This window comes from Blennius ocellaris, assembly GCF_963422515.1.
Source record: "Blennius ocellaris genome assembly, chromosome: 18".
NCBI classification, from domain to species: Eukaryota; Metazoa; Chordata; class Actinopteri; order Blenniiformes; family Blenniidae; genus Blennius; species Blennius ocellaris.
In genome coordinates this window covers 7179449-7439011 of record NC_137667.1, presented here as the reverse complement: position 1 = coordinate 7439011, position 259563 = coordinate 7179449, and the positions used below count along the sequence as shown (strand labels likewise).

Genomic DNA, 259563 nt, shown 5'->3' with positions numbered 1-259563 from the left:
ATAAGAAATACATTACAATCACAAAAATATTCCTATTTGTAAACTCTTAAAAGCTGTACATAAGAAGTGCCGAGTCCCTTATCATAAAGGCGAATGACAGCCAGTACAGACAGTGATGTTGAATATAAAAATGCCATTAAATATTAGAAATTATAGAAATCCACCGCATTTGCACGTCAAAGTTAAGAAAAATGTTTAATTCAATTTGTATTCATACAAATTCTCAATCAGATACCCACAACCATGACATCACTCAGATTTCTAGCAATCACACATAAAAACAGCATATCATTACTGTAACTTCAGGGCGCATCCTCATCACATCTTCTTGTGTGTTGAACTGAAGAACACAAAAAGTTGACAGGTCGCCTCATCAAGGTGTACTTTGCTTGAGGGATGATGGTCGTGACACTTATGTTACAATACTTTGTCACTGGAGACCCCACATTGCAATTAGACTTTTACTTGAAGATATATTTAGCATTTTTTTTAGTTTTTTTAAAATGTATTAGTCCTACTGTGACCAAATATTTGGTGAGGCAATAGTACAGACCACTCTTAGGCTCTTGCCTTACACATTTTACATCACAGCTCTGATGTTTGAGTCTTTTCAAAAGTAAAAAAAAAAAAGAAAAAAAAAAGAGTTCAGATCTCTTTGCAGAGACTTGGATCTCCTCGGATCCAATAGCAGATCTGGGCATATTTGGGAGGTGTGATCCTCACCGCGACATTAAAGTCCCTCTGCTCGCCTCCTTCTTCCTCCACCCACCGATGACCTGAAAACACACCTATCACCCTCCTCTGCCACTTTCCTTTTCTGCCCGCTTCCTGTCTGAGGCGGACATAGACGCCGGCACCTCTCGCGCCGTCCTGCGCGTCACAATGCTGATACATCAGGTCGTCGGACTGCTTTGCCACGGAGCAGAAACGATAGACCACCTTCTCGTCCCCGCCTCTGTTCAGCAGGCCTTGGTCAGCATCGTAGCCTGAGAAGTGGATCCGTGCCAGGTCAGTGGCAGGGGGAGCCACGCCGAGCTCCATGTACTTCTGCTTGACGGGTCGCTTCAGCTCCAGAACAGCATAATCGTAGTCGGGCGACAGGGAGTTTGTGGAGCTCTTGGTGTGGATCCAACCTTGAGGGATTTGAGTTTGTTTCACCCGGGCCCAGCGGAAGGCAGGCTCCTTTCTGGGTCCGGCACTGCGCCGCTCACGACTGACGCTCTTTTCTTGCCCTCTGCCTTTTCTCTTAAACTCACTGTCACGACCCCGTCTTCCCCTGCGCTTTCTGCCTTCACCTCCGTTTCTCCCTCTCGCCAGATCTCCGTCGATACTGTTCTTCTCTTCCTCTTCCTCCATCACCCGATCTCCTCCCTTCCCCACATCTGCCTCACCTTCTTCTTTCCCTCCACCTCTGTGTTGCTCTCCTCTCCTCCGGCCCCCTCTTTTTCGTTTCGTCTTGAGCTGCAACACCCCTACTTTCAGCTTTTTGGCACTCTCCAGGTAGTCCTCGCCATCGTGGATGCAGCGTGCTGCCGTTAACACGTGCTTTGGCGATATCAGGACACCAGAGCAGCCAGTGGAGAGGCGGACTGCAGTGGAAAATGGGTAATTGGTGGTGAAGTGAGAGCCTGAAATCACAAAGCGGCCGTCTGCCCCGTAAACCTGCCGCTTCCTTCTGGTGCGTTCTGACGAGAGGCCGGACAGTTTTGCAGTCGTCCCGTTGAACGCTTGCAAAGTCACGTCTGTGCGTGTGCAAGTGCCATTTTCATACATCGTCTCATATCCCAGAATCCTCTCTTGTTCGCCCTGATCAATCAGGGGGCGCTTGCGCTGACACTCTATTCCACACAACACCTCTCTCTGGCCCCGGTCTTCCTTGTCCACCTGTCCTTTGAACAGAGGTGCGTCTAAAACGGCTTTGTGTGTGACCTGCAGCCCCGGGAGTCTCTGCTTGGTCCACCTGTAAGCATCACTGCTCTCATTCTCACCACAAACACCGGAAAGTGCTGCGGAGGCTGCACAGAGCAGCACATGTAAAAAGACTTTCAGGTCCATTCCACTGAAAGAAGAAAATCAAAGAGACATAAGTTATTATTATCATCAAAGTGTTGGAGAGAAACTGTCTTTCAGACCAGAATATAAATGGCCAGCAGGTGGCGCCATACCCCCAACCTAGTGGTAAATAAATCAGCAGAAAAGTCTAATCTTTGTTTGAAATATTGTACAAAACTAAAGTAATCAACCAGTATGCTCTGTTTCAAAATATACGCCATCTTTGCATTAGTCCATGTGACATCTTAATTTAACTGTCAGCTACAAATACTTGACCCAGGTGGCTTTGGAAGTCTACAATTTAATTCAGTCATTCATTTTAAACGTAGCGAATATAATAACTTGTTTTGAACAAGTACCGTAGAATTATAATCAATAAACATCAAGTGTAAGTAACAATTAAAAAAGATAACAGATGAATCAGTGTTGATAAACATATTTCGTTAGTAAGTGTATAAACAACATTTTAAAATAGTCATTTAATATTCAGGTAATATAAGACAGAAAACGCTCCTACCTGCAAACATTCAACAGACGCATCAAACTCTTGCAGTATTGAATTTTTTTTTCTTCTCATAAGAAAAAAAAAAATAAGCCGTCTATCCAAACGATGTCCAGCAGACTCGTCCCATCATTTTCTATGCTCCAGGGAAAACAACAAAACAAAAACGCACTGAAGGAGAGGCTGCGCGCAATGTCTCACTGAGTTCCACATCCCACACTGATGTAGAAAAAAAAAAAAAAGTCAGACAGGCAGGCTGAAGGGTGAGACAGCTCATGAGTGTAAATAAGGTGTTTCTTTCCTGATGGGCGAGACGATCATTGGAGGTCAAAAACGGGGCCAGATGTAGACATATCGGGATATTTTCCCTCAGATTCCTCAAATGTTTACTTTTTACGCACAGAACCGCGACGCTTTGAAGTAAAAAAAAAAAAGAAAAGAAAAGAAAAGAAAAACAGATTAATTTAGATGTATAGATGTTTGCTGAGGGATCTGCGCTGAGACCTTGCCTTTCAGAGCAATGTTTATCCGGTGCCTTGCGGTTGAAAAATGTAGGTGTGCATTTATTTTATTGGGGGTCTGAAGTGCGCAGAGATCACAGAACCTGTATTTTAACCTCCATGTGTGTTGTTGTTGTTTTTTTTTTTTTTACATTTCCCACTGCCTCAGTGCAACAAGAGTTCATTCAGTGGAGGGACTGCTTGATTAAGCGATTAGACACACGTGGCTGTTTTACTGGGGAGGACGGGAAGATGTTGGGAAGATTTAGGAAGCTGATGCTCCAACTTCCCTGAATCAAACCTCGCCTGTTGACTTGACGTATTGACAATATTTAAGTTCAAATAAAAAGGTGTGAATGGAGATTTTGGTAAAATTACAAATTATGTACTTCTAAACATAACTTTAGCTTCTGTAAAGTCAAAACTTAAAGTTCTTACTTTATCCATTCTCCTTTTAATGCTTTTCTTAATCATCTTGTTTGAACGTATTTCACTTATTTCCTTGTAAAGCACCGGGAACTGCCTTGTGCCTGAATGATGCTGAGAAATATTCCTTTCCTTGTCATCACAGCCACACATGGAGGAAGAGGTGTTTACGCACGCCAGCAGTGAAGTGGTTTCTCGAGAAAGACTAACTACAATGTAATTATAGGCATTTTAACTTGAAAACAAATCCAAAAATAGAGTTACGTTGTATCAGAAGTATCAATATTTTGATAAGGATCCGCACAGCATTACTATCAGCTGCTTTTATCCTCTTTGGGACAATAAATCATTGTGATATATATATATATTAAAACAAGTGGTAAAAAAAAATCCAGATATTCATGCTTAAGTCACAAAAGTAAAACGTCACCATGTTTCAGGCAACTGAAACGATCCCAGGAGACATTTATTCGGTTGTGTTGTGGTATTTGCTTACATGTGGCTCTTCACAAATGTGAAGCAGCCACAGTCAGCGGTGGCGTTGCTCACCAGTATCATGATGACGCCTTCACTTTCAACATGCTGTCACAAAGCAACGGGAGTGGCAGCGACTTCTTTGAAGAATGGAGAGTGAAAGCCGTTGCGTATGGACACCTGGAGCTTTGCCGCAGTAGTAACATTTGCTTGAATCCATTCGTGTATGCACTTCCGTTTCAAAACATGTGCGCCATCTGCCAAAACCTGAACAGTTGATACAGAAGCTTCGTATGAAGTAGAGATATTTTCAGTCATAACATCTACGCTGCCGATACGCACCACATGTCACAAGAACCTACAGATGGTTTGTGCTTCACTGATGTCTCTCAAATCAGCTTTGTGCCGACTGTAAATGAGCCTCAGCCAAAGCTGTAGAAATAGACGTCTCCAATCCAAATATCCAAACTCCCCATTTAAATTACAAATGATGAACTTACGTTTCTTTTTAAAATGAACTTAGAGTGTGGTATGTGTATTAGTGTTGATTTAGTTCTATGTGTGTGGACTGCAAAATAATCCACATATTTCCTTAATAACAGTATATAATTGGTTAGTATCTTAGTTCAGTCGGAGAGATGAGGCGAGCGGAAATAACAATTAATCAAAAGATCAAATCAATGTTTGCACTGGCTTTCATCTAACGATAACAACGGCCATCTGTCTTCATAATTCAACAGCTGACAAATGGCAAGAAAGCTGCAGGGAGAAAAACAACAGGATGTGATCCGACATCCATTTGTCTGTGCTGCTCTATCTTTCCTGTTTAATTTAGTTAAAACCTGAAACCCACTCAATGTGATTTTCTTCCATGAACTACTTATGCAGCACAAACAGTGTTTTATAAATTTTTCAGCCAAATTACACTGAAACACTTTTTTTTTTTTTAAACTTTAATGGCCGATGACAATACAACTGCTCAGAAACCAAGTCTATAAAATGCTTATGACAACTAACACTTCTGCAACACAGAAGCAAGTCCAACACGTGAAGGTAAGTTCATGGGAAAAGCCTGTGGCTGCACTTAATTCACCGCAAAAACCATTCCCAAGAAAACCTTGTGTTGTTCTTACACTTATGTCTCTCATGATATTTGGTTCCTTCATTCCATTATCCCCCCCCCACCTTTCCTCAACTCTCTAACCAGCTTTCACCTTCTGTCCCTCACTTTTATTAGCTTTCAGAGGAACTGGAACCGACACCGGCTCTGATATGTTCGGTGAACCAGCGGATCCAGGGGTAGGGTCGGGGTCTTCCTCCACGTGTGGGGGCTTTTTCACAGAGGATATGCATTGGTTTATATTCTCTCCTCGGGCTTTGTGGCCAGCAGTCTGGGTCAACTCATCACTTTTAGTTCTGTGCTGAACTCCGTCTAGACGCCACTGGTTCTGGAATCAATCTACCCAAAGGGTCAGCATTACTGCGGGAGAGTGTACTTTCTTGTGTTGGTGACTCAGTATTTCCTCCAGCTGTTCCTTTGGGCCCTGACAGGAGTTTTTATTTTTTTTAATTTTTGGCCTGTTCACAAAAATAAAAGCAAAGAATCATTTTCCCATACAAAGATCTATTCTTCTCTACTTTTTATGTATGCACAGCTGCCAAGATGCTCCCTTACAATTTTCATGATCCATAACACGCTTTTGGTCACCAGGGAGGAGGAGGAGGAGGATGAAGATTGTGACTCCTTGGCAGACAAAAAGAAGAAAATACTTGAATCTGACTCACTTGTCCATGTCTCTGCATGTTTCCATTTTGGTGTTTTGTGTGTGAGAACATGATAAAAAAGATCAATGCCCTCTACGGGGAAATTATTTTTGCTGAGTGAGGCAGGAGGAGTCGAGTTGTGCAAATCAGACATGATGGTGTAATTAGGGTTATATTGCCTAATAATGACACTCTGCATTGTGTGCAAGTCAAGGAAATCAAAAGAGAAGTTCAAGAGAGTTTCCATATCAGATAAATCATCTAATCAAGAAGTATTTACAATACCATTGTAAATATTCCTGTTTGCTGAGTAGGCTGATAATAGATCAAAAGTATGGCATTTTAAGAAATATGCTTATTTGCTTTCTTGTAAGGAGTTGCCAGAAAGAGCAGGCTGATATCGCTCTCATGTCTGTAAGATAAACATTCAAGTTGTTGCAGGAAATTAGCCAGACAGTGAGTAGGGGAACAGCTGTTCCGTCTGAATGCTGGAAAACCCTCATCTGAGCACCTTTAATTTCACCGCCAGAAGAAATCAACTAATTACCACTGAATGTTTACATCTTCACACAGTCTTACTGTGGTTCCATTTTGTTTCCTGTTGCGGTACAATTTTATAGAAACTTGCTCGGGTTGTCCTCGTTTAAACTTTACGGGTTATTTTGTTTTATTTTATGTCTATAAAATTGTCAAAAATGTGTAATGAGAAAGCGCTTCTGCCCCTTTTTCCAAGATAACTTAAGCTATCAAGATCTGGACATTCTTCAACATTAAAAGATAAGCCTGTTGTGATGTTTTGATGTTGTGATCAAATGTTATGATGATGTTGTATTTTCTTAATTGTATAGCATGTGTTTGCATATGTATTTTACTGTTTACCTATTTTATATTGTAGATGTATTTTATTACCTTTTACATCATGGCCAGGGACTATAGATGAAAACTGACCTTCTGGCTAATTCTGGATTTTTTAACCATGTGTAACCATGTGTTTTATGAAATTGCACTTTATTTGTATTTATTTTTGAGAAAGGCATGCCAGTTAGATGATTTAGGAACAAATGTGGACAGCAGTGGTATGTTAAGAAGTGTTATGTCTGCATTCGTCATTATGGCATTATACGAAAAAATATGAACTTCTATAGAAATTACCTGAATATTATTACTTAAATAACTGACCACCGGTACTGTCTTTTTATGACTACAGTATAGGATACCATGAGGAAAATGTGATTAACACAAAAAAATGAGTCACTTTTTATTCATACAGCTTGAAAATGACTAAATGAATCATTTATCTCATATTATAAAATATGCATCAATCTAATATATAACATTGATGTTATGTGAAACCATATTTGTTAAATGTATGATAATTAATTTCGACAGGTTTGGCATCATAGTGATAAACTGCCCTCAATTTCAAATTAAAACCACATTTTCCTATTGTAATTAAATTACTGGAGATGTGGGAATCATGCAGAAAAAATAAGGTCCAAGTGAGACATATGAGACTTTTGATCCAGGTCAAGTCTTTGGAGAGCTGGAGATAACAGCAACACTACTGTCCTGGGATGGTACATGACTCACTGCTGCCTGCCCACTCTTCTCTTCTCACGCAGCGAGGATTTGCTGTTCTTTCTCATTTTCCTCACCCCCCCCCCCCCCCAGTTAGTAATCTGCCCCTGGCTGCCCCGCCCTTGCTTTAACTCTTTTTTTTTTTCATGATCCTTGGAATACCCACAACACAAACACATTGCAACTCCCTCTCCCAGCAACAAGCTGGCGACAGCTGGAGGGATTCACAGAGAAGGCCAGGTGCAGAGAAGAAGTCAGGGAGGAGAACTGGAGGTGGTTTACCTTGGCTCCCTTCGTCTCTCCAGAGTTCCTTCTGATTCCCACTCATCATTTTGCAGTTAAAGGGAATTTCCCTGAATGCTGAAATGTGGATGCGGCTTGAACAACCAAAGTTACAAAAACACACTGACAGTAGATCCGTGTTTCAACTGTGAATTTGTTAATTTCCTCCAAAGCTTTGTCAGAGGACATATGTTACTAAATTAGGCTGTGTGAGGTGTGTGTGTGTGTGTGTGTTTGGTTAATTCTTCATGTTCATACACGTCAATGAGGTGAGTTTAAAGACAGAACTCACCAATTGACTTTATTTGGAGCTTTTGAAGTAAATACAACCAAAGTCATAATCGTGTCAGAACATGTCAGCCAAAATAAATATGGCGTATGTGCAGCTTTTCTTTGATTTCAGGGGAGTGTAGGGTGCAAAAACAATCAAGGATATAACACTGACATGTTAAAAACAGTCTAACTTTCTGAATATAGCAAAACCAAAGATAGAGCTTGTGTGTGTGTTGCAGCTCTCGGCAGTGACGCATGGTGGTGGCCTGAAGAAAGGCACTGGAGTTATTGTAATGTTATTGTGACATTCAAAACTTAGATTTCCATGCATATCACTTCAATTGTCATAACATCACCTTGGTGTAGTTGTTCATGTTGACTTGATTTCAATAGTCAACCATGCAGTTCTGTTTTTAACAACTGTTGCTTTTTACAAGAGATCAAATCTTTTTTTTTCTTCCTCAGTTTCACTTATTTGGAAAAGGTCATTCATGATTTCAAATATTTCATATTAGATTATCCTTTTCTGGTTTCTGTAAAAAATTACATGCAAAACCCACAGTTGATCCAAAAAGCTGTCCGCAGGCTCTCAACACACACGGGACGGAATGACCCCATCGCACATTGCTTTTCATGGATTTCAGATGATTTTCCTTCCATTTCAACCTTTTGAATGATTTTTATGTTCATGTTTCTATTGTTTTCAAATGCTTCCTTTCCTCAGTGTTGTTTTTATATTTAATGTAAATGACACTGTATCCCATGGTTGTGAAATTGCTGTTTGACTAAAATTGCTCTGATCAGGTCCACGGATGAACCCTCCAGGGATGTAAAGTCCAAATTTTAAAACATTAATTTGTAAAACGATCAATAACTGAATGTTCCCAGTGAATCGACTGAGTGCCTTGCATGGCAGCCTCCTCCATTAATGTGTGAAAGTACGCATAAATGGGTGAATGTGACGAATTAGGGATGTTAAATTCCTGGAAAAGCGCTACATAAAGGAACTCCATTTCCCAATACAGAATAAACCGAGGGTCTTTACCCCTAAAATGTTTAGTTTATTTGACTCAAATGAATTGTATTTTATTGAAACAATGCCTGGCCTTTTTTCAAATGTCACTTCACAAATCTTCAATAATCTGTAACAGAGAGTTTCCCCCAGTCGCCTACAGATGCTTTCGTGGACATGATCTCAGGGAGAGAGAGGTAAACAAATCACCCACACCAAGTAAATGAATGAGGCGGACTGGTGCAGTGGACAGTTTGAGATCAGTGGGACTTTCTGCAGTCTGCAGTCTCAGTGGAGACTTCCAGGTTAAAACAAGGACTCTTGTGTCGAAATGGAGCATTTCTTTATATTTGGCTCAGCTTGAACTGCACATGATTGCAACACTAAATAAATCAGAAACAGCCTGTCAAAGGAAACACCCAAGATTGGTTTCCCAGCTCTATTCAGCATCGACCAATAGATTCAAAAAGGTGGTTATTGCAAATCAACTTAGCTCCATGAGATATGATCGATCCATCTTCTTAACTACTAAGGTTTCGAGGGGGATGAAGCCGATATCGACCAATTTGTGTGTTTTCACACTCTGAGTGAAAACACACGAAATCACACACATTTACACTTAATGCTTATTAACGTAACCTCACGTATGCACGACAAATATGCAAAATCGATATAGTTTTGAACCAGTAGCCCTCCTGTGGTAGGGCAACACATAGGTGCCAAACATTGGCAGCTGTATGTGTATGTCGCTGGAATTTAAAGAAACTTGATTTGCTATTTAGATTTAATGACTAATAAATCATTCATTTCAAATACATTTATTTTCTATCAATCCTGTGTCTTACACTTAAAGAAACAAATGATTAAATTGATTATTAAACTTCAACATTTTGAACAACACTTAAGCAACAGCACTTAAAACCTTCATTGACTGGACGGTTAGATCGGCGCCCTCCTTCAACGGCGCTTCAAAGATTGGCCAATAACACCCCGACAGGGCTGATTGGCAGTATTTCATAAGTTTATACACACAATGAAGATTCACACTCGCTGCAGCTCCCCTGAAACTTTCTTCTTCTGTATCATCATACACAAGTGAGTCAGAGCGCCAACTTTTAAGCAGCCTACAGTCCAAACACTTGTGGCAAGACGTGATGAGATTTAGCACAGAAAACATCTGTGGTAAAGGTGTTCTGTATCTTTCTGCTTATAAACAGGCTGACGTGTGCGGTGACAGTCACGTTATCACTCCAACGGCAGCTGGAGGAGGAATTTGTTGTGCTGTTATTTCACATCAAAACAGACGTTTGTGTCTGTGGAGGCGTGTGCATGTAGGACACCCATGTTGGTTGTAGGGTGAGTCGTTAGGGCAATGGTGTGAGAGTGTGTGTGTGTATGCGTGTGTGTGTGTGTGTGTGGTCCTTAGTGTTTACGGACTCCCTGCCGTTGTATGGATCACTTGTATGTGTTGTTGTTTACTCTCTGCACTCGCTCAGTGCTGCATATCAGACCATGTGTTTACAATCTGGACGGATGGGAAGGTATTTAAACCTGGACAGTGATGCAGTTGAAGACCGTTTGATATTCTTCTACATGGAGAAGCTGTTTAGCAGAACAAAGCTGTCTGGCTCACAGAAATGTTTAGATATACACATTTTTTCATTGCATTTTGACTTTTAAAGGGGATCAAAGTGAGAAACCTACTATTGCTGGTGATATAAAGACATAAAGCATCTTTCCATTACTTCACTCACACAGTCTCACAAACATATACAAGCAATGTAGAGTTACTAATGAACATGAGAAGTATGTCTTTGAATTGTAGGAGGAAGCTGGAGTATCAAGATTTAATCCATGGAGGCACAGGGAAAACATGCAGACTTGCTAAGCCTGTCACTGAATTGGGGTATAAACCACTGCATCGCTGTCCTGTCATTGTTCTTCCTTTTTTTCGGTCACTGTTCTAGACTTCAACATTCATTATCAGGAGTCCCGTAAAGCTGAGCCAAACCTTGAATTGTCAGAAGAGTAAGAAAAGTCTAATAAATCATTGTACAAATCACTGACCAAGAAATACAAAGGCGTCCATTGTCTGTTTAAAATATCCACCGCTGACATAATAAACAAATCAAAAACTCCACATTATGGCCAAATGAAAACACCTCTCTACACAGTTAGTCTGAGGGCAGTAATTTAGATTTTGCAACATTTGAGTCTAAATATGGAAAGCGTGATGGAGCATTTGTCAAACACCCCACAAATTACACCCCTTCAAACCTAATCACCACCTCTGGGACAAATTCAAGGCCAGACTCTTCGCAAAAATCACGATCAACTTGAATTATCCTCTCGTGTCTCACTTGTTCATTTTGGATTGCAAACGTCACATATGGGTGTAATATCCTTGGTTCTGAATGCTTGTAGCCAAACGCTCTGTTTCTTTCTCGCGTTGTAAGTCTTTGCTAAAAACTGAAATGAGTTTATTAAGCCCTCATCACTTCGTTACAAATGACGGCTTGAAGTAAAACACAATTTACTAGCAGCTGCCCTGGAAAGTAGGCAAAGTTATCAGCCTGTGGCTGCAGTTTATCAGCTGAGAGGTTGAAGACGAGGAGCAATTAAAAGCCCTGGAATCTGGGAAAATAGAGTCTGCACATCAGATTGATACCAGATGCAGTAGTTTTTTTCTCTCCATAAAGGTATTTAACTCCTCTGAACAACCAGATAACACTTGTTTCAGTATTTAATTCATTCCTCCGCCTGGTAGAAATCTTGAAGTCAGTCTTTTGCCGAAGTGCACTTTGTCTGGAGGGTGTGGCGTTAAATAACAGGTGCAAGCGTGAAAAGTGATGCTGCTTCACATCATGAATTATGTTAGTGTAAAGTGAGGACAATTATGCTGCACTGTAATCTCACTCTGGAAGCGACGCCCTCTGACAGGTGGAGCCGTCACACGAGGAAGCCATTCAGCAGAACACGTCACATTTCAAGGTCACACTGAACTTCAGACGACATGCTTTAAACAATCAAACCTCTGCGATAATTTGATTTCAAAGTTCAAAGCTGAGCGGCTTGCGCACTAAAAGAGTTACAGAGAATTTTGTGCAAATGTTCAAGTGCAGTTTCGGCAGAAGGAAATAAAACCACCGGCATGCATGCTGTAAATGTCGGTCAATGTAGTTCCTTTTAATGACCACATCTTTTGGTCGTTGGCTCGTACACAGTCACATATCACTTAACATGCATTTGTCTTTTTTTTCTCTCCTCATATGATCTCTCGATGTCCTCACTTTGTTCTGAGTTGTTATAGTTGATCATTCTCACGTTACATTCCAAATCTGCAGGCTGTCGACTCAAACTACAAGTTACAATGAAAGGAACTTAAGCTTTAACCGCTGAAACTGGGGTGCGAGGTGCGAAAAGTTGATTCATGTAAACGTACAAGCGAAAGAAGATAGGTGTGTAAATATCATGCAGTTTTGGGGTTTCCCAGAGTTGATTTTTACACACACAAAAAAAAGCAAGTGCAGCCAGCTGGCAGGACACTATGAGAAGTAGAATTGTGAAATCTTGCATTGCTTCAAGACTTGACCCGTAAACCCAGAAGTGAAAGTAATAGACTACGCTTCACAGTGCTTGGATTATTTCAAGTGGGGTTTTTTTTGTGTGTGTGTGTAGTAATACTTGCATCAAATGCAGGAAACGGATCTGGACAAACAAAAATACGATCTGCAGTGAATGAGGTCTCATTCTAGTTTCAAAGAAGAACACCACCCTGAAAAAATAAATATCACTTCAGGTTTCCAATATGTTTGCTCTGGGGCTTTTGTTTTTTTCCATATTGGAACACATTCAGTGGTTTCCATCAAAGCCACCAGACTCACTTGAGAAAAGCAGCAGTTTAACCTTGCAGAACATGAGAGTTGTTGGCTTGCGGCTGCCGCAATTCGTCAGCTCGTTCTATGTTTCACCAACATTTTGCTGACAAGACACCGCAAACGTTTAGGTCATATGACAACCATAGTAACACAAGGATACAAACAAACAAAAACCAGCATTCTGCAGTTTGTCGTGGTGAGAGATTAGTTATTTTACGACTTCAGTTCATTTCCTGACAGGGTTGATCGATAATTGTCATTTATGTTCTTTTTATTTCATACTCATCACATCTGTGCACACAGAAACAGAGAAACACTTCACTCTGATCCCGCTGACCTTTGAAGTGTCGCTTCTCTGGGCTCCAAACAGGAAAAGCTCTGATTATAAACACACAGCCATTATTTATGAGGCACCAGCAAAATCTCCAGTCTAAGAAATGCTTTTACTTCTCTTTTCTTTTCTTTTCTTTTCTTTTAAAGAATTGAAACGCTGTCCAGGAGTAACTGAGTTTAACAGGGAAGACAATATCATTTGAAATATTTAATTATTTCCCACACACACACACACACACACACACACACACACACACACACACACACACACACACACACACACACACACACACACACACACACACACACACACACACACACACACACACACACACACACACACACGGTATCTATTATATTTTGAAAATCTAGTTTTCATGGTTTACACACCTTTGCAATCTGTTTCCACTTACATTCGACATAAAGTTCTAATGTTTATGGAGACAGAGCTGTGTTATCAGTAACAATGGTTGTTTTCTGATGTTTGATGTGTGTTAAAAAACTGTTTTATTTGTTCCAGCTGTGCACATGCTTGATGTAATGAAATAAACATTTTTATTTTATTTTTTCCTCAAGTTTGTTGGGGCCCCTCCAGGAGTTAAGGTATCTTGGTGTTTAGTTCAGAAATGATGGTTTAGTTCGGAATAACATGAGCTGCAGGTTGTGTCAAGCCATGGCAGTAATGAAATAATGAGATGATCTAGATCCCTCTTCTCCCATAAACTGTGCATAATGACCCATAACAATATGACCCCGGATATAAGCAGCTGAAAGAGAATAACTGTCCTTGGCAGAGAAGGAAGGTAGATCAGGAAAATGTTAGGACTTTAGTTTTACTTGGTAAAATGTCTTGAGAAATGTATATCATGTTTTTACTTTCTTATAATATTCCAATGTATCGTTCCACAACACATCGTGATGAGAAACACAGTTATCTGGTTTTGTGAGGCGACTTAAATCCCCAATTGGCACTACAGTATTTAAGATATCCCAACAGGATGACTCCCAACTGAGGCATGAGCTTGAGGGCTGGTGGACGATTCAGAAAACAAAAGACGTTTGAGATTTTGTGTTCTCCGCTGAGACCATTGACACTGTGACCCTGTTTGGACAAAGACTTGAGAAGATGAAAAGATGAAGGATCCGCATTCACTTTCATAATCAGATGTTATATGTAGTAGCTGGACATGAGTCTTTAGGGATTCTGAGAACATATTTATATATATATATTTTTTAAAACGATAAAAAAAAAAATAGGAGGTATGTCAAGAGCCAAAGATCACCAAGGGGGAAAAACTAAGAAAAAGCCTGTGAGGATGAGGGATATTCCCATTTCTCATAGGATGAAGATGAGCTCAGATGTGGTGTGTGACATCAGGGTTGGATGGGATGAGCTGGCTGGGAGACTGAAACGTGGTCCACTGGGATCTGAGTTAGCAATTTTATTTTAGGCTCTTCATCATTCATCTTTGTCTTATGATGTTTCGTTTATTTTTCCCAGCCTCTCTCCCCCCCACCTTCCTCTGATGTCCAACTCATCATCACTCCCTGCAGCCTACGTTTTACCCTCCTCTTTATTCACTGTTCTCTCTACTCATCCAAGACCTCAATTACACACCGAGGAGCATTTTTCCTCTTTTCATCTGACACACACTGCCCCATTTTCTGGACCTCCGCTGGTCTGCGTGGTGGGAGTGACTCAAGTACAGCTCACCCTAAATCACTGTTCGCCAAGGTTGCTCTCTGCAGGCAGAGGAGACAGAGGAGTGGAACCCCACCCTAAACCTTTCATGATAGAGCCAAGTGCCAAATGACCAACCACAGCACAAAATGACTGCCACATCACCTGCAGCCCCTGGCTCAACAAAGACCAGGGTGCATATCAAGATATCTACACTCTTTGTTCATCTGGAGCCTTAAAGACCCAGCAATAACCTGATGTGGGCTGAAATCTGTTTGTACTCGCAGTGAAACAAACCGATTTCCAATACCAGGGTGTGGCTGCACATGTGCATTTCTTGTGCTACTTTCTATGCATTCCATATGCTGCTTTCCCTCATCATGGGAGATAACATGTTACAGCTGCTCTATATGAGACGCTGTCGAAAAACGTCACAAATGAAGAGTGATCTGAGAAATGCACATTCCTGCCCAGACAACCAGGCACAGTCAACAGTGGGATCTTCTCAAAAGGCATTTGACTCAACATTGTTAAATACTGGGTTACTTTCCACTTCTGACATGTGAAAATGCTGACACAGGTGTTAAAAGGAAAGAAAAATGCAGAAAATAATAAAGATTTTTATTGCCGACACTCTGGAGTCACTTCAGTCATGCAACTCAGAATTCAGATACTGGCCCAAAGTCACTCCTCACACACGCATATAACTGCTACACAGACAGAGAGAGCGAGAGAAGAAACAGCCATTGTCCAGATGATTGATAACTCGTCTGTTTGAGTGTCTGTATGCATTTAATTAGTGCAGTTTACCCATTCAAGCTTTCAAAACGGGATCACCATGCACCGCAATAAAGTTTAAATTGACCTCAACTTGGCTCAGCATCGACTCTGTTTACTCAACACAGCTGCACAAATACACGCGGCAACGTTTCTGTGTGTGAAGCTGAGGGTCAAAGAGAAAAATGACTGAGAAAAGCGCCCACTCAGATTCAACCGGTGCGAAAAGAGCGCCACCAAGCGGGGTGGACACAATGAGACGACGGCGACGACACCAGCAGATGGTGCTCTCGTGCCTTAATGTTGAAAACGTGACCTTTGCTGGTACTGTGCAGGGGTTTTCCAATTCCCCTTTTTAAACTGGAAGAACAATATCTCAAAGTTGTGGTAGTATATTGAACAAAATTAACTCATGTCCATTCCTGTCTACTATTACCTGCCGCTTCATATCTGATCTATATCTAAACCTAAAATGTATTATGATTATTTCTGTGGTTTCGTGCAGTTATTTATAACATCTTTGACTAAAGCACTGTACACATGTGACTTCCTATGTAATGAAGGCCCACCAAACCACCTACATTTTGATAAAAGTATAAAGTACTGCATGCTTATTTCCAATTTTTTTCCACTTTATTGTGAATATATTTCAGCTGTAACATGAGCTTTGTCTCTGATATGCCACGAGATTAATTCATTAGACTTGTTTTTCTTGTTTGTTTTTTTCCCAATAGAGAACATATACATGGAACTGAAACAAAACTATGTTTGTGTCCTAAAACCATCTGGAAACCACCTACTCAAAACATTTTCTGACAAACGTCAAAAACAAGATTACTGAATAGACTTCACAAACTGGGTTGTCATTTCCAGAGCAACTAATTTATTTATTTAAGAAATGTTAAGTCGTCTGCTTTGCTGTGCATGAGGTGCACACTCATTGCACACTTCACCCAAATCTCAATGTTTTAGCATCAGTGTCTGCTGCATGCACAGTGTCCGTTTCCATATGAGAAAGAGACCATCAGTGTCTCTGTGGTATTAAAGTGTCCAACCACTTTATCTTACAGGAAGCTGAGTCACACACTCAGCAACTCACTTCCTATTTGCCTTGTTACAGCAGCTCACTGCCATCAGTCATGACAGCTCAAAAAAAAAGCAGAACAAATTGTTTGAAGACTGAAGAATAACATGGCCTTGGAAGACTGTATGAATCTCAAGGGTTGCATAAAAAAAAAAACTTAAGTCCAGTTCACAGACAATATTCTATTCATTTTTCCAGATTTGTCTGTACAAACAATGTCTGCTGCATGTCCATTTAATGATAGGTGAAATGTAAACAGGTTCATTTTTTTTTTTTTGCCCTTTGATATGTAGGACTATAAAACCACTCACAAATCTGTTTTACATCAGCTATATTTGAGTCTGTCTCATGGACAAGTCCGTGCATGGTCAAGTGCAGTCATATGAAAATCTGACAGTTGCACAAGTACGATTCAAGAGGAAGAAAAAAAATATCAAAAACCTGCCTGGGCTAAAACTCTTGATGTGATATGAAAAGTGACTGGTAATATTGACTTCAGGAATCACCTTGCAGTTTGTTTCTATTTTACAGCAGCCACTGCGGTCTAACCGGGGAGCCTTTTGGCCTGGCTTGCAGCACACAGCATATCAGTGAATCTCATTAGTGGCTGGGGAACAGTTCACAGGTGGAGTAGACTTACACCACTGAGTGGACTCTAATATTGGAACATCCAGTTCAGGGGGGATACCCGACAGTCTGGCCAGGGAACAAGGAGGATAATAGTAATGGAAAATACTCACCTGCTCACTTGAGGCCTTACTCCAGCCTTTATTCAATCAGCAGTAGGTTAATCCCTCCTGCCACATGCTACTATAATTTACAAGTTCAGAACCAACCGCATCCACAGCACAAACGGTGACAGCTGTTTGTTGCTAGTTTGTAAATTGTGTCACTGACAAACGCTGTGTAAATGAATTCTTGTCCCACTGAACCATGTTGGCCATGAATGTAATTTGTCAAAGCAAATATTAATTTTTCAGTTGATTTAAAGCATAGATTTCCCTACCACTAATTTACACTGCTTTTTATGAGAATACACCTTATGTGTAAAGAATGTATTGCTCCAAGCATTGCTTTACACCTCAGATGGTCGTTCATCCTGGTTGACGCCTCAAATTTAAAGATGAGTGCATGAATACGCTCAGCAGAGATGTGTCCAATTATCTACAACAGGTTTTTCATCCTGAAAGACTTACATACTTCAGTTCCTCTTCTAAAAATAAAGCTAATTGGGTGTAACCTTGGCTTTTGTTAGTATAGATGAGCTATAATTGACTTGGTGATAGCTTCAAATTTGTGCTCATTATAAATATTCAAAAGAACCCATCATTAAACTAATTATTTTGAAAAAATAATTCTGATTAGTTTGTTGGTTGTTTTATTTTCTACTGTTGCTTTTGCAAGTTTGATACATTTGACTTGAACTGTGCCACCAGAAAGCATCCATTCTCTACATGTAGTAGTCCAACATAACCAAGGCTTTTACATTCCCAGCATGTATGAACAACTAAAATGTTCTTTGGAGTGAGACATTTAACCTGAAAGCTATAGTTTGGGACTTTTGCCTATACGTGAATGATTGCAGCAAATACTCTCCAAATACTGCTGTGCCAAATGAATCAAGTTCTTATCAGCTTTAAGGCTGCAGTCTTTAACAATCAAGAAAGCTACTTGGACCAAAGAGAGTACATGATGCCACGTTGACTCAACATCCTAATTCTTCCCTTCTAATGAAAATCCAGAAGGAAAATAAAAATAGTAAAAGTCGTTAAGAGAGGAGAGGCGAGAAAGGGAAGGAGGAAGGACTGGATGCACGTTTACTTTGCGGGTTCACTGTAATCCCTTAACGAACTTCCACGTGTAGTAATGGTGAAAACAAAGGTCGGAAGAAGGATGATGAAAGTCAAAGAGCAGGTATAAAGTTCAACCGTTGAAATACGAAGACAGATATTTTAAATCTAACTACTTGCTGCAGAAACATTGAAGCTTTCAAAGAAGCTGTTGGTTCCATCAAAACTGACCCTGAACAGAGAGAGAACTGTTTGTTCAGTTACTCACACATAATGAGACATGCATACTTAACTGATCAAAACCACGGAAATGTCAGCTGAACATCGACCACATTCCATACACACATGCAACATGCCGTACGCTTATGAACTCAAATTAGACTCTTTATGTAGCAATTGGTTTGGAAAGCTGCCACGGGGTCTATCTGAAATCCCCCACCAATCCTCGGATGTCGTCAGACATCGGAAACCAAGCCAATATCATCCACTTGACAAGTCAGAGGTCAGGTAAGTACTGGAGCTACTTCGAGGTAAGTATCCCGAGCAGTAAGCCTGAGCCACTTGGTGAATGGGGAAGCGAGACTAGTGTCACTGACCTGCTCTCTATTAACAGCCTGCAAAAGACACAGACGACAGCCTTGGAAAAAAATTTTGTAAATCAACAAAACTGCATTGAGACAACCATGAAACACATGCCTATCTTTAAATGGGTCTGTTGCTTAATTGACATGGGAAAATGAACAATACTAGCAAGCGAAAACCACTGCAAAAACACTTCATAGGCATATAATGATATAATTTGTTACTTTGTCTTCGTGTGTCCTGCTGCAATTATGAAATGATAGAATTTGCATTTCTGTTGTAGTGCCGCTTGCTCAATTTGCATAATTTGAAACAATAGTTTTATTCTCCTCTACACATTACAATCATACTTTTCAGCTTCTCTCAGAGCATCAAAGACGCCGCATTTCTACTGAAGGGTGTGTGTGTGTGCGCACACACACTCCACAGTGCATGCCTGTGTGCATCTCTGTGAACGTGTGTGTCATTGCAACAAAGGGTAATCTGGTAAGCTGGTTTATGGGCTCGTCTGCAGTGACGCAGATATATGCGCCAAGCTCTGCACTGATAGATTCTCCATGACAACTAACCTGAGACTGGCCTACATCCTGATGGACAGGGTACATTTGATATGAAGGCCTCATTGCCAACAGAGAGACTTTAAAAGTGTTAGTTACTTAATATACATTACATTATCTACTTATTTGGATTGTGCATTTATTTGATGTTTTGATGCAACTCTGAAATAAAAAAATCTTATGCATCAAACTGAAAAAAACTTGAAGATGACTGCAAAGGATGATGAGTAAACAACCCGAGAGGGCGTGCACGTGCAGCTTCAATTTCAATTTCAAATAAGAATTACCAGGCCTATCTGTACAGATATATCACAAGTTCTTCGAGATTCACAACGAACTGAAGACTAGATTACTCTATATTACAGCAAAATTATATCTCCAGTTGACCAAGTCTGTGGAAGTGACAATTGTGAATGAGTGGTTGGCGGCTGCATCTCTGTAGTGATGCGAGTGTGTGTTTTGCGGGATCAGGACGAAGTGATGGACAAATGATAAAAGTTTGCTTCATATTCTGACACCTTCCCTCTTTCAGCGCTTTATTATGCAGACACGCCTCAGTCTTCAAAGTCCCATCCAGTCAAAGACTGAATGAGAAGCGGGGGCAGCTATTAGTAGGTGTGTGCTGTCAATCAACCCGACCCGCCCCAAGTCCTCTCAGACGGGAAGCGCACTGTTCACAACCTCTCCAGCAGCTGTGGAGCAGCAACCCTGTGGCGGCATCACGCGGTATCACCAGCGACCACTGGCCAAAATGTAAAGGACAAGCAGCCATACACCGCCTCCAGAAAGAAGGTGTGCGTTGGAAAAGTGGATTAAATCGGGAACAAAAACAAACAAACAGAAGAAGAAGGGGGGGGGGGGAAAACGATGCAGAAAGTTGCTGCGCAACGCGGACGCGTAATGACCCGTGCGTAAAAGTGCTCCAGACGAGGAGGACAGAAGTTAAAGACGGGCGGATGGAATGGACGCGTCGGTGAGCCTTTGGGACGCGGAGAGAAGGTGACACCGATTCATAAACTGAATTTGTCTGCAGTTGAGACTTTATGTAAGAAGTAGGACAACGCCGCCCAGCTCGAACTTTCCGTCATGCGTAGAGACGTTTGGCCGTCCGGCACCTTGTTATGATCGAGTTCAGCTCCAAAGGGTCAATTCCACGATACTTTGCACCCGGCTGATGCTCCAGCCGGAGTTGGGGGAAAGATCAGTCGTCAACGTCCAGCAGTCTACCTCCCGATTAAACATGAACGAGGGCGTCGGGTGCGCGTCCGACGGGGAGAGCATCAACCTCAGCGTGCTCAACTGGCAGCAAGTGCAGCGGCTGGACGCAATCCTCACCGGCTCCATCCCCATCCACGGCCGCTGGAGCTTCCCCACGCTGGAGGTGAAGCCGCGGGACATCGTCAAGGTGGTCCGGAGTCGCATGGAGGAGAAGCGGATACACGTCCGGGAGGTGAGGCTGAATGGATCCGCGGCCAGCTACGTCCTGCACGAGGACAGCGGTCTGGGATGGAAAGATCTGGACCTAATATTCTGCGCAGATCTCAAAGGGGAGATGGAGTTCCAGATAGTGAAAGACATAGTATTGGACTCTCTCCTGGACTTCTTGCCTGATGGAGTGAACAAGGAAAAAATCACACCGGTGACCTTAAAGGTAGGCTGGATAATTTTAATTTTCCCGTGATTGCTCATATTTTTAATTCAACTCTTAATCTAATTTTACAAACTGAATTCGTACCTGGTTATGTTCAAACAACTAAAAACATGAATGTACAATAGTGAAAAGGTTGCCAATTTAAAGAGGATTCAGTCTAATCCAATTGGAGTCGGATCCACATTAATCAGTCTTCCCTCAGTTACCTGGATACCAAGGACTACCCAAGCTACTAATGGTCCACCAACAGATGTGATCAGCAAAACATCATGACTAACATGCTGAGTACAGATTTTTATCTGGTGGAAATAACAGTAATGGGGAGCTATTGAGGCCTGCACAAACTAAAGCAGTCTTCAAAGTGTTTTAATCCAAATCATATCATCCCATGGCCCACGGAACAATCCCTCTTAAACCTAGTCATGGAAACATTGATAAGATGAACTGCTTGTGCACCATATGATGAGAACCTACAATTACTGGTATCGTAATACTGTTGTAAAAAGAGCAGAGGAGGAGTTTATTCACAGCTAAACGTGATGAATGTATAGGCAACTGGATTTCTGTGTGGTTTTAACGATATTCCCCTTATGTCCAAAAGACTAAATAAATCATAGGTGAAAGCACTTTAAAAACTTTGAGCAAATCCAGTTATTGTGATGACAAAATTGATACACAATGACCTAGATCTTAAATATTAATTGCCTCTTGAGATTTCATATGATCCAGTACAGGAAACTATTTGGTTTTATGAGATTATAGGGACTTTCATATTAGCTACACAAAATTAAATAAGTAAAATTACTCAGTGCAAGTTCAGCAAATACCCTGTTTTTATCAGCTATTAAAAGACACTATCTGTTATCCAAAGTTCTTTAGGTACTCATGTAACTTCCTGGCTGTCTGACTTAAGTTTGTATAAATAGACTCAGTGACCTGATAAACACATGAAGAAATGTGAGGTGTTGTCAGTGAGGATCCATATTCCCAGTCTGTGACAACACCTAATCTTTACTATGCGTTTGTTTCCAGGAGGCCTATGTGCAGAAGATGGTGAAGGTCTGCAATGACTCAGATCGCTGGAGTCTCATTTCACTCTCCAACAACCATGGCAAGAATGTGGAGCTCAAGTTTGTGGACTCTCTCCGACGGCAGTTCGAGTTCAGCGTGGACTCTTTCCAGATCCGGCTGGACTCACTTCTCCTCTTCTATGAGTGCTCCGAGCACCCAATGGCTGCCACTTTCCATCCCACGATCCTCGGGGAGAGCGTCTACGGCGACTTCCCCACCGCTCTCGACCACCTCCGCAAGCGCCTCATCTGCACAAGGAGTCCCGAAGAGATCCGAGGTGGGGGACTGCTCAAGTACTGCCACCTGTTGGTTCGGGGTTTCCGTGCGGCCTCCGACACCGAGATGAAGCTGCTGCAGCGCTACATGTGTTCGCGTTTCTTCATAGACTTTCCAGACGTGAGTGAGCAGAGGAGGAAGCTGGAGTCATATCTGCAGAACCACTTTGTGGACCTGGAGGACAGAAAGTACGACTACCTGGCCACACTGCACAACGTGGTGCAGGAGAGCACCGTGTGCCTGATGGGCCATGAGAGGCGTCAGACGCTCAGCCTCATCTCCTCGCTGGCCCTTCGGGTCCTTGCCGAGCAGAACGCGATCCCCATTGCTGCCAACGTCACCTGCTTCTACCAGCCAGCTCCTTATGTCTCAGACGGCAACTTCAGCAACTATTACGTAGCGCAGGTCCAGCCTGTTTACCCCTGTCATCCCTCACGTCCTCAACAGTACCTTGCTGCTACGCCACATCCCATGTATGCCACCTGGTTGCCCTGTAACTAAAACCCGCGTAAATCCATGTCATCCATGCACTTGTGTGTAACTGGAAGAACTCACTGCCCCTTTAAAGGGACGAGCACTGATCTCCGCATCTCATTGTTGAGATGGGATAAAGAAGGGAAATGAGAAAAGGAAAAGCAGGAGATAAAATTAGACAGATAAAAGAAGAGAATTAAAAAAAAAAAAAAAAAAGTAAGGCTCCTCCCAGGGTTAAGGTGCCTCAGCTGGAGGGTTTTTGGCACAAATGAGGAAGGTGCCACTGAGAAAGAGAGAGAGGCTGGCCCATCCTGTCAAGAGTTTTGCGGAACAGCTGCAAACCACAGCTGAGCATCGGAGTCATCAATGGCTAGGGTGATATATTTCAATCACGTGCTGCGAGGTGCAGTTCACAGGAAGATACATTTTTAAATGATGAGCATGTGGATGAGCCACATTGTCACATTACCAGGCGAAACAGTTTCGCAGAGACACAAACAGTTGCAGAAGACACAAAATGTGCTGAAGATATTTCCCATGTGCACTGAGTGTATTGAACTGGAGGACAGAAAGTACCTACTTTACAGACAATGCAAAAAAAAAGTGGAAGTGGACACTGTTTACTAACCCACTTTTCTCAACTCTAACCCAAAAAAAAACAACGAAACAATGCATGCTTTATTTCTTTACAGGAATCATTTTTAAGTGCCTAGATAAAGCCTAAAGGGAAGAGATATTTTTGTGATTCTTTATCATAGCAGACTATTGAACGGTCTCATTGACATTTACAAGGTGATTATGAATGTACTGAGAGGTCAAACATTTTACAGAGTAAGGCCTCTTACACTGAGGGAGGTTTTGGACCATATGATCCTTGACAACTGTGTTTTGGCTTGAAGACTGTTCTTATCAGCAGTCCTGCTTTACAAGTACACATCCTGATTACCAAAGAGGAAGTAACCACATAATCTCACCATCTTGTGGGAGGGTTAAGAGGGTGAACCAAAAAAAGAGAGGGGAGCTTGTTGGGGGTCAAATCTTGGTATTTTGTTTATAATGTGCATAAAAAAAAAATTACATTGAATCCAAGCATACAGCCTATTATTGAATAAAGTTAGCTATCTCAACGGGATGATAATCTGCAAAAAGAAATGCACTCCTTGCAGTGTTTTTGTGCACTTTGGCATTGATGACATACAGAACTGAAGTTTACTTTGAAATGCCCCATGGAGTTTTCTTGTCAGCAAATCGTGTTTACATTTGGTGCTACTCACTGAAATACACCCAAAATGTTCCTTTAATGTCTGACGAGAGTGTTAGAGCTAATGCAAATAAAGCTGTCAATGAGTAAATAGAATGAAAGCGGCGGCATCATGTCAGCCAAGTCTGCCTTTAATCCACTGCGGCATGCGTCCAATCCATCCTTATGCAACTAATAGACACAGGGACATGGCTCTACAGTGCTACTGGCTCACAGAAATACTATAGGGTACCTTCTGGTTACCACAGTGATTTTAACAGCAGACTCTCATGGAGATTGAATTATGAAACAGAAGGCGACCACTTTTCAAAATGGACACTGGAAAATTGTGATACATTCAAATGTGTAAAAATATTTTGATAAATACAAATGAGAATGATTATTTTTTTTCTAAACTGTATGCAGTTTGAATGCATCTTTTCTTAATGTGTGCACTGTAAAGGAAAACTTTCTCCATGTGTGAAATAAAACGCAAGCAGGTTGTTTGTCAGAAGGGTGGAGAATGGATTGTGTGTACAGGAATGTTACAGCAGACGACAGTCGGACCGCAGGGAGAGTCGGTGACCCGGCAGAGTCATCCTCTCTGAATGAAAAGCAAAAAATTTCAAATATGACGTAAACTCTCCCTGTCTTTCAGCGCAAACTCCATCTCAGCGAGGAAATCACATGAGAACCAAGAACGCAGGCAAACATAATTCCCAAAGATATCTTTTAAGAAGCAATAAAACAGATTGGGGACGATTTTGGGGTATGGCGTTTATTGTGATGATTGTGAAAATGAGTGGTGTACATTTTGTTTTATTATTTTTTAGCTTTACATGTTCAAGAAACTATATTCTCTCAAACATGTCAGATCTCCTATTTTTCTATCAAGCTCTATTTTTGTACAGTTTGGCTGATGTAGCAAGGCAGACCTGAAGCTGTGTCATCAGATCGAAGAGTAATCTTTTTGGGTGGTGTACGCAAACAAGTCTATTATTTTGGCAGATGAAGAGCAGTGCAGGAGGACACATTAGCTACAGCATGGGACACTTGTGTTTATTGTATGTGTGCTCTGAGGTGTTTCATATGGATTTCTGTTGCTCTAAAGAGATTGTTTCATTGTTCCTCTGTGTTTTTAATTCCCGTCTTGTCCGGGCATGAATATGATGATCTGATAATTGTGCTCAAGTTGACTCACTTGATGATTAAAACCAAAACAAATGACCCTCAGAACAGAGTTCTTGTCAGTGTTCTTCCTCTTGTAGGCTCTTTCACTCTCACTTACAGCTTCAATGGCAGTCAGCCTGACATTTCCCCTCATTACACCCGAGTTTATCCAGCTCTGGCATTGAGATGCGATGTTCAGGGTTTGACAGACAAAGTACAAGTCTTCATTAGGTCAATGCACTTAGGTGGCTGCACGAGCCCAGCAGGCACAACTTTTCCTGCCAGCGACCGACAGCTGAACGTGAAGGATTTCCCCGTCATGGGACATCACAGGTTGACGTCAATGGTGGCAAGCGTTGCCAACCTCGTTTGTTCCGAGTGAAACAGCACGCACATGTCTGTCAGGGCTGCACGATATTTGGTAAACATCAGATAATGCTGCTCAAGTACTGAGATAACAATATGAATTGCGATGAATGCAAAGACTTATACGATGGTAAAGTCTTTGTGCTTTGAGATTTGTTCCTGAAGATAGCAGTGCTCTTCCCCTTGTCTCTAATTTACACCACCTGTAAGTGGGCAGTTTTTTTTTTGTTGGTTTTTTTTCTGAGTTTCAGAAGCAAAGCGGCTTGTTGATTTTGCATGGAAACACAATTTCTTCAGACTTCAGTCAGATTTTTTGGGATACATATATTGCGCTGGTCAATGAATGTGTTACAATGTGGAGCGATTATGTCTCGGTATGTATGATGCAGAGACCTTACCACCAGCAGAGCCCTGGTCTCCGGAGACACATGGCAACTTGCCAAGTAGATTGGCTGCAGGTCTGTATCCCTCTAATGACTTGAAGCCTCCAGATGTCACTTTCCCTGCTGGCATTGAGAAATAATACTATCAAAGTCTTTTTGCTGTCTCTTTGTCTGCCACCTTGCTTGTTTTCTAGTCACTCAAATTCTGCCTTCCACCTAAGTTCTGGCATTTTGATGCTCCTCTGGTGTGTGTAGAGGTAGTCATTCGTCAGTGAAGTGACTCACACGGAAACACAACCTTTTTTTTTCAGGTCTATGTGTATATTCTGTTCGTTTTGCTCTCTTGTTCTTGTAAATTTAAGCAGAGAGCAATGGAGAGCAGAACAGGTCCAGTGTTATCCCCAGTTAAGAGGGAGAGAGTATATGCTAAATATAGGCCCCCCTCTCAGCCACTGTAAGGACATTAGCCCATCCGCTGAAAGCTGATTAGCCTTCCTCTGTAAGCATGTACTCAAGGTTCTGGTGTTGCCTCTGTGAAGAGATTTGCTGGCCATTGTACTGTAACATATACCTGCCTCATCTCCTGCAGTCTTGTAGGTCAGTCTCAATGGAAAGGGCACAAAAGAAAAAGAAAATGAGTCCACTTCCTTATCAAGGGCTTAAAGGGAACTGAGAACAAGGGATTGAGGCATTTAGTGTGTTGCCCAATGAGGAAAAGGGCTAACCCCAATAACTCGGTCAGCTCAGGAAGTTTGCGCTTTAATGGAGTGTCTCAACAAGTTGGCTGAGGTGAGACAGTGTGTCATCCAATTATTTAGAAAAGAGAAGAAACGAACATGTCATAAAGACATGTGACAATAATTTCACATTCTTCACCCCAGTAGAAGTTTTTGGAAAAAAAAACAAAAAAGAGGGACAATAGATAGACTCATTGAACTTCCTAAAAAAATACAGTTCCTGAAGTGTATCCAGTGTATGAAAAAACTAATGAACAAAAACTCTTTGTAGACACTTTTTTGTATTATACTTAAAAGCAACAACTTTTGCTACAGTTAGGTCTCCCTCTCTGGTTTGACTGCAGCTGATATGCAATGTTTGTCTCCACTGTGCTTTGAAAGGACACAGGCAAGGCAGTCACTAAAGACACTTGAACTAAAAGTTTTGCTGAAAAATAAATGATAGATTAAAAAAGTGTTATAGTGCTTTATTCAGAAAAAAAGATCATGCATATAAAAGAATATGCACAGTTTAAATTTATATACTGTACATGTCCACCCATATACATGTTATACTTTTACACACATTTTGAAGTACACGTGTCTGGAAATGAGACACTTGTGTTAAAATGTAGGGGGTGAAAGTAAAATCATGTCAATAAAAACAAACAAAAAAGCACAATTTAAAACTCACTATAAGACCAGAAACAAGAATTTCTCTTTTTAACTTTACATCACTAAAGCCTGGACTTTCAAACTGATGCTCTCATGTATTTACATTGAGTGGACTGAAAGTAACTCAGATTAATGTAAAGCAAGGAAATGAGGGAAACAGATGGCCTTCCTCTTTCATAAATGCAACCATTTGCACCGAATGGCACCTCTTAATCCCAGAAATAATATAGTACCAAAAATAAAAAAAGATACAACTTGCTTAAGAGGTGTTGGTGGTGGATGGATTTTATTGCCTTTTAGCAAAGCCAGGCTGGTGACTCGTCCCTGTTTCTTGTCCTATTGCCAAGTTAAACTACTTTCCTGCTGGTTTCAGTTGTATAGTGACTCTACAGACCTGAGAACACTGCCGACTTTATTTCCAAATATCCAGCAAGAGAATGCTTTGATGATGATGATCCTAGTTTACTCAGATGTGAAAGAAAATGCACTGGAAATGTCACATGTGTTCAAAAAGCCATGGACAGCCTTGAAGGATGCTCAGAAAAAAGTACCACAGCTCAAAGAAATGCAAGTTAAAAGAATCTAGTTAGATTTACATGTTTATGCATGTGATGACAGATTTATTCAACACAGATTTAGCTATTTCTCATTGTCCAAGAGGCTAATATCTTTACTACCACTCTGTTTTACTTTAGCTCTCTAGGCACATGTTGAGATTAGAGGGACAGATAAATCAATAGACATTTCATTACAATGCATGCCACATTTTAGAGAGGGAACATTAAGGCAACTAAATGAAAACCAGCAAAGTCCAATGAGAGTTTTCTTTTCTAATATCCTTGAATAATAACCATATTTCTGAGGGGTTCAATTTAGAAGATTGTTGGTGATTTAATGTGCCACAGATGAAATCTGACTATTTTGAAAGGTTATCTATAGTTGAATTATTTTAGACGATACTCTTCTGTGGATGTATTTCCACAGGCAAAGCTCAGCTGCAGTCACATTGCTGTTGGCATCTTTATTGATTTTAGACTTCACAAAAACAAGAACTGAATAGCACCACTTAGGAGCAACATGAATTATGGTCATAGCGCTGACGAGATGTTTTTATTATGTGTGGATAGTAGCACAGGCGCAAATGATAGATAGAAACAAGCGACAACATCACGTGTTCTGAGTGCACGGTGTCGTATTTTTCCTTTCTATTTTGCGTTTACACAATAAAGAGCGATTGTACACACTACAAGTTGTCTATACATTGAAACATATGTACGTGCTCATGTCCAGCAGTGGTGTGTTGGAGATGAACCAGTTGGAGGGAAAGTGCGGCCAAGAGTCCATCCAGCTCAGCCCGGCCAGAGTCAGAGGTCACCGAGTAAATCAAACAACAGCCAGACGAGACTGTGAGAAACAACGATCTGTGTGTGTGCGCGCACGGTGTGAAAGAGAAAAAGGGAGATAGACGAAGAAGAAGAGAACGAGTGTGTATGTGCGCGCACGCCTGTAATCATGTGTTTGTGTTAGCGGAAAACTTGACTTAGCGTCTAGTATTCTGTGTCAGACATTTCATGGCGATGTTGCTTTTAGAGATTAAAAATAGCCACTATAAGCAAAACCCGATCTTCTTGATTATTAGACAACACAATCACAATAATTCATACTTGCGGAACAAACCAACCACAGAGACTTTCCGTGATATCAGATGCCAAACAACTGGCAGGCTGCAGCAATAAATCAGATTCATCCCTAAACTTAAGTGTTTATGCCGAGTTATGTAAATAGTTCTCCAGCTGGAGCAGGGAAAGCACTGGAATACAGATTAGCTTGTTGCAGAGCAGAGATCACCATTAATAGAGAGGGAGAGGCAGACAGACATTTGACAGCAGTCAAAATATGTTGTCGTTTCAGTAAGAAACAATTGCTTTGTCATAGATCTATAAATAGAACATTGACGCTTTTCACATCAGTGCACAGTAAGGAGATTTGCGTCAAATTTAATTAAATACGACTACATTTGAGTGATTGACTTTTGAGTGAGCATTCATTTATACAGTATTCCACAAGCTACCTGGTAACGGCACAAAGGCCCCATTTAGACATTTTCAAATGAGAATTCAAAACGTTCTATTGTATTTAGGGTGCCTGTTCACATGACAACTCAGAACTTTTTGAAAATGGCTCCAAAGGTGGAACTTTTTGACCGGGCACCGACTCCATTGTCGTGTAAACAAGGGAAAACACATCTTTCTGAAAACGCTCAGGCACCGTCTCTCTGTCGACAGTGGAAATGCTGCTGACAGCCTCGTAAATACAGTAGTTCTTTAGTTTTATAGTTGACAGTCACCTGTCAAAAACAAATGACAGCACGTGCTAGTGGCCCATGAGGAAAACGACATTGTTTTTATAATTTCTTCCAATTCAGTGCATGTCACGCATGAAGATGCTCCCCCTCCCCCCCTGAAAAAAATGTTTAAGTTCTTTAAGAGACAAAGGTGTTGCATCTCTCTCACACTCACCATGCAGTAATATCAATTTCACTGCTCACCTGTAACAGGAATCACCACAGGAAGTCCCTGCAACTTGCAGTGTAGACTTTGTGCAACAGACTTGTAGTCAAGACATAATCTGATGCAATCAACTCAGCTCAAACCCTTTATTCTGTTCTTTTTTGTTGTATTTTTTCACACCAAAAAAACCAACAACAACCTATATGTACAGGTTTTCTCCTATCCCCGAATGATGGCCTCATCATCCAGTAACAACACACAACCATATAATATCAATAGAGTTAAACAATTATGATGAAGATTTCACAGGGCCAATAGGTGCAATGGAGCAAATCACTTTGTTAACAACAGTACTAACAAGCAACTTATGCACAATTCATTAAGGTAATTTTGTACGTCAAGAAGCGTGACCCTTTTTCTTATTCTTTTACGGGCTGAGTTTCGTGTATGGAGTTGATAGTTGTTTCATGTTTAGACTCCAAGGAAGGGTTTCACATATGAATGTTGCTCCAAAGAAGCTGGAAGCTTACAAAATGTGAACGTACCACACGCATTTATTTCAGAATCCTCACAATTATCTGATTAGTACTGAAGGCAAGTCACCAGTTCAGGATTTAAACACCTGCTTCTTCTTCTCTTATGATACTGCATAAAGGGGGGGGGGGGGGGGACATTATGATGTCACAGTGAAGTTGAGGTTTGGTATTTTGGATATGAAATAGCATATTTTAAAACTCAGCTATTTTTCTTTTTTTTTTTAATTCGAGTTGATTTTTCATTGTTAGTGCACTCTTGAGTAAATAGTGTCTTTTTAAGCTTAAAGTGAAAAGAAGCTTTGTGAGTTTAGTAATCTCGACTTGAGAGCAACAAATTATGAAAATGTTCTATAGAGTTAAAGCAAATATTTATGGTGACAAAATTCCCACAGGGCTGGTTTGAGATATTGCGTTACTGGGAATAGGACCACAGCATGAAAATATCATTTGTCGAGGCGTGTTTCTGGCCCTGATACATCAGTAAAAGCATCACTATAGCCACCAGTCAAACCTTAAAAACTCAGAATAAGGGGTACCTCTTGGGGGAAATGGCTTTTAAATCAAACCGTCTTTGCCTGGCGTGAACGAAGATGCAGTCATTTTGTTGGAAGTGGTTACTATGAGTTCCATCTCCCTTCCAGACGCACACACGCAGCATTGTATTGCACTCTTTTCTTGCAGAATTACTTTAAACTCAGTCGTAACTACTAACCATAGTCTCATTTTAAAAGACAAGGCCCACCTAATGGACCGAATTCACAGTTTTACACACATAAACAAATGAAATCAGAAAATTATGAATAGTTATTTGGCATCCACCTGACTTACACATACTATCTGATATCTGATACAGTTCTACCACTGAAGCTCTCTGGTGCCTCCCGGGCACACTTTTGGAACCAGTCATTTCTGTTTTATGTTCCAATAGTGATATGAGTTAATGTGCAGTCATGTTCCGGTCCCCACCAGTACAGAACAACAAGTCCACACACACACACACACACACACACACACACACACACACACACACACACACACACACACACACACACACACACACACACACACACACACACACACACACACACACACACACACACACACACACACACACACACACACACACACACACACACACACACACGGTTCTGCATTTTATGAGGACATTGCTATTGCATTGTCACCCCCCCACACACACACACACACACACACACTAACCGTGCCAGGAGTTAACGAGATTGAACTCAATCTGGATTAAAATGGTTTTAATTGTCATTATCATGACTACATACTGTAAGTGATTAGGAAATCACTTTTGCTCTCATCACTGGTGCAGCTGGTGCTTATCATGCCGTTTCGTTTGTCTTGGCTCCTAGAGGTTTGGTTCCTAAAACTTCACTTTGGAGAATAATGCTTTCTTTGGAGCTTTCCCCAGACTGTCTACAGAACAACCATGCTTAAAAAACCATTCTAAATTCTGGAGAAGACATGTTTCAATGTCCGGGAAGCCTGCAGGAAATGAATGCAAGTAAATGCAATGTTACCGGAAGGTAATTCATACAAAACATGTGCGTGTGTTTCTAAGGTTGTGAAAGGGCTGAGGCACCACAGAAAACCAAGAGGAGGTTGGAACTTTCAGTTTTACTTGCATTTGAGTTGTGATGAAGGTTAATGTTTGAAGTCATAACTGGGTCAAAGTTGTCATATAACAAGACATTGGCTTGCACTTTTACAGTCGGCACTGTCAGTCGCATGTGTTTTTTTTCTTCACCTGCCGGTTTCTGTTTACAACACCCAGGGAGGTACTGAAAAGTGATGCATTTAGCCCAGTCGGTGAAGGAGCATGAAAAAATACCTGTTTGTTTTTTAACTACTCGTTTCATTGTTTGCTTGTATGCTGGGTGGAGATTTGTTTGTCACTTAGTTTGAGTCATGATGACATGTTAAGCTTTGTCAAATACATAAAAGAAGACAAAGTGTGAGAACTCTTCCTTGTGATTATTTATGATTATGCATAAAAAATTCAATAAAATAGTTTTATAAAGTGCTACTATCCTCATGTTATCATCCTTTTGCAAACTTTTCCCTCACTCCTTCCTCCTGTGGGATAATGGTTATTTGTAATGAGTATTCAGTCCCAGAGCTGATATCATCTTAAGGGTTCATTTGGAGCCAAATTTAAATCAGCAAGGTGCCAGTTTGTGTTAGTTTGTTTGTCACAGGCTGTCATTCTGTGTGTGTGTCTGTACCTCTCATGTGTGTATTGCATGTGTAAGGGAGTAGAAATGCCACTTGTGTAATCACATCCTGGTAAAAGCAATATTGCTTTGCTCTCGTCTCCGCCCCGGCCTCCTGCGAACAAGTCTATTCTTACCTGGGTTATAATAATAGTGATTATCACATTGTAGCAGCAAACACACCTGCCAGCTCTTTGCTCGTGCCAAACACACACCTGTATGTGGTTAAGTATAGCTTTGTTGCAATGCAGGGAAACAGAAAGTTAAAGTGGCCTCAAGAAATGACCATGTGCATGTGGGCATGTTTACAATTCAGCTTTACAGCATCATATATCATTTCATTGTATATGCTGCATGACGCTCATAATTTGTGTGTTACCACTTCCTGGAGGCTCAATAAAAGTGTTCATGTTGCCCCTGGATTGTCAGTGAGAAAGCTGTTACAGGGAGGAAATGGTTTAGTGACTGTGCGAAGAAGAACTCTCCGTCTCTTAAATCCATTCCAGACGCCGTCTTCGTCACAACAGCTCGTCTGCAGATACCCACCAGGGCAAATGTTTTGGCGAGTTATGCGTGATTAGTGCTGCTGGTTGGAAAATCAGGAGCAGATTGTGCTTAGTCTGCACACTCACTTTTTGTTGGATTCATTTACACAGCATTGTTCCCAACCGGAGAAAAAACCCCAAAACAAACTTATCTTAAACTTGACAGAGAGACACAGCTGCTCTTCCCTCATTGAATTCAGCTGCTGCAGCACTATAACCTTAACAAATAATATATATATATATATTGTTTTTAATATTGAAGCTCAATGTCATTTACCAACAACATATTGCAATTACATGTGCTTTTATATTCCTGGAAACACTTAGCATTTGACCTCTGATAAACATATATATATATATACATATCCTTATGTGGTTTTGCACTATAAAACGTTATTTTGTGGGTTTAGTTTGTTTGAAAACTCACCAGTTATGACTTGCTCATGCAAGTCACTCAATGCAGTTTTTAACTGTCGCAACTTGGGTCTCGTTCTCTAAAGTACATATTTTTTTTGTAACTTTTCTCAGAGGTTATTGTGAGCAATATGTGAATCGCTCCTTTATAAAGAACATTTTGTACCTCTGTAAATGTCATTGTGTGAAAAAAAAGCATCAGTGAATCATATTGAGGAACCTCGAAACAACCACAATTCACAATAACACATTGTAATCTTTTGCCTTGGTGGTTAGAGTTTGGGTTTGGCAATGAAAACCACTTGGTAAAAGTTTCATAAAGATCGTTTGTCAAAAGAAACAAATGTTGCCTTTTGGAGAGAAAAAAAAAGCAGCATTCAATCTGAGGTCCCTGGCATCTCAACTAACCACTTTGTGAATTCAGCCATCTCTCCAAACCTAGGATGTTTTCAAACTGAATTGAAATTTATCAGAAACTGTTTACCAAGTTGTCCATAGATGTTTCCACAGGATAGTAACTTACCAACTGCAGCTTTTCTTCGGGTGAACCCATAAGATTTGGTTCTGCAGAACCTGAAATAAATGTCCTGAGAACTACTGGCGAGGCCACTCGCAAAATCCACAAATTTCACACTGATAGTTGCCATTCTGCTAGGACTACTGGACTACTTCATCTAAAATGTGTTTTTAATTCTGACCAATGTTTTCGCTGTGGTGCTTCGGAAAATGAAAACGAAATGTGTAAGTTTTGGTGATAGATTTTGCAGGATTGATTGTGCAGGAAATACCTTAAAGAGACTTAGTTCCAAAAAGCGAACAGAAATAGACAATATACATCTGTACAAGTTACAATCAAATGTTATGGCACATCATGTGCAATAACAAGTGTCAAAAACTACTTTTAATTATGAACTTTGAGCAGAGAAGAGAAGAGAAGAGAAGAGGAGTTTCTACACCAACCAGAGGTGACTGCCCCTCCCATTTCCTGGTATTTGGTAAGAACGAGCATACATGGGAAACATGCAACATGCATCTCTGTGTCTGTACTTGTGAGGTGTGTGTATGTGCACGTGTTGTCGCTGGATGTGCACGTAGCCTGTTTGCACTGCAAACAGTGCGACTCTCTCGTTGGTTGTGATGCCCCAGCCCACACACTGAAAATGCAAGTTGGTGTTTGAGAAGGGGTTGACGTGCCTTAAGTGTAAATATAGACTAGCCCTTAGCATCGTGGAAGAAAAGTCCTCAGCTTATACTGCTATAATGTCTGCGGTACGGTCTAAATGCTGCAATTTAGAGTTGGATTTTGGGATATCTTTACATGATAAGGGATTATAGATGATATCTTTTGGGATCCATAGGCATAACTGGTCAGTTCTTTTTAATAGATGATGTGCTACTGCCAAAAAATCTTGTTTCATAACTTCAACTTTTCAAAGTCAAGTCCAGGTAAACTTCATTATACCCCCAGGGCAATTTCCATACAGCCAGCAGTAAAACATACATAAAAAGAAAACCCATTTCCTAAGTACACACACTGACTCATCGAGTTTTTGAGCATAACAACAACATCTAGAACAAGAGTTGTTCCGTCTGCTGGATCTGCACGTGAACCCTCGACCTGACGTTAGCAAGTGAAACACTGCGGCCTGGAATTTTCTCAAGGTTCGTGTTTTGCAGCAGCCTTTTGTTGTTTTAAATCAAAAGAAAATGTTCTTTTTGTATCCGTGTCACTTTTTTTTTCAAATTCAATGTGTTGCAACAAGATCAATTTTCATTATATCTTCTATTTATATCTTTTATCATATTTTCTAGTTGTAAATTACAAGTTTTTTTTTTTTTTTTTTAATATGCTGGGAAAAGGCATACACGACAAAATTTTTCTCCCCAGAAGTTCTCCCCTCTGCAAAGGCCGCTCCTCACTTTAAGAACTACTGGTTTATACTGATAAATAGGCTGAGATTTAGGATTCCTCAAACACAAGGACTTTTGCATGTTCTGTGTCTTCTTTTCTGTTTTTGGTGTATTACTGAGGCATTCACTGCGCCAGCGATTGGCCTGGCAGATGTACTACATTGTTTTGTGTTGTTTTGATGGCGATGTGTGGACGCAGATATTTCCTGCACCGATGCCGACCGAACAGAAATGTTTTTTAACAATTGCACAGAGACAAAATATTGTTTTGGTTCATGTTGACAGGGCCAACGTCACGGTGTCAACATTAACATTTCCAGTCAAACCTGTCAGACCAACCAGCAATTCCAATCTATTGATCTACACAAAAGACTTCCTTTCGTGATTGCCAGTTCAGATGTTGATTCGCATGCAAAGCAACCAATAACTCAAATGTAAAAATAGATTTAACTGGTTGTTAGCAGAGTGCTGACAAAGGCAAAGTATTTTTAAACAGAACACGTAATTGTGTAGTGTGTTACATTTTAATTGCAGTCAAGCAAACCAAAGCAATATTGGAACCTAAGTGGTCAAATAACATGCATTTAATCATAGTCTTCAGACCCAGCGTCCCAATATGTTTGTAGTTTGCTTTTTCTGCCTAAAATGGAAGTTACCCTGATTTTAAAATCTCAACCTCACATGTTTTTCTGACATTGGAACATTTTCCTTTTTCCTGGTTCGTCTGTTCAGCTCACTCAATTTGTTGAATCTATTTGGTGTTGCAGGTCTTTCTTTCCGGCATTCCTTCATCCTCTGATGTGCAGTCATCGCTAATTAAAGGTGGTTTGACAATATAGAGAAATATTTATTTTCTTTGTTTTAGTGAGTTTTTTTTGTTTCACACACATGGCATGAATGATCTCAGAAACACAGAACTGTGTGTCTGGTCAAGCTTTTCCTTCATCGGATCGATGGAAAAAAGATTATTTGTGGTTCATTCTCCTTATTGAGTAAAATGTTGGTTACGAGCCTGAATATAGAGGACATAAAAGACAGATTCAGAATACAGGATTGTTTTTACCTCCATGTTTTCATGGTCTTTTAGACTTCCCTGCCGTCTAAAGGTCTGATTAGAAGCCTTCAGGAAAGAATACTAGCTGTCTTGTTTGTTTAAAATACACCTCCATCTGTTCTCTAAGAAGCTGGTTCTCTTTCACATCTCAAACTATTCTATTTTGACTTTAATTCTAGAAGTTCCTTGCATTGTCAGTTTGTTCTGAACAATCTTTGTTCCAGACATACACATCAGTCTACAATACCTGAAACACCTATTGTGAATTACTTCTTGACTTACAGGAATCTATCTCAGTAGACACTCACTTGTTGCCTGTTATTCATCTTTCATATTTCAACAGTAGTAAAGAGACTGGAATGAAATTGATCCAAGTACAATGCAGTTACAGGATAGAAAAACATCCTGAAAGTTCTCGTTTGGGCTTAAGTCACGAGTACACCAGGAGTTGAATCATACATTTGTTTGTTTCACTAAACTGTATTAAAAAAAAAAAAATCCCTTTGACTTGAAGACTCAGAAAGTAAACTTTGACTTTGAGTCTTCAAGTTACTTCAAGTCAAAGAATAATGCATCTTTATATCTGGACCATATTTTGTTTTTATCTTTCTTTCTGAATGACACGCTTCCCGCTGGTTCCCACCAGCTGATGGATGTGACCATTCGAAATGTAAGAAGTCCTATGTCAGTAGAGGTGAAGTGCAGCATTTATACTGACTGAGCGACTTGTCTTCCTCACAGCAGATTTATGACCTTCCACTGTGGGCTCTCAAATGACCCTGCGAAGTCTCTGAGGGCCGAGGTTAGGGGTGATGCCTGAACAAAGGGAGGCAGACTGCTGAGAGCGGCGGTGTGAAGGAGAGAGCAAAATGTCAGCAGAAACCTGCAGATCTGACTGAAAACTTCAGTCTTTCACATCCTTCATGGCCTTGACTAATGACTATAGGTGGCTATTTATCATCTTAGAGTAATGAAATTGAAGGTGATCCTAAAGAGGCGCTCTGCTGGATAACTATGTGAAAATAATCGCATACACACACCGAGACCCACACACACACACACACACTTTGGAAAGTCTCTCATGTCACTCTCAGGCTATGTTTACACATGAGGCCCACCATCCTTCACCTCCTCTGAAACCTGTTCGGTCCATCCGCCCCATGACCCCACTTTTACCTTCCTCTCCTCCCTTTCAACCCTCCTCTTTACCCATCTGCCCAACATTCACACGCAGACTCACACACACCAGCCTTTCTTGTTCAGGGGTCAACAAAACGACCCCAGTTGTTATGTCACCATCAAAAGTTAGTCAGAGGGAAGCCGGTGGAAGGGGTTGCTCATGGTTTATCCAAGGGTCACGCACTGGCCTGCCTGCTACCATGGCAACAACACAGTCTGAGCACACAGATCAAAGTTTTAGTGTTTGAATGTGAGAAGCCAAGCCGGCTGATATTTCTCGGTTTCCCCTTCCCCGAGTAGTGGCTCTTTAACCACAGTTTCGTAACCTTATCAGGTGCTTCACATGTATGTGGTTGCTTATAAAGAGATTTGAGTCTGATGGCTGTCATTCCGGGCTTCCTGACACAAGAAACACGAGCAAAAATGCCTGACTAGTTAACAAGAATAATGTGCTTCCAAGAAAAAGATGTTGGATATTCTATGTGAAAGAGGTGGTTGTCGATGTTAATATATCAAATTGTAGACAGAAAGATATACCGTCCCCCCCCCCCCCCCCCCCCCCCCCCAATGATTAGGCTATGATCCAACATGCAGCCAAAAACATCCCAGCAGAGGGTCCAATCCAGTTTTTGGGATTACATCGCAACCTGAAGAACTCCTATTTTTTCATATTAAAGTTACTGCAAATTCTAATTAGTCCACTAGGGGACACAAGACATAAGACTGAGGCATCAAACAAAACAGCCAGTAAAGGCAGGAAGATGCAGTGAAAGTTATTCATACTGTGAGGGTGGGTTGGCAAAAACATGAAGGCTGAAGCACAAAGCTGAACATTATTCTGACGAGATCCACCAGAGAAAAAAAGGAGTTCACATTGCCCTCTTTTCACAATTACAAGTTGTTCATACTAGTTATTGTAAAAAGTGCAGTCCATAGTTACACGATCAGGAAGTGCTCATACTTCAGTGTCCTAAAAGTACCCAAAAATCTGGAGTTGTTGCATTTTAATAGACAAACATCCAATGATTTGCCTGTTCCTGTCCAACAGACATCAAACTAAGCTATATGTGGCTCCACTGAACTAAAACGTGTTTGACCTGAAGAGCATATATGAACTCAAACATGAAGCCTCCCTCCCTAAAAAAGTGCACAATGTGACTTGTTTAAATACAAAAAACATACTTTTGGAAGCTTGAACACCACATGTTTATTTGTGGCTCTGACATCATGTTGCTGCACTGAACACAGACTCCCTCAAATTTATAACATGGTCTTGTTTATTCTTGCAGATTTTCACTTAAATTTTAGGCATATCAGTTTACAGGGTTTTTCAAAGTGGCGCTAGGAGGAAAGCCTTTTAAAGAAGCAAGTTTCCATATCATTTTACATGCTGGCAGAATAACAGTGGTGACGTTGAACTCGAACAGATGTGGAGAAGCTTGTTTTTATTCTGCAGCATTTCAAGAGCAATTCAAGAGAAGAAGAAGAAAAAAAAAATCACACTTCTTGTTGAGGGAGCAATGCAAGAGCAAAAATCTTAAAAGTGGTATTAATGGGACCCCAGAGAGAGGAAAGGCTAGAAAGCTGACCATCGATGTGTTATCGAGGAAGAAAGAGGTGGCTGTAAAAGCCTTCGACCAAGTCATCAAAACAACAGCTGAACCACAGACTCTATTAAAAGGACATAATTGGCAGTGACTTTTATATGCTTTGAGAAATATCATCTCTAATGCTTCACACAAAGAGAATTGCAGATCAAACGTTAAGAAAGGTTATTTAAACAACTCAGGATTTTTTTCTTTCTTTCTTTTTTTTTTTTTTTTTTTTTTTTTTTTTAATCGAAAACTTTCCTCGTTCCCCAGGCCAAAAGCTGCAGTTTAATCACTTTAATATTAGAAACACTAATCCGATTAGAGCAAGAGAAACAGCCAAATTCCTGACCCATTCTGACCATAACCCGTGTTTGTCTGCAGTCACTGGTGAGTGAGGGGCATCTGTTTCTTATTGATGTGGTCACAGACAGTGGAAAGATGTGGAAAAATGAGAACAGAGATCTTAAGACTCGGGGACAAAAGTCCTGCTTCCCTGCTGGAGCGGGTCACTCAGCGAGAGTCTGCGAACGCATGGTTGCAAGCCTGTTCGTGTGGGTGTTTGTGTGGATGCACACTCTATAAAAACCCAGCCCGTCTGCTGCGCTCGGCCATCTGAACGCAGCTGGCGAGCAGATATCAAGGGGGGGAGGGAGAGAGAAAGAGAGAGAGAGAGGGAGAGGGACAAAGAAAGCCAGGGAGAGAAACAGACAGAAAAAGGTTGATGGCAGGGACAAATGTAATTTGGGGTGAGACGGACTAAACTTATATGACGAACTAAACAAGGGGCATATAATTCTGAGTTGAAGTGCAGCCATGAGCTGCGCTTGAGTGCACCGCTTCCTATCTAGAGTTTATAAAGTTTTATTGGCGACATGCTTCTTGTCTTGAGTTGGAGCATTTACACTAACGTATCCCCCTCCATCCCACTCCGCCCAATAGGGGTAATATACTGAGGTCTGGATGGGAAACGTCTGCATTCATCCCTGCCTCGTGAACACAGGATTGACTTCAAGAGACATGAAAAAGTCTGTGCTGTTTGTCAGTGCTGTTTTTTCCTGTTGTTGTTTCCTCGTACATTTCTGCTCCCTCGGCTGTTTTGTTTATGCACATGGTATTTTAATCGGAGGATGAATTGCGCTGCAGTGGCCTAATTCCACAACGATAATACTTTGGGCTGGGAGAGCATTTCCTTTGAGGTCCACACAGAAACCATTACACCACTGTCCAAGGACTTTCTTAATGATGTCACAAAACCACAGACATACACATACAAACACACCTCGGCCAGTAAGAATCTGCAAGCTATGCTCAAGTTGATGGGGATTTAATGTGTGCACTGTGTGGTATTGGAATGGAAAAGTTGGAAAGATGGAAAGAAAAGGAAATGAGCTGCTGTCTCTTGACGTAACTGATGATTGTCTTACAGCAGGAGCAGAGCGACAAGAGCGTTGGAAGAGTCTATATTTTACTTCCCTGAAATGACAATAGAGCTTCAGGAAGAAAGCTGAAGCAATAAAAGCAAACCAAAATAATTTTTATAAATCGATCACTGATTGAAAAATTTATTTTTGAGTCACTTTCCTGCTGCGCCTTGATTTCCAGGACACACCGAACACATGTTGGTTTGTTGCTGCACTGTTTGTAAAGGATTTCAACGTTTTAGGGATCCAAACATAAAGGTTTGGCAAAACCAACATTAATGGACATTAAAATACAAGTCTGGGTTTAAAAAACCATTCTTCTGGCAATTTTACTATGACATCTAAATCAAAAGTCAAAAAGAGTCCTCATGCTCTTTAATGTCTTGTTATCGTCCAACCCAAAATTAAATAAACTTTCCTTGTTATTAATATAGTATCTGTGGCAGATTTTATTGTCGAAGGCAAAGAGGGATCCATGCAATATAAAAGCAAGATAATATATTACATATTGTCATGAAAAAAAGATTCTGTCAGACTTTTTAGTTCCGCCTTTTTGTTTCATGATTTATATGTGAAATAGTAATATTGGACTTGATATTTTGGAACAGTTTCACAGTGTAGTGGTTAGCACTGTCGATTCATAGAAAAAAATACCACGGCTCCAAGCAAAACTTGTACACATCAAATGACTCCATGGCAACGTCACGTCAGCAATCGATTTCCTGTTTATAACCCTTTGAATGTCCCAAAGTTATTAGAACTGTTGCACCACAACACAAAGCATTATTGCCCTTAAAATAAATCAGTAATTAAACTAGTAACATTCACTTTTTGTCCATATTCTTTGACATTATGGCTCTTCAGTGTTGTTCTTTCATTACTGACACGCCCTTCTATCCGTTTAAAAGCTTTTGCTTCATAAAAACCTCTCGACATCCGTCTTCCTCCAGTGGATAATCCCACTCCTACTTCCTCGGTTCACTTTACATCCCTGATAAAATGCCTCATCCCTGTGATGTTGCCTTCACTGACAGAATGATTAATTACACTGTAATAGCTGATCTGAAGCCACATAAAACTAGAGAAGTGATTCCTCTCCCTCTGTTTAAATTACAACCTTTACCTTCGTTCAGCACATGCTCACAATTTGTGCTGTCATCTGTCAGTATTACAGACATCATTTATTGCCTCTGAGATGTTTTTTTCTTTTTTCTTTATTCTTCACTTTGATGGGTGAGCTGGCAAACAAGACATAGGTGTCCATGAGTAAATTAACCTGCGGGTGAAAGGGGGGGTGTCATGTCAACCCCTTGTTTTATGGTTTTGCCGCTGCTTTTCCTCTCCTGGACTCAGTTATTTGTGTGAGCACATCTGACATATCCGAGTCCAAGTGGTTGCCTTGTGCAGACCAAACACCAAAAACAAACTAAAACCTGTTATTGTTCTTTGTTTCAGCTGTGTGTGATACACACATATATATATTTGTTACCACACAAAAGATAGAGATGTAACAACAGTACGGATGTTCCACATTGTTTTATTTGTTTAGTGCCTCATCTGGTTTTCATTAACAGACCATGTGGCTCAGCAGGAGTGCTGTTTTTTCTGCCTCTGAGGGATTCATTTTCATGCCGTGAGCTTACATTTGGCAAAATGGACAAAGATAGAAAAAATATTGTGTTAATCGAAGTTTCTGGTGAAATGTTAAAAATAATATAATTAAATCCTGGCCACATTCTTTATTGCCTGGTTCAAGAATACAATTAACCTCACAACTCAAACACTTTTTTTTCAAGTTTGACAGGCTTGTCACTGGTTTGTTAATTGAAAAGGCACAGTCTGGATGACGATCTGAACGTATCACCACTTGTGTAGATAATCATCAGAAAATATCAAATTATTTCAGTTATGGCAGACATCTGCAACATTTACATTTTGATGTCAGACCAATTTTCTTCCAAGCATGTTCTACATGTGTGTGGGCATCAGTGCTCGTGCTCGCATGAGAAGGAGAGTGACGCATATTATAAACCAACGCAAATGTAAAATACAGTAAGACAGGAAGAGCCGAGAATGGGCGGGTGAGAGAGGAATTTACTTCTCCCTCTGGTCTGTCAATTCCTCCTATTGCTGAATGGGAGGAATGTTAAAAGTAAGAAGCAGGACTACCAATTTAGTTATTTTAACTAATGTATGTATTAAAGCAAGATTTACTTTCCCCACTCTTGTATCCGCTGGTTAATTTCAGTCAAAGTGTTTTATCGAGTGTGGGAGCTCAAAGAGGACATGAAGGCATCTTGTTTGCGTTTGCCGTGGACATATTTTTATGCATGAATAAGATAAACATGAAGCTTCAGGGGAGAAGTCAGCTTGTGCACAACATGTACCCAAATATGAAGGCCATCAAATCCAGGCCGACTTTATTCACAGGCCAATTTCAAACATTAAATTTCAAAGCTATATCAATATTTGTTGATATATCTTTGTTGCTGATAATGCTTTCAAATGTAGAAAGTGTAAAATTGGTCTTCTGCTGCACTGGACAACAATACAGGGGGTCAAGCGAGAATTTATGGTGTGAATTGATGGATAGCGAAAGGTTAATAAGAGTTCATGGTGAGGTGGTTAAATGACAATGAAGGAGAACAACATGATCACATTATTGGCTTTCTTAAATAGAACATGTATATAGGTGCATATAATACTTGACAGTCTGAGCTTACGACATTGTCTCTAAACCTTCTTTAGCTGATACTTTATGGTGATTTTGGTTGGTTATTGTTAGGAAATAATGAACTTGATCAAATCAACACACAGAAGACCTGAAGAAATCCATAGGAAGCGGGAGTTAGGAGACCCAGCTGCTTATTTAGGCCGAGGGGGCCCCAGGCAGGTAATCCATCCATGATCCTGACTGAATGGTGCGCATAGCCCCTTTAATTAAAACATGTCTGCAAAGGCACACATTGACATCTTAACAAAAAAACATTTGTTCACTGTAAAGGCAAAATAATCAAGAACTCTTTTTTCTTTTTGTATTTGTAACCAACTCATCGATGGAAAATAGATGAACAAGTTCATAACAGCTTTTTGAGAATACTATATATTATGGAGCAAAAAAATGAATAGGAAAATTTTGATGGCTCCAGGACAGCTGTGAGAAATCTGATATACTCAAGTAAGGTCACTTGACTCTGACTTCTTTGAGGCTGAAGACAAAAAAAAATTAAAAATCAACTAGGAAAAAATTGGGTCCTTTTTTTAAACATTAACCCATTCAGACCTAAAAGAAATCCTTTTATATTGTACAATAAAATCTATGTTGAAATCAAACTCTGTACATTTTAAAAGAACACACTAATGTTGTCATTGCAACTCATGCTGCACAACTAAATATTCAACCAAACTCCGGGCAGGTGAGTTACCCTGCAGGGCAGCATACTTGGTTTTGAAGAGTGTGATTAAAAACCAGAGAAGTGCTCTTTAAAAGGTCCTACAATAAGCACTTTCAGCTGATTATGCAGGAGAGGCTGTCAAACTGTTAAATCACTGGATATAGCTTCTCATCTCGGAGGTGTGGTGGTTAACACTCTCCATTTGCAGTGAAAATGTTTCTGTGGGCATTTCTGTGTAGAGATCATGTTTCCCCGATGCATGTATGGAAGGTGACTGTAAAGAGGGTTGACTATAGGTGTGTGGAGTTGTCTGGCTCTCTGTTTGCCATGGAAAGAACTGGCGAGTGGAGGGTATAGACGACGGATGGATATCTCCTAATGAAACGCACATACAAATGATAAAGTCTGACTTCATTGTTTCAGCAATTAAAGATTATTTCACTGAAACAGCAACCACAAGAAATGATCGTGGGAATGAAGGAAACTTTGTCATGACTCAGCAAAACACAGCGTCTCAGCCTATCGAGTCCCATGGGCCCATGGGGGCGGATATTCAGCAAACAAGGAAACATTGGTTGTTGTTAGCCACATCAGACCCGGGATGAATCATCTGTGAAGAGGCTCAAAGGGGTGTCTGAATGGTGTGCATATGTTTCTATGTGTGTGGGGATGTGGGGATGTGGTTTTCATGTTCTCCTTTGTGAGAGAAATCTCAGAGTCCCAGACATTCTGAGAGAAGACGTCAACGGCTTTTGGTGCCTTTGGCAAAAGAAGTCTGAAAGGGAGGAAATGTTCAGCAGGATTGCCAGCAATCTCCCTTCAGTCACTTTAATCTTTGGTATCTGAATAATACATTCTGACATGTCACAGAATCACTACTCAGAAAACAATACAAATCAACATTTCTGCTTCTCAAACCTGGCGAGCAAACAGGACTTTGGGATTAAAAATGTAGAAATAAACTGATATTATGGCCAAGTTTTTAATCTATGAGCCTGTCTGTGTGCATACTTCATGTTTTCTCCTTCCCAGAATGTTTGTTACACAGCAACACACGTTACTCATACAACTCATCTTGACAGTGATGTCTTGCACCTAATCAAGGATCCATGAGAAATGATATTGCCTCATGTCTTGACAGCCTGATTCAGTGTTTGTGACAAAGCACATACATACATGCACATACTTGCAAACCGATTTATTTGTATGTTTATGATGCTGAGAAGACAGAAGCAGACTATAAGGAAGGATGGATGGATGTGACTTAGTTAGTGTCTTTTAAGTAAACGAAACACATTTCAACTCGACTACATTGTCATGATCCAATTATGAGACTCTTCCATGTTAAGCCATTTAGAGAGAAAATTGCTCAGCTGGAAAATTGAACTTCTGGAAAAGTTCACATTAAAGTTCACATTAAACTTTTAGTAATTACTAACTCCAGCATGCACCAAACGTGTACAGGTTTTTAAAGAAAATTAAAATGTCTCCAAATATTGCCTGAAAAGCATTGATAACCAGCAAAACCTTCCCAAGTTGACTTTGATGTTGAAAAGGTTTGCAACGCTGCAACTACATGAATATCTTGGCGATATTCTCACAAGAGTAAGGTGGAAATGAAGCAGCCCATAATGGCAAAAACATCAAGAAGCAGCTAACATAACTTTTATAACGATATTAGATGTTTTCAAATGAGTTTCATTTCATGAGAAATACTTTGTTAATCCCTGGGGAAGGTTATTGATGCAAACCAAAGCCACGTTGGCAGACTGATGAAGAAAAATAAAGCTTTACAAGACCTGGAAACGACTGTTAATTACACTTGATTCAAAGGTAAGGTGTTAAGTGAAGTTTGAAGAGACATTCAAGTACCTGTATTGCATTTCAAGTTGCCATTACCAGAGAATATTCAAGAAGTTGGAATGTGAGCAGCAGTTTATCATGAACATAGTGTTTTTCCATCGAGAGATGTACGACTTTTGCACATGATTGAGTTCAGTCGGTGTCTCAGCCGTCCACAGAAGGTCTAGTTTTTCATGTGGGCCCTTGGTAAGATCATTACCCGCCCCTAATCCAGATCCCAATGTTTGTGGCTCAATGATGGGAAGACACAATTCTTCATTAAGCAGAGTTTCCAGGAAGAGCCCCAGCCTACATCACTGGAGCTTGTTGGCACTTCTGTTTTGTGTGGACCAAACAACTGAGATACAACACAAAGCTCGAGACGAGCCAATGGGTACATTTCAAGACCTTTGGAAAAAGCCAGGCCAGCTGGTTCCCCCCTGTTTTCAGTCTGCGTGCTAGACGATCGGCATGAGAGCAGATTCAGACTCATCAGCTCAAAACAACAAAGCCAGCTAGTTTGCCTTGCAAAATGTGACTAATCTTGTGAAGTTTCTTTGTAGGCCTGACTCTCACATGCCAATGTAGCTAAATACAGCCCAATGTCTTGAAAAGAACGCTCCTCGCACCCCCCCTCCACCCGGCCACAATCACAACGTTTTGGTTAAATGGTCAGGAAAGGATTAATTAACAGACATCTCTGGTGGAACTGAAACAAGCAATTAGTGGTATTTAGTCTCTAATTAAATATTACGAGACAGATTTACTGTGCATAGGTAAGAGTTACGATGGCGCGGGGATTGGTCAACCAGCTGGTGACAGCGTTGAAACTATGACACGGCATAACACAGAAGCCTCTAATATGGATACACTTTCCATATGACTGTCTCACTCTGCTCTTTATTCCTGTTCATTAGCATGAGTTTGGTTTTTTGTGCAGCATAAAATTCCTCACGTGCAGAATATTGTGTTTGAGAAGCATCCAGTTGTCCAAAAAGAGAGTTTAGAAATAACAAACAAAAACCACAAAGCCTGTTCAGGGGATCAAACAACTGAAGTCAAAACTCTAATGATGTCTGCTTGAATGCAAGGCATTTAAATGAGATCACAGACCACAGACAAGAAAGACTTTAGCCAGTTTGGGTTGATCTATGTAAAGTGACACGTTGCTTTCAGCTATAACAAACAGATTTCAGTGAGACATCCTGTTCAAATTGAAGATTAATCTCTTCACAAAGGGCTAAAATGCCAAATATTGATCACCACAATGTGGATCAAATAAAACATTGCAGTGTAGATTAATTATGACACATTGAAACAGTTATAGTGGATAAAAGAAATTGCCAGGTGAGAGATTATATAAATCATGTCATTACAGGTTGTTGATGGTGAGGTATGTAGCCTCAGGTTGGTTAAATAGGTCCAAAAGTATCTAAGGTCACGTTCCATGGAAAATTAGGGGATTTTTTGTTGTTGTTCTTTTCTTCGTTTCCAAAGCAAATCTCTTTCTTTGTGGAAAGGTACCGGGGCTTCAAGACGATTGTCTTATAAAGGCTTTTAAAACTTGGATATCAACATGAGTTTGTGTTTGTGTTTTCAAGCCAAAGCAGTAAATATGCAAAGGTCTCGCTCAGCATTTCAGTGCAGATAAATTCTATGACTCGCCCATTATTGTAATACAATAATAGACATGTACAAAAAAAAATCCAACCAATCATTTATGGTTCATTCTCGTGTACATCATGGGGGCTCAAGCTGTGGTAATAGGTCTCAGTGAGGTCAACAAGTGTTACCAATGTTCTCCTTGCAAATGTCGAGTAACGCTTATCGAAAAACTACAGGCCACTGAAGTTGCATGTCACGTCCTCGTCATCGTAGCCCTTTGGAATGCCTCGGCAGCCAAGTGGCAGCGGCTGAAGGTAAGTATCTGGTGCCTCTAAATAACCGGAATGGAACATCTGGCTAAGGGAAATAAATCTCATACAGAAAAACCCTGGACCTCCAAGTTGGAGATTGGACGTGGGGCGAACCACCCTACTTTGTAAAACGTTTCGTGATTACGGAAAATGTATCAATATTAACTACAATGGGAGTCATGGATGGCTGTGGGGTCTGTGAAATTCCCAATGAGATGGGATGCAACGGGATGACATTCAGGATTTCGACAGTATGACGCAAAATGGTGAAATCCAACAGGAAGCTATTATCCAGAGAAGAGCTCTCGTTCATCCAAAGAATACAAAAAAGATAGGATGCTGGAATGTAAGAACAGAGTATACACAAGGAAAGACTGTTGTAGTTACATGACAAATTAGAAAGCATAATCTTGAAATACTTGGAATTAGTGAGGCAAGATTGGACCAGGTTTAGAAGATTGAAGATGAGGACCGGCGAAACCATTCTATATTCTGGAGCAGAAAATTACTATCAAAGAGGTGTTGCAATGAAACTTGGCTTGGAGCCGCAAAAATGTCTTCTGGAATGGAAACCAATAAGTGTCCGTATGATAAGAGCAAGGTTCAATTCAAAATTCATCAAACTGTCATACAGATATACACACTGGCCAACGGGTCAGATGATAAGGTTAACAAAGATTGTTTTATCAACGGCTTCAGAAGAGAATAAAGCAAGACTCTGAGATATGATATGCTGATAGTGATGGAACAGTTGAATGCCAAGGTCGGGTCACGTGACGAATACTGAAAAGGGAGCTCGTCCACAGAACTGAGTTAATGGAGAAGCCGTCAAAGGACTGCAACCTTGGCTGCGGAGGTTAGCGCATATAGAAACAGCAGCCCAGGCATACATTTTTACTTTTTTTTCCCACACCTTCATAAAAAATTGTATGCATGGTGCGTACAGGTTTCCGGCTGGCGGAGCCACTGGGAGGAATGATGTTTAATCATAAAGCGATACAGCAATATCAGTCCTACTTTATAATTCCGAAACTTGAGGACGACCGAGGCAGATGAGAATAAGATCAACAGATTTCAGGGAAAGCGTGTGTGAATAATTCTTTGAATCTTCTGGCCCGTGAAATAAGAGGAGATAAACAGAGGAAAACGACACCAGTGAGGGAACAAGCCTGGAAGAGGCGACGGAGGCTGATTGGCCACGTTTTACGAAGGGATGAATTTGACAACAGCAAAATTGCTTTAACCTGGAAACCGGAGGGCAGACGGAAGCGAGGCCGAACTCGAACCACATGGAGAAGAACGGCAGAAATGGAAAGAAACAAACTTAGGATGGAACTCTTGGAGATTGGCAGAGCTCGCAGCCAGAGGCCGCTGAAGTGGGAAGGAGATGATTGATACGGCCTCATGTGCCACCTCAGCACGAAGACAAATTGATTTATCATGTACATCAGCACAGAGACTAACACAGCACTTGGCTGACAAGCTACACTGAGAAAAATGATTCATGGGGTTAGTTTGTAAAGCTTGAAATCAAGAGCCTTTTTTACAGAAAAAATTTAAGTTTGTTACATACACATGTTTTAATCAGTTAATAACTTCCTGTTATAAGTTTGTCAAACTGAGAATATAGAAATCTGTCTTGACTCCATAATTTAATGATTTTGAATGGACATTTCTGCTTCCACTCAGCAAGAGACAATATTTAGTTGGTGCAACTTGAATTTCTGTTAAGCATCCTTCAAAAGCTGAGTAAGACTGGACTTGCCCGCACATGTTTTAACCAAAGGCCACGCCTGCAAGAAAGTGGAGGGAAAGGAACGGACATTGCATATTTTCAATCCAATTGAATGTTACTGGGTGAGTAGTACTTTTTGCTTTCTTTAATTTGCAACACTCAATGAGTGTTTTAACATAGTGCAAGGAATAGTTTTTTTTTTACACAATCCTAAAAGCAGGTTTTCAGTTAACTGTTCATTAAGCTATTGTATGTAATGTGATACACTTTAGCTGAGTCTTTCTGTCGCTGCTGCTTAAATTAGGTCTTACATTACATTTCCCTGCACAGCTAAGAGATTATATGTGTCATTTTCTCCCAATTTAAACACAAGGATGATGTGGGTTAATGTTTAAGCTTTGTACATAGGTTAATTTTATTTTGTTCAGTGTTTTTAACCCCAGTTTATTGATCGTTTTTTGTCCAAGACCAACTTAAAAACGTGGGCTGGAGAGCTGATACGACAACGTTGCTGAGAGGAAGAGGCCTAAAAAAGTAAGTCTATTATCACTTTACTTAACATTAAACATATGAAAATATTGGCCTGCTAATATTGCCATTGAGTGTGCACTATTTTTATTTCCTTTGGTATGTTACAACATTAATGAGAAGGCTTTTTGGGTTGTTTTTTTTAGGCCCCGTTGTATAAAGTTTGAGAGGTTGGCTGCTAGTTGTTGTTAATGACTTCAAAGTCCGATGGCCTGCTCTTTTTGACGCAGCTCAGGTAAATATTTGATCATTAAATGGTTTGCAGTATGTACTATGTTGATGGAAATTTCCTGCATTTTAAAAAATTGTCCCTGTTGTTTGTCTTTACACTCACAGATAAACCAAGAGTTCAGAAGAATCACAACTCTCAATCTGGAGACAACATTCATGGCAAAACTGGACCAGTACATCCCAAAGATAATGTCCTTGCTGTCAGCAAGAGGAGGAGCTGCAAAGATGAGTATTCAGTGCATAAAGAACCTGCTGCTTGAGGTATGAATAAACCTTGTCTTACAGTATACGTGGTTCCAGTATCACCGCAAAGGTGGTCAGAAATAGAATTTCAAATAACTGCTTACATTGCTGATTGTCTCCTTTATGCGTTAAAGTCAACTGTTCTGAGTCCAAATACTTACAAGGACAAATATCAGATCAGGTGTTTTTTATGGCTTAGTTATTTGCTCCCAATTGGACAGGGAAAAAATCTTCAGTTAGTACATAACTATAAATGCTTAAGCAGAGCACAACTTAATTGTAAAATGATTTTTCTGTTGTTTCATTATTGCAATCTTTAAAATGATAAATTTAACATACACAATTGAGATCGGTAATTGGTATAGGCCAGGCATTGGAAACATCATCCTTCACTCTCTTTCCTAGTGATGTTATTACAAAAAGCTCATCTTCATTGAGGTTAAATTAAAAAACATTATAAAACACTTTTTTATTTTTCTTATTCACAGGATGATTCTGAGGAAAGAAGGAGAGAGATGGCTATCCGTGGCTTAGTGGTGTATCTCAGAGAAAAGGAGGAAGATCTCTTTAAAGATCAGTTGGTAGGTAAATGGAAAACTTAATTTCATTGTATATTCTTTGTTTTACTGCTATTTTTAAATTGTATTGCGTATAAATACTAACTTTTTTTTCTTAACTACTTACGCCAGGATGGTGGAGGAGATGAAACGGATAAAGTGATGAAGATTGTCGTTACCAGAGGTGCCACAACATCTGATCCAGCCAATGCAAAGATTGTGCTTGAGGGAACAACAGTCCTTGAAGACCTGGACTACCCAGAGCATGTGCCATGCTAATGGGGCTAATCTACGCTCTCAACCTCAGCTACCCAAAAGAACTGAAAAACACTTTGGAAGTATTTCAAAAGATACTCCTTGAGCTGGATAGTCTGAAAGCCAGTCCGAAAGTACTGTCTCTCAAAAATAGACTGCTTTTTGTGATGTTCTACTGTTTTAACCTATTGAGATGTCGTCAATCGCTGCCCTTACCTTAATAACAGGGGTAGGCTAACCAGAAGCAGATCAGAAAATGTGATGCAGTTTGAGTGTTTTATAGTTGTGTTTATTACAGTATTACATTTCAATTTTTTTGGTTTTGATATGAATCAGATATGTAGCAAGTTACTTGGAAGAAAAGCTTTGACATTCAAGAATAGATGAAGAAATTTGATGTGCCTTACCGATACTGACAACAAAAAAATATATACATTTTATTTTCTACTCTGTTGTTGTGGAATGGAGTACTGCATTCAGTTCAGGGGATGAGTAATCCAAAATCCACAGTAATAATTACAACATGTTAATCTTGTTTTACATTGTTCAAGGGCAATAACCTGGTAAAAGCCTTCAGATGTGAAGCTTCACACTCATTTGGGTGTGGTTATTTTTTGATTTTTGTTTAATTATTGCTAGAAGTGGGCATGTTTTTTTGTTCAAAATGAGGAAAATCATTCATTGTTTCAAAACATTTGTTAATACTAGTTTTCTAATAAACATTTTGCTCAATGAAGAGGACTTTCAACGTGTAATTTATTTTAACTTATGTACATTAGGTTACTAGAACTAAAAAAAAGGGATAACATACAGACTTTTATAAGCTGAATCAAGGCAAAATAAATGAGTTGGATGAACCTAAATAGACTTAATTGACGACTTAAAAACGCCAAAATGTTTTAATCAGAATTCAGTTGGTTTAACTTATTTAACCTTGTTGAGGACAAGAAATGTCATGTTGGTTGTACTAGACTACCTCTTGTGGGATTAACTCAATAATGAGTTGAGTTGAGAGTACTTAAAAAAATCTATGCAAATTGTTACCTTAATTTTATTAAGTTTAGCCAATGTATTATTTTTTAGAGTGTACTTTCACACTGCATGTCTTAACCATAGTTTTTTTCTTCCTCCAACCTGGCAACGGTAGTTCTTCTTTTGTCAGGAAAAAGTTTCGGTAAACAACTTGATCTGATTAGCTGAGTTGAACAGAGCAGCTTTGTTAGTTTATGATGTGGATTAGTTGTATTATCTTTTATTTGCGCTTTCCTTGTTGTCCTGAGGCCTGACGAAACAAAATAAAACATGGAATCTTTTTGCAACCAATTGTTTTGCCTCGTTTGACTATGGTTTTTAGGGTTTCCGTTCTGTCGTCTGTGCCTCTTACTCTCTGCACCTTCCTCCAGGTATTTCTTGGATGAAGATCAGCAAGTTCCAGATCTGTGATTACTGCATTCATCAGTTTGCAACTTTATTTTCCCATCTGTTATACAACCCCAACTGGCCCAGGCAGACGGTCCAACACTCTGAATGGGCTTCTTCTAAAAATCTTCTTCTCAGTAAAAGTTTTTCCTCTCCACTGTTGCCTACGCTTACTCATGTGAGATTGTTGGATTTTTTTTTTTTTTTATTTGAATGTGTTATAATTGGCACAATATGAATAAATCTGTGATCAATTAAAATTTATTGAAATGACACCCATAAAGTTTCACTATCTACACTGAACGAACATGCAGCTACTTAACTGCATGCACCCGAGTATATGCAAAACAAAAATTAAAAACAACCCATGTGTCTGGTTTTTCTCTACTGTTCACACATAGACCCAAAAGGAATCCCAAAAAAATGTATTTTAATTAAAAAAAAATTTGTAGTAGTAATAGTAGTAGTATAATACATTTATAAAATATTGAAATCAAGAATAAAAGCATAAAATAGTATTAAAACCAGCATACTCATAAATATCTCAATATGGAATACATGGAACAAACATGCAAACTTACACAGAAAGGCCCAAAAGTAAATAAATTCTAAAAGCTGCAGCCAGTGAAGAGATGCTGAAATCATTATGTGGACCTCAGATGCAACATTTAGGTAAGTCGTATATGTTTCCATTAGAAATACCACTTGAGTTCTCTTTTCTGTAAACCTTAACAGATCTGTGTTAATTATGTCTGTAAACAGCACAACGGAAAAATACTTTACATGTTGACCTAACTCAAATTGACTTGTCGAACTGAGCAACTGAAATACTTCCAGTAAACAAACAACTGTTTCACATTTACTATTTTAGTAAGCAGCTGGCCCAGTTAACACAAAGTGGTAACGGGTGGATATGTGCTTTAACTTAAATTGCTTTTCTCGGTGTGTGTCCTTTAATTCATCACTAACATTTAGATCAAACACTCCATGCAGCTGCAACACAGTTCACCTCGGCCAGGCCATTAAAATCAGTTTGCATGTAGTTTTGTTTCACATTTTTTGTCACTCTCAGCGTTTGCCCAGTAAGCCAAATTAGGGACATTATAACACCTATTAAATAATGACAATATTGTGCTTATGTTTGGGAAAATGTGCAAACAGTTAACATGTTACCACCTTGAAACTTTCCATTTAATCAAAGGTCACGGGCATTTTAAAGCCAGGCTATTGGTGTTAATTATCACAGAGCGGCACACCGGGAAAGGTCAGTCCTGCATCTCTGCGTGACGTCAGGCACTGACCTCAGCAGGGCTGCAGGCAGTGGGTCAGCCTCTTGGCCGTGGATCCACTTCAGATTAACATTAACAGAACGTGACAGTACTGAGAGACTTTGAGCTCATTGCGGCTGAGGATTAACCGCCGACTGCCATACCTGCAGTGCCTACCTCCAGCCGATGCCGTCTTCCATGCACACATTATGCTCATATAAGAATGTAATGCAGCCAGGCTTGAACCCGAACTACAAAGATGTGCAAATATTAGCTGCACTGGGAGTGGTATTGGCCTTTCATGGATAAAATTGTCCCAATAGGTTGCCTCATTGCTGTAAAAACCAGATGGCTGCCGACAGCGGTAATTTATCTGCTGAAACATTTCCAGAAATATGAAATACTGAGAATAAGAAAAAAAACTGTTGGGTTTTTTTTTTGGGGGGGGGGGGGGGGGGGGGGTTAAAATTATGAAACTGGTTCACTTGAGTCAGTTTACTTGTCCTGGAGTCCTAATCAGCCTGTGAAATCACTTGTTTAAAGTTTTAAGGAAATGTTATCTTTACAGACAGTATGACTCTGATAACGTGTGCAGAAAATTTGGATGACAGAGGATTTTGAATTCTGACTGACCTCTAATGCTTTTAATATGGCACAATAATACTTTGAAAGTCATATACAGACTTTAGTGCTATTAACTTTTCTTTTTATAAAAAAAAAAAAAAAAAATCTCTCTAAAGATAGAAGCAGGCCTCCAATCCATATTTCAACATCTGTTGATTCTATATTTAAAAAAAAAAGTTATATAAAAAAAGCTTGATCACTTGTGCAAGGCCTTTGATGCACTTTGGAGTATAAAAGCTTGAGCTACTGTATCCTAAAAAAAAAAAAGAAGAGCAAACAACATGCAGTCCAGAATACTTTTTGACATTCATTCAGTCTGACTGCACCTATTCGTGAGCAGGGCACATACTGTTCTCTCCTTGGATGTCTTGCCATTTGCTCATGCAGGTATTTGTTGGGTTGGGTTGATTAGCACTCCCCGGAGCACCCAGCCATCGTCACAGGTGCTAGAATGTATTTATTCCGAGGTATCTGTGGGTGTTTATTGTGGTTGTGGGCACATTCTGTTAATCAGGTTTTGATGTGGTTGTTACTTTTCCCGGCCTGTCTGCCATGGATGTTTTATTAGGTTTCCGCTTCACATTATACACTCACTCAAGAGGTGACATTATCACCTGGCAATTAACACAACCTACAGTTTGTATACTTGTAATGTGCCATGTTTAAACGTGTTTAATATGTCACTATTTTAATACAGTGTACGTAAACACTCAACTTCTTAAATGGTTCTTTGGCCTACGAGTCTGATCATGATGTCATCCATCTTATACATTACAGAACATTTTGAAAGATTTACATTCAAAATGAAGACATTAACTCAGTGCTTCTCCTTTTCCTTTTTCCGTACCAGAGAGGTTAGTTGGAACAAAAACGTGAGAAATGGCTAAAGCAAGAGTATCCTGTCTCGCCATTAGCTGCGCCTCCATTATGGGCTTATTGGCAGAGCTGGTCATGAACCAGCTGTAAATATAATTAGTGACCACATTGTGCTGGAAGTGCCTTGTGTTGACTGCTGCTTTCCAGGCCACAGCCGTAGACCCTCTCCGCCGGCTTTCGCATCGTGCCGCTCTCGCCAATCACAAACCAAGTCTTGTGTGGCACTGCTGCTTTTTATGGATTTACATCACCGGGCACTATTACACATTTTGCCGTCAAAATATGGCTCCGCACGGTGCCAGCGGGAGAAAAATCCTGGGAGTCAGATTTCCTGTCGCAACGCCAGACCAGTGAGCAAAGTGCAAGTGCTTCCAGCAAGCTATAGTCGGGGGAGACAAATATTTTCCCTCCAAATATTATCACGCTCTCAGAGACGTAGACAACAACACTGTTCACATCATGAAGTGGGACTTTTTCAGCACACATAAAGTGGAGCTTGTAACTTTGTGGGTCTTGGTCACAGATATTAATTGAGATCCTTCACTAGCGTGGTTAAATATATTGCAAATGCTTGTGACATCACCACTTGGTTTTTGGGAAAATATTAGGCATTGGTAATAATATACACCAACACAGAGGCTAAACCAATCATTAACTTTAGCTTCAAATTCTCATAATGTTACCTGGGCTTTTGAGAGCTTCTTTTAGCAAATATTTTACAGGCTCACTTTTCATTAAGTGCATGAAGCAACAGTTTTTTAGGATCACTGCATGGGTTAGGGTAGGTATGTAAGTCATTTCTTATTAGCAGAGGCTGCAGCTTAGAGGTGAGAGTCAGATTTCAGGGGAGAAGCACAGTGTAAGCCAAGCAGCCCGCCAGAGTACGGCTCCCCCATACCGAGACCTGCCTCTATATTTTGTCTGTGGTTTATCACTCAGGAGTGACTGACAGGCTCTAATACAGGTCATGAAAATATTAAACCACACCATGTGGTTTGTTTACATTGTGGTATCAAAAGTAATGATCTTACAACATGTTTGAATTTACTTTGCTTACACGGTGCCTGTTGAATTCATAAAACTGACTGACACTGCTATCTCACAGATATAAGAAGCGACGGCAGATAATCACCATCACAAAAGTTACGGAAAATCAGTCAATTGCATTTTATCCTTACTAGTTTTTGATAATAAAAGCAGCTGGTTAAGTTGTAAAAAGTCTGTTGTGCATTATTATGAACTGTACCTCTCAATTACAAGAGAGCAGGGAAGCTGCTGTATATTATTGCTGCCAATACACCATGAGTACCATGGAGAAAAAAGCTTTGTCTGAGGCCGACAGTAAAAGGGTCACAGGGAGTAAGACATATGTAGACATAAGACATAAGACTCCATTGCTGTTTTCATGGAGGTAACGTCCTCATGTCCACAAATAATTCCAGCATGTATATACTTGTATATTAACTGGCACTTTGAACAAAATACTACGGTACTTTTGTTGTGTGTGATGTAGTCCCTGAGAGGCAGTGTTATTGACAGCTCTACTACCCTGTCAACATTGCTTCATGTGTCAGTGAAATGTCAACGCTCAAGTGTTGCTTTTCAGAGGAACTGAAGACTAAATTCCACATTTGCGCTCTCAGTCCAGTCAAAGTCGAGACAGAATGCACCATGTACAAATAGTCCACCTTATCTTAAAGCCATCAAACACCAATTAAATTAAAACCAACAATTACATATCATTTTGGCACATTAATGCATATTGACTAACGTGAATCTCAAACTTAAAAACAATGTGTAGTTTCAAATTTGAACTTCATATCAGAGGAGGTAAACTTCAGGACCTATTTGCACAAAATATTCAACTAGAATTTAAAAAAACTCATCTTTTAATTTCAACTCTCCGAACATCAAAAGAAAATGCAAAGATAGGCAATTTAAAACTGCTGGAAGAGTCACTTCTACCTCCACACTTTGAATAATTGGTTTGCTCCGAAATTCAGTATTTGAAGTAATTACAACAATCGCCGTTTACAGTTGACCGACCTTCCCTGAAAGAATAACTAGTATTTTTCCTTAACAATCTCTTATCGAACAATTGTTGCACCATATTTTCTTTGTTTCTCGAGTAAAGTGGACCACATTTATATTCATACTGATGATTTGGAATGGATTATTGTTATTTTGAGCTGCTTTGATGCCAATCACACAGATTCAAAGGATATGCAATAATTATGATAATGTAGCATTCTCTGGTGCAAATGTTGAAAGTTCAAAAGAACAATTGCTGCAATTTTGGAGAGAAATGTCACATTTTCCGGTGGCATTTCATTCTAGATCCTCAATTGTCTGGGGTCATGTTTTGAATGTTGGACAAAGCTGGCTATTTAATATAAAATCTCGAGGAGATAAAGGCGAGTGAATGTATCCTTGCCGAAAGCTGGGGAGACATTACCGCACTATGTACCAAGTCCCTGAGTGCTCAAAACACTACAGACTGGATTAACATGCAATGTCCTCGTTAATTGGAACAAAGACGAATGGAAGAATCATTTTAGAAGGATGAATAATGAAAATGGTTCAGATACTGAAAAGCAAGAAAGAAAAAAGAAAAAGAAATAATATGAGGAAAAGTGGTGCACCACCATCATTCCTGTGTTGTACTTTCTGTATGTGGGCCTTGGGCTCACACTGTTCTATGGGGGAAGGTTCCTTCCACAGAAAGGTCTCATAAGGATAAAACGGTGTGTGTGTGTGTGTGTGTGTGTGTGTGTGTGTGTGTGTGTGTGTGTGTGTGTGTGTGTGTGTGTGTGTGTGTGTGTGTGTGTGTGTGTGTGTGTGTGTGTGTGTGTGTGTGTGTGTGTGTGTGTGTGTGTGTGTGTGTGTGTCCTCAATTCCTCATTTTTTAGGAACCAGAAAAAGAAAAAAAAAACAGTTATCCTCAAAATGTTACAAGCTGTGACCTAATGCCACATGTAGGGAGCCACCATCGACAGAAAGACATCGGCTACTGAGTGAAGCCGGTTAACCCTAAGTTAACTCTCAGCCTAATGCCTTTTAAATTAAAACCATATGAAAAGCGTCTAATAGGACAGACTTGATCCAGATTACACAGAAACACTGAAAGAAAGTGAATGAGGGCAATTTGATGCAATTGTAGAAACTGCAGGGTTTGGGTAGGAGACCTAATTAAAGGAGCGTGACTTGAATGGTTTATGGTCAATCTTTGCACTTTGGTGCATGTGACAATGACATCTGCTTTAACTCGCCCAAAACAATATGTTGACCTTTGAAACGTGTAACAATTCACAAAGCATGCAACGACAGAGACTGTCAATCATCACACACCTACCGAGAGAATAAATACACCGACAATCCGCTGGAAATAGAAACTACACTGTCAGGTTAAACACAGTCTATGAGCCAAATCTCTCTAAGCCTGTAATTTCCTGGCCGCACGTGCTGAAACAGAGGCTGGACTCGAGAATTCATCTTGACTGATTTATAGTCCGACTCCAATTGACGCTTCCCGTCTTGCTCATTGTCTAAACTCACTCAGTTCTGCACCAGCAGCGCTGACATGATGCTGGCGATAAGAGTAAAGATGTAAACCTACTAATATTTGTGAATCTGCAAATATGTGTAAATAGATCATGCGCGTTGCAAGAAATAGACCTCCCTATAGAATAGACCTCTTTCCCACTTACAACAACCTTGTGTGAAAGAAATGATCCCCTTACTGAGAGAATGTTTTGGAAAAGTGGTATTTCCCAAAAGACACTTTTTAAAAAAAGAAAAAGAAAAAAAAAGAAGGTATGTGGAAAGTAGTTTATCCCAGGTGGTTGGCTGTGAATGTGCCCCACAGACAAATTTCCCTTAAAGCGAGTTTGGTGGTTTGTGCACAGTGTGCTCCAGCATAAATCATAGACTAACATACCCCTGACGGATGGCTGAAAAATAAGATAGCGAGGCTCTGGCATTTGTTGGACTGGAAACTGTGAAACGTTTACCCTTTTGAAAAAGGCACTGCCAGATGTAGCATGAAATATGAACACCATAAAGAGTAATAAAAGAGTGTGAGATTAACAGACGGTAACTTTATAAGCCGTGAAAGTACAACATGGAGCTGGACACGGGTGAATCTTAAAGTACCGGTAAATATAGCAAACACCACAAGATTGGAATAAAAAAAAAAGAGAAAGCACAAAAAAAGAAGCCTGAAAGGGAAAATAGGAAGAGTGAAAAGGGGAAGTCCAGTAGCACACGCATGTAACAAAACACACTCGATACAGTATGAGCAGTGACACAAGGGTTAATGTCACTTTGTTTTGAGGAACCTTTTATAAGGTCTATAAATGTTACCAGTCTGGGAGTCAGCGAAATGTCTCACGAATGGAAATATTGAAAACTCATGCAGGCCGTCCCCCATTTTCCAAATTTTAGTCAAAATATCATCCAAAAACATCCTTTTGCACAGCTCTTTAAATAAAAAGGGTTTTATTGAGTCATGGAGCTTAAAAAAAAGAGCATTTGTGATGTTTGCAGTGATTCAATTCAATATTTATACATAGTCTGCTTCTATTTATTCAAGTCTGCAACAGCTTAAATATTTATCAGTTTTTCACATACAGTATTAATGACCAATAGTCTGAATCTTTTTACAGGGTTCATTTTTTTTTTACAGATTGTTCCTACATAATGGTGTTCTTAGATTAAAGTGAGACATTACACATCAATAAATGATCTTTGATCATGTTGGATTTCATCAGAACTTTAAACTTTTTTAAAGTCGGCATAGAAACTGGGCAGATAGATGAATAGGTGCAAACGCATCGGGGCTGCACAATGATTACTTCATTTACATGAAATACGTTGCACATTTCCATGCACTGTGCCTTCATACTCTGTGTGCCTCCTGCACAAACTCCTCCAGCTGAAATTTCGCTGCAGAACAGGTATGATCCCTCTGGCTCTGAATGAAATGCATGATGACATGGACAATTTAGAACTCAAGGAGAAAAAAATGAAGAAGTACTCCCCCAAATTACAACTGAACCAAGGTCCAGGAGAAAACTAAGAAAAATAATGGTGCAGTGCAGGAACTAAATACCATGTTGAACACTGTTTTGTCTCCACATCCCAGGAACATGAACATTGTGCATCATCATTCACACTTTGACATCGGAGCAAGTCTGGATCTGAGGTCCTGCAAAAGGACTTTACTCTACTAATGGAGAAACTGAGGGAATCCAAGTCACAAAATGTTTTCATTTCGGGGCCCGGTCCAACCCTGAGAAAAGGAATTGAATCTTCCTTTCGCATTTCAGCCTTCAATACGTGGCTGACTCCAGCATGTAGCTCCAACGGGATTAAGTTCATTGACAACTTCGACATCTTTGGGAACTGTGAGGACTGCTTCAAATCATTTGCGGTTAATCCAAATACGACTGGATTCCGATTGTTCAGTGCCAGCCAGTGCCAAAACCATGACGATCCATCTATCTGCTCCCTCCTGTGATCCTTTGCTTCAGTTCAACCAGGGAATTTGGAGAACATCTCAGTTCCAGTCCAGGATCCACCAAAAAAACTCCCTCCTGCCTTCCCCAATCTCACCTGTGGAGGAGCTTGTCAGAGCAGTGACACTGAAGCTCAGTCACATAGAGGTCAAAAGGTCATAGGCAGCATCCAACAGAGGCGTACCAGAGATGAGGAATACCCCATGCTGCTTTGTTTTACATACTGTTGATTTCAAATTGTCGGTTGCATGATCAAAACCCAATTGGTAAGAATAAACGTACAGTTACTCCAGATAATCTGACTGCACAGTCTTACTGGTCATCCAGTAATGTTCATAATACAATATGGCTTACCAAATGTTAGGTCTCTGTCAGGTAATTCACTTTCAGTGAATGATTTTATGCCTGAGGGGGAAAAATAGAAGAAAACAATAGTGCAGCAGCACTTATTCCATCAGCTCCTTCACACTTGTTTTATTATTGAGGTCAAAGTGTTCAGGAAAAAGGGTGTGGAGTAGCTTCTCTGTATAATGATACATGTCAGTGCAAACAGCTGTCAAATGGAAAGTTTGACTCTTTTGAACATGTTGTGCTTCAAGTGAACTCTTCCTGTTGGGCAATATCAGTAATCATCTACAGACCCCCACAATTAAACACGAACTTATGTCATGATTTTAGCAATTTACTCTCTGATGTATGTATTAATAATGACCCTGTTGTAATAATGTGTGATTTTACATGAATGATCCAAAAGGTAACAGTGTTGAGGAAGTTTGTGGACTTCTCCAGCATGTAACAAATTCGACTCACAACAAGGAACATATTTTTCGACTTGCTTATTTCCAAATGTGAGTTAAAGGATGCTGTCATTTCTGATCATTATTTTTGTTTCATTTAAAGTCTCCATCTCACCCGACTGCAGCAGAAGTAAAGCAGAGCAGATCAGAAAATGTCATATTGATAGAAAACACACACACATACATTCTTAACCGAGACGTTCACTCACATGGCATCTCTGCCTTCAACTCCTGTCTGTGACCTTGCAGATATATCCGGCTCTAAAGTTACAAACATGCTTGATACCACAGCCTCAGTCAAGGTCAAAGTTGTCTGGGGTCGGCGAAAAACCTCATAGCCTTTTTTTCTCTCTGAGATGATCAACAAACCGCAATAATGCATGTGATTTGTTTAGTGTTGTACACAGACTGACGAATCCCTCGGAGTTTGTCCCTTCTGATTCGTTATCTGTTGCACGCAAGGACGCCTATACCGCCACACAAAAATATTGTGTCTCATATCTGGTACATTTTCACCCTTTCGTAGGTTTGAATATTAACCGCAAGATCGGAACTATTTTGTGTCACGATAGGCGATTATGAATCTGGTCGTATGAAAATCACTTGTGCGGTTCCTCAAGGCTCCATCCTTGGGCCTCTTTTATTTGTCATGCTTGCTCAGATCATATAACTTGACAACATCTTATCATAATTATACAGATGACACGCAGCGCTATACGTCAGTGTCAGTGAATGACCACGTTCCCTTATTGCTGCTGAATGAGTGCACAGATTAAATGAATGAGTCAGAACTTTTTACAACTTATTTCAGAAACTCATTGGGAATTGTGTTTGACCCTAAAGAGGAAAGCTTAATGATATAGAATATTTGGATTTCAGAATAGTGCTATATAAATAAATATGCCTTTCCCTTCATATTTCATCTAATTTCATGGAACCTCCATGTAGATGTGATTGGCTGAGTCAGAGGAGAGAAGTCACAGATATGTAATTGGAAGTGTGCTCGCCGAATGTTCAAATGCACCACGTATACTTTACAAATTAAACACACAATTGGACAACATTTAGTCATTCCAGCAGCCAGACTAGTTGGGCTAAACTTAAGACAATATTGTGAATATGTTTTGGTCTATTCTTGCTTCATTAGTTCTGTTTGAAAATTGTTTATTTTCTGATTTGTGACTTCCAATTCAACATGTGAGCCCATACCTATTTGGAGATAAGATCAGAGCTGAATCCAGAAGGATGAATAGATGACATTCCTCCATTTCCACTGTGCATCTACAGCATATTCAAATGGAACTGTTGCTGACAAGAAACAATGCCTGTGCAGCACAATGAAGGACGGGCAGCCACACTTCAGACACAGATCAGATGCTACCATCTGTCCATGAAGGGGAAAACTCTGGCCGTTATTGGCCACAACAGGAGGCGTACGAGCTACTGAGTCAGCTCAGAAGTAAAATTTTTTCACAATGTGACTTTTAAATGTTAGCTTCCTATTTTTTGTCCCCTCTGAAAAAGCAATTTTTTTTCTTTGGCGTTAAGTCAATAGAATAAAGAAAATAGATGCAGTTCTGGGAAAGTGGTGAGTTAATGCCACGTCTTAAAGATACGATCATATCATCAGTGCAATATATAACAACAATGACTTCCAATGCAGCAGTTCTGAAACCCCACGAAATGCAACGTCTGTATTTCACCGCACTCAGTTTGCAGATGTGAACGTCAAACAAGCCATACCGCCTTAAACATTAACTGTCAACTGTAAAGGAATGAAACTGTCAGTTATGTTATCCTGCGCTGCTCTAATATTAAATATATTTATGCAGACAAACGGCAGCCAAGCCAACCTGTGAGGTTGCCTTGATGTGGCGAGTTGAACTACAGACCGGCAGTCCTGATGCATTTGATTACAGGACGGCTGACAAGCCTCCTCGACACAGGATTTTCATGCCAAACCAAGCGGGTACATTGCAGCGCCGGGGTGTTTTGTAAGGGAGTATGCAGTCAGGCCAGTGAGCCTGATAAAAATAGGTATCATGAATGTCCCGTGGAGGGTTACAGAGATAAACATTTAAATCATGCATTTTTAGCCTGGCTGCTACAATGACAGCCTGGATCACTGTGACAAAGTGGCTGATAATTGATTACTTAAGATAAGTGAGAGACAGCCCATCAACAGACACACACTGCACATTTACATACGTTTTGCTATGAAGGCTCTGAATTGGCCACTTCATGCGAGAGAGAAATGAGTTTTGTTTCTTTAAAACTATGAATCTCTTCCCTTTATTATGATAGAATTCTTTTAAACCTATAGGATGAAAAGCTAGATTTGAATTTTAAAAGTCATACATTTCATTAGCATAGGAGGAGATGCTTGGGGGATTTTGAGGGCCCCCTGAAGAGTGTTTGGTTACAGTCGTACAGCTGTCAACACTTTTAGTCAAACAAAGTATTGATATATGGTGCAAGCTGCAAATATTGAAACGTCTTCAGCTGCATTATGAGCATGAAGTAGTGAGCTCATGTGAAGAATAAGTTAGGTCTTCAGGCAACAGTCTCCAAGTTCTTCTTTTATTCTTTCTATTACCGTGTATAACAATTAATTTAGCAACTTCATGCAACATAATGAATCCATTTTCCTTTAGCCAGTCTGAATTTGTAACTTGTATTATCGTAAAACTCGATGGCACATCTTGACCTTGAATGTGAGACACCCGGGAAACCCAGCTGCAGCAGGGAAAAGTGACCAGAGTAATATCGAGCCAAATCTGCAGAGCAAGTTGTAATGACTTGCTGTGGTGATCCCTGTAAAAAGGAAGCAGACCAATACACTCTGTCATTACACCCGAACCAGGCACTAAACCTTGGACAGACGTCCTTGTGTTTTCCCATTGATTCAGTGGAGAAGAAGTGTAAAAGTCAAATGTCATTTTTAGAAATTGAGAGGTTTCCTGTTGCCCGAGAAATAAATGTGAGCACTGTAATTACAGTGCAACTGCATTCATGGAGTGGACCAGTAAGGCAAATGTGGGAACCAGCCAGAAGACACAGCGCCTATGCCTTGGTCAGTTCATCTGTTCAATTCATCTTTTCTTCTTCCCAGCCGTTTATCGTGTCGTTACAGTTTTTGATCATTCATAGCATCTGGTCATTAGTACTGCCTTCAACTTAAGCGTATATCACAACATTTGAGCCAACTGCATCAAGTCGAAACAGAATGTTCAAAGAGTGTATTTATGAAGTCTGTGCACGATTATACACGCAACACACTTGTTGCAGTCACTGTACAGTATACAATTACCGCTCTGCTGTTTGGACCAGCTCAGTCCAGTTGGATCTGTTACTCTTCCTCATGGAAAAGCAAAGTAACAGAACAAATCCATAAATGACCCTGGAAAAGAACAGAGCACTGCTTCTTCTAAATTTACCAGTTTCTCAAAATATAGCACCGGCCACGTCATTTTTGGATGCTTTAGACGCCAAACAGGTCCAGCACTGTCTCTTCAACTGCATCTGGATTTCTATTAAATATAAAGAAGTGTTCTGTGATGTGCTATGTTTGTTTGGTGAATGTTACTCATGCCATGTAATCAAACAAACTGTGGCAGAGACACAGATGCATGAAGAGTGAAACACAAACACTGTGCCATGACAGGATGTTCCTGGTTGGACTGGGGCAAGTGGAAGTGTCAGTCTTGACTCAATTTAACAGACACGATCATCCTTCTTTGTAGAGAAACTCCTGCTGGTGCAGCGACAACTGCTGCTTGAGGGGGAAAGTTACACGAGGATTCAATTATAGTTTGACAGCGCCATCTAGTGGGATCATCCATCTGGTGGGATCGTCCATCAGACCAGAGGAAGGACGCTTTAACCAACAGATATCAGTGCAAGTGGGTGGAAACAGTTTAAAAACGGAAAGCATGTGCAAAAAAATAAACAAGATGTGGTAATAATTCCTTTTTTTTTTTTTTTTTTTTTTATTATTTTTAAATACTTTACAGTCATTCCAATTTGCTGTTATAGAGAAAATAGAAAAGCCCAACATATCCACATGAGCAAGCAGGTGTGTTTGCGAATGTGGTAATAATTCCGATCTTTTTTTTTTTTTTTTTTTAATGATCGAATTGGTGATTCAATGGCTCAAAGTGCAGAAAAGGTTTGCGTCGTGCAGGAAATGCGCTCACTCGCTGAACCGGCGCGCGCACACACGTCAGAGAGAGAGAGAGAGAGAGAGAGAGAGAGAGAGAGAGAGAAAGAAAGAGAGCGAGGTTGGAAGGGGGGAGTCCCTGTGCGCATGCGCAGTGCCCACCGGCCGCTCTGCGCTCCGGAGATTGAGTGAAGATGATGAGACCGAGCAGGCGGCACGGACCGAATGCATAATTGGCCTATCTTAGTCATAGATTCCCGCTTGCCTTTTCTGTCCAGTTCCTTGCCAAATTTCCCAGTTTAATGTGGAGGTGTCGCTGGGGCGGTGAAGAAACTGAGGGGCTGTGACGGCGCACGAGGCAGAAGAGGGGGCGACGCCGTGACTGAGAGGAGTTGGGCATCAAATTGCACCGGATGTCATTATACGCTCTAAAATATAGAGGACGTAAGTAGCCGCACCCCTTTTGTTATTTAAAGAAAAAACAAACAAACAAAACCCATTATTTGTATTGTGCATGTCCATTTAAATTTGGTTTAAACATAAAATATTTAATGCAAACGCTGCATCACAAATATGCGCCGTTTTCCGTTTATTCCTGAACGCAATGAGAAAATTGAAACGGGTGATTTAGATGTGTGTTACATCCACGTGAGTGGACGGATACTCTGTCTCTCACGTTTCTCGGTTTGCAGGATAATCTCAGACGTGTCTCCATCCGCTCTCAGCACTTTCCATCCACCCACCTGTTAAGCACGTTGGCATCTAGAATTCACCTAAAATGAAACACGTAGATGTGTTTCAGTCTTCTTTTTGTAAGCTGAACCTATTTGAAATAGCTTGTGCACCATGTTAGGCGTTACAGTTTTTTACAGTAGTGTTATTCTGCCATCGTTTGCATTTTATTCTAAATTTCCCTCATGAACAGTTTGGGGTGTTTTTTTTGTTGGGGTTTTTTGGACACTATAGCCCATGTAGGGAGATAACCATCAAACACGCATGTGGGTCGTTAGGCATTTGTACTTAGGCCTACCATCTAAGCTCGTTGATCAATTGAATGTAAGCCTCTTGAGCGGTCCGAGCGAAACCTGCTGACACATGCGCCCCAGTCTTTTTGTTCGCGCACAGAGCCGGTTAACCCTGAGCTGCTCACTTCCCTCCGACGGGATATGTTATCATGTCAAGTCCACCAGACATATCATTTCGTCCCTCACTTGTATGCAACATGGCCTTGGCTCCTCGGCTCTCCCTTGCCTGTACAAACTCGTCGGTGGAAAGTAGTTATTGTATACAGACCGATTAATAATTTAAAGGGCAGCCGATCTGACGCATCGGATTAATTAAAGATTAATATCAAGACACCTACTCTCAGCTCTCTGCTAGATTAGAACTGTTTATTATGCAACAGCTTTATTAGAGTTAATTAAAGGCACATCTCTGTTATATTTTTAACGTAACATTATCCCAAATGTGCACTTTATTTGCCTGCATATCTTTCTGCGTATCCATCAATGCATCTGTGTGGGAGGAAATGGAGTGTCAAGGATTTTATTTCCTCCAATTATCTTAAACTGCTGTGACAGGCCAGCACTCATAGAGATCAATGAAAAGTGCATTAGGATCATGTGCAGGTTATGTTTCATACAAGGTTAAGCAAAGACTAATATTGGATGTTTATATCAATGCTGAAAGAGTTGAGTGGCATCACTTCATTCAGAGTTATTATGCACAGCTTGTGCATGTAATACCTGTTACATGACACAGCAAAAAATTAAGCACTGAAGAGAGATGACTGGGTATAATGGACTCTTTCTAATTCCAACAGTTGATCAATATGCACAACAGAGGTGACAGTATAAATGAAGAGTGGACAGTACATTTCTGCTGCAGCCAAAATACATGTGCTATGAGGGCTTTTCAACCCCTAATGCTGCGAGTGACGCTGCTATGTTTTTCTTCGATAATTTAATTGGAACATTTCACGCTAATTATCATCTTCTCTCTCTCTCCATACAGTATAATCAAGACCAAAGACAGAGCCATGGAGGCTGTAACACATTTTGTGAATGACACTGTAGAGTTTTACAAATGGAGCCTTACTATAGCAGGTAAGCTGGGAGCGCGCGCGCACACACACACACACACACAGAATGTGCAGCTTCAGGCTCAGCATAACATTTTATTTTTTCCAGGATAACTGATAAGGATTGAATGCGATAGAAAATATCCATTCAAACCATATTAATGAGTAGATTGTTGCATTTACAGATATGAAGCAGTCATATAATGTAACACTGACAACATAAAGCTTAAGTTGTGAGGTCACATTTAAACAAGCAGCAGCATCACATTTGGTTAGTTATTGTCGAGTAGTTACTCATGTTGTTTCATATTAACACACAAGAAAGCCGAAACTGCTAAATTAAAGTGAAATGTTAATGAAACACAAATTCATTTGACAAAGATTTAAAGTCAGACTGTTGGGTATAACCTATCACTAACCCCCTTTTTTTCCCCCCCTGGGTAGACAAAAGAGTGGAGAAGTGGCCAATGATGGCTTCTCCCCTTCCCACTCTGGCCATCAGCTGCCTGTACTTGATCTTCCTGTGGGCGGGGCCTAGATACATGCAGGACCGCCAGCCCTACACACTCAGGAAGACGCTCATAGTCTACAACTTCAGCATGGTGGTCCTCAACTTCTACATCGCCAAAGAGGCAAGTATCCCATGAACACTCAGTAAGGACGCCTGACGTGTGAATGCAAACGTAACAAATACTTTTATGAAGACGAGGTCAAACAGCAGACAGGACTATTAGTGGGTTCGGCTTCCAGTCATATAAAGCATTGGTCTGATTAACTTAGATTAAAACAAAAAAGAGTGATTGTTTTTCCGGTTAGAGCTTTCCTGCCACAACCAAAATGAAAAACATCCCTCCCACAGGATCGAAGATGTTATATTTAATTGAAGCCGTAGCCATTTTGTGGCCACATCTTTCATGAATCATGCACATGTTAACATGCTTCCTGTCAGTGAAGTGCATGTGCACATTTAGCACAGCAGACAGCGTCCTAAACTGATGTTCCAGGCCATTTTAAAACCTGCTCAGTGTGAACGTGAACATCTTTGAGTAATTTAACAATAGGTCAGGGTGAATTAGTTTTTATGTCCATTCACTATAAATAGTATCTCAGCAGAAACGTCAACCATTGTCCCCTTCAGTCTGTATTTGAACAATGTCTCTTTTCACCAGCTCCTACTAGCATCTAGAGCAGCCGGTTATAGCTACCTCTGTCAACCTGTCAGCTACTCCAATGATGTCAATGAAGTCAGGGTAAGTCCAGATACACACACACACACGTACACTTAAATTTAACACACTGATGTTTGAACCGTAACTGATCACGTGAACCAGGTGGTGATATTCCTTCAGTGGCATAAAGAAGATCACTCTCTGTTGTACATCAGAGGGAGGGCTGGGAGTTAAAAAAGCCGACATCCCCAGTGATTTCAGGACTCGGAGGGTGAAGCTCCGTGCACAGAGAGGCAGGAATAGTTGATCTCACCACCCTGAAACTCCTCCCACACTCCACCTTTCATGGCCGCCTTACAGAGGGATAACAGATGCCACTGTGCCACAGCTTAGAGGTCAAGCATGTGTAGTGAGAGCATGTGTGTCATAGTAGAGAGAGTTTAGCCACCAAGTGCTCTGTGTATTCATGACAACATATTGTTAAGGCTGTAAGCAGGCCGTCATCTGACTTCACTCACCTGTGATAGTGTCTACTGCATGTTGTTTTCACGAGGTTTAAGCAGCCATGTATCAAGGATGCTTTTGCTCACACCGGTGTAGGTGTCTTAATATCCTCCTTTGCTTTGTTTTGCGTCTTCAGATAGCCTGGGCACTTTGGTGGTACTACATCTCCAAAGGGGTGGAATTCTTGGATACAGTCTTCTTCATACTGAGGAAGAAGTTCAACCAAGTCAGCTTCCTCCATGTCTACCATCACTGCACCATGTTCATCCTCTGGTGGATCGGGATCAAGTGGGTCCCTGGTGGACAGTGTGAGTGATCAACAGCCGCTACGGTCATCATACGGAGGCAACGTCCACCTTAACTAAATATAACCGCCGTGGTTGTACCTAATGCAACTTCCGTCTCCTCTCCAGCATTTTTTGGTGCAACCATCAACTCTTCCATCCACGTCCTGATGTATGGGTATTACGGCCTGGCAGCCCTGGGACCTCAGATGCAGAAGTACCTCTGGTGGAAGAAATACCTCACCATTATTCAAATGGTGGGTACTTTTAGAGCTGCAACGCATTATCCGAATGATTTACAGAAACCTTATTTCCTTGTGCATTATCAGTCCCACTGAAGCATTCAGACACATAGACGGTGACAGTTGCCATACAAGGATGACGCTTGATCCTTCTGTGAGAAACATGAGGTTCGGGGTTTTGCCCAAAGACATTTGACAAGAACAAGACCTTATTATGGATCTTGAATATATTTCGAGATTTGTTACATTTTTATAGACATTAGTCTGAAATCTGACCAGCCCATCTTTAATCCACCTGCAGGGAATTTCTTTTTCAATATTTCAGCATTGAAGAAGTTAACAAACCGTCAATTGGCTTATTATCTTAAAAAGTTAGATATTTGTCAGATTTGTACTATTGTGTAAATATCTTTTGTATTTAAAATTTGAGTAAAAGTCACTGTTGACCATTAAGTCAATGTCCAACAAAGTGCTTGCTCTGTATTCTTTGAGCATTTGGAAATGATTCTGCAGACACTGATTAAACTCTTTAAATCCATCATAACGTGATTGGATTGCATCATAAAGCGGTTTGACAATAAAATAAGTGAAAATTCGTGTTTTTGATTCAGTACGTTCACCTTCAAGCTGCTGATTTGATTTATTTTGTACAACAGATCCAGTTTCATGTAACCATTGGCCACGCTGGCCACTCCCTCTACACCGGCTGTCCGTTCCCCTGCTGGATGCAATGGGCCCTGATCGGCTACGCCGTCACCTTCATCATCCTCTTCGCCAACTTCTACTACCACGCCTACCGACGCAAACCTTCCTCTTCACACAAAGGAGGCAAGCCCGTGGCAAACGGCACGTCTATGGTAACTAACGGTCACAGCAAGGTGGAGGAGGTGGAGGATAACGGGAAAAGGCAAAGAAAAGGAAGAGCCAAGAGGGAGTGAATTGGAAGGCGAGGCTTGCTTGGCGATGAACAGAAAGAGGCCGGTGGTTTTAAGGGCCAGAGAAGGAGGGCGGGGAGGGGAGGGGGAGGGCAAAGGGGGCAAACAGTGCTCACACCAGACAGCCCTGCCTGCAGATAATATAAACTGGTGTGATTTGGGACCAATTCGAGAAGGTGAAGGGGTAGCGGTCTGTGTTTGTTGATGTGTCTGTACTTGGTTCTGGCTTTAAGAGAAGGGTGTTGGTTGTTTTCATAGCATTTTTTTTTTCTTCCCAATCAATAAAGGCAGAAAGTTGATCATGTAGGCTCTGTGCTCCTCTGTCCAACTGTGTTTTGGACCGTAAAAAGATTTGACGTCTTCGAGGACCACCTGCATCATCATAGACTCATTTATCACCCAAAATTCACATCCCAACTTTTGTACGCTGGATTCCACTATTGTTTTAAACAAAAGCTTAACTAGTTTTCAATAAGGTAATTTATTTTCTAGGGCTCTAAAAGACTTAATAGTTCTAACTATTACGAAAAATCAACAACTGGCAAAGTATTTTTTTTTTTAGGGGGGGGATTTTTGTTTACAAATAGTTGAGTTGAATATGGCTAGTAAACAAAAAAATGTCCAAAAAAAACAAACAAAGTTCTCACATTTGCCATCTGCTGTATTTAGCCATGTTGTAGTCACCTGCACTATCTACTAATCCATAATGTCAGGGACTTCATTTTTCTCTGCTGTCTCCCAATTGATATACTTGTGCTGCATTTACAAAATTATCTGCTATTTTCTTTCTGTTCATTGTGAATTAAACACTTGGTTTGGAAACACTTTGGGATTAATACTGTAGTTTTTTTTGGTTGGTTTTTTTTTTAGAATTTATGCACATTTTTATCTAATTTTGTTATGGTACGTATTTCTGTGGGTCCTCATGATTTCTGCTGTGCAATGTAGCTTGAGGTGCAAGAAATAAGAAACTGAGGTTCAGCTAAATACTGTCAACAATTTTTCCTAAAAAAAAAAAAAGAGCTTTTTGTTGTTTATTTTTAAAGAAAAGTAAAGATAAATTCATTGTCTTATGAAAAAATTACAAAGCAATGACACGGCTTCCCAGCTGCACATATAACGGAAATAAAGACAATGTGAGCACCTCGTAGATAATGTTTGTGTGTTTTTGTGTGAGCAAGCCACACTGCAAGACGCCGAGCTTAAAAACCCAAGCCTTGCTCTCCATCTCAAACCAATTCAGACATGGGCAACTGGTGGTTGAGAGACCAAAGCCTTAAATCAATTTCCAAATATTTTGTTGCTTTGCATTCATAACTTTTATTTCTTGTGTGTGTGTGTGTGTGTGGTGGGGGGGGGGGTTGATTGAGAGGCAGAGGCAGGCTACGTCTTTGGCCTGTCCAGACAGATCTGCCCTAATCTTTGGGGGTAAATTGGCTTTAGCTTCAGAAGAGCTTATTTCTACGTCACTCCGAGAGTTACCCAGGAAAAGCAGGTCACTGGAAGAGAAGCCTCCACTAATCTGCCATCAGGTTGCTACTGTAGCTCTAAAAGTGTATGGATTAGTTAAACATTGGACCTTGGTATAGTGTGTGGATTCACGGTGCATCTCTTTACGTGCTAAAAGTTAAGGGAACGTGTTTGCAGTCTTTCCCCATTGACAAGAAACTATAAAGTAATGACGGCGCTTCAAATTTAATATCCTGGTTCATTTGAGGGTGAAGTCCTCATGATCAGATCCTGTTTCACTATATATATTCACCATCCATTTCTTCAACTTGTGACAAACACACTCCAGCATATTGCTTCCAACCCACTGCGGATTCACTAATGGCAGCTATTCAATTATTTAGCCACTCTCCTCTTCCCTTGTCCCAAAGTCTCAGATTGATTCATCCTGTTTACCCGGCTTTGTGTTTCTTAGATTTCTTCCGAATCTAACAAATCTAGTGCCCTTTCTTCTTTTGGTGTTTTATTATTTGTTCATTTAGGTCCTCTCTCCGACCCTGTATCCCCCCCCCCCCCATCGCACACACTTTATCCTGTTGCACCACCACCCGTCTCTTTCCCGCTATGCCATCAGAATGGGTGTAGATGTGAATGGTGGACAGGATGAGGTGAGTGAGAGGTGTATTTGTCCTCCTCGGGGACACTGGGGGATCTAAGCCAGGGACTAAGAGGATTGCAGCAGGGCCAAGGCTTTTCTATCAAAGGCATTTAGCACAGGTCAGTTTAACCTGCAGCCCTGCTGCTGCAAAAAGGCATGCATGAATACCTGCACGCACAAATGCATCAGCCCCATTAGTTTGCAAACGTGAATTGATATGGGAAAGTAAAAAAAATAAAGGTGTGTTTAACATCTTTAGAAAAACAAAGATTGGTGTACATTAAAAAAAAACAACTGCATCTCTGTTTCTAAGATAATGTGTTACAGATTTCTACAGGTCCAGAATATTCGACCGTGAAGTAAAAGTGGACAGGCCCCAGAGGGCTCGCCTTGCTGGAGGGTGAAGGGTCAGTGTGCATGGTTTAAATCCTCGCAGACCTGACCCGTCGCTCACTCATCTCGTTAGCAATTATATGACTAAGGAGCTCATTCTAGCCGAACAGAGTGTGGAAACAGTCAGCATTTCAATGACTCTCCGGCTGCGAGAGAGATTACCCACACAGTACTGAGGGAGGTTTATAGGAGAGGAGCGCCCTCTGATGGGCCACATTCACACTTCTGGATCAGATGCATATGAAAAGAGAAGAAACAGGAAGCTTTATCAATAAATAACAATATACTACTATGCTCAAGAAACAGGAAAGGGAAACATTGCTGGAGTAAAATAGCCTTATTGTTGCACAGTCTCTGCAAACTGGCTTCTCAATTTTGCAATTATATGGTGAGCATCTGTTGGAATGAAGTCCCTTGTTCCACCAAGACTTATTTTTAAAGAAGAGTCCTGCAACTACTGACCGATATACTGCACTTTAAAGAATGTGCACACATGTGTGGTTCTGAAAACAATACAAGAATCCATTAGCATGCTTCATATGACAATGACCAATAATTGGCATTTTTCTGGTCCATCATGCATCAGCCAACAATGAGCGTTCTCCTATCCCAAACACATGATCACACATAGAACAGGAGCCGTGTAAATAGCACAACCAATACTCCAGAACTGCACTTTACACTAATTCAACACCGCAGTAGCTGGATTATAAACATCAGCGAGACGCTCGAGTTACAGGTAAACAAACAACTATAGTTGCAATCAAGCTACCACTTGTTAAACAATTCTGACTGAACATCAGTGACAAATATGAACTTGCATTTCTCTGGACACATGCACAACTTAGACCTCGTTTAAACAACAGCTATTCCATTTTTGTGTTTTCGTTGCAGAAAAGTTTTGCGTTTTCGCGGGAACATTTTGAAAACGATGCCCGTGCACACAGAAATGCTGGAAATGATTAATTTATCTATTTATTTATTTGATCGAGACAACACACAATGATGAACAATCATATACAAATCGTAATTGTATTGTGTACGTATGTGCAGTAGCAGCATTTCTGCTGTCTACACCGACTCAGAGCATTTTTTTAAAGTTCCAAAGGTTTTACTATTTTAGTGTAAATGGGCCTTTAAACGTGGATCAGCTGGTGTGATAATGAACAGACCAAATATTTATACCAGTGACTTGAATAAAGGCGTCAGAGCTGCAACTTGATCATGAACACATGAACACTGAGCACAATATGGTGGTCAGAAGAGGCACCAAGTGGTGAAAATTGAACATTACATAAATATAATCATCACACATGACTGAGGCAAAGGCAGGTCCTAACTGCATGCATATTTACTATACTGTCCTTTAACCTGAGCCAAATCAGATATGCAGACCACATCATCGTCATAAGCTTGCCGATACTTTGTGCCTGCAGACACCATGTACACACTATAACAGGGGCGTTAACCTCATTTTAGTTCAGGGCTTACATACAGACCTGTTTTATCTTCAAAGGGCCGGACAAGCAAAATAGTGGCATAACAACCTTGAAAGTCTTATGTTGATCACCCCAGGTCTATAAGGTTATATACTATAGTTGATCAACTCGATTCATACTGTATCAAAGCTGCAAAGGTATAATCCATCCACCCCATTTTAGGTACTGCTTTATCCAACTCATGGTCATGGGGCACTGGAGTTGAATATAAAGGCAAGCTGCTGCTCTACCGCAATGCAAACAGAGGTAAACAGACACACATATACACACTCACTCAGAGGATAATGTCACTATGAAGCGTGCAAACCACTAAACCACTATGTCCACTTGGAAAATGCAAGTTGAACATGACCTATACCTGCATCACGAAGCTTGTGTATTTTGAGATCAGGGTTTGACGATGACAAGAGGAGGAGGAAGGAGAGGATGGGGTCCTGTGTTTCCCGTTTCCACGTGCCCCCCCCTCACGTGACGTCACGGCCCGCAGTGCCTGGTGGTGCCCTGTGTCATCATCACTCCGCTCGCTCTCTGCGGTAAGACACTTTTATTATCCGAGCCGTACGAACTCCGATGAAAATGTGTTTGTTCGAACTTTTTAAAACGTTTCGGGTTCCTGTCTGACGGCTGCAGACCGTCTTTGTTGAATGTTGCAAAGCTTGCAAAGTTATTTTTATTCCTCCGTGTGATGGGAGCGTTTTTTTTGAAAAAGCGACATCTGGTGGTGACATCGCTTTATAGCACCTAAATGAAAGTTTAAACTTTATGGGCTTTTAAATATTACAAGATTAATCTTAGTGATTGCAGATTGCGTCTCTCTTTTGTCAAGTTTCATTTTATTCTCGTCCACACAACACACGCGCGGAGTGGAGTTTGCCTGCGTGGAGCAGAGAATGAACGCTGCCGCCGGCGGCGCTGCAGATTCTTCATCACCGTCTTCATCAGCAGACAATAGTGCATGGAGGAGCAGGAGGAGGCGGAGGAGGAGGAGGCAGCAAAGCTCTTCCTCACCGGTTAGAGCCCAAGAAGGGCCGAACCACGTCCCCACTGTGAGACAGCCGGGCCGGCCCAGCTCCTCCCTGCCTCCAGGAAGAAGCAGAAGCAGCGCGAGCTCCGCGCACGGAAGGGAGAGGGAGCTCGCGAGCCGCGGCGGAGCAGCTGTTCCCCCGGATGGTGCTGAGGCTGAAGCTGCTCCCGCCGCACCGAGCAGGGCGGATGCTGTCGACGAGGAGGACCCGGCACTCTCATCAGCGCCGGCTCGCCGCAGCGCTTTGCGCCTGCCCTGTTTGAAAGGCGACTCCAGCCGGCGTTTGCTCCCCGGCGGCGGCGGCGGCGGAGCAGCCGCGGCCCCGAGGCAAGCCGCGGAGGAGAGCGGCCGCCGCGTCGGCGTGACCGTGGGCTGCGGGCCGGGCCTCGGCGTGGGCTTCTGGAGGGGAGGATGCTTACAGGCTGAGCTGATCCACTACCATCTGCAAAAGAGGCTGCGGAGGAGCGGCGCGAGGATGCACACGACACCGGAGGACGCCATGCAGGGGCGGTCGGAGCCGGCTGCAGACGCTCCAGAGGCGGGGTCCGTGACACAGCAGGACGAGGCCTATGATGAAGAGATGGAGCGGCTGCTGGAGGAAAACGAGGATCTCAAGGTTTCATGCGTTTTCGCAATCAATTTATTTGGACGTTATTGTAAAATACAATATTAACTGGATTTCGTTTGAAGCCTTGGCGAGCCACGGTGGCATATATTCTGCTGTTTGCAGTGGCATTGGAAAAAATAAAAAGTGTGTCTGCTTAACATCCTCTATGTCTTCAGGGTAAATAAAGCTGGGCCTCACCACTGGCTGCAGATGACTAATTGGTTATTGATTATCCCAGTATTGATCCACTTGGATCAATAATGTCTTTGGTATAAAAAAAAATGACCCACTGAAGCTGTTCTCCTTACATTGTTATTGTATGTGCCATGTTGATAGGCTATATATGGAAGAACATGATTTTTTTTCAAAGTGCACGCTCTGAATATGATCAAGTAGACTCTCAGCTGAAATAAGCATTTATTGTATATCTTAGCTTCACTGTCCCCTGACATGTTTGCTTCGTTTCAACCAGTGTGAGATCGAAGAGATGAGGACCGAGATGGACGAGATGCGAGACACTTTCTATGAAGAGGACACTTGTCAGCTGCAGGAGATGAGGCGTGAGTTAGAGCGAGCCAATAAAAACTGCCGAATCCTGCAGTATCGTCTGCGGAAGGCGGAGAGGAAGAAGCTGCGCTACGCCCAGACGGGAGAGATCGATGAAGAGCTGCTCAGGAGTCTGGAGCAGGACCTGAAGGTGGGGCGTGGTTCTGATGGAGTGTGCATGTCTGGGTTCATACTGCATTTCACACACGCAAACAAATTCTGTTGTCACTGCCAGAAAACAAAACCGTATCAAGCGTTTACACACTGAATAAAGCATCATTCAGCGTATTAATTGCCATTCTCAGCTTAATTGCAACGGTGAAACTTGCAGGTAGCAAAGGATGTGTCTGTGAGGCTGCACCATGAGCTGGAAAAAGTGGAAGAGAAGCGCACAAAAACAGAAGAGGAGAACGAGAAGCTGAGGCAGAATCTCATAGAGGTGGAAGTGACCAAGCAAGCTCTGCAGAATGAACTCGACAAAACCAAAGAGGCAAGTAAACACATCGCCACGTTCACCACCGCATCCATTGTGGAGAGTGCTGTGATTGAAGCTAATGAGTTTTGTTTGGTCTTGTGTCGTTCAAATCTCTTTTTTTCTTTTTCTTTTTTTTTAATTCATTTTCCACCGATAGTCTCAAAAGAGAAGAGGCAGCAAGGACATCCAGAAGACTGACAAAAAAGCAGCACAGACCCCAACTGAGGTGAGACGCTTCAACAATGAAGACCTTGTTTTACTTGTAATTAAATATGATTTCCAAAATAATTATGTTCTTCCAGAAATGACTACTGCCCTGAATCACTGTCTTTTGTCATCATTGTTCGCTTATTCGTGGAGAAGATTTGTTGTCACAATTACTTGTTTGTGGATGTCGCAGAAAAGGCATCTAATTAAAAATATAACCAAGTCTACATTGCAAGTTGCAATGATTTGTTGAGCTGGACCATGTTAACGCTCACAGTTACGTAATGATTCAGAATCAGACATGTAACTTTTCCCATCAGGCATTAAAATGAAAGCCAACTTTGCACAGCTCAAGTATTTATGTGCGTCTTATTAAGTGTCAGAAATCCTCTTGGTCCGAAGAGAGTTAACTTCTTGGCTCAGACATACTGACGCAAAGTCTTCACTTTACTTAATCTTCAGTCTTTCTGCTTATGTGCAATGACAAAGATTGACCTTTTTGGATTCACGGAGCGGGTTTTAACCGTTTCTACTTAGTGCACATTAATGTTTATTGTGAGCTCTCAAGTCTGTGACCTCTTCATGGTTCAGGAGGACAACGAGGACCTGAAGTGTCAGCTTGCCTTCATCAAAGAGGAGGCCGTGCTCATGAGGAAGAAAACCGCCAAGATTGACAAGGAGAAGGATCGTCTCGAACAGGAATTACAGAAGTACCGCTCCTTCTACGGAGAGTTGGACAGCACCCATCCCAAAGGGGAGGCGGGGGGGCCGCCCACAACTCGCGAGTCAGAGCTGAAGCTACGGCTCCGTCTCGTGGAGGAGGAGGCCAACATCCTTGGGAGGAAGATTGTCGAGTTGGAGGTGAGAGAAGAAGACGGTCTTTCGTGGGTTTCACGTGGAATTCATATTCCTTTTCGAGCCGATCTCCGTTTCGTTTCCGCAGGTTGAAAACCGTGGCCTGAGGGCCGAGCTCGACGACCTCCGCGGCGAAGGAGAGGGTGCTGGAAGCTCCGGGTGCGGCGCGATGGGCGGAACGGGCACGGGGCGCGGCCTCGGCGAAGACCTGACGGAGCTCCGGCAGCAGTTGCAGCTGGTGGAGGACGAGGCCGAGCTGCTGAGGAGAAACCTCGCCGACGCCGAGGAGCAGAACAAGCGGGTGACCACCGAACTGAACAAGCTACGCTTCAAAGCAGGCACCCACGAAGGAGGTGCCAGGCATGGAGGAGGCGTAACAGGAGGTGGAGGGATTGATGGAGCCAAGGCAGAAGCCCTGCAGGAAGAGTTGAAAGCTGCAAGACTACAGATCAATGATCTAAGTGGCAAGGTATGAAAGATGAATTGTACTTGAGAAAAATAGAGCTAAAAACTCAGTTTGACTGAATTTGTCATCTGGGCTTGTTGGTGGGATGATTGGTACTAATTATGTAGTAAAGTGCTTAAAATGCAAAGGGTTATTAGAATCTTGTTTTTTTTATACTTAAAATTTTGACAGATGGTTAGTCGGGAACAGGGAGCAGTGGACCATAATTTGTTCTAACTTTAATGAATACTGAGTCTGAAGGGTAGTAGTATTTAACTCAAGTGACAGTTGGTATTTGCCATAGGTTAAACAGTGTGGGAAGAGTCGTTTTTTTTTAATAAATAGCAGTCAATTCAGCATTATTGTGGCTCCAACATATTGTAAGCTGCTTTTGAAGGAATTGTTTTCTCATTTTATTTAAGTATATCAAGTGTTTTTTATCTGAGCACATCCTAATGCCTGATTTAGTTGAAAAAAAATCCAAAGTGAACATACACAACTGCAATGACTAAACAAAAACTTACAAAACTGACCACATCGATGACCGTCATGGCTCCTTTTCACAACCGTCACCGTCTCTCCCTCCAGGTGATGCAGCTGCAGTACGAAAACCGCGTGCTCCTCTCAAACATGCAGCGTTACGACCTGGCCTCCCACCTCTCCCTGCGGCCCAGCCCGCGGGACAGCGACGCCGAGAGCGACGCCGGCGGCGCCGCCAGTGGGCGTCGGGAGAGCGACGAGGACTCCACCTCGTCCCGCCTTCTCCCGCCTCACCGTAAACGCGAGGGTCCCGTCGGTGGGGAGAGCGACTCGGACGAGGTGAGGAACACCAACGGCAGCGGCCGCTGCCTGACGCCCACCCGGGGGCTGTACACGCCCACGGGGCCCGAGGGCGCCGCCTCCACCGCCTTGTCCCGCTTCCTGCCCGGCGGGAGGTGTAGCCTGCGCGACCGGCAGCAGATGGTGGACATCCGCGTGGAAGCGGAGAGACTCGTGCGCACCATCGACAGGCTCATCGCTGACACGGCGACCATCATCTCGGAGGCGAGGGTCTTCGTCACGAACGGCGACTTGATGTTTGGACGGGGAGGGGAGGAGGGCGCAGAGGAGGACGGGAGCCGGATCAGAGAGCACGAGCTCCTGTATCGCATAAACGCCCAATTGAAGGCCTTCCGGAAGGAACTGCAGGCCTTCATAGACAAGCTGGAAGTGCCGAGGCTTGAGGACCGGGAGGCGGAGGAGCCGCTGTCGGTGAGACAAAGGCCAAAACGACATTTGATGGCGGGCATGTGAAAAGTAGCAAACGTTTAATGGCAACTCTGCTTCCTTCCTCTTTCTCACTCGATCCAACATCCTGTTTCACATCCGTCACATTTTCTTTCTTGCTCCTCCCGTCTTCCGCCTCTGTTCCAGATGTTCCAGCCCATCATTTTGCTCATCCTCATACTCGTGTTATTCTCATCCCTCTCTTACGCTACCATCTTCAAACTAGTCTTCCTTTTTACTCTTTTCTTTGTTCTGTGATGTATGCCTCCCTTAATTTACATCATCCCCCGTTTGTTTTTCGCTTGGTTGATTTCTTTTCCTCATCCCCGCATTGTTTGTTGCCAAGGTAACCAAAAAGCACAGAAAAAGCTCAGCACTTGCCAAGGCTGCACTCACATTTGAGGAAGTGTGGCTAGCTTCAACACTGGAGTCTCACTGGAATCATGACGCATCTCTGCCCTCGTCAGTCACTTGAGAAGGTGAGTTTGAGAGATATGTTATCAGGAAATGAGTACGGAACCACAAATTTCAGTACAAATAAAATATATTAAATCACAGTAACAAACTATCAATCACTGCTTTTTAACTTTACACGTTAGATGCATAATTACCATTAAAGAGGAGACAGTCACAAATCAGAAGAAAGATTTTTTTTAGACGATTATTCTAATCTGCACCTCGTAACTTGTTCACATGATTAAATCTAAGTAAAAGTTTGTTGTAAAGGTATATGTTGATATTCTTTTTTTTTGTCAGTACAGTTCCCTATGTAATCTATAAAATGCAAAACACTAAGCAACTGGACAAAGTGTAGTTAAAATGATGATGGCTCCCCCTTTATAAGGTGTTTCCTGCAGCACTTCAGCTGAAAGATGCCATGTTGAGAATCTGTTTTTCCGTTTTCCAGCGTAACATGAGCAGCAGACTATGCAGCGAGTGCTCCATTTACAGTTCACTTTTGAGTGTAAAACACTAGCGAACTGGAAACAATCAGCATCCAATATAGAAAAACTAGTTCTGCGCATTAAAATAAGTAGCACTGACTGTAATTTTGGGGTTAACTTAAACAACACCAAAATATTTAAAAGCCTAAAGCCACCGTGTAAACATAGTCACATGGCCATACCGTTTTGAACATGAGGTCATATGTGTTTTACAAAGACTGTAAAAGGGTCAACCTCAGTCGCCTCCCCATACTGCCCTATGTCCTCGTTTAACCTTGCAACTAAATATACAGTATGTTCTCTTGTGTCAGGTTATGGCAGCAGTGACCTCCTCTTTGTTTTTCAGAGCATTTGCTGGTCCATCCTGGTGCTGTGGACTCAAGGTAAGGTGAGGATACAGTTCGTCTGTATCCCCCTCTTTAGCTCCTGAAGGCTTTGTAATTCAAACATAACAGGTGGGAGGATGATGTTAAAGGCGACGATCCAAATGAGAGGCTTTAAACTGGAAGGAATTCTGATCATCAAGTCAAGTGCCAAATGTCACATCTTGTCCAGCGGGGGGCCTATAATTCCCAGCGGGACCCCTGATTAGAGGCAAGCATTAGTAAATGATAGAGTGGCAGATGAACGGTAGCAACTGGTTTCAGACGTCACTGCTGCAGGATGAGTCAAGAACATAAGTTCCAGGTTCGGGTTACTCTAGGACATTGTTGAGATTTTACATATTCCCCCCCTTCTTCGCACGGTTTGAGTCCTTAAATTTGTCGTGCCTGTGCTGATTGTATTACCCGATAAATCACTTTTCAGTGCATGCCATGAGCGAGGAGCTCACCTGGAGTTTACCTGACACTGCAGCGAAGAATGACAAAAAAGTGAAAGAAGCAACTCAAGAATGTGTCAGATATGCAAGGCATCTCGCTGGCACTCTCCTTTTGTGACAATGTGCAATAAAGATATTATCGACTATGACACATTATTACTCACTGTGTCACCCACACCCATTTGGCATCCTTTGGAAAAACGATTTGCTGCGAAGCATGATCACAAGACAAAATCTGCCCAAGCATCCTAAAGCAGAGTAGCAACAGAGAAGCCGATTGGCCAGGAGACTGAAGCAGCTGAAATAGCTATGTAAACACTTTCCCTCTCTCTGTGAGCCCTAGTAATTATAGCCAGGATGCTGGTGACGACAGTTGTCCCACCGAGACTTCAAATGCTGGAATAAATTTGACATTATGACATTTGATCCCAGCTCCAATAGTGCGCCACGTAAACACTGGGGAGCGGTATAAAGACCGGGGACCCCGGCTGGAACAGAAGTTGTTTACCCTTTAAGTTCAACGCTCAGGACTTAATCTCGACGGCCATGAAGAAGGGGTCCCTTTAACTCCACTCCGAGGGCTTTTACGTAACACGGTGGAGGAAAAGAGAGGGGGAAGCACCGCACAGAGGGGACTTGATAATTTGGCTGCGAGGGGAGTGAAGCTGCTGGAGAGACGAGAACAGACAGGGACTACAGCCCAGGCTGAGGATTTATACCCGAGGAGAGGAAAAACTGTAAAGCAGAGCTGGGTAAGAGCCTCAGTTTATTACTGAAGCATAAATGGAAGCTTACACATAATTTAGTGAAAAATGGGATGGTATCTTTAAAATTGTTAGTCAGAGGTTGACAAAAAAAAAAAATGGATTACAAACTAAAACTAACAATAGTACTCACTTGTTGTAATTTTGGTAATTTCATTCAACATTTGTTGCACTTTGATAGAATTCAAGATGTGTTTATGGTGCATTTCTTGTGTTTTCGTCACCTTTTCATCTGACACACATTGACTCTGTCAGCCAGTGTCCGATGCAGCCAGTTTACTATGCATAGTTACAAGATTATTAATATCTCTAGTGTTACATCACAGGTGGGAGGGAAGTGGCTCATATATTTGTGCACTTTCCACCAGCATGTTTATGCTACTGGATGATGGCAACGACGACAACAACAACAACAACAAATCCTCGCTGTCCTAATTTCATGGACAGAAATTCAACACACTTATTTAGGTCCCAGTATGATAGAGCTCCTTCAGATAACATTGATTGTAAACTGGTGTGTTTAATCGGACGGTCTTCAGTGCATCTGAGACACGGCACACGAGAAATCCTCCGTTTGGGGACTGAATTTAGGTGTCGATACTCAGAGATTGCCAGTTGGGAAGCAGACAATTAGTACGTTTATTTTTATTTAATGTGACAATTTTTGTCTGCTGCCGCACAAGAGAAGATTTGATGAATTACGTTAATGCTTCATAATCTCCTGAACTTAGTCCCGGGCCTCAACACAAAGCCAAGACAGATGGGCACGGCACTTTTCATGGCAAACATTGTTAGAAATGAGTATACCGCCATGCCTTCAGGCTTACAGAAGTAAGACCATGTGTGCCCAACTGGTTCATGTTCCAAGAAAATGGTCAGCCCATTACATGCCTCACATATTTTTTCCCCCCATGTAGCGAGGTGTACAGAAGCAGGCTGGAGGTCAAACTGACCAAGAGTCTAAACGCTCGCTGCGGTGCTGTCATGCAATATTCTTGTCCCCACGTGCTACATAGGTATGCCTCCATGCATGCAAATTTCTGAGAAGAATGTTGAAGTGGAAGGCTGTAAATATATGACCTTTGTAAAAACAGGAAGCATCAAACTTAAACTTTTTTTTTTAAAACATTTAAAACAAAAAAAAGAAAGAAAGAAAGAAAAACTAATTTCTGGCTCATCGGGACAGAAACAAAAGTTTCACCTGCTACAGGTATCAGTGCTAGTCAAGTAGGTTCTTGTTTGAAGAAGTTGAAACATTTAAGATTTTTTTTAAAAGGTGTGGGGAAAAATATCACCCCCCAAAAAAAGATTTGGGGCAAAAATCATCCAGCAACATGAAACAATAAAGGCAAGTTTTTTATATCCAACATACAAACCATTAACAAGTCTTGTTACCTCTCCTCCATGCTTTTGACTTTTAGTGTTTCCAAGCCATCAATCCTTGTGTCCCCTGCTGGCAACCCGTCAGTGACCTCTGACAGGAAAGTGAAACAGGAGAAAGGGGAAACCGCCATTTAAACGGACCGCACGGTGTTGGAACTGCCTGTGTCATGGCAGCCATCGACCTGGAGCTCGGGCTGGAGCACAGCGGCCGGGGCTGGAGGAAGGAAGGGCCGGAGCTGATGGACAACTTTGACTCAGAGATGCAGGAATGGGAGGATCAGCTGCAGGACATCCAGAATAAAATTGAAGAGGTAGGAGTTTGAATGAAAATTCTGAAATTCTGCTATGTAACCTCTGAGTGGTCGTGCTAGAGCTGTAACGACAGCGAGCAGCTGTCAGTCGTAGTAATAGTAATCTTACTCTGACTAAACACAGTTTTCAGTAAATTGATAATAGCCTTAATGGTGATGGAATTACATTGAGGAGTTTAATACACCACTGTCAGTTTCAGAAATCTAAACTCTGCTTCTATCACAAACGTGGCACGTGTTAATGGTTGTGTGTGTGTGTGTGTGTGTGTCTCCCATAATAAACTGTTGGCAGCACTCTGACTTGTACAGTCTCGGGGCCTTGTAGAACAAATGATACGGGCAAATGTTAACAAGCTAATTAAACTCTGGTGTGTTAAAAGACAGGCTAAAGACCCCTACCCCCCCCCCCCCCCCCCACACACACACACACACACACACACACACACACACACACACACACACACACACCCGCACGCGCACACACACAAAGTCTAAAAGCAGATACTAAAGGAAGTCTAATGATATAACAGTTGCAAAGGGAAATGATTGCGCTTGGTGTAATAAGATGTGTTAGAGCGTATATACTCTCGGGTTAATCTTAGTGATTTTATATGCGACTGGTTTGTTGTGTAAACAAACCGTACTGCCATATCACAGAGTATAGATATTTAGAGAATGATTCTGTTTTGCAGGATTAAAGGAAAAGCCTTAAAAATAAAAATTCATGCTTGTTTTTTTTTTGGCTTTGTTTTTTTTTTCCATTTCCCAGTTGTATAATGAAGTTCAGGCCCGCAGAGGAGCAAACGATACCACTGACAACCAGAAAAATGGCAGTCCATTAGAATGTGGTCTGGGACACCATGGAAACGGCCTTTTTGCCCCTGAACATCACAGCAAGAACCTTTCTGGAGCTATTACTGTGCCACATCACTATAGCAACGGCTGCAACTACAACCCCAACGGGCATCGTTACCCTGTGAGTCATCAGAACGGCTACGGATACTGCCATCCCAACGGCGTTTCAGAGATTGGAGAATTACTGCAGGATTATTTGGGGAATGGCAAACAAATGAGCAGAAAGAACAATGGAGCTCGCCATGTTGTAAGTATATATAAGAATTCAGGACAATTCTTTTTTTGTTGGGGTTTTTTTTTGTTTTTTTATTCCTGCCATGTGCTTCATTCTGTTGGCACTTGCACATTTGAAGAAATGAGATAGGTGGACGTGATATGAGTGAAAGCTGGAGTTCAGTTGGGAACATATTGATTACAGTGTCTCAAGTATGCTTGCACAGAGAGGCTATCAGATAGGAGTTAGTTTCACATTCTATCTCAACTCTTCCACTTTCCCAAACACCTGACAGAGCAGTCAAGAAGATAACACACTTTCACCATGAGGCCATGTGCTTTGGCAACATAAAAGTACAGAAGATCAGAATACTTTCAGCGGTGTTATATCAAGTGTTGACCAAGGGTGTTATTGGCCTGAAAAAAATACAGTAAAGGGAAAACATATTTTAAATTGCAGTTACTTGAGATTTTATAGATAGCATCTTCATAATCAAAAGTTTTGACATATTTTTCTGATGTCTTTTAGCACTTCAGTGACACAATCAAGGTGAGACAGGACATCTCTGCATACCCGGATGAGCTCATAAACGGTGGAATTGAAAGGTGAGAAATCATGTACTTTATCCATATTCATAAACATCTTTATAGAACTTGATGCATTCGGGTAAAAATGGATGTTTCTGATGGCGTTTTGCTTTTCATTTTTGTTGTACACCAGACTTGGTCAAGAGCAGGTTTTGGGAAGTTTTGAGGAGACCGAAAATAGGAAGAACCGAGGGTGCTACATGAAAAGTTCCCCCCGAAGAGAGAGCTCCCCCAACAAAGAAAACACAGTTGCCAAGCCTCCTATTGGACAAAGGGATTCCCCGGTTGTACAAGCACGGTCACAGCACTCCATCGCAACACCCGAATCACCTGCAATGGACAAAAAGTCCTTCGGCCCAGGAGTCCTGGGAGAGCGAAAGTGCAGCAGCCCCTCTGTCCTCAGGAAGTTTGGAGCCATGCTACAGGAAAACGAGGGCAAAACGCTTACCGAGTCTGGGGTGGTGACCCATCAGGGACTGGCCCCTGAAGCAAAGTGCCTCACTCCGGGCTGTCAGCGCAAAGCTCTGGGAGCCAATGCAGTTGCGGGCAGGGTGCCCGTGCGTGTGCCTACCCAAAAATGCCAGGCAGATTCCGACTTGCTGACAGCAGAGGTAGAGCCCAGCCAAGAGTGGGGGTTAGCCTTAGACTCTGGTAGGCAGAACTACAAGGATCAGCGGGGAGGCTACAGTAGCTCCAGGGGTTCTCATCCCAGTCCTCAGCAGACCCAGAGGCGATCTCATGTGTCCGGGAGCCCCAAGATTAGACCCAGGGCCAACAACGCAGCAGACCGAGATGGAGGTCTGGCTCAAGTGGAGAAAGCAAGGAAGCCTGCGTCCCAGCATGGGGAGCCAAAAATGGACAACAGGATCTCAAGCACTTCCCCTGGAGCTCAAAGGATTCAAAGAGGAGGGTTGGTGGGAAAGGAATCGCCAAGTTGTGGCAGGGTGAGGGATGATGGACTTATTGAGCTGCTGGACATGCTGGAAATCCAACATGAGTACAGCTCCAGCCCCAGGATAGGATACACCGCCTTTAGGCAAGAGCCACCACAGGTAAAAAGTTTGATTTTTTGGGGGGTCTGATTCTTTATTCAGCACCCAATTGATATCCTGGCTCACAATAAAATGTGTCTCATGTTTGTTTGTTTGTTTTTTTTAATCCAGATAAACTCGGCTGACAAGTCTCCAGTCAGATCCAAGAAGAGCTTCTCTCGTCCTGCACGGCCAGCCAACCAGCGACCTCCTTCGAGATGGGCCAGCCACACCCCCACTGCCAGAATCACTGCCCCGTCCGGCCCAATTTACCGCCCGCCAAGCCCTCTGCCTCGCACCCCGAGCCCCATGACCAGGACCCCAAGTCCCGCACTGAAGCATCGACCTCTTATTTCCTATTCATTTCCAACTGAGACTGTCATTATGTGATCTTTTTTTTTTTCCATTCGACTGAAGCTTGTTCCGTCCATCCGGAAACCTGTGTAAATAAGAACATTTCTGGCAAACGAGAGGGCCTCAAAGAAATGCTTGATTTCATCCTGATGTCATGTCCATCTACAACATTCTCCAGTGTTGCTGTCGCTTTAAAGTTCCTGTGTGCCTACAGTTTGCTAAAACAACAGCATATTGCTTTGTTGCTTTCCCTTCTTCATCCCCCCCCCCACTTATCCATTCTACCTTTTGTATTGAACTTCAGGTGTTTTCTGTGTAATGTGATTTCGCATGAAGTCATGGTTTGAGGGTGTATGCTCATGTGTTCAGTCCTAATGGTTACCGCGTTGAATCAAATTCAGCCTGACCACCAGTGGGAGCAGATTAAGTTGCAACTGTGCTCCCAGCAGCAACCCGCTAACTGTCAACAAGAGTGTGTTTTACTGTATCATATTGTCAAAATATATTTAAGATGATCAAAAACAGCTGTGACAAATAATTAGCGTATGCCTTTAATGTATTTTTTTCTTGGTAATAAATCTTAACTGTGCTTTGACATCAAGACTCTGCGTCTTTCTACTTGCTTGGCCTTTTTTTTTCTTTTTTCCAAGTAGTGATGGCTCAATTTCCAGGATGATGATTATTTAGTGCACATCAAGCCAAAGAATATTTATTACCTGCCAAATTGTGCAAGCAAGAGCAATGGCAGCTCAAGTAGTTTTAGTAGCTGTCACAAATGAGCAAACTGACAGCCAGTTTAAACACCGTGACAAGGTTAAGAAATACCACTGCAAAATATTAAACTTATTTTCTTCAAAGGACTGTACATGTTCAGATTGTTAGCAGTGTGTTGAGCTGCCAGATTCCATTATTTCTCATAAATAATCATTTGTTAATTGCTATTATTTGAGGCACAATTATTCAGTATGAGAATAGTGATCTTACCCGTCGTTACACAGTGAGTACATCCTGTGAGCGGCACTGGGAAAGATCACTTTTCATGCTGTTTCTCGCCTCATGAGACGACCACTCAACAAGCTCCGTCCCCCAAGCAACTACCGTTCTGTGCATGGCGAGGAAACACTTTGACATACTCCCATGTTCACACATAGAGCTGAAAATGTACTCCAAAGGCATGTATTCAACCCTTTCTGCAAAAAATTTGCAAGTTTTTTGTTGGGGTTTTTTTTTCCACTGCCCCCCACCCCCCCGTCCCCAGTACCAGATTTGCTCGCACACGTTTGCTCTGCAACAATTCATACCCTGGCAGAGGTAGTCAAAGTGTGAAATGTCATGTAAAGGCTGGGTGGGTGCACGGAAGTCCCTTGGCCCCATGATGCCTCAGCCATGTCACCCAAGCTCTCAATGCTATGTGGCACCCCAGACAGAAATAGCAAGCGTGACGTGTGTTTTGGTGCCAGAAATCTTAGCCCGCTGTCTTTAGGGGTATAAATAAAGAGTGGTGGAGGGGAGGGTTGCTGGTTCCACTCTGTTTCCTTACCTCTTTTTTTCTTTTATCTCGACTATTACTATTTACTACCAATGCCATACTAAATTAAATATAGCACATTGTTATTGTATTGGGAATCTTTTTTTTTTTGTTTGATGATCAAGTTGTTTTGTGACTTCCCAATATAAATGTGTACAACATGTATTTGAAATTTTATTATAATTTTCAGTGTGTTCTGTGTTCACAGATTTGTTCATAATACATTAAATTCGATGTTTTCTCACTTTGCTTCTGCGTGCGTGCGAATGACGGTCTCTCTTACAGGTTGGCACATCAACAGGCAGCATGGTGGTATTTTAACGAGGCGTCCCTTTGGCTATCACTCTTCAAGTCCCAGCGATAACTCGACTTCATGCCTGCATAAACTGTTAAATAAGGGATCCACTATATAAAGTCTGATAAAGATCAATTCTGGGGCTGTAGTGATTGAGTCTGACTCCTGTCTCACCCTCATTTAAAGCCACGCCCCCTTTCCCCCCCCTGCTACCACGACATGGGACACTCCCATCAGACTGACACAGCATGGCAAAACCTGGCACAGCATGTTCTCCACTTGGCAGTCTCGTCATGAGTGCAGAGACAGACAGATGCCAAAGTTAAATAGAAAGAGAACACAAGAGTGGACAGCTGAACTGTAGCCATGGCTTCCTTGACGTCAGCAGGCCAGGCTATCACACACCCCTGACCCCCATGGAGGTGACACCCGTTAAAAAGAAATATTGTGCATTGAAGCAGTGGGGACTTCTTGGAGTTGGTCATCCTGAGTGACACAACTCTTATTACGTGCCTTTGTGCGACAGTGCTCCAAGTGGAGAAAACACAAAAAGGAACACTTTGTACATCTCCCTGTACAGCTTTATTTATGAGATCCATATGAGCCGCATTGGGGCTTTGATCGCAGGAAGGGTGTTGATTTGTCCTTTTGAATGAGTTACTATAGCGTGTGTGTATTGATGTGCCACCATCCTGGGACCGGTGCAGACATACGAGGACAACCACATGGCATGTGCTCCCCATTGGAGTGGAGTGGGAGTGGTGTTCAGCCGTTAAATCAGCCGTTAAATCCTTTTGCAATTAGATTGCAACTTACATTTGATTTGTAGTTATTAATAACATTTTGGCAGAGGAAACTGGGATACCAATGTTATGAATAGACTTCCAATGAGTATTAGAGTAATGTGGTACACATCTGCTTTGTTTACATTGGCAGCATCTGCTGTGGAAAATGTGTATTCAAATGTGTATTTGGTGAATATTATATGTCAAATACTAGATACTGAGACATTAGTTATGACTTATGCAAGCTTGGTTGAACAAAGCCCACATGCCATTATGATGATGTACTGTGGGTGGCATGCAAGTCAAATATAGAATATTATTTCAATTGTTTTAACAACTTCAATTGTTTTATGAAAAATTTAAAAAAGAAAGCGATTTATTTATTTCAAGACAAGATTAAATGTTATCTGTGGATTAAAAAAAACCCATTGGTGATCCAAAGAAACTTTGGTAATAGTTAACATCACTAGGAAACAAGTTGGTGTAGTGAGTTTATGAAAATGATTCCCATTACAAATCATGGCATTTGGAGATTGTTGCCACCTCTTGATTGGATCCCACTGTTGCGGGGCAACTGTGGCTCAGTTCAGCGAGCAGGTCTGCAAAGTTCAACCGTTATCATGCCGTGTCCACATGTTGAAATGTCCTCGTCACTGAAGGTCCCGATGGGGATCGAGCTCCTTTACATAACAGCAATTATGATTGTGTGATTGTTTGTGTGGATGCCTGAATGTGACCAATAATGTAAAGCACGATATCAATCTCGTGATAAATGTATAATTTATTTTGAGGTTAGATAGCAAAATTTAAGGGAAAAACAAGGAGTAGAAACAGTGCCAAGTCTAAATAGGGCAGCTGCTCGAGTCACTTATGGATAACAACTACATATATAAACAGGGTAGCTGTTGCTTGGTTAATACAGCCAGTTGTCCTCCAATCAGAAGCTTGAGATCCTCCATCTCATCCTGTCCATGTGTGCAAGTGTCCCTTGGCAGGACACTGAACCCCACAGTGCTTCCAACATGTGTGCGTGTGTCTAAGCTACAAGGCAGCTGGTGTCAGTTGAGTGACAATTTAAGGTGAGGTACTTCTAAGAAACTCAAACTCATTTGTTCAGCTGATAAGTTCAACAGTGACACTAGTTTAATCACATGTGTTACAGTGTTGTAGGGATTAACATGCAAGCCCAATACGCAAAGTCACGTGAATGAGACACCTCTGCGTTATCAGTAAAACCAGAGCTTTCACTGATGCAAAAAACATGCAACACAAGTAATATACATGTCCGACAGAACCACAGGTGTCTGACATAATGTCATCTTGGATTTCTGAGGCATGAGGGACTCTCACGTTCCTTCTTGCCTCTTCTCGCCCACATCCACCTGTCCCGTGCCCCCTGCCCCCCCTGTGCTGCATCTCCGCCCTGACATTAACTGTCACTCAACTGAGCCAGTTTTACACGTCTACAATGAAATCCACAGCATGTGTCAGTTGCTGCTGCAACAGACTGAAAATAGTTAACTGCCACTTATATATACAGTATATGGGTGCGTGTGTGTATGTGCACATGCGCATGCGTGTGTGTTGCACATCTCACAAAAATGTGGAGAGTGAGAGGACCACCCTGTTTCAGGGGTCAAACATTAAAGCAGCCAGACGACCTGGAACTGAGCTGTTTTACGGCTGTTTTACAAGCCTCTCCTTTCACATTATACACTATGTTTTCTCTTGTTAAAGCATAACTCGGTAAAAATGTTTGCATGTCTCAAACACCATGCTGCCGAGTAAACTTTCAGGCACAACAATGCTGGCGTGTCTGTGTCGTCTCTGAGACATCCACCTGCACTGGACATGTGAGCACGTGGTTTCATAAACAAGCTGAGAAAACGCACATGTGCCTTGCAAGCTTGTCGTGAACGTTTGGAGAGGAAATGCTTTTTCAGAAGAAAAGGAATAAACTTTCTTGCAGACCTAAGCTTTTTTGGACCATGGAAAAAAAACAGAAAAAACATTAAGGAACATTGAAAAATTGTATTAAATCAAAACTTTTTTTAAAGGAAGTGCAAAACATTTATTTCTTAATTGCTGTTTAATACACGGGGCGTGCCAATAGATTAAATTATGTATGTACAGGTCAACCCTGTCAGGCCATAGGTGTACATTTAAATCCCACCACTCTACACTTCCATTTTCACCCACTTTATCTACAAAGCACAAAACGTCCCATCTGTTGCACTGGGGCTCTTGTCACAATCTGGCTCGCTCGATCTTCATCCACCTGTCCAACCTGTCAGTGTGTCTGCATCCGTCCATTCAAATGTTCAGCTCAAATGCCACACGATGAGCGCGGCAGTGCAAGAGGTGGGACCATTAAGGACAGTGAGGAGGAGCTTAAAGCGTTGGAGAATTTCAGACCTCTCCATTAAAATAGAATGAGGCCCAAATATCTCCCCTTTGAAAGACAACCCGCGAGGGTCGCCTTTCAAAACAAGAGCGGGGTGCTCTCGTGGGATTAGCTGGTGTTGCTCGGCAGAGGTGACTATAGTGGTCTATTTGTCGTGTGACGAATGACCAATTTTAATTTGGTTTCAGTGGAGCGGTCAGCTGGGAGCGACTACAAGCCCCCCCCCATCTGGCCGGAGGCCTGTGAATGTGCCAATGTTCCGCTGACACAAACACACACTCAAACTTTCAGCACAGAGAAATAAAGTCCGCTCTAAAAGCTCTCCGGCCGCGGTCCGCTGACACACTCCGTTTCAAGGGACAGATGGAGGCTGTCCTGCATGGGCAGTCACACCAATACAAAACGTTAAGTCAACATGAATAGTTTGGAATATCACATAGTAATTATAACCTGTGGAAAATGAAACACCAAAACTAATAAACACCCAAATGTTTTTCCGAATGAAAAGTCCCAATTTTTCACTTGGGATATCTGAAAGGTTTCATCCTGAGTGGTTTCTTTGACATTCAGCCAGAGAAAGGTTGAGAATCACTGCATTTCACACGTGAATGAAGCAGCAAGTACTAGGTCACTCCCTGAATGTTTTGAGAAATTGCACTGATAAAAAATGGACACACATGACCCGAGAGAAAAAAAAGGTCCAGATATTCCAAGATCCCGCCTCGAGTCATCTAAATTGCAAGCATATGCAATAGATTAGACTTTAGATAAATATAAAGTCCACAAACAAAAGTCCTTGCGAGCCATGTGAGGAAATGGGACTCCTCAACCTAAAAGAAGCATCCTTGCTAAAAGACACTGCTATTTAAACAATGCAAACACTCTCAGGGGGATTAAACATTGTGGGTTGTACATTAATATATCATCATAAACACTTCCTAGTATTTTTGCACAATGTGGGAGGCATGGCCGATATTTCATATCCATGAAAGTATCATGAGATTAATAGTTTTCTGTGTTTGTCAGATGTGAGCGTCAAAGTCTTTCTTTAATAAATCAGCTTCAACAGTGTGTCACGACATCCCATTTGCTTTATAACGAGAAAATCCTCACAACAGACCCAAACACCTACATCTTAATCTATCAACCTTCGAGTGACACTGAGAAAAATTAAAAGGTGATATCGCACAAACAAGAGTGGGATGGATATGTGTAGTCAGACTACTTTACCAGCATAATAAATCTGGTTCATTGCTTCTTTACTGCGGTATTGGTGAATCGCATTGTTGCTCCATGTGCTCAGAACAATAGAGGTTACTTCATGACATCCTAATGTCCCACTCCCTACATGTCATCAAACTCTTTTTAGAACAGCATATCGAGCACACCCTGGAAATTGCCTGTTGCAGTCACGCTGGGCTGCATTTAGAAACGAGAACGCCAATAACATGCAAACTTTATGTTTTTAGGCGTCATCATAGTAGTGACGTGACACATCGCCGTTATAAATGGTTCAGTAGCAGCGGGCTTAGTGAGGCACGACACTCGATAGGCTCTAATGGTGTTATGTTGATGAGAGTTACAGTAGGAGTGAAGTCATTCTTGGCTCCCACAAGGGTGAGGTACCATGTCTGTGAATCTCTGCATAATGGTTTGAAATACTAGAGACATATTGCACATAAGTTTAAAGAGATGACGTGCACGGCTGTGCAATATCTTCTGGCAATAAAGTGCAATGTTTCATTACACTGATCTTTGAACATGGTTTGAGTTAAAAAATAAATTAAAAAATCCTGAAATTAAGATCGTGACAGAAGAAAGCGACAGAGACATTTACCGCAGTCGACTGCAACAAAGACGAGGTTAAGAATAATCCAGATAAGAACAAAGCTCTCAGCGTGGTGAAAGATGCAAGTATGGCGGGACTATTTCTGGACGTATCGGAGACGGGGTGTGAATTTTCTGTGGCGTGAAGAATTGAGAAGAGAAAAGACATTTGACCGCGATATAATGCTCCAATGAGGGAGTTAACAGGCAGCAATGCGTCTGACAGCATATTATTGGTCTTGTCTCCCGTCTGTCTGTCCGTCCGTCTGTCTGCGTTCAGCTATGTTTGGCCATATCGTATAGTGTTGGCCCAGACCAGACATATTCCTCACCCCGTATCGTGCACACGGTGATTTAGCCTGTCGACTCTTTTAACTCACGAACAATCTCTTTGTTCTTCGTCAACATCACTTACTTAACACTGTCAACTCTTTTCTGTGATGTCCTTCACATTGTCGGCGCGTCTCATGTCTCTGCACATCCTTCATCACATGATGCTCCATATGTGCTCAAATCTAAATGCAGTGTCGGTTGCCATGTCATGAAAATGTGTCCGTCTGCAGTATGCAGGCTGGGAGATAATAATATTTCTATAGGCTCTCACTAATGCAGCTCTTCACACAGAAGAGTGTGCAAATCACACTTGCTTAAGATATCAATTAAAAAAATCGGAACGTTTGTCGACAGCCACTCAAGATGACTTGGAGTGGGAGGGTTTTTTTCACTCAGCTTAATCTTGTTAAAATGTTACCTGGATAAATGATAATGCTTGCATGGAGCAGACATCCATCTTCCATACCGCTTCATCCAACTGAGGGTAGACGGGCGCAGGAGCCGATCCCGGGTCAGTGAAGTCAAGTTGCCCGTCCATCAAAGGGAAAATGCAGACAGAAAAAAATAGACAGTCACTGTCTAGTGTGACGAACATGAGTGCATACAAGTGTTTTTAACATCATCAAATATATGTGTTCTTGTAGTGAGCCGTCATCACTATTATTGTGTCACTGATTTACTTCAGCTTCATCAAGATTATCTTTAATATTGTTTGCGTTTGAAAAAATAACATGCAATGTCGATGTGAAAGGAAGCTCAATTTTATAGCGCGAGTCACTGGATTACCTGGGAGATATGCTTGTTTGGACAGACGGCTGGTAGAACATTGATTTTGGATGTCATCTCTTTGTGGAATGGCTGCGATTTTCACTTGGGAGCTGGCAGATGTCAGGAGGAGGTTGTACAGAGTAGGGTGATCTCCTGTTCTTGCTTCAGGAGCATCCACTGCAACCACCTCATCAACTGGTTCTTCATCTGGTCTACTTCCTTCTTTGGGTTCCACTTCACAAGTTACACCATCCCTCCTCTGTCACCTTTTGCACAGTATGCAGTGGAGAAGAGTGAAATAGACCCTGGATTCTTCAATTGCAAAATGCAGGAAAAACAAATGTTATTTCACTCAACAGCATCCCAGCCTCTGCAAACAAAAATACAAAAAAAAAATCTCCCCATGCAGTTTCTCCTTGACCTTTTATCACCCCTGCTCCTGATTGGCTGGACAATCAGGCAGAGCTCTGCAAACGGCTCACAGGTGATTTCAATCTCAATCTCTCTTCACATGAGGCTGAGGAAGACCCAACTGTTAAACAATGCAAAATAATCAAAACATTCAATAATCTTTCTTTTTTTTTTCCATCTAAAACAAACTTGATTGCATTGTCTGCACATGTCAGAAAATATTTAAATTCATATATTAATATAGATGAACTGACAGACGTGCAGAGGCACTTTTACAACACAGGCACAGTTGTGGTTAATGGTGATTTGGTGTAAATTTAGAAATGCTATTGAATTTATTTGAAATAATATCTTTGTATGAAGTTTGCAAAAGGCAAAGAGGTTTGAATACCTCATGTTATGTTTATCATGAGCTTTGAAAATGGACCGAGATGTAAACATTCTGTTTATACTTCCCACACAGTAAATGACGAGGCGACTGAGTTCCGCATCTTTGGACAAATGATAAAACGCCTCTCAACATATGTATTCAACAGGTAATAATAAAGCGATTATGATAATGTGTCTTCATGACTTAAATGCATTCATATACTATCCACTATCCACTATCATCACACAATACCAGTCTCTAAAAAGACACAAACTGAAGTCCAGCTCATTAAATTTTGTTTCTAATTCAAGTCACAGGCCAACTGCACACACTGCTTTTCTTCACTCGGGGAAGCTGCAGCTCAGCAGCTTTAGTGATGTGCTTTTCGACCACTGGCATAAACAGCTCCTCTTGTTGCATATTAGTAGTAAATTAATTCAAACCAGACTGGGGATGCCACAAAATTCCATTGATTTACGCTGTCTGATTGAGATTCTTTTATGTTAAACAATTCTAAAACAGAGGAAACTGGGAACAGCACGATTCTTAAATCTGTCAATCTATCTAATAAAAGTCATGCTCTTTTTAAACTTTTTTTTTTCTTCCAAGAATCAGCTGCAATCATTCTTGTGACCTAAAGACAAAGGGAGTCATAAGATCTGGCTGAAATGCAGCAGTGTGTTTTCGTGACATTTACAGTGTGCGGAAACAGAGTTAAGATCCAGCATCTTAGATAAAACTGCAGAGGTCAGACTGAGATACTTTCACAACGCAGCAGATATATTAGTCGGAGGACGTTGGCGATGGAGTCGCCAGGCAGGGGGAGCAGAGGAAGACCTCAGAGAAGACTTCAGACACACTGAAGGACATGGAGATCGTTGGTGTAACAGTAGAACAGACGGGGAATAGAGCGAGTTGCAGCCATATGATCTGCTGTGGCGAGCCCTGGAGGGAGCAGCTGACAGACAAAGAAGACTGTGTGCACGGAAAGAAACATGTTTGTCATCCCTTCTTTTTCAGACTTTGGCATCTTTTTCCAAAGCTAAGCTATGTTGATTCTTCTTCAGTTGTGCGACAGCCCCATCCTGTGGCCTCAAGTCCTACATTACACTTGAAATTCACAGTAGATTGAGCAGCATGGGTTTCCAGTGTTCCTACAATTCTGCAGCGTAGTCCTACAGTAACACAGATCCATGAAATGAGGCAGCATACAAATTGTAAATCACACTTAAACACTTTTATTAGCTTGACAAAACAACACGCGCACACACAAAAATGTTTCAGGTCATTCAGATAGTGAGACACAATCAGTGTAAAGTAGACAGTTCAAATCATAGCAGCTGAAGCAAAAACAAGGAGGAAAAAAAAAAAAGAGTGTGTGTGTACAGCTCAGGCTCGTCCGGAGCTACATCCGATGCCAGTGCTTTGTTAGTTGCTGTAGTGAAAGTACTACAACAAGAAATAGAAATCCAAATGTGTCCCTCTACACATATAACCCAATACTTTCCAGTAGTTCTGCCAGTAGCTTTCAGCGCCCCACACAGCTCACAAGACAAACACGTCATTATTAAAACAAGACTTTCACAAACAAACAGGAGAGTCGCAGCTTCACTCGGATTCCCCTTCACACACACAGAGTCCAGTTCAGTTCATCATTAAGTCCAGATTAAACACATTAACTTAAAGTAATCAGACCAGAAAGTACAAGTTTATGTATCTGGTACATAAGGTGCTACAGTTAAGCTTGATTCTGACTTTAAAAAAAAAAATTTAGAAAAAAAAGGAGAAATTATTAAAACAATCACATCAAAAAGCACAAAAGATTTGCGAGCAACACTTTATATTATTAAGAAGTTGTATTGCGCCGTCACAGCTGTAAGATCCGTGACAAATGATTGTGTGGACAACACTGAGCAGGAGTCGGACGAGTTGCATTACTCCTCGTTTTGCTGGCTCAGACCACGTTTTAAATTTCAGAACAAAAAGCTTTAAAACACACAATAAAAGTCTCTTTAAATGGCTTCAATGCTCTTGTTTGGGTACTGCGGTTTCAGCCATTTCTGAAAGAAACTAAATATTTGGTGGATGCGTTATCTACACAAAGGCAGACAACAACAAAGAAAGTTTATCCCAGAAGTGTTGACTGAAAGATGAACTAATGAGGACACAGCTGTCATCCGAGTTCCTGCAGATTTGAGTGAGATGCCCGCAAATTAAAGCGAGAGCATTCAATTCGACTGAGGTTTTTTGTTTGGTTTTTTAAAAAAATTTCCTGAAATGCAATGTGAAAAATAGGTCAAATCATATTTGAAGATCATATTTGGCACCTGACTGATGTGTGAAAATGTGATCAGAGATTAAAAAAACAACAACAACAAAACAATGAAAATTGTGTATCTTTTTTTGCCGGACTGTTAACAATGCATACAAGTTGTTGTTTTTTTTGCAGAACTGATAAGAGTTGGAGAGTCCCAGTCACACTTCTGTCACAGTGCACTGACCATCGGGACTTCGAGAGCGCAGGCTGAGTGCAGAGCTGGCGGGCCTGCCCCTCGGAGGGACCCTGGTGGGCTGGCTCTCTCGCAGCGGTCTTTGCCCGAGTCTTCTCTGTGCCGCTGAATCCGCTCCCTCGCCCTCGCACTCGTTTTCCTCTTCACTCTCGCTGCTCTCAAACATCCCCAGATCGTCGTCTCCCTCCACCTCTTCACCCTCGGGCTGGCTGATTAGAAGCTGGGAGAACGACTCCTCCAGGGTTGTAGGTGAAAGAGACAGGGGACTTGGACGATGACGTCCCAGGAGCGTCTGGGGTCTGACAGGAGGAAGAGACAGCAGCAGCCCAAAGGAGGACTGCGACTGGCCAGCGGAGTCCGATCCATCGGCCGAGCTGATGCGATCCAAAGCTGCCGAGGTAACGGGAGGTAGAGCGGGAGCAATTTCAGGCTCCAACCTCAGTCCTGCCACCCCTTTCTTTGGGATATCGACAACGTCCCTCTTTATCTTGCGCCTGCGCCCATGCTCGTTTCTGCGGTATTGCACCATATTTTCCAGGTCGGCCACATACAGAAACCCCGCAATCAGCATCTCAGTGCTCTTCCTGCCCTTGGCGAAGGCCTCCTCTAACTCTCGGGTGGTCCTCTCGTCGTACTGCCACCAGCCATTGCGTCCCTCGTAGTACCAGGCGTAGTCCCGGCAGGACTCGCTTCCCGCCGCCCCACTTCGACTCAGTCCTGCAGCCGCGGCCTTCAGCTCCTCAGGTGAGAGAAGGACGGGCCTCTCCAGAAAGTCCTCGGGGATTTCCTGCCGACACAGGGCGCAGCGTTTGCTGTGCCAGGAGGCGCCTTTCACGCAGAGGAAACAGAAGACGTGGCAGCACGGCAGCCGGACAGGGTGGACGCAGCTCTGCAGGCAGATGGCACACTCAGGGGTGGTGGCGCTGGGTAATTCAGTGGCACAGCTATCCTCCACTTCTTTTTGTTTGGAGGGAGCTGAGGTGTTGTCCAGTGAACAGTCCACTCTTCCACAGCCTGCCATGCTGCAGACAGATACACAGGATCATCAAAATAAGAGAGAAACTGTTAAATAATCCGACTACAAATCTACAAATGAAACTCCATGCAACTTTGCACACTTAACTTGAGCTGCATTTGGGAACGCCCACTTATAAAATAAAGAAATGTTGACTGTAATTAGTTTATGAAGAAAGATGACAGCAATGTGTAAGGTTTTAAGGTCTATATCGGCTACAATGGGAGCACATCTGACTCTTCTAATGTCTTTAAAACACAAGAAAGGCCTTCATTAGTTTGACAATGCTAAATGCTAGGCTAACACATCCGCAAAGCCAATAACTTACAGGATGCAGATTCAGTGACCAGATATTCTACTTCCTACTTTAACAGCAGAAAGTTGCCTGTTGGGTGTGAAGTGACACGATTGCTCTTCACCAATCAACTAAGGTCAAACATTTATCGAGCTAATGCTAACCTGGCAGTTAGCCTCCTAGCTGTCAGTGTGCTCTCCCGTCTATTTCGTGTCTGTATTAATACACCCACCTGCACACCGGCCTCTACAAGCGTCCTCAGCAGAAACGAAGATGGGAACGATCATACGGTGGCATTTATTTTTGGTTGTGAAGTTATATCCGCGTATTACCGACTGCGTTGTTTGCGAACCATACCAGCCAAGCCCAGCTGACTTCCACCGCGTCTGGATAGACCACAGTCCTTTCGCCTGGACGTTGCACACGTTCTGGAGATCTACTGGAGCTACGCACTGTACGTGCCCAGCGACTCATCCAATGGAATTTTATCAGTTGTGTTTGAAGTCAAAAAAACAAATGTGCTCTTTATAATCTGCACAGTACGAACCATTTATTCTGTTTTCAGTTTGCTTTCTAAAATACTTTCTCCCCCCCAAAGGATCAGATCACAATCATCTAATAATATTGTGCTGAAAAATGAATGCGTCACTACGAAACAATCTCTCACAATGATGTATTGTGCGAAAGTGTAAAAAATAAAAATGTAGTACATAACAGCGACTCCAGATAAAATCCCGACCTATCAACGTAGGAAAAGCACAACATTCATATCATTAAATGTCATACATTTTAACTGCTCTACGTCAATGTTTTCAAGAACTCAGGACCAAAACAGATTTTCTTCATAGATTTTATTACAAATAATACACCGTGCATTCCCCAAGAAATTGCAGTTGGATATACACTCAACCCAATAAATTTAAAAATATATATGAACCATACAAAAACGTCCATGTGAGACCAAGAAAAGCAGCATGGTGATTAAATTAGGTGCCTCATAATGTTATCCAGTATTATCACATCATCTTCTTGGATACTGGAAACTTTTATTTATGTTGGATGAACACATTCTTGAAGTTTCCATGTCACGAGACCATATGTGCAGTAACAGCAGACGGTTTAACTTACTACAACTTGTTGCTCTCTCTTTTTTTGAGGACACACTTTCTGATTTCTGACACATGTGGACAGGGGTTACCATAGAAACTTGGGGAGTGCAGGACTTGCCGGGTGCGTACCTCCTCTCCCCTCCTATAGGCCCGTGTGTTCTGTTTCCGAACACATGGACCCCACTCTGTCCATTCCCCAACTTCACAGTGAACTAGAGCAAACAGAGGGCGATTAGATAGACTCATCCAAGCAGAGAGATTAAAACGTGGGTGACTGGGGGTAAAAACAAAATGCGGATATAATGCACTGTTGTTTAGAAGCTCTTGTGTGTTTGATGCATGCATTATAGAGAACTGGGTCATCTCTCACTTTGGGGTATGCACTGCATGAGCTGTACATCGGGCTCAAAGCCTTTTGGGCAGGTAAGGAGGCACTGGCCCTGGAGGAGGTACAGATCTGCTCTACATCGCGTGCACATGTTCCTCCTCACACACATTTCACAGCCTGCAGGGCACTCTAACACAGAGCAACATACATTCAATGTAATGTCATGTTCTGATATCAGGGAGAAACTTATTACAAGTCACATGTGCAAGCTGCATGAAGAATATAGAGTTGTGGCATGGTGTTTTTACCTGTGCATTCCCGCAGTGCCGTGTTCGCTGTCAGCCCCTTCGGACAGCTGCTTTCACATTTGCCGCGGTATAAGAAGTGGCCTTGGTGGCAATGCGTACAGAAGTTTTCGCTGAAGCAGGACGCGCAGTCCACCTTGCACTCTGCGGGCCAGTGAAAATGAACCTTGGTCAGTGCAGCGGCCAAAGCATCAGGACATCGGACAACGTTAATAAAACCTAATCAACCATGAAATCAGGCGGTGAGTATTTGAGGCCTACCTGATGGATTAGTCTTAAGTCTCAGTTCTATAAAACAGGACTGATTTAGTTCAGCCTTCTCATAAACACCATTGTCCCTTAAACCGTTTAGTAACCACCTCTGCATGCGCTTACTGGTACCTACTGGTGCAGGTGCTGATGTGTGGTGAACGCACACCGTAGTGACCTCTGGGGCAGGAGGTCAGACAGGTTCCCTTCTGCCGCATCCCGTCCTGCTCCAGGTGGAAGAAGAGGCGAGGTTTACAGGACAAGCAGCCATTTAGGGGCGAGCATGTGGCGCATCCGGACGGACAGACGCTGCTCACCGAAGAGCTGCCTGTTGTGGATAGAAAATGTGTGTTTACGTGGGTGAGAGAGGGATTCTATCTGATTGGGTGTCACAACAATAATATTTTTTGTTTCTACTTGTCCGGGATTTACGCAATAATAAACTCATCTCTCATCGCCAGCCAGCTTAGTGTTTTCTTTTTCTTGCTGAGAGCATATCACATTAAAATGTTGTGTGCAAGTGAGTAAATTCACTGGCAATCCCTACCCACAATGTTCCCTGGAAGAGCGCTGTTATTGTCTCCATATGGAGCGTCTCTACTGGGAGAACACTTGCAGAGATAAAACAGATTCCCCACGAAGCCGAAGCAAATAGTAGTGTTGAAGAAGCATGAATACTTACGTCTGCATCGCACAATATTTGTGCCGTCTTGGCCTTTTGTAAGATTCATGAAGTGCAGAATACAAATTAAGGACCGTATCTGCATTTCCTTCACCTTTGCTGCGGCGTTCATCCAGTCCACGAACGCACCTCACTTCACATCTCAAATCCCACGATACGCATATCAGAAGGAGAAGGAGGAAAAAAAAAAAAAAAAAAAAGGGCAGAGATCCTCACGAAAGTCTTTCACATGAACGCATGAGGAGACTCCTGGCCGGGTAACAGAAATGCAGAAATGACTCCTTGAAGAAAAGATCCCATGTGCATTCCATGAAATCAGTGAAGCCGGCAGAATACCATGAAGAATGCAAACACAAAAGAAACCATCATATGACAGGCGCAGCCGACATCTAATGTAAAGTTTGGGGAAGGTTTGCTTCTCACACACACACACACACAGGCGTTCACACTCCCACCCTCCTCCTTCTCCTTCTCCTCCTCCTCCTCCTCCTGTGTTCTCACTCAGATTCTCCTCCTTCTGATCCATTATAACATTACTGATCCATAACTGATCTATGATAACACAGTGTCTCTCGTTCCAAACTGCTTTACAAATGTGATTTCTAAATGATCAACACTTATTTAACCAGAAAAGGTCTGAAGAACAAATTCTGATTGACAAAAGTGACCTTGTAAAAGAAGAAGTTAGGAGAGTTAGGATTAACCATCAACGGATAATATATATAAATAAACTGAGAAAAACAAATTACACAGGAATTATATAATTATAGTGAATCAGGCAGCAGCTGCGTGTGTTGGTGGGACCTTGAACACTGACTTGGAGATGAAATAGTCCAGTTTCAATGTGTCCTGCGGATCGCTCCAGCATGTGGGTGCGGCAGATTGGAATAAGCATTGACCAGTTACACAGTGTGTTTTGGGAATCGTCAACGTAATAAGATGAGGCAGCATCAATGCAGACGAGCATGAACCAATGAATTTCATGGGTGTGCATCGACAGATGGACACTTTACAGTGAAATGTTGTGTCCAGTGGTGTTTTGATCTCGCAAAAATGCCGAGTGCAACACGGTGCAGCTTATTTGCAAAAGAAAGCTTTGTCTTATTAATTTGACTTGATCCTGCTCAATTGTGTAATGGTTAGTTCTTTCCCTGTCACAGTAAGAAAAAGAACTTTATGGACTTTGCATGTTTTTTCCGGTCCGATTCCCTCCTACAATCCAAAGACTTAACTGAATCAGTGAATAGAATATGTATAAACAGAACATCTTTCTGTGTGATGGAGTCGGACCTGTTCCGTTTGTAAACTCCCTCTCGCCCTCTGCGATGTGGGTTCAGCTCCAGTGTCCCTGAGACGGATAAAACAGTATGTGCTGCATTTGAAAATGAACATCTGTTTTGACGTGCGACGCAGGAATGTTTCGGAGACTTTGGATTGTAGTTATCTGTGACGTCACACCTGGAAGTTATTCATATATGAGGTTTTCCCAGACATTGAGGAAGACATCGCAGTTAAAAAAGATAAATGTATGTTTTTTTTTGATGGTGCTATTGTTATGGCTGATCACATTTGAAGTCATTAGTTTTGAGTACAACATATATTGAGATGTATTAAAACATACCTGAAGTCACATATATTCATAAGCTCGTAAATAAACAGTGTGATCAAGTTAATAATATTAGAAGCCTGTTTTTGATAGGTTCAATATTTATATTCTGTTTATTAAACGGAAATAAAATGTCCTGCTTTTCTTCAGATCAACATCAACCTCACATGGACGGGATTGAGAAAAATTGCTCCTGTAGAAAAACTGCAACTCCCATGTGAGCGTTAACCTCTCTGACGTTGAGGTTTACCTTTACCCGCCATCAGGCACTGTAGGTTTTGCAATAATAGTAAGTTGAAGAAATCAAAGCCAAAACTAAAAGATGATTTGACTACCTCCCAACGAGATTAAAAAAAACTTGAGACTTTCAGTTGTCCAGATCTGCGATTCCCACAAAAACGCTGGCGTACGATGAAAGTTTCTGTCCTCCAAAAGATTTGTTGTTTGCAGTCCTGGGGTGTTTTATCAGCTGTTTTGGGAACTCCTTGGTTTTTCTCCCACATCTTATGAAAACAGATCTGAACTCTATGGCGTTGCAGTTTCGCGCGGCGTCCACTTCAGGGAGATGCTTTACCATTTTATTTCACCACCTTATGCTTGGTGCCTTTCAATTCTTGACAACATCAAATTCAAAGCAATGGCATGCAAGTACCGTCAGGTTGTATGTAAGAGCCCGGTCGGGTTTGTTCCAGACACACGTGATGCGGTTTCTGCAGAAAGAACCAACAGCGTGCTTTTGAAACCTGTGAAAGCATGTGGTCCTTGTTAAGAAAGGCAAAGCAAGTTCTTACTTCTTGGCTTGTCTGGAAAAATATCATGAGAGGAATCGGCAGGAGATTTGAAGCCGTATTTTACGCTGCAGCTGATTTATTTCTGAAAAAAGGAGATAGCCAGAAAGAATAGCTGGACAAGGCTCCATTGGCCGGCCTGAACGGTAAACAACTACCCTGAGCAGAGTAAACAGTGGATGAACAAGCCAATTAATAAAAGATGCTGCGGAACCATTGCTAAATGCAGTATATTGCTATAATAATACAATAGAAGCTCACCCTGCATGCTGGTCGTGTCCAAGGACACACCAGAGACCACAATCCTGTTCCTGAGTCTATGTGAACTTTACCTGTGATCCTGAAGTAAAACGACTGAACTTCATCTGCTTCAACGCAAATTAGAACCATCTGAATCCAGGCTCAACGGAACTTTCTTCATAGGCCTTAAAAAAATAAGGGCTTTTCTTTTTCTTTTTTTATTCTAAAAAGGACTGTAACACATGACCTGAGAAAAGCTTCGGTAAAAGAGATGACACCTTTTAATCAGCATGCAATACATAAGACTGATTCGTTCTTGCCAATGATTTTTCAAAGAGAATATGAAGAAGTTTTGTTGCTGCTAAGGGACTATCCAGGTGGAGACATAAGCCAAAAACAAAATAATAAAAACATTAAAAAAAACAAAAAAAACCCCAACAGTTTAAACGGTTTGTTTAGTTTTTAAAAACGGACACAGATGTGTTATTGCATCGCAGAGGGCTTTGTCATAAAAACATGTGAATCGCTTTGAGACAAGCAAGGCTTCTCGCGGAGAAAGGTGTGGAAGGGTTCAGAGGGTCAGAATGGCAGGGCTCCACAAACCCAGTAACGCCCCCGTCAATCTGACTGGGAACATAAACATGACAAGGCTTCACTCGCTGGGGTGCCAGATCAGATTCTTGAAGAAAATAACCACTGGAAGCCGAGGAATGTCTCAACTGGCAAAAGAGAGAGCGCGAGAGAGAGAGAGAGTGGAGTAAAGATGGACAGCACCAAGCAACAGAGAAGGCGAGCCAAATAAATCATGAAGTGCGAGTCAGGCGCCGGTGTAAAACATGCAGACACAAGCCACTTTGGCCATTTCATCACAAAACAACCATTAAAGCCGAAAAACCTTCCGATTTTTTTGGGGGTGGGGGGGTGGGTATTAAAACACGTTGTTTTCATGCACATCAAGACTGTAAAGATAAAGAGAATTCTGGAAATAGGTCAATAAAAATAATAAAAAAAAAGTAAATCCAATCTAATGCAATCCAGAAGCAGCTTTCAGATGAGCACCTGCTGTCAAGGTTCTGGTTGGAGCAGACACAACATGCTTTTCAGTCAGCATTTATGAGATACTCGGCAGCGCGATCGGATGATTTTATGACTTTGACCCTTGCTCGTCTGAGGAACACGCGCTCCGGAGGGCGAATATCTTACTGGGAAGAACCCTGCGGTGATAAGGAATGAACTGGATATGATCTCAGAAACTCAGATAATCTATGTAGCGTGAAGAGGTGAGGAATTCGAAGAGGCTGTGAAGCATGAGGCTAAAAACATGCACCATGACGGACGGAGGGAGAGCGAGGCAAGAGCTGAAAGCAGTTTGAAAACAAGGAAGTTTAAAGTTTTTAAATATTTGATTATCATATACAAATTTCTCTACAGTTGGGTTAACTCTTGAATGATTCCGTCTGACACAACAATAACCTATTTTGTCTGATAAATAAACGACACAGTTTGTGCACATAAGGTATTTAATTATAGACATTTATAGGTCAAAAATGTCTTTTCACACTGAAAACAGAAACAGATTCAATGTAGGATACAAAGGAATTTAAACTTGTGCAAAAAAATACAGAAACAATAACTAATAATAATTTAGAAGAAGATATAATATACATTATGAGAAAAAAGGAAGACGTCCAGGATGATGCGCAGTGTCTTCATCCTCTTGACTTTTTCAAAATTTTCTATTGAAAAAGAAAAAGACAGAAATGACAAATCATACTTACTGTTACACTTGAATTGAAAACAGTTACAAGTGACAATCATGCACACATTACATCGTAGGAGGTCTAATTTTTGAGATCAACTTCTTCTGTGTTGTACATCAAAATCTTATAATAAGCCAAGCTGATTTTGTTTGTATCGGTCATCTCTCCTTTGCATACAGACAGTATATAACAGACTGTTTTGTTGTTGTTTCTTTCATATGGAAAGAGACCTGTACAGTAAAACACCATGAGCAAACATTGTTGACACAATGAAGAATGAAAGAAGAACCGCACGTTTCACACCTTAAAACTATGCAGCAAAGACTTTCTTACGAGTGCCCATGTGATCTTGAAGACATTTATAAGCATTACTGAGCTGAGGACTAATTATTTTCTATTCCGACATGTGCAGAGGCAGAAGGAATCACACTTCTCATACCCAGATTTGTTTCAAATGACAGTGGAAAATACTTATGCAACACTGTATTGGGTCAAAAATAACCAGTTAAAAGGGATGTTGCACAGTGATAATGCACATTCCAAATCCATATATTTTTAATCCTTGCTGCATGATTTTTCTGTTCCATTTTCTTATATTAGTTCTATTTTGGGTGATATATTACGTCCACGCCATAGGAGGGCAAGAAAAATGGCATTTTGATTCCACCGTGCATCTTGCATGTATGTCCCAATAACGCTCACTTTGACTTGATATTATTGATTTTACTGAGATGTGATGAACAAATACACAAGATTAAAAAAAAATAATCAAAAAAACCTAAACATTCTATTGATTGCTGCTGATGTTTATTTCACTCAATAAGCCTAACAATAAATAGCTTGTGGATGTTAAAGGTATCCCTTTCCATAAATTTGGAAGCTTCAGAAATTATTATGATGGGAAATTTGAGAATAAAAAAGTGCACATTTCAACCAGTAAAATCTTTTACTTCTGGAAATTACTCAAAATCATTGTTAATCAACAGGACACTGTTAAATATGGGATTATTTGCTTATTCATAAATAAATTACAACAACGTGGTTTGCTTTTTTTTTTTTTTAAATAACGTGAAGTACAACCAGTCTTCCAATATTACAGCACAGGTAATCATTGTTGATCATTATTAATGAGAAACATGGAGAGGAAAATGTGATCTGGATGTAATGGCCAGAATCTTTTAGCTCACCTTGCCGACAGCTTTGATATGTTCAGGTCTAATCGTTGCAGACTTTGCTTCAAAAGCTTTGGCTTTGGCCTCTTCGGCCAAACTTTTCAGGAACAGGATTGTCAGCAGCTCAATCTGAGAATATAACAACCAGGATTTAATCGGATCAGTTTACATTAACAAAACCAGCGTATACGTATATTCTTCACATACTAACCATCGCATCTGACGCAGGCCTCGTGTTGACGCTGCTCTTTGCTCTCGACTTGATCGTCTTCTTCAAACCGGGAGCTTTATTCAACATTGTGCTAAAAACTTCAGTTTACAACAAAACAGATTCAAACTGTGTGTTTAAGATTTCCCGCTTCACTAACTTCCGGGTCAGCTGGTTCTTCTTCGTGGCTCTTTTTCCAAGCTTGCGTGTATTTGTTGTTATGTGCGACGTTACTGCCCTCTAATGTTCGCTTTGATACTTACATGACTGCGCCGTCGAGTTAAAACACGATTCATACTGATTTTAGATGTTTGTATTGGTGAAAAACAAACAAACGGGGGGAAAACTATTGCATGGAGAAATAGACATACGATTCAATTTTCTTTCTTTATAAACGAGCTGTTCAATGGACGCATAAAATAGCACACTAATATACAATAATAACAATAGTACTAGGAGGAAATTCAAGTGCAAAATAATAATTGAAATGTTGAAAAAAAATATTGTTAACTTCAGGACTGGGAAAGTACCACAGAAACCAGAATCTGAAATGTTTATGTCCAAATTGTTTAAGTACATCATATACTTTTTTTTGAAAAGCAATCTAAATTGCAATTCTGACATTAATTGCACAATGCTCGCATCATATGAATGTAATTTTCACATCCTTCTTTTCGCAGTTGTCCTCGTTTCTGCTTACCTGTGTTTGGATGACTTCTAGACTTTCAATGAATAGTCTAATTTTCAATATAAATGATGGAGACACATCTGTACTGATGAATTCCTCATATATAACTAATATAAAAGAGTGGAGTGCGTGGTTGTCTGTGTGTGTCCTGTTAAAGTCAAGAGAAGGATTAAATACACACTCAAGAGGAATAATATTTCTTTAGATTTAAAATAGTGGTGAAAGAAACACCTCATTTTAAAAATCACCAAGTGAACGTAAACCAGGCGTTTGCTATTTCAAGCTGTTGCTTGTGCTGCCATCCAGCGGCGACTTGTGGTTACTACACCCATAAGCAACGTTCTGTATCCGGGGTCAGGAGAGACTGATGGCAGCCGCCATGGAGAGAATAGTCGGCATGAAAAACATGCTGCAATTCATGAAACTTATTGGACAACTCAAAGTAAGTCATGCAATCATTACTGATCACGCAACCGCTGACCTCCCCATAAAGGCTGATATGACGTAAGGAAAGAACCCGAGAGCTATTAAATGTTTAATATTAATATTAACCATTAATATTAACCATTTCATAAAGTTCCAATATAGTTATGTATTGGATGATAAATGACACTATTATTAAATGCAATTGGACTCTATTCTAAGTTTACATTCAAAATATTTCAATTCAGCCTATTTAGTTTTATTCTTGACCATTTTCCCCTTTCAATCATGAAAATGTAAATATTATATTTAACGTTGATGTTTTTTTCATATTGAAACAAAAAAGGTCATGTGTTTGAATATAGTCGAACAGTTCAAAGACATGGAAGTACATTCAGGATGTTGTTCCAACATTAAATTCTGAATATACACAATGTTTCCTGCAGAGGGTTCCTCGCACCGGCTGGGTCTACAGGAAAGTGAAGGAGCCTGAGAGCGTTTCGGACCACATGTACCGCATGGCCATGATGTCTCTGACCATCACTGACCCCACAGTGGACAAGGACAGGTGGGCTCACACACTCCACCTCATTTCAACTGTGTGCAAAAAAAACAACAACAAACCTGTGCGAAACAATCGCAAGATATCAGTAAGGTTCTTGCACTTAACCGGTGAAAATAATAAGTCGAACGTCAACCTGAAAAGAACTTCCTTCTCTCCTGTCCCTCAGGTGCATCAAGCTGGCTCTGGTGCACGACATGGCAGAGTGCATTGTGGGAGACATCGCACCGTCGGACAACATCAGCAAAGCAGAGAAACACCGGCGAGAGGAGGCAGGTGACCACCAAGTCTGACTGAACCATGAAATTGGCATTCTTCGGACAGTTTGAATGAAGCTGCTCTTCGCGTCTTTCTCAGGAGGCCATGAAGCGTCTCACGGCTCTTCTGCCGGACGGACTCCGACAGGAGGTCTATGCACTGTGGGAGGTGTGTGACACTCCAGGTATTTCTCTAAAGATGGCGGTTTGTGTGTATTAATGTTTTTTTTTTTTTTGTGGAACGTGCATGTCAACTGTAGGAATACGAGTGTCAGAGCAGCGGCGAGGCCCGGCTGGTGAAGCAGTTTGACCTGCTGGAGATGATCCTGCAGGCTCACGAGTACGAAGAGCTGGAGGGGACGCCGGGACGGCTGCAGGAGTTTTTCGACTCCACCGCCGGTGCGTCTCCAGTCGGACACAATCGGCCGTCGTCTAACGCGCTTCACAGCTGAAACGGCCTTGGAGTCTACCGTTTTGTTTGTTTCTCTCTCATGAGGTCGTTTCCACCACCCGGAGGTGTTGCAGCTCGTCAACGCTCTGAACGAAGAGAGGGGGAAACATCGGGTCAACGCCGAGGAAACCGTGAACGCTGGGAAATCGGAGACCGATGAACAGCCGCAGGCAACATCACACACTTCCTGATTTTTATGGACGTGCAAAAGTCTTCCAAGCGGGTGGTGTTAAATGCTGCGCAAAGTCCAATTTTCACTTCTTCCAGTTTAAAACAAGCAAAGTCAGCAGATTTCCACAGAAAAAAAGCTGGAGGTGCAGGATTTAATAAGTTTAGTGGCTTGTGAAAGTCAACTTCCTCAATCCGAGCAATTCAAAATCTTTATTTCTCCATCCCAAGTAATTAAAAGAGAACCTGCGCTGGCAGTGAAACTCGCTCCACACTGAGAGAACCTGCTTCCGTGTCAGCATGAAGATTTTGTTTGGCTTTCATTTTTGCACATTTCACCACTCCTTCAAAGTAAAAACTGAAATGTGTCACAATTGACTTGTATGACAACACATTTGATTGAATGTTTGTAAGTGTCAGTATAAATTCCCAGTTATTTGCCAAGATTCTTAGAAATATGAGGAAGAGGTTAAATAATTGAATTAAGTTTCGTTGTTTTGGTCTTTTAACATTTTGTCTTCACCATCCAGTAACTTTTGTGGTACATTTTACTCTGCAGAAGTAAACTCTTGTAAGTTGATGTATTTTCTTTTTGGAGAATGTGACAGAATTATACTTTTTTGATACAGAAAAAAAAATTGTTGCCGCAATTTAGAGCATTTATTGCTGCAAATAAATGTGAAATGAAACAGTTGTTTGGTTGAAACAGTCTTTAATGCAGATATATCAGCCATAAAGGTTATTTAATGCAACATCTTGGATCAATGTCAGTTTTTCTTTTCAGTTTATCAGATTTCTGTCCAAAAAAAAAAAAAAAAAAAACATTGATCTGAATTTATTAAAATATATTTTGTAAAACATTTTCCGATGACAGAACTTTGACGTTTCCTATACGACTCTTTAATAAGGGAGCGTTTCATATCTAAAGGACAGCAGCGTCGTCTCAAACCACAGCAAAGTGACATTCAACACATGGAAATGTAGAAACAGAAAACAGATTATGGACTGGAAGCAGCCAGAGAGGCCTCACGCAGCAACTAAACTTTTTAAAAGTTCACGAAAAGAGATCTCGTGCTCAATTACGGAAAGAATTGCCCCGTGTGACTGCAGCATGTGTTGGATTACAGCTGAGGATTGTTGTATTAGTGTAAATTAATTTGTATAAAGTTACAATAAACATGGTGACAAATCATTTATTTACATTATTAGTGATAAAATGCGACAATAAATGCATCATCTGAAACAAAACATGGTTATGAAAGGAAGCCATTATTTATCTGGCCACAATAAGGCCATTTATATTTGTGCAGGAATCGCATAGAAAAAAAGCAGATATGAATCGTTTCGGAGAGTTTGGGGGACTTTTAGGAGCTGATGCTGATAACAGGGTAACACACTGGAGCTGCTGCTCACTGAGAATCCTTTCTGCATGGATTTTTTTTTTTTTTTAAGGTTTGACTGCTGGCTGATCCGACTCAACCTCATCTGATCGACATCTGTGGCGTAACATGATTCAGAAACCTCTGGAGGACAGATGGCTTTTGTTTCTCCCAAGTTTCAGGTTCCATGAAACACTAAAGATGTAGAGGAATTATTTTTAGTTTGTTTTTTTTCCCTTGCATCACCACGCAAACCTCCCGACTTTCACCACCGGCGGTGGGCCTTGATCTTTCAGTATCTGGACCTGATCCAATTCAAATGTTCTGAAGCGGTTGTGTGAGCAGGTTTCGGTGCCGTGGCGCGGCAGAGACGGAGTTCCTGGTTTCAAGTCCTGCCCCGTGGGCCCTAACACGCCCTCTCTGAGCCGTCCGTCAGGTTGTTAGCGGGCGCGTCCGGGGAGCTGGCGTTCGCCGCAGATGAGAGGACGTCTTCAAAGCTGCCTCCGGGCCCGGTGCCGCCAACCTTGGTCTGGTGCGAGTGGAAACACGGCGACACGTAAATGAGAATCATGCAGAGTCATTTGAGAAGTCAGGTTTCCTTGCACACCCGATCCTGGCTGCAGGTCTGATGTGGTGCTGCAGAGTGGGCTCAAGGGGGCAGGCTTTTACAAGATAACGCACAGCCAGGGCGTTTGTAGGGTGTGGATTCAGAAACAGTGACTTGTCAATGAATGTAAAAGGATCAGCGAATACAAACAACCGGTGAGTGTCGGCGGGTTTTCACACACAGATTAGAGTGTTTGGTTTGCTCCGTCACACATCTGGAACCTGGTCGCTAACGGCCGCGTGGATTAGTTTTACAAATATGGTATCAAATATGCTTTGAGGGCACATGATTATAATGGCTCTGACCATTTTGGTCCTTGATTCTTTTATTGACGCAGACTGACTTTCTCACAGGGACACATAATTTACCTTGATGGTAGTTACCGTATTCTCGACTGTCTCTTCAAAAGACTTGAAGCTGGGAGAGTTTCTGTGGGAAAAAACAAAAAACAAAACTTTGTTGGATTCAGCGTCATTTAGTGTTACAATTATTTTATTTGTAGAATTAGATGTATTTTTTTTAAGCCTGACTTTTGCCTGAGAAAAGCGTCCTGGGACACAGTTTGACTGACAGTAAACTGAAAATCTCCCTGCTATTTCAGGGTTTCCAGGTTTAACCACTGTCCCAGTGTCCTTCTGACCTCACAGTCATGAACTGAGTAGAAAAGTAGGACAAACACACGTTTATTTTGGAATCGAAACTACAAACACACACGTTACCTCATGGCGGGCATACTCATGGAGTGTCTGACAGAGTAACTGTCCCGAGAGCAAGCATGGTGAGAAAAGAGTTAATGATTAGCAAAACACACAAAGCAACACTGAGTTGGAGAGAGAAGGTTGGTTGCAGGTTTTCCTTTGGACATTATGCAGGTGTGGTTGATCTCAGGGATGGAATGAAGAGAAAAAGCTTCATTTTGAAGATGTTGACAAGAAAATAGCCAGAATTAAAGTAAAAATCTATGATACAAGTGCTGAGGAAAGTTCATGACATGCGTTCACATGACTGACATTTCTAAATAGAAATGAATTGGATGTGATTCTGAGCACCTGGCTGGTTTCTCTGCTCCAGCATGGCGATGGCGTTTTGCCTCGGCTGAACGACAGGCTGCGTTTTATCAGCTGAGCTGACTGAGACTCTGCGAGCTACGGCTCAACGCTGCTTAGCCCGGGACAACTAATGGGACGTAATCAGCTGTGGGATTCTTACCCTATCGAGTTGGATCTTTGGAAGCATGCGGGGGAGATAGAAAAACATCTCAAGAGTCACAATTGCATTTGTGTTCATACTTCATGAACTGTAATAACCTGCGACACAGTATACGTTTGATCGACATGATCAAAAACAATCCTGAATATAGAAACTTTTTCGAACTGATAAAGAGTTTCTGCAGAAAGGAGGTGAGCGATGAACAAAAGTCAAAGAGTATTTGCACAGATGTGTTGGCAAAGTGAAAATGTTTTACTGGAGAACAAACAAGAGAGAAACAGAAAAACCATGCTTTAACTCAGGGGTGTCAAACATAAGGACCGTGGGCCGAATCCGACCTGCGACGGATTCCGAATCTGGGCCACCGAACCACCAAGCAAATTATGAACATTTCAAAGAAAACATTGATTTAAAATAATAAAAAATCTTAAGAGTCGCAAACAACACAGAGACCCGAGCTTGTACGAGAAGTTTGATTCTTTTGTACATTTTAATGTATTTTAAAACATACACACATTATATATATATATATATACACATACACACATACATATATATACATACACACATACATATATATACACACATACATACATACATATATATATATATATACACACATACATACATACATACATACATATATATATATATATATATATATATGTTGTAAAATACATTATATTCATTAAAACTGGCTTTATGTTGAGATTATAGTCATTTTCGGTACTAATTGTATGGTTTTGTGTAAATGCAGACTTTGTCAAAACAGATACACAAAAAAAGAAAAAAATGCATTTGACACCCTCTCGTGTGACTTATCCCTGAAAAAAAGGATATAACACAAACTTTAAGGACCAGTGTGAATGATTTCCTGCCATGCAGCCGTGTGATTCCATGGAGGAGAACCTATGATGGCCACGACACAAAACCCAACAAGATGCTTGATTATTTCTTTTATGAAGAAGGTCACCACATTTCTATTTGGAAACGTTTTCATGTTTCCTTCAAACTAATAATTGTATACGGATGACAATCATTTTGATGCTGAACACTGAGGAAGGTGCTGCAGCGGCTCTGGATCCAACTTGAAAAATATAAAGAAGTCTATAAAACGACTTGAGCAAAGAATTGTAAATATGGAACCAGTGGGGGATTCCAAACGTTTGCCCAATGCTCTGAGTAAGTCGTGATACGATGATGGCGATTCACACAAAGTACTGGAATATTCTTAAGACGATACTGTTCTGTTAATTCAGGGCTACAGTAGAAACTCCGATGCTCAACATGGTCGGCTGAAAAAATAATGCAAAAGTTTAATCAGAGGTTGATAAGCAGGCAAATACATATTTATTATCTGCTACAAGACAAACCCCCCCAAAAAATCCTACACACTGGTCCTTTATAGTAGTAATTGACAAAAAAAAGAGAAAAATGTCACAATAAATTTCAGTCTGGTCGCAAGTGGATGAAATGTTCTGGTTTTGAATCTGCTTATGCGTCTTTCCACACACACTTCTCGACAGCAGTGACAATTAATCACAACAAACTCATGAACATAGAACGAGACCGACAAGATGGGGAAAAGCAGTGGTTTTTAAAGTGTGGGCTGGGGCCTCCATAACATGCCTGCTCCTTTTAAAGTTTTAGGAAGAAATTGTGACGGCATGAAAGTGCGAGTTAAAACTAAGGCGGAATAAACATTTCTACAGTGATGAGAGAATAAAGAAAACACATTTATACTCCCGAACTTTGAAAACCACTGATGCCCAAGCAACCCGAAACAAGAGATCTGTCGGGTGTAAAGTGTGGTAACCTTCCGAGAGATGGAGGGAAAACACATATTTACATGCAAGGACACACAACAAGTCTCCACGGCAAAAGAATTTACAAACCAAAACCTGAGCTTGTGATGAGAACATACCTTCGTGGGAACAGTAACTCAAGGCCAACCAGGCTGGAATGTACCAAAGATGATCAATTGCTTTCTTTCTGTAGTTTAGATCTTTAAAAAGCATGTTTTTAATGGTCGTCTCGACTGTTCTTGGGCCGTTTGGCTCATTTATAAAACAGGTGCATCGACTTCCTCTCCTCCTCTGGATATGGTGGAATTATTTATAAGTGACAGAAGATAATGGATTTATTGATGGGAATGGATTAAGACACTTATTAATCTTATGTTGTTTTGAAAGAAAATACATAAATCTGACCTGTAGAATAATGTACACGCATTCATGCTCAAGCCACTTCTTTTTAGTTCAGTGCTTCAAAAACCGACTGTTCGAGAGCCACAACGGGAGGAAAAGAGGGAACGAGGGAGAGAGACTTCGCCTCGAGCCCTTCAGCTTCTTCAGAAAGCAGCTTAATGGTGTCTTACATAATCTCAAGCTCCCTTGAACTGGTTAGAGCAAGAGTCAAAACTCCACACCGAGACATGGAGATGAACGGCGTGGATAAATATGCTTCTCAGAAGTGGATAAAAGTGGAATGCATTAGTGGTCGACGGGTGACAACAGGTCAAACCAGCTTAGTTATGCTGATGAGCTGATAATTTGAGTGAGCGAATGGTTGCGGCTGGCACACACATTCAGGCTGAAGTCGAGAAGTAGAAAATGAGGTTTTTTTTTGTTTTGCTTTATTTAAATGTATAATGGGCAAGTCATTTTGTGTCTGTGACCACTAAACTGTGCACGATCCCACCTCAACATGTGACTGGCCCGACAATCGCAGGCCGCACACATCGTGGAGAGTCGAGTTAAAAATCAACAAGCTCCTCGAGCAAAATTAAATATGACATTATTTTAATGTTATTTACATCAAAGTAGAACCTATTTTAAACACAGATCCCAAATATTTGCGCGGGCTTGCACCCAAAACCCAAAATGTTAGTGCACGTTTCCTCATAACTGTAGAGGTCCTTGATAATCAATTTATTACAATTCACGTGATACAAGGTTATAAATTTCCTTTATTGGAAAAAAGATGCACTTTATTTTTGTTTTTTTGGAAATCCTGCAATCTAAAGTTTGTAAACCTTTTGGCATTTAAAGGAATATGAACTTTCCGTCTCATTTTGCACTATTTTTGAAGACATGTCGTAAGTTTCACAAATAATGAAAATAATTTGAAAAGGAAATTGCACCTTGTATGTGATTTCTTTGTTGAATTTAGTAAACGGAAGACGAATTAAAGTGAACTAATGAAGAAAACTCAAATAATTGCATTTTTTTGTTTTGTATACTTTTAGCAAGGGCTCTCCATGATTTGCTATTTTTTTGTTAATTCCTGCAATATTTTGCAAAGACAAGTCACAAACAATCCCCCAACTTTCTGCGCATTTTTTGTGAAACATGCCCGAAAAACCAAAAGCATTTTTCCCGTGAAACCCTGGAGAGAATTATATGTCAACCTAGTCAGTTTTATCTTGTAGGACTGTGAAATCAGGGTTATTGTTTTCATTAGTTAGTTCTTGTTAGCGAAAACAATTCAAGCGTTTCAAATAAAACCCACAAACTTCATACTAAGCTTTCCACTGAAAATGTAGCCAAAGTTAATGTTTATCGCAGATTGTTTTCTGTGCATGTGTGTGGTGTCATTACAAAAACACACAACAGCACCCACCAGTGGCCCAACATTAAAAGTGCATCGTTTTCAGCTTTTCTGTGTAGATGGAAATAGTTTTTTTTTGTGGTTTTTTTCTATGAACAAAAATGGAAAAACAATGCATTTTCACGTGAAACGTCGTCGGATAAACGAGGCTCGACTGACTGAAGGCGTTCTCAACGCATCAAAAGAGGAACCGAGCTCAGCAGGTGACGGAATCCACACAATTTGCATGAAATAACAAACAATATTACCGTAGCAGGAAATTCATCTCTGTGCAGTGAGGAGAGAAACAACAGAACATACCTCATGTCTCCAAACTTCCTGGTGATGGCGCTGCCGAGAGTGCTGAAGGCTGCCGAGGTCTTCTGACCCGCCGTGGACAGCGTCTCCGACGTCTTCTTATATCTGCCAAACACACGTGGAGGAACGCTCGGTTCATTATGGCGCCATTTGATACCAGCGGAACTCATCCAGTTTTGCTGATCGCAATAAATCCACATCAACTCCTTTTCAGGAAACGTTCATCAAGTTAATGTGTGTTTGTGCAATCTAACGAACCTGCTCACCACTTCGTCAGCCAGATACGATCAAACTGAGTGTCCTTGCAAATGATTAAACGTTGAATACAAAAATATGAATGCATCCTTATAAAAGATTTTGATCAAAAACTATGAATAAAATTATCTGCTTCTCATTTTTGTTTCAAACTCTAAAGCTCCGCCGTTTCACAGGATCATCTAATGTCTTCGCAACGGGAATGTTTTATATAATCAGATTTAATGTTTTCAGTGTGAGTGCCTTTAGATGTTTTTAATGTTTTTAGAGTGAATTTAATAATCATGGCGTTATATTAGGAGCTCCTGTCCAGTCCAGACTTGGAAACAACATTTCCATTCATCTTATGGACTTTCTTTTTCCAACTGTAACATTTTGAATTCTTGTCTTTCATATTTTGTGTTCTATGTCCTGGTAGTGTTTACAGCTGGATTTTCAAAGTCTTTTTAGTTCAAATTCAGCCATATTTTGCTCTCAATCCATTTGGATCAGTAAAATAATGACAACATCTAGATTACAACAAAAACCTCCAAAATCTTCCATTAGTTTTAGTGCAAATGATTCCGAGTTCGCATTAAAGCACATTTTAAAAATCCTATCATGAACAACCCAATTGTGGAATCTGAATTCCTCTTTTCCACAGAAATTCTCGTCAGATTTTCATGTTTTCAGTTTCAATTAAAAAAGTACTTTACTTTTCACTGTAGCGTCTCTGCAATCGACTGTTCAGGCGGGTGGAACGAATTGAAAAGGCACAATACTTTTATTGAAAATTGTCCCACATAACTGTCTTTTTGTTGTCATTTTCACACATTGCAATAGCCTAATGGGCTGAATAGGACCGTCTTGGCCTGCAGGCCATTTGTTTGACACCCCTGGTCTTTCACGTTCCAGATTTCTGCGAGCCTAAACCACTTCGTCTTGGACTTCACACGCTTGTGGCCAGAGTGGTTCATTATAGATGAAGGTGGAGGCCGGCACTGTAAAGCGATCTTCAGGACAAAGTGTAACTGGAGAAGGCAGCCAGCCTTCAGAGAATATCCCCTTGCTCCATCCTGTCTCTTGGTTTCTGGTTAAAAGCTGCACAAACTCTCTCATCAGGAAATTTGATTATTTTTCTGCAAGCCACAGGCTTTTTTTTTTCTTTTTATTTATACAAGCAACCAAATTGTAAATCACTGATATATAATAATATAATGACAGTTTGCTGTTGAAAAATGTCACATTATTTCCAAAGCTGAAAAAAAACACATTATATTGGAAAACAGTATTCACTCTATTTGCATTTCCGGATGATTATGAAGATTTTGTTATGATTAAACAATCAAGTCCTGAAGAGAGCTGTCAAATCAAAATTGCAAGCGGCTTTTCTTTTTCTTTTTTTAACTGAAAGGGCAATAATTACAGACCACAAACTGCAAATTTCCCCTGTTGTTTTCAATGAGCTGACATTTCCACCAAACGCTACTTCGGCATCATCCAGCGAGCGAAGAGAACGTGATGCTGATCGAGCACCGAGGTCAAGGACAGCCTGCGGCAGCCGCTGTGCCGCTGTTTGATACGTTTTTAATCAGGTTTCTGGTGTCTGTTACAGTGCACAAAACAACGACAGCAAATCACACACATGCTGGGCAGTTAAGAGCCGGAGATTATGTTTTTTTTGTTTTTTTTTAACTATCTTTGAGATCTGTGTGACCACTCTGGAGCATCTGTTTATGGTGTTAGGAAAAGAAATACCCGTATTGTGTGTGTGTGTGTGTGTGTGTGTGTGTGTGTGTGTGTGTGTGTGTGTGTGTGTGTGTGTGTGTGTGTGTGTGTGTGTGTGTGTGTGTGTGTGTGTGTGTGTGTGTGTGTGTGTCTGAAGGGCATCAATGTTGACAGAAAATAGATTATGTCCACTCTGCAGGTCCTCGTGCTCATTCTGATTATTTAGTTTCAACTCTGACAGAATATATGATTAAAAGGTTTTGCTAAACTTTCAGTCAAGTGATTCTTTTGGGAGGATTTTTTTGAATTTGTGGAAAAAAAAAAGAATACAACTCAACACTTCTCACAAATTTCATAAATGCTGGTTTTGTAGTCCTTGGCAACATTTTTCAGAAATGTGTGCATATTTTGGTACGTTTAATGTAGATTATTCAACACTTTAGTGTACGTCATGCAGTATATTGCTATCTAATTTTAAACTACAGTGCTGGTTTATAAATCTCAATATTCAAACATTTCGGTGCTTTATAAAGTGTTATATATTTATGTTTATAAACAGTTTTCCGTTCAGCTTGGTCATGTCGTGAAAGTCATCAGATATATATCAGATTTATGACCACTTATGTCGCCTCCCAAAGCTTTAGCAGTCTCAATGTGCTTTACACAAGTGTCCACATTCACTCGTGATCATTAGGTGCAATTTGGAGCCGGGCGCCTTGCCCAAAGGCACATGGACAGATTGACATTGGGTGCTCAAACCAGACATGAATCAGACACCTTTAAACCTTGCAAAAGTCTTTGTGTTTCAGCTCACAAACTTACGCTGTGGAGCTCTGCATGTCCTGCCAGCCTCTGCTGAAGTTGGTTTTGAGCTCGTTGAGAGGCCCGAGGCCCAGCTTCTGTTTGAGCTCGGCATGCTGCTTCTCCTTGGACGACAAAACCTGCCTCAACGTATTGATCTCCTCTTCCAGCTGGAAACACACGCACACAGAGGGATTCATGCAGGCAAATTGAAGGTTATTGCTCTGTTACCTAGCAGTGTTCTCCGTGTGTGTGTGTGTGTGTGTACCTTAGCCAGCTCTTGTTGAATCTCCTCTCTCTCCTCCTCTGTCATGACAGAGTTGGTCAAGTTGACTTCCGACACAAAGTCTTCATCATCCTCCCTCAGCGGCTCCGAGTCCAGAAAACCTGTTTTAAACACAAGCAAAGGCCGCATGAATGCACTTTGGCAGATTGTGTGTTTGATCGGTGACTGAGAAACAGATGGAACCCCTCCAAAAAAATACGTGTAAATTCAAACAACCATGTTTTTAAAGCACATTTGCCTCACTGGCAGAATGTCTCCAATTTAAGAGCAGGCCAGAGGGACTAGAGGGGTTTAATTTTAGTTGTGTCAATACAAACACGCCGCCGATCTCTCACTATCTTACGTGTCTTGTGTCTTGCTGTGCCTTTTGCCTGTGAGCGCCATCTGTCCAACTGTCCCCACGTCTCTGTCCACATGTCTGCCTCTGTGTCCGTCTCTGTATCAGACGGCGTCCATGTCCGACAGTTACGTAATCTCTGGCTGCCCGCTGGCCTCTAATCTGGCTTAACTGATGCGGATTATCTTGCTTTAACTCTACCGACCAACACAACAGATAGAGACTGAGACACATACACACACACACACACCCACACGCATGTCTACACATGAAGCTTTCAGACTTCAGAGTGCAGAAATAATCTTGAAGTTGTAATAATTGATTCCAGCGGTTTGAGTGGAAAGAAAGAATTTTGATGTCGGGGACCAAAACTAAAGGCTTTACGTAAAAACGCTCGGCTTGTTTACATCAGTGGTAAAACAGTCTGTCCACACAAATTCCACCAAACACAATCAAACATTTCAAGTTCACGTCGTCGTCTGATTCAGACAAAGACGTGCGAAAGTGACACAAACTGCACTAATGTGCCTGGAAACAACACGTAATCACACACACACACACACCACCACACACTCGTCAGTTGTTGAGTCTGGATGGAAATGTCACTTCCAAGGAATCGTGTCGATTGTGGCGATTTAAAACGAGAGCGTTCAAACACGACGAGTCGCGTTACAGGATGTCCTGCAGGATATTTGTGAAAGGAAGCCGGGGGCAGTTGGGTGGCACAGAGCGCCAGAAAGCACCGGGATGACTTGTGTGCACACAACAGCAGGCAGGCGAACGTCTTTGCGGCGGACCTGTTCAGCATGTTTGTCAGATGTCACTCTAGCGGGATGCCAAGGAAGTGCGTTACTGTACCTGCCGTGAGGCGTCCCCTCTCTGGATGTGGGCGCATTACGAAACACACGAGGAAACAGCGACGTTAGTCAAGGCTTGTGAAGCTGCGGGAGATGCTGCCCACTTGATGTCGAGCACATTTTGTTAACAGGTCAAACACACGACAAACAGGCACACAGCTTAGCACTCAGCTAAAAGCAGAGCAAGCGGCAGACCTTTCTATAGGAGGGGAGCTATTTCTGCGAACATCACACAGCAGGCGGACAATGAGACTTTCAAACCCCCCGCGGCTAAAATGGAGGCTTCTCAAGTCGGAGATATCAGACGGAGCGTTTGTTCCTGTTTACACAGCCATTAGAGGAGGTTATTTAAGGGGGGGGGGGTATTGGTTTAAACACATATCGACAATTGCGGGTTGCAAATTAACTCCGGTTTAAAACACTTAAGGCACATCAAACCACTAAACTTCAGAGTTTCTTTTGTTTGATTACACCAATGCAAGTAAACAAGGCTTATTGCTAATTCTTTCAGGAATAACAATTTACCTTTGAGCCAACACAAAATCCTTGCAGATTTCTCTTTGCAGTTAATGAAGGTTTTCTTTTCATTAACAAAAGTGTCCATTCACATTCTCTACCAAAACATCCGATTTGTTCGGTGGGCATGTGACCGATTTGATGCCGTGCTCACGATTGGCTGGAACCAATATTCACACTCTTGCCTGAACTCATTGACGGTCGGAGCTACAAAAAGCAGCACGTGCACACACATGATCAGAACTGTGGTGACGCCATAACCCTGCCTACACTTGTCAGTATGTGTCGTCTTCATTAGTTATTGTATATGCAGAATGGCGATTGGTTTAGATTAATATTGTCAGAAAAACAAGCCAATCAAAGTAAGTCAGACAGGCTTTTCTCACGCTGAGATCCAAAGATTTGTTTCTGCTACGATTTTGCCCGGGACGAGTTTCTCCTAGATAATGTATTTTCCCTTTAAGGGCATGTGACTTTAAGGGACGTCTGCCACTTTTCAGAACAGTCCAAGTCTCTGTTACAAAGGACGTATGGCAGAGAGCGTCGGGAGTCACATGTAAGCTAAAACAGTTTGTAATTATAGAAACAAAAGGAACAGTGTGCGACTTGGCTCTTATATTATCAGCACTAATGTTGGGTGCAGTGCCTCCACATGATACGGGGCAATCGGAGTACAGTAGGAGGATTTTAAGCTATTTAAACAAAACATTAAAATCCCTCTGAATAATCTGATGCTTCGAAAGACTGTTGGTTAATATATGATGCTCTGTTGTGCTCCGGTATGTGAAGCATGTTTGGAGTCAATGAGTCCAAGCTGTGGTTCACTGTGTGAAATCACAGGCACTCAAAACGACATTCTTTTGAAAAACCTGCTCATGCATTACAGTGTGTGGACTTTTTCTGCAGAAGCTACTACGTTTGACAACAACCAGACATTTCGCGATGGTTGAACACTCAACATTCAGAACTCTTTCGTCTGAAACGTGTTATTGGTTACGGATTTAGAATGTTCAACCGAAGAGAAAGGTGGTCTACTGTACAGGCGACTTCTATCCTACATCACTTGTCACCTGAGCTGTCCAGCTGCATGTCCCAAGTGGTGGACATGACCCAGCTGTCAGAGAGGGCTGATGATGTGTGACCCCACTGATCCTCCCTTGCTGGCGAAGGTTTACCCCATTCTGTTAGACTTTCCCCATTTTGGACCACCGGAGACAAGTCTTCCCCACATGAGCTCCTCTTTACCGATTCGTCCCCGGAGTGGTAAAACATGCCTGAGACAAACGGGTCGATTGGATTTATTGTTCAAATTATTCCTTTTGATACAAACGTTCCGACGCGACGGATCTGAATTCCATCTTGAGAAAATCAGCGGATTTAGGTTCATCACATATTTTAGCCCATGACTTTACAATTGGACGTATGCATCTTTTATGCTTTTGCTTTAAATCCTACAATTTAAACATAAACAACATATTGGCATTTTGCAGTGTATTCATGCAGAAACCATGAGCACTCGTAGGATTTGATGTTTCCAGACTTGTTTTTAATCCGTTCAAAACGAACCCGAAATGCATGCGTTCCTCTTTATAATCATTTGCAATGCTTGTGTTATTTTCATCTGGAAGCAGGGGAAGGTGAAATCACGTCAGCCGGCTCAAACATTAGTGGACCACATTGCATTTCACTGCTTCACACAGTCCTCTAAACAACATAATTTAAAACAACATCAGGGAAGAATGACATTAGTATTGATTTAAGAAGAGTACCGGTAGCTGTCTGATGTAACTGAATACTGGGCTGAATCAGAAGAGCAACACTGAGTTATAGATGAGAGGGATCTACTGCGTCAGATGCTTGTTCTATTTAGTTTTGTATTTTTTTTTATCTTAGAGCAACACCGGTAAAAGTATGTTTCAGATTTCAATTTTTTCTTAAGTCAAAACCGCTACCTAACCTTACTTTTCTTTCCAACATTGTATTTTCAACCCTTGTTGTGTGTGATTACTTTATGTTTATTGAAGTTTTTTTTTTTTTTGCAAGCCTTCAGTAAACCATCAAGACAGAGACAAAATCTGCAAAATCTATACCGGTACACATAAAGTCTGACTTTGCAAAGGCATAACACGCCAAATACCCACATCTACATGCACAGAGAGCGCAGTGAAAAAACACTGGTTACAATGACATGAAATTCAGTTTTCCTTCATTTGAAAGAAAAGTGCATCAAGAATTATTTATCAATATATGCTAAGTGAAGCCAAACACTCATGGACACACAGTCATGAACGTAGAAAAGCTTGAGTCTATAAAATAGAAGCAACAGGCAGATTGTAGGAAGCGCTTTTTGCTTTTCTTTGACATCTTTTGACGCCGTCAGCGCAGGAAAAGCCCCGGTGTCCCCGTGACCTCCGGCCTGGTTTTGAACCAGGAGGTTAAACCGGGCACAGAATCGCTTAAATGCAACGAGTGCGAGCACAACCACGGCACCAACCCGGAGTCGAGTCTTACCCTGCTCCCCCTGGTCTGTGGCCGAGTTAACCCATTCCTCTCCGGGACCCATGCTGCCCCAGTCCACCACTGCATCGCTCAGAACATCAGAGTACAACTCTGCAGCAGAGCAAGGCAGCAGGGGGGGGGAGGGAGAGGAGACAAGAGAACTAGTTACGCACACACATCAGATTCCGTTTGCCTCCAGTTTTCACTCCAAGCCGTCACCATGAGCTCTGACCCTCTGCAGTTCACCTGACGTTGCATTGTGCACAGGAACCAGAAGCCTGACCTCTGACTCTGTGACAAGAGATCAGGCCGCCGCCGAGCGCTACGAACAGGATGTGATTCCTGAAGGCATACGAACATCAACTTGAATCTTATCCAGAACTTAAATCAGACATTATTAGGCAATGGAGGCTCGCTGACTGCTGATGAAATGTCATTACAACACATTCAGGGGGAAGCTAAACGCACTTACTTCCTTCTGCTTCGACATTTCAAACTGATTAAACTGAACCAACGCACCACTTTTCTCCAGGAAAGAAGACACCGCAGATTCCAGTATGCAACGTGAACACAGAATCTTCAGGTTTGATCTGAAGTGTATCTAGATTGATTTCAAAGCAGGTGATGGGTGACTTTGGTTCATCTTATTTGTGGAGTGGAAGTTTCTCCCTCTCACTGTCCTCTCGGTGAATCGCTCCCCCTTGTTTTTGTAGGGGTGAAATACCTCTGGTCACAAGATTACCATTTGGCCCAGTGGTCATGTGGCTATCTTAAATCAGAGGCTGGTCATATGGCTGGGGGGGGGGGGGGGGGGGGGGGGGGAATTAATCAATTAAAGCTCGATCCAGGGCCAAACTGTCTTTGCAGCAGCATTTACAGGGAAACGTGTTCAATGAGTGTCTCACATCAACAACTGCATGGATTATATAGCATCAGAAAGTTTCAATGACCTCATAATTCCTAAAATAAACTCAGAACATGTTGAAAGAGCCTTTGTGTCCTGCTGTATTTACCAACTCTCAGCCTCTGTGCCCCCCAGTCACTGAAACAGGAACCCATTTAGACCTGCAGCGCAAAGGAACTACCGGAAAAGTTACCTCACTTTTCACCTTCCAGATTAAGAAAATCAATCTCAATTAAAAAGAAAAAAAAGAAACGACACTCCCCTGTACACCTGTTGGGAGGAATTCAATTATAGTCTCACTTAGATTCTCTTTCAACACAAATCAACATAAACGTTAGTAACATTAGTCAGCATTCTGAAAAAGGTTGCGGGGACTTGAATGAATGAACATTGTTCAACTTTAAATACCAAGAATACCTTTGGAACTCATGCATTAAGAGAGCAGAGAGAATCTGAGCCAGGAAATAGGATCCGGTCCTGGAGCGGCTGTGCAGTTTCCATGTTGCGGACGCGCTCCTACAGTGTCAACGTGATCGTCACGGCTGTTTTAATCCCGCTCAGAGGCGTCAACGTGAAGCAGGACGGAATGAATCGACAGTAAAAAAAAACAACTAAAAAGTGCGGCTCCCACCACTCACCTTGCCTGTTCTCCATCAGCCACGCGCAGGGGAGCTCCTCAGCAGACAAGAGACGGCACGCGCGGCTCAGTGTCGACGCTCCCTGCGGGGTCACGCGCTCGGCCAGCTCCCGGGCGGAGCTTGGAGCGCGAGCCAATGAGAGCGAGCCGTCGTAATTTTGTTATTGTAATACAACTTTATTCTAACGCTGAAAATATGGTAGAGTAGGTAGCTGTGATCTGTATTTTAATTAATAAATAATAATACATAATTAAATAGATTCCTTCAGCCTCTGCTACTTTTATTATTATTATTATTATTATTATTATTATTATTATTATTACTATTATTATGGGGCCATTCAACCACAATGCCAAGGGTTGGAGTCTAGACGTGGCCTTTTAGTGTGGAGTGTGCATGTTCTCCCTGTGTGGTCCCTGGTTTCCTCCCACTGTCTGCAAATGTGCATTTCAACTTTATTGATGACCCTAACTTGCAATGTATCTGGTTGTGGGTCTCTTCGTGTTGCCCATGTGCTGACTGGAGACCAGTCCAGGATGCACCCTGTCTTTGCCCATTGTTTTGTTGAGAAGGACTTCAACTAGATAATTTAACTTGGCGTCTAATTTGCAAGTGACTGGAGGAGGGATGGTGAAATAAGCACAGATTTGGACAGAAGCAATGCAGTTTCTCAAAAGGACTTGTGGGGAAGTTGAACCTAAGGTATAGGGTTGGTTTATATCCCTACCCTCACAGTTACCCATAAACTATGTGTTATGACTGGCACAAAAAAATTGGAGATTCAAGGAGCTGAAATGAGTTTGGCTTTTTTTTTCTGTAGTGTGGTGGGCCTCACTCTTCAAAATGGCTCGATCATCACCAGAGACCAAACAAGTCAAACCGCTACTCCTGCACATTGAGGCTGATGAGGATGTCCACTGGTCACCTCCCATTAGAGGTACTCACATCAAACTGGGAGGAGGCTCCAAGTAAAAATATTGGTTTATTTGGTTTTATTGTTAAAATCATTCATTTTGTCTCCACCCTAGTGTTTGACACCTGACAAAAAAAACAAACAATAACTACAAACATTAACATACATCATGATTTAATAATAAGGGTTGAAAAATAATTGGTCCCACTTTCCCTAATTTGGCCAAATTTCATCCTATTCTGTATTATATTTGGCCAAGTTAGCTCAACTAATACCGTATTAATTTCATTTTTTTTGCATGAATAGAAAATGCTTCTGGCATGCTCTAAATAAGATGTGTTTTTTTTCATTAGCATGACCCACAACGACTATGATGTTGTTTGATAAAGAAAACAATTCACACCATGGAATTAGATCTTAGATCAATTTTTGATATTATACTATTAAGCCTTAATTTAACTGGAGCGCTTCCTTTGGTACGTTGAGCTCTATGTCTCTTCCACAAGCTTCTGGGGACGCTCTGCCTCCCATGACGCTCTTGTGACCCCTACTGACAAAACAATGCAGTCACAGCTGCAGATCACAATAATTTACTGTCGCTCAAACACACCGACTGCACACCAGCTGTCGACATGGCTGTCTGAGAAATAGAAACAGGAAAACAAGGAGTACATTTCATTTTTTTTTCATTTAGTTTATTATCCATTAAATTCTCAGATGAAAACAGTGTACCTGGTTAAGTGAGCAATAATAATAACAACAGCAGATATTTCTTACAGTGGCAGCAGGTGGAACAACGGGCTCCTGGTGCAAACAAGGAGAAAAAACTAATTCATTTTCTGTGACTAGAAATATTCTTGTCAACAAAGCAGTGTATTACAAATAAATATGTTGCTGTGGTTCCAACATGTGGTCCATCCAGGTGTTACTCATAATACACAATGTAGTGAAACATCAACGTCCAGGTCTCCTGAGATAAAAAAAAATAACCTGTGATGTTTCTTTCTCCAACTAGACACTTCATTTGCTGAAAAAGACACATGTTTTTGGTATAATCCCCTCTTTCTCTTAGAGTCCATGTCAGCCTTGTCCATTCAATGCTGGAAACAGGGCTCACAGTGCCACTGCTCCTTCATTTGAATTCAGAGAGTGAGGTTAATATGAACTAAAGTAAAGTGACATTTTAACTTGTGCAAAACTACAACAGTGATTTGGATTTGTGGTACTAAAGTTAAAATTCAAGATATAAAACAAAAGTTTTGTCCAAATCCAAATCGATGTACTGCATATTCTCCGTGTTTGGGTAAGACATAGATTAATAGTAGTTACACTCACACGCTTCTCTCACATGGGATCTCTATGATGAGGAATCAGCTGTTTCAGTAGTTGTTCAAGAACGCAAAACGACACCCCAACATGCGCTCGCTAATCTGATCCACAATCACTGTCTAGGCAACATTGCACTTTCACGCTATTATCACTTTGAATGCAGTAGAAACAAACAAACAAACAACAACAACAACAACAAAAACCAGAGGTATCAGCCAGCCGACACATCCTGGCAGAGCAAAAGAAGAAAAAATAACATTGGCCAAAATAAGTCACGTCATTCAATCACTACTCAATTTTATCACTTATGAAACCACATCAAAGTGATTTAATTATTTTGTTATAAAAATACAACACAAAAACAAAGCACTGATGGGCTTTAACATGGCTTCTTAATGTCACACAAGTAGGCATTTATATACACACTTGTGTGAAAGGCTTAAAATAAAAATATAAACTATTGCGTGGGGCAAGCACCGTCTTATACTGCAAGTTGTTTTATAACCAGGCAACATCGAGTCGAACACCACAATGTCTGAAAGGAAACAAAATATAGACTGTAAACAAAAACTTAAAGAACTGCTTGTTTTTCCAAATCGTTTGATAGTTGCCATTTGTCAATTGATCGGCAACTGTAAATCAATCAATCAATAAATCAATCAATCAAGAATAAACTCAAGAACAATTTCAGCTGTGATACACACAGATCAACTGGTGTGGTTGAATGCGACGAAAAACTTAGAAAAATACCTGTTCATGAATGACAGGAAGTAAAGCTCCAGGTAAAAACAACAATAAAAACAATGCTCACTGCCACTCATAAAGAAATCACAAAAAAAAAAAAAAAAAAAGCTGAGGGTCAAAAGATAAACAGCCTGTGGAGGTTGCCAACTGTGTTTCAGTATTTAAATTTACTCATTTATTTGTGCTGCTGCATTTTTTTTTTTTTTTTTCCTTTTCTTTACATGCGTCTTCGGGTTTCCCCTGGAAACCCTGTGCAAGGAAACACAGACAGTGTTGGCAACACGGTGACACTTCGACCTCTTTTGACACTACAGTGCTTCAACTCCCTAGAACGGAGGCAGCTCCAGGCAAATTCATCAGGAAGCATTTTTATATATATATATCTTTTTTTTTTTTTTTTTTTTTAAATCTATTATGCTGTTCAAGTGACTTCAGTGGCACAGCGCTGAGTTCAGTGAAAAGAAATCAAACTCCCTGAGGGTGGAATCAAACCCAGAGCTCGGACCTCTTATGACTGCTGAAATCAGACTCACAAGATGCCGTGTCGCAACGCAGCACGTTTAGTATCACTTGGTATTCATCCACTACCTTGTATAAACATCAAGTCCACTTAAGGTTCTTTCCTTCACTCCTTTAAAGAAGATTCGGCGCTTCGATATTCACCCGAAGTAGAAATGCACATCTCGACTGCGTTGGTTTCTCGTGGGAACGTCACCGCTAAGCTTCACTGTATCGTCCCAGACCTTCTCTCACTGCATCATCGTTTGCACACATCAATTGTTCAATCGTGCCTACCCCTGACTGTGTGGGTTGACCTTTAAGTAAAGACTGAAAAAAAAAAAACTGAAACAAAAGAAAAACAGATCACTCTACAGCCCAATCAGATAAACACACAAAAGAAGTGTGTGACCGATGAGGAAGGCTCTTGTCTTTGACCTTGCATTGTGCACAGCAGGGCAGCTCTACGTTATTTTGGTCGAACGGGAGTTCAAAGAGTGGGGCTTTTTTTTCCCGGTGGCTACGGCTCCAGTGAATGTGAATGCCAGCACTCCCATACTGAGGTTTTTTGTGCTGCAATCATCTGTCTCTCAACTGGTGCTCATAGATGAGGTCAGAGTCCAGTCGGGCCTCTGAGTGCGGGATGGACAAAGGATGTGAAAAGGACAATCAAAGAGCAGAGACAATAAGTGAAACAATGACGGCGGCGAGGAGTGAAGGATAAGTGAAGGACAGCCGGCTGGTGGCTGCCAGGTGGCGACCTTTAAAGCTCTTGAAATTCTCCTGTTTCCTGGCAGCACTCAGTACATGTCCCTACTCATGTGCCAGTTTGAATGAATCAAGAGGAGACGTGATGAAAACAGCTGTGCCCGTCCAAACTGTCCGACCGTCTCGCAAAAAACATGATCAACTAACGATCTACGATCAAATATAATAAATCAGTGCACAGCAAACGGATCTGAATGGCTCTTTGGCGAACCACTGTCCTTCCTACAAGATGAAAAGAATAAAGAAGTAGCCATTTTATTCTGTATATCTCACACCCAAAGCATTTCTGCTTGTTCTCTGCACCCCTGACCAGTTTTCAACCATCTCAGTTCTATTTTTACAGCCTGTGTGTTTGAAACCTCTGCCAGGGTGAAAAAAAAAAAAACCCAACAACAACAAAAATTTAACAAAGGGACAGACTCATCTGTCCATCCCGCCACACCAAGCATTTTGTTTTGGCACAGTAGCTTTTTTTTTTTTTTTTTTTGATGATGCAGATACTGGCAAACAGTATGCGGGCACAGCAGTGGCGACATGTTTGGTGGGGAGAGTTGTGCGAGAGCCGCGGGGGCTCGGCCAAAAGAGGGGAGCGGGGAAGGGTCAGTGATGGAGGCAGACGACCACAGGAGGAGCTGATGGAAAAGCATAAAAGAATGGAGGCTTAGCAAAAAGTGCTTTCAGTGTCAGGGGGCTGGGTATATATCCTGTGTGTGTGTGTGTGTGTTCTTTTTTAACTAGGTGTTTCTCTCAGGAGTTGCGAACACACCCCGTTTTCAAACTCCTCCAAGCCAAAATTTGAGATCAGGTAGAGTTATCCAAGTAAGGCAAGAGTAGTCGTATGTCAACCTTCCTTTCACGTTATCGTCTACAGAGTCAAAGACTCAAACTGCAATGGAAACTTTCCATATCCGTCAAAAAGCCAAGCGTCTTCTAAAACAACACGATGAGCAAAGATGATGTTGCACCAGCGGGAACTTCTCTTTCTTTCCAACATGGCTTGTTCCGAATGACGTTTTCCACCTCACGGCTTCGCTCTTGAACTCGAGAGTCCGCACTTTCATTGTCAAGCTCGTTCTGCAGGGTTTCCATTACCGCTCGTGAGATCAATGCATCAAAACTGCGAACCAGTACTCTTAAAAACAAAACATTGCCACAGGCTGTTAGCTGTGACGGTTACCTGTGTTCAGATTTGTTCTCCTGAATAACAGTTACTAATAAATGTGCAGCGAAGTAGTGAAAAAAATGGCGAGCGTGTGCCGCCGAAATGTCCTCCGAAGGGTCCGCAGCGAGTGTTTTGGGCAGTAAGAAATCCCTCTCTACAGGTGAGAGCTGTGAACTTGAATTCAGATTTAAGAGGCTTCATACATTCACTGTCCACTGAGTGACGGGCACTGTCCAGGAGATTTAACCTACATTTAAGGATCTGTCTTCCTTTTTTTTGGGCCAAAAAAAGTCTAGTGTCCTTTCAGGAATAATCCTGTGAGAAATAAATAACCAGGATGTGATGCTGTGCAATAATCCAGCCTCTTTTTTTGTACGTTTATTTGCTTCCTTTTTCCAGAAACATCCTCAAAACTTGGCCCGTGATCATTGTACGGTGCTCGTCTCACAGGTTTTGTAAGCACTCGGGCCTGGCACGTCCGTCCCTGAGAAGAAGCGGGGCCTCGCTTTTTCGCACGCCGTGACTGTGTGACGTGGACGAGGAGTGGGAGGAGCTTCAGATCCACCGTCCTGAGCCGCGGGTGTGCTGCTTCTTTCTCCTCTTAAACACGTAGTAAACCGGGAAAACGACCAAGCCTGCACAAGACGGAAGAGAGGACAATGAAGGATCATTCGCTAATAATACATCAACATCTCGAACTGACATTCCTCTGTGGATGTGATTTGATTATTTCAAATTACGCCGAGTAAACCGATTTGGTATTTGTGAAATAAATTGAGCTGAAATAGGATGGATTGGAGAGGACAACACTGATTCCATTAATGATAAAAAATAAATATGAATCTACCATTGTGGCAAATTTAGTTTGCTGCAGATCATCAGTCAGGCTTACAGGCGCGGAGAGGAGATTAACAGTAATTACAGTTCAGCCGAGGCATCGATAGTTTACAATACAGCCTTGACGAATGACTTGTGCAGTACAAACCTCCAGCTGCTAATGTGTTTCCAGGAAACAAAAGTCAGTCATCCAGAGAGTGATAATGTGGATCTCAAGCTTTGGCATAGTTTTAATAGGAAAGGTTTGCTTGTATTTAGCAGAAAAAAAAACAACAACAGCCATAATGAGAAATATCATTGATGGTGCAGCAGCTTCCATTTTGCCATGTGGAAAGAAAAACCAAAAACTCCATACTTGTTACTAAGCCAAAACCTTTTAGCAGCTATGTGTGGATCTGCTCTCACTGGAACTTCGCTCTGAATAATCAACATGTGTGCTCATGTGTGTAATTATGTTACCTATCACCAACGCAAGAGCTCCCAGCACCACCACCAGAAGAATGACCACTGGAGCTATCAGCACTTTGGTAGCTGCATAGAGAAATAGAAAAAAAAGAGAAAGAGAGAGAGAGAAAGAGAGAGGAAGACTTGAAAGAAAATCTCAGAACATCAGCCAGTTACATTTAGACAGTCTGCTTTGTGTAGGTCGCCCTCATTTCATCGAAACACCTCGAACCAGCCGTCGCTTGGATTTCCCAGGGTCTGTTATGTGCCGTCGGGCATCAAGACATCGGCGGCAATGTAAATATAGTCCGTAAAGTCCTGGAGGATGCAACTGGGTTGAAATGTGGGGAATTAGGAGGAAGAAACTGCCTGTAAAGTCTTTAACATGTTCGTCAAACCACTAGAGAACAGTTTGGTTACGATGGCGAGAACATGGCCTGCCAAAAAAAACAAACATTCCTCCCTCCCAGAGTTCATCATCCTGCCAACTATTCTCCAGGTAAACATTCAAAACTCATCCGACTGCCCACAGAAAGAAAACATGACTCATCTGACGGGGTGATTTTCTTCAAGCTGTGTTCTGACAATGAAAGCTAAAAAAAAAAAAAATGACAGTATGAACCCAAGATCAGAAAAGTCCTCCTCTGAGGACCATATCTGTGTGTAATTGTGCACAGCAGTCTTTGCCTTCCTTCACACAGGTCAGTACTCAAAGGGGCTCTGAGAAACCTTGTGTACAATTAGGCTCATGGTTTCACAGATATCTGTGACCTTGGCCCTCGCCACTCTCAAACATGTGTCTCGTATGGATTGAAAGTGAGTGCTTGGACGAGGACACAGCTGGGACCTGGATTCTCTCTTTCTAACTTTCCGAGGGGAAATTTACTGAAGAACAACTTGCTCAACCACCCGAGCCACAGCTGTGACTGTGAGAATGAACTGAAAATAACAGAGCTCGCCGTTCTCATTACCAGAGCAAACTGCTTTGTTTAACCGTCACTCTCTTCAAACGGGTGCAATAGCAACGGAAGAGTAACGGGCCACACCTACTAATGAATGTGCAGCTCTCCCTGTTAGCGTAAAGGTATTTATGCCAGGGAACAGGGGGGGGCGTGCTATGAAGGCAGAGCAATCTCACCACAAACGGACCCCCGAACCAGCCGCCTAAGATGGGGTTTATCGGGGAGATAGCGATACTTGCAGCCGAACACACTGAGGTTGGATGTATGGTCCCCGAAAAACCTGACGACAGAAAAAAAGACGGGATCACACGGAAGAAAAGCAATCAGCAGCCAAGAGTGGAGAACGTGGATTTTCCTCACCGCAGGTGTCGGTAGCGCTCTCCACAGCGGTAACAGAAGTTGGTGTTACACTGTGCACAGGTCATGTGATCGCATCCCTCCGTACGCTGGATGTGGATCTGACGAAAGAAACAACAACAGATAGAACTGGATGAGTGGTTGCAGTTTTAAACAAACACATTTCTAATATGATACAATTTGAAATCCAGCTCAGCTGAACTGTAAAAACAAAAACAAAAAAAACCCCCAGCCAAATGAAAACAGTTCTGGTGCGGCATTGTGAAAGCTGTAAGAATGTGGTTAAATAGCAGAGAGAACTGCAGAGAGTCTTCCTAAAAACTGGACGTTAAAGTTCAGCAGCTCTCAGCCACTATTCCAGCTAAACTCAGCACGACACCAATTTGCTGGCTTCAGAGTGGAACATGATCCCCTCCGCCTGCCTCCAGAGCAGCAGCGGCAGACACGGAGTGACAGTGTGACCAACGCAGGAGGAAGCCGCTCGCTGCTGCGAGCGAACACTTCTCATATACCGGTAATTAGCTTAATTTATGTCTTCCTTTGGTCATCTGACAGTCAAATTAGATATTACACAGACTAACTTGGTCACGATGAGGCTGCAAGATAAGACTGTGCTAGTTTTACGGTCATCAGGGAGATGCCAGGAAGTCTCACTGATATGGTTTGTGTCATCACTCCTCCCCCAATAGAATAACCAGCTACGCATGGACGTTCTGCTGTTTCCTCCATTCTACCCGTCGTTCCATTTCTTTAATCTTCTCATCCATTCCTGCTTTCGTGCTTCCCAACCTGCACCGATTCATTCATCTATGCTCACCCCACCCTCCATCAGTCACTTCCCATGAGCCCACGCTGCATCCACATGCAGCAGAAACAAAGCCTTGGTGGTCAGTTGTAAGGCCCAGCTCTCACCTTGCACCGAGGACATTTCTGGGCGTTTCTTTGTCCGTCCTCCATGACACTCGCCCAGGTTCGTAGCAGCTTATCTCCTTTCCTGTAGTCGCGGCATTTGATCCCATTGTGCCAGGGCGCATGGCATTTGAAGCACCACACGAACTGGCAATTGCTACACTGGATCTGCAGCAGGGACAGAGCGCCAACAGAGTAGCAAGACGGAGGATGATGATGATGCTCCAAATTGCGCAATCACAACAAATGTGTTACTTTTCAAAAGAGGTGTCGACTTGAATGTCACGATTGGGACACGAGTTGGAGTGATGAAGATGTATGTACGTAGAGTTAGAGGTTGGTAGATCGGTAGGTCATCTCCCAATCGGAAGGTTGCAGTTTTTCCGATTCCCGTCTCCACCTGTCTCCGTGCCAAAGTGTCCTTGGGCAAGACACTGAACCCCAAACTGCTCCCATTGGAGTGACAGCGCCTTGAATGGCTGCAGCCTCCATTGATGTGTGAATGTGTGAGTGAATGGGTGAATGTGATGAACTATGTAAAGCTCTTTGGAGCTGCTCACACAGCTGTTAGGTGCCATATAAGTGAAGTCTATTTACCATATTCGTAATTTATAGCCATGGATTATTAACATTTGTGAAGATGAGCAAACCCCCATAGTGCATTAATCAGGTCGTTCCCCCGCAACTCTCCTACCAATCAAGCTTTATCTCACGCTGAGTACTAATTGCTGCCTGAATAGCGGGCTTTATGCTTTTCAATACATTAGATAATTATATGAGATACTAAGATGACACGACAGCATTTCGGAATCCAATTCGCCCATCTTACTTTAAATAAACTTGATTTAGTTGTGTGAACATAATTAAGTTGATGTATTGATGAATCTATCTGCCAAAATGAGTTTGAATGGCACAGCAACCATTGGGATTTGTTGTTAACGTTAAGAGTGACGGCCGCAGCTGTTGTAGGATCTTACCTTGTACTTGTGCTCGGAGCGGTTTGGGTTTTGTGCTTTCAGACACGTGAAATGACTGCAGTGTGGGCAGGGCTTGGTGCTCGAATCCAGCTGACTCAGCTCCAGAAAGTATTGGTATTTAGCCACGTTCTCTTTGGCTAAATGAGCAATCACCACTCCCTCCTCCAGATTGCCATTGCACTCCGGGATTGGACATCTGATATAAACCTTACCCATCCGCACCTGGAAAACATCACGGAAAGGTAATTGTGCATTATACATGAGGCAGTTTGAGCTGAATGTCTGATTACAATGTCATACAAGGTCAATTTTAAATGAGAGTGTGCCCTCCCTTTGTTTTCATGCCAGTCAAAATAAATACAGAAGTGCTTCAGGGTCTGGCATGCTGCCACTCTCGCCGGCATTTGAAAATCTATAATAAATGCATGCAGAATGATTAATCTTTCCATGTTGTTATCAATTCATCCTCCTTAGGTTTGCTTGGCGGTGCAGTCGATCTCAACGGGCAACATCCTGGACAGGATGCCAGTCCATCACAGATCCAACACAAGAGACAAACACACTAAAAATCACAACTACGGGTGATTTAGAGTCACTGATTAAACTACGATGCCTCCAAATCAAGTCTCGGACCGGGGACGTTCTCAGTATGAGCTCAAAGTGTTAAGTTCTATTTCATAAAATTGCAATGTACACATTTAGCTATCCTGTGGACCTCATCATAATGTATCTCGCTGTTTTGGCTTTGTATCCTCACAGGGCATCTCGTCTTCTCCTGTTCTACTGCCTCTTTCTTTTCTTTTACATCATTACTCTGTCTCACTTTCTGTCTTTCCATCATCACAGCCTGAAAGACCTGTTGCACTGACACATGATAGCACTGTGTGTGTGTGTGTGTGTGTGTGTCGGGGGGATATTGGGTGGAACACCACCAGAAATCCTTGCTGTTGTTCTTTGCGTTGTGATTGTCCTCACACATGCACGCACACACGTGCACACACACACACACACACACGCACACACACGAAGCCCATTATATGATTATGAAAATGTATCCTGTGCAGCCCTGTTGCCAGTGTTTCCGCAACACCAACACCGTGATGATGACCACTGGCAGACTGGTTGAACAGGTTATCACTGTTATAAATACACACCGTGTGCAAGATGTTAAAAATGTGGGAGACTTTGTTCAATAGGTCGACCCAGCGGCCACCAGCACTGCTAATGACAGGCCGACAACGAATGGACCGACGCCCGTCACAACGGGGGGGAATGTTATGTTTTGTCAAAGCCGTTTGACGTCACGCCGAGTTGGATTACATAATCCACACAACGTTCATATGCTGACGAGGACTGTGACACCTACAGACCATGACAACTTAACAAGTGATAAGACAAGTGTAAAAGCATTCATATGTTATACACTTGTGTTGAATAATGAGAAACAATAAGCAAAGCGATAAACAGTTTGAATAAGCTATTGAAAAGTAATGAAAATAAGTAGTTCAGCTTGACAAAAACAGCAAATAAACTAAACAGTTGACAAATGATACATTCTTTAAAAAACACATGCATGTTTTTGATCGGTCGAGTGAGATATGTATACAGGAGTTTCAGTCATTAAATAAACAATTTAGAGAAGAAAAAACTAAAGGACGCAGTTTAAAATGTTTAAGTACATCCTAATTACTTTTAGTAATTTTTTTGCAGAGTAGTAACTAAAAGGGTTAAATACACTGTAATAATAAATATAGTATATTGAAGATGATCACATAAACAACACATTTTAAAGGAGAAATCAACTATGAATCAATTGCTATTATATTGCTATTTCATCTCAGTAAAGCACAATGATACAGCCTGGTTCTGAGAAGCCTGGGAAATAACAGAATGAATGTTTAAACCACATGGTCACACAGCAAGCTGCCGTCCTTTGACCCAAACAGACCTTCTTAGTTCAAATGACCAGAGAATATCTGAGTCTCTTCTATATGTGTCCATATACTGAGGTCTCTCTGATGAGGCTTAAAGGTGAATTTAAAAGCAGCCAGCAGTGCATTAACAGAAATAAATCCACCGACACAGATCATTTACACGACCCTTCTCATTTTCAGAGTTCTTATCAGTGTATGTTTGTCTCTGTGTTTATGACTATTGGTGCTTTGTTATCAAAGCAGGACAAATGCAGATAGAAATGTGGTCTGAATGTCTGATAGAAGCCGTTTTATCTCCAACAGATAAAGCAGAAAATCAAAAACAGCAGCAAAGAGAGCAGCCTTTATCCCGTCTTGTAAAATAACAGTCACTGCTCACTTGTTTATTAAAACTGGAATTATGATCATAAGATTTTGGAGTAGCAGCATCTCTTGGAAAACCATTTGAGGACAAATTCATGCTTCAGCTCTGAAAGTAAGCAGTGGTTATTACCATGCAGTCTGTATTTCCACGAAAGCTACAGTACACTTAAGATTATTAGAAGTGAACGTTCATATATCAATTATACACTTCTTTGAGGTATTAACATGAATCCTTTCAATCAGTGGAGATGACCTTGAGTTTTCCAAGCTTTATCTTTGAATTGCATGAGACGTTATTATGTGTCTTTATTTCTGCAGATTTGAAAAGTGACTTCGCAAAGATGTTCCTCCAGCCATGAATATGTAAAACAAAGTGGTGGTAGGCTGGGGGCATCAACCATGTCAGGAAATGTCTTGTGGGACTGTAACTACACACGAGGACGTGTTTGAAGGTGGATTTGTTAAGAAGCCCTGAAGAAAGAAGTTCTCCAGAACAGATTAAAGTCGTCTACCGTGACTGCAGCCAGTTACTCAGATTCACAGAAAAATACTCACAAGACAAGAAGGTGTGTGGATGTTGCCCTGTAATGTTTTTGTCGTCTCATTAAGCTCGTCTTAAAGGGGTCATATTATGCAAAATTCACTTTCTAATGGTTTTCCAACCCTCTATAGTGTCATCAGGGGTTCAGCCAATTCCAATCAAGGTAGGCCCCTCCTTTAACTCCTCCCACAATTAGGCAGCTCTGGTCCGGCACATGGCACCACAAGAAGAAGAACTTCCTCCTCTTCCCAAGATGGGCATGTGTGGGTGGAGCCAGTCCAGCTCACACAGACACAGCAGATTCTGAATGCAGCTAATATGATCCAATATTCAAATGGCTGAAAAGAAAACAAGAGCTGGATTGAATACAACGTTTTTGGACTGACAAGACCCACGTGAAAGTGTTGAAACACTGGATAATATGACCCCTTTTAAAAGGCTGTGCAGACCAAGATTCAGGTTCTAGGTACACAAACCAAAAGGAAGATTTGGAGTTGCAGGATTATAATAAAACAATCTGTAATGTAGAGGTGTGGCCTCTTAATCTGGATGATTTCCTTGAAACATAAGGGGTCAGCTGCTGCTGATGGTCCAGACTAATACCATGGGGGCAGATATGGCTCTAAATATAGCTCCGTAAAAAAAGAAAAAAAAAAGCATGGCCTGTGTTTACTGCAGCTCAAGGCTACTTTACCCAGCTGCTGCCTGGCCCAGCACTGACTTTCTGCTGCACCCCTCCACCCTCCACCAACCGCCCACCCACCTGGGGGCTGACGTAGAGTTTCAAACACTCGTCGCACACGGCCTTCCTGCAGCAGGACAGGGATGCGACGGTCGTCTCTTCCAGGCACACCCGACAGCTCCGCACCGCCGCCTCCGTCCCGGACAGCTCGTTGAACAGCCGATAGGACAGATCCCCGAACGGGTCGACCAGGTCGTCCACCGTGTACAGGCTCGGCTCGGGACTCGAACCCGCGCCTCGTCCCGACACCGAGTCCACGTCCGTCGCGGTGCTCGCCGCCGCCGCCGCCGCTTCATGGTGGTGCCGGTGAGGGATTTCAGCCTCTTTCAGGAGACCGTCGTTGGCGATGCAGTAAACGGTGCAGTAGATGTGCTCGTTGGCGGTGCCAGACTCGCCCGGAGTGTCTCTGCCGGCCTCACCGTCACATTTACCGACATTCTTGAAACATTCAACAACTCCTTCCACATCCGAAGTGGCGAAATCGCTCGGGGTCGGCTCGTTTCGCGCACCGGCTCCTACCGTTTCCCCGTCCGACTTTTTTTGACACTCGCCACATTCACTTCCATGGCCGTTGCCAGCGTCGCCGTTCACGCTTCCTCTGCGGGTGTCGTGCTGCATCCGACCGCTGCCGTGTGCCCGGTGAGACGGAGACCTCGAGTCCCCGAAATTCCTCCTCAGAATCTCGGCAGCGCTCGTCCTCCGCCCCGCTCCCCCTCCGCCGTTGCAGTTGTTGTTGTTGTTGCCCTCCGCATCCCTCTCCTCCTCCTCCTCCTCCGCCGCCTCCTCCTCCTCCTCCTCCTCCTCCTGCCTCCCCTCCTCCTCCTCCCCCGCCCCCGGGCTGCTCCGCTCCCCCGACCCCCTGTCCGGTGATAACCGGGAGTTGGACCTCAGATGTCCGACCAGTCGCACAACTTTGCCGTCCGTGATGGAAGTTTGTGTCGGCAGGCTGCGGGACAGTCTCGCCCTCCCCTCCTCGAAACTGCTGATAAAACCGGGCATTTTACAGTCGTCGGCTCCCGGTCCGTCATCGTCCATCCCCAGTTTGGCTCTCCCCATGGAGCGAGCGGCGCTCGGAGCCGGGAGGACCTCCGACTGTCTGCCGCAGCCAAAACAAAAACAAAGCCCGTCCTCCGGCTCGCAGCTTCCGGGTCTCCCGGTGAGGAGGCGGGGAATGGCGGCAGGCCGAGGGGAAGCCTAGCGGTGGAGTGCAGCCTCACACGCTGCTGCTCCGTCAGAGCTGCTGGAACATGGATTACGGTACCCCAAATACCCCCCCCCCCCCTCTCTCTCTCTCACTCTCTCTCTCCCCCTCCCTCCCTCTCTCTCTCAACAAAGCTCTATTAAAGATTACTGAACTGGACATACCGGGCACACACCCAGGGCTCTCCTGGATCTGAGTCCAGAGGTGAGTTGTATAATGCAAAACAATCAAAATTCCAGCATATAAATAGTACAACACCGGAAAATGTGAATAAGTTAGAGGAAAGTCCACAAAACAACTGGTGGTGTGCAATACTGCAAGATTTGGTATCGATTCGATACCAAGTAAATACAGGGCCAGTATCGGTGTTACCAATCTGATATTGATACTTTTTGAGATTCAGTGGCAATGCAAAATCTGGATGAATTTTCATGGCTTTTAAGTTTTTTTATGATTTTTTTTTGTTACTTTGTTTATTGTTTGTCTCATAATAAAACATTTTGCTCAAACAACTAAACAATTTTCTCCCATACATTGTAATGTCTGGATTTCTTTATCTTAAATAAACAAACGGAACAAATTAGAAGAAAACATTATTCCAGGGAGAGCTCATGATGGAGCAGCATGCATACATACATGAGAAAAATGTAAATTAAATATCAATCTTATTGCACTGATATCATTCGATGTCGATACCAATATAGGTATTGATATTATTGATATTTGGATCCATCTGCCCACCATTAAAAACAACCACTATAATGCTAATCCCAGTCCAGGATCATATCCACCGAAGGATTTATATTTATTGGTTGAATATTCTAAGAAAAAACCTGATAAATCTGGAGTACGACACTATTACAACACTGATGACTGAGATGAGAGACACGGCGACATCTATATGTGTTGTTTGAATCATTTGTAATGATTGATGAGATGTAAACAAGACACAGTGCAGTGGACTATGGCTGAAATAATCAGATCACCTTATCTTCTGTGTTTGGCCACTGTGACTACATGCTGCATATGATTTACCTGCATCGTTGTCCCTTTTAAATACATGCAAAAATGTCCAAATATCAACCCTAAAATACTTAATATATTTCTTTTCTTAGACTAACGATACGTGACATTGGCAGTACATGGACGTGGAGGTGAAAGTAATATTTTTTTCACCAGTACTGTCACGTTCTCCCCAACAGTGGACAGGTTTCAGTGTCACGTCAGTAATGGATCTCTTTAGTACTGCAGACTCTAATACGAACTGAGTCAAGCCATCTCCATGACAACTGAACAAACTGTCTCCACTAATGAAGACTGTAACCTTGGTTTATTTATTTCTGATGGAACTGCTTTTCAAAGTCGCAGATTTACTGATGGATATCAAAATGACCACAAGCACTTCAATTCTCACGAAAAGAAAAAAAAAAACCATACAGCTTTTCCCTGCCTGGACATTGCATGTATATTAGAACGCACCAATATGTGCAGCTCTTTAATAAATAACAATAGTAAGAGTAACTAGTATTGAGGTGAACTTTTAACACTGTTCATGACCAACAGTTCTTCAGGGAATTATATATTAGAAGCATCTAGATATCCCTTCAAATTGCATGTACGTGTCTGTTCCGTCTGTGAACACTGTATTTCTGTCACCGTTTCTTTATCGGGAGAATCTGAAGACCATGTCGCGCTAACACTATTATCCTGGCTGTAATTGCTGCTGGTAGAAGTAATGCACCAAAACCAAGCTATTAGACATAGCTGTCGTAGATCAGTTGCTTTCCATTGCATCACGCTCACAGTTCACTTCATCTTCATAAACACCCCTCCTTAAACAACCTTCAGTTCACTTCGCTGGGGAAAAGTGACACTTCCAGCACTGAAGAATGAAAGCAATTTGAACAAACAAAATTATTATTATTTTTTTTTTTTTAAAGCTGAAACGCTGTTGGCACAAAACGTTGAAATAAACCCAACCGGAGCGCCTGTAAAATGGGTTGTTAGCTCTGTTACGATTTGTTATTAATGCCATAGGGCGCGAGCCACGCTGTAATTAGTTTTCTTGTCCTGGCTGTGCCCAATTGGCTTTAGAGGAGAATGCCAACAAGGCAAAAAAAAAAAAAAAAAAAAAAAAAAATATATATATATATATATATATAATTTAAAAAAAACAAAGCAAGTTTATTAAATAAATCCTGAAAGCCCATCAGGAGTGTTCAGGACTGAGTCCCTCCACACAAAGCCGGTCGAAAGGGAAGGCAGGATGCGAATAAATATTTCAACTGCTTCTTAGTTTGAGCTTTGCTTCCATCTGAAACCCGGACTAATGCACCTATTAGGATGACTTCAGCTTCTTACTCAGGAGGGCTTTAATCTAAATTGAGTCAAAAGTTTCAAGCTTTTTTTTTTTGGACATTATTATTCTTTGTGATTTAAGAATTAGATTTATCTTGCAGTAAATGAGGACATCAGAATGCTCTGCCCCTCTTTTTGGCCTCCTAACATTGACTGTGTAAGTTAAGGGAAAGTATGTGCATTACAGCAATCGTTTAATATTGTCTTTCACTTGCGACCACGCTGGTGGTACGTATGATTGGCTTTTATTTCTGTAATTTCAGAGACAGGTGAGAATATCCCTTGTTTGATTGAAAGCTTTAGGGCCTCGTGGGAATGGATGTAATAATGGGATCCAAATAATAATAACAATAATAAAGACAGTCTGCCCCACACATGATGTAAATACAGTGAATACATCGAAACTGTGTCAGATAACAGAGGACTCGATATAGACGTTCCTTCTCCACACTCTACTTTAATCCCAGCAGTCTGGTTTATGTACACCCGGTCACCTGTGGGGAAAGCCAGCATGAAGACAGAAGGAGTTAAGCCAACAGACATGGTGAACTTAAACAAATCAACCCAGATCCACATGGTAAAACCACACGTCGGTCCTTTCACTGGCTGCTGCAGCCACACTGATGCACTCTGGGAATATTTAATGAGTTTTGATTATTGCACTCTCCATTCGCTCATCAAATTAAATGTTCTGTGCTGTGACAACCCAGTTTCCCTAAAATATGCAATAAAACGAATTAAAGCAGATGTGTTAAAGGGTTTTACTTGTTCTTATTTTCCTGTGATGTATTTAATAAAAAAAAAAAAGGGGGGGGGTATGCTGAATCCATCTGATGGGACAAATAACAAGGTTAACCATGTTAGAAGTGAGGAATAAACTTGGATTGCTGTTCATCCTTGATTTAGACCAGGATCTGCTGACATAAATGTTGATAATTTGTTTGAATGCTGCAGGGGTGAAGCTGGTGTCCAATTACATCTACTTGACAGTGAGTCTCACCATCCCAGTTGAATTGAAGTACAAAAGGGTATTTGTTTTTCAAGTGTTGATCAAGAAAAACTGCTTCAGTGGACCCTCAGTATGTGAATAATCACACAAAGAGGGCAATAGGCTGCTGTTAAATACAATCATTGCTTACATTTGAAATATGTTTGTGGGGGCGCAAAATAAACTAATTCCTTTGGCTCTGCTCCATATTTCTGTTGCAATTATTATTTTTTTTAACCCTTTATATGGATGTAAAATTCTCCACACAGAAAAAACCCCACATCTACATGGATAACGCTCCAAAGATAGGAAACTGTACATTCTTTCTTTCTTATTACTTTAAAATTCTGGAGTTGTTATTGCTGCTCATTAATCAGTAATGAGTCCTTCCTTCCGTTGAAAGTGTTGAGATTGGAAGCAGGTTCTGGGTTAAGTGCTGTGTAGTTCACCATGACATGGGAAATAATGTACTGAAGTGCACAGTCTCACACACACACACACACACACACACACACACACACACGTACACGCACGCACGCACACACACACACACACACACACACACACACACACACACACACACACACACACACACACACACACACACACACACACACACACACACACACACACACACACACACACACTGGTCATATTCCTAAATGCTTTCTGATCTGTTGTCTTCAAGTATGCCAAATTTAGACTGTCTGGGATATTGGCAACGGCTACACAGTGTCAGTTAAATCAATCAACTCCATCAAAGACAAATAAATTAACAGATGAATCCACTTTCAGTTCAAGCAGTGTCTCAAGCGAATGCCTCTCTCAATTTGGCTTCACCGGAACGAAAAGGTGACCTCCCCCTTCACAGGTTCTCATTTGAAATCTTCCCAAAACAAACAATTAATCCACAGTCATTTCAATTATTTAAAAGAAATGTGCAGTGTTGGCTGACGGGGGTCAGATTCAAGTTTCAAGGTTGTTCCTGCGCTGAAGTGAAAGTGAATTTCCAGCCCTGACGGAACGGGAAACTGAAAGAAAACACAGACTATAGTGCAACTAATTCTCTCTCCTCCTATTGTCCTTTTTACTCCCTCATTTGAAAAAAAAAAAAAAAAAGCACTGTACAATTTAGAAGAAATAAAACGGTAGTCCCACTTATACACAACATCATACATTAGTAGTCAACTAGAAAAAACAGTAAACACAGCCACATGTGGTTAAAAAACGTCTAGTAGTTCAAAGTTACATTTCATCGTTTTACACTGAAGTAGCTATTTTTCTCCTTTACTGGGCGGACATTTCAGACTGTGTTATTTATAGAAAAAAACCACAAAGTTCACATTTAGGACTCTTTGAAGAGGGCCGAGGAGCATTTAACAAACCCATCAGTGCCCCTTGTTTTTAAGTAGCTAGTTAGTCACACGCAGCATGAGATTAAATATGCAACAGTTTGGAAACACCTCATGCAAACACACAAAATGTTGGGTTTTTTTTCTTCTTTTTTCTTTTTTTTTTGTGACCGTCGACGCAGTGACCCTGAACGTCACTCGCACAGTTTTACTACAAAACAGATATACTGCCGACGTCGGGTTGGACTCTGCGGTCAGTTTGTCGGTTAGGCCAAAGAGAAGCCAGTGTTCCTTCAGAAAAAAACGTTTGGTCCGGTGATTGCGGATGTGTTCGTTCACATTTCTCCAAAACAAATTGAGGGGGGGGGGTGTCTGGAATGCCATTGTGATGATTTCGTGTGACTCGTGAGATTCTTTCTGCTTCTCCAACAACACAGCCCCTGCTAATGTGTCATTTCCAGTCCGTTTGTTTCCTCCCGACACCGGGATCCACACAAGTCCGTTATGATGAATTGGTTGGCACTTTAAACATCAGAATTTGAGGAGCGAGCTGAAAAGTGGGGGCGAACTGCGAAGTGTGTGGCATCCCTCTGCTGTAATCTCTGTCCTCGTTAGTCCCCCAGCGAGCGTGGACGTGTTCGGCGTCATCGAAAGCGTCCATTTCGAATTCCTTTCGCTTCCCGATGTGTCATATTCACCAGTGGTCTGGAACTGCAATATACAAATCAACTACTAAAAAATGCATTGTGTAGGAGATTGAGAGGCCTCTCTGCTTCCCACGTGGTGATGATAGCGCCACGTTTCCGTGAAGAGATCATCCCTCTCATTAACTTTCTCGCCATCCACAATCAGCCTTTCGACGCCGGCTGGAAAAATGCCGATTCATGACGAGACTCCGACCGCTCTGACTGTGATTGTCGTTTCTGTAAAGGGTGTCGTCTTCGTTTTGCGGTGACGTTGCCTCCAGGAGATTGTGGCTGCTGCTTTTGAACTTGCTAAGTTATTAAGAAGAGCTGGATACTGAGGATGATAAGGCTGATTGGGTGCTTTATCTGGCGTTCAGCACTTTTAGAAATACAGTATAGAAAGAAAAAAAAACGGGCTCGCTGAAAGATGTCTGCAAGAGGACTGAGATGGATGGGAAACTGTTGCCTGATCGCGCTTTCTTTTCTGTGATGTCTTTCCGCAGTGAAGACCAAATATTCAAGCAGCAAGAGACCAAAAGGGCACACGTGGAACAAATGTCCCGCTCGTATCAATATGGCAGAAAACACAGACTTTGGGATGCTGCAGATAAAAGTGCAAGTCATCACTTCTCGTCTGTCAGACCGACGTTCAACTTTTCCGTCCAAACGGAGTCTCTCATGTAAACATCATTAAGATTCACATTAGGAGCTTTAAAAAAAAAAAAAAAGTGGGTGTTGATCTGTGTGTGTATGCTCTTGCATGTTTATTTAGTAATATCAGCCTTTTTGTTTTCAAACCATGCATCTGAGTCGAGAGCATATTAATCTGTTAGTTGACATTCATGAGAAAAAAAATGGAAGAGAATGCAGGCGAGTGATCAAGTCCAGGCCACCGCGCCTTTGAGATCCCAAATGCATCAAAAAAACAAAAAAACAAAAAGGAAAAGATGTCTGACATTCCTTGTGAGCAGGTTCTTGGTTGGAAGTCCAGCTATAAATTGTCAGGCACCAAGAGTAAAAAGTTGCAGACGCTCATACAGGCTCCAGCATGTACACAAGGATCAATCTGTCTTTTTGTTTTCCCTACTCTTTGGCCAGTGCATCTGCATCAGAGAGAACTGTTAGCACTATGGTAAAGTGGCGCGCTTTCGTTTTCTGTTTAGAGGGTTTAAATCAAACTCTCAGAGCACCCATTGGAGGCCTGACAACGCACGTCGCAAATGAGTCATGGCCTCTTTGGTTCCTTTTGGTTCCCTTCAGAATGCAGATACCCAGCTCAAGAGAGGGAAGCATGCCACTGACTGGAATGGGCCTGATGATTAAAACAAAAAACAAAACAAAAAACCAAGCAATTTCACTCCAAGTGTCCTGCAGTTACCGGATTGTTCCACAAGAGGCCAGTGTTTCATCAAGAACTCAGCAGAGAGACAACACAGCAGAGGCCATTGGACCCAACTGTTGGGGAGGGTGATTAAGTTGATTCACAGAATGTGAGTATCTGTTCCCTGTCTACAAGTCTGTGTCTCTATTGTTTTAGCAAAATACAGTCGGAATAGTAAAGCAGGATTCTAAGCAGTGATCGTCAGTAAGGCAGCACTTCTGGAGCAGCTCTTGGGCTTATTTTGACCTGTGGAAACAGAGAAAAAAGATAATTAAAAACAAAACAAAACAGATATGTTGCTCCCAAAACAAATATCTTCAATGTTCAGATTAATCTCTGACAAAAACACATACATCTCAATGTATCTGCCTATATATTTTATATTGAGAAAAACATGAATACAACAGAAAAGAAAAGGTTTCAGAATCCCCGGGGGAAATTCTTTATGTTGTTTGACTTTAAAGCTTCGCTGTAATTAAAAACACAGAAGGTTAAGGGGCTTATGATAAAATGCTAAGTGATACATTTTGTTCAGTACCGTCCTTGACTAAGTAATTCACTCTGGCAAACAGGCTTAACAACATAATGTTGCTTGATGAGGACATCAGAAGCACTTGTCCTGTGTGTTTTATGAAAGATAATAAAACTCAAGAGACAGCTTCACATTCTCATGGGCATACTGGCTCGCAGATACTTACATCCATGCCCAAAATATTAATCATACACACAGAGGCAGAAAAAGAAATCTGAATAAGGACGGAAAATGCAAATAATGTTTTCCGTTTGGCAAAACAAATACCTTTTTTTTTGTTTCTCAGAAATTACATTGAGTACGCTCTGGAGTTACAACCGTTCTTGCCCTCTTGGTTACACCCAGTGAGCGCTCACCAGTGGAACCAGAGAAGAAACCATTAACCACCGGTTCAATGTTATATTATTTTTTGTGCAGCAGAAAATAGCATCTTATGAACATGAAATGGGATGATTTGAGCTCAAATGAAGCAAATATTAAACAAAGAAGCGAAGACAAATGAAACACAGAAAGTTACAAGATCTATCATTTCCAGAACTGATTGTTGTTTGTCCTGATTGGGGTTCACATCTGGTTAAACTCTTCCCTTTATAATAATTATATAATATTTATATAACTTTATTGATGTAGCATTTAAAGAGCAGTTGTTTACAATGCGCTTTAACAGTAAAAAAACACACACACAAAAAAGTCAAGCGAGACACGAAAAGATATGTAATCATAGTCATCTATGATTACAGGCAAAAATGTCAGATGGCAACATGTCTGAATTTTTTATTTTCCCTCACCCCATTTGTACCTTTGCCTGTCGGACTGATATCCTGTTTTAAAAAAAAAAAAAATCTAATAATCAATTAGTAGGTAAAGAATTTAAATGAGGTGAAAATACGAGTCTCTCCAATGCATACACTGACATATTTCAACGTCATCCGAGCATCTGAAGTGGTTGCATTTGGAGACGAGTGCACCACAGAAGAGCCGCCTAATGGCCTCCAATGCTCCAGCTCACGTGTTGTGATGTGTTCTGCATAAATGCTAAACGCTGCTACCCCTTATCAAATACACCTGCAGTAACAGATTGTTCTAGAGGTCAGTCGTAAGCTGATGTCAGGTTATTTCTTTTCCTTTGTGAAGATGAACACATTTCTATCAAACTCTGGAGGCGTTAACTATTGCAAAATTATTTCCCAGCGTGTGGGCGGCGGTTGTACTTTGTGTGAGGCAGACAGAGACATTTTCTTTGGGGCGGTACAGCTGATGCTTTTTTTTTATTTATTTATTTTTTTTATCGGTCCCTGTGGCCTGAGCCAATAAACAGCAAACTGAGGGGGACAACAGCTGGGGAACAATGATAGCATATTGATGACGCTTGTGTAAGTTGGTGTGCATACGTATGCGTGTTTGCGTGGCCGGTGTGCGTGTGTGCGCATTGATGAGTGTACGAGCCGTCTATCAGCACAAATGCTGATGTCTGGATGTTTGTGAGTGCAGCGTGTATTTCTGAGCTGCATGCATTCGTGCGTGTGCATATGTATGTGTGTGTGTGTGTGTATTCATGTTCCAGCTATTGTGTGTGTTTCAGGTTGTGTTTGCAGCCATTATCTTGGGGTCGATGATTTATGATCCGTGTTATGGCTTCCACAGGGGACAAATAAAACTACAGAATGGTCCTTTATTGCATTTCTTCTTTGTTTAGTCTGACGTTTCATCCATCACTCCCTGTTCCTCTTTTTTACCCACTCCACCTCTCTTTCTCTTTCTCTCTCTCTCTCCAACTCCTGGCTCTTTATCTCGTCGTCTCTCGACCCGACTCTCTCCGTCCGTCTGTGTGTCTCTCTCTAATTTGCTCCAGTTCTTTTCTAATAAAAACTGCTATTGATAACCTGTCTGCTGCGGATCAGTGGAATCACCATTATTCTGCTTTGCTGTTTGTTACAGTGGCACGGCTTTGTTTTCCCCCGGACAAAGTGTGACAGTGAGTTTGATGTGAGGGTGTCGAAAACCTGGACTTTTTTTTTTTCATGAAATCTTATTGACTGAGATAAAAATAGACGAGGATCTTGATGAAACTCTGAATCTATGGTTTAAGTATCAACAAGAAAGAAGCCTGAAGATACACAAACCCGAGAAAAAAAAATGTAGATTGGGTATTTAAGAGTTAATTATGAGAGACGGTTCAGGAAAAATAACCAAGGATACAGTGGTTTTCATCACATTTCCCCACTTTTTTTTTCTTCTTCACATGTATGAGGAGTGATAGAAGTGCTAAAACAATGATAAGTGGTGAGACCTTGGGTTGGTAAAGGATAAGAAGCCTTTATGCTGATGCAACAAGAATAAGCTTCTATTAATCAGAACTGCACAAATTATGATATCATGAAAAATGATGCCCTAGAAGGACCGTTGGCAAAATGAGGCCCCATAGTTTGCTGCTCTCAAGCCCAAAAATGTGAAAAGATATCAGCTGTTTATTTCAATAAATACATATATGCATGCTGATTAAATTTGTAGATATATAATTGGTCTTTTACACTCAATAAGCAGCCACAATTACCATAACTTTAAAGTGTGATGTTAATTGAAGCTTTACTATTAAAATAAATACACTTTTATATTGTATTGCAATTTCTTTAAAAGGTTGCATGACTGACACTGAGATTAAATAACAGAAACGTAGTTCAAGCATTTCTAGAAGGCATCTGTATACATACACAAACACAATGTAACTATACTTACATGTACATGGGCTGTAACTGAAGGTGGGAGGTCTTCTGAGGCCCCTGGTAGCCGTATGAGTCGAACCCTCCTATAAAATCAACTGTGGAGAGAAACGGCGCCAATTAGACGAAGCGTGTGTCACTGCGGGTGACACCTGGGGAACATCCCACCACTGATGATTCAAAGCCGAAGGCCTCCCACACCGACAGATAATCTCTGTGGCACTCTGTGTACCAGAACCAGCGTCTTGCCACTGCATGAAAATCCATGCAATGCAAATCAAATTCTATTTTTAGGAAGTAAGACCGAGTCTTACGCGGCGATATATTTATGCCTTGAGAATACGCTTAACTCCTAAATTATCCAGGATGGCTCCACAGGTCCTGGAGTCCAGCAGCTGCCAGCAGGTGGTTCCTTCCCTCAAACTGAGGCGGCGAGCCGGGACTTTTGAAGAGAAGAAGCCATGATTTTTTTAAATCTTTTTTTTACTTTGATGTTACAGAGCTCAAAAAAAAGGGTAGCGGTACTTCCCTCACCTTGAACAGAAGTGCAATTTCTTATTTATCCAGGGAAGATTTGATAACATCAAGTACAATGTGGCTTTTGGCTGTCAGATGAAAAGCAGAGATGAATTTATCTTCTGGATGCATTTTATTTTATTTTTTTTTTAAAAAGGGATGTACAACCACACATGGAGTCCTACAAGTTTAAGTGAGGCAGAAGACATGTTCTGAATTCTAAAACATATTAATAGAAGGTATTTAACTGTCAAATACCAAAGCAATGTGTGTGACATCACCAGCACTTTGAAAGTGCTCAGACCCCAGTACACACTAACTTTAACAACTAAAACCACAAAAGAAAAAAAACTAGTCAACAGATGGATTCCTCAGCTTTCAGCCTGTGAGATTTGGATAAACAAGGTGGGAAAAGGTTTTTTTTTTTTTTTTATTAGTGTAAGATCAACCAGCTATGAAGTTCAGAATTGACAAGTGACATATGACTTTGGATTCGTTTTAGTTGACGTCCTTAAATTGAATCAATCTTTTCAAATTTCCCAAAATGTCAGACTACTTGCAAAGTGGGGGGAAAAAAAACAAAACTGCATGCAAAGACCTTTTTAGCTCCAAAGATTTATTCAAGATTTATTCAGTGGAAACATCTATTGTGAAGTCCCGCGTTACCAGATAACAGCTGAAGGGGGTCAAGATATTTGCCTCCAGACCGTTTTGGTTTTGCTTCATTGGCTAAAAGATATAACTGCACAGAGACATCTTTTTACTAAGAACCTTTTTAAGCACGTGGAATCCTGACAGCGCCACACAATGGGACAACCTTTTTCTATCAGTGATATTTTCTGGCGGTGTTTTATGATCACTCGACTCATTACGGCTGTTGAAGCCAGACAATGCAGAGCGTCTGCCAGCGCCTGATGGATTCCTCCTTTGTGTGGACGCTATTGTGGCGCAACGGCCTGGTGTGAACGGGTAAGGGCTTCCTGCTGATTCATGCCGCAGTCAAATAGTCTCGGTAGAGTTTCTGCCGAGCTCGACCCTTTGAACACAGGAGGAAATGGAGCCTCTAACCTTGTCAGTGTGCTGCCTATCAAGCCGGAGCCGCCCAATTTTAAAATTCTGATACGTTATTCATAAGGTTTGGGATTGTCCTGAAGATGAACAATTCTCTCCAGAATCTGTGAAAAATTCACCATCCGGAGCAGAAAAACAGCGAGAGGGAAATTTCCATTTTCTTTAAAGGGAATAACAGTTGAGTTGTGGAGGCTTTGTGTTCATTTTCTAATATTTACTGTTGATGAAATAGTCATTAATGCCTCAGTGTAAACAAAAATAATCACATAAATACTACTTTAGTTATCTTAGTGTGTGTGTGTTTATATCTATGTGTGGTTTTTGTGTGTTTGATAAGGGATGCTGTGAGACACATGAGACTGGATAGGACGACTGATCATCATCTCACACACACACACGCGCGCACACACACACGCACATACACCCACACACGCAGAATAATTATCGCAGTAATTAGCTTTCTCAGCAACTGAAAATCTTCATTGGTCCTCTGTGGGTATTAACTTTTACACTCAAGGCGTTTTTCTCCACAAAGCTTCCTGATTATTGTTTATTCTACCGCACTGCATTATCACACAGCCTCTTTCAGGACTTCAGGCTCGGCAACATGAAGATTACAATAGATCCTGACATTATTCTGTAAATAATAATACTTTTTTTTATTATTATTATATTCTTGCTACATGAATGTGACGCATGTCTCATGTTTTCATACATATTAAGCCTTAATAATGGCCCGAAACTTCAATTTCAATCTCAATTTTTTTCCTGATCGAATTTGTTCCCCTTGAGACCGAGTGTTGAAATTACCATTGTGGCTTATTATTTCTCATTTGTGTGTCATTCGAAGGTTTTGCCTCGTGCCTGCGCAGATTCTCTGTGTGTGCTCATTCCTTCCCACCACGCAGACCCCTGTCATCTGGATAAACTGGAAGCTCCAAATTGCCTGTTGGTGTGATTTCGTGGGTGTGAAGGTGTTTGTCAACACGTGTTAGCGATGTGATAGACTAGCAACCTGTTCACGGCGTACTCTGCCTCATGCATGCTAAAACAGGCCCGGGCGCCACACACTAGTAACAGGAAAAATGATGGCTGAAAAGATGCTCAGTGAACTGTGTCTGGATTTGTTAAAACCTCCAACAAAGTGGTTCCGCTTCATTTTGTCTTTAACTTATCAAATGCGCATGAATACATGAATAATCAAAGTTAAAGTGCTTTTAAACAGAGAAATACCAGCAGCCTCCTAAATGAGTTGAAGTTGCTGTTGAGGTTTAGGCTCATACTAAATATGTAGGGAAGAAGAAACCTCCCCCCCCCACAAAAAAACAAAGCAATCTCGAGTACACGGACGTTCGTATAGATAGACGACAAAGTTGCATTGCGATTACGTCGACTCTCATTTATAAAACTGCCAAGTTCCAGGAGAACATGGACTGGGAGTCATGGCACTCTGGAGGCCGCCATTGTTGTTGATATTGTCAATCTGCTTGTACATGTTCAGAAGAACTATTAACTACGGCTGTGGTGTGCATGCACAGTCTCAAAAGCTGTGATTGTGCAATAATAAAATATCATAAGTGTGCCATCATCCATTCACTAAAAATTAACAAAGGAACATGAAAGGAGCCCTTGTGGCATTCATGTGTTTGGAAACAAATATCTCAAAAGATTAAAAAAATTCTTCTTTTTTTTTACATCCCACATATCTTCTGAGAACAACTTCTCCTTCACTTGATGACCACTAAAAGGACTAATAAAGAGCTTCACGACAAGAATAGAATGACTGTTCTTCATGATTGTGTGAACTTGTGTCATAATCAGTGTTTAAATCACTGAGTTAAAGTCACAGTGTGCACTCTAAGGTCACATTAACATTAAATGCTGACAGTCTTGATTCCTGAAGAGACTAAAGTGGCAAATCTGCAGACATCTGGACCTTAATCAGAATCTCATCTCTAAATGAAAATCAACATTTGGGCCATATTTCTTGGAAGTTCCTTGAACATGTCGATGAGAACCGAGCAGACATTAAAACTGATGCAGATGTATTGTAGTCTCTCATCTAAAATATCCAAAACGTAATTTCAGCAGAAAATGCTCAAGTAGGACAATGAAAGGAGGACGGAAATACACATTTAAATCCTTTAGCAAAAAAAATCCATCAAACAGCGTGAACAGATGAGTTTTAAAACACACACGTTAAAATACAAAAATCAGTATTTCAACAGTTCAGTCTCATCTTACGCTCCTGTTTAGTTGTATAAAACACCCTTGTGGTGCAAAATAAGCTGAAATGCTCAGTATTGGAAGCCAAAGGCCAAAAAACAACAGTTAAGGAAAGGCCAAATAATAAGTGTTAGACATTAATTATTCAGACGTGGAAGAAGCAGCACAGTGGCATTTCAGGATTGCTGTTATCATCAAGCTTATTAAAATGCAATGTTGAGAAACTTGCAGCTCACAAATAACCATCAAAACTCAATCTCCCTCCATTAAAGCGAGGGAGATATAAACACACAGTGAGATTACCCTTAACCATTAACAAAGTGATGATTTGGTGTTTCCCTGTGGCTTCATTGAACGCAGGGATAGTCGCGCCACATGAGGAGCCTCTTGGTGCTGACCTGCTGTTTTAGAGCAGATGGGAATAATTTCCCCGGACAACCTCAGCCAATCAAGAAGTAAAAAGCAGAGGAATGCGTCTGCTCTCGAGTGTATCCACTGATCCTGTCTGCATTCATGACCTATCAATATTCATGTCTTATGCAAACAGAAACCTCACATCCGTGCTGAACAAGACATGCTTCGGTATTGATCCTCAGGAAAGATCAGTACTATACTTGAAAAGAAAGTCTGAACTCAAGGCTTCTGGAAAATGGACTCATTCGGATTAATGAATTTCAGAAACAACAATCAGAGTAAACACAGTGATTTGCCTCATTCTAATCTTTAAAGGTAACTAGTAACCATCTTCAGCCTCTTCCTAATCATCAGAGTTGAGTCTGTTTATCAATTAAAGAGAGAATAAAGATAAATGATCCGTAACTAGTGCAAATCTTTTAGTTCCCCTGTCTCTTCTCTTCTTCACGACTGTTGCTTGGTGATGGTGGTTGAATGTGGTAAGCATGTGGGTGAGGCCTACAGTATGAATGAAAGAGGACTTTGATCCCGCATGAATCTATTTAGCTCTCTTCATCCTCCACCCGTCTCGCTCGTCTCCCTCTTGGCGTGCAACTGGAAATGAATGAGCCTGGCTGTGAAACCTGCGGGCTACAAGTTTCCCTTTGAATTCACTCGGTAAAGTGTTGGTAAAAACTCTCATTCCAAGACGGCTTCATTCAGGCCTGCCGCTTTGTTACAAAATGAATGAAGAAGCCACGGAGGAGGCGCGGCCAGAAAAAGCAATTTACTTTACAAGTTGGACCTGAATCCACTCAACGCTACTTCATCAAACATATTACAAATTGACCATTTATTCTTCCAAACAGTGTGGAGTCACAGCTTTGCATCCGTAACCACAGCAGCTTCTTCAACTGTTGGATTGTTATGAGTGCCAAAGTGCTCAAGAAACACTTGGAACCTACCAACGGAGAAAAGTCTTTAAAAAAAAAAAAAAAAAAAGTTGTCCAAAACAAGAAACGGGAAACAATACACAAAGGGTGAAACACTGATGTCTCAAGAACGAACAAAGGAGGTATTTCTACGATACGTAACTTCGTGAGACACTACAGCGGGGGAAGCGGTTAACCATCTCTGCGTCTTGAGACGCAGATGGGAATTAGGTTTTTGCCCAGATGAGCTGAGAGATGTTGCAGGAGACAAAGATACTTTTGCTTCAACACTCTCTAGATTGCTGTCACAACCCCATTTGAGCAGGAAGGAAAACAGAAAACAATTGTTGGAGGCTGTCTACATAGAGTGTACAGAGGACGTGATCAAGGTCATAATTGAAATGATCATTGTGTATATTTCCCATCACAATGCCATAAAATACATAAACGCCGCCAGCTAGTCGAGGACGGCAACGCCATTAACAGTCTCACAAAACTCCCACAGTTGAAGTACTGCAAGCCGCTCGCCCTCCATGGTCACTAAGACCTCCGAATCATGAGCGCCAAATACTGTCTGAGTGAAACGGCTTCAGGTCACTGTAGTGTTATGTTATTGCTGGGACAAAATCAAAAAAAAAAAAACTAACCAAGAAAACGCAGCTTGGTTACATTATATAAAGCTCAATATAAAGCTGCTCGAAACCAAGCAAAAACAAAGTTGGGCTCACTGTGCAGTGTCTTTTGGCTGTGATTGTACAGCTACTAAACCAGAGGTGTCAAACATAAAGGTCGTGGGCAACGGCCCTGCAAGAGACTACAAGACATTTTCAACACATTTCTTGAGAGTATCAGACACTACACAACACTGAGACCTGAGATGGGATATCAGACTCACTGTCAGCGTGAGTTTATAAAAACATGAATAATGCAACAACAATAGGATACGTTTTTTTTTCAATGTAGTACTACTATACTATACTTAGTAGTCAATTTTGGTTATAATTGTTTTGTTTTGTGAAAATATAGACGCTTTCATTAAGTATATTCTGCGCCACAACAAATAAAACTTTCTAAGTTCATATTTAAAGGTTATTATGACATTATTTTCCAGATCAGGCCCACGCAAGATAAAAATTGGGCCGTATGTGGCCCCTGAGCTAAAATGTGCTTGACACCTTTGTAGCAAACAGTGCCATTGCTGACACTCCACCTGAGCAAAGAACTCAAAAGACCCCATAGATATTTGATGAAATTCTGGCTCAAACACTCCAAGGAATATATTTAACACGAGACTTACTTCAAAGCCGGGAGTGAACAGTGCCTTTACATCTTTTACAGGGATCACCAGATGGTAAGCATGTGAAGATGTACCCGAAATCTCTTTAGTATAACTGAGGGCATTAAAGTTAATTAACTCAATTAGCTACCTAGCGTCAGTTGATAAAGTGTGCCAGCGGCAGTCTATTCAGCCGACTAGAAATGAGAAGATTGTGTCGCATGCCTCAATGAGACATCACATTTTTACGTTTCCTTTCATGTCGGGTTGCCCTTCTGTCTCGAGATGCTGTTGGTGCCGAGATTCCACCTGTGGCTCCGTTCACTATCTGATTGACTCATTCATACAAAATGAAACATACATCAATATTAAGATCTTTTTTTCTTGTACTATCTATAAGAAAAAGAAAACATTTGAGAACTGTCTTGTATTTGTCACGTGCATGTGTGCAAGCAGGACTGGGATTGTATACTTACAGCTATCCTCTTCTTCAGAAATGAGCTTGACAACGTAACAGGCGTAGATAAACCCCACCAGCTGGAGACAAAGAGGAAAAAGAAATAACAGAGTGGATTATCTCATGCAACAGTGAATGAAAGAGGAAAAGAAAGGAGACATAGACGTTGAACGAATAGTTGGAGCGGACAAGAGAAAACAGGTGTTGGTGTAAGTGGAGCAGAACAGCACGGTGGTGTTTTGCTCCAAAATAGAGCACGCACACACACACACACACACACACACACACACACACACACACACACACACACACACACACACACACACACACACACACACACACACACACACACACACACACACACACACACACACACACACACACACACACACACACACACACACACACACACACACGCGCATCTTCAATGACAAACACAAGGTTGTCCACATTTTTTATGGTGTTAGAGCTGATTTAATACATATTTTCAAGTTGTAGAGGTATATATGTATTAGAAAAAGTACTTGCACACAACAAACATCTCTCCATGGTGATGCTGTGCGCAAACATAAGCAAGACTGTGATAACTTAAATTTAATTTTTAGCTCAACTGTTCCCTTGATGTTTCAAGTCAAGAGGTAAAAACATCTTCTATATTTTCGCTGCCATCAGATAAAACCACCACCACAGTGGATTCTGCTTTATCTCCTGTAACCAAGACATCAACCTCACAATGTGCACATGCTTGGAAACAGTATAAAAGAGACAGTATTTGGGTGCTGATGATTCTTAAAAAAAAATGTGTGTGTGAGATATTTAAAACTGATGTAGCAGTTCACATAACCACAACACCTTTGCTCTTTGATCCACTCTTTCATTGGTGGTCTGTTTCCAAGGCAACTGCTACCTCGCAGCACCGGATTTAAGTGGGGCTACAGAAAGGTGCAGTCAATGTAGGGTCAGTATTTTAGTGACCTTGCCACCCCGCGATGATCGAAGAGGAAAGCGCGATGAAGAGAGGCAGGAATGTGAGAAGAAAGAAGTATAAGGGCGGGTCAGCGACGGAGGCACACGTGTGTGTTTCAGTGAGGCGTCAGGTTAACAAATGATCCTGAATGAGGATGCATTATGCCTGAAATAAGGCTTTAAGCATGTGCTGGGTGGGATGACATTGACCTGGTTGGTATTCTATTGACTACCTGGACACATGCCAACACACACAAGTTGCAAATGTGAGGGGCTCCATTTGAGATTCAGTGTATATCTCAAGGTCTCGACCTCATTTAGTCTAAATAATGTTCAGCTCCCACAGCTCCTCTCTCCTCCCTGCTTTTCTCTTACCGTTTCACAATTTCCTTCCTATTCCCTCTTCCTCTCGAGCATTCCCTTTGCATTCTGTCTTTCCATCTCTGCCTTATTTTCCCCACCATCTGATAAGCAAAGAAACAGCTCTCGCCGCGAAAAAAGACAATAAAAGCTGGTGTTGTGCTGTGTGGGAGCGAATCTCCTTAATGTGAAAACAAAGAAGACATTGCTTCCAGTACATGCTCATCAAAAGTAATGTGCAAATCAATTTGTTTGATTTAGCAGATATATCGTGAAAAAGCACCACAGGTCACGTATCCTGTTAAAAGCGAGTTCATAAAAACATCTGCGCTGTCATTCCAGTTGACAGCAATATATTATTTGAAAGATTTAGATGACCTCAACTCACAGACCGCCTCTCCTTTCTCCCTGCCAACCACCCCAAATTATTCATTTATCAGGATTCACTTGAATAAGACCTTTAATGTTACAAAGTCAAAATGTTGACTTTCAAGAGTTTAGGGGTTGTTTCTTGGCATGAAGAGGAAAAGCTGATCTGCTCCGACCTGCTCTGTCTTTGGCAGGCTCATTGCCTCTGAAAATGACTTTCGGGTGCAGTTTTGTTGGTGGGACTGAACGTGGTGCACAGACCCGTGATCAGTACGTTTCTCTGCACATCAATATCCTGTTAATATTCTCCAAACCCCCAAGTACTCTGTTTTGGCATCGCTGCATGTAAACATAATATCCCGTTTACAATAAGCCTGATCTTTCATCCAAGTGAAGAAATCCAAATAAGATAGCTGGGCTGCATCAATATTAGCTACAAGACCTTATCTTGTTTATTGCTGGAGTTCTGCGCGTCTGCAGTTATATATACCAACTATTCTGAACACGAAGCCCGCAAAGTTTAAGTGTCTGGTTGTTTAAGTTTTGAACTGCCCAAACAGCCCCAAAGTAAAGATGAATGTAAAATCTATCACAAAACTCTCCCCACAAAATTCTTGTGGCTGACAGTTGGATCAAAGAACATCTAAAGAACCGTCCACATTTCTTAGTACACAATGATGTAGTCTGATGAAGGTGACAGTTTGTAGTCCTGCACAGCAGTGACTGGTATAAAAGAAGCTTGGGGCAATCTGATTTATATCGTCTTCAAGTTTCACTGAAAAGTTCACAAATGTACCCAAATGTTTCTGTTAAATCAAAATATCCATTCAGAATGATACAATGTATTTATTTTAATGATATTAACTGAATAAATTAATATAAATGTATAACATTTTCGGCTGGCATTACTGAAGCATGCTGATTCTGATTCATCAACTGTTCAGGTGGTCAGAGATTTGGACTGTCAGATAATAGATCACGTTGAGCCCTCATTGTGGTTGTGTTCTTGAGCAAGGCACATATACATCCTAAAGGAAGCAAGCAGCAGAGACGCATAGAAGATAGAAGATATGTGGACTACTCAGGCCTCACACTTAATGATGTACAGATTGTGGAAAAGAACGCACCTCCACAACTCTAATATGCCTTGAGGTATGAATATGAGTGTATGTGTGTGTGTGTGTGTTTGTCTCTCTGTGTTTACCCTCTAATGGACTGATGACCTTTCCAGTATGATCCCTGGTATCAACTACAGCCCCCATTTAGCCTCCCCTGTAAGTCTTCTCACTTTCCTCACGAGTACAACTATAGTCTCACTTACTTATTTACTCACAGACTTAACAAATATCCTGTGCCGCTCAATACTTGCCCGAAAAAAACCAAACAGATTTTCAGTTAATATTGTAAGACTAAAGCATGTGAGATGCTGCATGATTCAGAGTCCTGCACATATCCGTACCTGTAAATGTACGGATTTACATTATTCACCCATTCCAAAGCTTTTTTGCAGGTACCCAACCCGGTGCAGCACACTGGCATGTGCTCGGTGTTCCCTGCAGACAGGTCCACCATGTTTTGTACACAGGCATCCTCAGCTTCTCCTCCTTCTTCCTAATTAACTTTTTGATTGGATCAGGTCAGAGAATGGACCAACCTCCACCAAGCAGTTGATATTGGACATATGAAGAGGTGCTGGAGCCAATTGTACCTGGAGGACAGGGCCCATTCTGTTTCATGCCTCTGGCTCTATGAGTGTTGAGATAACTCTGTGTTAACTGATCAACTGTTTGGCGGCGGTTGAGCCATATCTGCGTAGATTGACTGAAAATGTTCTTACAGACATCATTGTTGCTAAAGAGACACTTAATGACTTTAGTGACGTTTGAACATTTTCTCAAACCCCACGAGTAGTTTATCATATGGAATATTGCATAAAATTTCATGACGCCTACCTGTTTCAACGAACTTGTCCACTTTCACGGTGGAAAAAGTAAGGTTTACAAACGAATGTGACATGAAAGAAAAGAGAGAAGGCTTTAAATCTTATGTTTGGTTGGACTGAATATGAATTGAAGCGAGCTACTCTCAGATTTCTCAGACAGAAGTCTTTTTCCCATTTTGTCTTCGGATTAAGGTTATCTAGTTACTGCAAGAACAAAAGAACAAACAAAACAACAGAAAACCTGAGAGATGTTTGGCTTGACAAGTGGAAATGGAAATAGCAGTACTCCCTGCACTGATCGGCCTGACAAGCAATAACTTGTAGAACGTCTCCTCTCCACCTCACGGCGCCATGTACCTCATTCAGAGCAGAACCCATTCTTTGTGAGGCCTTATGTGCCTTGTGACACGTACATGTGCACACACTCACACACAAACATAAACAGTCTTTATCTCATTTCTCAAACACAACTTATAGCAGGTGCTTGTTGCCATGGTAAACACGGCAAATGTGTTTAGCTATGCAACAGTAAGTGAGAAAAAAAACACGAAGAGAGCGGTAAGAGTCGGGGAAATAGACTGTCAGACTGTACATGTTCTTTCTTTCTGCAGTGGGTGACTTTAACACCCCCCCACCCCCACCCCCGTTTCAGAGTCTGAACAGTGTGTTCCTAACAAATGTTTTCAATTATAATGACTGTAAAACAGGCATCTAGCGCTTCGGTTACACCTTAAATGACCTTAAAATGAGGCAATTTGATATGAAGAAATACTGACAAGACACTCGCAATCGCACGTTTTCTATCTCAGCCTCGGTAGCGTCTCGGTGAGTTTATTTTTATGACTCCTATTTGGCTCTCATTCCGGATCAGTCTGCATTAACTGTAATTAAGTGCACTCATTAAATAAAACCAAAATGAAATGGGGTGTTGCAATGGTTAATGTCGCTCCCAAGCAAGATACAGCAAGACCATCTTGGGTTTGATTAGCCCTCTCCTCCGACAGAGGCAAATCATTTGGATGAACAGCTGTGATTCACCCACAGGTGTGATTCTCACAATGAATGGTGGCCTTTGTTTAGTTTTCAGCCCTGAGGCAGATTTTAAACAGTGTAAATGAAAGGATGATTATAACGGGTGATAACTGGTAAATATAATGGCGATCCAACTAAGTCTTTGGTGAGAAAATACAGCAAAGTTCACCAACGTTAGCTTTAAGACAGTGTCTCAAGAAAGCAACAATAACTACAAACATTACATAGAATCAAACAAATGGAAAAAACACTGTGTGCTTTGTCTTTCACTGAAAGAAAAAAAATCCTTAAAAAAACAACATTTCTATATAAATTGGAATACAAACATGACTACAAAGCTCAAACATGCATGCAAGGCCACAAGATGAATGAACGGTTTAGATTCAACGGTTCAGTTTGTGAATAGCAGCCAAACTTTCATAATGGAAATCTGTTTTGTTTCAGACTTCAGCCAGTACTCTAAATGATACTCCCACATGATGTGTGGCATGAACAAACTGAGGTGGAACATCTCAGTTTATTAATTTTAGTGTCCAAAAATGTTATTCACGTCTGGATAAGAGACCAAAACAAAGAGAAAAACTGGTCATTTTCAAAATAATCAATTTTAAGTGGCAGCAAACTGGGTGAAAAACTGAAGGTTTACATTATGCAACAGAATAGATTTTAAGCAGTGGCTGTATATTGTGTAATGTAAATTTGTGTGTGGGTGGTTATCTGTTTATATCACCATGTGACAGACTAATTATTTCTCCTGTTATTACCATATTGGTGTAGTTTAAACAGGTACATACCGTATCCGTCTTGTAAAAGACTCCAGGATTACCGTATACCCACTCGAGATGGTACACTGATACAAATCAATATGGTTTTGTCACATAACAAACACCACGCACCCTCTACAATCGCTGTCAGTGAGGTTCTGCAGGATAAAGTGGTTGCGGATATCAAATGGATGGATTTTAAACCGGATAGCATCTTTCCACTGCAGATTTCATGTAACCAGTGTCGGTACTGTCAGGATGGATTTCATTTTCATCATACGGCGGGAAAGTCAGACAGATGACACCCACGCTGAAATGCTCAGGAAATCCTATAAAGGTATAAGAAGGGCTGCATTTGCAATGTGCAATTTAGCCAAGCAAATCCCATTAAACTCAAGGAAGATAACTGAATCATCATTTTTTTTTTCTCCTTGCAACAATCACGTCCCAAACACTCCCTCAGCAGAGTTTCTGACAGCACCTGGAAGTTTTAAACGCAGCTCAGGGAGAAATTAGCTGAATGTCAAACATCTGGTGTTCAATGAGGACGGGGATTATGCGCTGTGTTCTGCACAGAAGCGGAGACCACAAAGCTCCCGGATTGCATCGTGGGATGAGACCTTTCAGAAAAAGCAAGTGCAGATGCCAAGGGAGGGCATCTATATGTCAGTCGCCCAGTGACGCAGTTTGTCCTCCACCAGAGAGGAAGGTGACGACGTGTTCTGCCAAAACAAATGCAACCGAATGTGCTGACGGAGCTGACTTTTCACCATCCCAGTCCGCAGAACATTAAAAAAAAAAAAAATTCAAATGAGCTTTCATGTTAATAAACACTCACAATTTCCGGTATGCTGAAGTCGCTTTGTGTGAAACATTGATTGAACGAATAGCTCAATCAACTGTTGCAACAATGAAGATGTCAGATCTACTGGATCAAACCGACTAATCAGCTGACCGACCAGCTGACTGAACAACAGCCTGCGTCAGCTCTGCAACTCATCCATGATGAACCATTTCATAAGCCAGAGCTGCACTCACAAATCACAGCGACACTGCAATCAATAATTACATTTAATCACTTTCATCTAAATGAGTTTGAAGTGCTTGAAGCCCGTGGAAAACTACACACAGCTCACTGCAGCAGCACATGAACCTGAAATTAAGTAAAATGCAGCCTCAACCTCACTCGCCCTCAGAGGATGTTTGTTTTCTTCTTATATGCAAAAATGTTTCCGCTGCCACTGATGCACAAATCATTCATTTGTTTGATAGATTCAGAAGTTTCACAATTACAAGTTGTAGACATTCTAAAAATAAGGGATTAGAGCTTTCGTTGACATTACTTTGTTTTGTGTCTCTTCCCTGATCTTTAACAACTATTAAAATCTGACTTCCCCATTTGGATGGAAGTATGTGAGTGATGATGATGATGGCAACAACAGTTTGTCCAACATATGTTGATTCAATCCCACAAAAAAAAAAAGATCTCCTGCCTCCACCACCTAGGAGTTCCAAGTAGTCTTTATGGTGTAATTGAGAAACATTTTGATTGTGTTTTAATAATGTCTCACTGTGAAAATAAACCGAGCTCATTAAATAAACTCTGCAGGTTTGTGAACACGAGCGCATCAGGATTTACGAGGTCACGCAATTAAGTGCAGACGAACAGATTACTCTCACAAGCTGCCGGGTGAGGGGAGGGTCACGGACCGGTTGTCTGAAAGTTTCTGCTGTCTGCCGGTTTCAGCAGAAAAACATCGTGTCAGATTTTTCACAAGAGATATGTCAAGGGTAGGAGCCAATTTGGGCAACAACATATTCATCTGTGGATTTTCAGTTTAAAGCAGTTGCTGTTTGTTCAGACACTAAACAAGGGAGGGTCGCTGGTGTGCAGCGTGACTGTGGCACACAACTCAACTGGAAATGATGTAGTTGGCATGCACAGCCACGATTTGGAAAGAACAATACATTCTAAATGTTAACAATGGTGAGATATGACTAAATTGGATTGCTATTACTGTACTGGTGTTTTCAACTTTAAAACTCCCAGGAGAATATGGACTTGGAGTCATGACACTTATTGCTATTGTCCAGCTACTCGTGCATGTGCACAAGAACTATTTACTACAGCCATGGTGCACATGTGCAGTGGGAGCGGTTCCAGGAAAGTTGCATTTTCCAAAAGGCAATGTAAGATTTCTGTTTTCACTTGAAAAAGAAATGACTGGTGTGAAATTACCCTCAAGATATAATCCATCCGATATATTTCTGTGACATAAAGTGCTTTAAGTTTCATGATTACTTGCATTGTGGAGTGCAGCCTCGACATCTCCAAGTTCTGTTCCCAAACAAAAACAACAGTGGAAAATTTCAATGATGAGTTTATCCACTTTAGCTGACTTTATGCAAATGAGTGAAATTACCTGCAGACAGACACTCTTCTAGACCACTGGGCCAACAGAACGCCTCGTCTTAGATCTTTCTTTTGTGTCAAATATAATCTAATTATGACTTTGTCTGTGCTATTAGTGGGAACAAAAAAAAAAAAAAAAGAAGAAGCTGAAAAACACAGTAATTAAAGAAGTCATGCTTGTGCATTTCCCTACTGTGCAACAGCCTGGCAGTGATGGCCTACATTACACTGAGCACTGCGTCGATCTCCCAGGAGGAGCCCTCTGCTCCGTCTCAGCACAGATGATCCTCCTACTGTGCAACAAATTGTGAAGAAATTGTAAAAGTCTGAAAAACTAATGAGTCCTCTCGTCAAAAATCACTTGTTCAAACAGTCAGGTGGCAAACCCATCAGTTTATGATGTTACAATTAAATTCGCGCCACATGGAAAACACAGAACCATGAGAGACAGTCTGTGGAAAATAGATTGTGAAATGAGATGTTTTCTCATAAGAGATAAACAGTGCTATCTGCGGTGGATGTAAGACTTCGTGTGCACTTAGAAGTGGTGCATCATATTAATGTGTAACTCAGTGAGATGGAGACTAAATCAGACAGCCAGTGAGGCAGTGAGACAAGCCAGCAAGTCCATCACGTACCCAACTGACCGCCCAGCCAAACAAATTATGCTCTGTTGAAAAACTTGACAGCTGCAGTGCCTCAGCGGCTGTACTTCTTCTGCTCTCGTACTTATTTTCTTGTCCAGCTCATTCCCATTTGCCTTGATTTCCTACAATCGTACGTCACATCCACACACCCCCCCCCCCCCCCCCCAACCCCTCCCCCGCCCCCTTAATTTTCACTCGTCGTGAACAAACCAGATAACCCGCCTCTACAGCTTAGGCTCAGGCTAACTAAACCCTAACCCCCAACTTAGTCAATTACCGTAAACCAGTCAGCCAGTAGGGGCTGTGAACCTGTCAGACTGGAGAGTCTGTGCTCATGGAGCATGACAGTGTTTCCACACACCAATTACAGTGAGAAAGTGGTACAGCTGTGTGGTGGTGGTGGTGGTGGTGGTGGTGGTGGTGGTGGTGGTGGCGGCGGCGGCTTGGCACTCCGCCACACTATAAGTACCACTATCGATTGACAGAGAGGCACGGAGACTGCACGAGGAGAGGAGGCAGTCATGAATAGTGAGGGGAGGGTAGGAGGCAGAATGATGCACTTTTACTTTCCCCAAAACTTTCTCGCTGTTTTCACCCCCCCCGTCTTTTCTCGGAACGATGCATGCAGTCACATTAAAGCACCGGTTTGTTTTGTTGCGCACAGGTCGGCTTCCGCACGTATGCTCTGAAAACACAGAGCGACCCGAGATGAAAAGTGGTAGGCCTCCTTCATTCCCGATCTTCAATTCCTCTCTCTGTTCTGTCTTCTGATCCCCCTAATTATCACAGCTTGACAGAGCAGGAGAGGCAGAAACACGGAGGGCAAAGGTACGAGACAGGCAGCGGGAAACACCGGGAGGAAAAGCGCTTTGGCAACAATGAAATGAGACACAGACAATTGAGATAGAGGAAGAGTTTCTCAAGCAGCTTATCTTTTGCATTCTATGTGCATAAGGGGTTGCAATGCGCTTTAGAATACGTCAAACCTAACGCAATAGTGAGAGGAATCAACTTATTAAGCGCATTCCTTATGCACACGTTTCGAGAGCAATCACAAACTAAAGGAAGTTATAAACAACTGAGTTTTAGCGAGTAACTACTTTTCAAAAGTTCATTTAAAAACAACACACACATCTCACACACCTAAAAATACACAATACAGGATAGTTGATCTAAAAAAAATATGATTATTACAAGGAATTGGGATAAATTTAATTGAATCAATTGATAAATTTTTAACATTCTGGTTGCATTAATATGCTTTACTGCAGCAAACCTAAGTGCAACTTCGTTCACCTCCCCCGACAAATATTTTTCTTTTTATATCTTCAGTTCACATTTCTTCATATTGTTCATTTCTTCATATTTTTCAATCACAGAGAGTGTTTAATGACTCAAGGATGTATTCATGATGTATTGAATATCAATGAAAAACATATACAAACTGTTATTCTCCTGACTCACAATAGCCATTTGATGTTTGCAATACTTTAAATACCCCATGAATAGGAAAAATACAATTCCACAATTTTGTTCGTTGAATAATTGTTCCATTTGCACTTGATCTTTATGAAATAACTGACCAAATGAAAAAAAAAATCCTTCCTTATATTTCCTTTTGCAAATCGGTGTTAAATATCGGTGTTTGTTTCGAGAAGGAAAGTTCATAATCCAAAAAGAAGCCGTCAACCTCGCAGGCCACGCCCCCTCACAGCAGGCAGACGTCTGTGAAGCAGCGCTCATCTTTTCAATTGCACAGCTTATTTCTCACTTCAAACGTTTTCAGGAATACATTTCACCGAACTGTTTCAATAATAACAGAGAAAGTTTATGTCCCGGATGCGATGTCGTTTGCGTTGTTGATGCGTTAAGGGGCACCACGTAACCCCGCCTTGCATTGTCATGCAGTGTAGCTCATGTGTGACCAGCGAAAGGAACAAAGAAGACAACAAAACTTTTTAAGGAAAGACTGTGGATGTGTGCATGGATACAAGCAAAGCGAGACAATCAAACAGTTATTTTAGCAGTTTTGAACCCATTGCATCCAGGTAAATAAATAAATAAATAAATAAATGTGCACTGCCCTCTACTGGATGTTTTGCCTAAAGACCACGCCTATGTAAAGCCTGGAGTATGAAGGTAGTGACGCGTGACAACGTTTGAAATATACATACCGTTTTACGTGCATAAAGGAAGCATATTTGTGCCTTAGAACACAGAGGCCACGCCCTAAAACCCAGCTTTGTATTAGCAAAACGTATACACCAAATTAAATATCACTTTAGCGTGATTTTCATTGTCTGAACTATAGTTCTCACTATCATATGTGATGCCAAAAAACTCATAGTCAAGATAAATCTACATGTCGCTTCTCCTTTAATAAAGGCACTTTAAGATCTGTTTGATCTCCTGTCATTACACACTTCTGGTAAAAAAAACATTTGAAAGTAAAAGAGGTAAGCTACAGATTTGATTGACATTTTCAGCAGCTCCAATGTTATATTAAGCCGGCACTGCGGTTGGTGCTGAAGAGGCTCATTATGCTGCATTTGCATTTCTATGGAATATACAGTCAGTAGACACCTGCAAGATGAGCCATCAGGCATTTGGCTGATTTACAGGTAAAGAAAAAGAAGATATTTTATGTGATTTGTGACAATAACGTGACACAGATCAAGATCTAACTTGAAAACAAGCCCAGAGCCACGAGACAACAACTGCGAAAATCTATTTTCCATTTCATGGGGACTTCAAAATCGCAAACATGCTTTGTAATTGTTGCAGACCCAGCTGTGAGTACAGGTCATTCCTGTTAGTATAAAGCCTTTCTAAAGCCCTAATCCAACAGTGCGAGTCCTACACACTGATACTTGAGTGTGAAATTACATTGCTTTTCAAAAAGGGCCTATTTAGCTGAAGTACTTACAGCCAGGAGTATCTGCAGCGAGGAATGAGCCACCTCGATGAACTGAAAATCCATCAGACAGCCAGATATAGATATATATCGGTGGTCCTCAGGTGCCCAGGAGGGAGGAGGGGTGATGGGTGTCACCCTGCACCCGGGGCCGTTCTCCATCCACCAAGAGCGATGCATGGACAGGTTGAACGTCAGGACAAGGTCGGAGTCCTGGTGAGACACGGGGAGAAAGATAAACAGAGTGAAACAGGGTTAAATTACATCCTCAGACACAGGCTGAATGTCAGAGCAGGTTTTAACCGAGTTTTAATTAAAGCCCAACTGTTTGTCATGACCGGGTCTGGGAGTCAGACACAGGGGGAGAGCTAAGAATAAATGCCAGATTTATACCTCTAATAGTTCTGGATCACTCAGCCTAGATGTGACTCATGTCTACAGAGGGTTAAAGTAAGAGCTATAGGACAGAGATGTATAAAAACCATGGCAAGAGGTTGAAAAGAAAGAAAGGGGAAAAAAACAGAGGCACAAAAAGAAGCATTTGTTTCACATTAAAAGCTGTTGAATCCGCATTGTATTGTGAAGTAATGAAAGGGTCAGCAATTAAACTCTGTTTTGGTTCCACTTTAGTTCTTCTGGTGTATTTTGCTTCACGCGGGGCGATCCCAAAACTATGACTGCCATTAAAAATTGAGAGGCATATTACTTTTAATGAGGGGGTTTATGGCACATCTACAATATGCGAGAATGACGGTGAGTAAAAGTCAGTCAATCTACCACTTTGACCCAGTTTGAATTATCCATCACTGGATGGATTGCCATGAAATTTCATCAAAACAAACTAATCTTAGCGTCGAGTCAGGTGTGTTGTAGTTCACATCATGTTGGGAAGAGATAGTCAGAGACGAGAAGAGACTGCGGATGATAAACAATAAGGTTCAGAGGCTGTTTGGCGTGCTCTTTCCTGACAGGCTGTATTCCAAAGGTGCTGCATCATCAAATCCCACCAAAAGACTCGATGAAGGATTCTTCGGAAGGAAAACTCCTTTAATGAGATCATCTTTTAACATCCATTTAACATCCAAGTGAATTCTCTTTGTCTTCAAAAAAACCCTACAATTCTATGGACGCCTTCAGCAATCCCCAATCCTGGACTCTTTTATATTGTAATGGTGCAAACTTAAGATCACGTTTGTGTATGAATTCAGTGTCTATAACATTTTGATAATTTTGTTGTATCTTCATGGCAGATTAACCTTGCATTTTAAAAACAAATATCAAAACTCTCAAGTCCAATTCGGTGTTTTTTAAAACTTTGACAAATGGGAGAAATGAGGAGTCGGACCACCGACATGAGATTGAAAATTGTAGTTATGAGGGTTTACTTTCAGATCATCAGGGAAACTCAATATGCAAGTATAACTCCAGAATTGACCAGAACTGCCTTATTATGCATTTACATACATTGTACATTTAAACAAAATCATCACAGTAAAGATGTAATGAAACATTTTTTTTCCCACAACATAAAAGTCTAAAATGAAGAATTCCTGCAAACTTGTGAACATTATACCATAATGTCATGTGCTTTTCTCTATTAATTCATTTTTTTTGTAATACAACACTGTGTTCACACCGGACAAAGAAGAAAATGAAACAAAAAAGCAAAGATTGCCCTCAGGTTTGGCTCATTTTATACTCAGACTGACCAAAACATGTAAACAAAAAGCCTCTCTGGACTACGAGTATATTTTCACTTCCATAACTCCTACAGAAGTGCAACGTGCCGGAGCCTGAATACACTGCAATGCATATATCAACACTTGTGGTGTTTTTTTTTTGTTTTTTTTTTACCAAAGTGAACGTTCAAAAACTGCTTACAAATGTATAAAGTCAAAATAGCGGCAGAAATCCCTCTGTTGCAAACATCACTTGTAATCTGCTGCGAGGATCTGATACTTCTGAGGCCCGTCACATCCTGTCTTTGGTCTGTTTAGGGGTCTTTGGTCCGGGCTGCGTGCAGACTTCAGTCAAACTTCAATCAAACTGCACCACAGTGTGTTTGGAAATCAACACAGTTTGAACAGCGGGGCTCGGTAGGCTTGCTTTGTGCCCACTAGGGTTAAAAAAAAAAAAACCCAACAAAAAAAAAAAAAACCCTGCAGCATTTCCACAAATGGACCACATGAACAGAACAACTGTACCGTATTTCACTTTAATTGGGCCAAAAGTGTGAACATACTTTCAATTTGCAATTTTATGTCATCCAACAGAAATAATCTTTGTCTCCAAATTTGTGTTACAACCCCCCCAAAACCTGTTATATTTATGTATTTAAATGAGATTTGTCAGATGCGTGATTTGGATTAAGTAACCTTTGCAGATTTTCTATTTTGGTGCTTCTTCTGTCATTCAGTGTGTCGACCACGGCAGTAACAGTCTCCTCGCTGGTGCAGATGTACATTGACCACATCGCGACGGCTCCTGCAGCTCCACCACAGACAATCTGAACAGCCCCATTTTCATTTATTTTAATTCTATAAGCCTTAAAGATGCACAATGAATCAGCTGCGACTTGTCTCACTTTAAATAATGCACCTGTCAATGATTTCACTAAGTGGGCGAGAGACATGCATCATCCCATCGACAGCAATGTGAACCACACTGACACACATCATGCACTGCCTCACCAGTGGGTCAAATGAAAAGGCGTGTGTATTTAAAATCATGACGAAAGATGAAATCGCCTTTGCTCTGGACAGTTTCACCAATACAGGGAAGGATTTTTGACTTTTTGGGGATTTAGTTAGCAAAGTTTAATTACTTTTCAGAGTCAAGATGAGCTCCAACTGTGGTTTGATGTTACTAAAAAAAGGCAGATACAACGAAAAAAAGAAAAGGTGAACAAACCGGTCACTCAATAATCTGAGAGTTCACTCATTTTTGCATGAAATCAGTTTCAGTATTTGAAGTGAATTAGAGTCTTTAAAGCTTCACTTCTTCCACTGACATCAACACCTCCCTCAACAAGGTCGGTTTCTTCTCTGTTTCCCATTTCATCTTAACCTGTTACTCTTATCCTCCCAGCACATCCACAGCGTTTGTTCCTGTTCTCTCTCTATTAATTTATAGCGCAGTCTCTTTCTTCTCTCTCTCTCTCCCTTCTTTTTTCTTCTGTGGCCTCTCTCTACTTCAGCATAATGAGTAAATGCCTCATTAGCACAGAACTCTGATTAATGCCGTCTCCCCTTGTTGTGCTCCTCTTTTTAATGAGTAAAATCTCTCTAAATTTCCCCCTCTCTGCCATCACTCTCTCTCCCTGTCACTGCTCTGCTCCATATCTTTTCTCCCCGTCTTCATCTCTTTATATTTCAGTCCTTCCTGCACCTCAGCCTTGTTCCCGTTTCTGTTTTGCACTGTCTCTCGCTCTCCTTTAAAAGGGTTACAAGAGGGGCAATAATTATTTCAGCACAGCATCGTCCATCAGTTAGTTGATTTTTTTTGTGAGGACCCGCTTGAAAAATCAAACATACACAAACAGTGGCACTCAGGGAAAATCTGAATTTGGCCTCGTGTCATGAAGACCTGGCAGGATTCAACCGCTACCGATTCAGCAATATCCTCTCACTGGGTGGAAGCGTTGAAAGTGGACATAGCAAGAAGAATGTTGCTCCAACTCGGCCAAGTTGTTTGGCAGGGGGAAATCAGCAAACCGCTTATGGAATATGCAACTTCATACAACTTTGAGGCATTCATCCATTTCCTATATGACTTCAGGGCCTCGGGAGGCTGGAGCTGAAGGCAGAGGCAGTCCTTGATATGCAGAGAGAGTGCTCGCCACTACATCACTGTGTGGCCAAGTAAAAGACAAAACAACACATTTTACATCCTTGTTTTTGATCCAGAGTGATATATTTTCATTGTTTGTATCGAAACGATTAAGAATGAAATGATCGGCTCCGTTGAACGACTATGATCTGTCCCGAATGCCACAGTAGCTCATTGTCAGCAGCATCATCAACAAACTAAATGTGATGGATTACCAGAAAAAGGTGTGCTGGATGTATTTTGTTTATATATATCTTTTAAAAAGAACTCTCAGTCATGAGCTTAATTTGAGCAGTCACCGAGATTTATCACAGTTTAGAACACAAAGTCATTATTTTCGTTTCTAATTTAGCCCACATAGTGTTATTGTACATTGGCAGTAAAATGGAAATTGTACGTATCTCTCCACTCAACAAAGCACTTATTTTCAATGGTAAAGGACATTGAAAAGCTCTTATCATAATATAAGATGCTACAAACATGCTTTCCCCACATTTTCAAAATATATGTTGGTGCCATAAATAATTGAAAATACGTGTGAAATCTTTATTGGTTCTGCCAACTTTCATCAATAAAGTGGCGTACCCCTAGGTTCACTATTAAGACCACTATTCTTCTTTGTTAATGATACAAATTTGCAGTAACTGCAGCGCTCAATGTTGCACTGATGACACTGTTGCATTAACTCCATATCTTTTAATTCAACATGATTATAACATGTCACAACAATGGTTATTATCTTACAAAATACAGCTTAACAAAACAATTTTTCATTAATTTTTCCAACTAAACACAATTTCTTACATCCAAAGCCAGCATTTTTTTTCTTTTCTTTTTTTTAAAAAGGAATTAACAATAATTTTAAAAAGTCTTGATCATAAAATTTCATTCAAATCATAGGTTGATCACGTGATATATTTTAGAAGCAAAATCTGGATTAAGTAAATACTTTGTTGGAAAGCCATTTGCTTCCAATTCTTACTTAGCTGAGGTTTATTCAACACCTGCTTCAAATATATCCTCAGCACTTTACCATCATGCCAAAATGACACATCTCAAAAAGTTTGCCAATTTAATTGAACTTCAAAAGCATAATTTGCTCAGTGTGCTGGATTTAGTAGCTATTGCATATTGAGGAAGATGATGTACAGTTGTTGGTGAAACAGTGACATGTAATCAACACATCATCGCAGTCGTTTGGTTGAGTCTGGGTAGTAGAATTATTTAAGGGAGTTCTGAATAAATATATTCTCCCCAGTCATCCAACAAGACACTGCAAGCACGGACAAAAAAAAAGAAAAAAAAGATCTGATATAGGAGGAAAAATCTAAACAAAAGTAAACATTACAACAACAATTCCAATATAAGAATTGTGGTGTTCATAACCTGCACAACAGATTTTGGAGCCAAAGCTCAAAATGACTGCGCGCTCCCCCACAGAATACAAAACAATTAAATTGCAGCTGTGTGCTGGCATTGATATATTGATCGTATGTGGTGGAATTTACTTTGCAATGCAGCATTTAACCCACTAAGAAGATGAAGCCATGGCACCCAAAATAATCTTGAGATATCAATCTGTCTGGTGATGAATGGGCTGTTTGGTTTGCAACCTCAAACAAAATATATTGGTTTGGTTGGTATTCAGAGTTCTAACTGTGTGTGGTGTGTGTGTGTGTGTGTGTGTCCAGCCTCCTTTCCTTTCCTGTCCTCGGTCAACATCTCTCCTCTGTATCACCTCAATAACAGACTTTCTGTAACCTTCTACTGCATGAATTCTTACTCTCAAAACTCTGAAGCATATCCTCACTCTAAAATTGAATCAATTCAATAATGAGGATTTGCTCTCTGTTCCCATAATGTGGCTGTTTGAACAGAATTAAGACCCCGCCATATTACAAAATACCTGCGCGGCACACAGTCTATAATTTCCCGTGTGTGAGTTGAGGATCATGCACTCGTGCTCTCAGGTCTTTGTCTCTGGCTGTGGGCTGGAGCCGCTTCAATGAGCCACATCTGCTTTCCCTCCATCGGTCTCTCCACCTCTCCCACTCTCTATCCTGCTTCCTCCGCCGTTCCTTTCTGCCTCTATTTCTCGCTCTTGCTCAATTTCCCCTCAATTTCCCACCTCCATATTTTCCTTTGTCTTCCAGTCCCAAGGGGCAAAGGAGCGTAGGGGGGGGCGGAAAAAAGACCATCCAGAACGGTTTTCCTTCGATGGTTTGACCGTAAATGAGGAGGGAATTCCTTTTCAAAGCCAATTTGGCAAAAGTCAATTTTTTTTTGTTTTTTTTCATATCTACATCTGACAAAAAGGTGTAAAACCTCAGAATCTGAGCCAGAGATAAAATATCAGTCATGAATGACGAACTATTTGCCAACCATTTTGATCATTTTTGATTGAAGACGTGATCGTTACAACCCAGTTTTTATTCATATTAATATTTTTTTCCCTGATAGAATCCAGCATCTAAAACAGTTTCTGGAATGGTTTCTACCAAATGTGACATTTTATTGGTTTCAAGTTGATAAAAAAAAACAACAAAAAGAAAAAAAACAACTGACCTTAAATAAAAGTGTTCAAGGCAGTGAGAATAACTGAGATAATTTCATTTTTGAATGGATGACTGGATAAATGGATGGACGGTTGGAGGGTATTAGGATCGGAGCGCCAGTTTTTTTTTTCCCCATGACTGCCTCAGCATCTGCTCCCTGGACACACGTTGAAGCACAGGTGTGAGAATGTTATGAGGATCCTTATGATGCACACTACCCCACATTTAAAACCAACAGCTTTTCACACGCGCCAAACATACAATGGATACCATGGTACGATGGGGGCGGGAGGTGAGGAAACCGACAATAAGTTAAAAATAAATTTGATGGAGATCAACAGTCGACCACATATTAAGTCCATTCATTAGGCAGCTGATGACCACAACTAAGGGTATAAAATCAGGCTCAGGGCAACATCAGCATCTCTAAAGTCAATTTTTTCCCTCTATTTAACTGAACTTTCATCTCTATTTGTGGCTCTATCACAGTTTGTCTCATCTTCTCTCTCTATGTCGTTCAGTTTATGTTATTTCACACCCATATGATCAGTCACGGTGTATCTCCCTACTTTATTTTGCCATGATTTCCCATGGGTCTTTGATGAGGCCTTAACCCATAATGCCTAAGGCATTTGTCTCCTATCAGATTGGGTGGGGGGGGTGTTTTGGAATTGCTTGCTCGTGTGTACGTATGTGCGCGCACATGTCCTGAGGGGGTAAGTAGAGATGAAGCCCGTTTCGGATCCAAAACCTGACCTTAACCATACTAAAGCCATTACCAATTCCAATCAAATGCCTCAACACAGCCACTCCAACTCTTTCAACCGCTGACATCAGTGGGCCAATTATAGTGCTTTTACAAATACCTCAGGTGAAATCCTCAATTCCATGAAAGCGAGAGGGCACTAATAGAAGCTTTCGACGGGTTAATTGTGTGTGGGGTTTATTTTGCAAACCCTCCAGCAATGACTCAAAATCCCATGGGAGCGTGTTTTGATACAAAGCAAGAAATGAAGATGTGTTTGCGCAGAAAAATAAATAAATAAAAAAGCAAGCTGCATAGGAATGCTGCACTTATCAACTGTTTTATATCAATCCTATTTTGTCCCCATTAACAAAAGATCAGTGGAATGATATTCCTTTGTATTTGTTATATTTAATGCAACATCATGAACAAGACTAAACAGGTTGGACTGGAACTCAACAAAGATTCAGTAGGTCAGAACATGCAGCCAAAATTGCATAATCAAGTATCTTATCTATATCCCGTAGACAAATAATTTCCTAAAGAGGCTGATTGACCTTTATCATTCAGCTACAGATGGCCTGCTGCTGCATTGTGTGGAGAAGAGGAAGGACTTGAAGCAGGTGGTGAGGACGGCGGAGCTCATCAGAAACAAGATAACTATCCCCTTTAGAGGCATTTTCACTGCACAGCCACAAAAGAAGACCAGTATTCTAAATGTAGCCCAGTAAGTCTCGCCATTAACTGTTAGCTTCCACCCCCAAGCAACCATATCACCCCACCACCCCCACCCCCACCACCCAACCCCTGCTCTCACTCCAGACACACACACACACGTCTACCTTATAACCCCCATTGCATCGTATCGATTTTGCACTGCTCATTATGATTCTTCATTCTTCATTCCTGCCTGCCTGAGCTACTATGCACATTCTTGTCATTCTGAAACAACAACAATAAATTGTTTTCTTATTTCGATTCTTTCAAATTGCTTAATTCAAATTACAGAGAGTGTTCAGGCTCAAGTTTCGAGAAGTACAGGCTATCAGCAGTGAAGCATGTACAATAGAGCCAAACTATCATTTGCACAGTCCAACTAAATCCATTACAATCAAGGCTAGAAATCCACAAGAGACACCATCTGAACCCCAGGACAAGTCCTACTGCAGGAGTCAAGTCACTTAAATACATCATCTGCTGCGGCATACAGCTAATCTGTGTGTTCAGTCGGCCTGTTCTGTTTAAACAAGTCAAAACTAACTGTTGTTGTTGTTGCACGTGAAACTATACAGTTACTATGAATAATCAAATGAAATCAGCAGTGCTAAAAGCTTGGGGCTTAAATGATAAAATTGGCTGGTAGAAATGTCCCACTGGAGACATGTTGATGAAAATAAAAGGCAATTTCATGCTATGATTCCAACAAATGCATCCATTGATCAAACACAGTCAGGGTTGATGGATTAACTCAGTGAAACAGAGTGGATGTTTTAACTAGAACGCCTATGATTAAACGTGTGGGATCGTCTCATTCATCCTCTCAATCGCTGGTGCTGAGTGATTACTGAGGGGAGTAAAATTAAGCGACTATTAGCATTCAAACTGGCCCAGACAATCTCCTCCTTTTTTTTTCTTGTACTTTCTTCCAGGATGAATTAGGTTGTTTGCAGTTTGATTTAGTATCATATTTCTTATCCACTTTATCCTCCACTAACTGACAACATTATCCACTGATGTGAAATTGGTATGAGAGGCACATTTCATTTTTTTTTCTTTTTTTTTTTCATTTTGGCTGTGTTGTGTTAGATCTCATCTTCCTGAGAGGTTTTGTGAAGACAACATTCTCTATGTTTCTGCTTTTTTTTGTTCCCACTATCCCTATGTTTCCTGCTTTCCCTGAGAGACAGTGATTCACATCCCGTAACGCACCATCTTCTGTAACTGTTATTCATACCTTTGAATCTAAACCTGCTGCTATGATTCTCTACCCTCAATCTTCCAGTTCTGTCAGCTTTTCTTTGTGTTTTCTGTCCCTCGTTCAACCACGCTCCCCGTGGTCACTGCTGCCACTCCCTGTCACCACTGCACTGTGTTTCCAGACTGAAATTAGACAAAGAAATGATATTATTGGTTGAGTTTGTGCACACACGCACATACGCTTACCCTCATGTTTTCTCCCCAATGCTCCTACGAGTGGCAGGTTCTCAGCCGACACACTCATACTTAAAAGAGACACGTTTTCACACGTGCAGTGAGCAAGTAAGCATGTGGGAAAACCCTCCCACACCGCGACCCACCCCCTCAGTCTATGACTGACAACCAAGCGTGGTGCTTCGGTATCTGTGTGTCATCTGCTGCCCAGAGGGTGGCTACGTCTTTTATATGACATGGTGGACTACTCACAGTTAGATGTCTAAAGCGCGTGCGTGCGTCGGTGTGTGTGTGTGTGTGTGTGTGTGTGTGTGTGTGTGTGTGTGTGTGTGTGTGTGTGTGTGTGTGTGTGTGTGTGTGTGTGTGTGTGTGTGTGTGTGTGTGTGTGTGTGTGTGTCGTTGCGACACAGTGACAGTTCTTTCTCCATTTCTCCACAGGCTCCTCTCCAAATCTGCCAGGGATGCCACATCAGAAATCTTTTTAAAGATTAATTTTTATGGCATTGCTGCTATATTAGATAGCGGAGAAGTGAGCGACAGGAAGGACGGGAGTGTGACAGACTGATATATGGTATGAATCCTCGGCTTAAACGCAAATTACTGTCAAGACAGGGTGTACACCTTATCTTGCCTCTGGGGCTCTACAGGGGCCTTATGGAAGGCAAAGATACTTATTAGATACAAAGTCTATGAAACACACAAGGGTGAAAAGGAAAAAAAAAATGTCTGAACAAGAGGGCTGACAGGGAAATTTCTTCCTTGTTTAATAGAAAAATGAAACGAGAACAAATGGAAAATACAGGTGTATTCGAACAATGGCGCTATCAAGATAGCCTTCGATCATCAGACTCCACTTCTCCCTCGGAGATGCTAAAATCCTGATACATGCCTTCATTCTCTCACGGTGAGATAATTGAAATGCCCCGTTTACTGGTTTGCCCAAAAAGTATTTATTCACGACAACTTTTTTCCAATATACAGTATGTATGTATGTATGTATGTATGTATGAATGTATGCATGTAAGTATGTATATATGGCTATATTTCTATGTGCGGAATTCTATGTGTGAAAAGGTGCTGCCAAAGAAAATATATTTCTTGTAATGCTTGCTATTGCCTTTTCATCACTTGTCTTGTCCATTGCCTGGTCCACTGTGTGAAAGTGGAGCACTTTGAATTGTACTGAACCAAAATAAAGGTAGTTGGCTGTTTGTTTGTTTGTTTGTCTATGTGATAGTCATCCTGGTATCACAAAAAATAAATCCCATATCACTGAAACTGACAGAAAGGTAAACAAGGAGGACTGATCAATAGGCTCAATAACCAGACAAAACTGTAATTGTGTTCTGTGAAAGTAATTTACATCTGTTACTTGTGAGCTTACTGTTTTGGATATTTCATACTTCCACGGAACAGTGTTTAGCACTGTCGCCTCAGAGGCAGAAGGATACGACAAGACCTTTATGTGTGGAGTTGGCGTGTACTCCATGTGCCTTGGCAGACTTTGTGCACAAACTCTGACTTCCTACTACAATTAAAAGACATGCGAGGTTGAACTGTGAAACTGAAATGAGAGCTTTAAATAAGCCTATTGTCTACAGTCAGCTGGAACAGGCTCGTATACGGAGGTGGATACTTTCGGGGCTGTGAGTTAGACCTCAAAACCCCATTTATGCATTTCTTATGTTTGAAGACACTGTTCTAGCTAAATATGAATAGAATAAGTGATTACACCAGCACTAAAACTTGGCAAACTTCTCAGAACTCAGGAGCAGGAAAGTAAGAAAATTTTTCAATTGAAATTATCTTCAGCTTGCCTCAACTATTCAGCTCAAAATAATTGGAGAATAAAAACGTGAGTTGACTAACTTTGGTTTACTGGCCAAGTGTACGCGTGGGACAATGCCCGTGACTCATCGCTGACACACGCAATGATGTTGTTCAATGTCACGATCAAATCCACTTCAGCATTATCTCAGCCCCACTGATCTGTCTGTTCCTCGGCTGTCCGTCTGTCCATCTGTCACCTGGCTTCAGGACTTTAAACGGACTCTCCTCGCTCTTTCTGCCACTCTTCCACTGGCCGTCAGGGATTTACCTCCCTTATCAAGTCGAAAATGTCGAAGTGGTTTGGCAAATGAAATACCCTCACAGGCCTAATACGTTTACCTTCTCCTGCTGTTGCGCTACAAAACACCAAGAATATTTGAAGTTCATTCACTGAACTTCAAACAGTCCATGCGGCAGGTTCTGCATACTTGAAATGATAAACACGCTGGTCATCACACACACACACAGTGGAATGGTTTTGTTGTTACCTACAATAATGCACGTTATTGCAATTACTTAGAATTTGAAGCCAGACGCTTTCACATCGACGGGGATATCAAGCCTATTCATAGATTTAAAAAAAATAAAATAAATAAAGAGCTTGACACTGAAAAGCAAAATTAAATCACGAGTACAAATTGAGAAGCCACTGAGAACTTGGCATAACTCTAATTGAGGTTCATCTTCACCCTCTTACATAAACAGATGTCAGATCTCTGTAATGAAGAAAAATAGACTGTGTCACAATGAGTTTTGTCCTATGACCCCAAACGTAATGGCCTGAGTATATTAAATAATGCATTCAGAGCTGTATTATGTTCTCCATTCAGCGTAAATAGCAGTGCCTTCATGACAGACGTACACTTGCCCCGAGCCGGGACAAATAATATATACAGAGGAAACAGCAGCATGAAAAGGAGGTGAGAAGGTGAAAACGAGTGAAATATGAAAGGAGCATAGGGCAGATTAACATGGCACTTTGCAAAACAACATGAAAAAGACTTGATTATAGGGTGAGCAGAGCCAGGAGAGGAATGAATTACATGTAGATGAAGAGAGCGGGGCTTATAAGTGAGAGAGACCAAGACATAGACGGAGGGATGTGGCATCAAAAAGTGACAGAGAGAGAGAGAGAGAGAGAGAGAGAGAGAGAGAGATGTCATTTATATCACAGTATTGGTGGAGCACAGAGCATGCCATCATTACCCTCATCAAACAGACGAGTGGATGTAAGATGCAAAGGAAGAAGTGGGAGCAGTAAAAGGACTCTGGTATATACTCGCCTCGTCCCTCTTTGACAGATATATGAGCCACACACCTTTGATCCTTTATGATTTAAAGCTTAGCTGTCTGTTTTTGCTGCAATTTAATGACATGAGAGACTTGATTCACTTTAGTTCATCATAATGATTCAAGAGGTGGGCATTTGCAACACAGCGAAACGTCTGAACCCTTTTGGATGGATGGCAATTCACTTTCAACATTTGTTTTCTTCAGGATGACTCACGAGAACATTGGGAATTTTGTTGTAAATACACTTTTGGATCTGTAACTTTAAAATCTTAATTGTCGGTGTCTGGCCAAGGGCACAAAGCAGTGGAAAGTGTAAAAAGAGATAAATAAGAGAGGAGAGGCAAGGTGGAGTGGATGAGGATGAGTATAGGATTAGCTCACTTTGGACAGTTTGCTGGGAGAGACACGGTGGAGCCGGTTTGATAATATATATAGATATAGAAGAGGTATGTCGGAAAAATGTTGCAAACGATGGAACTGCCAGACGAGGAGAGTAGTGGAGGTTCGAACAAACTATTGGTGCAGAAGGAGGGAACAGAGTGGCAGAGGGTAGGACAATCCGCTGTGGTTATTTTGGTTTATGATTACATCCTCAAGAGTAACAATGCAATGTCACAATGATCTGTCTCAGCTTTGAATTTGGTGTAAATAGCACGCCTGCTTCATAATAATATGCTTCCAATGCTATTATAGCTCATCCATGAACTGAAAAGAAAAAATGAAGCTGAAGCCATCCAAATGGGTGCTGGAGTTTTCAATCTGTTCACCATTAAAGTAAATAAAAGGCACGTTGCTCCGTCCCTGACCCTGTTCCTCCACTGCTTGACAAAGTGCAGGTTTCCTTTGATGAGCACATCATATTCTGCAGTGAATATGTTTGTTGGGGTTCAGGTGGACTGGCTGTGTCTGGGTCTGAAACGGCTTATTGTCTGTGGTCTCACTTTAGATTTTTATGTTTGTTTAAAATCTTTATGTTTTGTCTCAAAATGGCCCATCACATTGACACTTCGGATAAGCGCCACCGTTTTTGAACAAAGAAGACACACTGGTTCAATGAACACAATCTCTATTTACACTGTCAATTTTTCGTTTTTGGAAAGTGCAATCTGTTCTCTGTTTTTCCTCAACTCTCTCCTGCTTAGTCATCTGTGTCTTCTCTTTTTGTTGTCGCTCTGTGTGTCAGTATTTATATTTGTTATGATGTCTCTGTGTGCATAACGTCCCTCTGACTTTTTCCTGATGTTTCTTCACCGTCGCCTCACACTGCTTACCACCTGAAATGTACAGATTCGTTTGTATAATGTGGGTCTAACTCACATGTATGTTTTCTCAGCCACTGGAACAATAAACTAAAAAAAGAAAGCTGTCCCAGATCCTGGTCCATATGAGACCATGGTCTGCCTGTCCGTGACCTCTGTACAAGACCAATTCTGTGGTTTCTTGCACTCGTCTTGATAACCAGTAAAGTAATAATATGTCAACAGTAGCTCATCTTACAATAAAATAAAATAAAAAAAGCAAAAACATGTTTGCGTGTTGGTCTGATGAATGTGCTTCTCTTCTTTGGCTTCTGTAGTCTGGCAGTTAGCTGATATTAGGTATGCAAAGCGACTGCGTTATCCGAAATTAACATAATATGTGGTTGCAAAGATAACTTTTAAAATTCTTGCTTCTTTTTTTTTTTTTTATTCACATTTTAGTTTTGATTTTATCATGGTCAGTGTGTTCTCGCAGCCTCATATTTCACTTTGTCCTCTCAACAGATAACACAATCCTGCCACGTTTCCCACAATTTCTTTGTTTTTCATCAAGTGGAGACAATCACAGACACGGCCATGCTTGTTTTACATGCGCTTCATTGTAATACCGGCCCTCAGGTCAGTAAACAAGCCCTCCAACGGTAGGTGATGGATTCACATCTCATACAACAGCTGGTGAAGCTGATTTGGGGGGGGGGGGATTGTGGCTCCCCCCTCCCTCAGTAACTGGGTCAAGGTGGATGTGCCCTTCAGCGAGCTGCACGCAAACTGTTCCGGTCATAAAAACAAGCTGTTCGGCATCTGGTTTGTCTGCGCTTCTCGCCGATTGGTCAGCAGGTAATTGATAAAGGTGCTGCTAATTAAGTGGCTGCTTCACCCTCATTAGAACCCAGATGTGTGGATTGTGGACTGGAGAGCCGAACCCTTTTAAATTACTTTCCTTAGAGAGAGAAAAATGAGGGGAATCATAGGGGGAGTCCAATAAATTCATAATAAAAAGAAAAATGATGCACATGCTGATTTCATTATTTTTTTTTTTAAGTCTTCCCACCTTGAGTGTCATCGCTAAACAAAACCCAAACAGCAGTCCCCTACCTCACTAGCAGTTGTGGCATTTATAACTCAACCTGAAGAGGAACAATTATCATTAAAGTCGGCGTATAATAAACCTGCAGGTTCCTGAAAGAAGTTTATATAACTGATGGTATGCTGTAAAACTTCTCAGTGCTGTTTGCTTTGCAACAAAACTTAACAAGGCTTGTTGCAGTGAGCGTGAGCGTGTGCGTGTGCGTGTGTGTGTGTGTGTGTGTGTGTGTGTGTGTGTGTACGTGCACAGAGATGTTTTGAGCGCATCCAACCGTAATGGAGTACCACAGAGAATAGGAGCTGGTGAATAAGCAGCAATTACACTTGAGGACAAACTACTGCTACCTATGATGGTAAAGACGAGGAAAAAACCCCCCGAAACAAATCAGGATGTAATTTAGGACTGACGACACACGGTGCTGTAAGTGTAATTCTGTGTGATTTATTAAGCTGAGAGCAAACATGGTACATAACAGAACGGGTAAATTACAACAAATTGTGATTTTCGACACCACAGCGCAGAGCGTAATCAGCCATAATCAACACTCCCATCAACTGACTTTCTTGTTTGTGCACACTGATTGGCCCTAATTCGATGTCCAAGTTGATCAGCTGTACATGAAGTTGACTTATTTCCAAACAGAACGTTGAACTTTTCTTTTTTTAAAAAAGGCACATGAAAAGACCTCGGTTCAACTCTCATAAGACAATATAGCTGGCACGCTTCAATTACATGTACAGAGCATGCATAATCGTGAATAATTTGATTAGAATTGTATCTGACCACGTGAGGCTGCAGTTAATCACATAGACGCGTTGGGCGGTTTGAGCTCTGTGAGAGCTCATCTTCTCGCGCCCTGGTGTGTCGAGCCTCGGTTAGTTAAACCACTCTGCAGATATGGGAGAGGTGTGAACGGACACACGAGCACAACTTTGTCAGCAAACGGTAAACAGGCCGCTGACAGGGTCCTGCCCCTGTGATCGCAGCTGCTGAAGTTATCCCAAGATTGCTCTTAATTAAGTGACCTTTCCTGTCAGAGAGGCAGAAGGGAAAAAAAAAAAAAAAAACGCCATCTCAGCATTTTAAGAAGTTGCGGTCAGAGAAGGGACAGAACTGCAAAGCCTTTTGTCATGAAGTACTTTCAGTATTTCATTAAATGGTCTAAGGTAAAAGTTCCCTTCCTCTGGACTACAGCTGACCTCTTACAAGTGTGCATCACGCCCAGGAAAATCTAGAAGGATGCAATATGATTTGACACAGGGTAAAAATTGAAATTATTAGCATATAGCAGCCAATTTCATAGTAGATCTCAAGAAATATTAGTCAAAAATGACTATCGAGCACATTTCAAGGATGTTTTTTTTCCCCCACACTTAATCTCCTCAGCACATTTTGCTCTGCTGCCACCGGAGACGAGTTGCTCCTCCACCACGGCTCGGTGAGGATCTGCAACTACGCGCTTGAAACGCTCGACTGAAACCGACTGGTTGGACAGCAGACGTGGATAGTTGGTAGTAATGGTGGTACGCCTCGAGGGCAGGAAAGCGTGCAGGTAAAAACCATCAGTGACCCTTTACACCCTTCACTCAACCTGTTGGAACTCCTCCCCTCCGGCAGGCGTCTCAGATCTCTGACAGCTAAAACCCACACAGCTCGGCACCGGCTCCTCCACACAAGCCGTCTTATTACTCGTCTTATTTTTATTTCTCTTGCATGTCGGAGCGTTTTTGATGACGGACGTTTTCTTGCGGCGCCGACTGAGAGCAGCTGGAACATTTTAAATGGCGACCTAAAGGAATTGAATCACACTGATTGAAAGAACAATGCACACTGATTGAAAGAACAATATTAAAGATATTTATTTTAATAAAAGCCTGTTAAGTCACCATCTGTTGCAGAATGAAGTAACAGTGGGGACTGAGCCTGCAGCCTACTGACGTCAGCTCTTATACTTGATTTATAATAAACTAAGAGTCTTGTTTATCCACAGTGCAGCTCTTTTTGGGGTCTATATAATCCGCAAGAATGAGGATATTTGTTCTCTTCACCAGAACCGGGTTCAGAGTTTTCGTTTTTGTGGTGTCCGATAACTATTGTGTGATTGGTCAGAGGTTTGAAGTGTCTGTAAAAATGCCATAACGAGAGCAAAATTTGTCAATTTCAACCAATTTCGGTCGTCATGCAATGTAAACATCAACATTTTTGTTTACACAAGAACAGTTTTGTTTACACATGGACAATCACGTGATTTTCTGCAATAAACTGTACTGAAATTTTTTTTTATTTTACAGTCAAAATCTGCCCAAATATCCTTTAATGGGCAAAAACATCAAATCAAACCAGATCTGATTTCACTGAGCTTGTTCTCTGAGTGTTTTCTAAGTGCAAAATCCGACTTTTTGAATATATTTGTCATAATAATACGAATTTTTTTAAATAATAGCTGCCAGGGTACTAGAAAGAGGACATAAAAATACTTCCTTGGGTCAGTGGAGTGTCATCCTCATCTTGAATATTTCAGATGTCTAATATCAGATATCGGTGTTACATGTTTTTTTTCCAGCAATTGACGATTGATCTTGATGGTTTCGTGAAAATATGTTGTTTTTGTTAACGTTGGTTAACCTGTTTTTCCAATATATACATACATATATAGACATGAGGGCTGTGCTTTTATCTACCGATTGCAAATGTGCTAAAGCTTCAAGTCACTGGTTTTCCTTTTAAATGATCTTGGCATAATAGTATATTGAATAGGTTTTCTATTTGTGTTTTCTCGTTTCACTCCTTTTCGACGTGTGGTTTTGACTTGACCTGAAAATGAAGTCATTATTGGAGCAAACACAGTACGTTTGCTTCTTGGCTTTGGAAATTGAGTTTGTCCGGCTGTTGTGTTCACGAATCATTCTAGAAGCAGAAGAAATGAAGAGAACAGTGGAAACCTAAAAGATCTCATTTTGACATCTTCAATATCAGCACAATTTTTCCTGACTGTACCGGCAGATTTGTTTGATTTATCAAAGGCTTAAAAAAAAGCCCAAAACAACCCACCAGTATATTTCGCAGACTTAATTCTCAAGGGACATATGAATTGGTACACATACACACTTGTAAATGAGTTCAGCAATGTTTCAAGCATAATTCTTGCAAACAAGTGAGAAATTATTTTGCGACACAAAAAATGGGAACGGAGTCCTGTGCAGCATGAAATTTTGATGAGGAGAACAACATGTCACTTTTATAACACTGAGCACTGTAGTGAGTATTAAAGGCAGTATCCCAGGGGTGTCAAACATAAGGCCCGTGGTCCAAAACTGGCCTGAGAGAGCAGATACAACAAAGCACTGAGACCTGAGCTGAGATACGAGTGATGCTGCCATGAAAGCAGGCTATCTTATTGATATCCAACTAGAATAAAAGCCATGCTGTCAGGGTGTAAAATCATGCATTATGCAACAGCTAAAGGATACATTTTTGGGACATTTCACTGCATTTTGCACCAGGTTTCATTAAAATTTGCTTTATGTGGAAATTGAAGTAATTTTCTGTAGCAATTGTTTAGTTTTATGTAAATATCATAATTTTCATCATGTATATTCTGTACTGCAACAAAGAAAATCTTAAAATTTAAAGGTTATTATTGCACCATTATAGCAGTCCTGCCCACTCAAGATGAAATAGGACTTTGTAGGACTATGTGGAACCTGAGCGGAAATGTGTGTTGACACCCAGGCTGTATAGTGTATGCGATAGGAACGCACACAATTAGCCAGCTTTTATGACGCGTCCTTGCTTGTGGGCATTGGAAACTTTTGTGTTTTATTCACGTATTTTGCGCTCATTCGACTACTTGCCGCTAGTTGAGGCTACAGAGCCACCACACTAAAGTCTCCCTCACCTCAACTTTCCACAAGTAGACTGAGTTTTTAAAGTAATGTGGTGTTTAGTTACTTGCACACCGCTGGAGTAATACACCACCACATCCAACTGAAGCATTTGTCTATTAATATGCACTGAATGATAGCTGCTGCTAGCGGTGCTGACCACATTTGGCCCAATTTGCCATCGTTTACCCAGAGACACTACGATCCAGCCTGAGACGATAACGCCAGCTCACCACGATGGCCACTTAACACCGCGAATGGTGCGATGTTAATGGAATATGACGAGCCAGTATAAATTGTTAAATGACATCAGTAGCATTTAACATTTGTTATCTAATCTGTGAGACTGGTCACAATAAACAAATCATGGAGGTGTTTCTCATCATTTAGGATTTGCTGCTGTAAAAATGTACTTGCTTTCATGAAAGGAACTAAATAAAGGAATGAATGAATGAAACTAGACTGATCAAGCCCTGGTAATACAAGTCTTTATCACCGAGGGCAAAACCGGAGCTGAATTGAATGTTTTCTTTCGTAGTTGTTTGTGGAATCAACTACTGGGGTTTTGTCTTTTCATGGGATTTATAAATTATTGCCTTGTTTCTCTTATATATGAATTTTAATATGAAAATGTGGAAACGTACACCTGAGTGAGGCCTTGTAGCAACGCCAGAAATCCCACATGCAACAAGGTAAGTAATACACTGCAGTATTAGTGACGGGAGAGCGGTTAAGATGTACAGTGGAAGTGTTCACAAGGTTACAGAAGTAATACAAGGAAACATTTCCTTACCCTGGACAGATCTCCAACCTCCAGGTAAAAACAAATGATGAAAACATTCCAGGTCATCCAAACTACAAGCCAGGCAGCGTACTGCAGGGAGACAGAGGGAAAGGAAGTGAGACGCAGACAAGATTTGACAGGCCCTTGGTGGAGATTTAAAAAAAACATGTTCATGTCTCGTATTTGGAGCCGGCGAGATGGAGAGAAAAGACAGAGAGAGGCTTCACTTTTGATATTGTTAAAATGCAGAGAAATAAAAACAACTGCGAAGAGTGCAACCAATCACCTGAATCAAAGCAGACAGGGAGAGAAAATGGATCGCAGCACAGCGCGTGCGCGCGCGTGTGTGTGTGTGTGTAAAAACAAGCTATAGGAAGGAATGAATGAACAATGGAAGGGCTGAATTTACAAACTTGCATCAAACTTTCAATTTCCTTTATATTGTCTGAATCAGCTCACTAAATATTGTGTGGGCAGTTGAAAGGCCTTTGGATGGGGGCGGCTGTTTTTGTGTGCGTGTGCGTGTGCGTGCGTGTGTGTGTGTGTGTGTGTGTGTGTATGTGGACCCCTGAAGCTGTTTTAAAAACTACAGGAAGTTTTTATCGACAGCTGTTGGAAACAGAACACAGATAAAGAAAAAAAAATGCAGCTGGAAAGTTCTTCCTGTTCCAACTGCAAATACACACATATTTTTACAGTATGCATAATACATGGCCAAATATGTACATCTATAATAGATAAACTATACGATCTTCCTTCAGTCTTGTATCCACTAGCTGGATTTGCATAAATAATAAATAGAGACTCATCTTGTTATGAGCATTCAAGCTTTATTTCATGATACATTCTCACAGCTTGAATGAACGGTTTCCACTGTGGACGAGTGAGGAGATTATAAAACTCTCCTCACAGTCGAGAATATTATTATGTCACAGTTTGCATGGGTGACCATTATAAGAGCCCTAAAAAATGCAAACTTACAGGAAAGGTCTCCTCTCCGGAGACAGAAAAAGACATTAAACTGTCACTCAGTTATTCTTCAGCCCTCATTATTTCATGTAGAAAGCTGAGTGCAGGCTAACAAGAGGCTGATGCCACATCGACAGCAAAGCATATGTAAAATGCCTTTTTTCCAGGCTCAGTGTGTGTGTGTGTGCGTGTGCGTGTGTGTGTGTGTCAGATATGGAGATTCATATTCCTTTTGGTAGCAAACAGCAAGTCACTTCGGGGTATATTGTCCATTTTTTTCAGTGAAGACATGATTTAAGGATGGCTTCTCAGGGCAGACTGAGTCAGTAGATATAGTTAAAGTTATATTAGAAAATGAATGTGAATTAATGTAATGTCACCATACATTACGAAATAAACTGTACCTGTGTGTGTGTGTGTATGTGTGTGGGCGCGCGACATTTCTGAGGTGAGAAACCTGAAAGCCATAATGCTGAACATGTTTTTTAAGGGCTAATACGTGGTTGTAAAAATGCGACGGTAATCCCTGACACAGATAAAGTAAGGGAACATACACAATTTACAAAGGAGACATGTTTATCAATAACTACGATGTGGATTTTTTATTGATACGTTTTCCAAGCAACATGGTACAAAACTGTAGCATTTTAACATTAATTGGAAAGGTTCAGATGAAGTTTTGTGTGTTTCTGCCGCTTGCTGCTGTTGAGAATCCATCCATTTTGTGTTTTTTAACCAAAATCCCATCTGCTATGAGTTGCACTTTTTTTGGCAGCTTTTTTGTGTGTTTTTTTTTTTTTTTGGATGTTAACACAAGTCATAACACACTATTGCTGAATTTTCTGCATTTTTTTCAATGTGCTTTTTGACTAGTTATGTGCTGAAAATGCTAAAACCATTCAATATAAATCTCCGCCTACGATTGCTATCTTTGCACCCTGCCTTTAAAACCGGCAGGCACGCCGAATTAGCGCTGAAACATACCCATTGTAGCATTTTTGAATTATACATGGTATTTTATGTGCAATGGCAGGGGGTGGGTGGATCGGTGGGTTACACTCAACAATTTTTTCCCCTTTATTTAACCTGTTAAACACATATTTAAAGCACTTTCTGCACTCATTCTACGAAAAGTGCTTTCTAAATAATGTTTGATTTCATTTGATTATATTTAAAGTCATTTTAACAAGACGCAAGGTGCCTCGCTGATGTGTGTGTAAGCGTGGAGAACTCACTCCGGTGACGTATCTCGGCCTGAACTGGATGGTGCCGAACAGGCCCAGGATGACGACGATGATGTGGAGGAAGTTAGTCAGGATGGGAGCCCACTGGTAGCCCAGGAAATCTATCACCTGGCGCTCCAGCACACTGACCTGAAGGAAAGGAGAGATGAGGAGGGCGAAAGTTCAGTCGCAGCAATAAAATACAAATCAATGTCACGTTTGGTGAAATATTCGATAGCTGTGGCCAGTAAATGACACCAAAAGATGGGATTGTCCACATGTCAGGAGAACAGCCTGGATCAATGTCTTTATTAGACATGATATAGATGTCACTGAAGTGATGGGGCATGACATTGGACAACAGAGGCACGCAAACACCGTTTCATATGTAAATGATGATTAATGAGACGAGTGTGTCATTCACTGGCTTTTAAAAAAGGACTAATGAAGAGGCAATATATGCACTTTGACATCTGCTGCTGCCAGACGAACATCTGTTCTCAATCAGCCCTAACCTTCATTGGACGTCAACATCATGGATAGGAAAACATCTTTTGTTAAGGAAATTTCTCAATTAATTCTGGTTGTCGATGGGGGTTCAACTGTGTGCCAACTATGTCACAGATGCCCATTTGGATGTCGCATGAACCTGTTTTGGTTCACAGAGATGAAAAATATGGGAACCTTCGAAGATGTCTGACATGGTAAAATCCCCAACTTTCTTGGTCCGAGTCAGCAAGTCCATTGTCCAGTGTCTCCTAACATACCATGCAATACTTTTCAAACATTCACTACTTCAGCTGATAAAGCTACGCACATCTGAATGGGACTGTTTGAAATTGCTTTGCCGACTTTTTACTGTCAAAATTAAAATCCAAACTTTAGAGAAACAACCCAGCTCCACCAAGGTCGTTCTGAGGCTTCACTGATTTCGGCATCCTCATCGCACCCTATTTATTCATTGGCCGTCACATCTGCACCACAGAACTCAGTAAAAGGTCTTTGGGTTAAAAAAGAGTGTTTGTCACACTATATCATAAATCACAGATGCTCTATCATAATGAAGTAAACTGTAATCAGTTATACATGCATCACTGTGAAGCTCCCAGGGCTGTGTGTGTGTGTGTGTGTGTGTGTGTGTGTGTGTGTGTGTGTGTGTGGTAGTGGGGGGGTTATTATCATTCACTCACTGAAGCCCTCATGCTGAGATAGTTAATGAAGTCAGCACAGCGTATGATATGGCACTGCTAAATATATTAACACACAAGCATGCACGCACATACACACACACACACACACATACACACACGCGCACGCACACACACACACACGCACACACACACACCGAGACAGAGAGAGGGACAAAGGGGAAGGCAGGAGACAAAGAAGAGGTGTGCACCAAAAAATATGACAAGAAATAGAAGAGAAAAAAAAAGTAAGGATATCGATACTAGCTTCATTTCACATAAAACAGACCGCGAGACACTTTTATCTAAGATGTGTTTAAACACCAACAGTTTAGATGTCAAATCAATGCCTTCCTACTCTGTTTTTCTCAATCTCTCCTGCACACATGTCTGCATGGCTGGGTTCAGAGTGCTCTAATGTGACACCATATGGCAACACTACAAGCCCATAGCAGGTACACGCACACGCACAGACACACGCACACACACACACACACGCGCATGCATGCAGGCGGACAGGCACACGCGCACACAAACGTAAGAATCTTAACCCCGCAGACAATGCTTTTAATTATGAGGGCTTGATTGCCACATTTCCAAGAAGAAGAGGAAGAAGTGGTATGAATGTGGTGTTTGGAAATATGTGCATTCAACCACACACTTGTGCGTGTGTATGTGTGTGTGTGTGTGCGTGGCCATGTCAGAGCAGGTCTGCTGTGCTTGCACTTGACAGCACCTGCTGTTATTGGATGCACCAGGCTCATCTGGCGACACAATACGTGTGTGTGTGTGTGTGTGAGAGGTGTGAGACACACGGTCTTTGTGTGAGCCCCTTTCTGTGGCGGACAGGCTCAGTGTTTCTTTGTGTATCTGCTTCATTGTATTATGTAAAAGTGTGTCCTCCATTGGCTAATATATAGTGCTGCAATTGTGACTCTCTCTCTCTCTCACACACACACACACACACACACACACACACACACACACACACACACACACACACACACACACACACACACACACACACACACACACACACACACACACACACACACACACACACAGGCCATTATAAAAAGTCAGAGGGCCTCCTAGCCCATTACCGAGACCCCTGGGGACCCCTCTTTCATCACCAATAATATAAACAGTCTTCTCACCAGCTGGGATGCACACACACCCACCCACACACACATACACACACACACATACACACACACACACACCCTAAAATGTACAATAACTCTCACAAACATGGCGCAGCAGAAAACTGTTTGGCGGAGGGATTAAAGCATTTAACCACAACAAACAGACAGTCATGACAAACTCATTTCTGCTGGTGTTTATCCTTCAAACCCGGGTTAATATGGAAACCAATAAGAGCAATATTCAACTGCAGACCATCTGTTCCATAGTGCTACGCTCATCCTTTCCTGCGAAATTCTCGTTACACGGCTCAGCTGCAAAAACAACTAACCTCAGCTGTGTCGGTACATCATTCTTTGTAACTCAGTCACCCAGGTCTCCTGACAGACGTGAGACAAAGCGCGCGGGCACCCCCCCCCCCCCCTCAGCTGTCACACCGGCGCCCCTCTTCACGAATGAAAAGACAGGAGAAGCTTTGTGAAATCGCCTGGCTTTTCCACAACTTTGACTGGAGACCGAGGGCGGAGGGGGCGAGGGGAGGTGAGACCGGAGAGACGTGAACGGGACACCGGCGCTCGCAGCACCTTTGTGAGCGGATCTGGCAGTTTCGTGAGGTGCGCAGCTGATGAAAGCCGTGCAGGTGGAGCTCCAAGCTGGATAGCCGCGTCTTTTGGGAGCTGCTGCAACTCGCTTTGATGCTGCTGACAGAGATGTTCATTCCAGCGCTGCTGCTTAGACTAGGAACACATGCACTTGCAGGTTAGTTATCTAATGTCGCCATGTACTGTAAAGTCGACATGCGGACGGCAGAACATTAGTCTCAATACATGTTAATATGTTTGGGAAGGCTGTTGTCATAGTGGGGAGTTTGTCCTTTGCAGTGAATGTGGTTAAAATCTCTGTGAACACACATTTAGGACAGTATATGTAATTCTCTGTTTGAATACAGTTCACAAAACACAGCAAGCAACTCGTTCTGCAGCCTTCTGTCAATCTGTCTGATGCCAGCACAAAAATCCCTCCGGGACCTGCTATGTTTATTCCACCTACTGTTTTGTTAGCATAAAGCGATGCTGGTGCACTCCCTTGCGTGAATTTTCCAAATGTACGACCGTAGTTATCGTGGTCTGAGTAAAGAGCTCCGTTGTATAAATGTATCGTAACTAGCAGCTTGTTTGCTACAAGTTTGAGCTTGACTTGGAACAACTGATGACATTTCTACAGAAATTTCAGGAGGTGGAATTTCACTGAAGTGATTACCAATGTTTTACAGAGCGTTCGCATGCGACAACAGGTTTTCCCCCAAATACAACGACAACACCTGCCCCGTCACCCAACTGTTGTTCATTGGTGTTAATTCTGTGAGAAGTTGAGCACAAATACTCCTACCGAGCAGTTTGTTTATGTGAGTGTGAGTAGAAAACCACACAGATGTTTTACGTTGAACCTTGTGTTACTTGAATAATCTAAAAATAGTCACATTTGTTCAGTAGCTGTACTTTTTTTTGTTTGTAATAAATATTGAGTTGGAAGGGTGATAATTGAGTGACGGATGAGCAAACATAATCTATTGAGAAAATATGTGCACAGCCACTTGAATATTAATTATACTATTGACTCTTTTTACAAGTGGATTTTGCGACTGTGTTTATAACTGGGGTTTTATTTGTCATTTATGTACTCTACTGGGCTCACACTGGGCTTCCTGAGGTCAGAAGTCTTAGAATTGACATTGCAGGAACTGTTTTGGAATTGGCTAGACAAACTGAGCCTGCCAGTCTGAACTGAGGGCATTGCAATGCCAGTTAGAGACAAATCTCTGTCATCCCATGAAGCGAAGTGAAGGGTCTTTGTAGACATGCACAAATCTCACACTAGAATTATCATACACACATAAAATCTACTTACACAGGTAGAAATTTTTGATATGCACACACATATCTTTGTCCCACTACTCACAAATTGAAGAATACGCTAACAAATCTCATTACGGACTACCAAATAAAATTAGGTGCATACAAGTATCGATACGTCCACAAATCAAATACTCAAACAACACTCCACCTGCAAGCACAAGCCATTATAAAATGTCTTAAAATAGCCCCATATAGAGTTTTAGCTTGTTGAGGATCGAAATCTTCCAGACTGTTTGAGAACAAAAGCGCTCCCTGTTGCACTCGTATGCAACCCCACAGAGACGTGGCTGAGCGCCGACATGCCCCGGAGTACAATTTCACATCACTGCGTCAAGGTGAGGAGCAAAAACACCGCAGGTCATGTTAAATTAACTTTTAAAATGAAAAAAAGAAAAGGAAAAAAAAAAAAAAAAAGAAACTGATCATTTACCGGGGTCGATGGAGCGTTTCATTTAAAGAGAGGTGCGTGCGTTTGTACGTTGAGTGTGACACACGGCACTGACGCGAGGCTTCGGTGACGGTGAAAGACACTCCGCCAAAAGATCAGCAGCAGAAAGATGAGGCTGATGAAAGGGAGAGCAGACACATGGAGGAGCAAACAGGGAGAGAGTGCCTTCAGTGAGTTTAGGAAAGATTTCCGTCTATTTGATAATGAATGATGGAATGATATCAAAGAATCCTTATTGCTCGAGACAGAAAGACATCTGCACTGTGAGACCATTACGAGACACTGCGGAGTGATAAAAGTGTCTTTCATCTTAAACAGAAGAAGAGGAGCGGGAATAAGACTACGAGGGACGGAGACAGAGAGAGAGAGAGAGAGAGAGCGACAAGCCGAGATATGTGATGAGAGGGCAGTGAGAGATGGAGAGCTGATTAAAATCCCACTGTTACTGAGGAACGAGGACGAGATGAGACAAGAGGCAGGGGGTGAGAGAAATGAAAATGTCTCATCTTCTGCCCTTCGGTTCCTCCCTCCTTACCTTCTCTCCTCTCCTGGCTGCTTTCTCCTCATTCCAGTCTTCTCATTTCCTGCCAGCCTCAATCCTCCTCTCATCACCCCCCCCCCCCCCCCCCCCCCCCCCCCCCCCCCCCCTTGCTCTCCTTCCTCTTGTCTCCTCTCCTGCATATTTAATATGCATTCATCTGTTACCAGATCTGTTGTGTCATAAAACAGCAAATTACCTCATTGGCCTCCTCCCTCTTTTCCTCCATTACTGCACTACCTCACTCCTCCAGTTTCGGCGCTCCCCTGCTTTACTCCCTCTTCATCTCCTACTCATGAAGGATTTCCATCGCAAGCTTTCGTTCGTCTTCCTTCCCACGTCCTCCCCCCCTCTCTCAAATCTCTTCCTCTCCTTTCTCGTTCCATCAGCTTTTTGGCCGGCAGTTTTTGGCTTTTTTTTTTTGCTCGGTTCTATGACCTTTAAAAAACTGCTGATCAAATTCTGCTGCTCATCCCATTACAGACGACAGAGAGGGGGAGGAAGATGAAGGGGGAGGAGATCAGGTCAGACGGGGTGGGCTGTGTGTGTGTGTGTTTGAGGGTTGGGGGGGGGGGGTGAGATAGCTGGTTAGGAGAAGCTAGAGAAATAGATGGTGGATGAGAGAGAACACAGCAGGGATGAAATGGGAAGAAAAACAGGCAGAGGAAGTGAGAAAATGTTCAAAAAGACTTTATGAGTCACTCAGGGAGCATCACGTCTGAGTAGCAACATCCAAGCAAATCGCAGACACATTGAAGTAAATATGCCCTTTTTCTCCCGCACGACTTTCATTCTGAAACTTTTTTTCTTTTTTCTGCTTCTATAATCATCGTAAACTTTATTCTCCTAATAAAACTCCGAAGCAATCGTGGTTTACTGTTAACTTAATTAAGCCCGCCTGCCTGCGCAGTATCCCACTGTGTACAGCAAAAGCAATCTCCTATCGATCTGGTTCACACAACGATCAATTCATCTCCATTGGAGGCTATTAGGGACCATTTGTGGCTACTTAGGGCTCGGAGAGAGAAGAAAGACGGCGGAGAAGATGGGCCGAGCAGGCAAGAGGGAAAATAGAAGAAAAGCGTCTTGTAAGAAGAGAAAAGGGGAGCGAGAGAGAGCGAGCGAAGAAACAAAGATGGAAGAAGAGCAGCGACGGAAATAGACAATGATATAGGTGAAAATCTCTCCATTAAATATCCAATTTCCTCTATTCAGGGAGGCTCATTGTCATACCAACTGTTCAATCCTATCTATAATAGCCATAATGTCCTGAGTCACCCAGCTTTGCAATGACTGTGCACAACTCCGAGTTAAAGTCCCACTTAAGCTCATGTTACTGGGCAGCCATTGGTGTACTTAAGGCTGCAGTCATAGGCACTATAACTTTCATTGGATGAGGCGCAGGAAGGATTACCTGATGCTCACACAAATGATCTGCAGTCTTTGCACGACATAGAGGAACTTTCAAGATAGTCGTATCAAGCTCCTGCGCGGCCCTGAGGTGCGCTTTTTAAATTTTCTGATCTTATGGGGCTTTTGATGATGGTGAATGAGATTATCAAGATACAGCGAGAGACATGACTTATTATTTAGCTCTGTGATAGCATTTCATCATGTGGCTTCTGTAGCCCTATGTGCAGCGGTAAGGCTGAAAACCCCCCCCCCCAAAAAACACGCGGGTTCAAACAATACCAGTGCTTAAGAACCTGGGAAAGAGCCAGTTTTCTTTCTGGCAGCAACTAATATCTGTCAGAATCTATAATTTGGAGAATTTCTACAGCCACTGAAAAGAATAATAATCTCATAGACAACACATGCTTCAGATTTTTATTATGTCAAGATGAAGAGTCAAGGTCCAAAGTCTGCTCGGGGGTGTTTTGAGCTGTTATTTTCTTTTAGATGTCCACACTATCTACAGAGCACGGGTCTTTCGGGAGGCACTTCAAAGGCACAGTCTCCTTTAGTTTTGAGCCCCGAGCATAGAGCAAACATTAAGCCTTGATCAGAGGACCTCAGAGATCCACTGGAGTTACAAGGCTGCAGCGGAGTCACAGGCCGCGCTCCAAAAATGATCCCAAGAATTCAGAATTGGATTCAAACTTTAACCGAGAGCCAACGCGGAGAGATGAAGAGCCAGGTTACGTCAGATGTTTCACTTGTGGGCAACGGTCGGAAAGAAGAAGGTTGTATGAAGTATAACCTGACCAAGTCAGACGGGTTTGAAACTGTGACGTTGCAATGAGAGGGTAGTCTTTATAGCGAGACACAAGAGGCAATCACTGAAAGTGTTATCTTAATTTGTACACATAAATAGATTCAGAAATTTAAAAAGGGCTTGACATGGAAGTTCGGACCTTTGTCTAGAAAGGACACGAAGCTGAATAATTGTTTTATGCTGGTAAACAAAAAAATATTAACAAATAAAATTGCAAACATACCGACACTAATACATTCCAGTTTTTTTTTGCTGATTCACTTTGGGTTGCATTGAAGAATAAAAATATTGCATTACTGGCATGATTGCAAAGTGGCTAGCATACATCTGTTTATGTATAGTTAGATATTGTATGAGATTAACGTTTATTTTCTTTTTGTCAAACATTATTTTGTCATAATTGAAGGAGAAGTCTTTGGATGTTATACCTTTGCGCTTCCTCACATTCCTTTTTAAATACATATGCCTGTTATGATGATGGACCCCGATTTGATTGTATAATAGAAATAAATGAAGTTCATTATTTCATTCAAATCAAACACACATACATGTTGTTGTATTATCAACTATACTACCAACTGGACTATACCAACAGTCTGAATGTGTTTGGTCTAAACTTGGACTCAGAGTAAGATTTAATTGCGGAAGCACAATCAATATTTACCAGTGGTATTTATGAAATTGGCAGAATTATCAAACTTGGCAACGAAAAGTTTCTATCGTTGACTAAAAACACCAAGGAAAAGCCACATGAAACAAAGGGGCACATTGCATTGTTCATTTTCAGTGAATAGTGGGAAGAGGGGTGTGCCGTGTTTTATCATTCACAGATAAAACACTAAGATACTATAACTCCTAATATGATAAAGAAAACATATTGACGATGGCAATATAGCAAAGTTGTTGCAAACTGTCCAACATGAAGATGAATTCAGGGGTCTCAAAAGCATTTTTCAAGCAATAGCCACTTAATTTGCAGCAGCAGTAAAAGAAAAGTGTGAGAGTCTTTCACACATCGAAAAGACATTTGTAATTTTGGCGACATTTGCGAGGCGTTCAAGGACAGAGCCGAGTGTTTTGGAAAAGTTCACACCCCCAGTACAATAATTCTGATTATCTATTTGAAATAACAGAATCAGAGCCCTGAAAAAAATTGCCTTCAAAAATTACGACGTAAACATTTCCCCTTGGTTTTCTCCCAAAATCAACATTGAAGGTAAAAACTGCACAGCACTTGGCTGGGGTGTGTAGACGGTAGAAAAAGCATCCCGTTTCTTTTGGAAGGCATTAAGGAGCAGGGACCTCAGGCCATTTCTGCATCCGTGTTCAAATGGCAGTGTTCAGGCCTTGTTCATGCCTGTATGAGGTAAAATAGTAGTACTGCACACGCTTCAGGGTTCAAGTTAATGGATGCCCAGTGTGCTAAAAACAGACTGACGAACATCAGACAGACATCTTTGTTTTCATTAGATAGCGTTTTTTTTATTTTTTTTTTATGGTGTATCGACTGTTAACTGTCATTCTGGCTGTATAAGAATGTAATCTAACAACAATAAATGAAATTTTAAATGGAATTTAACCAAAATATCCATATCTAGATCAACTGTTTTTTAATCGTCAAGGAACACCATCAATCACATTAAAGGTACATTTACCGAAATGAGGAGCAAATATCCAATAGAGCGGTTCCACATTTAACGCTATTGATTCATTCATTTCACACTTTTTTTTTTGCCCGTCTTCATGTCAGTTTTTAAAAAATCACACTGCCAACAGATGGCGGCAATGGATGAATGCAGCATTTTCCATTTAGCAGTGCGCTTCAAGTATCTGGGTGTGTCGAGTGAAACAACTGGGGTGGATCAACGAGCGTGTTAATGAAATCTGTGAAGGACGCTTGTCACTTGTCTTCATGCTACGAATACTTGGGGATATGATGAACAACTGCTGGCCCACAGGCAAAATCCTATTTCCCACCTAATTTGCAATAATAAGCCTGAACACCTGAACAAATCGCAACTGCAAATTGGATCCCCTGGACGTCTGACAGTCAAATGGAGCATCGATGGTAAACCAGACAGATGGTCTTTACACAAATCTTATTTTTGGTAACATAAACATCCCTGAACGGAATCTCTGTATTGCTTGAACCAAAGTGGTGTTTCTCCCGTTAGTCTCCAGGCTGAAATTCATTCAGTTCCACACATCAATCAAAGCAATCCCGTCCTTACAGAAGATACTTCATTCAGTTCTCAGGATGAAGATGTTACAAGGCAGTCAACATGATTTCACCCATCATCTCCATGGGCTGTGCCATGCTCCGACCACTGAATTAAAGGCAACTGCCGGAGGTTGTATTTCACACAGAAACAGCCTTGAATACAATGGACATGTTTATCTTTCTCCTCCTTCAGAGTGCTTTTCATCAAAAGCTGTCAAATAAATGGTATTGCCTGAGACTTTGCTGGTCTGACAGGTTTCTAAACAGCTTTGGGTTCAAAGAAATGTCTGATAATAACAGCATTAACTTATATTTGATTTCAAGACTGTCATAAAAATGTGTTCAGTGAGTGTTTCGGTGGTTTTTCTTTTTTCTTCTGAAAAAAGTCCAACTTTTGTTTCTTGATATTGTATGTCTACATGGGGCGGCTGCCGCTCGCTTGGTAGAGTGGGCCATCTCTCAATTGGAAAATTGCAAGTTCAATTCCCTATCTGTCCACATGTTGAAGTGTCCTTGAGCAACACAATGAACACCCAAACTGCTCCCAATGGATGGGCGAGGTGCCTTACATGGCAGCTGCCTCCATTGGTGTGTGAATGTGTGTGTGACTGAGTGACCGTTACGAATAATGTAAATCGCTTTGAGAACTGCTTATATGGTGGAAAAACGCTATAGAAGTGAAACCATTTACAGATGTTTAATTGGCATGCCAGTAGTTTTGTGTTCAATTGCACTGATGTACTGAAGAGGACCCGAGGCGGCATCGTAATGACCTTATATGATCCAAACCTCTCGTTTTTGACATTTTCTAGATTGCATAAAGTGCCTACGAGTTATGATTATGAGAAGAACACATCCTGTCAGTGATGACAGCACACTAATAAAAGAGTTAACTCAAGCAAAGTCTCGAATTTTTTTTTTTATCATTACTCGCTATTAATACCACCACCACCACATTAGTCTGCCAATGCTCCCCACTTGTTCTTCCCTCGGTCCTCCTCTCCTGGCCACGAACATCCTGGATCCATTTCACATTTCCTCGTGAATTAACGAGTGATTAAAATTCCTCGGAAACATTTCTGTATGTAAACGTGGCATTTAAATGTCAGAAACACCAGCTAATCAGTTTGGTATTTCAACAGATCTCCCCCCTCTGTCTGTAATGGTCCACCCCTCTTTCTTTATCTATTTCTGCTCATGCTCTTTTTTTTGTTTTCCTGTCAACTGGGTGCTGCTCTCTCCATGCCTGTAAACAACAATGGCAGGGTGGGGGGGGGGGGGGGGGGGGGGGGGGTGAGTCTGTTTCTGTAATGGTTACTTCTGATGCGGTTGCATTGTCACTTTATTTCTCGCTTGTTTGTGCCGGCCAGTCCAACAGGCGCGCTAAAGCCCCACTAATAGTGCAACACCGGTGAGATTCAGTGGCGAGGTTTATCCGCCCAATCAAATTAGCTGCGGTGGCACAATAGATGGCGTGTCCCCATTGCAAAGTACAGACAGCGTAAGGGTTATTTATAGCAGTGACATCTGAATGGTTCACACAAAAATAATACACCCACATGCATTCACAACTGAATACACAAGGACAAAACAAAAAAACAAAACAAAACAAAACAAAAGCCAGACAACACTGATACGCAGAAACACACATGGAGGGCTGGAGGACATCCTCTCTTGCAGACTATCAATCAGATACCAGCAGCCTGCCTGAAATGAGAACACGTGTGTGTGTGTGTGTGTGTGTGTGTGTGTGTGTGTGTGTGTGTGTGTGTGTGTGTGTGTGTGTCGGCGGGATCCGAGTAGAATGTTTCATTAGCAATAATTGCAGGTTGCAGCAGATGCTCCTTACAGTCGTTTGCCATGATTGACCAACTGATTAAGATTAATATCATTCACATCATCTCAAGAAATGCACCTGTCCTCCCTCTCTCTCTCTCTCTCTCTCTCTCTCTCTCTCTCTCTCTCTCTCTCTCTCTCTCTCTCTCTCTCTCTCTCTCTCTCTCTCTCTCTCTCTCTCTCTCTCTCTCTCTCTCTCTCTCTCTCTCTCTCTCTCTCTCTCTCTCTCTCTCTCTCTCTCTCTCTCTCTCTCTCTCTCTCTCTCTCTCTATTAATCAAATTATTTAGCGGTGATTTGAAAGTCTTTGATGGAAACCTTGTCCATCTGCTCGTCTCCCCGCTGCCGCCTCTGAAAGCTTTTTTTTTTTTTTCTTCTCGTTCTCTGTCAGATTTCCTTTCTTTCGTCTGATCTGGTGAAACCACACAAACGCTGACATAATCAGAGGAAAACAGAAAGAGTGATGCTTGGAATTGTCTGACTATGTTTTACCTGCTATGCTGTTTTGATCAAACCTGGACCGACTTTGACGAAAGCACACGAGAGGAGGATGGGGGGGGGGGAAGAAATTTTAAAAAAAGACAAAAGAGCTGGATGAAACTTGTGGAAGATCGTTTTGAATTACACAACTTGTTCAGCAGATGAAGGAGAGTGCTGTTCTTGACACTTCAAATCCTATTTCTTGATAATACATTATTCAAATGTTCATGAAAGGTTTCCGAGCTGCAAGAGGTGAAACCTTGTTACGCCCAGCGGTTGTACATTGAAGAATTTGTACAGGTGCTGGGATTTGGAGCCGATGTCAGGAGTTATAGCATTGGAGCTCCCCTGCGTTCCCTCTCCCAGTTAATAATAGCTTCAGCTTCCTCCTGCTTATTGCATTTTGCCTCTTTGTTGATCTTTAAGCCCTCCCATTGGCTTTCCTTTCTCAGCTCTCACTCCTTTTATTCTGTGGTTTATCACACACCTCTCTTCCCCATCTTGCTTTTAGCTTGTCAATTTTACTTTCCCGCCGTTTGCTCTTTATCCGTCTCCCTCGCTCCTCTTTCAGTCCTTCTGTTCTTCCTCCTCCCGGTATCTCGTTTTCCTTCTTGCCTCTGTTTTCCATTATCTGCCCCTTCCTCGTCTCTCCTCCCTTTACCCACCCCTCTCTGCCCTCCCTCTCCTAATCGGTTTCTGTGTCACTATTCAGCGCACACACACACAAATGCAGTAGCATCCCTCCTCATTCAATCTGTAAATGAATTATCAGCCCACCAATGGTTCTTCCCTTCGTACACTTATATCTTAATGGCCAATCTATGCAGGCAGTGCTTTTATGAGGATAAAATGTGTGTGTGTGTCTGTGTCTGTGTGTGTGTGTGTCTATGTGTGTATGCTGGTTAGTTCAACTGCTGCATGATAAATAGGAAGTATTAGGAGGCACCTCTATTGCAACCCAGGGGCTCCCGTTTTGCGTCCGTGCATGTGTGTTGAGTGCATGGGTGAGTGTGTGTGTTCATGTCTGCAGGTGTAAATTGTGCAAGCATGTTGTTAGGGTTTTTTTTTTGTTTGTGGGGGGGGACTTTTATAGCGAGCACAAACAAGAGTAATAGCAGCACAAGCCGTGTGGTTTCAGTGTATTTAGTGTCTCAGGCACGCGCACGTCAGCGAGGGAAGAAGCAGGAGTGGAAATGACACCAGATAAACCCACAGATGGACGCCCAGCAGGCTAAGAAACATTAAGACAGCACGTGCGCGCACACACACACACATACACAAAAAGAATAGTAAGTAGATATATTGGTGTCTCTCTCTCTCTCATCTCTCTCTCCTCTCTCAATAGCCTCATGAGAGCTGGATGAAACCAACCACATCATTGGTAGCTGTGGTGCATGTGTGTGGCGATATAGACGAGCAGCATGCCACTGAGTGTGTGTTGCATAATCGAGGAAATAAACAATAACAGACCTGAAGTCCCTGTGAGTTTACAGTATCTGAGAAGCGACTGCAGCATGAAAACAGCCAGGTAGATTTTATAAACACAAGCTGTGCTCCTAAATGTTTCAGCTCCCTCAGTAAGTCGGGAGACAATAGCCTCAGTGTGGTTTATTGTGTCTGGGTCCAGGCCAGAACTAAATTAACTTTGTGTCCCGGGCTGAATGGGAGACATGAAAAGAACCTGTGGTGTCCCGGCTGACAATGAACTGCCGGGGATCTTTGTCACCCTTATTTAAATGGACTTCATTGTGCTCACGGTGCTCATGGCATCATTGGACGCCGGGCACTTTGTTTCCCTCCGGCCCGCTGTCATGAGGCAGAAAATGTTGCCATATTTTCATGGGATCGCTCCGGCTGCTATCACAGAAGCTGCTCGCCGTCAGTGGAGCACATCCATGTAGCGCCCGCTCACGGAGCATGTGGACATGAAAGCCGTGCGTTTACTGTACTGAAACATTCACGAGCAGACGACACTTGAGACGTTTATGACGCCGTAAATCTGAAGGCCGCCGTGGCTCTCCATCTCTCTGCTACAAGGATCTAAACAGACACCGTTTTTACAGCAAGGCTGTCTTTTCAGATGAGGGTTAAGTTGAGCTTGAATGTGTCTTGGCAGCCTCGGCTTCACAGATGATTTACCTGTAGCTCCCTCATTGTGTAAAACAGTAGCATCAGGCTCATTTATGTCCATGAATTACAAACTGCACCATTTGTTCTTTGGGCCTGGGCCAGTCAAATCATAGCAATACAACCTAGAAATGATGTAAATTCTAAAAGCTCTTCTCTAGTTTTAAGAGAAAGTAGGATACATTTTCTGCAATGCAATGTATGGATTTGATGCCAATGTAATTGTGCTTGCAGGTTTTCATTGGAGCATCTTTACAGTCTCCCTCAAGCAAATTGATCCCAGGGGCCGGGTGCTCGTCACTCCCCTACTATAAAAAGATTAATAAAAAGGATGAATGACAGCACACCTGCTGCTGCTATTAAATGTGCTCAAAATAGTTCCGAATTGAAGTAGCTTCTTAATTTGATAAGTTTGGTTACTTTGGTTAACTAGCTTTACCCTTAAGGTGATCTGAGGCCCTGCACAAAGTCTGCATTGGGAAAAAATAAGGATTTTGTTGTTGCGACTCATGAAAAAACAGCCTATAGAAGCAAAACGAAAAATGAGCATAATAGGATTCCAGTAAAACAATCTGTTGATTTTTCTTTTTTTGTACATTGGCATATCTTCAGAGGAACTGATTCATATGTAGGACAAAATGTAGCTGCAGGTGATTCCTGAGTCACTGTGAGATTAATTCAGATTGCTGCTGCACGTAATATAGAATGGGTTTATGGAGGCAGCAAACAATTATTTTTCATTATTGATTTCATTTTTGCGTTTACTGTAGTAATTGTTTAGCCTATAAAATGTCTATAAATAGTCAAATGTGGCCATTTCAGAGCCCAAGGTGACATTTTTATGCTGCTTGTTAGGTTTGATCAATCCTTGCATAATTTCAAAACCCATAAACCAGGAGGAAACATTAAATCCTCGAGGCAGAGATGGTGGAAAAGCAACTTGAAGAAGTTATCAATTGATTTCCTGCAAATAATTGGTTTAGTGACCAATTGTTGCTGCTCTTTTTTTTTTTTTAAGTTGAATCTGAGCAGCCTACTGCTTGCCTGGATAGCGGCAGGTCTGCACTTCTGTTTGTGTTTTCAAATGTGATTTACCCGCCACACCAATCCAATAAGTGTGTATGAGTGTGTGTATGTGTGTGCTTCAGCTGTCACAACACTTAAAGATATTGGTCTTTAGCCTTCAATAAAAAAAAAAACAAACATATAAATAAGTCTCACTTTGGCATCTGGACAAAAAAAAGAAACTCTCACAGATTTTTCTTTACAGACAAAGAGCCTGAACCAGTGTGTGTCTGCATATGTGTTTGATTCTCATTAAGCAAATGGCCCAGCAGAAGGAGTCAGCACTTCAGTTTAGAGGCTGTTTAGGGCAGGGGCTGTGCTGTGATGCTAAAATTTTGCTGATTTAATATTAATCTAATTATGATTAGAAGCAACAGTGATTTTGTCATTATCGGGGTTTTTTTTTCCTCCAAACCGCCGCTGCCGCCACCATAACACTGCTAACTGTTCAGCTTCCTTGATAACCATATTACTGAGTCATTGTGTTGCACTCAGAAATAAAGGGGGCCGTTTATTCAATAAAAATGTAATTGCCACTAAATGGTATGCACACAAATCGAGTGAGTCTGAGAGCTATAACGGGCTCAGAGGAACTATTTAAAGTCCCCATTAGACATGTTTGCTTGTGTCTCTCTTTATTTATCCAACAAAAGTTACAGTATCACAGCCAGCACTCACAACAGCTTGAAGCCATATCAAATGAATTACAAGAAGTCTTAAGCACTGGAAAACCAAGGGCAATCTCTAAAATGCATTCAATACCTTGTGGGTAGTGTGGATAATGTAACACGAGCCTCCTGCTTGATGGAAACATGCATTTCAATCAGTGAAGTTGCATGAATTTTGCAAATAAAATCCAGAAGCAGCTCTGGCTCGACACATCAGTGAACTTTGGATACAATTTTTTTTGTTCTTTTTATAGATTTATAAATAGTGTGATTACATTTGCGAAAGTATTACATGGCAGAATTTGGTGTGTCATAGCTTTAATTTCATGTGACATGATGGTTTTGGTGTTTTTTGTCGTGATTTGTATTAATTGATTTATGAATGCCGTTCAGTAATCAGCGGTCTCGCCTCATAGCTCGATGGTTCCTGGTTCCTGGCTATAAACTCACTGCCTTTCATCACAATCTCTGCAGTGCAAACATTTGCCAAAACATAAATTATCCATGTTAAAGATGCACAGAAAGAATACACTATAACAAAGGGTGATTTGAGATTGATATTTGATCTCCACGGAATAGGATAGTTTGAAAATAAAACTAAAAATCAAATCTCTTCTCTAAGAATTGGGATGTGTGAACTCGAGAAGTCAATTTTGTTGCGCTGTTTGATCCCTGCCAAACTGATACTAACAGTAAAAAAAGTAAAATAACCAGCAGACTATACAATTTTTTTTTCACCCCAATGAGCAAATGCACTGCTTACATAAGGGTTCCAGCAACTGGTGAACTGTACAAGCCTACACGCTGTGCTGGTGGATGGAAATTGCTCTCAGTGAGCTACAAATTACTACTGGCATCAAGAAACACAGTGCATAGGGTTAGAAAACAACCGCACAATCATTTTAAAGCAAGCGTGATCATAATAACGATTTTTGGACTGTCTTGCGGCAGCAAAGCCAACGTGTGGATTTGCTTGTTTCTGTATGTTTTGTTTTTGTTGTGAGCTTTGATCTGCAAATGTGCGCTGCTGGCTCGGAGCATGAATGGAAAATGAAGGAATGTCTTGCTTTTCTTAATATGGTGATGAGCTGCGATGTCTTCTTAGGCTGGGTGAAACCGCAGCGTCTCTGGGTAAATGATGTCGAAACATCCTGGGTGGAGGTAGGACTGCTAGCAACTGGAGCCATGATATGGACTCATTATATGGTGTTTTTTTATTTTGATGGAGCCTACATGCTTGCTTTCAAACACTGCAAACATGGTCATGGGGAGCTGCTAATGGCTCTATATCCCCAACCGGTGGCACGCAGCCACATGATAGTTAACCAGCTTTGCACATCATAAAGCGCAAATTTAATTGACTAATTCAATTGACTAGTGAGGGGGCTTTCGTTTAATTGAGTAATCACTCCTGTCTCCATTATTTACTTTGCTATAATTAATAAAAAAAAAAAAATATATGACTTAGTTGAAGGCTTGATTTTAATGAAATAATAAAATTGTGACCAAAAAATGAAGTATATGTAAACAAAGGAGCAGAGAAACAATAATGGAGCCTGTTATTACTGGTGACTTGTTGTTACTGGCCAGATAATGATTCAGTGGTGAGCTCACCTGCTTCAGCAGTTCATCAGCCGGAGCTGTCAGTGTTTCTGCATTGCCGAGCGTCTCAAACCAAAGGTTGCACACAGCAAGCAGATTAGTTTTACTATTACTTCCAAGCTAACGGCCAATAAAACTTCCAGTTTTTGCTTCAATACAGTGCTCCAGAGCGTCGCGGCAAAAGATTTTGTTACTTGCAGCATTCAAAACATGTGTTGTCAAATGGATGAGAATTTAAAAATATATATATTCATGTCTTTTTTTAAGCTGCAGTGGGTTTCGCTCTGAGAGCCATGACAAACACAGCTGGGAGTGCTGCATTCAGAGGCATGATACACGTTGCAGCAATAGCTAAAAAGGCAGAGATTTATTAACGCTTCATCCTGCACTTAGGCGTCCATTTTTCACTTGTTTAACTGCGAGCTACCGGAACTGCGCAGGGAAATACTCCAACGTGCCATAAAAGCATCTGCGTTTGTGAGTGGCTGGAATGAGAAAGCAAAAAGCTCTGTGATGTACATCGACGCGCTTACACTTCTTTAATTAGGCGTAAACTGTAAAAAGGGCTTCTTCTACGTCCCTGGACCGTGCAGGTGGTTATACACAGCTTGTGGAGGCCTGGAGCGAGTGACCCGACAGGAATACTCACTCACACGGCAGCGTATTAGTCAAACGGCATCTGACCTAGCCTGCTGTGTCCTCTTGACTGCTAGAAAGCCCATACATCCTCACACCGGTCTCCATTAGCCTGCTGCTCGCGCTGTCGCTGACCCTACATCTGATGCCACACTCTATGACACACACACACACACATGACCCATGCATCAAAATCACTGTGGCGTACTGTATTTAAAAAAAAAACTGAAATATAAAAAAAAAATTAAAAATTCTCTGCTCGGATTATAGCACAACAGATGATCTGGAACAGATGATGTTTAAAAGTATAGAGAACAATGAGAAAATGAGCATGGTTTATTAGCTGAAATTACATAATAGATATAATTTTGACATTGTGTGAAACTGCAACAATTCAATAGAGCTCAATATGTCGACATATTCAGCTCTTAGATTAAGTGGTAAAGCTTAAAATGAATTTATAGGCACAGCAAATGACTAGTTGAAAACAGTCATCACTGCTTCAGCTGTCAATCAAGTATTTTGTGTCAATGTGAAATTATGAACATGTTCCAAAGAAAATACAAACTGTTGTGAGGGTTTTAACCACAATCATGTAAATGCATAGAATATTGCACATACATTCGGTATGTTTCTATCAGCTGCGTTTCTTCAAGAGCATGGCGTCATCAGATAAGTTAAGTCATTTAATCTTTATGAAGATTATGGAGGTTTTATTTTAATCACTCTAGTATCCGGGCTGAATTTTGCTCTTTATTCACTAATTTGGTTGGCCATGCAACTTATATTAAGAAGTGATTTAATTTACCGGAACAATCCCATCTGGGACCACTAAATGTTGCTGCATGACGACGGTGCCATTGAAAAAGCTCCCAATACTCTGAAGTTTCATTGACAGCACAAACACAATTTTAACAAAAAGAAAAAAAAGCTACAGAGCAGAATGAAATCAAACAAATACAACTGTTGAAAATGGATGAAGAGTAGCAGAAAGTTGGAGTTTCTGTGAAGGACTGGAGAAAACGAGTCAAACTGTAACCGTGATATAAAAAAAACCCTAAAAAAACCCCAAAACAAAACAAAAAACAAAGATTGTTGATCTGAGCTAAAAGCATGACAGGAGGAACAGATTCAGAGATGGGTTCTGGAACAGCAGCGACCAGCTGAGGTTTATTGATAGTGGAGTTACAGATGGTCATAGAAAACTAAATGCATTTTGTGCAGGGTTTTTGCTTCTTCATGATGCATTTAATAGACACAACCTGCAGTCCAGAAAATATGGTAACAAGATTTTTGATGCACCAACCGTGACTCAAAGCCTGCGTTTATTCTTCTTCTTTGTTTTTAATCTATAATTACAATTATTGCAGACTGAGACTGTGAGCAATTTTTTTTTAAACACAACTGATCCATGTTCATCCCTTGTTTGAACGTTTCCTGTACAAACACCCCGGTGGAGCCTTCACTCCCGCTGCTCTGCTAAACCGGCTGCTCACGCTATACGCTCAGCGACACCGACAAACTGTTCACCCTCAGACTTAACTTAACTCAACCCATTTAGCTCAGGCAGTGTGGAAAGATGCCGCTGGGGGCTCCGTCTGTCATCCCCGCAGGAGGCGTTCAGGTGTCGCGCTCAGATCGGTAGCCTTTTGTCCTCGCAGGCTAGCGAGAGAAGAAGAGGTTCAAGTTTCACAAAGTAACATCTGAACAGCTACTGCGAGTCAAGAGAGCGACTATTCTGTGAGTTTAAAAAAATAATCTGATGAAATGTTACATTTTTACTTTTCCGAAAGGAACGGATAATGAACGGATAAAGTAAAATGGAATATGGCCTACAATGAATATTATAGGGTCCTGCTTTATAGCTGTAACCTTCCTACATGGATTTATATCCATCTCCACTCCTTTGTCCCCTTCATTCCACCTTGTCGCTCTGTCCCCCATCTGTTCCAGCTTTATTTAACCGTCCATCCATCCTCCACTGCTTCCATTCCTTCCTTGGACCTTGTCTGGTGCGTGTTTATTCATCTTTTCCTTTCCTATGCATCCCTCCGCCCCAGACTCACTCCTTCCTCCATCTATTGCTTTCTGCTACACCTCGCTCGTCCTTCACTGCTCTCCTCCCTCCTTTTGGGTGCCACATTATCACCGCTGGCTGTCAGGTTTCCACAGCAACACACACACACACACACACACACACACACACACACACACACACACACACACACACACACACACACACACACACACACACACACACACACACACACACACACACACACACACACACACACACACACAGGCAGATGCTCGCCACTGCAATCAAATCAACCCCACATATGCAGAATCGAACACAAGAACCATTGTTCCGTTCTGGTTCTGTGTGCACACACACACACACACACACACACACACACACACACACACACACACACACACACACACACACACACACACACACACACACACACACACACACACACACACACACACACACACACACACACACACACACACACACACACACACACACACAAATGTAATCACAGTGAGTGCTGAGAGTGCAGTGTCGAGGTGTGAGAGTTCTAAATGCTTGTGCCTGCCATCAATCATAAAATCCTTTCTGGTGATTGGACAGCTGACAGTGTCGGCATTACGCATCGTCTCTCTTTATTTCAATCAATCATGCCCTCCGCTGCAAGAGGCCTACAGATTGCCAAATGATATTGGCTTGCTTTCGTCAGACTCAGAGAATGATTGTGTCACTTTCAGGGGTAGAGTTGCGATTTCCGTTACTGTTTGTTCAGGTGATGGGCTTTTGTGTTTTTTGTTGGGTTTTTTTCTCTGAAACTTTTCAAAATTGCTGCCGAAACATGAACAGATATGGGCTAACTGGTAGAGATGCATCGTGATATTACGAGGAACATCAATACATTTTTAGCTGTCAAAAAATTGCTGCCGGAGCAGAAAATAAGCAACCTCTGTCTTCTTTAAGGTTTCTTTCAGAAAGTCCATACATACAAGTATTTTTGGAAACTAGAATAAACACATAAGAGTTATTCTGAGTAACTGACTGTGGTACTAAGCAGAGCTTACGCAAATTAAAAAGCTTCAACTTTCAATTGATTCAAGGCTGTTGAACCTAAACAGAGTCACATTAAACCTCTTAAGGGTTCCGATGCCAAATTCATATTCATACTTTCTCTTGCAATGTGACAACAGTAAGAGTTTTACATCATTCCCTGTGGTAAGTGAAAGGAAAAGTTGGTGACATGCCCTTTTGGATTGTGTTGCTCTCTGCACTCATTTCCACACTCCAGGTTCTGAGCCTGCACCTGAACCTGTCCAGCAATACTAAATGATCTGCAGTTTCCTTCCCCAGTCTGGAGATAAAATACTCCATGACCCCTGAGTGGGCCAGGTGCAGCTCAGCATATTATCATGCAAACCGAATCCTCCAAGCGACTCCACTCTTCCTTGAGGGGGAAGTATGGTGGAGTGACTCACACAAGGACACGGCCTCGATAACCACAGCAGGTTTGAAGGCTGCGACCTATTGATCCTCTGTCAACTGCCACCGCTACTCAATCACAGTTTGCTTTGCTTTGTTTCTATTAATTCCTTGGGAACAAATAGAGTCATTTAGAAGACGTCTCTCAACACTATGAGACCATTTACATTTTACAGACATGCATTTGGCATGCTCACAATTTTTATTTCGGGATTTTATTATTTCGTTTTTTTAATTTCCAAATTCCACTATATTTACTGTAACAGTTTCTTCCACCAACACATTCAACTTTATAGTATCTTATTTTACATCGTGCTTGTGTAGGGCTCAGTTGCTCCAACCAATCACTCAATAGTAAACACAAGCAAACAAACATGGAAGCAACATTCTCATTTTATCAGCGGCAAATCACACACAAAGTGAAAGCACAATCTTTTTGCACATGAATGCAATTAAGCAGGATTTTGGTCAATTGGATCCTAAATTGGTTAAAGGGATATGAACAAATTGCTGTTACTGGTATAGTATAAGAACAGTGACGGGATTACGTCTGTGAATATGCACTTGAATATTTGAATTATTACTATCCACCTTAAACCATGGATGGATGGATGGATGGATGGATGGATGGATGGATGGATGGATGGATGGATGGATGGATGGATGGATGGATGGATGGATGGAAGGACCATCAACGACTGAGTCACCTCTCACTGTGTCAACAGAAAATATATATAACTTCTAAATCCATCACGTCTCAGTCGTTATTCGGCAAAGCTCGATGTAGCATAGCGCCACTATCCCAATGTGAAGCTACTATGACAAGTATGACAGGCTAAAAACTCCACGTTTCTTGTGTAATATTTGTTTTTATGTGCAACACTATGCATGGACTACCTGACACACTGAGCACCGCTGTCTCCAACATTCAAAAACCATACCGTGCTTCTATTTTGGTGGCCGTAGTTTGGCGGATATGCTGATACGGAGCCGGCTTGAAAGCTGACACCGTATCCGCATCTCACTTTAGCTGCTGCATTCAAAAATACAAGAGATTGCCGGATCTGATTACTGTGTCTGTGTGTTTGTGTGAGTATGACAGTGAGAGCAAGGGGGTGAAAAAAAATAAAATTGAAGGCAGCAGCCGCTATATGTGTCGACGTGTGGAGGAGATAAGAGTGGAGCCAAACCAGAGGGCAGGTGTGTAAGGTAATAAGAGTAAATCAATTCATACTGAGAGGAAGAACGGGGAGGGGAGAAGAGGGCATGAGAGAGGGAGGAAAGTTAGAGGAAAAAATGATTACAGGTAAAGATGAAAGTGTGATGCTGAGCTCTTTCTGCTCTCGCACATCAACCAATACTGTCTCTATTCCTTACAGGGATTTAAACCTGAAACAAAACTGTTCTTCATTGGTGCCTTCAGGGGCCATGTGAGAGGAGCAGGGTTTTCTGGATTCATATTGCAAAACATCAGAGCAAAAAAACAGCGGAGTGCATCTGCATGTCTGTGTGTTCACGTCTGGAAAAGAATTTGTGCCGTGTGCGTGCGTGTGTGTGTGTGTGTGTATGGAGAAGAACAAAAAGCCAAGTAATATATTTATAGATCAAAATAATGGCAGCTTCAGGAAAAGTGACGGAGGACCTTGGCAGGCAGGAGTGAAAATGTGACCCATCACAGATAAGAAAGCTCCTGTCAAAACACTCTTCTGTGTCGTTGTTTTATTTATTTATTTATTTATTTTTTGAACGCTTCTAAAAAGGCAGAGGCTAACGACTATTGGGGATTCAAAATGACGTGTTTAATCTTCTTTCTCCAAACATAACCGCACTTGTCAAAGTAGAAGCTCGAGCTCCAAAGTCCTTTGTGAGCACAGGCGGCAGAATAGCTGAGGAAATACACCTTTTAGAGTATTTAAAAAAAAAAAAATTTTTTAACCTGAGTCATGGATCTGGTGGACAATTTTGGGAGGATTTTGAGTACTTAAATTCAATGTGGTATCGGTTTTAAATAGACTCTTGACACATTTATATCAAACTGATTTGCAAGACACTCAAATAAATGAAGCTAATTTGTTAACTAAAGTTTTGGAGCGTGGCCACGTCTCAGCCACTCTTCTAATTACCTGGCCAGAGTCTAAATAGACCAATCCAAGCCATCAAGCACTGCTCGTCTCCATTCTCTCCAACTAATCCCTCTCATCCATTCATCCTTATGCTAACATTCCTCATCGCATTAATTCATCCTCATCCCATACCTTTCATCTACCATCTCTCTTTGTATCCATTCATTCTCATCTTGCATCTCTGCCATCCCCACCCCTTTAGCCACACATTCATCATTCTTCCACGACCCTCCCTTCCTGTTCCCGGTTTCATCCTTTATCCCTTCCTGAGGTCACTTCATGTTCCAGACATTCCTTCTCCTTTACTAACCCTTGTCTTCTCCATTTATCCGTCTCTCACACACCAATCTCACCCACTCCCCAATTCATACATTCCTCCCCTTTTCTTCCCTGCAATTCCTACCCTATCACTCCCTCAACAGTTTTTTTTTTCTTCCACATCATTCACTCCCGGTGAATGGATGATGATATGTTTTTGTTTTCTGTTGACTGTGTTTTTCCTCTTCCTTTCAGCAACATCTGGGTGAACCGAGTCCAAATTAAGTTCAACCTCCTGAGGGACTGAGACCTTTTCCTCAGTCTCTCCTTCAAGTCTCCAAATTCTTCTCGTTCCACTTATAAACTCACTTCGATGTGGTGTGATCCTTCTGAATAAAACCATTAAATTCACACAGTTACCCCATCTTATAAAACAAATAGAGGTTCAGAGGGAATATTTTGCCTTCATAAAATCTGAAGAACTTGTGGGGAGCGATATATACGTAAAATAAATATGTACCTTTCTGCAAACACATTGTATATTCAATGTGCCTGCAGACCAATACCGATTTAAAAAAGTAAAACATTTCATCATTTATTTTATAAAGCAGCCTCAATTGAAGGTCCTAATAATGACAAGTTCAGTTGTAGCAACTGAAAAACATCATGTCTGTTATTCTGAAGCTCTACTAATATTTCTGGGCAGCATTTGAGCCGAGAAATATGTGACATTGACATCAAAAAACCCGAGACAAGGACAATGAAAGCTTTCAGTTCACTCAGGAACACTCTGACCCCAACTGGATAAAGCAGAATATAAGATGGATGGAAAAAGTCCCAAAACAATAAAACTACCAGAAGTAGTGGTGAAGTCAGGCCCATAATATAATTTCAAACTTAGGTTTATGAGCATTAAAATGTACAAAGTGCAAAGAACTAATATCTGACTTGCATGGATATCGTCACATTAGGCATTGTGTGAAGCTGCCTTCCTGCGATTGCAGGCAAAATAAACCCCAACAAAACATTCCACCATCTGTTGTGTTACAGCACTGAAGTATAAAGACATGCTCAGAAAAGAAAAAAAACAGTGCAATATTATAAAGCTTGTAAAAAGTTGTACTTATCAACAGAACTGTTGTGTAAGGAATTAATTACTGAATGAATAATAGAAACACAAGAGCAGAGCAGTCTGATGTACAACAGACTTCATGTTCAGAAAATGTTGCGTCTGTCTTTTTCTGTCAACAGCTACAAATGGATCGTATCACTCATGCATGATATCTCTCACCAGTAAATTACTGGTCTTTTTTTTTTATATAACCAACACTATAACTCTTAGTTTATTTTGTCATAGTCATAAAATCAAATCAAAGCCAAACTGATGCTTGGAGAAATTAGTGTGACATTGATAGTTTACGATCTTGTTCCTCATTCATCACCAGAAACATTTTCAGAACTTAAACATTCATAAAAAAGGAACATCACATTCTCTATAAATTCTTTATAAAGCGCCGGATTTTAACCTCTCATTTCTTTCAGGATTAAAAAAAAAACACACAAAAAAACAACCTGCAATTCAGGAGAAACGACTGAATGACGCTGATGTGAAAAGACACCAAATGTCATTTTCAATGATTCGGTCCTGCAGAACGTCCACAGTAACATTTCAAAAATAAAAAGTCATAAAGCAACACTGTCACATCCACTCATCAATCTGTAAATGCCACATATCAAAAATAAAACAACACCATAATAGCAGCTCTCGTAGCCAGAAAGACGGGCCATCCTGAGCAGAATGGTAGTGAATTGAGGACGTTGAAAAACATCACGTGTTTATATTCAGTAAGCAATACTAGTTGGTTACATTTAGAACTGTTAAAACTTGAAAAAGATTATCAATAGCAATAAACAGCATTACCATAGTTACCATATTTGCTTTTTCATGCCCATAATACAGAACTAGTAACCATGTTAACCCATCCTAATCCCAGTCTAATCCTTTTTTTCCTCACCCTGCTTCTTGGTCCGTTCTTCTCTTTATACTTTACTTTTAGCCTTACAGCAATGCTTTTATCACAACTGAGAGGTCACTGTGTTTTGACTTTCTGTTTGCAAGAGTAAATATACAATTATGCCTTATTACCCTGTAACTGACACATTTAAACCCTCAGCAGCCAGTCAATGAATCATAACAAGTATAGTAAACAGGCAAATTTGATTATGTATGGGAATGAACATTTACTGATTTTTAAATAAAGTTTTTGTATACACCAAAAAGGCATATGGGGCAATAAGCACCTGCTGACTTTGATGCACAAATTAATAACCACAGCACAGTAATACAATAAAATGAACTGGATCACTTTGTAAAATTTGAACTTTTACGTAAAGACTGAGACTATGTCTGAAAGTATAGTCGTCGTTGCAACAGGGTATATTTACCTGCAATAATACTTTTACATGCCTCCATTACTGCTTGTATGGATAAAAGCAATATGAATGATGAGGAGCCCATTTGAATTCTATTTTTTGCTGTTTTGTGGTTCTGAGTAGCTTATCAAAAATTTTACATTTTACCTTAAACCGGTTAAATACTGTCCCACTCTTGCTGGCCCTGTCAAAAGACAAGCATTTGTGACATTATCTCTCATCGCACGATATAATCTTGGTCCTTTTGACATACAGTGAGAGAGGTTTGCAGATGACCATGGTTGTGAGATTTATCTTCTGACAGTGTCAGAAATTTCACAACCCCTGTCCCACTCCATCACAGTGTGACTGCAGCTACAAGCTACGGCGATAGCAAAGCAAAGAAAATCACAGAATGATCAAAGCAACACTGGAGCTTTACCAAAAATAGATTGCAGCTTTGCGATGAGATAAAATGCTGGACAGCCACAATTTCTCCTTCCATGTCGAGGTTTTCCCCTGCACATACATGCCACTGGAACAATATCACAATTAGCTGTTTTTTTTTTAATTAATTTTCTAAAGATACTGGTTCCATACCTCAATATCGTACAGTATAATGCAGTTCTTGCATACTGAGGTTCATAGTAGTGGTTGCCCCTTCTGATTCAAAGGAAAGACGTCTTGCATTCAAACTTCCTGTTCTACTCAGGTTGATGAAATCTACAGACAGTGTTACTGGTAATAAACTTACAGCACTGATAAAATGACACGGTATGGAGAGCGGTTATATAAGCTCACAGATTCTCTTGTCAGACTGAAGCACAGACAGTATTTTCTCTGTGGTCACAAATTGAAGGCTGCGATCTGTGGTCATTTCTGATAACTTTGCAGTGATAAACGACCCATTCATCCATTAATCATCTGTATATCTTGGGTATCTATCCATCATCGATCCATCCCCTCTTGTTATCATCTGCCCCTCCCTTGCTTCTCTTAGCTCATCTCCTCCAGCCCTCTCTTCATCCATTCAACCAAATCTCAATCCCTCCATCCCAATATCGATCCACACCCAGACATCCATCTGTCCTCTATGAATATATCTATCCAACTATCCGTCCTTCCCTCTCGCTGTCTTTCCTCCCTTGTCTCCTTATCCCAGTCAAAGGGCTTCTCCAGCAAGACTTAACACGCTCCGCTACCTCCTCCGCTGTCCCTGCATGTGAACGCACACACACACACACTCTCTCTCACACACACACACACACACACACACACATACACACACTCGTACTCAAAGGCAGTCCCTACAGGATGCAGACGCAAAGACATACAGACATCGTTTTCACAGCTCCCTGAGCAACTCAAATGGCCCGGGAGAGGCTGTGCAGAGCGGCGAAAGAAAGAAAGAATGAAAGGAAGCAGTGAGCTGGGGAGAAAGACAGAGAGGCAGAGAGAAAAATTACAAGGCAACAAGGGCAACAATGATACAGAGAGAGAGAGAGAGAAAAAAAATGGAGGAAAGGCATAAGGAACCAAAGGGGAAAATGAGATGTTGGGTGAACAGTGAATAAAGGGGAAGACAACAGAGAAGTACAAGCGTCTAACCATGTTTATGTTATGGAAGCTGAGATGATAAACCTCTCAGACTAAGATGATGTTTTATCAGCAGAAAGTTTGCCGTTGATGCGAGGCTGGTATCATGGCTAGATGAAATAAAATATCAAGAGAAACGGCACAATGAAATTTTATCACTGCTCCCACCTGAAAACCTTGTAGCTCATTTCTCTTGCTTTTTCTTCCTGCTAAATAAAGCCTTGATAACCTCATACTCTTTTGCCAGCTTCCCAAAAGCCATTGTGCTCCACAAAATATGAGCGTCGTCCAGAAAATATGGTTGCTTTCTCTCCAAATAGGAGGAATTCACCTGACAGCAGTCATATCCTCATCTCATAATTATGTGTAATGAAGCTCAAGGCATTGCTTTGCAGTCGATCGCTATTATAATTCAAGCACGCCTTTGATGTAATAAGATCAAAACGGCGGCGCTGGCGGAATATCGGGATTCACGGCAACAACAATAGCAACCGCAACATCAACAGGATGCGAGTTCTCGGCGAGCAATACGGGTGTTTCACCTCGAGGGGTAAATAACAATGCAGGAGCCTCAATGAACAGGAAAGTTGGCATTGCAACGGTTTCGAGTGCTTTAAAACTGAAAACTGACAGAAAACTGAGCATCGTCCTCATGGCGGTGGGCCGACCAAGCATCATCACCGCTCAGCCGTCAAGAGTGGTCATGCACAAGGTCAGCGTGCGGCACCGTCAATACGCATCTCTGCAGCTCAGCAGGCACACGGCGCCGCGATATTGCTCACTCCAACACAGAACATGCCCTCCATTGCCCGTCGTTGCCTCACTCTCCTCTCTCTCTGGTGTTCATGTGGAACCAGCAGCGATTCAAAGATGGGGTCAGGACTGGGAGTGTGATGTGGGAAGATTGAAATTGGCCTCTGGATTGCTCTGAAGAAACAAACAATCCGATGTGGCTGGCTGGCTGCTGCTGCAGCTTCAAGATGAAAGGTGCTGAAGACTACTGTGATGATGTAGATGTATAAAAGAAGAAGGAATTAATGTCCTGCATTCTGAGGATTCCGAGACATTGTTAAGCGCTAGTTTCTCTTATGTGGCTGTTTGTTTCCTTCTCCTACTCTACAGCAGGGGTGAGCAGTGACTTCTCCTGAGGGGCCACATGAAAAAGTAGGACTGCTGTGAGGGGCTGAGCCATGAGACGACTTCAGTTCTGCTAAATATAAACATAACTCTTATTGGAAAGTCAGTTTGTTATATAATTTTAATGAACTACTGTTTCTGCTCTGCAAAGTCTGGAAATGCCCAGTGTATATTTTCTGCTCGTGGTGGATTTAATTTGACTTGTTCAGCAGTGATCTACTCGCCACCTTTTGAGTTTGGTAAATAAGAACAAAGATATTCACATTTCTGTGAAAACACTGTCGCCTCTAGCCCAGAAGCACAATCTCTTATATAACGTAAAAATATCAAAAGAAAAAGGAAAAAGCCTGCCTTGTGTAGGAAAGCTTTGATTTTATAGATTATTCCTCACTGACCTCGATTGCCACAGTTGTTGGCATAAATCTGCATGTTCCCTCTACAGGAACGTTTACAACAAAGTCGGAATTTTCAGGAAATTTGAGTGGATTATTTTGACACTCCTTTCTTCATTATTCACAACAACTACTGAATGACGACAGATAAAACCGTTTTACATGAAAGGATGTGATTGTCCCAATTATTTATCCGTTTAGACAGGTAGCTCAGTTTATTATTTCACAGACCGCGCTGATAAATGGAAATAATCAAATAATGACTTACGGGTTTGTTAAATTTCCTCCAATCTGTGGGCCATATATTGTGGGTTTAACCAAGAGGGAGAACTAAACAGAACTAAATAATATAGCACTAAATTTCAGAATTGAATTTACTGTCACTGTTAAAGAACAAACAAACAAAAAAAGTCTAAAAATTCAAATATCAGTCCAAGATTAAGATAAAGATCAATAATACTATTTAAAAGAAACCAACCATAACTAGGCGATGGAGCTAATTTAGAATATACAATTACTTAATCTAATAAACATTTGTGTTTGTTCAAACATAAGACATGGAGAGGACATTGGCTATGATCACAGACAACAGAAAGTACTGTTGATGAACTAAAACCACAACTTAATCTCAATGTTTTCTTGTGTCATAAGCACACCTAGAATATACACACGGACTACTGGCTCGAATTTACGCTGCTTGTTAAGCCCCTCAAAAAAACAACAAAAAAAACAAAAACACTATTTGCTTGTTACTTGTAATTGTATTTTCTCTGAGTTTGTTAAATATCTCTCTGAGCATCGTCACATGTTGCAGCTGCATCATTACTTAACTGTCCCAGACGTGATGAGCGGATCTGTTTACTTTCCTGAGCTCCAGCTGTCACTTTCAATAGTGCATGGAAAATCTGCATACATAGATGAATGGATGAGTCCTAATTATTAAATATAAATACTCTGGACAATGCTGACTGGACTACGCAGCAGACGACTACTGCATGTTAACATAGCGTAACTGTGTATGCTTGCTCTTAATGACAATAAACTATGTCAATAATTGTAATTGTTCAATAGCTAAAACTCTGGACTGTGGTTATCATTATTTAAACATTGTCAAATCAGTCAAGGATTTTTATGTTATGAAACATATATTTTTCTGTACCACTGCAGATGGATTAGTGTACTGTCTGCTTAGGATGTTTTGGTGCTGAAAACCTTTGCACGTAGCAAACAAAGAGTGTTCAGAAACCCTTGAGGTAGTGTTTTTTTTTTTTTTTTTTTTTTAGGTCTAAAGAGCCTTCAACTGTTGAAAAATAAACAAAAAAAATAGACTGCATTTGGGATGTGAAAGCATTTACTTTGGATAAGTGGATTGAACACCAAATGTGAATTGAATAAAATGCTTTCCAATTCCATCTTGAACTGTGACAAGTTAAAATGCCTCCAGTCAAAAAAAAAAAAGAAAAAAAAAAAAGGGGCTTTTAGTCTGCAGAGAAAACTCAAGTTACTGCATGGCGCTCGTGCCATGTGTTTTGTTCGGCTTTATAAAGACCCAGAAGCTGTGATTTACACCTTTCTTCTCTTTGATTCTTCCATAGCAACAGCAAAACTGACACAGCAAACAGATTAATCCAACAGTCATGCTGGACAACACCCCCCCCCTCCAAAAATACCCAAACTCAAACTAGCCTTTTCGTCATACACAAAGAAAACAATAACACTGATGGGTCATTACATAAACCTGCAGAAGGCAGTTGGTTGAGTAATATTGATGATATAATGGTTAAAAAAAAAGAAAAGTAATAATAAAATGCTTTCAGAATCGAACCAGCAGGGTTGACTGCTTTCATGACTGAAGTTTTTAATGACATCGGTTTTGTAAGCAGAGACTATAACAGCCGTGGGAGCATATCTGAACTGAGTAACAAATGCCTTTTCTGTTAGATAACACTTTGTGCTGCATTAGAGTGTGGTGCCACCGTTATACAAACAACAGAGGTATGCTCCATATAAAGCGGATATGGTTTCACAGCACTCGTCTCAGTATCGCTGAGGCTAAATAAACCAACTGTGTCACGGTTCAATTTGGAGCGTCTACTGAGCTGTGGAGGAATAGAAGATTGACTCAGCTTTTCTCCCCCAAACAAGAAGGTTTCAGTTTTACGGATTCTATTCCTTCAGTCCCACAAACTGGTTTATGATGACACTGTGAGTTGATACTGTATCATGGGTTTTGCACCCTTTCTTTAGAGACTCAGAATGCTTTTATAAAAAAAAGACACACCACAATCTCAACGGGGGAGAGAAACTCGAGTTGCTTGTGGAACAAAAACATCTTGGGTGGAAAATTGCAGTTTATGGATAAAGCTCTCCAAGAAAGAAAGTTAGGATGGTGGTGCTGCAGTGCGGCTGTCGCTGGCAAAGAGTCTTCTGAAAACAAATTACATTGAGTGGCCCTTTGAGTTTGGACCCAACATCATTTGAAGGTGCATCACAGGAGAGTGGAAGCTTTATTTAGGATTCAAGTCACAATTTAAACTTGCCCACAACTTCTGAGAAGATTAAACAAGTGGCCAGAGACCTGAACCGGCCAACATTTGGGCTGACGAGAGAAAGAAAAAACAAAGATGTAAAGACCTCCGTTATAGAAGTGAACGCATTGAAGACAGGTGTATAGTTTATAATTGTCAAGCAAGTCCTTATCCAATAAGGAATCCATGATGTTGCATCTTCTCCAATAGGCAGTGGCTGTTCAACAAGAAGCCTGCTTAGATATGTCTACAGTCTATTTAGTCTGTCCGTCAATCTTTGTAAAATTTCAATACCACTTTAATTATGTGAAATTTGAATCAATTGCAACATGATCGTTGTATGTGTCCAACTCAGGATCACATATGCCGGTACTGTAAAAGTGGCCTGGACCACATTTGAAGCAAATCGGACAAAATTCTGTTTAGACATAACGATCAGATATGGACAACACAGATAAAAAAAGCCAGACTTAAGCCACTTTTGCCTGCATTTTGAACATAGCTTCAGGTTGCACACTGAAATGCACCACTAATATATAGCATTACATGGAGCTATACTTATTCACATAGTGTAGGAATTACATAATTGTCTCTATAAACTGAACCACATTGTTGCGCATGCTCCAGAATCTAATAAACAACTATTAAACTACCCACTGTTAAGTTTGTGCCTTCAGACTGGAGGCTGAGCAGAATTAGTGTTTTGCTGTTTGGTAACAGTTTTCTTGGGATTTTTTTTTTCAAATAGACTTCTCTTGCTAAGGTCCATGTTGACAACTGAACAGCATGAGTAGAACAGGTAAGACTGTCTTTTTTTTTTTTTTTTAATTGCCGTCTCTAGTTTCAGAGATTCCAGCTGTTAATTCTTCCAATTTCTGACAACATCTGTTAAATTAGGTGCAATTCTGAACGAACATCTGGGACGATTATGAAGACAAAGTAAAAAAATTTTAATTCAGATATTAAGTTTCAAACACAGCAACTAATACAAACCGTATGTTGCAGAGTTGTTAGACATACCGTTTTCAGATTCTTTCCAATGGGAAAGTTAATCGGCAGGCCTCCCTGCTTATGCACCAGCAATCATCACTCAAGTCCGTTCCGCTATTTACCATTCACAGCTCGGGGATTGATCTGGTGTGGGAGGCAAGCGACTATAAAGTAACTGAGCATTTGTGGATGCAAGAAAAGCACAAAAAAAGAAAATCAATCCCGGTGTCAACTAAGAATTGGAGAAGTACTTTGACTCAGTGCTGGTGTCCTGAAGAGACGGAGGAAGTTCCAACTGGGCATCGGAATATATGTCTTTGCTCCAACGGACCTGACGCACTGTCTGAACTGAGATAATGTTTGTCGCCACACTGTGCACAGTGCTCCAAAATCTCTACGAGAGGCTGACTGTCAATAGCAGTGTAATTATTCTGGAGGGGTTTAGCCACTGCAGATACATTTCCTACAGGAAATATATTCCCTCTGTACAAGGGCAAGAAATTGTCCCAATTCCTAGAACAATGTAACTGCGTCTTTGTTTCCCCGAATAGTGTGCGGTTAAGATCATGGAAGATTTAACAGCATCTTGACCAATGAATATTCTCATCAACAAGCTGGGAGTCATTAGTCACAAAGTTGGAGGAAACCAGCAACGATATTGGAACATTTCTGTTGGTTTATTGCGACACAATTCGCTGTATCTTTAGCTGAATAATGCATGAGTCAAAGCTACAAACTGATAACTGTTCAGGCGTGAAAGGCCCAGGATCATGTGGCGTGTGTTTGAAAGAGAGCGGTGGCCTGGCTGATTTCCCGCAGCGTGTTACCTTTAACGATACCTGGTTCCCAACTGTGGCGAGGAGAAGGAAACCTCTCGTTTCACTGTCTTTACTGCGGAGAGCCTTTGCTGTTCGGACGATAGCGATGAGGCGAAGCAGCAAAACTCAGGAGTGTTTCAAGAGGCATGCTGCTAATAGTTTTTTTTTAGTGGCAGTCACCTCTGTACACAACATCTGGATAAGTGTCATCCTCAAAGTTCTGCCTGAATACAGGTGGCTGATTAGACTTGCCTAATCACCCCTGTTGGCATGCAGTCCGCAGAGTCTCCAGGTACGTGCTGATAATGTTACTTCCTATAAACTCACAGCAGAGCTGCTCACTTTTAACAACAAGGGCAAGACACACCCCAGTTACCCATGAGATCACCTTCACAGAGGAAGGCTCAGTTTAATATCAGATGGATCTGCGAGGCATTTATAACACATCTGCCAAGTGGTTCTTTTCATGCTGAAAACCATTCTCGGCACCTAATGCTTGGCATGGCTGGTTTATATTCTGCCGTGCTGTGCTATCCTGCAACACCTCAAAAAAAATGCACTTCTATATAGTTAGATGAGCCCAAACAATACCAAAGCACAGTTTTGTGATAATAAATGATGACACAGTAAAAACTATGGTGCTGTGTCCATGAAGTGCTTTTTTATTTCAGTTGAAAATGTGCGGCTTCTTTCTTGTTTGAATGGAGACGGCAGGCAGCAAATTAACGCAGCTATTGATGTAACTTTGATCCCTCCCTCACTGGCTTGCGCAGCCTCGATACTTCAGGCTTTCACTGTCTGATGGTTTAACACACTCTTTACTCACACCGCTGCTTTGTCTGTATCTTTTCACTGCAACTCTGCCTCCGGATCTGGTAAATTATTACTTTAGCAAACTAACAGCTGCAATAAAAGCACTTTAATTGAGGATAATTCCTGCAATTAATATGCAGTTCACATGTGTGCCGTATAGCACTGCAATTCATCACACCACCACCGTCATGAGCCAGAAGAGTAACTCGCTCAACACTGAGGGGATCACGGTCTCTTGTGTGGACATTAGATGGACTTTTCTAAAGTGAAAACACAAACGTGGAATAGATGCAATAGAAGTACCAGACATTCTTTCACAGTTTATCACCCACAGCACTTTCCATCTGTTTTTTTGTTTTTTTTAACAAACGATATTATTATAAAGCTGTGTCTTCCCAAACAGTATTTTATGTCGGACAACCAAGCAGAAAGTATGATTTAAGGAGTTGGTCTGTCTTATTGTTCAGGATGGAAAAAAACATGCTCTTGATATAATAATGTCAAGTTGTTTGACTATAACTCAACTGAATGCTTTGTCTTGGAAAATGAAACAACATCGAATAAAACTGCAATATTTAGAGTGTAAAAACGATGAAAACGTCATGTTGTGACAGATCTTCCGACTGCTCCTTTCCGAGGGCGGCTCCAGTAGAAGAGGATTTGACACTTTGTGCTCTTCCTGACGCGACCCATTAAGATGCAGCACTGTGACCTCTAGATCAGGGTCAAACTCATTTTAATTCAGCGACCCAATATGGCCGCCACAACACCAGAGGAATGGCAGCATAATAACCTTTAACTCCAAGAAATAGACGTTCTATAAAACAAAAATGGAGATGCAGAGATACCAATATTGGCGATACTGCACGGATACTGCACCCGGCGAGCATTACGTGACATCATGCGTCAGCAACGTCGCCCACACGGACACAAGACGGCACGAGCAATATCTGCGGTTTATGGATGCTTCAATATTATTGAGAATGACAAAATAAGAGACTGTAAATTTTAGTTCTCCCAAAGTATCAAGAGGAGGCAAAAGTGAGTTTGAGACATTTGAACCTGGAGAGTTTGCCCGGTGTTGCTCATTAGTTTAACTGCTCCGAACGCTCCGAGCATGCCACATGCTACATGCTAAAGAGTTTTGGAGCAATCAAGCAATGCTGCATGCTACACATGATTAGTATTACTGATACACTCATTAACGGTGGAGTGTGTGTGTGTGCACGGCACACGGCGAGCTCAGTCCCTCTGTCTGCCGTAGTAATTATATGTGCATCCCTAAACAAAACACAACACGAATCTCATTTGTTGGAGGTAAATACAGCGAAATATGGTAAATGGACTTCACTTCTGCAGTGCTTTTCAGCTGCGTGAGCCCCAAAGCACTTTACATAGTTCATCATGTTCACCCATTCACACACCAATGGAGGCTGCAGCCATGCAAGGCGCTGTCACTCCAATGGGAGCGGTTTAGTGTTCCGCGTCTTGCCCAAGGACACTTCGGCATGTAGACAGGTGGAGATGGGAATTGATCCTGCAGCCTTTCGATTGGGAGACGACTGCTCTACCAACTGAGCCATGCCACCCGAGCCATATGCCCTAATTTACCTTCACGTTATGGCTATTTTTCAATTCAAACGGATGCTTTATTAAATAGTCATTTACTCTCTTCAAGATCATTTTGCTCATTTCAAGGCCACTTGGACCATCTGGCGGGAACAGTCTTGAGACCCCCAGTCTAGTGTGTGGCATATGATGTGGGCTCAGTTAATTGTGAGGGTTTCACGCTGAATGAGTGGGATTTTGATGTCTTTTTTTCCAGTCCACAGGTGAAAATTCATCGCCTCTCACGGTGCAGGGGAGATGCATTGTATCTTCCCTGCAGTAAAGATAATTAAGCAGAAGGGGCAATACATAAACTTGAAGGATACATTCCTCCCATCCACCTCAGGAAATTACCCTGCACATAATCACAATGTACTTTATATGTGTGGGCTACAAGCCTAACAATATGAATATGTTTCCTCTCCAAATAAATTCTTTGGAGGAAAACATCAGCTGAAGCTTTAAAAGTGAGTTTTGGTGATATATGTGACCGTTTTCATAAAGTGCATACATCATAAGGAGAAGTCCCAGCTTGGCACGGTCAGCAGCAGCATTTAAATGAGTGGCAAACAGCCAATTCCAAAAAAACATCTTCCCGAAAGCACAGAAAGCAGTCGGAGGGGGTGGGTGACGCAATAATGTGCCTGGTTCGCTAATTTTGCCAAAAGCACTTTTCAAGACAGGTGAAAGCCAGAAAAGTGCTTGACCCCTTATTCACCGAGAACAACCTGAACATTACAAAGGCTGCCTGCACTCATCAACAAGGTTTTGGGCTCAGCATTGGACTGATTTGGCACAATGGAAGTACCTCATCAGTGCCAGTGAGTGAAAACTTGTTTTTTTTAGCTCACATATTGAATGGGCTGCCAGTCACGCTCGCGGCGGAGGTGGGATGGCCGCATTCCTCCTGTGCGGAGGCAGAAAAAGAGAGGCCGTGGAGACAGATGAAGAAATGAAAACGGTCAGACAGACATACACAGGGAGGGCGGGCATATACAAAAAGATGGAGACCTGAGGCGAGGGAGAGACTGACAAATTAGAGAGACCAAAAAGGAAAGGGTGACAGAAAATCTATAGACTCAGAGCAGAGATTGTGTGTGGCCCTTGTTGAAAGCAGTGTTGTACATAAAGGATAGGAAAGCCTTTTTATCTCACTGTGTTGCAGAGATTTGGGAGGAAGTCTGGAGATTATGCGCGTTGCCACGGAGCAGGAGCTCTGTTCACTCAAAGTGGATTTACTTTTAAAGTGTGAGATAAATGCATATTTCAAAATGCACGTGACTTACGATCCCTAATAAACAGTGATAAGGTAAAGTGCCTTCAGACTGAGCAGAAGCACCTTTCTGCAAAACGACCCATTAACCTGACAATTTCTGCCAGTCTGCAAGCCGACTCCACAGAAGTCATTAAAGAAAGACATTAAAATGGGGATGTAAATTCAAAACAAGATGCATTTTTGTCTTATTTCCAAAACGCTTCTTAGCTCAGCGTTGACACGTGGATGGGCGCACGGTCACTGCTTAGCAATCAGGTAGCACACACACAGCTCACATGCAGAGATGCCAATTCTGCATTCGTGTCACAGCTCCCAAGAGGTAAATTATTCATTATGTCCCTCAGTGGTGGAAATGTCACAGGAATGTAGTGCCACAGACAGACAAACACCAGGGCTCAGATAGCCTCTGGCCACTTTATGGGCAGCGTTGTCCCATAAATGGACACTGTGGTCATCCTCCACAAAAATGTGTATCGTTACATACCGATAAAACTCTCAACACTCCAAATCTTCACCATTTATGGATCAATTACACATCTCTTTTGCGCCTGGATTATGAATTATTATCTCAGTGTAATTGCACAGCACACTGGATTACAGGCCTGTAATTCTAATCCATTTGTTCTATTCGATTAACGTACACACCAACAACATAATTAGCGTCAACATGAACACCCACCCGGCCATCTGCACGAGCCCGACTGAGCCAGCCGATGGCGACAGGCCGCGGTCTGGGTCCTGTTCCCAATCATGACATTGGATGATTTTAGTCATCGTATTTGTGACAGCAGCTGGTGGGCGCTGCGGACCGATATAGCAACAAAGACCTCAACCATCACCACCGGCAGTGAGTCACCGGTTGCGATGACATGTGTGGAGCTGTTGGTACACTCAGCGTCTGACCTGTTATGATCCCCCTGGTTGTTTCCCCCCCCCCCCCCCCCCCCCCCCCATGTTGTTCCGTCTAACGCTACCTTGTCCTTTTTCACGCAGTACTGTGACCCTTTTTCACAGTTTGTAATGTTATATAACTTCACTGTCTTATTAGAACTTTTGAAATTAAAAGTTTGATCATTTAAGAATTTTTCCTATTTTTTTTCCTGCTGAAAATCCTGTGAAATTTCAGATCTTGTTTATTTAATTGCAGACAAGACTAGTTCTTGACCCGAGTCTGCATGGCTCTCTGACAGCTTCACACTCGGGAGGAGAAATGCCAGACGAATCGAAAATACCCTGAAGGGATTAAACAAGCAAGATACAAAGTGTTAATTGGTTTGCTTCAAAGGTAAGATTTGCTCTCTTGGGTTTTCAGCATCTGTTTCAGGTTTTCCTCTTCTTTTATTTTTCACACCTTCAACTTCAAATTTCCTGTTAAAATTCAAGAGCGGTGGTGATTCGCGTATCCAAGTCTTGTCGAGAGGAAATAAAATCAATATTTCCCAAGGAAATCTCTCAAAAATCAACTTCATTTCAGATGAGCAGCAATTTCCGCACAGACATCATGACCTGAAAAGAATATGTACGGAGATGCTGTTTGCTTGACAATCCCATCACACAATCACAGTAATTGGAGCAATCCTCCAATCAATGTTTCTCAGTGAATCTCAGCCACGGCAATTCAGGATCCGCCCTCCAGCCCTTCAATTATACCTGAAACAAATAGCCGGCGAATTAAGTTGACTGACACACAACACATCAGCAGCAATGACAATCAGTCATTCATCAGGCAAACAGGATAAACAATGCGTTGTCGTCCACTATATAAATATTTGTTTGCCGTTTGTCTATTACGAAATTGTAAATCATTGCAATCCCAAATGTTTTTCAGACTAAACATCAATCTAAAGATATGGTTGTTTGACACTTATTAGAGTAGATAAAAACAATCATATGTTTATTCAGGGAAACAAAAGTGAAAATACTTGCGGGGTAATAAAAAGCACAAAGACTCCGCTGCATTTCTCTTTCTAATAGTTTTCAGGGAAGCAGAGATCAGTTGGAATTGATCAGATTAATACACAACTTACTCTAATTTGTGCCACAGGTCCTTAGAAACTCACCTGGTGAGTTGATTGCACTCGGCATGCGTCGACGTCAGCTGTGGACTCGACATATCGCCTACCTGGATCATTGATCTCTGCTCGGATAAAGTGACATCAGCTCCCAGCAATTAACCTCGCTAATGAAGCGGGAGGAAAACCGCTGTTAAGAGTTACGTAAGACATCAGTTCCACTACATAAGGCACACTGACCAGCATTGTTTTGTACTCGGCGAGGTCGCCTATTAGAGTGAGGCTCGCGCAGCAAAAACAATTACCTCCAGCAGGGGGTCTCAGCCAGGGTAGAATCCTGTCTTTTAATTTGTGGTCATGGAGGTCGATCGTAACAAAGACGGCTGCGGGCAGTGCGGTTTCCGCAGGGTAATTGCAGCACGACAGTTTGTGCGATATATATATATATTAATAACTTCAAATGAATGTACTTAAAGAGCGAGGAATTGCTGCTATCCTGCTGAAGATATGGATTTGACCATTAGGGGGGCTTCTTCTGTCTAACTGGCTGCGGCTGTGCATGGTCGAGCTGTAACGTACTGCAGAGTCAGATCTCCGGCTCACCTCGTGGCGGTATCACCTGGCTTAGCTATTACAAACAGTTAACAGAGCAAAACATGTTGTTGACTATGGCATGGCATTAGTTCCACTGCATTAGACACAATGACTGTCTCTATGACAGCATCTCATTCACAGGCACACACACACACACACACACACACACACACACACACACACGCACTCTCTTTTTCACCAAACCAAATTGCATAGCGTCCCCATTTACAACACAGTGGCGTGTTTCGTGTACGTACACCACATGTGGCAAGCTCATCAGCATTCAACTGTAGACAAACTCACACAGTAACGTTTTATTTCTCAGCACATTAGACCTTTTACAGGCACACACACTCGCACTCCAAGGGTCGGCCACATTCATATCTTTCGGTAAATTAGGTGACTTTCCCTCGATTTCCCTTGTGTGCTGAACATGCCGGGTTTCATGACGCCTCAAACCGCGTCCTATTCAACGTGACAATGGCTCTTCAGTTTGCATACGCATGCTGTATGCGGTCGCATAAGCCGAGAAGCGCCACCGCAGAACCGTTCTTTTCATGTCTAGGAATTCATGCACAAGCATGATGGATAACATCCCATCACACATTGCAGTGCCGTCTCCGTCTCCACACACGCAGGGAAGCATTTCCTTGTAGGACCTTCAAACACTCGCCGCTCATTAATCTATACCGCTTATCCAAATGTGGGATGTATTTTGTGATGAGTGGTAGCACTTTGTCTAAAACCTTCCTCCTCCGCTGCTAACCCAGGCACTGATCTTCATTTACCGGCTCGCCTCCGGAGGATCTCCTCTGGACTTATTGCTCTGCCGTAGCTGCCGGTGTGGCAGATACTGAATAAAGTGAATAGGCCTTTGGGTTAACATATAGTCCAAAGTGAGGCTTTAATAACAATAATAGCGTCAGTAATAGAAAGAACAATATTTCCAGAGCTGGGAAAAAGGATTTAACTCAAACGTCTGATCTAAATCGTCCGTACCAATGCAGGTACCTATTATAATGGAATGGGTTGTAACGCCCAGTAATAAATGGCTACAAGAGCTACATTTTTAGACATTCTGGTATTGAAATGTTTTACAAGAGCCATCCACCTTATTTTATAATGTATCCAACTTGGTCTCGCAGGGAACTGAACATCTTTTTTGTAAAATAAAAAGAAGTACCTTCATGTATGCATTTTTCTGTAATCGCAATAGTGAGATTCATGTTTTTACTGTACAGTCTCCATCACAAAAAAATTAATAAATATTTAACAGCAGCATTTCCAGCGCTGTTCAAAGGAACACAATTAAGGCAGTTGGGTTTTTTTCTTAACCAAAGAACAAACTAAATAGTACCACTGTCTAGCATTCGGTGACAGTATAAGGTATATTCTTTAATCACTTCTTCCTGAGAGGAATTCAAGATGTCCTGAAACAGGAAGTCAAGCTAAACATCCTCCCCAGCATTAACACGAACAAAAAGACATTCAAACCAAAGAAATTAATTCAACACTTCATTAAAAACCTATCACTTGGGATTCGATTCATGTTTTACGAATGTGATGTATTATTGAAGCGTATGCATTTCTAATGCCACTATTCAAGAAAGTGGTGTTCCATGTTTCTATTATACTTGACAATGAAAAAAAAGCAAACATGCCATGCAGAGCACCTGAATGAACCAGCCAACTGAAAACAATGATACACGTGGAGGATTTCAGTCGGATGGTTGAACACAAGACGCAGGCAGCCACAAGTCAGCGCCTGAACTGTGACAGAGTCACCATGCATCAACAACAACGTGATGCGTAGATGTTCAACCTCTAAAATAAGGCCGTGGCTCTCAAGGAATTCATTCTAATATAGAAACTTGGAACACTGGGGTTGGTGGATGAATCGCAGTGTCACGGTTATAAAATAGACTTAAAAGATAATGCTATTAAAAAAACAAGGGATGTCAAACTCATTTTAGTTCAGCCTGACTGAGGAGTCTGAGGAGTATATTTTGAAACCAGTCTACATCTTTACATAGCCTTTTACAGTGCAATGTCAAGTCTAACAACGTTCCCTGGTGCAAAATTAAAGTGAAATGTCACCCAGAAAAAAAAAAAAAGCATGTCCTCCAATAATGGCATTTGACATCCTCCTGCAAGCATCTTGTTTATAAATTCACCATCACGGTTTGACTTTGACGCTTGTGCTTTTTCTCCAGCAATAAGGCAGCTTTCACCGCTGCATCGCTGATGTCTCAGCTGGGATCTCAGTGTTGTGTCGTGTCTGCCACGCCTACTATAACAGTAAAATACCGAGTGAATGAATTTTCAAATTGAATGAAGGTAATGTTTTCGTCATAATTCTGTTTTTTTGTTTTAACACTTTGCAACGTCATCCTGCAGGTGGGAATGGACCCACGACACAATGGATACCAGAGAGTAAAAAGCAAGCTGCACTTCTTCCATATAAACACTGGTTACATGCCAAGTCATCCACTGCGTTGAGTTAAATCACAGCCTGTGGGAAGCACTGGCATAAAGACACACACAGGCAGCAAGAGGAGCCACTCACCGTCATAATCTACTATAACAACTACTTAACTCCTTCATTCAGAGTTGACATAAAATTAACAAACTGTGGCTGCCTCCCAGGAGTGTTTGCTTCACTCATTCAGTGCTCTTGTACAATGCAAAAGAAATAGAAAACTTGCAATGAAAAAAAGAGAACAGAAGGTGGTACAGAGTTACAAAAAGTGACTTAGAAATGTGTTAAAATTAACCAGATATTTGGTGTGTTGAATTTGCATGTTCTCCTTGAGAACATGCAAATTCCTTGGATTTATCTTTTTCTTGCCACAGTCCAAAATTGGGTAATCGGCGACTACAAAATTGTTCAAGGCTGTGAATGAGTCTCTCTGTATTTGGCTGGACTGGAACCAGTTCGGGATGCAACCTGCTTTTGCGCTAATTCAGCTCGACTCCAGCACTCTGCGACCCAAAGTTAAATGAAGTATTATCTAATATGGGTCAATGAATAGTTGGTAAAAACATAAGGGCTGGAAGGATACAAATGTTTCAGCACCGCAACCCCTTGTTTTTGTTATTGTAAACCAGTGAATAGCAGCTGTTGATTTTTAACCCCACAAAGCTAAAACAAGCATAAATATTAACACCGCCGTTATACATCGATCGGGAGCATGCTTCACAATCAATGCCGACATGCTTCCTGCACTCTGAACAGGGAACTCACTGAGCCCGATTGCCAGATCAGCATCTCAGGGTCCAGATGATGACAATGATGCTTTAACTCCCCCCCCCCCCCCTCAACTTTCTATGTCTCCCCCTTGGATGTATAAGCGAACTCTTAAAAACTGGAGGAAATATTTCCAACTCACAGTATGTCTGTTGTGAACGTGTCCTGACCCGACAGCAGGCCACCTGCAGCACATTAGACCATTTGGCAGCTCCCACTTTGCTCCATCCTATTGTTCTCTGTTGCGCTTCCCATTTAATATGCACAAAGTACAAGAGCGAACAAATAAAAACTGTTGACTCTCACACAACCCAGTGTGCATGTGCACACACACACACACACACACACCTCAAGACTCATCCCCCCCCCCCCCCCCCCCATGTTTCCCTGTGGTCTCATCTGGCACCGGTTTCCACACAGATGGCGATGGGAGAAAAGGGGAGGTACACAGAAACAGAACAGCAGTCATGAGTTTGTATCAGAGCTCTCCCTCCGCCACTGTTTCCAAACATTTCTCCATATACACCACATGTACTCACTCCACCCTCACTCCTCTCCAGTGCCTCCATCGATCACTGCCCGCTTCTATCAATCCATCAGAGGAGTACATAGACTCTTAGCAGAGTCTTAGAGCACCTACCGACACCCATTCATCTATTCAGTCCCATTATTCGTCAAGCCCGTCCCTGGAATTACAGCATGGCTTGTACTGTGACCTTTTACACACCTATTAACTTCTGATATGTGACCTTCAAGTAATCCATCTTTTCCCATCTATCTACAACAAATACACCCACTCCCTGCTTCGTGTCAAAGTAAACATGTGTCTTATTGAAGTGTCCATGCCATAACTTCTTTGTTGACCAAGATGGGTTTTTGTTTTTTTTTAACAGAAACCTCTTGATTTATCCACCTATTTACTCGCCCCCTCACAGGATCAATAGTAATCTTAACACTTACCAGCTGCATGCCACAGATGAAGGCCAAGGTGCACCTGCCACTACAGCACCCCATGATGTCCCCCTGGCTCTCAGCAGAGGTCCCAGTGAAGCAGGCAAAGCTATGGGTAACTCCTAAACCTGTCCTTCAAAATCCAAAAAAAAAAGCCCCCGGAGGGCCGTCTGGCTGGCAGGCAGCCCGGCTAGGAGCTCTCTCTGCCCACCCTCAGAGAGCAGAGCCCAGCTCCTGGGAAAGAAAAGCTGCTACTTCAATCACATGGACAAGTTGCTGATGGGGAAAGAGCGGAGTGGTCCCTTTGGATGTCCAGCAGGGTCAGGAATAAAAACAAAATAAATAAATACAAATGAAAGGTGGGCCTTGAAGAAAACTGTGATTATACAAGTTGTTCTTTGTGTATCCAGAGATTTGGGTGTGTGGGGAGCTGAGGTGCAAGGCTTTGGAATCTGTGACAATGTCTCCCTCACACAGGTGAAGCCATCCAGCCCGATGGAGGCAAGTCCTACTTTAAACAAAGGTTAACCAGCACAAACTCCACTTGTTCACACATCACCCGCTGGATTAGTACATCCCACCGACGGCCGCCTCGATCAGTCGCATCCTCGTCAGACACGGATCCGCACATCAGTGGCCACTCAGACGCTGAGATCACGGAGATACAAATAAATAAATAAATAAATAAATCCCCAGATTAGATCTCTCCTGGAATAATCCGATTAGGCGCAGCTTGAATTCGGGGGTGATAATTTGTTTTAAGGGTGGAGAAAACAAGTGAAAGTGGTCCCTGCGTCCTCTCCTCTCCTCTCAGGGGAAGTAACGCGCATGTAGCGGCAACATCCTCCACCGAACCCCGCGTCTCCACCTCCAGCGCCGCGCCTCGAGTTCTTCCTCCCGTCTGTGTTTTATCCAAGGGAAAAGAAAAAGGAAAAATGGAAAAAAAACAAAAAACTGGGGGACTGAAATATGTTGCTGGAAGCTTGGTTTCGGTGGCTCCTCTGGGCTAATGAGTCCCCCTCCTTCTCCTCCGGTTCATCTCTCCATCAGCTCCGTTTTAGTCGGCTCTCCTCCAGCCGCCCGCTCGCTGAATTTCAACCGTCACAACAAGCACATCTCAACAATATTTAGAGAAAAAATTTTTAAATAAAGATCAGGGAAAAAAAAAAAGACTGGAAAAATCGGTCTAATGTCAGGACAGAGAAGGGACCGAGTGGATCTGACGGTAAGTCTCCAAATGGCGATATGCGCGCAGAAGAAAAGGCCAAGTTTAGTGAGTCGTCTCGGGCTTGTCTTGAAGGAGTGAACCGGGGGAGACAATGAGAACCAGGATGGACCAACGGACCGAGAGAGAGAGAGAGAGAGGGAGAGAGAGAGAGAGAGAGAGAGCGAGACAGCCGAGAGGAGCGTCTCCCGCCCGCCGTGCGTCAATGGCACGGCGCTCAGACACCCTGCGGTTCCGGTGCTCTCTTTCACAATAAAGAGACGGCAATTACGCACGCACACACACCCAGGCTGGATTAGATTAATTCCCGTTGACCCTGCTGACAAAGGAATACAGAAGTGTCTTCGACTAATTGTCACATCAAGCGTCCTGCATCCGTTTCCCAAACTGCGTTATACGAGCCTGGATGTTAAATCGAGGCCATCCCAGGTACAGCCATGCTCATTCACACATTACTTTTTTAAATGCATGTTTTTTTGTACTGTGGAAGAAGACATGCACGGAGAGAACATGCAAACCTGCAGATTTGAACTAGAAAGCTCTCGCTGTTAAGCAAGAGTCCAAACACCAAACCATGCAAAACTTGCACTTTTACCATATTGCCATTTGGCATTGAAAATCAATTAACCTCATTTTGTCAACAATATAGATTGACTCCTCAGCTCTGGCTCTGTCAAAAATTCCACAACAAAAACTCAAACACTTCTCAATACAAAGTTGAAACGCACTCAGGGAGGTTTATTTAGGATGACAGAATACAAACACAAGTTCTCTGTCTGAGGCCAAGGAAGCAGGGCTGAGCAGAACTCTGCCATCACTGGTCTTTCTTCCACTTTTATGGAGGTAACAGCCCCCTGACTAACATCTGTTTGCACCACTTCTGGTGTCTGAGAGCGTATTGATAAACTCATTGCTCTACTGCGAGTAGTGGCTGTATCAACGAGACCAAAACTCAATTATTCTATACCAGTTTTGAAAGAATTCAAAGACATGGTATATGCAATTAAATAAGAGCACTGGTGTGTAAAGAGACAGTCTGTTTTCTGTGCTAATAAACATTGTACTTTGAAAAGATACTTTTAAAGGTGTGCAGGAGATGTAAAACAAGGCTAACAAGCTAACCACTTAATAGGAAAAGTGTTCATTTTAACTTTTAAATGGAACATATTAACTTTAGCTTGTCTCATTATGCGTTTTGTCTTATCTTTTTCATTCAATGTATTTTTTTCTGCCCCTCATGAAAGCGAAAGCAGAAATCGTACAATAATGCACCTTAAATCTTCAGAGCCTAGCTGCCCCTTTCTTGAAAAATTATTAAGAAAATCTGGTCTGGTATCACTTAAAGTTAATTTATAGAAGCCTACATGGTCAACACAATGATTATTGAACAACAAAATCAAACAACAAAACAAATATAAGCCCAAGCAGTACACCTCTACAAGTTCAGCACAACTTGGTGCTTCAAATTAAATCTTCTATAAATGAAAATGTTTTTTTTTTTACATCAATCCTTAGATAACTTCAACCTTTTCACATGGATCTGCCACATATACCATAAAACAAGAAATTTGTACAGATTTCCCACTGAATAAAAATTACCTGAGTCTGTTGCGCATTCAGCCTTTAAAATTAGGATGACACAGCAAGTTTTGCCACTTCAAACTGCAAGACAGGAGTCCCTATCGAAAACCATCTTTTTTTTCCAGAAAAACTGAAAATCATCTTAGGCTATAGAGCTGCATGTTAAAAACCCCTGCACTTACCTCTATGAAGGGTGCTCTGGCATTAAACATGTGTTGTTTGACCTACTGCAAGTCAAGGTCTTCAGATCAGATCGCTCTTGTTGAAAAGTAGCTTCAGTCATTAAAGCTTTGCTTTGTCCTGGGATGAATTCATTCAAAGATTCCTAATCCTTGCAATTGACTTTGAAATCATTTTATTCATTCTAACTGAAGAGACCTTATATTGACTTAGAATCTTAAATATTGAATTAGAGCATAGGCATGCAAACCCAAAGTGGTTTTTCAAGAGGCTTTTCTGCAGAGCTTGATAGTGACGCATTCAGTAGATTCAGATGTGCTGGAGCAGGGGACCATCTGTAACCTGCAGAGTTTTCCTCGATCTGTTCAGACAATATCTCACTGTGAGAATAGTGTGTGATTTATAGTGGCGGTACTTCCTACTTATATTCATTTTAATTCAAAAAATACTGGAAAAGACCTCCCCTTACTCAGACATGCACCTCTGATTTTACATATCTGGAATCTATCCATGAGCTGAAACAAACATTTCTATTGGGATATTTTGAAGAAAATGCAAGAAATACAAGTATAGATCATTAGAACTTTGGTCTCTTACTTCACTCATTACTCCACCGAATGTTTTGGATTTCTCCACCCCAGTACATCTGCATCGAATTGAATTGTTTTGCAGCTTCAGCAGAGTTTGTACAATCCAATCATTTGAACAGGGTGTATTAGAGCAGGGACACGTCTACAGCAAGGCAATCGCTCCTCTGGACCTGAAAATTGATGATGTCTGAGGGCTATTAAATTGATGACGTAGAGCACGGATTGAACCCTTTGTGTTTGAGGGTTTCGACATCTTCCTGCTCAAGCACACCTGACTATAACGATCCATATAAGTGAGAGGCTGGAGCCAATCCCAGCTGACGGCCATACGGCTGCATCTTGAACAGTCCGCCTGACCACGCAAACACAGAGAGACAAAGAGTCACAGTCACACATTTTCCCACCCACGGGAAATTAAGAGCCACTTAATTAGCCTCAAATGCATGTGGGAAGAAAATTGGAGTGGCCTGAGAAAACCAGTGCATTTATAGGGAGAACCTCGACACAGAAAGCTCCAATCCTCGCCCAGCCTGGACTGTGGCAGCGGACATTTTAGCTGTGAGGCAAATAAGACAGACAGAAAGAAAACAATTCAAGCAAGATTTATAATGAACAAGAGCACTGATGTATTGAGAGAGAGTATGCACTATTCTCACAGTCAAAAACATTAAAATCCACAATTCTGGTTCATTCTCAGACAGCACCAACCATGAATAAAGCATCAAATAACTTAGCTCCAAAGAACATTGAGAAACTGAAGTGGGTCTTTATTATTCCCTGGAGGGAAGTGTTTTTACATAGCTCAACACAGAATGAAAGGATTGTTAAATGGAGTAGTAACTTGAAGTTAAATGTCCATATACATATATACAGGATTAAAGTCAGCAGTGACAGGTGTAGGCATAGAGAAGTGAGCTTAACAAGCAAACAAAACAAACAGTATTTTCCAAGGAGCTATAGAGTCTTATTGCCACAGGAGTTAAGGATCTCCGGTGGCGCTCTGTTTGGCCCGGATCCTCTCTGAGGCCACCTGTCCAGAGGCCGCCTCCACACTCAGCACGTCACTGGCCTTTCTAATGAGATTGTTGAGCCTGTTGGTGTCGGCCACCCTCAGCCTGCTGCAACTAAGGAGGAACCTAATCTTACATGTTCATGTTTCCACACAACTTTAAAAAAAACATTTTGAGGCTTTTTTCAATATGTAGAGGGAAACTGTTGAACAAACAGCAGCGCAAACAAATGGTGTTCACCAAGTACAGGGAAGAAGAGGGGTGGAATGTACACTCGGTGTGTTTTTTTAATTTATTTTACATTCTGGTTATTTACCCATTTATTTACTTGGCGAGTGTTTTCTTTGCTTTGTTTTGTCTCCCGTTTGACTGACAGGAGAGGGGGTAGGATTTAATAAGCTTATTCCTAATTCTTTTTAAACATGTTAAAATTTTCATTTTCTTGGTATTTATTCTGCTCATTATTTTGTTTTTATTTATTCAACGAATGAACAGTCCGCTATGTATTGCCGTAAAACACCGTCCTTCAAAACCTTAGGAAGGAGGGGAAAGTGAAGGATAATATAAATAATGGACTTATTCAAACACCCTCAGTTCTGGTTATTGCTTATTATTCTGAAGGTTTGGGGCGTTTGGGGTCTTTTATATTGAAGGCACGGCCTGAGCCTGAGTGTCCTCCTGCAGCTGCCTCTGTCTGACTTGATGAAGCTGATGTTCTGCTCAGCAGGGGAGCAGAGGGCTTTTTCACTCCCTCAATCACAAACACAGAGAGAGAGAGATGCAGCTCCGGTTGGTGAGCAGCTGCTCATGATCCTGGTCTTCCACTATTATCACGAGTGAGCCTGGTTTCACTCTCTCAGTGGGGAGTCCAGCTTCAAGTGTCGAAATAATCATTTTATCCCTATTTTCCCATTCGGAAAATTAAAGGCTGAAAGGTCCCCTGAGAACCTGTTATTTGGACTAAATATTGAGGAACAAGAATAAAAAGTTATGGAGCTCATTATTGAGAAGTCAGGGGATTGGTGGAAAACACTTCAGAGGGCAATTGTCTCATTCATGAATGACACTTCATTTTGTTCAGCGGCTCCGTTTTGTTTCTGCAACACACTGAAGCCAAATAAAGCCCAAAAAGATCTTGTGGAAACAGAGGGCTTGATCCCAGTTAAAGGTGAATAATATATGCGTGTGTGTGTGTGAGGTCACTTGTGCCACGCCTATAAAATGGCCTGCAGTTTAAACAGACACAGAGGTGGAGAGGCTATCACTGCCTCAGCCATACAACATAATGGCCTGTTTTCCCCTCACCATCAATCTCTGTCACAGTGTACCCCTCCCACACACACACACACACACACACACACACACACCCCCAGGAAGAGGACACACACATTCAGGTACACATGCACACGCCCACAAACAGTCGCATATGCACAAATACACAGGATGGAGCCACACGCAGTGGGACAGGAGTATAATTATGCCTCTAATCTTGAGTGACAGTCGCGTGTATAATAGCTGATTCCCCGGGGCCATGTGTCGAGGCATCCACTCATTCACCCATCCATCCCTCCCTCTATTTATCATCTGACTAACCTATCCATCCATCAATATTCCCAGTCAACTTTCGACTCATTATCTCCTATCTTTTCTTCCATGTCATTCCCTCTAACACCCCCCCCCCCCCCCCCCAATGTGTCTCACCCCAGAGCTGTCATCTCAGTGGCCTTTGTAATAGTTGCTGAGAAAATTCAGCCTCTCTAATTTCCCCTGTCACACATCATCCGCTCTTTCACAAAGGTTAGAGACCGGGCCAGCCGGGCCTGCATCCAGAGGCCTCCAACCACTGAGGGTGAAGCCCCTGGTGGTCAGGGGTGAATGAATGACAAATCTCCTGTGTCTGTGTGCGTTTAGTTGTGTGTGTGTGTGTGTGTGTGTGCATCTTCACTGTGATTCAAAACAGTAGTAAGAGATCAGATGGAATAGATGCGTTAAAGATAAAACATAACAACAACAACAAAAAAACCATTGAAGATCAATTATCTAAATAATTCTAAGCAGAATAAAAACAGTCAGTTGCACACAATGTAATCAGCTTTCACCTGTTCATGACAAAAATACCTATTTTTATTGCTTTTGAAAACTAAAAAGAAAATTTCACTTATTTTCCACAATATTTCCAACTATGTAATTCTGGTTGGATGAATGGGTGGTTAAAAAAATTCACATTCAATACAAAACAACCAATCAACCAACCAACCAAATGTTAGCAGTTACAATGTGAAAAAAAAATATATATATATATATATAAAATGTTAAAAAAATATCTCACCAAGGCTGCTTAGGATCTCTTACTAATAAGAGAATTTGCTGGTTGTAACATTTACATACATTTATATGGTGCTGGAAATGAATTTGCACAATAGCAATTTGTTATATTATATTGTTAAAAGATATATATTAGTATCTGTCTGAGTATCAGGTTTTTAATAGTTACTTATTTTGTCTTACTTCTCTTCGGGCAAAAGCTTTTCTGTTAGTCTTTCTGAAATGTTCCTTGTAGGATTAACCTATATTTATTAATGTAGTAGTTTGGTACATTTGAATGTGCTTCACAGCAAGATAAAAACAAGATAATACAATGGAAATATTAGAATAAACATCGATTCCTAAAAGTGAGATAAGTGAAGAGGAAGATAAAATACTGATATTTCAAAGGACACATAAAACTAGGAGAGAAATAATCAGCTCCAAAATTTAAATAAGAAAGTTATTTTAAAACTCCATATTCTTGTCGATGGTCATATAACCTGTTGTATGTGCTTCTACTCTGTGTCAACAATTCCATATGTGTTTACACGGGATCTGATTCATCATTCTTGTTAATCCTGTTTAATTTGTGTATGATAAAATCAAATAAAAAGAGGAGTGGTACCATAGTGGTTGGTGGAAGCAAACATTTTCAAATCCCACAGTCAACGAATCCTCACTGAGGGTCCCTGAGCCTGGTCCATAACCCCAACCCCCCCCCCCCCCCCATCAAGAAGGGCACCCTGCATAAAACCTGTTCCAAATGAAACATGTGGATCACACAGCCATCTGTGCTGAAGGAGCAGCCAAAACTCCACCCCCCCCCCCCCCCCCCCCAAAAAAAAAAAACCTTAATATGAAGTCATGGTCATGTTCCTGTCTGTCTGTCATGTTCATGTCCTGGTTTCATATTTTGATTTTGCACCTTGTTATTAATTCTCCTCTCGTTTCAGGTCTGGTGTCAGTCCTTCCCCTGTGTGTGTGTCTTGTGTGCTGTGCTGCTGACTCCCTCATCATAAATGTACAAACCTGTGTCTTGTACGGCTCCCCTCCCCTCTCTATGTGTATATTAGAGCGCCACCTGTCGGTCTGTGTCACTTTTTCTCCTATCATGTCATGTATTTGTTTTTTAGCTCCTCGTCTTTGTCATGCATCAAGAAAGCTTGACTTTGGGTTTAACCTCAGCTTGTCTCTTGATTATGATTGTTTCAACTTTGGATACTTCCTCCATGTACCAAATAAAGTCTTTATTTTAATGCCAGTGTTATTTGATGCTATTTTTTGTTATAATATGATCCATTTACTCATTCAGAACACTCTCCTCCTTTGCCAATAAATGCTTCTCTCACCTGTCATATCAATAAAGCGCATTTCTATTTGCCTTTGACTCTGGCAAGATGTGATGGTGGTGGTGGGGGGGGGGTGGGGGTGGCAGGAGAGCATGGAGTGACAGCAGAGGAGAGAAGGAGTGAGAGATTGGCTGCACCTCCTTCCAGATAGTGAGATAGTGTGTGTTTACTTTATCTGTCTGGACCAGATGTCACCAGATGCCTGCTGCTGCCAGCCAATCTCACACACACGCACGCGCGTGCACACACGCACGCACGCGCACACACACACACACACGCACACGCACACGCACACACACACACACACACACACACACACACACACACACACACACACACACACACACACACACACACACACACACACACACACACACACACACACACACACACACACACACACACACACACACACACGGAAAGCACAGGGGCGTTCTGCCACTCTGACATGCTATACCTCCGACACCTTGTCGTATTTGAAAACGATCTAACTGCAGGCCAGTGAAAGGTGGAAAAGATGGGAACGTGAAAAGACCAGTTACTGATGCTGGTGACTTGACAATGAACAGAAATCAGGCACCAGTTGACATAAGTAGAAAGGAGAATGAGGGACACGGTGATGGAAAATAATGGAAATACCCATCACTCCATTTTCAATCATTAAAAAAAAAAGTTTAAAACATATTTAATAATATCCATGAAATTAATACTGGCCATGTTAGGCATAAACACTAATCAGAAATGTTGAAAGCACATACAGTCTATGCTTCGTTACACGACATAGACACCATAGTCACAATTGTTGACTCTAAACAGTGGTCAGTGGTGCAAATGTGTGTGTTTTGTCTGTCATATCGCATTAATTCATATAATACTTGCCATCTTGACAAAATGACAAAATGACAAAACCATCATGGCACAATTTTTTTTTTCAATGAGTCAGTTTTATTGCTTTTCTTGGCATCATGACTTAGGTCTGGGAAGTTGATTGTGAAATTAATTTCAGTAAATTGGAAAACATAAATTTTAAGTGTAGATATGTGTCTATAAGCCACTGTTAGGAAAGGAGGCCACATAGTTTCTCAATAAGGGCTTTCATTTGTCCTAGAGTGGGCTGGACCTAAAAAGCTATTTTAACATTTCTACAAGAAAACTACGAGAAAATAAAGTAAGTCTGTTGAACACTTTTACTGTTCAACTAAACAAAGATGACCTCAGAAGCTGTGGATGGAGACATGAGGGTCATGAATCACACAATTATTCAGTGTTGTTTGTGCTCCTTGTCTATGGAAGCATTTTATCCTCTTAATAGGCCTAGAATCCGTGTGTGTGCGTGCGTGCGTGCGTGCGTGTGTGCGCGCGCGTGTGTGTGTGTGTGTGTGTGTGTGTGTGTGTGTGTGTGTGTGTGTGTGTGTGTGTGTGTGTGTGTGTGTGTGTGTGTGTGTGTGTGTGTGTGTGTGTGTGTGTGTGAGTGCGTGCGCCTGCAGGCAAGAACTGCTGTGAGTGCTATTAGAACTGGATATTGCTGCAGTAGCTCACTGGAGTGCAATACAATTCAATATGTTTGCCATTTTTATCAAGAATAAGGGCTAAATGTATAATATAAATCACAACAAGCTTTATATCCCATTATTACATTTAGCCACAGGGTTGGTTTCTTTTAAATACATTCAAATCTTAATAGAATCTTACTCTCTTACAAAATCTGTTGCCCATTGAATTTCTTTTTTAAGATTTCAAAGCCTATATAAAAATATTTGTACTCATGTTGAACAGATAGGGCAGATAGGGTTTTATACACACACACATATATATATATATATATATATATATATATATATATATATATATATATATATATATATATATATTAGTCATATGCTTTTCAGATTTCTTTACAAATCATAAGAGCCTTGTCTTCAGTATCGAGGAAATCGTGTTAGGAAATTTAATGGTTTGGTATTTTACTGGTTGCACAAACAATATTCACAAACTCATCAACATGTAATTTCAAGGAGAAATAATAATCTGATGAAACTGAAAGAATGAAACAAAATAATCTGTCGAGATCATTTTTAGAGTCAGCCTGTATTGGTGTAATGGAAGAGGCAAGACGGGGAGTGTGCGGACAGAGAGAACGCAGTGATCTGAGAATGGGAAAAACAAAGACAACAACAGAGACACAGAGAAAGGATGAGAGAGAGAGAGAGACATGATGAAGATATCATGTAGGGAAATGGACTGAGAGAGCAGAGGGAGCCAGATGAGAGGAGAGGAAGTAGACATGAGGAGGAGAACATGAGAGACGAAAGCGAAGGAGAGAAGGAGCGATGCAGAGAAGTGGAGCGACAGAGTGGAAGAAGAAGGGAGCGATGTAGAGAAGAGATATTTGTTGGTTAAAAATGCATGAAGTGTCTGCGGCACAGTGCCTCATTTATTGCTGTCTGGCCCAGCTATCTAAGAGAAAATACATCAGTTGTGCAAACAGCTCTGTTTAAGTGTCACTTTTGAACAATTTGATATGTGAAAAACGTCCCTCAGTCAGTTGGATAGTTACTTAGATGCTTCTGACAGACTGGTAGGAACCCAATCTGACAATTACTGACATGATCATTTATATAACCTCTGAAAAAAAAAGAAGAAGAAACAAACACCCAACACTGTTGGAAATGACAAATCAGCCAATTCAACTTGTGAATATACATTAGGTTATTGTGTATTAAGATCACTCATGGAGAAACATCACTTGATATTGAGTGCTGTGTTTGGATAAAGAAGGTGAAAGCCATTTTGTGTCTGCAGATGCAGATTGATCAAATGCTTCCAGAGACTGAATATGTCCAATAACATCATTACCTGTTACCCGCTGCAATGTGTACAACAGTTTGACTGCTTTGTGTTCCTCTCCAGGCCCGTTTCTCCAGTAGCTGTTATGTGCAAGGAAAACAATCAGTGTGGATGTAGAAGCAGAACGTGTGTCCAGCATTTTACCTCCGTGGGATTCTGCTCTTGTTTTGGTGCAGAGCTGGTCTAGTTTAAATCATCACATTACATTCAGATGGGATTCTCTTAGACGGTAGTAGCTGTCGCTCGTAGCAGCAGTCACATTGGTCGGACAGCGAGACGACGGCTGGTAAATATCTGACGCTCAGATTATCTCAGGCTGCCTGCGGCCTTCCCAAACAGAGACACTATGCTAGACCACATTGCCTTCCGCTGCTTTCTCATCCTGGTCTGCCTCTTATGATGATCCAGATGAAAATTGGTTGCTAAGAATTCATCAGCAACCGATAATATGTATAAAGGGGTTAAAACATAATAAAAAAACACAGTTATGCATAACAGTTACAATAAACTGCATTTATAAAGTTCAACATCATCACTATGTCAGGACGGCTGCTTACAAGCTTTTGCACTTCCACAAGTGGACGGCACTAACACAACAATTATCCAGAGATTTAATTGTTGACTAATAGACAACAGAATAGTCTGTTTGAAACAGCTGGGCAATGAACCAACATTAAACAACCAGAAAGCTAATAATGAGTGGAATAATAATTGACATATATATGGATTCTTTTAATATGAAACTATTATCCACTGTGGAAAATTGACAGTCTATTGTTGGTGATGTAGTTTTGCAAAATGTGTAAATAAAGTTTTATCAATGTGTTGTCATAAATCATGTTTGGGTTATTTAGACAGAAATGATGGGTTAAATGAATGAACCACGGCTGGGAGTTCTTCATGTCATAATTAAAGGACCACAGCTTTACGACTCAAACTGAGCCAATTAGCGTTGAATGAAATTAAATGAAAATGAATGGAATATTCCAGAAATATCAAAGAGGATCATTGAATCGATCAGTTCACATTAAATAAACATGGGATATTTTGATGAAGCTAAATTAATTTTTAAACCAAGCAGTAAATGTACTAAACTAAACTAAAGAGGCCAGTATTTAAACACAGATAACAGTCAGCCATGTAGAAATATATATTATTCTTGTGTTTGATGTGGGGATCTGTTTTTCTCTGACAGTTTGTGTACAAGCGTTATGTATCGTTAGTCCCTCAGCTCTAATTGTTCGTCCTGACACTGTGACTTTAATTTCCACTTCCTCCCTGCTCTCTGCTGTCTTTCCATCTGTCCAGCCTGACTCTGCCAGTACTGTGCCTCTGTGTGTGTGTGTGTGTGTGTGTGTGTGTGTGTGTGTGTGTGTGTGTGTGTGTGTGTGTGTGTGTGTGTGTGTGTGTGTGTGTGTGTGTGTGTGTGTGTGTGTGTGTGTGTGTGTGTGTGTGTGTGTACACTCCAGAGCGTTTCCAGGTCTGTGAACTTGCATCAAGACACAGCATGGTTTGGCAACTCTGACCGTCCAATGCCAGTCCGACGGGCAGAACTGAACACTGGGCAGATCAGAGTTAAGATGAGAGGACTTTCGGTCTCTGGCCAAACCACAAAGTCAAAACGACTCTCACAGGCCACTCAGGTACTTGTTGGGAACATCTAATTTGGACCATGTTCCCATCGGTCTGTTAATGTTGTCCATTTTCACACAATCGGATATAAACTGGCACTGAAATCTAAATGATCAGATTCAGGAGTGCAGAAATCTCAAAAATCCATTCATGCGGATGCCTGGTCAAATACAAATTAGACAATTAAAATGAAAAGAAAATGAGTTTTCAACCCTTTGTGGGGCAATTGTCGAAATACTTGAGATTGGAGTTATATTTCAACACTTTAACAATCAGAAACATACATGGAGAAAATGTAACCATCGATTAAGCAATTTTAACTGAAAATTGCAATGGATTTCACACTGGATTTCTTTAAAAGATTGCATACACACTATTGAGTCCTAATCCTATGCTATAATGTGCTAATTGCCACAAAATAGACTAAATATAATATTAAATATATCAGCTATATATATAAAATTCTAGTTATAAATAAACACTTTTATCAGACAGGAATAAAGTTCCTAAATTTAACCTTTAACGTGGTAAAATTCCAAATGAAGAAATGCTCATTGAGTTAACTGTTATTAGAATATATGAGTATTATTGACTGTGTCGTTGGTGGTTCTACACTGTCTTTCATCTCCTCGGTTAGGATGGAATCCATGTACCTAGTAACATTAGCTTTACTCCAACTAAAACAAGATAGACAAATGTATGTGGCGTTTTTTCTTCTTCATAAATATATATGAAACTCAGTGTTTATTTTATAGTCTCTCTTGAACATCTTGCAATTGCAAACAAGCAACATAATTTGAAACATCATCACATCCTGCCAGATGGTACAACAGTATGGAGAAAAACTCTCATCTGCCAACAGCAATGAGCATGAATGACAATTCTAGAAAATGTTTTTTTTCCACAACTCCTGAAATACTAAGAGCAAAACTCCCTGACTTCATTGCGTCACATTATCTTTTGAGTTCAAAATAAAAAATAAAAAAAACCAACAAAAAACACCTCAGATTAAATTGCAATTTTTTGGCTCAATACAACAAACACAAAAAAGAGTCTTTATTCTATTCTATTCTATTCTATTCTGCTAGCACATTGTCACTGCGAGACAGCCATCTTAAGCCCCAGGCACTTTGGATTGAGCAAATTTCATGCTAATACACACATCAACTCAACTGGTTGACATAATTATCTGAAACAGCAAGAATTTTTCCTGGCCAGCATACTTGCCCCACAAACCATGTGTGTGTGTGTGTGTGTGTGTGTGTGTGTGTGTGTGTGTGTGTGTGTGTGTGTGTGTGTGTGTGTGTGTGTGTGTGTGTGTGTGTGTGTGTGTGTGTGTGTGTGTGTGTGTGTGTGTGTGTGTGTGTGTGCGTGTGTGTGCGCGCGTCTTATCCCATCAGTGATATAGCTTTGGGCTGGTTTGTATTTGCATAATGAAGTCAATAACACTAGTCTCCTGGGAGGGAGCATGGTGACATTATTACTAATTTAATAAGAAGTGTTTGTATGTGTGAGAGAGAGAGAGAGAGTGTGTGTGTCTGTGTGTGTGTGTGTGTGTGTGTGTGTGTGTGTGTGTGTGTGTGTGTGTGTGTGTGTGTGTGTGTGTGTGTGTGTGTGTGTGTGTGCGCGCGCGTGCGTGCATGTGGGGGGGGTGAGATAAACACAGCAAGCAAGGAACAGAGTGTGAGGTAGAGAGAGAGAAAGGGGGGAGCGAGCAAGAGAGAAAGAGAGAGAGAGAGAGAGAGAGAGAGAGAGAGAGAGAGAGAGAGAGAGAGAGAGAGAGAGAGAGATGAGAGCGTGTGAGGAGAAAAGAAAGATATTTAAGGAGCAGAAAAGTGGAGGATGTAGGTGGGAAAGTTTCACAGGGAGGATATGAAATGAGCCTAAGGAAAATAAAGAGCTCAATAGAAAAGACCAAGAGGTGAGGGTGAAAGAAAGACAGATTTAGAGGTGTGAAGAGAGGGATGAAGACGAGGCAGGTGCGGGGACAGAGAAAAGGGGGAAGTGGAAAAGTGAAGAAGTCAGACAGTAATTAAGGAGCACAGTGTGCTGTGGGGAGGCAGGGAAATACAGTTGATATATGACTATTCTGTTCTTCACATCTGTTATAATCAGAGTCAGTATTCTCACTGTCCTCTGCTGGTCAAAGGCCTGCAGCTATCTGCATGTACAAAACAAGTTGTTCTGCCACATGGCTGTGACCGACACATGGCCCCCAAAGTAACTGTATGTGTAAGTCACATGTTGTTAATTTAACGTATTCTGTATTATTTTATCCTATATAACAAGACAACATATTTCTATTTTCCAGTGAAGACGGGAGTAGACTTTAAGCATCATGGTAACAAACAATAAATAAAGACATTCGGAAAATTGTAGCATAGTTCGATGTAGAGGTTCCTTGATTTGATGGATACGCAGCTTACGTGGTCGACGAGTATGTTTTGAAAGGATATAAATAGTGGAAGAGGTTTAAACGCAGTCAACTTTAGTAATAGGCAGAGTTCCTGCGCAGTGGCAAAATGCTTCACTGTGCTTTTCTGTTAAACCAACAGTTTCAACAAGTGTTCATATAAAACAACTTTAGTTTTCAAAGTTCATAATGTTGTCATACTTGAAGTGATTACCTATAGTTTCAAGTAAATATTACAAACCTTTGAGCTCGACCACAACGACAGGCATGAAGTGAGGGAGACGTTGCCGAGCCTTCAGTGTTTGAAACCTCAAACGTGAATTGCAACAGTTCACCTCCAGGCATTGGAACCGTGTCTTGGTCTCATCAAATCCAGCTGTGTCTCCCAGCAGCCTCGGGTGGGAACTCGTCCTTGTTGGCTGCCCAAGGAGGCGAACAGGCACAAGGAAGCAGGGACCAGACGGCTCTTCGCTCTTCCAACCTCTGCCAGTGCCTCGGAAGCCGTGTAGCTCTCCAAGCGCTGTCACAGAGAACTTCAAAGAGCCAAGATTAATTGTGAGTGTGCTGATCTGGATGGCTAGACTCCTCAAACCGTTTGGAAATCTCACCGCGACACCGCCAGGAGAGTTGCTTTGTCACAACAACTCTTCAATATCCTGAGTTTGCAGATGGGAGGATCACCTATTCGGGACAAACCAGTTATTTCTTTGTGAAACAAACGCACTCTAGGCACAGATGTTTCCCACTGCAGACAACCGTTCCTGTTGGTTGATTTGAGTTTCATCAGAATTACTTTGCATGGATGTTTCATCAGAACATCTCTCACGGATGTCACGTTCTATCGACATACCGTGTACCATAGACATAATAAAGAGTAGACGCCACATCGATCACTACTACCTATTGGCGCTGGCGAGTGGTGGCACCGCCATCTTGGCCCGGTCGTCCGCTCCGCTCAGACTACCGGTAATCTGCTTGACAGGAGCAATGAAGTGTCAGAGACTTTAATCAATCATAACTCGCTGAATACTGAACTGATTTTCACCTGGTTTTCTTTCCTGTAAACATCATACATACAAGGACTCATGGTTTGGTGTATTTTGATGTTCATAGTGGACTAAACAATAATAGAATGTTCTGATTTGTGATCTATGCTAGGTAATTTATAAAACAACACACACACACACACACACACACACACACACACACACACACACACGAACGCTAATAGCCTATTGATGATACGCCTGTTCCTTGGATGTGAAGGGGAAGATGAAGATGGAGGACAAACTCATCCAGTTTAAAATGTTCCCTGCAAACCACAGAGAACTCACTCAATGAATCATTCCTCTTCAAAGCCACCTCCCTCTTCTTCCTCAAATCTTTTGTGTTTGGGAAACCTTAAAAATTAAAATGGGAGATTTGAACGTCAAAACAAAAACCTTTTAATGAGGACATTAGGATTATTATCTCCTTCTTTGCTATTTTCTTCCTTCACAGTTCTTACAGCCTTTCTTCAACAATGCTCCTATTGTGGAGGAGACATGTGTTCTGACGTACAGAAACAGCAGCCCAGTGAACATGATCAGATTGACCTCAAACTCGATCCGTTGGATCAGAACCTGGTCCCAATCACAGCCGTACACCAATTGCCACCATCAGCCATGGTGCCACCTGCTGGAAACCGGAAGTGGAGCATAAATAACCAGAATGTGCTCCTCAAATTTCACACATTGCATCACAGTCCCATCCCTGTCTGATCACAGTCAAAAGACAATTAGAACCATCGGACATAGCGCCACCTGCTGTCCATGCTCTGACTGGCCCCAAATGTCAAGTTTTATTAGGCGACATACATTTGCCGACTGACATTCTTGGTCGGAGTCCCGCTATCAGCGAGGACCTGTTGAAGGCTGCTTGCAGCTTTATTTTAGCATTTTGTGTGGATTGGATGTCCATCCATATCTTACTGATGTGATGCTGAAATTCAGCAGAAAATTAAGAACTCAGCATGTGAATAAAATGTGTCTGCACCTTTGCCAGCTTCAACACATCTTCAAATACACAAATGGCACGTACTTGAGTAGCATTTTTCATCTATTGAAACAGAACTGAGCATCAAAGAGCATACATACATGCTTCCTTTATAACAAACCTTCTCTTCAATGCATAGATGCATAGATGTTAAGAATGCCAGAGATGTACACAGTCCATCACCTCCACATATGATCGCAGTCACTCTGTCTTTAACAGTGACATTTTATATTTATTTATATATAATGGACCATTTCTGACAAATTTACTTTGATCTAATGGCATAGATCAGTGCTTCTCAAATGGTGGGGCGAGCCCCCCTGGGGGGGCATGGTGGGCTGTCAGGGGGGGCGTGAGGCGGGCGCGACTTTCAGTATTAGTGTCTTTATTCATGCTTGAATGATAAAAAAAGGGCCTCCAGCTCATTTTATTAATTTATTTTGATAATCAGGCGATTGTATGCAGAATGCTGGTGCCAGCAACTCATACAGTGGTTTATACAGAAAAATAAATAAATATTATCAGGTTCTCAATGGTAGTACAATTCGGGGGGGGGGGGCTGAAAAAAATGCTGTCCTCTCGGGGGGGCATGACAGAAAATAATTGAGAACCACTGGCATAGATGAAAGATGAAAGCCATTAGATCCAATGGCTTCGATGAAAGATGAAAGCGCCATCACATGATGTGATGAAGATCAAAGCATGGTGTCTATATATAGGAGGCCATGTTGGTTCAGCACAAACATTTCAACTGTGGCCACCAGGACGACAAATATATTGATAGTTCAATATATATATATATATATATTCAAAACAGAATTTAAAAAATGCAAAGGCACAATTTCAGAGGTGGAGAAGGTTTTAAACAGGGCCCTCCCTGTGCTCCTTACCCTAATATTAACCATAAGATTATGGTGCTGCACTCTCAAGTCAATGAACTCATGAAGACATATCAGGAAATGTTGCAGCTGAAAGATCCGAAATGCCTGGAATTACAGCAAATTCAAGAGGAGCTGGAGAAAAAACAATCCAGAGTGAAGGATCTCCAGATGGTTGCTGCAGTGTCAAACGAAGAGATACAGAAGAAGGCTGAGGCCACCTCAGACAACAACTCAGCTCAAAGAACCAAGAGGGACTTCAAACAAGAAGGTGTCCAGCTGGAGGCTCAGCTTGCTGGCAGTCAGCAAGACAATGCTGGACTCCAGGAGAAAACTGAATGTGTCTCTGCAAAGCTCCAGCTTGCCAGTGAAGGGCTAGATGACAGAAAAAGACAGAAAGAAGAGGACAAGAGGGTGATGAAACCCAGATGTCTGGAGGAGATGCTCCAGCAGTTAGTGGAGGAGAGAGACAGGCTGCTGGCTGAGAAGGAGAACCTCCAAGCTTGGTGTAATACCCTGGTGGATGAGAAGGAGAACCTGCTGGTGGAGAAGGAGAACCTCCACACTCAGTACATTACAGTGCTGAATGAGAGGGATAACCTCCACACTTGGTGTAATACCCTGGTGGCGGAGAAGCAGAACCTGCTCAATGAAAAGGAGAGCCTTCACATCCAGTGTAATACCATGCTGGTGGAGAACGAGAACCTCCACGCTCAATGTAACAGCCTGGTGGCTGAGAAGGAGGATGCGCTGTCGGAGAAGGGGATCCTTGACAATCATTATATTGCCCTACTGGCAGAGAAGGGCAACCTCCACACTCAGTGTAACAGTTTGCTAGCGGAGAAGGAGAACCTGCTCAATGAAAAGGAGTCCCTCCATGCTGAGTACTCCACCCTGGTGACGGAGAAGCAGAACTTCCTCAATGAAAAGGAGAGTCTCCACACTTGGTGTAATACCCTGCTGGCTGAGAGGGAGAACATGCTGATGGAGAACGAGAACCTGTTTTATTGGAAGGAGAACTTCTACATTCGGTGTAAAACCCTGGTGGCTGAGAATCAGAACCTGCTCAATGAAAATGAGGCCCTCCAAGAACAGTACTACCCCCTACTGGCGGAGAAGGAGAACCTGGTGGCTGAGAATCAGAACCTGGTGGCTGAGAAGCAGAACCTGCTCAATGAGAAGGAGGCCCTCCATCCTGAGTACTACAATCTGGTAGCAGAGAAGCAGAACCTGCTGAATGAGAAGGAGGTCCTCCATGCTGAGTACTACACTCTGGTGGCGGAGAAGCAAAACATGCTCAATGAAAAGGAGGTCCTCCATGCTGAGAACTCTGCCCTGGTGGTGGAGAAGCAGAACCTGCTGTTGGAGAAGGGTGTGCTCCAAATTCAGTGTAGTATCCTGCTCACGATGAAGATGAATCTCCATACTCATTGTAATGCCCTGATAGCTGAGAAAGAGGATCTGCTCAGTGAAAAGGAGTCCCTTCATGACGAGTACTACACCCTGGTGGCAGAGAAGCAGAACCTGCTCAATGAAAAGGAGATCCTCCACATTCAGTGTAAAAACCTGTTGGCGAAGAAGGAGAACCTCCACACTCAATGTAGCAGTCTAGTGGCTGAGAAGGAGAATGTGCTGGCAGAGAAAGACAACCTCCATACTCAGTGTGCTAGCCTGCTGGAGGTGAAGGACAACCTCCACACTCAGTGTAACAGCCTCCTGGCAGAGAAGGAGAACCTGCTCAATGAAAAGGAGATCCTCCACATTCAGTGTAAAAACCTACTGGCAGAGAAGGAGAACACTCAGTGTAATTGCCTGGTCGCGGGGAAGCAGAACCTGCTCAAAGAAAAGGAGGCCCTCCATGCTGAGCACGACCCCGTGTTGTCGGAGAAGAAGACCATCAACGCTGACAATGTCTGGCAAGCAGAATCCAACAATGTCTTAGAGGAGGAATTCCAGGCCCAAAAAAAGAAGAAGAACAATACCTGGAAGCAGCTATTCAAAAGGCTCTGAACAATGGCAACAGAGAGAAGAAAGCCAGAGAGATAGTGGAACAGTAAAAAAAAAAAAAAAAAAAAACATTCATTGTTCTTAAAAATGGGATCACACTCCTCAGCCTCCCCGGGAAAGTCTATTCCAGGGTACTGGAGAGGAGGGTCCGGCCGTTAGTCGAACCTCGGATCCAAGAGGAACAATGCGGTTTTCGTCCTGGTCGTGGAACACTGGACCAGCTCTATACCCTCCACCAGGTGTTTGAGGGTTCGTGGGAGTTCGCCCAACCAGTCCACATGTGTTTTGTGGATCTGGAGAAGGCGTTCGACCGCGTCCCCCGAGATGTCCTGTGGGGGGTGCTCCGGGAGTACGGAGTCCGGGGTCCCTTGTTGAGGGCTGTTTGGTCCTTGTATTCCCGGAGCAGGAGTCTGGTTCGCATTGCCGGCAGTAAGTCGGACCTGTTCCCTGTGCACGTAGGCCTCCGGCAGGGGTGTCCTTTATCACCGGTTCTGTTCATCATATATATGGACAGAATTTCTAGGCACAGCCGGGGGCCGGAGGGGGTCCGGTTTGGGGACCACAGAATCTCATCTCTGCTATTTGCGGATGATGTGGTTCTGTTGGCCCCATCAAGCCTAGATCTCCAGCGTGCACTGACACGGTTCGCAGCCAAGTGTGAAGCAGCTGGGATGAAGATCAGCACCTCTAAATCCGAGGCCATGGTTCTCGACCGGAAAAAGGTGGCTTGCCCCCTCCAGGTCGGTGGAGTGCCCTTGTCCCAAGTGGAGGAGTTTAAGTATCTTGGGGTCTTGTTCACGAGTGGGGGAAAGATGGAGCGTGAGATCGACAGGCGGATCGGTGCAGCGTCTGCAGTTATGCGGACGTTGTATCGGTCCGTCGTGGTGAAGAAGGAGCTGAGCCAAAAAGCGAAGCTCTCGATTTACCGGTCGATCTTCGTTCCTACCCTCACCTATGGTCATGAACTATGGGTCATGACCGAAAGAACGAGATCCCGGATACAAGCGGCTGAAATGAGCTTCCTCCGTAGGGTGGCTGGGCGTACCCTTAGAGATAGGGTGAGGAGCTCAGTCACCAGGGAGGAGCTCGGAGTAGAGCCGCTGCTCCTCCACATCGAGAGGACCCAGCTGAGGTGGCTCGGGCATCTATTTCGGATGCCCCCCGGACGCCTCCCCAGGGAGGTGTTCCGGGCATGTCCCTCCGGTAGGAGGCCTCGGGGCAGACCCAGGACACGCTGGAGGGACTATGTCTCTCGGCTGGCCTGGGAACGCCTTGGGGTGCCACCGGAGGAGCTGGAGGAAGTGTCTGGGGCGAGGGAAGTCTGGGCAACTCTGCTCAGACTGCTGCCTCCGCGACCCGGCCCCGGATAAAGCGGTAGCCAATGGATGGATGGATGGATGGATGTTATTAAAAATCTTGCGGAGGAATAGAGACGACGTCTTAAAGATGTGATTTGGACTCTTTGCTCAGTATGGGTGTTGTTCCTGTTAACTTATTCCCTGTTTGTTTGGTGGAATATATTTGGTTGTTGTCAGTTATGAAGCAAAAAACCCAACAATAATCTCAATTCGTCAATAAAAGGTATGATTTAATTTAATCCACATTTTGCTGAAAAAAGTTCTGCACTGTGTTACAGCTTCTTAATTATGGATTATATATAACATCAGACACTGATCATTTTACAAGCATTTTTAAAACATTTTTGATAATGATAATATTAATTAAGTTTGAAACATACATTAGATGGTTGCTCGGCAACATGGATTTACAGATTAGTAACAGAACTAAATTAGCTCCAATTTAAACTTTTTTAATTCACAATTAAAAACACAAAACTCACTGTCTTTCAAAAAAAAACCCTCAAAGACAGGATTCATTAGGAAGTGTTTTCTTCTTCCTGCTCTCAATGAAGGCAGATGCTTTTCTCTCTCCCTCTCTCCCTCATCATCCTGCTTGCCTTTTGTCTTGTATTGTGTTTGTCAGAATCTAATAGGTGTATTTATATTGCATGGCTTGAGCGATGACATGTAAAGACATAAGGTGGAGTCACTCCGTGGGGATACGTTGATATGTTTCCCATTTACATACTGAGCTATCTTCTACTAAAGCGCTACCTGTCGCCAGCCAAGAGACTTCTGTAACTGGGGGCAGACAGAAGATGCTCTATAATGTGATGTCAGAGGAGGAAGATGCTCTATAATTTGATACTAGAGGAGGAAGAGGCTCCCACTCCTGCAGGCTAACATACTGGTGGACAGAAGCAGCACAAGAAAATGAAATGCAGAAGTTGTGCTCTCTTTCTTTCCAGCCTCATTATTATCTGAATCCACTGCACATCGACCCATTATATGAAATCACGCAGAGTCTCAGGGTTTCTGTATTTAGTGCAGTATGACAACATGCCGAGTATGGTCCATTTGTTCCTTCGTGCACGCAGGTCAGTTGAGGACTGTGATCAGCACACATATAGGTCAATATTGACCTTTAGAAATATAATTTAAACAGTGAACAAAAGAAAAAAAAATCTCATCAGGTAGAGAAATCTGAATTCAGGAAGGTATAATGGTGTATTCACGGTGAGTAGCTCTAGTCCCAGTTTGGGCTTGTGTGGAATTTGCATTTTATTCTTGTGGATACAATGTAAATGTAACCTTTCCTTATCGCAGTTAAAGGTGATATCAGGTACTTTTAAATAATGAGAATAGGTGAAATAACCCAACGTCTATTCATGAAAGTAAAAACATGTAGCCAGCATTTTTTTTTAGTAACAAACCACACACACTTATTCTTTTAGTCCAGCTTGTTTATTTTGTTTCCCCTTTCCTATACTTTATATGTACCTTTCCTCTTCACTCAATTTCTTTCCAAACCACAAATAGAAAATATTAGGATCAGAGCTCTGATAAAATAAACA

At 41.7% G+C, this 259563-nt stretch overlaps 11 protein-coding genes and 1 long non-coding RNA gene across 15 annotated transcripts; 6 read left to right on the top strand and 6 right to left on the bottom strand.

The window, feature by feature from the left end:
- Positions 1 to 570: 570 nt before the first annotated feature.
- On the bottom strand, positions 571 to 2683 carry LOC308142988 (inactive serine protease 35-like). Its single transcript, XM_080513623.1, has 2 exons — positions 2570 to 2683; positions 571 to 2059 (listed from the first exon to the last, which is right to left on the bottom strand). Exons 1-2 carry the CDS (start codon positions 2590 to 2592, stop codon positions 646 to 648), a joined length of 1437 nt encoding a protein of 478 aa, XP_080369749.1. The 5' UTR covers positions 2593 to 2683; the 3' UTR covers positions 571 to 645.
- A 17591-nt stretch (positions 2684 to 20274) lies between these two features.
- Positions 20275 to 25479, top strand: LOC308143157 (terminal nucleotidyltransferase 5A-like). The gene is made up of 2 exons (XM_080513871.1): positions 20275 to 21196; positions 22229 to 25479. The coding sequence occupies exons 1-2, from the start codon at positions 20720 to 20722 to the stop codon at positions 23042 to 23044; spliced, it is 1293 nt and encodes a 430-aa protein (XP_080369997.1). The 5' UTR covers positions 20275 to 20719; the 3' UTR covers positions 23045 to 25479.
- A 25261-nt stretch (positions 25480 to 50740) lies between these two features.
- Positions 50741 to 51700, top strand: LOC308143147. The gene is made up of 3 exons (XR_013937017.1): positions 50741 to 50874; positions 51345 to 51437; positions 51546 to 51700. It is a non-coding gene; the product is annotated as an uncharacterized lncRNA (long non-coding RNA).
- A 14826-nt stretch (positions 51701 to 66526) lies between these two features.
- On the top strand, positions 66527 to 71582 carry LOC308143117 (very long chain fatty acid elongase 4-like). Its single transcript, XM_080513814.1, has 7 exons — positions 66527 to 66771; positions 68341 to 68432; positions 68852 to 69039; positions 69577 to 69657; positions 70217 to 70388; positions 70494 to 70621; positions 71263 to 71582. The coding sequence occupies exons 2-7, from the start codon at positions 68366 to 68368 to the stop codon at positions 71542 to 71544; spliced, it is 918 nt and encodes a 305-aa protein (XP_080369940.1). The 5' UTR covers positions 66527 to 66771; positions 68341 to 68365; the 3' UTR covers positions 71545 to 71582.
- A 5457-nt stretch (positions 71583 to 77039) lies between these two features.
- On the top strand, positions 77040 to 81223 carry LOC308143538 (microtubule cross-linking factor 3-like; the record flags this gene model as incomplete). The annotated part of the gene is made up of 8 exons (XM_080514385.1): positions 77040 to 77180; positions 77644 to 77868; positions 78049 to 78207; positions 78356 to 78418; positions 78991 to 79260; positions 79343 to 79723; positions 80288 to 80950; positions 81113 to 81223. The coding sequence occupies 8 exons, from the start codon at positions 77040 to 77042 to the stop codon at positions 81221 to 81223; spliced, it is 2013 nt and encodes a 670-aa protein (XP_080370511.1).
- Positions 81224 to 83191: 1968 nt separating this feature from the next.
- On the top strand, positions 83192 to 88823 carry LOC308143400 (uncharacterized protein). Its single transcript, XM_080514190.1, has 6 exons — positions 83192 to 83481; positions 84915 to 85187; positions 85957 to 86289; positions 86785 to 86861; positions 86977 to 87895; positions 88007 to 88823. Exons 2-6 carry the CDS (start codon positions 85044 to 85046, stop codon positions 88262 to 88264), a joined length of 1731 nt encoding a protein of 576 aa, XP_080370316.1. The 5' UTR covers positions 83192 to 83481; positions 84915 to 85043; the 3' UTR covers positions 88265 to 88823.
- Positions 88824 to 98171: 9348 nt separating this feature from the next.
- On the bottom strand, positions 98172 to 101144 carry LOC308143123 (E3 ubiquitin-protein ligase rnf146-like). Its single transcript, XM_080513821.1, has 2 exons — positions 101002 to 101144; positions 98172 to 100481 (listed from the first exon to the last, which is right to left on the bottom strand). The coding sequence occupies exon 2, from the start codon at positions 100478 to 100480 to the stop codon at positions 99425 to 99427; it is 1056 nt and encodes a 351-aa protein (XP_080369947.1). The 5' UTR covers position 100481; positions 101002 to 101144; the 3' UTR covers positions 98172 to 99424.
- Positions 101145 to 101743: 599 nt separating this feature from the next.
- Positions 101744 to 103527, bottom strand: LOC308143124 (R-spondin-3-like; the record flags this gene model as incomplete). The annotated part of the gene is made up of 5 exons (XM_080513822.1): positions 101744 to 102090; positions 102249 to 102395; positions 102515 to 102655; positions 102897 to 103084; positions 103439 to 103527. 5 exons carry the CDS (start codon positions 103525 to 103527, stop codon positions 101897 to 101899), a joined length of 759 nt encoding a protein of 252 aa, XP_080369948.1. The 3' UTR covers positions 101744 to 101896.
- Positions 103528 to 110271: 6744 nt separating this feature from the next.
- Positions 110272 to 112204, top strand: hddc2 (HD domain containing 2; the record flags this gene model as incomplete). Its single annotated transcript, XM_080513828.1, has 6 exons — positions 110272 to 110346; positions 110774 to 110895; positions 111059 to 111161; positions 111247 to 111315; positions 111407 to 111545; positions 111643 to 112204. The coding sequence occupies 6 exons, from the start codon at positions 110272 to 110274 to the stop codon at positions 111786 to 111788; spliced, it is 654 nt and encodes a 217-aa protein (XP_080369954.1). The 3' UTR covers positions 111789 to 112204.
- Positions 112205 to 112472: 268 nt separating this feature from the next.
- tpd52l1 (tpd52 like 1) lies at positions 112473 to 127759 on the bottom strand. 3 transcript variants are annotated; one of them, XM_080513825.1, is made up of 9 exons: positions 127667 to 127759; positions 126116 to 126235; positions 124696 to 124899; positions 123111 to 123131; positions 121898 to 122016; positions 121651 to 121799; positions 118870 to 118971; positions 114120 to 114180; positions 112473 to 113673 (listed from the first exon to the last, which is right to left on the bottom strand). In XM_080513825.1, exons 1-9 carry the CDS (start codon positions 127680 to 127682, stop codon positions 113551 to 113553), a joined length of 915 nt encoding a protein of 304 aa, XP_080369951.1. In that variant the 5' UTR covers positions 127683 to 127759; the 3' UTR covers positions 112473 to 113550. The 3 variants fall into 3 exon arrangements, with proteins under 3 accessions (XP_080369951.1, XP_080369949.1, XP_080369950.1); XM_080513823.1 differs by lacking the exons at positions 123111 to 123131; positions 124696 to 124899 and having other exon boundaries at positions 126137 to 126235; XM_080513824.1 differs by lacking the exons at positions 123111 to 123131; positions 124696 to 124899 and having other exon boundaries at positions 114135 to 114180; positions 126137 to 126235.
- A 1515-nt stretch (positions 127760 to 129274) lies between these two features.
- Positions 129275 to 142233, bottom strand: rnf217 (ring finger protein 217). Its single transcript, XM_080513819.1, has 7 exons — positions 141168 to 142233; positions 137567 to 137788; positions 136593 to 136757; positions 135684 to 135781; positions 135500 to 135603; positions 134377 to 134448; positions 129275 to 133715 (listed from the first exon to the last, which is right to left on the bottom strand). The coding sequence occupies exons 1-7, from the start codon at positions 142200 to 142202 to the stop codon at positions 133636 to 133638; spliced, it is 1776 nt and encodes a 591-aa protein (XP_080369945.1). The 5' UTR covers positions 142203 to 142233; the 3' UTR covers positions 129275 to 133635.
- Positions 142234 to 152376: 10143 nt separating this feature from the next.
- Positions 152377 to 236659, bottom strand: nkain2 (sodium/potassium transporting ATPase interacting 2; the record flags this gene model as incomplete). 2 transcript variants are annotated; one of them, XM_080514587.1, is made up of 6 exons in its annotated part: positions 152377 to 152462; positions 159255 to 159315; positions 170655 to 170855; positions 190068 to 190148; positions 192263 to 192400; positions 236606 to 236659. In XM_080514587.1, the coding sequence occupies 6 exons, from the start codon at positions 236657 to 236659 to the stop codon at positions 152377 to 152379; spliced, it is 621 nt and encodes a 206-aa protein (XP_080370713.1). The 2 variants fall into 2 exon arrangements, with proteins under 2 accessions (XP_080370713.1, XP_080370714.1); XM_080514588.1 differs by lacking the exon at positions 170655 to 170855.
- Positions 236660 to 259563: the final 22904 nt, after the last annotated feature.

Excerpts from the sequence above, each read along its gene's own strand:
- rnf217 (XM_080513819.1), bottom strand. The coding sequence starts at position 142,202 with ATGGGGAGAGCCAAACTGGGGATGGACGATGACGGACCGGGAGCCGAC. Across the intron at positions 135,604-135,683 it reads GAGCGCTACCGACACCTGCG|GTTTTTCGGGGACCATACAT; the intron begins GTGAGGAAAATC and ends TTCTGTCGTCAG. Across the intron at positions 133,716-134,376 it reads AGCTCTTGCGTTGGTGATAG|GCTTGGTCGTTTTCCCGGTT; the intron begins GTAACATAATTA and ends CGTCTTGTGCAG.
- LOC308143117 (XM_080513814.1), top strand. The coding sequence starts at position 68,366 with ATGGAGGCTGTAACACATTTTGTGAATGACACTGTAGAGTTTTACAAA. Across the intron at positions 69,040-69,576 it reads ACTTCTACATCGCCAAAGAG|CTCCTACTAGCATCTAGAGC; the intron begins GCAAGTATCCCA and ends TCTTTTCACCAG. Across the intron at positions 69,658-70,216 it reads ATGATGTCAATGAAGTCAGG|ATAGCCTGGGCACTTTGGTG; the intron begins GTAAGTCCAGAT and ends TTGCGTCTTCAG.
- tpd52l1 (XM_080513825.1), bottom strand. Across the intron at positions 124,900-126,115 it reads TAAGACTCGACTCCGGGTTG|GCATGTTTTACCACTCCGGG; the intron begins GTGCCGTGGTTG and ends CGTTTGTCTCAG. Across the intron at positions 113,674-114,119 it reads ATACGGTAACTACCATCAAG|ACCAAGGTTGGCGGCACCGG; the intron begins GTAAATTATGTG and ends CACTCGCACCAG.
- LOC308143400 (XM_080514190.1), top strand. The coding sequence starts at position 85,044 with ATGGCAGCCATCGACCTGGAGCTCGGGCTGGAGCACAGCGGCCGGGGC. Across the intron at positions 85,188-85,956 it reads TCCAGAATAAAATTGAAGAG|TTGTATAATGAAGTTCAGGC; the intron begins GTAGGAGTTTGA and ends TCCATTTCCCAG. Across the intron at positions 86,290-86,784 it reads ACAATGGAGCTCGCCATGTT|CACTTCAGTGACACAATCAA; the intron begins GTAAGTATATAT and ends GATGTCTTTTAG.
- LOC308143123 (XM_080513821.1), bottom strand. The coding sequence starts at position 100,480 with ATGGCAGGCTGTGGAAGAGTGGACTGTTCACTGGACAACACCTCAGCT.
- LOC308143157 (XM_080513871.1), top strand. The coding sequence starts at position 20,720 with ATGCTCCAGCCGGAGTTGGGGGAAAGATCAGTCGTCAACGTCCAGCAG. Across the intron at positions 21,197-22,228 it reads TCACACCGGTGACCTTAAAG|GAGGCCTATGTGCAGAAGAT; the intron begins GTAGGCTGGATA and ends GTTTGTTTCCAG.
- LOC308142988 (XM_080513623.1), bottom strand. The coding sequence starts at position 2,592 with ATGCGTCTGTTGAATGTTTGCAG. Across the intron at positions 2,060-2,569 it reads CGTCTGTTGAATGTTTGCAG|TGGAATGGACCTGAAAGTCT; the intron begins GTAGGAGCGTTT and ends TTCTTCTTTCAG.